This window comes from Epinephelus lanceolatus, chromosome 11 (assembly GCF_041903045.1).
Source record: "Epinephelus lanceolatus isolate andai-2023 chromosome 11, ASM4190304v1, whole genome shotgun sequence".
Classification (NCBI taxonomy): domain Eukaryota; kingdom Metazoa; phylum Chordata; class Actinopteri; order Perciformes; family Serranidae; genus Epinephelus; species Epinephelus lanceolatus.
In genome coordinates, this window is record NC_135744.1 from 23,910,781 (window position 1) to 24,153,310 (window position 242,530).

Genomic DNA, 242,530 nt, shown 5'->3' on the forward strand with positions numbered 1-242,530 from the left:
ACACTTGAGTTAACACCATCACTGCTCTGCTGAAGTCTGACACTTCAGCGTCTGATTTGTGTGTTGCTGACAACATCACTTGGAAGAGAAACAGGGACTTGATCCACAGTATTTTTTATCCTCTTTTAATTCTCACTGCTGAAAGCAAACTCCACAGGCTACTTATGTGTTACAGTATTTTTGCTGGTGGACATATTAGAAAACAGTGTTGTGTGCAGGAGTGAGCAGAATCTCCATAGGAGTGGGTGTGAGTGGGATGGTGCATCTTGTGGGAGATGTCTTCAACATTAAATAAGATTTATTGTCTCAAAATATGTGCCCGTGACAGAAATGGAAGACTGAGGGTTTTTTAATTTAACACCTATGATGAGCTTCATTTTAGATACTAATTGCTACAATCAGAGCGCTAAACTAGGAAACGGGGTTATAGCCCCAGAAAATGTGAAAATTTGCTACTTCATCCTTCTCCTCATTTTGCAGTTTTGTGTCCAGGGGGCATAGGAAACATCAAACCTCAATTTCTTTATTTCTGCAGTATGTACACACACTCTTAAATCTCAATCCACTTATGCATGCAGCCAATGTCATCTCAGGACATTTTAGGATGTCCTGAAATGAATCTTGACTCAGCGGTGAGTCACAAAGGCACTACGAGAAAGGCCCACCTTAGCCACCTACGCACACTATAATCAGGTTCATTTCACAACGTATTACTTACATTTGCAGCAAGATGTGCAGAGCTGAATGACACCACTTTATTATCTCGTAGCACCATTCAGTTGCTATGATGTCTACTTTTCCTTTTGCTTAATCACTGTCAGCGAGTGCAGGGACATAAATGCAGGAGACATCATAATGACACATCTACTCTGAGCTGCAGTTGTAATACAGGTCAAAGCAAAAGAAAGGACAGCTAAAAAATGTTTTGAAGAATGTTTTCAGTGTGAAACATTGACAGACTGATGTCTGCTTTTAGGATATTAGGGTATCAGGTGTCTCTGACAGAAGATGAGATCATAGATTGTATATAATAATAGATGTGACATCACCTATTGGTGTGTGGACTCCTGTTTTGAACAAGAAACGGTGCTGGACTTTGAAGCCAATTTGACATAGAGGCTAGCGTGGAGTTACAACTTCATTTTTACCCCAATTCAATGTAGCGGAGGGCTAAACTGGAAGTTAGCTGCTCGGCTGGTGTAACTCTCTAGTAGTGTTGCACAGTATACCGCTACTAAAATAGTACCGTGGTACTAGAGTATTTCAAACGGTACTATACTACATTTGGAAAATACCGGTACTTTGAAATTGATTCAGTTCATTAATTTATTTAATTTATTTTACTCATTTATGCACACAAACGCCTTTCTTGTTCCTATTGGAGCACAGATTGTACAAGTGGTGTGTATGACAACACCTGTATCAACATTCGCAGCTGGCGCACGTGAAAAAAGGCAAGAGAAAGTCTGCCCCGCAAAGGGAGACAACACGAGACAACACAAACTAGGTGGAACATCTGAGTTACCAAACGGTGACGTCCGTACCGAGGTACTTACCGAACCATGATGTTTTTTGGTACTGTTACACCCCTACTATTTATTGTTCTAAAGGTTTGTATCCAAAAGGACTTTTCCTTAGGAAAAGTACCGAAGAGTATCGAAAAGTATCGAAATTCATATTGGTATTGGTACCGAAACAAAGATTTTGGTATCATGACAACACTACTCTCTAGTGCCCTTGCTCTGTGGGTCCCACAATGCAGAAGATGTGGTTAATTTCATACCGTGCAAACAGAGCTTTTTTGGCTCCATACACCACTGAGCAACTTTAATTGGAACAAATGTGACCCTCCTCTGCTACACTGTATCCAGTTCTCTTTATCCATGGCTCTGAAGCCTTGAGTTTTGCATTTAGGCCGCTGACGTCTTAGATTTTTGGAGCCAGATGTGACCATATTTGGACGAGAAGGTGGAGCTAACCCCAATGCAAGCTGCTAGCTTGGTTAGCATGGTGCATTTACAGTCTTTGTTTAACTGTGATAATGCTAATGCTAACTGTCACTAGCATAAAAACATTAAGACAAAAACTTAACGGGAAAACTAAACATGCGACTCCCCAGAGGGTCTTTCAGTAAGCAATGCTGAACAAGACGTTTTTAGGCAACCAAAATGTTACTAATAACTTTCAGGACCTGAAATCACACTGAGATAATTACAGCTGTGGCTATGGCTATACTCTGAATCGGGGGTTACACCATGGTTATGTTACCTAACCAATGTTTAGGCCGTGGTAGCAACTTGTCAATGGCATCCACCTGTCACTCAAAGCAGCCCTGCCCTTAATTATAACCTTAGGCCTTGATCAAATTTAAACATTTGAGTCCCTCATTCAATCATCATGAATGGGTTAATTAGCTATAAAGTTCAAAACCGGTTTTTGTACTAGGCTGTAAACATGTTAATTCCTACTGTAAAGTTGGGCATTTTAACATGGAGGTCTATGGAGACTGAGTCGCTCTTGGAGCCAGCCTCAAGTGGCCATTAAAGGAGCTGCAGTTTTTGCCACCTGTGCATTGGCTTCATTTTTCGACCTGCAGGTTGCTGCTTGAATGAGTTGTGGCAGCAGTTCCTGCCATTCTTCATTACCCACGGATGTTAAATGACTGTAAAATTAAATGGGGACCTTGGTGTCTCATAGCTTCATTAACACTGTGGTAGTGAGTAAGTATGACAGTGATGCAATGCTTTCTAGGTAAATTTGGCAAGGTCAGGAAGACACTGGGGCCAACAAGGACTCCGTTCTATCATCTTATCTTAAATATATGTTTTTATTTTTTTCCCTATTTTAATTTTGGCAAGGTTCTTTTGTTTATTGTGTTTCATCTTCATAGTTCATGGAGTGAAATGTCACTTGGCTCCACATTTCATCTTTGTTGAAGAACGGTTGTTGCTTTATTGCTTTGGCACTATGATGAGGATTATTTGTTTGGGATTTCATTACCCCGAATGAGTTTACAGGATTATTACAGACCAAGAAAGTATGAAAAGAGTGATTTTGACAAGAGGGGGATAGCTAGGAGGTGTCCCTGACACAGTCTGTGACCAAGTATTAGTAATGCAATTACACAATAATCTCAGTCCTGTCATTGTTAGTAACACTGCTGGTCAATACACGATGAGTCTGCAGTGCCTCCACACTTTGACCAAGAAATTAAGAATTAAGATAAAGAGGTTTTTATTTACCTAATGTTAATTAGTGGTAACTGTGTAGCAGGTAACCATTAATCATTTCTGTGCTCCCATGGAAGTGAATTGGGAGGTGCTGTTAGACCCTCATTTGACCTCTAAGGCAGAACACACTGCCTCAGACAACAACAGCTAAGCAGGAAAAAATGTGGGCTGAGCGCGACAGTCCTGTTCTGTACACCCATTATATTTCTTAATAAATTCTTACATACTGACAGAGACAAGTTCTTCTTTCTTAACTACAGCAGAGAACTAGTACTTATCACTTCCTCCAGGATTTCACATGCTTTTTGTGATCGTTGCGGCCTAAAACACCTGATTTCATGGAGGTTTTTCTTCTTGTGATTTTTTTAGATGTTGTTTGTCTGTAGAATAGTGCTTGTTAATTGATGTTGTTTGTGTTCCACCACAGCTTTGCACGTGGTGCTTAACAGTTTATTCCCGCTTTCTTTCTGAACATCAGGGAATTGCCTTGCGTGGTCTTTCGCAGTAATTTTTGTTGGACAATGAAAGTTTGAGATGCACATTTTTGTATCTTAACAATCAGAAACATGAAAGTGAGTTTGGCGACTTGTGGAAAACTATAATGATTAGTTAACTTTGCAGACAAGTTGCGGTGATTGGACAGAATTTTAGTGTCATGTAGAATTCGTGAGGATTGGTTGAATTTGTTGCAGCAGGGCAGCATCCTGGAGGGGCTGACTAACAGAAGGTCGGTTTCCATCCACCTCTTTTGTACACATTTTCGATATGTATATGCATTAAAAAGCCTGAATGGAAACGCCAAAAATTCAACAATCATTCAAAAGTTTTTACACTTAGAGCAGGTGGAAAAGTTGATGTAATTATAAAAGGAAGGCAGTCAAAATAATGGATTAATTTTAATTAATTAACCATGGAAAATTAATGTCTTTAAAAATGAATGCTGATTAATCACGTTCTGTGTGTGCATCACTGAAGGCCACAGTGGCTTTGTCACATGATGGAGGCAGACTAGAAGACACTGTGTGGCCTCGTGGATGGAACATTTACATTCAAAAAATTCATAGATGGAACCGTTGATAGGAGCACCGTTCTCTGCAGTTTCCGCAGTAAGAAATTTTTGTAACATCGGAGTACTTCAAGCCTGAAATATTACTTCAATGTAAAGCATTTAGCAGCGAACCCAGAGGTCTGAGCTAGCACATCCTCTGATGCTAGCGCTAGCAGTCAGCCTTGTCAAGCCACACTCGACCAGGCATTCAGACGCAAACTGAGCAAGTCTACCTGTGACCGACTGACTAACTCCCCTGGAAAATGGACTGCACAGGGGACAATTGTGTCCAAAATCCAGCAGCTTTACTACGACACATCTGACAAGATTCATTTGAACTGAATTTTTAAATATACTTTAACAGCAACAGTTGATGTGTGGTGTTAATTTAGATTAATTAATCACAGAGCATGTAATTAATTAGATTAATACTTTTAATCGCTTGACAGCCCTAGATAAAAAGATAAATGTGACTGTGTGTGAAGTGCAGGAAACAGATTCAGTGAATAAATGATGACGTACAGTCATTGCATAGGCCACTGAAAGCTCTCACAGTTGTCTCAGAGAGCACACAGCTGTAATATTAGTAGTTCAAAACTCTATTTCCGTTGTCCAGTGTGTTCTCAGTTACTCTACATCCACTGTTTCCTTTGTTTGAGGTTTGACTGGCGCTCTTTTAAATACGTCATCTCCTTGCGCCCTTTTCTTCTGCAGACTACTGATAGGTGAATTAGCACCACACACTGCCAATCTGGATGAACTAGCTCCCAATTATCATGAATGGCAGTGGATGGAAAAGCACATCAATTAACATTTTCTTTTGTAGATTTTCTGAAAAATTGGTTAATATTTGCGCTACATTTGGATGGAAATCAAGACTAGAGAGGCTTGCATAGTACTTGAGCTCTCTCCATTCCAGTATAATGATCTAATTATATCTGCACTTCTTCCTCATTCTTTTAAGTGATCATTTCTTACTATTGGATGCGCGCATCAGTTGTAATCACGGCTAAAAACCACTGTCATAAGTGGTAGCGTAGCAACAAAGAGCCACTTGAAGCTCCTTCTCCACCACCATTACTAAGAAAGGCACATACACCGCCTCGCAGACCCCTTTTCTGCACCAAGGCTCCAGCCCTATTCACACCACCAGTGACGTCAGGTAGTCCACGGCGCCTTTGTGCTCTGCTGCCTGAAAGAGGGTCGGCAAGGGGGTTGTCACATCAGGTTAGGAGAGCAAATGAGCAAGGAAAAGACAGAAGGAAAAGTGTGGATCAAGAAGAAAAATAGGTGGCTGTGGGACTGTGGCAAGCCTTCATTATATGAATTGTAATCCATTAAATGAAAATGTAAGGCGGCGAGTATTGTGGTCCAACCCAGCCTCTACTTAAGCTCAACATATCCTGCTCCCCGAGCCCTGCAGCTCTTACACTGTCTCTCCTGTGGATATTAATGGTCATGCAGAGAGCTGTCAAAGAGAAAGTTATTGATTGTACTGCGTGGCCTTTGTTTATATTAACACTCAGTTGTTTGGAAGTTTGACTGCCTTGTGCAAGGATGAGTCACGAGAGAGCAGGCGCGATTGATGAGCTTTATGGGTAGACAGAGCTCTATTGTCATCCCCGCACCACAGCTTCCGTCAGGGCTTTCTGCTCACCCTGCAGCCTTCTGAAACAAAGGCATCCATGTTTTTACAGACGTGTTGTTTAGGACTTGTTTTTCTGACCTCTCTGTTGCTCTAGCGCTGACCTACTCTGCTGGTTGCATTTGCTGTAGGTCAGATACTTGTTTACACTAATTGTAATTTAATGGGCTAAGGCATAGAGTGGTATAGAGCTGAGGCTGTGCTACAGCAGTGACTAATGGGGGGCAGGGTGACTTTCTCTTGTGCTTGTAAGTGGGATCATTACGCAACGGATGTCATTTAATTGTTTGCCTGTCTTCATACTCTGCCAGTACAGAGATCGTTTTATTTATCAGTTGTAAATTTTACAACGTCTTGTGTAGGAAGTGAACAAGCACAAAAGTCAACAACACTGCTAGTGGCCCTGTAGAAGCTGCACTCTTCAGAGTAAGGAACGAAAAGCACGGTGCTTTGGTTGTTGGGATGACGCTCCAGAACAACCCTCGGGATATCCAAATTCAAAGGTAGTGCTTCCTGTGGGGAAGGTGAACTTAAAATTCCCTGGAAATGTGGCCACTAGTTAAGTGTAGGACCAAACTGATGATTTGGTCTTAAGGTGCTACCAAAGGTAACAGTTCATGTCATGCCTGAAACAGGCAAAGATATTGTGGGATGTTGCTGTTATAGTAAATGTCATGATAATCTGCCTATAGTATTGACTTGAGAACAATCCCAAAATCACTAGGTTTGGTAGTAATTTCATCATGGCAAGAGAGTCTATACCCATGCTCTGTGACGTTGTACTTCAGCACAATGATGCTTTTACCTAAATACTAACATCAGCATACCAACATGCTCACAGTGACATTGCTAATATTTTGATGTCTGGCAACTGACATAACCCAGAAACAAGTAACATTTGAGGTCAAACGATACCTGTATTAGATTCTTTTTGTACCCAGATCTAGACAAAAAGACTATTTGTATGGTTTTGCTGGCAGCCAATCGCCGCACGTGTTCTTCAGTTTAATGCAATGTGTGATTGGCTGACTACTGCAGCAGCTACAACCTGTACAGTCTGTGGTCAAGTCGAGCGATGTTTATTTGCCGAAAGCCACCAAAACTTTTGAAAGTATGGCTATGCTACAACTAGTAACTAGATGCTTCCACTCACATGGTGGGTATCGAATGATCACTGTAAGGCTATTGGCCATTGGTACTGGTAATTCATTTTTGAAACAATACCCAGCCATATATAACAGTAACAGGTACTGGTATATATCACGATACAGTCATTTAGTGAAGAAGTGGTTTAAAATAAGCATATCGTACTTCATCACATCTTCCTCTTTTATTAGGAACGTGTACAGGTGTAGTGTAGGTGCCTGTGGACAGGGGAAGTAGCAAAACATATTTTAGCTCCTTAAACAAAAGGACGACCTCAAAGAAAAATCAAAGATCAGCTTAGGTGTACACTATATGTGAATTATTTTACCACTTTATCTTGCTGTCAGACAGCCCTTCCCAACAGAGAACTAAAAACCTTATATAGCTCTTCTCATAGCCACCAGACTCCATTGACAGAATTTGGTAATTTAACCTCTCTGCACGTTGGAGTTGCTGGGCTATCGCTGCTTCGATCATTTAGTTTGTTGGTGTTACTGTGTGACTTTCAGAACTGAACAAGTGTGGCGGCCACAGCAGCATTTAGGTTTATATATAGAAATGACATTGTGCAGAAACCTATGTCATGTGGAAAACGTTTTTAGAAGGGCTTGGAAAAATTGTATTTTCACGCTAAAACATAGACACATCTTACCAGATTTATCAGGATTCATCCTCTGGGAGCATGAATGTCTAAAGAAAATTTCATTGCAATCCATCCAAAGTGGTAGACTGATCAACAGACAGACATTGCCACCCATAGAGCCATGGTAACACCGCCGTGGTTCTGAGCGCAAGCTATATCCCATGTGGATTTGGTTGGGTCTGTTGACGAATTGGAGACTGTGCTATTGTGTGCATAGCAGTGCAGATCCCAGAGGCCATGTGCAATGGAATAACATTTACCCGATCCTAGTATCAGTAGACCTGTGCTGTTTGGGCAGCAACGGAAATACTAAGTAGAATAAATAGTGTGTAATATTTATATTGTATGATAGTTGTTCTATTTTTACACATTTCAGTTGGCTTCTTGACACAGATAGTAGAATACAGCTGTTATTTATTTATTTATTTTTTTTGCGATGGCATTAGATGGTGCCCAGTATTGGCTGATTCGTAAGTTCAAGTTATTGGAATCAGTATCAGAAAGGAAAAAAGTGGTATTGGAACATCATTGCTAGGGCTAACTGCCAGTGTGAGAGTCGGCTGAAAGGTGTGAGATTCGAAATGGCTTGTTTGCACTTACCCCCACCCACACTGCTGCAGCGTTCTCCACGCCGTCAGCCATGTAAGCATCCTTGCCATTAGCAGCTTGTGGCCAGCGTCTCCAGCAGAGATGGTATAGCTCTCTCAAACAAAAGCAGATTTTGCAGTCGCCATGGAAACAGGAGATTGCATCACCGATTGCTCTTTACCCTCCACTCCCTCCCTTGTACAGTAATCTCACCATGGTCAAGTCCGCTGCATTGAACTGTTGCGTTATGAATCCCCGAGTGTGAAAGACGGGTGTATGTGAGGGCTTTTGTGAGCTGAGAGCGAGTTCATCAGATGAACACATGATTAGTCATAGGCTTTTATCAAAAGTGACTGTAGTAACAACTGGAACAGGGATTAGCAGCTAATGTGTGTTACTGGAGTCTAACCAAAGCAGAGTGACACAGCTGTTAGCTCATTGTGACTGTGATGCATCTCAAAGGTCACAGGTTTAAGCTTTCCTGTCCTTGAGTAAGACGCTGAGGCTCCGCCATGTGTCGAGGATGCCGCACAATCACGCAGCACAGCCTCAGGGGGATATTTGTCTTACAGCGTGATTAAATAGCTCCAAAAGTGACCTTTTAGTGTCTTTGTAACACTGCGGCAGCAGAGTGCGACCCCACCTGGGTGGTTAGGAGAAGACACATAAATTGATACACAGACACAGCAGGCAGATTTACCTGAAATGTAACTACAGAGAACTACAAGAAAATTGTTTTATTTTTAACCATGGCTCTGTGGGTGGCAACATCAGTTTTGTGATCAGTCTACCACTTTGGTTCAGAGAAAATATCGATTGGATTGATTGCCATGAAATTCTGTTTAGAAATTCATTTTCCCCAGAGGATGAATCCTAATAACTCCACTGACTTTTCCTCTGTTGCCTTCAGCTGATCAAACTTTTTACTTATCCTGTGAAATATTTCAATATCCACCAAACGGATTGACAGAAAATTATGTACACACATTCGTGTCCCTGATGACTTTGCGCAATGACTAAGGATTTTCTGATTTTTGCTCCTCAGCCACGATGACGCTGTCTAGTGGTTTTCAAGTGAAATGTCTCTACAACGATTAGATGGGTTGCAGTGACATTTGTTACAGATAGATTCATGCTCCCCTCAGAATGAAGTTTACTTACCTAGCACCATCATCAGGTCAACATTTCAGTTTGTCCAACCCTTTGGTTTATGTCCAGATATCTGCAAAACTAATCACACTGCTAGCTCAATAGTCTTGTGGGCAATAGATTTGTGTTAACTGATAATCAGCAAGCATGCTAACATTAACTAAGATGGTGAACATGGTAAAGACATCCTACCGACTAAATTAGCAAGTTAGCATTACTGTTGTTAATGTTAGCATGAAGCTGTTAGCATGGCTGTAGACCTTAAGGGTACTATTTAAACAATGTATGGCGCATAGTTTAAATTGCATTTAGGTCCAACTCCACTTTCACTAGTTAAACAGAGCATAATATGGGTGCAAAGTAAGGGGCAACAGGATTGTTTTTAGTCCCTGAATTAATTATAGGTGTGTTGTGGGCATAACATGAATACAACCAATCAACATGCACCTGGCACACTGCTCTTTACAGGGCGAATTTTCCAGATTGAAGAAGTAGGCGGTTTTCTGCTGCAAGTAATGTAGTAAGAGCTGTAATGTTACTGCACCAAATATCTTGGGACATTTAAGCAGCACAACTAAAAACTGTAGTTATAAACTTGACAGAGTAAACAGATCTAAACTTTTACCTTCTGAAATAATCAAGTTATGCTGGTCTCTTAATGGGTAATTGGACAACAGCTCTGCTCTGCTAAATTATTTCACCCACCTGAGAGAGTGTACATGCGTTGTTAACCAGCCTTTGTAGGTGCATTTTTTTCTACCTAAATTATGCACCCTCTACATAACAGGAAAATATGGTGCCATTCTGACTTTAGACCAGGTTTTTGTAGGCCAATAGCACAGTCGCTTTCCGCTGCCTCAAAATAGCAATGGGCCTGACCACACCTCATTGTAAGACTTACACGCCCATGGTTGCACAGATGCATGCAAGTACATTTGCTACTTACACTACATGGGTGTTGGCCATAAAGATGACAACTGCGTTAGGCTTTAACCAGCAATGATGGTTGCACTGCACTGAACGCTCCTTTGCACTGGGTGTACAATTGTTTCCACAAAAACGGAAGTAGTTCTTTTGTTCTAATTAAAGGACAGTGCCTCAATGAAGCTGAGTTTATAAATGCTGAATGAATGTACCGGTATTGCTAAGACCAAGTAAGGCATGTATTTTTAATTTAAAAAAGAATAAAGCCACCTTATTTTCCTATTTGCTAATATGAGGAATATCAACACAATGCCCTCAGTTTTATACCCAGAACGTCCTTTTCTGTTAACCCATATAGTGTTCAGTAAGGGCATTGTGAAGGGCTGTTCCACGTGATTGGTCGGGGCCCCCTGCTTTGCTCTGCTCATGAAACTGAATTCTGTCCTGAAAAAGAAAGTAACAACAGGCTTTATACTGAGAAAAGGTCTGTAAAGATGCCTCTGCTGCACAGTCCCAGTGGGGTATAAAGGATTAAATCCTCCAGCCAGACACAGGCCTGTCAAAACAAAACAAAACCAGCTTTCAGAGCTGCGGACAGCCAATCAGGAGTTACCTCAGAGGATGATGTCACTGAGCTGGAGGTGTGGTTTACCCTGTTGGATTCACTGGAGTATTGCCTTGGGTGTTGTACAGTTTGTCTGGAGGCATCTGTGACAGTTTGCTTATGTTGTCCAACACCTTGTGATTTCTGTAGTTTGACATGTGCGTAAGGTTTAAATAGTTTTTTAGTGTCAAACTTTGTTGCATGTTACAGGTTTGAATTGTCCCACTGTCAGCTGCTGAATGTTACTGAGACATATCTTTACATAATGGAAGTAAGAAAAAGACATGCTAACACCTGAATATTTTTCTTTCTCTCTCATTTCTACAGGTCACAGAGCTGAATGAAGCACTATCCAACGAAGAGAGGAACCTGCTCTCTGTGGCCTATAAGAACGTGGTCGGGGCAAGGCGTTCATCCTGGCGTGTCATCTCCAGCATTGAGCAGAAGACGTCGGCCGACGGTAACGAGAAGAAGATCGAGATGGTGCGCGCCTACCGGGAAAAGATTGAGAAGGAGCTGGAGGCCGTCTGCCAGGACGTGCTCAATCTCCTCGACAACTTCCTGATCAAGAACTGCAATGACACGCAGCACGAGAGCAAAGTGTTCTACCTGAAGATGAAGGGCGACTACTACCGTTACCTGGCCGAGGTCGCCACGGGGGAGAAGAGAGCCTCGGTGGTGGAGTCCTCCGAGAAGTCCTACAGCGAGGCCCATGAGATCAGCAAGGAGCACATGCAGCCCACTCATCCCATCCGCCTGGGCCTGGCTCTCAACTACTCCGTCTTCTACTACGAGATCCAGAACGCCCCGGAGCAGGCGTGCCACCTGGCCAAGACCGCCTTCGATGACGCCATCGCCGAGCTGGACACCCTGAATGAGGACTCCTACAAAGACTCCACTCTCATCATGCAGCTGCTACGAGACAACTTGACGCTGTGGACGAGCGACCAGCAGGATGACGAGGGAGGCGAGGGCAACAATTAAAGAGTCCAAAACCCTATTCTGCCAAAACAACACAACACGCGCGCTCACAAATGATGACAAAATAATAATACTAGTTAAAAAGTTCTTAGAAATTAAAAAAAAGGGAGGGGAGGGCAGTGGAACATCGGTGGCCAATTTAGCCGATGGTACTAACGTGGCTGCTGTTCTTTATTTTTCAACAAATTAAAAGTGAAAAAAAAAGTTGATGGAGGGAATTTTAGTTTGAGAAATAACCTACAATTAAAAAATAAAAAATAAAAGAATGAAACCCCTCCTTGGTAGCCTCTGCAGCATTTGCCAAAATACCACTTTAGAAGCAAGAGGTATGTCATTCATCACAGTGTGACTATTGGGTAATGATACCTTCACACTGGCAGAGACTGGTCTTATCGCGCAAATGAAGCTGAGCTGTCTTATTGTATTTGGTGAGGGGAGGAGCATTCAGAAGTTGATGCTTGAGCAACCAGAAAATTAGAGTCACCTTGAATGTCATTGCTTAGTCAGAGAGAAAGACAAGGCAGGAGAGTGAGTGAGGGAGCAGACGGGTTGCAGAGATGAAGACGGGCTTCTTAGGGGTGTCATCGAGAAACGTACCGACATCTTTCGTTGCACCACACTATGATCGTTGAGTGAAAAGCAGGTTGTCTCTGTTATTGAAGATAACATAAAAAACAATGTTTTTTGTTTGCTTTGTGTCAGGTATGTGTCCAGCTCAGTCACACAGTCATAATGTAACTAAAAATACAAAATTCATAAAGTAAACTTAGTGCAGCTTGTCCCTCTCATGTGCTGATGTGCTTTATTAAATAAATTAACTGTTTTTGGACACCTAATTCTTATTGTCAGTATTGTCGTTACTTCTATTGGCTCCTTGTAGGAAACGATTTGATTCATCAGATAGCAAAATAAAATAAATGGAAATTTAAAAAAAGAAATGTGGTGATTGAACATGATCATGAGTCCACCCTTATTCTCCAGTTATGCTATCTTCATAACAATCAGTAGGATCTCTGAACCGGCACCTGGAACCACTGACTTGATTAGTGAACTCAGTATAATTTGTGGACAGAGCACATGCAATGTTAAGTGGAAGCTCTAAAAGCAGATTTGAGGTTTGTGGATTTACTTTGTCTTCAGTTTCTTCTTGGTCAAGAAATGCACTTGCCTATTATACTGTTTCTTCAGTGTAAGATGATAACTGCTCCAATATTCTCCATAATACAATATTGTGCATGCTGGTGATGTATTTATACAGTAGCTTCAATTTATTAACTTATACTGTAGATGTTATGTATTCATATGAACATGGAATTACTAGACTTTAATCGGATTATTTTCTATTTATTTCTTTTTATTGCGATTGTTAGCTAGACCTTATTTTAATCTGTGTTTTCTTTACTCCATTTGCTGAAGTACGCTATACCAAAACAGTGATTGTTAACAATAAATTGATCTGTTACGGACATCGCTATGGTCACATGCAATTCTTGGTAAGGGTAACAAAAAGTGGAGAAAACATTGGGTAGTGAAGGAACTATTTTCTTTTTACTAAACTACACTCGCAACTCTGTCATGGCGCATAAGGAAGCATGCATCTACTGCTAACCTACCTAGCAACCCCTGAGCTAGCTAACGTTACAGCTCAGCTAAGGACAGGCGTCTGCAATATTAATAGAGCCATTTGCCAACATGAAAATAAAAAAAAATCTGTCTGGAGCCACGAAACATATTTGAATGAAGACAACAGCCTACTAACTCTAAATTAGCCCTTCAACATTACGAACAGGTCTGAGCATTCATTAAGATCATTTACTAAGAGGTGGCTACTCTGCAGTAGCCTATTGATAATTATTTTAATTAATTATTTGCAGGGTTTGTGGTGAAAGCAAATTAATCATCCACACACTACTAAATCCTTTAATTTCCTCTGAGACTTTTACTTTTTGGGACTTGGAATTCAAGTTAGCCATGCTAGAAAGACGCTAGGCTAGCCACAGCCACTAAACTACTGCAAAATTACAGGACAAGGCACCAGGTCGTAGATGTATGATGCATACTGTAGTTGATGAAACTTCACCATTTTTTTTATATGATATATAGGCTACACATTTTTACAACTGACGAATGCAATAATCATTTTAGACCTACAACAATGCTAAAAAAATAACCATTATTTATTTTTCATATAATCCTATGTCAAAGCTACAGGGAGCCACTAGAGAAGGTTTCAAGAGCTGCAAGTTGCCCAACCCTGGCCAAGGAGGACACCATTAATGTTCATATCTGTCACAAACATGAGCCTTCTGTCATTAAGTAGATGCAAACTTACTCCTGCGCAGTGATAGGGTTTGCGGGTGTAGTTCCTCAGAAAGAAAATAGTTCCTACACAAAACTGCTCACAACAAGGTCTGTGGATTATCTTGAGTAACCAGGTCATGATTTCTGGAAAGAGACATTTACTGTTGAGTATTTTAAATGTATTTTTTGGCACCTTGAGCATCACAAGTCAAGTGCCGCTTAGTTCGATTAAAATGGAGAGAAGGCAGACATCTCTACAGCTGATATCTCCGACACTCGGCAACTCACACCAAAACTATCTAGGTTGATAAATAGCACTACAGGTAAGAGGAAAAATATGTATTTTTGATTTGGGGATGAACTGTCCCTTATCTATTAAAAGTAAAAGTAGACTGTTCATAGACTGAGTGACCCCTTTAAGAGGGAAAAGATGATTCTTAATTTTAATCAAGTTTTGCTCACAAATTATCATCTTGTCCAACAAGATAAAAAAAATGTCTTTGGAGCCTCTTTTAATATATAGTGTTGATGCAGTAACATGTACTATAAGCAGCAGACATGCACAAACTGGGCTTGTGTGACACTCTCCTGTTAGTCTGGTAGAGGGGCATGTGGTTTGCAGACCTCTTCTAGATCTCAACCTGACCAGGTTTGATCAATAACTGGAGAAAACCTGTGTGAGTGTGCAGGGCCTAATCTATAATAATGTATCCTATTGTATGAGTTAATCCCATTTTGCACATTTTACTATAGCTATTAAATAAATGTAGTGCAGTATAAAGCACAAAATTTCCCTCTGAAAACCTCTGAATTACATTTAAACAGTATTTAAGTAAAGGTACTTAGTTTCCATCACTGTTAGTGGTCAACTTCTTTCTAAATGAACCATTTAGCTAATGCATTTGTAATTCATTAACCCCATGGGGACAGATGCATGGAGGAGTTGCTCGGCTCTGGCTAATGCCTTTTTAAACAGTAGAAAACAACTGTCTGGAAGCTCAAGAGTTCCTTTAAAGAAAAATATGACATGCAAGTAGAGCTCTGAGACAGCCATTACTCGGGAGTATTTAGGAACAGAGAAATTATATAATAGAACGCGTCTGAAGTGTTATAAATAGAAAAATACTTGTTTTTTTAGACACAACTGTCAAAGATTCCTGAACGAGGTGTTGCCAGCCACTGCGCAAAAATATCATGATGTCTTTCATGTTGCTCGCTGCTTGTCTGGATTCAAAATAAACAGTTAGGATGAAGAAAAACTGAAGATCACTCAAAAATGGATCTGAATCTGAATGGATTTCTCCCACCTGGAGTTTGCCTTATGTTGTGATGCAAAACAATTAATGATATACACAAGAAGAGAAAATGCAGGAACCCCACAGGTCAGGCACTCTTAACTACACATAAAATAGAAATGTACTGTAAAAATGTGAAAAAATAATAAAAAAAATTATTGCTGGTCCTCATTTAAACACAACTGCTCTCATGTGGGGAACATAACAGATGTAGTGTTGTGGTCCAAATTGTTTCCCAAATGTACTTTTTATCAATACACTGCCCTTATCGCAATGAAAAACAATCAACAGCCATGCAAGCTGCCAAAGACCCTGTATTAGGCACATGATGATGATCTTTTATGACATTCAAAATAATGACTTTTTTTCAAATCACATTTCATGACATACTACTATGACTTTTTGTAGGACATTTTTGTGACATACTATACTATCACATTTTTTAATTCAGACTTTTATGACATACTATACTATGACTTTTTTTTAATCACGTTTATGACAGAATATACTGTGACCGTTTTTAACACATTTTTATGACATACAATACTATGACTTTTGTAGGATATTTTTATGACACACTATACTATGATGTCTTTATCACATTTTTGTGACAAACATTACTATTACTTTCTTTTTTACATTTTTATGACATACAGTACTATGACATTTTTAATCACATATTTATGACATTATGAGGTTTTTTTCAAAACAAATGTATGATACACAATACAATGACCTTTTTAATTACATTTTGACATACTATACTATGATCTTTTTAAATGACATTTTAGTATATACCATACGATGACTGTTAATTTTTTTTTATGACCTTTTTTAAATCACACTTTTATGACATAATATACAATGACTCTGTTATCACATTTTTTTTTGACATACTATACTATGACTTTTTTTTATCACAATTTTAAGACAGACTATACCATGACGTCTTTTACATATTTTTATGATATACTACACAACATACTATACTGTGACTTTTTTTTAATGATTTTGGACGACATACTATACTATGACTTTTTTTAATGGTTTTGGATGACATACGATACTATGACTTTTTTCATGGTTTTGGACGACATACTATACTATGACTTTTTTTAATGGTTTTGGATGACATACTATACTATGACTTTTTTTCATCATTTTGGATAACATACTATGACTTTTTCTTCACAATTTTTGATGAAATACTATATTATGACTTTTTTTCATGGTTTTGGACGACATACTATACTATGACTTTTTTTCATGGTCTTGGACGACATACTATACTATAACTTTTTTCATGGTTTTGGACGAAATATTATACTATGACTTTTTTTCATCATTTTGGATAACATACTATGACTTTTTCTTCACAATTTTTGATGAAATACTATATTCTGACTTTTTTTCATGGTTTTGGACAACATACTATAGTATGACTTTTTTTAATGGTTTTGGACGACATGCTATACAATGGCTTTTTTCATGGTTTTGGACGACATACTATACTATGACTTTTTTTTCGTGGTTTTGGACAACATACTACACTATGAATTTTTTCATAGTTTTGGGTGACAAAATCCACTATGACAATTTTTGACGACGTACTATACTATGACTTTTTTCTTGGTTTTGGATGAAATATTATACTATGACTTTTTTTCATCATTTTGGATGACATACAAGGACTTTTTCTTCACAATTTTTGATATAACACTATACTATGACTTTTTATCAAAGTTCTGGACGACATGCTATACTATGACTTTGTTTCATGATTTCTAACTACATACTATACTATGACTTTTTTTCATGGTTTTGGACGACATACTATACTATGACTTTTGTAGGATATTTTTATGACACACTATACTATGATGTCTTTATCACATTTTTGTGACAAACATTACTATTACTTTCTTTTTTACATTTTTATGACATACAGTACTATGACATTTTCAATCACATATTTATGGCATACTATACTATGAGGTTTTTTTCAAAACAAATGTATGATACACAATACAATGGCCTTTTTAATTACATTTTGACATACTATACTATGATCTTTTTAAATGAAATTTTAGTATATACCATATGATGACTGTTAATATTTTTTTTATGAAAGACTATACTATGACCTTTTTTAAATCACACTTTTATGACATAATATACCATGACGTCTTTTACATATTTTTATGATATACTACACAACATACTATACTATGAATTTTTTCATGCTTTTGGATGACATACTATACTATGACTTTTTTTTAATGGTTTTGGACAACATACCGTAGTATGACTTTTTTTAATGGTTTTGGACGACATGTTATATTATGACTTTTTTTTCATCGTTTTGGATGAAATACTATATTATGACTTGTTTTAATGGTTTTGGACGACATACCGTAGTATGACTTTTTTTAATGGTTTTGGACGACATGCTATACTATGACTTTTTTTTATCGTTTTGGATTACATACTATACTATGACTATTTTTCATTGTTTTGGAAGACATATATTATGACTTTGTTTCATGGTTTTGGATGACATATTATTCTATGACTATTTTTCATTGTTTTGGATGACATACTATACTATGACTTTTTTCACGGTTTTGGATGACATACTATAGTATGACTTTGTTTCATGATTTCTAACTACATACTATACTATGACTTTTTTTCATGATTTTGGATGACATACTATACTATGACTTTTTTCATGGTTGTGGACGACATGCTATACTATGACTTTTTTCATGGTTTTGGACGACATGCTATATTATGACTTTTTTTCACCGTTTTCGACAACATACTATAGTATGACCTTTTTTTCATCGTTTTAGATGATGAATTATACTATGAGTATTTTTCATTGTTTTGGACGACATACTATACTATGACTTTTTTTCGTGGTTTTGGACAACATACTGTAGTATGATTTTTTTCCATTTTTTTGGGCGACATGCTATACTATGACGTTTTTTTCATGGTTTTGGATGACATACTATACGATGACTTTTTTTCATAGTCTTGGACGACATACTATGCTATGACTTTTTTCATGGTTTTGGACGATATACTATACTATGACTTTTTTTTCGTGGTTTTGGACAACATATTATACTATGACTGTTTTTTAATGGTTTTGGACGACATATTGTAGTATGAATTTTTTTCATGATTTCTCATTACATACTATACTATGACTTTTTTCATTATTTTGGCCGACATACTATACTATGACTTTTTTTCATGGTTTTGGACAACATGCAATAGTTGCAATAGTTGACTAGATGATGAATTATACTATGAGTATTTTTCATTGTTTTGGACGACATACTATACTATGACCTTTTTTTCATGTTTTATGACGACATATAATACCATGACATTGTTTCATGCTTTTGGATGACACACTATTCTATAATTTTTTTTGCATTTTTTTGGACGACATACTCTACTCTGATGTTGTTTTCATTGTTTTGGATAACATACTTTGACTTTTTTTCACGATTTTTGACGACATACTCTTTTATCACTTTTATTCATGGTTTTGGACAACATACTATATCATACCATACTATGACTTTTTTTCATGGTTATTGACGACATACTATACTATGACTATTTTTCATTGTTTTGGACAACGTACTATACTATGACTTTTTTTTACGATTTTTGACGACGTTCTTCTGTATACTATGACTTTTTTTCATGGTTTTGGACGACATACTATACTATGACTGTTTTTCATGGTCTCGGACAACATGCTATATTATGACTTTTTTCATCGTTTTGGATGAAATACTATATTATGACTTTTTTTCATGGTTTTGGACGACATGCTATACTATGACTTTTTTTCATGTTGTTTTGACGACACTATACTATGACTTTTTTTCATGGTTTTGAACAACATTCTATACGATGGCTATTTTTTATTGTTTTGCATGAGATACTATACTGTGACTATTTGTCATGGTTTTGAACAACATACTATACTATGACTATTTTTCATTGTTTTGGACGACATACTATACTATGACTTTTTTTCATCGTTTTTGCTGACATACTATATTGTGACTATTTTTCATTGTTTTGGGCGACATATTATACTATGACTTTTTTTCATGGTTTTGGACGACATACTATACTATGACTATTTTCATGGTCTTGGACGACATACTATATTATGACTTTTTTTCATCGTTTTAGATGACGAGCTATACTATGTCTATTTTTCATTGTTTTGGACGACATACTATATGACCTTTTTTTCATGTTTTATGATGACATATAATACCATGACTTTTTCTTCATGCTTTTGGATGACACACTATACTATGACTTTTTTTTCATGGTTTTGGGTGAAATACTATACTATGATTTTTTTCACGGGTTTGGACAACATACTCTACTCTGATGTTTCTTTTCATTGTTTTGGATAACATACTTTGACTTTTTTTTCTGACTTTTTTTTCACAGTTTTTGAAGACATACTCTTTTATCACTTTTTTCATGGTTTTGGACAACATACTATATTATACTATACTATGACCCTTTTTTCATGGTTTTTGACAACATACTATACTATGACTTTTCTTCATGTTTTTTGACAGTATACTATACTATGACTTTTTTTCATGGTTTTGGATGACATACTGTGCTATAACTTTATTGATGTTTTTTGACGACATGCTATACCATGACTTTTTTTATCGTTTTGGATGACATACTATGACTTGTTTTCATGGTTTTGGACAACATATTATACTACTTTTTATTATTCCTTTTTTTCAGTTAAATTTTTTAAGATCTCCAATGTATGAGTGTTTTGATTAACTCTTTAAAGACGTACTGTACTTTGACCTTCACGTGTTTTTGTAATACATATTATAGTGTTTGTTGTTTCATGATATATTATACTACTTTTTTATGGCATACTATGATCTGACTTTTTAAATGATTATTTTTCCAAAATACCAAAGTATAACCTTTTTTTTTTTTTTTTGTCGTACTTCACCACATCTTTTATGGTATACCATACTGTTACTGTTTTCAAATGATTTTTTCCCTCAAATGCTATACTATTATTTTCACAATTAAACTTTTTTACAACATGTCATTGTTATGGCCTGACTCTGAAACCATAACAAATAAAGGAAGCACACCAAAAAAGAAAAGTTTTTATTCAACAAGAGTTCATGTTTAACAAATGTAACGAAGTTGGAACTAACAAAAGAAGCTTACAACAAAATTATACTGTCATTTCACTAGCAAGGACCACACCATCAAAGTAATGCGTAGAATAATTTATTGAATAACAAACGAAACTAAACTAAACTAAACAACACAAAACTGCGAAGCATCGTTCTTCGGCCAGTGAAGCGTTGTGGGGAGGCTTAGAGAATCCGCCGCAGCGCCCGGGCAACGACGGACCCCCTCAGGACCCTAGGAAGGAGAGAAAGGAGGGGGAGGAGAGGAGAACAGGGAGAAAGAATGGGGTGGGTGGGAGGGGGCGCAGAAGATGGGAGCGAAAGGGAAGAGCAGGTTAGGTTGGCATTTATAGGGAACGGAAGAGGTGTGTTTGAGGTGTGGTCCTGCTCCTGAAACTCTCTAGGAAAGTGCCAATTCACTAGCAAGGACCACACCATCAAAGTAATGCCTAGAATGATTTATTGAATAACAAACGAAACTAAACTAAACAACACAAAACTGCAAAGCATCGTTCTTCGGCCGGTGAAGCGTTGTGGGGAGGCTTAGAGAATCCGCTGCCGTGCCCGGGCAACGACGGACCCCCAAAAACCTCCAGTTACTTATTAAGAAGGGTTTGAGCAGATCTGAGATCTTTGAGGTCTGAACGGATGTAACGATGATATGTTTGAGAAGACCAACGACCCATGATTTTAATGAGGTGTTCTGGGACGCCATTGCGGGAGGCTGAAGTGGCAGCTCCGATCCTGAATGAATGACCTGAGTACTGCAAAGGGGAAACACCGGATAAGGAGAGTACGTGGCGGAGGTGATGTTGGAACCAGAATCGAGTGACGACTTGTCCGACTTCCGAGACGAAAAGTGGATCTGTGGATGAAGCGCTCTGAGACTTTCGGAATGACAAATAACTAGTCAGGGTCTTGAATGAATTCAGCGGTGATGGTACGCTGAAGTAGAAGACTGGTGTAGGATGACCGGATTGGTTGGTTTTACTTTGCTTGATGTAGAAGACCATGGCGTCGTTGGAGAATTGGGACAAATCTGAAATGCAGGCATGGCGGCATGGCGGCATGGGTCAAAGTGGATGGTCGAGGAGCTGAATTCTGAGCATCGGAGGAAACTGAAGAAAGCAAGCAGGAACATGGCTTCTAAGGTTCGTGCGATGTGGTAAGTGCAGTATCCAGAGCGGATGGTATGGATGCAAGCTAATAGGGGAGATGGCGAGGGATCTTAGCTGGTTCTTGGCGTATGAGTCCTTTGAGGAGAGCAGTAATTTGCGGTTGGTTGGAGGCTAGGCTTGGACTGCCTTTTAGGAGGTTGCAAAAGAAGCTGATGCCGCTAAGATACACCTTGATGGTATGAGCTGTAATGGCCATGACAGAATGAGCATGGGTGATGAAGCTAGTCAAGGTGATAAGGCCGAACGATGGGAAGGCAATGTGATACAGGTTGTAGAAGTGACAGAATTGTTTCCAAGCTGTCAAGTATGATGATAAGGTTGCAGGTGATAGGCTGTTGATTATGGAGTTCTGTGCTTCGATTATCAGAGGTATAGGCCAGGATTTACAGATTGAATGTCAATGCTGAATATGGAGGAACCGGTGTTGGATGGGCATCTGCATGAGGAGCCAAGCTTCTGAACTTCTGAAACGAGAAATGAGAGAGAGAGTCAGCGATAGCATTGGAGTGACCAGGAACATGGGCTGCACGGAGAATGTATTGATGGGTAACAGAGTGCCAGACTAGGCGGCGCATGAACGGCATGATGGATGGAGAGTTGGAACAACCTTTGTTTATGATGTCGACGACGGCGAGGTTGTCTGAATGTATGAGGATGGACTTGCGAGATCATTCATGGCCCCACAGAACGGCAGCAGTTATGATGGGGTAAATTTCGAATAGAGCTGAGGAAGCGATCTGGCATTCGTTGAAGACTTCCAGGGGCCATTTTGCTGCAAACCACTTTCCATTATAGAAGCCCCCAAAACTGGTTGAGGGAGCAGCATCGGTGAAGAGATGGATGTCCTGCGGATGGTTCAGGTGATCATCATAAAAGAAGGTGATCCCATTCCAATTTGCAAGCAGGTGAAGTCAAAGGCGGAGCTCGGCACGGCTTAAACCGTCCAGGGAAATGAAGGCCAGAAGAGATGGCACGAAGAAGCGATTGACAACAGGTGAGAGCTTAACGCCTGCCCCTGGGGAATGATGCACATGGCAAAGTTGAGGTGACCCAAAAGGGAGAGCAGTTGGCGTTTGGTGCAGCGAGGAGCAAGGAGGAAATTGGATATCAGGAGACTGATGTGGTTTAGCTTCTCAACGGGGAGAGAGGCCTGAAACAAATTGGTGTCGAGCGTGAGTCCGAGGAACTCTCCGAGGAAGTAGAGGGGCCTTCAGTTTTCTCCACTGACAGTGGAACCCCTAGGTCGGAAAAGACTGAGGTCAGAGTGACCAGGCCAGAAGCTGGTGGTGATGAAGTGGGGGTAATGATGAGGAAGTCGTCTAAGAGATGGACGAGGAATGGAATGCCGTGGTTGTTGGACAGGATCCAGCAGAGGGCTTCTGACAAGATGCCAAAGATTTTGGGGCTGCTTTTGCAACCAAAGGTGAGCCTGAGTGCAAAGTAGTATGCACCGCGCCAGCGGACGCCCAAGAATCGCCAGAACTCTGGGTGAATGGGAAGAACTTTGAAGGCACTTATGATGTCTGCCTTCGAAAGCCATGATCCCCTGCCAGCGAGTTTGATGAGGGCAATGGCATGGTTGATGGTGGTGTAGTGGAGGGAGAAGTCTTCACTTGGAATTAAGCTATTGATGCTGGGAATGGTGCTACCATGGGGAGCCGAAAGATTGACGATTATGCGTTTCTTTCTTGAATACTTTCTGGTTGCGATGCCGAGGGGGCTGATACGGAAATACGGAAAAGGAGGATGTGCGAATGGACCTATCATGAAACCGTCACTGACTTCCTTGGCAAGCAAGCGGTCGACTGTCTCTGGTTCATTTGTGGCAGACTGCAGGTTCTTGCATTTGAACGACGAGGATGGTAGTACGGATAGACCGGGGTGAAAACCGTTCCTGAAACCATTTTCAAGGAAGTCCACGAAAGCTGGATCTGAGTGATTGCGAAGTGCCATGGCTAAGGCAGGGATGTTTATAGGTGTCGATAGGTGCTCACCTGGTTTAAGTGAAGTTGGGTTGTGAGGGCATGCTGGACAGGCGTGTCCGCCTCCGCAGTAGGAGCAAACATGGAGGTAGCGGCACTGCGACATATTGCAACCTGTGTCGTTGAAGTTGTTACAGATGGAACGACCCTTTTGATGCATGATGGGTCTGCCCTTAGTGTCGATGCCCTTGGTGACCAGTAGGTTGACGGAAAGGGTGGATGATGCAGGCGTCGGAAGAAAGGGTGGCGGCGGGGCTGCTGACGACAAGCGGGAGAGAGCAGACACTCTTGGCTGGCTAGGATGAGGTTCTGCACGGGTTGGAACGGAGCAGGAGGAAGCTGGATGAGACAGGGCACCACACAGGGAGCAAGTCACGGCTGCACGGGCAGCGAAGATGCGGCAATACAGTTCTGTGTCAAGAGTGCCCCAATAAGTAGCTTCGTTGAATTGATTGAGACGAGCTGCGGCTTCGGAAGCGAAGTGAATGTGGTATTGGTAAAAACTGTTGTCACCAAAACGGAGGGCCAGGTTAAGGATATTTGACATATAGTCGTCCAGTTCTTGGCGACGGCCAGGGAAGAGCGAGCACAGGACATCTCTATAAAGAGAGAAGGCATATGCGAACTCAGTTGGTGTGAGTTCTCTGGAACGGTTGGACTGCTTCCCCTTCAGGTGGAGGCAACCTCCAAGGTCTTCAAGACACCTGTCGCCGGGTGGTTGGTGCAAGGATGAGGACCAAGAGGAGAAGAGCCAGATCGATATAATAACAGTCAATGATTTGTCTGCGTAAGTGTGCTGGAACCGGAGAAGGACGGGAAACTGGAGCGCCAAGATGACGAGTGGCAGGAATGGCTGTGGACAGAGTAAAATGGGTGGTTGCCCGCTGGGCTGGAATGAGTTGAGGGAGAAAGCTGTGATGAAGTGCAGCTTGTTGGTAGTGCTCCGCGGGGGTTGCTGGCATCCCGGTGCCGGAAACCCCAAAGAAAGCCGGCTGCTGGGTGTACTGTGATGCAGCAGCGGGGGGGGGGGGGGGGGGGGGTGCTGGCATCCTGGTGCCAGAAACCCCAGAGAAAACCGGCTGCTGGGTGTACTGTGATGCAGCGGCGGGGGGTGCTGGCATCCCGGTGCCAGTAACCCCAGAGAAAGCCGGCTGCTGGGTGTACTGTGATGCGGCTGCGGGGGGTGCTGGCATCCCGGTGCCAGAAACCCCAGAGAAAGCCGGCTGCTGGGTGTACTGTGATGCAGCAGTGGGGGGTGCTAGCATCCCGGTGCTAGAATTCCCAGCTAAGGCTGGCTGCTGTATAAGCTGGAGGTGGGCTGTGGAGGGCGCTGGCGGCCCATGGCCAGAAACCCTGGCCATGGCCAGCTGCTGTTGTTGCTGGTGCTGGAGGATGGGGTTAAAGGGACCATCGGCCCATGTGGGAATGGACAGCTGGTGCTGGGGAAAACCCGGACATGATGTGAGAGGTCCAGGAATTTCAGCGCCACGTGCTTCATCTGATGTAGGAGAAGTGCCAGGAGCTGTGGTGATTCTTGGTCTCAAAGGTCGACGTCCCTGCCTTTGTTGCTTAGATTTTGGCTGCATGACCTGAGGATGCAGGCAGACTGTCCCTTTACCTGGAGTGAGGCCGTCAGGTCGGGGTGTGCGTGGTGACGTCATGCGGAAGCGGGCTGGAGCCAGCGGAGCGGCGGCTGTGACAGGCGGACATGAGGAGATTAAAAAGTTTTGTTTTATTGTCGGTGCGATGGAAGGGGATGCTTTTGTCACGGAGTGTTTTCTGGAGAGTTGCCACAGTCCAGTCGGTCATTTTGGAAGGGGGCCAGCTTTCGGGAGACCTCGCCGGAGCGTGGTGACGGTGGGACTGCCGTCGGGAAGAGCAACCAGTGTTTTCACCGTGATGGCGGGGGGGCTGAAGTACTCTGTCAGGTGAGGGCGTCAGGGAATTGCGGCGACGGCGGTGGGTTGTTCTGAAGTCGTCGCGTCCTCTTCTCTCTGACTGTAGGAGTGAACTGGGAGAGGCGGTGGAAACCGCAGGTGAACTGTACTCCTTGCGTAAGTTATGGAGAGACGAACCGGGTGGGATGTGGATGGTGGAGGAGATGCAGCTGCTCGGACTCACGTGCTTCTTCGACGGCCGAAGCACCCAGGGAGGCGGCGTGTCGGGCACGGCATCGGCGGGGAAGTCCTCGGCCTCCGAAGCCGGATCCGCTTGTGGGAGTGTATGGACACTTGGAGCTTGATCCTCCAGATCATGAGCGAAAAAGTCGTCATCAGATGGAGATAAGGACACGACGTCCATGGCGGTATTGGTGAGTAGAAAATACTATTTTGTGAATGAGCAAATATTATTTGGCTTGTAGAAGGCTCTCGGGCCGTGTTGTGCTCTCGGTTCTGGCGGCGCAGAAGACGGGAGCGAAAGGGAAGAGCAGCTTAGGTTTGCATTTATAGGGAACAGAAGAGGTGTGTTTGAGGTGTGGTCCTGCTCCTGAAACTCGCTAGGAAAGCTCCAAGTAAACTAGGATAATGCAATAGGAACTATACAGCAAAGCAAAAAGAGCTAGCAAAGCAACATTACAAGGTGCCAGGGAGAAGGAGTCTGCCACCAGAAGACCAGGATGAGGCGAGCTTTAAAGGAACATGGAGGCAGTGGCCTGCTGCGTCTAATTCCCTGACTGAACCTTCTGCAGAATCCAGGACATTCAATGCACAGAACACAACACTATCCCAGGGGCCATACCAATATTCTATGACCTTATTATGACTTAATATGCTATGACTTTTTAAATAAAAATTTTCATGTCATACGGTAATGCGACATTTTTCATGGTATACCATACTGTGACTTATTTAATGAAACTTTTAAATAAATGCTATACTATGACTTGTGTTTTTTAAAGACATACTATATTGTTACATATACTACATTATATAGAGGATACTATACTATGGCTTTTTAATAGATTTTGTTTTACAACATACTATACTAGAACTTTTTTAGTTTATATGAATTACTATACTATGTCATTTTTACAGCATACTATTCTTTTATTTTTTGGCATATTATACTATGATTTTTATTGATTTTTTATGAAATGCAATAATACAACTTTTTTAATGACAAACTACACTATAATTTTTTTAATTAATTTTTTAACAACATGCTTTACTATAACATGCAATGACTTTTAAAATTAATTTTTCATGATATACTTTACCATAACTTTTTCTGTTTTTGTTTTGATATTACAACTTCTTTTAAATAAAATATTTTAGAACTATACTATATAATAACTTTTTTCTGTTTTTATTATGACATACTACACTATGACTTTTTTATGGCGTATGAAACTATGATTTTAGATATACTATACTATGACTTTCACATGTTTAACAAAAAAAAAAAAAAGCAGGTCACATTCAAAGCCATGCTGCTGCTAAGCAGTCAGACTATTTGGAGCATTTTTATCACATTTTCCATAGCATGCTAGGCATACTATACTATGAGGTTACTATGAGATTTGAGGACACACTGTACTATGACCATTTTATGTTTTTTTTTTTTTTAAATGACATCCCAAATGAAGTCTTATGGCATTTTTTATGGCATATATACTGTGCCTTTTTATGCCTTTTTTTCAGGCTATGTTTTGACTCAGTATAACGTTTTTATGAGGACAAGGACAGCCTTGCCACCGTTAAAGTGGACCTAGAACAGATGAACACAATTATACTGTTCATAAGATTGTCAGCCTCAGTCTTGAATTAAATACAGAAATTTCTCTTCAGGTAAGTCAACTGAAATAACAGAGAGAGCTCTGTCTTTGAGCACAATGAATACATTTCATTAAAACAGGAATGACTGTACTGAAAAACTGCAAATTAATGTCAATCAAGAGCTCCGATTGGACTAATGAACATCTTCAATCACTGAGGGAGAACTAATTATTGAACATCTGGTGAGTGCTAATTGGTTGAAAGGCAATCAACACTCTCACATGCAATTGGACCAACCCCCTGTCTAAGGTGTTGACACCAGCCAATCCCAAGCCGTTGCTAAGGAGCAAAAAAAGCACACCACCTGCTCTGCTCGGTGAGCTGCTCAGAGGTCTTCAGTCCACACATGTGCAACACACGATATTAGACCTTAAGTGGATCATCTTTTATTATAAAAAATGATGTCAGTGTTTCAAGAATCTGTGGTGGCCTAGTTAGACACAGCATTGGAGTTGAAAGACGTTCACATGCACAATCAAATGCTTTTATGGCTGTAATTTAAAGTTTAATATATCTGTTATGAGGTGAAAAGCCTTGCTAATACACATCAATAATTGGTTGGGTTGATTTGTATTGTGCATTTGCCATAGTGAAATTAATCTTGGTGGGAATGATTTATTGCTGCCAAACCCTACAATGTGACCCACTTATATCCCCAGCTGTTACTGTTGTTTCACTTTTATCAGTGTTGGACTTTGCTCCATATCCCTACTGTAATAACACCATAGCAGCAGATCTTATAAACACAATGTATAATTACTAACATAAATTCAAACAGGATGAGGTGAAAACATAACAGCATCTCTACTTTATCACTGTTGACCATTGAAGTACTGTACGTTGGCCGAAAAGAGCAAATGCGCTATAATGGTGCACAGCTTTTCCATTAGGATAAATCTGTTGCAGATTCATTAATGATTCCAATTCAAAAATACTTACAAAAATCAAAAACAAATACAACAGCGAAAACGTGCTATGAATGGGAAAGTTCTCCAGGTCTCTAGGGGGAGCTACGTGAATCTATTGCTGTTTTATAATCTTGTATAGGAATAAAGCTGGATTTATACTTGTGCGTCAGCTCTATGCAGAGCCATCGCCTATGCACGTGGCCTATGCAGTTGTGAGCATTTATACTTGTATACGTGTGGTGGTGTGTCTGTGTCTTTGTGCAGTTACACCCCCAAAATACAGTCAGCGGCAGAGGTTTCTGTGAAGTGCTGTAAAGTTTAGTTGATTCAAAACACACATTAAACACACATTAAACATGACTTCATAGAGACAATTTCAAACACAAGTGCACAAATCAGCATCACTATAACTCGCAGCATTCACAGACAAACACTTGTCTTTATCTGGACACATTTTCCCCACAAATACAACATGCTAATGTTTTTAGCACAAGCTGACTGCATTTTACATTGTATACATTGGCCTAGCGGCTAGCAGACTTTTCCTCTACTTATATGAAGCCAGGGACAACAGCAACATTCAACAAAGGTAACATTACAAAATTCGGCTCAATTACAACTCACAAGGTTCATTGACAAAACTGTCTTATACTAAAGATGTTTTCCAAACAAATACAACATGCTAACGTTATTAGCACAAGCCTATGGCATTTTACAGTGTATAAATTAGCCTGGTGACAAGCAGAGATTTCCTCTGCTCATATGAAGCCAGGATAAATCAGACACAAGACTTAATATGCTATTTTTGTGGAGGCTTTATTGTCTTCACAATTTATTGTTTCTTATCTGTGAAATTAAAGTAAATAGAAGCTTTGTTTCCACTGAGGGAAATGGTTTCAGCTTACAAAAGTAGACAGGAGGTCTGCATGCAATATCATCTTTCAAAATAAACTTCTGTTTTCACAGGAAATTTACTATTTGCATACAGTCTCTTTCAAAACAAATGCACTACGTCAGTACAACAACGGAAGTTGACGGTTTTTTTTTCTCCAACAATTAACACACGCAGTTGGGACGGGGTTTGGCATTAGAATCTAATAGATGCAAACATCGCTCTCCCGAGTGAAAGACGGTATTTGTTGGACCCATCCAGCACCCCTCCCACCTGCCCTACTTGGACTTTCATCACCTTAACTTTGATTCTTGTCCTGCTGTGTTTCCCTCTGATGCCGCCGGGTGCCATTACACGAAAACTGCGACCTGCTGCATATCATGCCGACGTTAAAGGTATGGCTTTTTTCGTCAGTGTCTGACGCCACAAGTCACTGCCCAAGCACCGGATTTCGACGTCTTTGGAGTGAGATTGGGTTGGTTTTTGAACGGGCATCATTTCTGAAGCTGCAACACATTTCTCACAAAGTTAATTTTTTTTGACGGTTGTAATGCATTTGCCCATGTTGGCCACCGTATAGAAGAGACCATATGTAAACAGTAAATCTATGGAAAGTGTAATGTCATTATGGCATCATCTCATCTCTTTAGACTGTAAGTGTACCAAAATGAGACATCAACAATAGACCTTTTTCACAGGAGACATTTTTAGGAAAAATACATGTAAATAATATAACTAACGGTGGCTGCCTCGGTTTCAGGGTCCTGGCATTGTGCATGCTGACTCACTGTCACAACTTCCTGTGACACATCATTAATGTAATTAGTACACCGGTGATTTTTCTGCTATGACATGTCAAAACATCAGCTGTGAAAAAGGCCTATTAAAAAATAATCTGCATAGTATGTAGTCATGATTGACGTTTAAAGCTACGCTAATATTTATGATGTGGGCTCCATAAACTGGACTGTAGAGAAACAGAAGCATCTTTAGATGACCATTTTTTCCTGAAGTGAAAACATAGCTATGCTCATTTCTTTCCTGCAGAGAATGTCCACCATATTAAAGCTGATTTTCCTCTTAAATTATCCGTCCCCGCTCCACTTCAAGATCACTTGAGAACCTCTTTGGAAAAGCCGGTCCTCTTCGGCCTGTCAGCCTGAGTGCAGGGAGGATGTAGAGATCTGAGTGGAGTCCAATCAGCAGCCTGGTGGCTAACAGCGCACCACGCGAGGCACTTCCCCGGTTCAAGGACTGGCTGGCTCCTGGATTGATGGGGATTGGCATGAATAATTTAGGCCTGCATTAAACTGGAAGGAAATGGTGACTCATGGAAGAGGAAAAGTTGAAATGCTAAGTGGTTTAGAAAGTGCCGCCTTGTTGTAAGGCAGTGTCTGCCTGGCTTCCATGAATGGCAGAGCTTCCACTGAGCTCACTGTGTAGCAGATACAAATACTAAACACACACAGCACTGCATACAGTTCAGTATAAATGCATGAATATGATGATCAGCTAATGGACATCTGTTATGGCAGATGTTTAAATACACACTATATATGTTTGTGTGTATAATACAATCAAATAAAAATAGAAAAGCATGAGATCAAGCTAACAATAGCTGATAAGCAGCCTATTACAGGTCTGCGTCCATAGGGGAAAAAAAGTACCAGTTCATGCGCGCTATCTACCCTGTGTAACTATACAACATGCTGGAGGCACAGTGCATAGCAGAGCACTCTATAAATAGATCTCCCCTGCAGCTTCGGAGTCAGGAGTAGAGTTAGTATGTGCATTAGTGGGCTGGCATGCAACACGAATGACTGAAGTTGACAGGGAAGAAGAAAAAGAAGTGATGAAAACCACCAGCCCCTCAGAGCGTCACCAGTGGTGCTGCTACATCTTTCATTTCATCCTGCATTGACTGGTGATTAACTGGAGGGAAGTGAACATTAAGAAATACTCATTTAGCATTAGCTTCATTCATGCAGCTGTACAGTGTATTGATTGCAACAGGGCCTTCAGCTCATATGGGTTGGTGATGTAATTTCCAGTGGCTGCCCCCTGGCCTAGTTCTTCTACTTATATCCTGACCATGTGTGTTTTTCTACACATATGCGTCTTAATACACATCCTATCAATGTGAAAATGTGCAGGATGTTCCACCACGAAGAACACAGTCTTTGATAACACGACTTACCTTATGGCATGTTTAATTCTGGTGAAAAAACAATGTTCAGAGACGTTGCTTTAGAATTTCCAAAGTTCTGATTAGCACACAAATCCAAATCTGCTTCTTGACTGTCTGATAAAATCACATGAGTATCTGAAGAAAATGGGACGTAAGAACTGAATGTGTGCTCGTACCATTTTGAGTTATGTAACTCCTGTTAAGGCATCGGGGCAGTGATAAAAACCAGAGTTCCTGTAGAGCGTCAGTCATGTTTCAGTGTGAAACTAGAAATTCTGTTCAAGCAAGTATAGTCCAGTCCAGTATATTTCCTAAAAAAATCTGCATTTTTTCTTTAGATATGCTACAAAAGAGAATGTGTTGAAAACATCTCAATAATGGGCTCTCAAAATACAAGTATCGTCTCTTGTTAATAGCATAATCAACCATTGATAGATGACAACTCCGATGACTAAATTAATTATTAATTTTATCAAGTATAATAAGCACTTCTTAGCTCCAGCTTTATAAATGTTGACACTCTTGCTCTTCACACAGTAACATCATAAAACAAATACCTTCTTCCAACTTTTTGCCTGTTGTTTTAACAAAAGTTTAAAGGTATACTCTGCAGGATTTTCCTAAAAACAAACAAACCAAAAACAAACAAACAATATATTTACTCAAAAAGAGGTAATCCCACTCAATAATCACTTAAGGTTCACTTTCAGTGTGTGATGGTGAATTTATATGCAGAGATTATTTTGCTGTGGCCAGGACGTTCCGGGGTACAGTGCTCAGGTTAGGACCTTATAAAAAGTTAGTGACCAAAGACCAGACCATAAGAAGCACACATTAAAGTGGAAGCTATAAAATTGAGGACACAATGACAAAAAAACCCCATAAATATACCAAGGGGAACTGCCAAGCAGGCAAAGCTGGCATTGGTTTTACGAACAGTAACTGACAATCCCTACGTGGTTAGCCTACCTATCAAATACAGGATTGATTTTAAGTTTCTTTTATTTGTTTTTAAAGCCATATATGGGCTTATGTACCTCAGTATATTGCTGAACTGGTGGGTAAGGGGAGATTGTGCCTTTGTGGTAGCTGCTCCAAAGCTTTGGAATAGCCTTCCACTCTCAATCAAATATTCCTCCTCCACTGACAATTCTAAGACACATCTTAAAACGTACAGGTTTTCAATGGCCTTTGGTTGTTTGTAGTGGTTTTAATATTTTAGTATTTTATCATCTTTTTTTAACGTGTAATTGTTCTTACCGGTGTTGCTTTGATATTCGATATTTGTGTACATTTTATATTGCTATATATTAGTGTGTCATTCTTTTATTTTGTACAGCACTTTGGTCCACTGTAGTTCTTTTTAAATGTGCTGTATTAATAAACTTGATTGATTTGATTTGATTTGAAGACATCATCCTGGGCTTTGGCAATTTGCGATACGCACCGTTTTTTATATTTCAAGACATGGTACTGTTTGAGGTAAATGCTAACATATGCATGCTAACATGCTAATGTTTAGCAGGTATAAGGTTTGCCATGTTTACTTTCTTAATTTAGCTTGTTAGCATGTTAATGCTAGCAAAGTAGTGTTAATAACACAAAGTACATCCAAGGCTGATTGGAAAGTCATCAGATTAGGACACAGTTGGTCATATTTAAAAGTATTGGACAAACTTAAGTTTTGACCTGATGATAGCGCGGCATGAAAAATCAGAGGATCACAAATGTTATTTTAATTCATCCTCGAGGGATCTTGAATATCTGTTGCTAATTTCAAGGCAATGTCTCCTCTAGCAGTTGAGACATAAAACCACAAATGCCAGCCTATGTGATATTGGCTTATATCAAATTCACTCAAATGGACTGCCCTTAACCTCATAGTGGAACTAGCAAAAAGTTAGGGGATCATCACAGCTAGTAGGCTTCATCCTCTAGGAATGTCTGCGCAAAATGTCTGGTCACCTTGTATATTCGTTGAGATATTTAAGTCTCAGCCAAAGTGATGATACTGATACAGTGACATGTAATAGACCTAACAGCAAAAAGCGAAATCGTTTCACTGCTAGGTTTTCTGTTGTGCACTGCCTGTAGACCAAAACAAAGTGTGTCATGAGCCACACCTCCCTCTACCTCTGCTCTACACCGCCCACCCCCCCACCCCCCACTCGGCTAGAGTCATCGCCGGATCCCGGCTAGTGCTAACGCCGGGAGCTAACGCTAATGTTCCTACTCTTCTCCGTGAGTGAGCCCGCGAGCCTGTGGGGCTGCCCGCCGGGCTACATTTTACAATGCTAATTGCAAATGTTAGCTGGGCTGCCGGGCTACTTACCTAACACAACTGTAACGCCTGACCCATTGTTCGGACAGAGCCCCTAATAACTCAAGCTCCGGGCTTTAACCCATGCTACGATTGTAAATTTAATTGAATCGACATAGCGACATGTGCTTAACGTTACTGTAACACTAATTAAAACAGACATTTGACTTTATGTTGTACCTGTCCAGGAGAAGAAGAGCTAGCTCCGAGTCAGATTGTAGCCCCTTTAGCTCTTGCAGTGCTCTCCACCTTGGAAATGCAAGGCCAATGTTAATCCAGGTTCTGTCCCTTTCTTTATCCGACAACTTCTTCGCCAACGACCGTTGTTTCCTAAGAGGTAATGTCAGATCCTGGTCGTGTTCAGGTGAACGTTTCATTCCGATTTCTGCCATTTTGCTTCGAAAAAATATGCGCTGCCATTGCTCACTGGCTGTAGCCTTTTATAGGGAGGGAGGGCCAAGGGCTCCGAGAGGAGGGAGGAGGCGGCGATTCACACGAACGTACATGAACGCGCAGCTGGACCGGCTTGTAAACAAGGGGCTGGAGATCAACACAGAGAGAGGGTGTGTGAGGTCATGCTATACTCCAATGAAATTACACCTCTAGTTCTCCACATAGCAATTTTTTAATTCCTTCAATCTAGAAATGATGAATTTCCACTTATTGCCCCTTTAAAACTATCAATAGATTAATAAGTAATACAGTAATTAGTGGTTGCACTCAGAGTATCATACATGCACCTCTTGGCTTTGCCAGACTCTACAGTATTTTCATTCTTCCACTGGCATCAGTGCCTGGTGCAATTGTTTTCAATGACCTTGCTCAGTCAAGAGTAAAGAGCAAATCTCCATCAATTATGTATCTATCTGGGCATGAATAATTCATCAGAGACATTCTGTATGATGGAATTATGCAATTTTGGGCGTTAGGACACATTTCAGTGCAGCAATGGCCCTATATCTCTGTGCATATGACACCCATCTTGTATATCAGCTAGCTTATCACTTTTTCTCCACTTCATAAAATACAGACCTGGCACAGTAATCCACAGATCATGAGCCATGTCAGTGTCAGCATGAACTCACATTCCTTCTACACTGAGTGAGGCCTTTGTGCTGATTTTTATATGGTATGTATGTAATTAATATCAGGATATTAAAAGATAAGTTAAGTATTTTTCAGTCTGGACCCTATTTCTCATGGTCTTGTGTACAACTGGTCCAGCAGGCCATGTTTGCACTGTAAATGTACGCCCACTAAAAGTGCTTGTTTTTGCCACTGACAGGCTCAGATTGTTATTTTAAGTGTCTGACAACATTATGGAACTTTTTGTTGAAGAGAAAAATCATTCTTGTGTAACCAGAAACAGCCCTAAAATTGCCAACACAAACCCACCAGACTCCATTTAAATAAACCATAATTTCATTATTATAAAATACACTTCAATCAAAGATGGCAGAAACAAAATAACACTCACAATAACCATCTTAGTTTGTCTTTCCACTGTTCCAACAATCACCAACTCTGGTTTAGTTGAAATAAGCCCTTAATTCACCCAGTTAAATGTGGAAATATGCTGGCTCTATACACGCTTAAATTACTGTTTTTTTTTAATGGAGTCTGGTGGGTTTGGTGATTGTGATTTCGGGGCTGTTTCTGGTTAAACAAAAATGAGCTTTCTCTGTTACAAAAAGGTTTATCTCTGTAGGGATCCTTCCCATAAGTTGTCATACAATTACAGTAACATTCTGAGCCTGTCAGTGGCAAATTTTTTTTTTTTTTTTTAGTAGACCTACGTTGACGGTGCAAACATGCCCCAGGTGTTTGCATTGAAGCCTGTTTCGCAGCTGCAACAGTCTTACTCAATACTTGTCCAGTTTAAAAGCTTGCTGTTCCTATTAGTCACTTAGACAGAGAAACATGGGAACATAGATTCCAGATTGAATTTAACTCCTTTATAATACAAATTTCATACTGATTGGCCTGACTGGAGTGCTCTAATTAAACTTGGTGCATTGTGACAGTAGGGATCAGACAGCCTGATGGGGGCACTACTCTTAATTGTCAAATTACAACAGTGATGTGGGATCTTGTTTGTCGTGGGCTGCCTGCATCACTCATGAGGGCTGACATGTTTTACTTGCTCTCTTTCGCATGGACGACCATCAGATGAATAATTTAGCACAAGATACCGCCACATTAAGAAGCTTAGCATATCCATGTAGTTATCATCTTCCTGTTTCCAGACTGTTATGATACACACAGCTCACAGTAGCTGCTTAAGGACTCCATTTCTATGAAGAGGAAGACCTCTGATGTCATGTGACCAGCATGCAAATACACAGTTCGGAACTTAAATAAAGATGAGACTCAATACGTTGTTTGTTCTTTATTCTGTTTGCAGATACAACCAGTCTATTTCCAGTCTAGGCATTCTTCAAGACTCATACTGGTGGTGTGTATGCTCACTTGGGACCTTTGTTCTTTAATTTACAAGATCACTGGTATTACAGTCCGCTTTACAGTTGTATTTAGTGTGTCTGTAGAGGCAGCATGAAGTGGATTTATTCAACAGAAATGAGAAAGGTGTATGTGTGTGTGTGTGCAAGGGAGGGAAAGAGGGAAGAAAGCTGTGAGCTAAGGGCTAAACTCCTACATTCAGATAAAGAGTGTAATTACGGCATAAAGAACAGGCATATGGCACTACTGCAGATGTGTTTACACAGTGCACTCAGCTGGGGTTGGCTCATTACCAGAGACGGAGGGGAAAGAGAGGAGCAAGGGCAATCCCTTCCTTCCCTCCCTCTGGCGTGTGAACAAGCCTGCTTTGGGAAGAGCGATAAGCTGCTTCTTCACCTTTCTAGAAGAGTGTATTTGAATATGTGTGTGTGTGTGTGTGTGTGTGTGTGTGTGTGTGTTTGTGTGGGAGACACTGCACAGCTTTTCTTTACTTCTTCACCACGCCACCTTTGTTATCCACGTTGACAGGTATAGTGGTCTCTGAGCACTCGATGGCCGGTCTGATCAAAGGAGCCTCCACGGTCAGCACCCCCTCAGGAGACAGAGACGAGGCCACCTTCTCAATGTTAGCTGTAGAGGGGAGGCTGGAGAACACAATTGGGTTATAAGTCTAAGAAATCACTCCAGTAAATTTACAAAGAGCTCCAGTCTTGATGAAAAAAGCATCACGGCCTCTACTCAAACACAGACTGACTGAAACATTAATGCCTGAGTCACCCTCGGGTAAAATCAGATCCAAGGCCAGCCCAGTTTGTCTTCTCAGTGTGTGCTGTGGCCCCTGGATGGCAGCAGAGTCCTATGTAGCTAAAAACTCAGCTCAGATGGATGAACACTGGGAGGTGGAGGCTGCTGCTGCTTTTCAGAGCAGGAAATTCTGCTATCAGCAGCAGCCAGCCCTCTACAGGCTGGACCAAACCAAAACCAAAGAGACTCACAGCTGCAAAACCACAATAAGAGAATCACAGGAACCTGAAGCCAGCCTGAGAAATGCCTTTCCTCCATGAAAATTCACCGTAAATCCACCAACAAACAGCCACAACAAGCCCATTTTAATAAAAAATCTGTTAGTTTTGAAGTGAGTTGTTGACATATTGCATGGCCAGTAGCTTCCTTTCATCAGGTGGACTACAAACATGTACACAGTGATCAAGAACAAAAGTAATTTTAGTAAAATGTTGTTCTACAAGCTTTATCTTTGATAATGAATTTTGGAAACAATGAGCTACTTACGTGTATTTCCTAGTGAAGCTTCTGGATACAAAACCGTGCTCGTCTTTCCTCTCCTCATGTTTGCCTAAGGACACAGACAAAATACTTAACTTAAATGTGGCACTAATTTGAATATCTATCTATCTATCTATCTATCTATCTATCTATCTATCTATCTATCTATCTATCTATCTATCTATCTATCTATCCATCCATCCATCCATCCATCCATCCATCCATCCATCCATCCATCCACTATGTCATAAAAAATATAATAAAAAATGTCATGGTATAATGTGTCCCAACAAAAAAAAGTTCAGAAAAAGTCACAGCATAGTATGCCATAAAAATGTATGAAAAATGCCATAGTATAGTATGCCTGGAAAATGTTTATTAAAAATGCCATATTACAGTATGCCATATAAACATATGAAAAATGTCATAGCATAATATGTCTTAAAAATATCATCAAAAAAATGTCATGGCATCCTGTGTCCAAAAAAAGTTCATAAATAGTCAGTATAGTATACCATTAAAATGTATTACAATATCATATTATAGTATGCCATAAAAATGTATGAAAAAAATCCTAGTAAAGTATGCCATAAAAATGTCAAAGTAAAGTATTGTATGTCATAAAAATATATAAAAGTATAAGTATATAAGTACAGTATAGTGTGCTATAAAAGTGTATGAAAAATGTCATATTATAGTATGCCAGAAAAAAGTAAGAAAAATGTTATAGTATAGTATGCCGTAAAAATGTATGAATAATGTTATGTTATGGTATGCCACAAAAATGTATGAAAAATGTTATAGTATGCTGTAAAAATGTATGAATAATGCCATATTATGCCATTAAAATGTCATAACAAATGCCATAATAAAGTGTGTCATAAAAATGTATGAAAATGTTATTGCATATTATGCCATAAACATTTATGAAAATGTCATATTATTGTATACCATAAAATAAATGAACATAGTATAGTTTGCCCATAAAAATGTCATATAAAGTACAGCATACCATTAAAAATATCAGGAAAAAAAATCCTACATATAGTACATGTGTGGCCCCTGAATGTGTTAAGGAATGTATATATTCTATTTTAACCAGCTCCTGGCTATAGCTTTACATCTATTATTATTTTGTGGCTTAGGAGAGGATATAATTTCTTTGCACAAGAAATGTCAGGCAACCTCATAGTGACTCCAGGAAGTCACAGTGCTTGGCCAGGAAATAGTCGGGCCCTTCCAGTCTTTGTGCTAACTTTGTCTGATATCAATCCTGTCACCAAGAAATTAAATAAGCATCCTTTTCCAAAATGTCATGACATTCACCTAATACTATACTGTATGTGTGTTAGGGCCGCATGTAAACAGTACAATGACTGTGCTATTTTGTGCCTGTGGAGGCTTTGTGGTGGTATTTTTATCTCTTGCAGCTCCTCACCAGTCTTCATCAGGTTCTGTCAGTCTGTCATGCCACTGAGACGCCTGGCTGTGATGTTGAAACATCGCCCTTCATTCTGGCTCTAAATACAGTAATGTGTTTGTTATGACAACCGGCTGATAAAGGTTGCTCTCCACCGGGACCTGACCCCTTTTCAACAGACAACACTGCCACTGCGAGTGTGTCTGGGCCAAGTCCTCACTCTTTCAGCCACCATATGAAGGGTCATTAGTCGCATGAAAAGGATTGTTGTATAAAGAGGTTGCACTTTGGCGTGTGCACTAAACTCTTCATTAAGCCAATCATATGATCTTTAAACATACAGTATAATCCTCATTCTCTGGTGACATACAAGAAACATTAGGTGGCAAATTCCACTTGGACTTTAGCCCGTACTTTGTTTATCTGTTCCGGACTAGACCCAGTCTCTCAGCAGTGAGGTATTGGCCATAGTCCGGCCCAGGACCCTGTATCTGGACTAGATCCAGCAGTCCTTTTAAAGTAGCAGACACACTGGGTGAGTCACGGCTAAATCCCTTACTCTAAGGGAGTGATTCTTTATGAAATGGCAGACAGAGAGGCTGAGACTGACTCCGAGAAAAGGGAGCTCATGGCCTCAGAGAACTAAGCTATTATATGATCCATTCCACACATTTTTTTCTTCAGGTTTGCACATTTTGCTCTGGTCCTTCACATGCTGGGATGGACAATGAAATCATTTCACAGCAAGAGGCAAACTGGCTATTCACTAAAACCCTTTCTGCACTGTGTTCGTCTGTGAGCTGCTGCAAAAGTCAACTCCCACATGTTGAATTGTGTTTTGTTTGCATCTCGCAGGCGTGCATCCAGAAGCTCACGCCCTCCAGTGTGCTGGATCTCAGGATATTGTCTCAGGACATTATGTAACTCTGCAGCGATGCATCTGCCTTGTGCTTGACCTAGTAAAAAATGTTTCCTGCCTTTTTATCTTGTGTCTTTTTTGCAGTACTGGAGCAGTTTCTCTAGCACATTAAAGAGACAAACATACGTACAGCAAGTGAAATATTTTGTTCTTTTCCTGCCAATGCACCTGTCCTATATGTATCTAAAGCACCTTTTGGATGTTATTATGTTGGTCCAATCAAAGCCTGGCCCTTCCTGACTTTCAACACATCAGGTTTTTAGTCTACACTATGCTCCTTGAATCTGCATGCAGTAGGTAACAGTGGCGTACCAGTAGGGGATCAGTAAAGGAGAAATGAGTGCCCACCTGTGATTTCCACCACACCATCCTTGGTCTTCACCACCAGCTCCTCAGGTGAGAAGTGGTTGACATCCAGGGACACCTTCCAGCTGTCTTGGGTCTGCTTGATCTCTGACACGCCGCTGCTCATCTGGCGGGACAATGCACGGGCCTGCTGGGCCATCATGGGTGCTGGGTACATCATGGGGGCATGGGGCACCATGGCACCCATATCCGGGGTCAGGACGGAGGGCCGCAGGTACCCCGGCCAGTGGGTGCTGGGGAATGTGGCGAAGTCCTCAGGCAGGGCCGGCATGCCGAAGGTCTGGTCAAAGATGCGGCTGCTCTGGTGCCAATCACGGAATGGGTCCCAGCTCGGGGTGCGGAGCAGGGTGAAAGGAATACGTCTCTCTGTCATGGCGGCTGTGTTCAGGCAGCAGAGGAGGGTGGCTGTGATGGAGAGCTGCTGGCTGCAGATGAAGAGCCCTTTGGCCTCTCTGAAAATGTTTTCCAGCGTGCTCTCTGCCTCACAGCTGAGAGCTTTTATACACACTGACACCACCCCTGTAAACAGAGCCCTCCCCTCTGACTCAAGCCCCCTCAACTCACACCCCCAACGCCTTTATGGAAAGTACTAGAATATCTATTTGTGGGCAGACGTAGCACTGGAATGGAATCCAGCAGGGAGGCCCTCCCCAGTAACAGCTGCCCAATGCACTGTTGAACCTGCCTCCCTTTCTCTGGGAGTTAACCGGGCCTGCTGAACACACAACACAAGAGTTTGATGAGGCTAGCATGCTATTTCTAACATGGCTCTTTATAGGCCATGATGTGATATACAGCACAGACAGTACCATGCTATTATCAGCCACATATTAAATGTGCAGGAAACGTCAGGTTGTGATATGGATGGAAGGTAATGTTGCTCAAACACCCATCAACACACACAAACACACAGTTAAAAGTCACAAAGACAAAAAAGTTGGGTGTGATATGACTTCCTGACTCATCCTGAGGTCACTTGTGAAATAATGACACTAAGGATGATGCAATGAAGGAAGCGAGGAGCCAAAGTATTTGGTCTATGCTAAATATTTAGCTCACATTCACAATAAGCTGTTATCAGATTAGTGTTAGTGACGTTTTCCGCAGCCCCTTGTGTTATTAATGTCATAAACGGGGAGTGAATAAGCTGTGGTTTCTCTCAGCTGCTGACAGCCTGACAGACTGTTTTTGTCACTGTGTTGCTTTATTGTATGTCACAGATATGCTCCCACCAGCATTGCACTGACACTCTCATGAGATGTTCTGCCTTTAGAGGAAAAGACTTCAGCGTTGAACCCTGTCACCCTGCGCTTATGAGATCCAGCTATAATGTGAGTCGGAGGGTTCACAGTCTACCACAGACTTTTTTCTTTACGTCAGTGTAATAGTTTACTTCTGAATAAAACCGAGCAAAATTTAAGAAGGATCCGACAAGAGAAAAAAAATTGAGAATAAAGGAAATAATCTGAAACAAACAAACAAAAACACCATAAAAGCAAAAAAATCTCAGTACAACATTTTTACTTTTTTTTCAGTTTCACGGCTCTAGTTTTCAGTTACATGTCTGACAAAATGTCTGGTGTATGTGGTGACATCCCACTGACCAACACCTTTTCACAAGATGGTCCAACTGCGGACTTAGCCCCATTTAAACCAAGCAGTATGGTACGATACAGTTTAGTTCGGTATGCTTTCGCCCTGTTTCCACCAAACACTTTCAAGATGGTACCTTTGGAACCAAAAGTAACCCTTCAGACATGGTACCTAGACCCTTGTTCCGCTTAGCATTTCCACCGCAAACAGTACTCTTTCATTTGGGCAGGGTTGTTGTCACTCACTGCTCCATCTAGCACTCACTGCACTTCCTCCTTTATCAGTTTGCACCTTGTTTATCGTCCACAGAACGAGATTGCACGACAACACGAAATTTAAATTAATATTAAATTCAAACGCTTGAAGATCCACTCATTACTAAAAGTGTGTGTCATATAAAAACAAAAGTAATGGTCAAAGTTGTCTACACTCAGTCAGCCTTTAAAATATATGCAGAAAATATAGCCATCAAACACATTAGTGTTTTGTGCTTTAACTAGCAGCTCTATAGCTCACTCTGTTGGTCAGCTTTTGCCCCAGGAGGCATATTTGGCATGGAGGTCAAGGGTGTGTGTGTGTGTGTGTGTGTGTGTGTGTGTGTGTGTGTGTGTGTTAGTACCAATTAGCTAAAAGGGGCCATGGTAATGAGAGTGGCCTATCACAAAAAAAGGGACATAACTTCCAATGGACTCACATCATGTTTCTCAAAGCCAAGAAAGGATCCTTAAATGGCTGAAGTTCAAGGAAGCTACATCATCACATCCCGCCGAAGAAGGACTGTTTCAATGTCAAGGATCCTTTGAATTCTACTAAAACCGAATCATTCCTTCAGAAAATTGGACCCGTCCTACCAAGGAAGCGTCCTTGACTTTGAGAAACAAGATTATCATAGACAATATTTTGTGGACTCCTGCTCTTTATCGGCACCTTGCTAATGCTAAAATGCTAATGAGAGCTGTGATTAAGTTGCATCTGCCTCGTAATGCTTGAACATTTCACTCTTTGTGTGGCTTTCTCAGATTTTATTTCACTTATAGCAGCTGTTTGGTGTTCACACAGAAGTTACAGTTCTGTCATTGTGAGCGAGAAGGACTTAAATTAACTGAACAAGTAGAAAAAGGCCTTTAGCTTTAGTACTTTTGTGGCAGAAAGGAAATTCCTACCTCTGGGGACCCTGAAGGAAGCCTCACATCTCATGCATGGGGACTCTATTGTCTTCCTTGGAAGGGGGTTGATAGACAGCACAGAGGCACTCTTGTATAGTTTAAATGTAGGTTTTGCTATTGAGGGAAGGTTTTTTAATTATTTTCATTCACTCTTAATTTTGTTTTAGCTATTGATTGTTTGAGGATTTTGCCCAGCTCTTGTTTAGTGACAACAAGAAGTATGTATATCTGCACACTCCCTAAAATAGACCACATCCTCCCCTCAGTCTGGGCTGAACTAGAGGTTGAGATAGTTCAGCAGAGCTGGAGAACATTCTGGCCATTTCTATATCAAGTACCAGAAGGTTCTCATCAGTGCCATCTGTAGGGAAATATACACACTGCATGACATCATACCACTGCACCTGAATGTTAAGAAGAGAAAGAACAACATGAGAGCTGAATTATTTCCCCATTTGTTTCTGTTTATTGTCAGGTATAATAACTTGCACACTACAAAGAATGACTCATAGAACCAAAGGGGCAATGCTATACTTGGAATAAATTAACAGGTTTGCAGAGTATCATAGTTGGGTTAGGTCTGGTTACACTGGAAATGCAACACTGTGTGAATGACAAGAGGCCGGACGGATGGTAAGGAAGACTTAGGGTGATGATCCCTGATTGTATCGCCAGTTTGTTTACCGTTCTACTGAGGTTAAAGACAGAGGAGGCGTTACAGAGCCTGCTGCTGTCTCTGCTCAGCCCAGACGCCAGGAGAAATTGTTGGCATTGTACAATTCTGCAAACCATGAAAACCTTACAATGGTATGGGTCATATGTTTCATATCAACCTTTCTAAGGTGACGTACGCTGTTTTTTTTATTAGTAATTCATTGCTGTGTTTCCAGATGGTTTTAGGCACCAGACATGGGTGTTTTTTAATGACCCGTCACTGTTTTTCCAGCAGATAGGGGCATGAAAAGTGGTTGTTTTTTACTGAGCCATCACTGCTTTTTTGCAGGGATAGTGCCACAATAAATGGTTGTTTTTTTCACAGAGATGTTGCTGCGTTTCCTCCTGGGATAGTGCCACGAAAAGCATGTTTTTTACCGAGACATCGCTGATCTTCTTGCAGGGATAGTGCCACGAAAAGCGGTTGTTTTTAACTGAAGTATTGCTGCATTTCCTGCCGGGGTTGTGCCATCAAAGTGATTTTTTTTTACTGAGACATAGCTGCATATCCAGCTTGAAGCATGTCCCAAAAACTGTGTTGTTGAAAAATAAAGTTTCAAAGTAACGTCGTCATAATAACTTGCAATTAAAATGTAACCATGATTTGCAGAGATGTACAATGCCAACATTTTGTCTGGTGATGAGTTGCTCTGCTGTACCAGGTTACACCACATACATCCTCCTCCTGAAGCTGGTAAGCAGGGGACCTCTGACAGAAACATTTTGCAGCCCATTATACAAGGGATTAGAATATGTGGTGGAAACATACAGTCGAGTAGAATAATGGACTCTGGAGATGTTTGGTTTTGTTCTGATCCTTCGCTCCTCAGCACAGGCAGAGCCACAATGGCTTGTGTGAAAATGAACCACTACAAAAGCCCGGGGGTGCCATAATGGCAGTCGTGAGAGTAGCTGGGGGCGAAGGCTCCGTTTCCACTGGCTACAATCAGAGCATTTTAAAAACACACAGCGGTGAATCTTCACCCTGCTTGTTAATCTGATAGCGACAGCAAGCCTTTGCCAAAATGAGAGACCGATTTTGTGTAAAACATGGACATATACAGTGCATATTAAAATGGGAATACATTTGCAGCATCTTCGAAGCATGATCCGACTGCTTTACAGCTCATTGCAAAAAATGATAAATAAATAAATAAATAAATAAATAAATAATAAAGAAATAAATACAGTAGAATCATAAATAGCTGTGGTCAACACATGTGTGCATGGAGACTTTTTGCAGACAGTTTACCTGTACAGTACCATACAGCAGCCTCAGGTGCAGGCTACAGCGGCGCACACATCAGTGATTACCTCACCGGTCATTGCAGAGGAGGTACACACACACACACAAACACACACTCTCACGTAAAGTCAGGAGTAGCAGAACCAACATAATTTAAACAGGGAAGAGTAAAAGTACATAATAAATAGTCCCATTCACCTCTGTACGCAGGAGGCTGACATACTGTATCGGCCAGCGGAGAGCACAGATGCACCCAGGCACCTCTCGTGTCGGCCAGGTACTCTCCTTCCAGCAGCAAGTCCCTCCTGATGCATCATGCGAAACAAACCTCGTCAAACTAGATGGAATATACAGTGCATAGTTTACAAAGCCAGAACTGAAGAGAGTTTACATCTATACAGACAAACCTATACAATACAAGTTTTATCATAAAAAAAGTTCCTTCTCTTTTACGCTCCCGTTTTCATCCGCCAACGTCTCCTTTTGTTCTAACTCTTGTTGATCTCTGTGCTTCGATGAAATGGAAGTCTTTGGGGAGATGATGAGGGGGAAAAAATCTGAGATGTACAGTAAGCCGTTGATGTGTCCTCTTTCTGTCTTCTACTCAGCTCCTACTGTCAGGATATAGTATATATATATATTTATATAGTATATAGTTCTCAATGGATTCATTTTTGGTTGCGTTGTGAAAGAAGAGATAGAAAGTGCTAACATACAGCAAGATTTGTTCTTTGGGCTCTACCAAACTAATTTCTGACATGTGGTAACCCTTATCCTTTAATACCTTGTTTACGTGAAGACAGTGACAGCCAATTTCATAGTAATGTGCTATATGAAAAGACATTTCTCCTCTTTGATCCAGGCTCTGCGTTGGAGAGAGATAATGGTCTGGGGTCGAGGAGTTTGGGCCCTGGACTGTACAGCAGTCTGTGGAGGGCTTGTTAAAGATCATGGCTGAAACAGAGCACAGTAAATTTAACAGGACTTCTCCTCTGTTTTGTTTGCTCCTCTGCGCTGCGTGTTGCGCCTCAGAAGCCGGGACTGTCGTAGCTGCTGCGGCTGTAGTAACTGTGGTGGCTGCGGGAGCGACTCCTGCTGCGGCTCCAGCTCCGGCTCTGGCTGCGGCTCCGACTCCAGCTCCGGCTTCGGCTCCGGCTTCTGCTGTGGCTCCGGTTGTGGCTCCGGCTGTGGCTTCTGCTGCGGCTATAGCTGCTGTAACTGCGACTACGGCTGCGGCTGGATCGCGACGGGCTGCTGTCGTAGCTGGATGATGAAGGGCTGGGCCGGTAGTACGGGATTGGACGTTTCCGAGCACTGAGGAGAGGAGAGAGGGGGAGGATGGAGTGTTAACAGCTACATCAGATGAGTTTTATGAGTTAGTGTCATGGTCAGTCCTTCGTCTGACACTGATGGAAAACACAGACGAGATTTAGTTGGTTGAGAGCAAATCAGTTAGGTTGAGTTGCAAATCATGTTAGGGTTAGGGCTGCTCGATTATGGCAAAAATCAGAGTACTGATTTGAGTACTAAATGACTGGAGTTTTTTTAACTTGTCTTTTTAACAGTTTTGTTTTACTTATTTAATTCAAATTAAAAAAATAACAGTTTAAAAGGCAAGTTTTTATATCATTTGTTTTACTTATCTCTTTTTTGTTTGTCTCCTTTCATTTTTTCAATTTTAAATAAAACTCATTTTATAAATGAATTAAAAACTATGTGGAAAAAAAGACATAAATAAAATATGTAAATAATAAAAAACTTGTCTTTTTAAGTGTGGGTTTTCTTTAACTTTAAATATAATTAAATTGAAAAAAAAAAAAAAAAGAAAAACAAGCTAAATAAATAAAATAATTGCAAAATATTGTGTTTTTAACCTTGGATTTTTCTAGAACTTTTCAGCTGAAAAGCAAATTTTAAAAAAAAAATGTATAGAAAATATAAATAAATAATATAAAAAAATTGTCTCTTCAACCTTAGGTTTTTATGGACTTTATATATAATTCAACTGCAAAACAAACAAAAATAATGTAAAAAAGGAACATATAAATAAAATGAAAAATATTAGATAAAATATTTTTGGGGTTTTCTTGAACTTAGAATATTATTCATTTAAAAAACAAATAAAAAAAATTAACAATAATAATTTTATCTGGATTATCTTGTTTTCATAATCGCTGGAAACCAAAATTGTAAAATAAAATTTGATCAAATCGCCCAGCCCTTGTTAGGTAACAGACATGGCAGACTTATGATCAGTACAGGATCTGAAAGAGAGCAGCTCTATGGGTTAAAAAAACGTCCAAGCTGTTCAGCCACACACACACAGTCACGCTCAGATCACACACACACCCTTAGCAGAGAAATGCATGTCGTTAGTTTAAGCCTAGATTGCCTTGTTAATAGCCACCCTGGAAGTGCTTCCTGTAAGGTAATTAGCTGTTAGTTCCCATAAGAACCTCATCTTCTCAGTGGAGGCCAACACCCAGAGAAATCAACAGCCAACAGTGCGCGGAGAGATAAACGCTATCAAGGTATCCCCGCTGCTACGAGGTGTGTTTCACCTTGTCATTTCAGCGGCACGTAGATAACTCAGCCTGAGCTTTTGTCTTCTGTATCTGCCGTGGGAATCCACAGCCTGTGCAGTGGAGAGATATCCGCTTAAATAAACCTTGATAGCATTTTAATCTCCCCGTGTTACAGCATTAGTGCATCGCCGCAGAGGGGTGTAGCTTTAGAGCAGGTGTGAGTTTCTTTGTGTAAATTTCAGGAAGGAGATGAAGGAGCAGAGAGAGGACAGAAAAAAACACAGGAGGAGACCAGGTTTACTCAGGGGAGCTCTGATGGTTTGCTGTTCAGCTCCAGGAGACAGACTAGTCGGATCCCGCTGCGCGGCAACTGTTACCGGGGCAACTAGCCTGCAGCAGCTAAGTTCAGCAGCATCCCGTCGTCGTGGCGTCAGGACCTTTAGGACTGGAGTGAAAGATGACACACATTTCACCTATGTCTATTAACACTTGTATGAGAGGGCAGAGAGGTGACATGGAGAGCCTCTTTTTTTCTTTTCACAGGGACGTGTGAGCTTTCTCTGTACATCTAATAACTCACTATGAACCACTTTTTAATTAGGGCTGCACAGTATATCATTTTATTGTCATTGTGATGTCAACATGTGTGATAAATACATTGTGAAAGAGTGCTATATTGTGCTGAGGGACTTTTTAAGTTAGATGAAAGCGAGTATCAGTAGAAACCTGTCACTCTTTTTATTACTGGTGCCTTTTGTGCTCACTTCAGTGTTTGATTTGGTGAATAAAGAATGTTGGAAATAATTTCTGTTCATTTGTTTTAATTCACAAAGCAATTAGTTGTATTTTTGCAGTATACTGAAAACAGCAGAAAATTGAGCACACCTTATTATCTGTTTGTTTATCACAAGTAATATCCATACAGAAGACAAAAAATGACTTATGTATCAATAAAAAGCTAAAGGTATAAAGACATGCTGAAATAATAGAGAAATGAGTAACTGCATAATTTAATTAAGAATAGATAAATACATATGGAAATAAATATATGCATGTATAAATGCAGAAATCCATGAAATGTATATAAATATCTTTATTTTTTTCCATATTTTAAACTTCATTTATTATTATTTATATATTTCTTAATGTGTAAATGTATTTATCCATTTATTTACCTATTTCCATATTTATTTATTTATTTATTTATTATTTATTTATTTATGTAGTCATGTATTCATATGAACATATATATATATTTTTATTTATTTATTATTTTTATAACACTTAATTTCTTATTTAAATATTTACTTATACATTTATTTATTTCTATATTTAATTACTTGTATGTTTATTTACTTATTTTAGTATTAACTTATACATTTATTTATTTATTTAAACATTAATTTACTTTTTCTAGCATTTACTTATTTTTGTATTTAATTACTTATACGTTTATTTACTTAGTTCTGTATTTATTTATATATTTATCTCTGCATTAATTTATATATTTCTGTATTCAATTATTCATTGCTGTGTTTTCATATACATTTTTTTTCATATATTTATTTTTTGATTGATCAACAGATCAAATGATGAATAAGAAACTTTGAAAACAGTAAAAAGTAGTGAAATAGTAAAACGTATTGATAATGACTTTCATGTAAGTGTTAAGTGTATTCAAACAGAGCAGGATACAGGGTATAAATGTGCTCTCACAGTGGAGGAGCTTTGTAAATGGTCATCAATGGAACAATAAACAAAACCACACAAACAAATCAGTACATCAATAAATAAAGAGACAAGACAAACTAAATAAATCAATACAGAGTCCTCTCAGCCTTTATAATCATACGTCACCTCTGTATGGATTTTATGTTCTTATTGTGAGGTACTCTCGGTTATCAGTTTCAGGTACAGCAGCCGGCTGAGACTGATGTCAGCAGTTACATTTATGAAGGTTATAAGGTTCAGTTTTTGTTGTTACAGAGAAGCAGCGATTCAACTTTATAGTCATTTTGGAGGCGGTAGTTTGTTGTGCTGTTAAACTGTAGTGCATCACACAGAGAGGGGTCTGTTGTTCAGGGTGCCCTCAGTAAATGGACAGAAACACCTGACAGTAAAACACAAGACAAGTTCAACAGCACTACAAACACTCGCAGCCACTACTCAGGGCTGAAAGGAAAGCTTCCTCCACATGTTTTCAGGGTGAAAACAATAACAACAAAAATGATTTTCATTTCTACTCTACACGCAGGATTTAACGGCTCTGGATGGGATTCTTAAAATTTCCACTTGTGAGTTAAAGCAGAAAGAAATTCCCTCATTTTATGCCTTTTGTTTGTCATTGCTGTAATTTGCAGCTGTGGAGGAATGATGTTCACCCAGCATGAGTGCGGTGCAGTAAAATTATGGGAAACATTTTAACTGCGGAGTGTTAACGTGCCCTCGGGCAAAACGTGTGTTGTGTTAAAGCGCTGTTAATTCCAAAGAAATAAAAGCTGAAAATGAAATTCAACACAAACAAACCGTCTCACAGGAGCCGTATTTCTGATGTTCTGCTGGAAGAAAGTCCACACGGTTGGTGAGTTGTGAATAACAATGTGATCTAATCTCAATAAAATATGAGGATGATGCTGGACAGCTGAGTTACCTGGTGATCCTGCGAGCCTCCATGAAGCTGGGCGAATCTCTTCTCCTTTTGCGAATGGGCGAGTAGCTACGTGAGCGGCGGCGAGCTCGGCTGTCGGTGTCAGAGCGGTTGGGGCTGTCCCGCTCTCTGTACGACACACAGAACAGCACATGAAATCAAAATAAAACTGAAGCTCTATAAAAACTGAAACACAATGTAACAGAGGTGTGACAAAGTTTCACCTGGAGTTGTTCTGTCTGTTGTGTGGGGACTTGGCCTTGCTGGGGCCTCTGTCTCTGGAGGCTGAGCGTGAGGACGACCGCCCGCTGCTCCAGGAGCTGCTGCGCTGCCGGAGGTTGGGTTTGCTCCGAGACTCCTCTTTCTTCCTGCCAGATGTGTGTGGATGGCGTCCCGGAGATGCCGACTGGCTCCGGTGGTGTGCCTGACCCCGACTGGAGCGGTGGTGACGCTTGGAAGAGTGGCCACCTTTTGTCCTTGGGTAATGGACAGTATGATACAGCAAATGTCAAGTATTTCTCTCTCAGTATGTATCGCAGTTTGACTAAAGTGGGAAGCATAAAATAACTTCATCATGAGCTTCGAGTATAAAATGTCATGTCACTTTCTTGAAGCAACGGGCATGAGACCTGCTGTGGCATTTTGGGACTTTTGCTTCGTGCTATGGCACAAGAAGACACAAAAAGTAAAAAACTCACTAACATGACACCTCACACACGGTACTCTTTAATCTTAATATAACAGTACTTCATTTAACTTTTTATAACAATACTTTATTTAATTGTATCATAACAGTACTTTATTTAACTTTTTATAACAGTACTTTGTTTAACTTTTTACAACAGTACTTTGTCTAACTTTTTATAACAGTACTTTAACTTTTTACAACAGTACTTTGTCTAACTTTTTATAACAGTACTTTATTTAACTTTTTACAACTGTACTTTATTTAACTTTTTACAACAGTACTTTATTTAACTTTTTATAACAGTACTTTAATTAACTGTATTGTAACAGTACTTAATTTAACTTTGTGACATTGCTTTATTTAAATCTATTAAAACAGTGTTTTAACTTTATGTGACAGTACTTTATCTAACTTTTTATAACAGTACTTTGTTTAACTTTTTATAACAGTACTTTATTTAACTTTTTATAACAGTACTTTGTTTAACTTTTTACAACAGTACTTTAACTTTTTACAACAGTACTTTATTTAACTTTTTACAACAGTACTTTGTTTAACTTTTTACAACAGTACTTTATTTAACTTTTTATAACAGTACTTTGTTTAACTTTTTACAACAGTACTTTGTTTAACTTTTTACAACAGTACTTAATTTAACTTTGTGACAGTGCTTTATTTAAATCTATTAAAACGGTACTTTATTTAACTTTATGTGACAGTGCTTTATTTAAATTGAGCATAACAGTACTTTATTTAACTTTATTGTGACAGTAATTAAGTTAAATAAAGAACTGTCACGATAAAGTTAAATAAAGTACTGTTATGATACAATTAAATTAAGTACTGTTATGATACAATTAAATTAAGTACTGTTGTTATAAAGTTAAATAAAGTACTGTTTTAATACATTTAAATAAATTGTGGCAGTACTTTAACTTTATTACAACAGTACTTCATTTAACTTTATTATAACAGTACTTTATTTAATTGTATCATAACAGTACTTAATTTAACTCTATTGTGACAGTACTTTATTTAAATTTATTAAAATAGTACTTTATCTGACTTTATTATAACAGTACTTTGTTTAACTTTATTGTGACAGTACTTTAACTTTATTACAATAGTACTTTATTTAACTTTATACAACAGTACTTTATTTACATTTAAACAACAGTATTTTATTTAATTGTATAATAACAGTAGTTTATTTGACTTTATTACAACAGTACTTTATTTACATTTATTATAACAGTACTTAATTTAACTTTATTATAACAGTACTTTGATTATCTTCATTGTGACAGTTCTTTATTAAACTAACAGAACAGTCCTTACACGTATTATAACAGTACTTTATTTAAATGTATTAGAATAGTACTTTTTAAACTTTATTTTAAACAGTACTTTATTTAAATGTATTATAATAGTACTTTATTTAACTTGAATGTAATAGTAGCTTATTTATTAGTTTAGTAGTTTACAGTAGTTTAGAGACTTCAGAACATTGAGATATATATTGTGTTTAATGTATTATTTTATATGTCATATCTCTCAGCCCTAGATGTAGGCTTTGTACTCACTTTCTCTGGTGGCGAGAGTTCCTCCCTCTGTGAGCGTGGTTGTGCTGGGAGTGGGCCGAGTCGCTGCTGTGAGCAGGGGAGTGAGAGGCCTTATTCTGGCCTCTCTGGCTCCCTCTCCTCCCTGACGTCTGGGTTACGGAGCTCCCTACAGCTGTGTTCCTGCCGTCCACACTCCCAGCCTCTCCTGCTGCGCACATCTGTCCCGCTTGGCTCCTGCTGGGGGTGCTGTGGAGCTTGTGCTCTCTCAGCAGAGCGGTCTGGATGCTTGCAGAGCTTGCGGTCAGCAGACGGAGCTTCTGTAGAGAAACGATGACCAACAAAGGAAGAAAAAAAAAAAAAGAAAAAAAAAAGAAAAAGGACATAAAGAGCATTAGAGTGTTTCCAGGTTGGTGACTGAGTGCTACGGTGTACTTGCCAAAAGAAGGTAAACATCTAAAAGAAAAAGATCTAGGTTTTCTCCATATGGCTTATAGATAGTCCTCTATGGTGCAGCGCATGCAATACTTGGCATGCAAAACCATAATGAGTTGAAGAAATCATAATCGCAAAAACAAACAAAAAAAAACTAGGAGGAGGAGGAAGAGAGGGAAAAAATAAACAAAACTGTAAACCAAATAAGTTTAAGAGCAAAGGCAGAAAGTACAGAGCTACAGATTTTGTAGAGTAGAAAAAGAGGACTTCTTCAGGTTTTTTTTTTTTTTTTTTTTTTTTTAGTAATGGTTAAAAAAAATGAAACAAAACAGAAAGAGAAGACAACTTGACGGAACATCACAGAAATGGAAGGAACAAAATAAAGATCACAATTATTGAATCAATCGAATCAGAAAACAAATCGTCTGCTACTCAATTTTCTCTGTCTGGATTTTTTTTTTTCCTGTAGACAATTGCTGAGATGTGAACAGCGACCCATTTTCTTTGTTTTTTTTTTTTAATGGTTACTCTTGTTTAACTCCCTTCTGGTTAACATCCACTTACCAATAAAGTGGTATTCCCTCCTTTAGTAGGTAAGGTATGAAGAAAAGGGAAAAGTGGGGCAACATAAGTGCATCATTAGATTCACAAAATGCAAGAGAAAAAGACACAAAACCCTTCCCTGCCAGTGACTCATGAGACAATGCATGGAAATCAATGGAAAAGAACTCAAAAGCAAGAGGAAAACCACAATGTGCAGGGAATCCCTCACACAGAGAGTAAATCCTCTGGGCCCAGGCACCTTACTGAACATCACAGAGCAACTGCTGGCGAGAGTTAAAAGGTATTTTCTTTACCATTTCCTCTCTGTGTTGTATCTACCACAGGGGCAGGCGTTTTTTCACTGCCTGACACGTTTACAGGGTAACTACCTGAGCTTCTACTGGTTACAATCACTGGTTGTGCTGATACAGGACACTTCTACTTGTCACAACTTCTCTGTTATTGTCGTTCCAGGGAGTTGCTGCTACATAACAGTGAGTGTTAGGTTATTACGGACACTTGGGTTCAACCACATTTATGTCAATCAGAGGTTATAACCCCCAAAAACCATTTGGTCGGTGAAATTGTATCTAACTGATAAAACAATAAGACCGTGAATAGATCCTTTGGTATTTTAAAGTGAAAAGCTACTTTTAGATTCATGAATAGACTCAATTACCTTGAAGCTAGCAGGTCTTAAAATGAGTTTTAAAGGATAAGGCCGGCAATATTTTGTATGTTTCTGAAGGCCTTTACACACCAGGGATGTTACTGATAAACAACACATCACAGCTATTTGTACCCGCAGCGATGCAAATTTACAACAACTACCGGGATCCTACTGACCCAGAGCAGCAGCTAGCCGTCTTTTAAAGCAAGTGTAAGCTATTCGAATTGCCCTTTAGCGAAATGCACTGAGTGAATTTAAGTCTCCTGTCAATTCTCTAGGGAGCCTCTGTGTTGTTTTATGATCCTCATAAGTGCACAAGCTCAGAAAAATCAACCTTATTCCAAAAAAAGTCATTTTTCTGGCACTGCTATCCAGGTTTTTTTTTTTTTAAGTACTCATGACAAAAACAATAGTTTATAAAATATACTGATGTGTACATTAATTGTGATATGTAAAGGCCTTTATTGTCAATAAATCCCATGAAAAGACACCTCAACAATGAACTGATCCTACAATGATAGCTTAAACTAGCTTATTCCTCTGTGACACAGAGCTCAATTCTGTCCGACAAATATTAAAGACACATCGGTGAGCCACTCTGCTGCATTGGGTGACATCTTTGTTCCTTCATTAACATGAACATGAGCACCTGCAAACTTTACACCTCAGCTCTACTTTGTGATAAGTGCTATTTAGCTAATGTTTGCAGGCTAACATGCTAACTTAAGATGCCAAACGTGGTAAACATTACACCTGCTAAACATCAGCATGTTAGCATTGTTGTTTTGAACATGTTAGCATGCTGACGTTAGCATTTAGTTCACAGGACCACTGTGTCTGGCCTCAGTGAGCCACAGATGTGGCTGTAGACTCTTCAAGGGTCGTCCACACCAAGAATAATAACTACAGCAAGAACTGTAACGCTAACGATGTGATAAGACATCAAAAATGTTGCTCCGGTTCGGCCCACTTTACATGCTGCTGTGTTGTGCTATGGCCTACTCAAGTGCTGGAATTTGTTATTTATGTAACAACGCCTGAATGCAACACAGGCTCTGCTCCAATTAAGTGTGTGTACAGTGCCATGCTGCGCTGCTGTACGAGGGGCGTGTTTGACTGTGAGTAACAGCAGTCTTTTCATGGTCATTTACACACTGTCCATAACAATAACTACGTCAGGTAACAAACTGCGTCGGGCTCGGGTCAGGTTCGGACTTAAAAATCAGATGAGAGGAGTTAGGAGAATCCAAAGATCGAGTGACACCTGGGAGCTAGTTCAGGCAGTCAACTCCAGTTGTTCTGATTCAAACACACATGTCATACTCTCCTTAAACCACCCATAAAACAAACCCTCCCACTCTGGTGATCTATTTAAGCTGCAGAAATTTCCCAGCCCTCCCTCTGCCTTGTCTGTCTTGTGGTGTTGCCCTGTATTAGTATTGCTGCCTGCTCTTTCAGCCCCAGCATCCACCTGCAGGCTCTCGCTTATAGGGGGGCAAAGATTGGAGTGATGAGGCATTTCAAACATGAGCTGTGTGACTGAGTGAGCTGTAACTCTAAGGTGATAGTTGCCTCTTCTGAAGACAAATTGTATGTATACTTCTGTGTGAGACAACATCAATTTCAAGGTATCCTGATGTGGATGAAACGAACTCAAGAGACCATATCAGCGCTTAAGACCCCTTGGCAGCATGTCTTAGGTAAAATTATGATTTTTTATGATGTGTTATTTTTCAGCCTAAATTAGCAAATGTGATGTAACTTTGGATGGATTTTGATTGGCTGTCAGCATTTCTATCGTTCACTAAATTGCTCTGAAGGTGATACCATTGATATTTTTCACAACTGTCATCGTCATTGTTGTGGTGCCACTTGAGTTAGAGTGATCATTAAAACTACAGTAAATTTATAGTTTTTGTTCTTGGTGTGGGCAGTCCCTTAGTCTCGATCTATAATGAAAGTACATATTTGAGACCCCTTTTGAAAATCTTAAATCTTCAATAGGAACTCACAGATTTGGGACGGATACAAGAAGGAAGTCAGAAAGTACTGACAGACTTACACATTGTGGTTTAGGTCTTTTCATGGGATTTGTTCATAGGAAGAAAGACATGTAATGCCAGCCTTATCCGTTGGTAGAGGGAGAGTTGAAATATATTCTAAACCTCTATTTTAAGCATTCAACCAAAATAGAGCTTGGATAAGTGATTCAGTGGGAGTCGGGGACTGAAACTTATGATGCACAGTTACACACTGCTCAGTGTAAGCAGGTCATAAAAAGAGGGTAGAACTCCAAAAAAGGCGTTTTGTGTGAAACCAAATACAGCTGGCTCTTGCGCATGCATTATCATGTGCTGTCTAAAACTCCTTCGTAATCTGAGATACAACAAAGGCACCGACTGGTCCTTTGCAGAAAGAAGAGCCGTTCTCCACTATGGAGAGGACAACTAAGCGGTATAATAAGAAAACACACAACCACTGGTGCTCATGACAGTTGTTAGAAACAGTCAGTGGAAATAAATATGGTGGAAAATCATAAGACGGATGTACTAATTCACCAACAAACAGAGAGATGCTGGACAAACAGGAATGCATTCTACCAAAACAAAAAGAAAAGTGGAGAAAGAAATGGACCTGGAAGATAAAGCGGGATATTGGACTTCAGAATGAAGTTAAGGAGGAAAGAGAAAAACCAGAGCTCTACGTAATCCAATCTTTTAAGAGTCAAATCATAATTGATGAGGTAAAATCAATTTTGGTTAAAGACCATTGGTAAATAACAGAAAGAGAAAGAGAAAGAGAGAGAGAGAGAGAAACATTGACGTCACTCAGGCTAGGGTGCTTGTCACATTCTCATCTGCATAAAGATCACGTGCGTAGGCAAAGCATTACCTACCTTCCATTTCAATCAGTGACACGTATGCAATATCAACAAAAAAAGGAAAGAAAGAAAAAAGAAAAAAGGAGAAAGGAATGTTCTCCGCAGCGAAATGGGAAAAAGACAATGACCTCTTTTAGTATCAAAGCTACATACTGTGTCCAGAGACTAAGGAGAAATAAACAAACCAAAAAGTACAAAGAAAATAATAAGAGGGGAGAAAAATAAAAAAAAAATCCAGATGGAATTCAAACTAAAATTAGAAACAAAGGATGAATCTATAAACTACATGATTTGCTTTGTCTTTTTCGCTTGTACAAATGCAGCCATATTTGTATCAAAACGGGGGGAAAGGATAGAGGTAAGCGGATAGAGTTAATTGTCATATTAGTGGACATCCATGTAGAGAAGAGTAGCTAGGAGGGAGGAGGGGGAGGAGGAGGGGGAGGGCATGCAGAGCTGGCAGATGTGAAAGATACGTGGGAAGAAAAATGCAAGAGTGAGACGTGAGTCACACATGACACAGATGAACAGGTAGGAGAGGAGGAGGAGGAGGAGGAAGAGGAGGGGTAGAAGAGTGTTGGAGGGGCAGTCACTGCTAAGATGGACAACTAGAGAGTCAACACATTTGAAAGGGACCCCAGTCACATTTCGGCCTGGGTCGTCTTCAGTGGCAGCACTTCACTACTCTGTACTTTCATACAGACAATCTTTATTTATTTATCACTATAAACACAGGTACGTACGGTGAGACAGAGCTTTGTCAAATCGGCTGTTTAAGCTGTTAGCCGCCAGCAGGGAGCTTACGTTCAAAAATGGCTTGGGTCCCTTTAAAATAATCATGTTAATAAATGTGTGAGTTGTCCTAGTTTTATTCAAGAGTCCATGTACTTTGTGTTTGAAGTGTTTGAAGACATCCATTAATAATGAGCAAGAGGACGACCAGCCCAGTTTGGGACTGAATCGCTCGCTGTGTAGGAGACAACCCTGAAAGCTTCTCATTTAAAAAGCTTAAGGAAGCAGCTGTGGGGAAGTTAAGCTAGTGTGTTTACCAAACGAGCCAGACACACCTCAGAACATCGTATCACAAAAGACTTCCAAAAATGATCCATTTCATCTTTGTGCAGCATATCCAAGTAAATTTTTTAATCAGGAACGAATCTTTGTTCCCCAGCTCGATATCTTCTGAATATCACTCATTTAGGAAAGATTTGAAAGGGTTTTATGTTCTCAGCAATGTTTTTGCTGAGGTGAAATGTCTACTCTGCCTACTGATGTTGTACTCATTGACACCTAAACCCTTACATTTGTGTGTTTTGCGGTACTCTTGACTGTAGACATTGATATCATCACAGTGACTGAACAGATTTTTATCATTCAAAATGCATTTGAAACATTTATATTTCTTCGTCCTTTTGCAATTTTAACTGCGAAGACAGACCTTACAAGGGTGCTTTCACACCTGCCCTGTTTGGTTCGGTTCAATCAAACTCAAGTTAGTTTGCCCCGTAAGTGCGGTTCATTTGGGCAGGTTTGAACACAAGCAATCGCACTCAGGTGCGCACCAAAACAACCGGACCAAGACCTTCTTGAAGAGGTGGTCTCGGTCCGGTTACAAATGAACTCTGGTGCAGTTTGTTTGTAGTGAGAACCTCAATCTGAACCAACTGCAGTCACATGACACATTGTTTGGGTTAAACATGAGCATGTTACAGTCCTGGAGGATTATTAATGTGCACCTCCTCCTGTACTGCCTTAATATGCACATTCAGCACATCCAATGCATCAAAACATTGTTTTCTAGTTGGAGCCGCGCCTCGTTTTCAAACTGTATGGTTTGACTAAAATGAACAATGACAGCAATATAGTCCACGATGAGCAGCGCTAAAATCAACCTGCGTAGTTGTCCCTCCACTGTGACATTAGAAAGTGTCACATTTATCTTACAAGTGTACTCTTCTTCAACGTTTTGTTTACTTCCTGGATTTTTCCTGCATGGAAATTCTGACAAATCAAGCAAGGTATTTGATCTGGTCCACTTATAAATGCTGCCGTGAGAACACGGACCAACTCTGAGCAATTATACAGCTTTATAATAAAATTAGTCCCTGATTCAGACCAAAGCAAGACAACTCTAGGTCTGAAAGCACCCTAAGGGATGCCAGTTTAAATCAAGAGACATACCTCCCTGTCAACATTGGGGAGACCCTGCTGCGTCTTCCTTGACTCATTCTGGTGCACCAAGCTGTAATGAGCCCATTATTACCCACAGTGGTCAGACAGCAGTAAACATCAGGGAGACTCTCAACAGACGGCTATGACATGCCATTATCTATCCAACTGCTTTTCTTGACATGTAATGCCCTACTGTGCTATACTTGGCCTGTACTTGTGCATTAATTGGCTAATACTTGTCATGTTGACGTGCCTAGGTTGGAGATGGTTGGGGTTAGGGAAAGAGGTTATGATTAGGGGTAGCACTGGCCAATTAAAGCACAGTAAGGTCAGACTTGATAAGAAAAGCAGCGGGATCCATTATAATGCATCCATGACCTGCAAGGTAAGGGTCACGTAACCAACAGGGGTGGTCGAGCTAGCACCAACCTGCTGCTATGTTAACTGCTGTGCAAACTAATACTGGCTGTAGGTTTGAAAATGTTGTTTTGTCAGTTTTTATTGAAATATTCAAATATATTTAAATTTATTAAAGAAAATGGTACGATGTATATGTTTTAGTAGGAATTGAGTATTTAGGCTTTGTTGAACTATTACAGCGCCCGTTCCAAAAAGGCCTGTTCAGAATGGGCTGCTTGCTTGGTCTCAGGTGTTGCGGCTTGCAGCTTTCTCCAGAACTTCACACTCAACACTGTGCTCCCTTTGGTGCTGAGCAATAAACATGCCATCTCGTAGTTGCGTCTCCTAGCATTGCTAGAGTATACCTGTCATATGCTGACAGCTAGTTTTTGGGACCAGGCTTTGTCCAGGAGCGAAAGCATTGATTCAGAAAATTACATCTCTGATAATGATGACCCAAAATGATCACTTTAAATGTGCTGCCTAATCACATTATTTGAACAGTGCATGATTATAGGATTTGCGGTTTTAGGTCGGGCTGCGGGGCCAGTGTGGTATCGCACGTTGCGGCGCTGGTTCAGGAGCAGGTTTGGAAAATCTGACCCCTGCAAGACTATGCAAAATGCAGTCACGAAACTTAACAGGTGTGCAGTTGAGATAAAAAAAGGCCAAATTTGAAGATGAGGGTGGTCATAAACAAGAGGGTTTGGAAGTAGCGGGACAGGAATTAGGGAAGGGTCCATTAGGTAATGTTTCCTTGAATATTCATAGAATATATAACGTCATACTTTGTAGGACGCTTGGCTCGAGTTTTATTAATTTTCCATGGACGATTGTGTTATGCGCTTCTTTGCGCACTTGCAGGTCTAATTGACAAATAAGGCTACTAAAAATTAGCCCAGTGACACCTTTAGCTGTCTCCTTCGTTCTCATGATCCCCACAGATCATAGTGAGAGTCTCCCGTAAACACCCGCTAACACTATGGTTGGTGGGAACTGTTGTTGTTGACAGCGGTTTCCCTCGATTGGCCACAAAGAGCGGCGAGGATTCCAGGCTTAAAAACAAACTTGAACGAGCTGCACAAAGATAAGATTTACGCTTTAGAGAAATTATTTTCAGCTTTTCAAGTGCTTCAAGGAAAAGGACGAACTTGTTGGTTTGGCAAATTGCACACCTGCTTAACTTTCCCACCTCTTGTGCACAGCTGTTTCCTTGAGCTTCTCTACAGGAAGCATGCAGAGTTTCTCCCACACAGTGGATGAGACGGTCCAAACGGGGCTACTGGACGACTACAGGAACACAAACTGAGATGATAGAGAGACAACCAGAGCTGCTATACAGAACATTTGCTAAACCACACAACTGCTGCAGTAAAATCAAACTTCAGTTGGATCCAGGATCTGTCACACATAACCACCCTCCTGTGCAAATGTGTCAATTTGGGGATTATCATGACACAAATATTTTAGCTTTTGGTGGAGATTACCAAGAATGGCAACATCACCTTTCACTACAAAGATGCAGCTTAAAAAAAAATGAGCCAATTAAATGCTCCTCTTTCACTACACCCCGACTGAATGGCTCAAACACACCTCCCTCGCCATTCTGCACTGGCCTGAGCAGATAGAGTAGAAACAAAACGCCAGGGACAGAAGAGACACTGCCACCTAGGGGCAACATGCACATCGACATGGTGAAGTAAAGCAGTAGAGAGGAGCATGTGTTAAACTCCTGGTGGTTTGGCAGGAGCTGTTGGACGCCTGGAGGAGAAGAGGATCTATCACTGAGCAGAGCATGTGCTTGAGAAGAAAGACAACTGTATTGACAAGAAGAAACTATTACACATACCCAGTTAACCTACTTGGTCCAGTTCCAAAGCATTTGAGTGCTTTTTATATAAATGAGACAGAAAGATTTGGGCATTTATTCATGGGTAAATACCACTTAAACTGATAAGGAAAAAAAAGAAACAGTAATGAATGAAATAAGCAGAGAGAAAGAGAAAGAGAGAGACCAGATAAGACCTCATAGACACATGCGAATATAAAAATAGAAGACATCAGCTCTCTGACATGAGTGTTTACATGGGGGGTTCGCAGCCCATTTAGATGCTTATTCAACAGTGAAAGATTATTTTACAAGCGTTCCCATCAGTCTAAGTGTCTTTTGTTTCACTCCAACATAATGGCTGTCATCCTACTGTAGCTCTGATGATCCATTTACAGTATGGGCTACCAAGGTTGTTTCTATTATAGCATAAAGTGATTTAAAACTCAGTGTCTTTTAGGTTTTAAGAGACAAACAAAGATGTTAATTTTTAAAGGAACTCCCAAAAAAGAACAAAAACAAGGAGCTGTTCCAAACTGAACATAGCTATATATATATATATATATATATATATATATGTGACACTTCAGGAGCCTATTGTGGACAGTATGCTGGGCTGTTTTTTATTTTAAGAACAGAGTTGCAACGCCTTTATTAAACAAAGAGCCCCCCTGGATTGGATTCATTTGCACAACATAGATTTTAGGATGCGGCTCGACTCTATGGAAGATTTAAAATGCCAACATAAAAACACATCCAACACAGAAATAAAGTTTGCATGTTCTCCCCGTGTCAGCGTGGGTTTTCTCCGGGTACTCCAGCTTCCCCCAACAATCCAAAGACATGCAGGTTAATTGGTGACTCTAAATTGTCCGTAGGTGTGAATGTGAGTTTTAATGGTTGTCTGTCTCTGTGTCAGCCCTGTGATAGTCTGGTGACCTGTCCAGGGTGTACCTGACAGGGTGCCCAATGTCAGCTGGGATAGGCTCCAGCCCCCCCCACAATGACCCTCAAGAGGATAAGACCATTTTTTAGCTTTAACTACTGACTTTAAATTTGGTTACATTTCTGATGTCACTAATTCTGATTACGCATTTCCATTTCAAAAAAGAGAACGCTCCCTTCACCTCCTCATGAACTAATGATAGTGCTTTACATGTAGTCCTGGCAGATCTATGCTGCTCTCTGCTGGACAACACTGGAATTAAATACATTTTCTCACTGTTTTCTGAGTTGTTACTTGATTTTAGAAACACAGCAAACTTGAAAACACAAAATTTTTACCAGCGGCAACAACACTGCAACAGCCAGCATTGTTTTCATCTTGTGAGTCTGTGTGTGTGCCATCATGGCAAAATATGGTGCTGGAAATGCAGATTGTAGCGGGATCTACCACAGAAGCTGTTTGGAGTACTTTAGCAGGTGTTTATACGTCTCTCTGTCTGTGGAAAGGTTTTGTCATTGTGAAAGCTTCACAGCTGTGAAGCAGAGTCCCGTTGGTACTTGGCCTGGTGATATTTTGTCTTAATTTTATTTATGGGTTCGGTGCTGGGCGAAAAAAAAAAAAGACCTTACGGGTAGGGTCACAGTCATTGGATGATACGTATATAAAAGAAAAATGATAATAATCAGAATTTAATTTAATGTTTTTATATTCTAATCCTCACGATTACAGTAATCTCCACGATTACTGTGGAGATGTGCTGCTCAGTATTATGAGAATAAGGCAAAAAAAAATTAAAGTGTATTTTCTGAATTACTTTGGTTTTAAAATATATTATCTCAGTTAGACATGTATGAAATGTACCAAAATGATCACTTTGAACGTGCTGCCTAACCAAATTATTTGTATAGTGCATGGTTATTGCATTTGTGGATTCAGGTTGGGCTGTGGATCCTGAAATTTAACAGCTGTGTAGCAGAGATCAAACTGAAGGCCAAGTTTGAGAAAGGGCGCTGAAAGTATTTAGTGCCCCTGGCCCACATTAGTGTTATGTCGCGGACCGCTGTATCGCATCTCGATTGATCTCATTGCAAGATTGTTTTTGATATTAAGTATTTTTTGTATTAAAATATCTTTCTTTTCTATTCCTGTAAAATATTTTTGATGACTCACCTTGAACTCAGGGTCGGTCACATAAATGTATCTAATTAAATGTGATCGGGGAAACGAGCTAACCTGTCCGTCATATACAACCACACTTGACTGTTAGTTTGTGGGTAGTTAGAAGAGCAACACCTTAGTAGGAGATGTCTGGATTTAAAGGTCCAGTGTGCCGGATTTAGAGGCATCTATTGGCAGAAATGGTATATAATATGAATAACTATGTTTTAATTACTTTTTAATCACCTTGAAAGAGACATTGTGTTAATGTTATCTTAGAATGAGCCGTTCATATCTACATACGGGGCAGGTCCTCTTCTATGGAGTCTGCCATGTGTTTTTTTTTTTTTTACAGTAACCCAGAGGAGACAAATCAAACATTAGCCCTAGACAGGGCCATTTGCCTTTTCATGTTGGACACCATAGTTCTCAGATATGCTTGGCACACTGGAGAAGTTTGCTGCTAAATGCCACTAAATCCTACACACTGGACCTTTAAGATGGCAAAAACTTCATTTCCAAACAATGTGGATGAGGTATTAACAAGATGTATCTATATGTGACAATGTGCATTTTATTTCAGTTTATTTCAGTTGGATTCTTTTGCATTTTAAATCTTCCATACAGCTTAGCGCTAACAGCTGATACCTGGCATGGAGAGCTGCACCTTGTTACAATTCATTTTAGCATGCTTGGATCAATACTTTCCAGAAGTAATTACATTTGTCAATTCAAGGACAAATCACAGATTGCTATCACTTTAAAGCATCAGATGCTTGATCATGACTCTTGCAACACTGGCTAATTACGAGTTTATCTGCAGTAAAACTGAGAAGTTCTTGCTCCTGACAGACATGTTTTTCTTTGATGTTTCTTCACGGGCAAGGACCTTTAGGGGAGAGCAAATGTTTAAAGTTTTATGTGTCTTATGCCTAAGCAGGCACCCGCTCGGAAGAAACAACACATCTTTTTGCTCATTCATTTGGAAACACTGTGTGCCAGTGTGGCTCCTATTTCCATCCAAGGTGTGGTATGCCAACCTCGACTCAGAGGATGCGTGCTGCACAGAAACACTAAAACCTTTCTTCTCTTTGCTCCCTCCCTCCGCTACCGGCAAACAACAAGAACAAACAAACGAAACAAAAAAACAAGATGGCAGAGGAGTCAAAGAGAGCCAGAAACAAAGCAGCAGGAGCGGCAAGTTTTACACAGGACAGGAGTGTCTTTTACACGTCACAAATAATAATATCAATAATAAAAACTGGCCTATAACCTAGGAATAACTGATAACAGAATGAAAAAAATCTTTCAATATCAAACAAGATGAGAATTCATGTCAACCAACACAAAAGGAGCAAGATAAAACTCAGTTGTAGAGACTGTGGTAGATACCGTTGGAGTGGGTGGGGGAGGGTGGGGGTGTGGGAGCAAAATAGAGGAGATTACATACATCGTGCCCTTTCTCGCCATCGCCGTGGTTGAGTCTGCCGGCCTTGCCGTTGCGGCTCCGCTGCTGGGTGTGGTCCCCGTTGTGCCACGCGGCTGGAGTGTTGGTGCCTGGGGACAGCGAGGTGCCGGACGCCTTCTGTCCGTCCGTCTTGTGCTTGGAGTTCGGTCTGGAAGAGCAGAGCCACACAGCAACACACAAGGTGAAGTTCAGCCAAAAATAATGACTTCTGTTGACCTAAATTACAGCCCAAAGTTCTCAGAGTGAATTTTTGACTTAAATGAAAATTGAAAGTAAGAATTCTTCTCTTCAAAGGAATACTTCACCCACAAAATGATTATTTGTACATCAGTTACTGACCCTGCGTTTCACTGAATTTGTGAAGAAAACTTCAGCCCTGTTTCCACCGAGCAGTACAGCACAATTCAGTTCGGTTTGCTTGTTTTCTGTTTCCACTGCGAAAATTTGTGGGTTGTCTATTAAAATCACACAGGATTGCTGAACACCATATTGGTTTTTAGTTTTTTTAAAGAATGAACAATGGGGAGGATGTAATATAAATCTTCATCTCCAACGAGCTATTCCAGGTATTGACAAGGAAGTGTGGAATAAAAAAGATGATATCTGTGCATCTTTTCTGATCTCTCTTTGCTTTAAGTGGCTGTATGTCACTTGATAAATGTGTCTTATTTTTAACACTAGGCAAAGAACTTTTTCTGTCATTAGTTGGCTCTTCAAGCTTTGACGAATCCAAACTCAGAAACTTTGGATAAATGTGATGCTGTATTTCATAAAATAAACATTCTGCCCTGTCAGTGACTTCTTTAGAGAAAGAAAAAAAAAACTAAAAATAATTTGAAAAAAATGTTTAAATGCTGTTTAAGATATCAGAACAAAGTTAAACAAAAACAGAATAAGACAGGATGTAAACTGGCATCAGAAAAATAAAACTGCATCCAAGAAAACTTACCAGAAATCCAGAAATATCAACCAACTTATAGAATAACTTCAGTATTTTTCAACCATGTTTTTGAGTCCAAGTGATTAATGGGAACAGCAACTTTAAAATATGGTTCAGTTTCGGGCAACCGTGAATCATGCTGCAATGCAACCACTCCGTCAGTTTACATCCATTAAAAAAGTGTCTGTTTTTGTCACTGACCTTTTAGTAAGATCCTTTTTGTTTAACCAGAAACAGCCCCAAAATCACCATCACCAATCCCACCAGACTCCATTTGATCAAACAGTAATTTTTGCGTGTATAGAGCCAGCATGTTTTCACGTCTACAGTAACTGGGTGAATTTAGGGTTTATTTCAACCAAACCAGAGTTGGTGATTGTTGGAACAGTGGAAAGATAAACCAAGATCAAGACTTTCTGAGTTTTATTTTGTTTCTGTCAACGTGTGTTTTATGATAATGCAATTATGGTTTATTTAGATGGAGTCTAGTGGGTTTGGCGATGGCAATTTCGGGGCTGTTTTTGGTTACACAAAAAGGATCTTACTTTCTAACAGAAGGGTGTATAGGCCAAAACACAGTGTTGGCAAACGCTGTGCATCAAAAATACGCCCCTATAATTTTCAATGTACAACCCCACACTGGTGGCAGCTAGATGCACATTGGCGCTCCTGGACGCGTTTCCCGACGACACTTCACACCACTGTCCTATTTCCAGCCTTACTGCCCCCAGAATTAAATGCATTTCCTCCACATTCCCTCTCTGCTTGTGCAAATCAGCTACCGTAGCAGCTCTTTTTCTCTGCTCCTATGGCAGCTCGATTCCCCTCCTCACCATTGATGTATAAAGAGAGACTCGTTGTTGAGGTTGAGAAATATCCAGAGCTAAATTACCCTTAATCACATCATTATAAAGACAAAGGCCAAAAAGATATATGGCGAGTCATAGCTCTGGGGATCAGCTCCTCAGGTGAGAAATCAAGTTTAATTAGAGGCTGTCGACAAATGATTTTAAGCTAACGCAGAGGTGGAAGAGGTGCAGATCTTTAAGTAAAAGTAGTAATAAGTTTGCGTGGTCGTCTGTTGACGATTTGCAACGCAATGCATCCAGTGTGTGCTAGGAAAGGTAAATGGACTGCACTTGTAAAGTGCTTTTTTTTAGTGTTCTTACCAAAGTGCGTTCACAATACAAGTCACATTCACCCATTCACACACACATTACACACTAGTGGCCTAGGCACCACACACTGCTACTCAGTAACCATTCACATACACTCACACACCGATGGAACAGCCATCAGGAGCAAATCGGGGTTCAGTATCTTAGCTAAGGATACTTTGGGATCAAACCCCTGATCTTCTGATTGGTATACGACGTGCTCTACCTCCTGAGCCACAGCCGCCCCTTTCATCTTATCTCTGTACGGATCCTTTCCATAGTGTTGTCAGACCCATATAACGACTGAGCCTGTCAGTTTAAATTAACAGTAATTGTATCATAATAAAACACAGTTCATTCAAAGGCAATAGAAACAAAATAAAATCCACAAAAACAGCCTTGAGTCCTCTTTCCACCGTTCCAATAATCACCAACTCTTGGTTGGTTGAAATAAATCCTAATTCACCCAGTTAGATGTGAAAACATCTAAATTACTATTTACTTAAATGGAGTCTGGTGGATTTGGAGATGGTGATTTCAGGGCTGTCTCTAGCGAAACAAACAGAATCTTACTCTATCTCTGTAGTGATTCTGTAGGGAAAAATACTGAAGTCACACTTTAAACATACAGTAAATTTAGCTTTGTGAAAAAAAAAAAGATGTTCCATGCTACATAAAATGACTAACAGTTCTAGCAACAGTGAAGATCAAACTCAATATAAGTACAGAGTGACATTACAGCCATTTAATAGGCGTTATTATAGGAGCACCATTTGTATCCTAATATATTCCCAGAAGACAGAGTGTAAATAACACTGGCAGTCACCAGTGCAACTGCTCGGCAGTTAGTTGAGCAACACCAGTGTGTGAAAAAGCCAAGTGTAGGTGTTGATATGTGTTTGTGTGTGTGTTGAGGAGTCTACCTGGCAGGAGATTTGGAGGTGCTCCGAGTGGAGGACAGGGAGGCGCTACGGGAGCTGCAGCAGCTGCCTTGACGCTGTGAACTCCTGCTGGGGGTCTCACCGGGGGACCTGATGAATGACAACCAATGGACGAACACACACCACACACACACATGCATACATATGCATACATAAAGCCATGTTGTATGTACACATACATCACGGGGACACACATGCCACAGCGAGCTCAGTCGACAATCTCATGATATGTAAAACAGTTCATGCACTGCCAAACACCTTCAATATATATTCTAATCAGGACAGGGTGCGATGTATGGCACGGGGGGTTTGTTGAACTCACACATTAGTGCTTAGAAGATGCGATCTGCTACATTCATTAACATTCTCTGAGAGTGTCAGTGTAAGATAATGGGTGTAAAATACCAATATAAATTTATGAGAGACTGAACGTGATTGCAGTTGTACCTTTTGTTAAAGACTGAGAGTACTGTTTGTTTTACTGTGTGCAGAGAACAAATTGTGCTTATTCTTACACACTACACACTGTATATGTACATCACATTTGACTGATGTGATAATGACGTGAAACTTTGTTGTAGAGCAAAAAGCAGATGTGTAGTTATTTCAGTCAGCTCAGCAACAACATGCAAAGCCAACCTTACACCAAATGACTTTTCAAGCCATTTCACTATCGCTGACACATTTCCAAAGTCAGTACAAGGTCATGATAGTTTTGTGCGAGTTGTGACTCCCATGATATTGTTGTAAGGTGGGCATAATGCTCAGTCCGAGCTGTCTTGTGTCAGACTTTTCCTCGATATGATGTTAAGCAATATTCAAACTTGTCTATTTGCACCTGGGTGAGAATAGTCACACTGCAGCTTTTTGGACAATGCAGCATTACTATGGATCCCACTGCATGCTGTTATTGGCTGGTTCTAGACACACTGACAGGTCAAGGTTGGCAGTGGTTGGGATAAAGCCAAAAAAGCCATGGTTTGGGCTAGTACTAGCCAATCTTGGATATTCTCTGTGATTAAAGTGGCACAGGAGACTGGGGCTGAATTCCTGTGTGAGTCAATGTTGGCTTATCATTTTAAGACTTGGCTGAAGTATTATGCTGGATTTATACTTCTGCACTGAATCGATGCAGTACCCTGCGCCTTACCCTGACATGCACCTCCCCAGAAATGTTACTGCACGTCGCAGCGGCGCAGACCTCCTGACTATTTTTGTAAGCTGAAACCATTTCCCTCAGTGGAAATGAAGCTTTTATTTATTTTAATTTCGGAGGGTGGAAACAATACATTTTGAAGACAATAAAGCCTTCACAAAATAGCATTTTAAGTTTTGTGTGTAATACAGATTTATACTTCCAGATTTATCCTGGCCTCACATGAGCAGAGGAAATCTCTGCTTGTTGCTAGGCTAATGTATACAATGTAAGATGCCATAGGCTTGTGCTAATAACATTAGCATATATTTGTTTGGAAAGCGTGTTTAGTATAAGACAGTTGTTTTGTCAGTGAACCTTGTGAGTTAAAACAGAGCTGAATTTTGTAATGTTACCTTTGTTAAATGTTGCTGTTGTCACCAGGCTTTATATAGGTAGTGGAAAAGTCTGCAAGCCGCTAGGCTAATTTATACAATGTAAAATGCCATAGGCTTGTGCTAAAAATATTAGCATGTTGTATTTGTGGGGAAAATGTGTCCAGATAAAGGTAATTTGTCATGCCAAGCCATGTTTAATGTGTGTTTTGAATCAACTAAACTTTACAGCACTTCACAGAAACCTCCACCGCCAACTAGTGTTTTGGAGGTGTAACTGCAGAGTGACACAGACACACCACCGTAGAAGTATAAATGCTGACAACAGTGTAGGCTACGTGTGTAGGAGACGGTGTAAACTTTAGCAGAAAAGCTGAAGAGACCTGTTTATGTTAACGTCATATTTCAACGTTGCTAGGACATTTATATTTACAACCAGGTCAAAATTTAATTTTTGAAATGGTTCACCTCCCATTCCCACTATAATAGTGCAGATAACCAATGGAGGCTGGTAGCAAGTTGATGCAACTAAATCCAAAATGTAAAGTTTGTAATCAAATAACTTATTTTAATGGGTAATACTGATGCCGAATTGTCAAGAATACTGTTATGATACTGACAATTACTGATATATAACACCTTTTATCTTGTGCTTCTAGAGTTATGTGTTTTTGTGGACACATAACGAATTGTTAATATGTCATATGTCTTAAAGGCAGTTTGGTGTTATGTTTACCACCAAGAGCAGGATGGGAAAAAAAATCTCCCAGGGAATCTAGATGTAGTTTTGTACATGTCTTAAAAGTCTATTCACAGTCCTCTAGTGTTTGGTTGACATATATGGTATTACAGTGACTCCATATGCATCTCACCTCTTCTTCTGTTTGTTCTTGTCTTTGTGTTTGTTCTTTGGGCTGCCCGATCTGAAACAAATGTCACACGAGACATAATGAAGCTGTGTGCTTTAAAGCACAGCAAACACACATTCACACCCTTTGTACAAAAAAAGGAAACTCAATGCACCACTCACCCATATGGATTGCATTGTCTTTTGAACAATCAGTAGGCAGAAACGACAATAACACACACCTTACACATGTTATGCATGTTATAATGTATTGGTTTTTTTCTTGCTGCATACACACCTGTATCTCCTCTTTTTCCTGGAGCCAGACGCAGATCTATAAAAGGTAAAAACACAACAATCATCATCATCATGATCTGAAAAATTCATATACAGTAATGCTACGGCTGTGAAGCAGGTGTCTGTTCCAAGAAGCAGGTTCACTAACTTTATACAGAGAAGGTATTTTTACATCCATGCTCCAGATTTGAGGCAGTTCTGGGAATTACTAAACTGCTTCTTGAAATAAATTCTGGGACATCTGAGGTAGTATTTTGGACAATTGCTGGAGGCTGAACCCAAAGTCTAATCTGTGCTGTGTGCCACTTTTCTATTTACTCTGGAGGTGAGTAAGCTTGTGTTTAGCAGCAGTGTATTTACACCGATAACTACTCATATAACTCATATACTGAGTGGTGGAGTAGGTTTTCTCAAGTGCTGTACTTTAGTACTTGTACTTTATTTTCCTTTTATGCAACTTCATACTTCTCCTCTAGCAAAGTATTTACATAATTGACAGCTTCTCAGATGACATATTTCATCCTCTTCCTGTCCAGTAAAAACATGCATCTCTAGATATGTTGGTATTAAATGTTTGTGATTAATTGAAAGATGACGTGTCTCTATTTGTGCTGAGAAAATTCTCCTTCTTGGGGTGCCCGGTGTCGTAGTGGGTAGAGCAGGCGTCCCATATATGAAGGCAATGTCCTTGGCGCAGTGGCTGCAGCCTGTGGCCCTTTGCTACACTTTATCCCCTCTCTCCTCCTTTCACACTTAAACTATTTAATAAATTCTAAATTCCCCTACTTCTTAAGCTAAAAAAATTCTTCAAAAACCCTCTTGGATCAGATGGAAAATGCAACGTCACAAAAAGTGTTTTGCCGACACCATGAAAGGTTGACTTTTTAGAGATCCGTGGCTCTTACAGGACAGTCATGCCAGAAACATACAATGATCTTATAGAATATGAAGGACCTACTATGTTCATTCTCAGATTCATACTCTAATTCAATGTCAATTAAATTTTATTTATAAAGCCCAATATCACAAATCACAATTTGTCTCTGAGTGCTTTATAGCATATGACATCCCTATGTCCTTGGACCCTCACAGCGGACAGGAAAAACATATATATATAACATATATCTCTGTAACATCATTGCACCCGGGGAATGACTGTAATGGAGAATAGCGATACTTTCTACCATGAAATATCACCAATAAAAAAGCTTCTAAACATAACTGGACATTTTCCAGTAGGAATATGACCCGAAATCAGGGGGAAATTGACAGCATCAAGATTACATTTCCCTGATGTCAGCAGGTAGCTACATGTAGCAGTGTATGTGATGTTGCAGTAGCGTGTATCGTGATAATATTGTATTGTGGAGCCTTTGGTGATTCCCACCCCCCCAGCATATACTCAATAAAATATCTGTGTACGTATGATGACAAAAAAGCCTTGACATATTAATGAACACAGGATTCTAAATATTACAGACACAGACATACAAAGCAGTGTCAGGCTACAGCTCCCAGTCTCAGGCTTAGTTTTGTCACAGAATATGAACATGTTCAAGATTCTGTGAACAGCAGGAGGATCATGTATTTTCATGTGCCAACTCCTACATGGAATATTTCAGCATGTATTTCTGCACTCCTAATGATGTGCATGCATTCTGAGTCACATGCATACATCCATATCTACAAAGGTGTCCACAGGGAGCTCTCACTTCAGGCGTTTCCACTTGCTTTTCGCCAGGTTGTGGATGTCACGCTTATTTTTCCTATTGCTGCCTGTACAGTAGACGATGCTGCTCCCTGCGATACAGCAGCAATAATAGCCCCAGATTCAGTTTCCCTTTGACCACGTATCTAGCACATAGTAATGATGGGGAAGCCGGCCATTCCTCAGTCCTCAGCGTTCAACTGACACATCACCTCCATATCACTTTCACCCTCATTGCAGTTTCCATGGTGATTAGTCAGGCCAGTCTGCGAGTTGCTGCTATTTTCCTGAACAGCACTTCATCCCCCCTGCTGTTTTACACACCTACAGCGTGCAGTGGAGTGGGAGGCAGTGGCAACACAAAGTGTGTTGATCCACTGAGAGGGGAGTAATAAAGCTGTCACAGTAACGTATATGTGGCTGATGTGTGACTCAGAGCGGTAGCAGCACATGTTTCCCCACTGGAAGGAATCAACTGGGGACTTTACTGTATATGAGGCGTTATTTTGGAGAGCCCATTTTTCTTCTTCTCCCACACACTCTGGTCACGATAAAATCCCTCACATCACCTTTTACTGGGTCGCTTTAGCTCCACTAAAGGCCAATTCATTGTTTCCGCATGTCTGCAAAGGTCTATATGGACGCCTGTGTGGATGTCAGCATGCAGCCCATTTTTTGTGACCACGTGAACTGTGACTGCTCCAATTACAAAATATAATCTGTTGTTCCACACTCCAGTCCAGTTCAACACACTGCGGTCAAGCCAGCCACAGTTGGCGCACTGCAGTGAAGTTAGTTTTAAGTTGGATATTCAGCGGACATTCAATCCGGCACCAACAATGTCTTCTTGGATTCATTTTCACCTGATGTCGGCAGTAGGATGGTAAACTGCCGAATGGGCTACACACGGAACAAAACTATGTAAAACTATGAATTGGCCTTAAGTTGGCCATTTTGAATTTTGTGCATTTTTCATGTATTTCATGCAAACCTTTACAAATTCCTCCTGGGGGGGTAATCGAATTTGTTTAAAATTTGCGTGGTATAACCCTCCAACTATGATTCCAAATGTGAAAGAATAGTCAAAAGCTGGGGGCAATGATGTCATAGATCATGTAAGAACACGCCACTTTGGGCACTTTACAGGAATTAAACTTTACGAAACTCTTTCGAGAGGATTCAACAGATCCATCTCAGTTTGGGCAGCAGAATCTCAAGACATTCACAATGCTGAACTGCAAAGCTTTTGTGTTTTCATGGAATGGTGTGCATGTGGCAAGGTGTGCAGTTAGCATGTTTCAACGTGACACAAGAAGCTGTTGACTTTACAGTCCAATCTGCACCAGACTTCACATGATGGATAACAGTCTGCACCTGAAGACATCTACAGGCCCATATCAGCTGTGCTTCAATTCAGGGGTTGCAGCCTTTGAAGGCTGTATTTGAAGACCGATTGCTTCACATTGGCGCAACCAAGACTGTCCCATTTGGAAGGCTCCTTCAAATGTGCCCAATGCAGCCTTCTTTACCAGAATTTGTAGGATGCAACGGATGAATCCTTTGTGGCCCAGCCTATCCCACGATACATTGCGCACCGGTGACCATTATATATTTAGTTAACTAACAGCTGTTAACTAGCTAACAGTTAACTGTTAGCTAAAAGCACACAGCTTAAACAATCTGAATTTAATAAGGTTACCTGAAAACTGTCCATCAGCCTGAAATATATGAAATGGCGGCATCTCTGGCGGTGAATCATCTCCTCAAATACTAAATAAAAAACATAATAACAATCTCTGGGTCCATGATTTACCGCTAACTAACTTCCTAGCTTACTCCTTCTTTCGTCAAGCGCAGCTAGTTGCTAGCTAACAGGAACGCCAATGGGTCAGGGCAAGAACAATTGATGATGCAACCAGGAAATCCTCTGCAGACCAGACTGTCCCATTTTGGAGACCGTTTGGTTTGGCTAATGCGGTCTTCGAAGGACGTGGCCAACATCGACCCCAAAGGCCGCGTCCTTCAAAGGCTGCAGCCCCTGAGCTGAGACACGCCTAGTGACTCATTTAGTCTCTGCCACTGAAACACAGGGTTGATTAGAGGAGACTGGGGCCAGTTGGAACAATTTTTGGTTTTGATGTCATGACTGAAAAACCTCTTGAACTATCTGATACAGATTGTTATGTAGGAAATTTGTATCTACTACTACTTGTTAACAGTCAATTTGTTGTTTTTACAAGCAATTTTAGAGTCACAATATCTTTTTAAAGATCTTTTTTTTGCCTTTATTAGATAGGAAAGCTCTAGTGTGAAATGGGGAGAGAGAGGGGAGATGACAGGCAGCAAGGGACCGGAGTTGGAATTGAACCCACAGCCGCTGCAGCAAGGACATGGTCTTTGTACATGAGGCGCCTGCTCTACTAGATCAGCTTTTCCTGCGGTATCAAAAATGGTTTTGATTATCGATATGTTTCAAGTTACTGTATTCAAGTTATAAAGTCCAGTATTCCGACAACACTCTCTGGCACTCCATAGTCTACAAAGGAAGTGGTACAAAAGTTGCAATAGATCATTTCTACAATGCACTCCAAGCAGGAAACACTGTGTCGACCAGCAACCCTGACGCACATGAAGGTGCGAGTGCCCGTTTATTGCTGCTTGCAGCTTTAATTATTGTCCTCCTCCCTCAAACACTCTGGTCACAGCTAGATCCCTCACCTCCCCTTCACTACAAGGACATGGATACTTTATGTGAGACACATGCGAGCTCAGCGAGCCCAATGAAGCTGTTATATTAAAGTGAGTTACAAACAAGCAGGAGGATGAATTCTTTAGCTCCGAGCATCAAGGGAGGACGGATACTCTCTGGGGAGGAACCCTGCATTCTGCTCCATCCATACATTATTCATACATCAACAACACCTGCAATGCAGAGCGCCTTTGGTGTGAGGCTTGGGGGGGGGTGAGGAGAGGAGGCTTGGGGATGAGGAGAGGAGGCGTGGGGGTGAGGAGAGGAGGCGTGGGGGTGAGGAGAGAAGGTGCAGGGATGAGGAGAGAGGAGGTGTGAGGCTGGGAGGGAGGCATGGGAATGAGGAGAGAGGAGACGTGGGGATGAAGAGAGGAGGTGTGGGGGTGAGGAGAGGAGGCGTGGGTATGAGGAGAGAGGAGGCATGGGGATGAAGAGAGAGGAAGCCTGGGGATGAGGAGAGGAGGCATAGGGATGAGAAGAGGAGGCATGAGGATGAGGAGAGAGGAAACCTGGGGATGAAGAGAGGAGGTGTGGGGGTAAGGAGAGGAGGCGTGAGGATGAGGAGAGAGGAAACCTGGGGATGAGGAGAGGAGGCGTGAGGATGAGGAGAGAGGAGGTGTGGTGGATGAGGAGAGAGGAAGCATGGAGATGAGGAGAGAGGAGGCGTGGAGATGAGGAGAGGAGGTGTGGGGATGAGGAGAGTAAGCATGGGGATGAGGAGAGAGGAGGCATGGGGATGAGGAGAGGAGGCGTGGGGATGAAGAGAGACGAGGTGTGGGGATGAGGAGAGAGGAGGCGTGGAGATGAGGAGAGGAGGCGTGAGGATGAGGAGAGAGGAGGCGTGGAGATGAGGAGAGGAGGCGTGAGGATGAGGAGAAAGGAGGCATGGGGATGAGGAGAGGAGGCATGGGGATGAAGAGAGAGGAGGTGTGGGGATGAAGAGAGAGGAGGCATGGGGATGAGGAGACGAGGTGTGGGGATGAGGAGAGAGGAGGCGTGGAGATGAGGAGAAAGGAGGCGTGGAGATGAGGAGAGGAGGCGTGAGGATGAGGAGAGAGGAGGCGTGGAGATGAGGAGAGGAGGCATGAGGATGAGGAGAGAGGAGGCATGGGGATGAGGAGAGGAGGCATGGGGATGAAGAGAGAGGAGGTGTGGGGATGAAGAGAGAGGAGGCATGGGGATGAGGAGAGGAGGCGTGGGGATGAAGAGAGACGAGGTGTGGGGATGAGGAGAGAGGAGGCGTGGGGATGAAGAGAGAGGAGGTGTGGGGATGAGGAGAGAGGAGGGGGATGGATGAGAGGTGTGAAACGAGAGCGAGGAGGTGCAGTGATGCTCAGCAGTTTGGTGAGAGGCTCATTTTTCTTGTGTGGCGCTCCTCTGTACAGGCTGGGTTATTAGAGCAACACATTTAGCCCTGCTCCCCCAGGAGTCAGGAGCTCACAGAGACGGGAGAAATTGGAGGAGGAGGGCACTCGACAATTGCTTATTGCGGTTATGATATCCCAAGGCACAGCATGACTATCTGTTGATGAGCTCTTGCTCTTTCTTCTCTTTTTTCACTTTTCTTTAGCATTTTCCCCCTTTTTATTCTCACTACTCTCTGCTTCCTATCTTTTTGTCTTTTCTTATTCCATCTCTTTTTCTTCTTGTCCTTTTTCCTTTCCTTCTTCCTTTTCTTTTTCATCCCATCTTTCCTCTTTTCATTTTTCACTTCCCTTTTCTTCCTGTCTTTTAAACTTTACTTTGTCCCTGCCTTTTCTTCTTGTTCTTCCTTCATTCCATCTTCCTTTCCTCCCACTCCCCCTTTTTTGTCTTTCCTCCTTTTTCTCCCTATGTTTTAGTACTTCCACTGTCCATTTCTATACTTGCTGTATTTTTTCCCTTTCCTACTTTCCTACTTCTTATCTTTCCTCTTTTCATTTCCAATTCTATTTTTCTTTTAATGTTTCTTCTTTTCCTCTTTTTGTTCCTTTTCTGGTGCCCATTCGTTTTGTTCCCCTTCTCCCCTTTTCTTCTTCCTTTCCTTTTTCTCATCTTTCCTCTTTGTTCACTTCCTTTTCCTACCTTTTAGTCTTTTCCCCTTCCCTTTCTTTAAGTTCTAATCTTTCCTTCTTTTACTCTTCACTTCCTATTACACCGTCTTTAAATACTTCAACCTTCCTTTCCTTTTCACTTCTTCCTTTCTTTTTCTTCCTATCTTCCCTCTTTAAATGTTTGACTTCCTTCTTCCCCTTCCTTTTGCTTCCTGCCTTTCCCCCTTGTCGCCTCACCTTTTCTTCTCACTCATCTGTCACACCCATCAGTGTGAGGGCAACTGTTCATAAACCCTCAAAGAGTCACACTTCTCTTTCTTGTGCTGACATGTCACTGATGATGACACTCACACACAGCAAGAACACACTCACCTGTCTCGCTTGTGTTTCTTCCCACTCTTTTTCTTCTTCTCTCTGTGAGTGGGTGAGGAGCTGCCGAACCTTTTGGTGGAGAGAAGGGAAGAATTTGCATGCCATGACAAAGATGCAAAATGAGCCTCAGATTGCTGCCAGCTTCTGGCTTTTCACTCATCACTGTGTTCCATTACATCACACCGTCAGAGGGGATCATTGTTAGCAAAGGTGACAGCTGATGTTTCTCTCTTTGTCCCCAGCTCCATTCATCTCTCTGCCTTTATCTTCTTATCCTTTCTTCTCCTTAGCATTGTCTCCTTCTCTCTCAGTCTCTCACTCTGTCTGTCTTCTGCTGACCTCGTCAAAAGACAATGGGAAATGAGACTTTGCTAATGACTCCTTACAATCGACCCCCCCTTTCTCTATGATTGCAGTATCTGATAGCTCGTTAGAAATATTCCAACAAAAATAATTGGAATTCCATTTCACAAAACCACAGTGTAATTATTCTGTCAACGAGGCGGCAGGAAAAAAGAGAAAGGACAAAAATTGAACCACTTCATCAGCGGAAGCCGTTTCCACTCACCGACTCCTTCGGCGGCCAGATTTCTTCTTCTTCCTTTTCTTTGGACGAGGGGATGGAGAGCTGCTTGATTTCCTCTTCACTCTGAATTGGCCACAGAAAGAGAGAACAAGTGGGGGAGCGAGATTGAAAGTGAGATCCAGAGTGAGAGAGGCAGAAATAATTCACAAGTGATTGTTATAATAATTTCCAGAAAGAATAAATTTCTGATTATAGTTATTTGCTACTGTGCGAGGTGATAAGGGTCTATTTTCTCATTTCCTCATTTCATTCTGCCATAACATGCAATACATCAGACAATGGAAACAGGAAATCACTTTGAGAAAATGACACTTAATCTTTTCTGCCAAGTGTCACGTCCAGAAAATCTAAATAACCATCTGCATTATGGTTTGCAAACGTAAATAACAACAGATGTTCATCTCCAGGTGCGTGCTGTTACTGTGTGGTGGAGGAGAGCATTTCATCTTGGGATTCATTTATGGATAGTACCATAGGAAACACCCAGCGGCCATGTGAAGGAGATAATGGGTGGCTGATTTAATTCACCACTTGAGGGGTTACAGCTGGTCAACACATCAACATTAAACAGCATGTGTGTGTTTAAACATGTGCTTTACCGGTTGTCGCTGTGGTAATCATGGTCATAGCCTCCGACCTGATAGCCAACCAATTCAGGGTCTTCTTCGTACCCATCAGGCCGATAATGCAGGTGGTTGATCCTGGAAACACAAGAGTCAAGGGTCATAAATGTGGAGTGTGTGTGTGTTGAGAGTGAAAGGAGTAAAGCCTTCACACTACAATTCTGTATTTTTTGTATGCACAGAAGCCGATGCAAAGCAAAATGCAGTCTTCTTGAAAAAGGAAAAATATTGGGCCCATCCAATCCTGAGAAGGAGTGCAGAGAAAGTAGAGTTTACCTGCTGATAAAGGAACAGCTGAATCATCCTGATCATTTCAAGGTCTGTTTCAGCATGTCAGTGATCCAGTTTGATATGGTACTAGCAATACTGGAATCACTTTGCTGCTGCTCTCCCTGCCTTAGACTTTCCATGTAGGCGCGTGGAAGGGCAGGGAGGTTTGCTCTCTCTGCCTTAAGGCTTTCCTCGTAGGCGCGTGGAAGAGACTTTCTGCATAGGCCTAGGAAAGGCAGAGAGGCCCCAGAACAGAGTCATACCACCAAATGTAATAAAGTTTTCTTTGACGAAAGTGGCTGACTGAACTAGTGGCAACAAAGGCCAACTGTTGCGTTGCCTCACATCGCCTGCGTCTTGGACAAAAAGTTGGCCCGACATTGACCAACGGCTGACCATGGGCTTGGTGTGTCAAGGCTCTAAGGTGTTGTGTAATGTAACTTACTGTGAGAGAGTGGAGACAAAAGTTGGACAATCCAACTTTAGAAGATTAAAGATCTGATGATCGGGTGGAAGTAACATCAACTGTCCTACCTACCTACCTACTTACCTACCTACCTACCTACCTACCTACCTATGATTTGAATTTTTTTTAGGAATTGTGATGGAGCTACATAAAAAGTGGGACATTTTACAGTTGAAAAAAATCAACTTGTCAGTCCTCTCAGGTTTTATTACAGTTTAACCTGAGGGGAACACAAATGTCTGCACCAAATTCCATGGCAATCCATACATTAGTTGTTCAGACATTTCATTCAAAACCACAAATGTGAACCTGCTGGTGGCGCTAGAGAAGTCGGAGGATGACCAATGTCAGTAGGATTCATTCTCTGGGGATCATGAATTTAGAAAATTAATGGATATCCATCCGATAGTTGTTGAGATTTTTCAGTCTGGATCAAAGTGGTGGGTGGACCTGATGAAGCTATGCTGCTGGATAATGAATGTACCCAGCGTGCACCTACCCATCTGGTGCCTAACTTTGTTCCAAAAAACATTAAGTTAAATATATAAAAATGAGATGCTCACACTGAACTTTTTTGTGACTATGGTTTTACACTGACATTTGTAATCTTCTCTCATCCCGGCAGTGAGAATATCATCATCTCTCTCACTCTTACAGCTTAGCTTGTGGGATTCATATCTTCCCACTTGTTCCTCACACACACAGTGTATTGTATATACAGACAGATGGCAGCAGCCTCTTCCCTAATCCTCCCTTCCCGCTACCCCCTCCTCTCTTATGTGGCCTCCTCTGATCCACCAGATCTGACCTTGCAGGCTCCATACGGGCTAAAGAAACAGATAAAGAACATGCCACACTGATTATTTTTTCCCCCATGCAGTCCTATCTCTCTGACCTTGTACTGTTATAAACAGAGCAGGCCACGCTCTGGGCTTTCTGGTACCTTTCATGCAGAGATGCTACATACGGAAGTGGAGGTTACTTTTATTAGAGTGATAATGACAGAGACACAACCTCGATGACGAACCATGCAGCCTCGATTAGTAGGAGAGAGATGAAAACAGGCAGGACTAATGAGATGAAGAGCAACACACAGAAAGAAGATGACAAAGCAAAGGATGGTGCATCTCTACCGAGGAGATCAAACACACCATCAGAGTGAAGAGCAGGGCTGGTGCAGAGAAAAAAAGACAAAGTGAAGTGGTGTATAGAATGTGGAAGGAGAGAGTGTGGAGGATTTGAACAGGACACAAGCCTGATGGTTAGTTAGGAAGAGATGAGGCAGCAAAGCTCTTAATTGGCTAAGCACCACTGGGCACAGCAGGGATGCCAAGAACCAGCGAAATAACCTCACTTCACAATGACAGCGTTTTCTCTGCACAGAGAAGTGTTGCAGCCCCCCACACACACACTGCAACATGCGCTCTGATGAATAAACTTACAAAAATCATGCTAATTTGAACTTGAGCAACAAACACAACAGTCTGCAAAAACAGAATCAATTGGGGAGAGAAGTAAACAACTGCAGGCAGTGTGGGCGTGACACAGTTCACATGGGAGAAGGAATTTTAATGTGAACAAAGTTAGGAACTCTATTAAGTTAGAAACTGAGAGTCAATATAGATGCACTACTGTTGATGGCACTCATTTTATTACTGAGAAAAACATGTAAATATTGAGCAGAGGACACATGTAAACCTCTTGTAACAGTATCTTCTTAGTCTAGCTATTGAATCGTGAAGTGAAAGAAGACGGGAGCCGCTGAGGGAGTGGTGAATGATTTATGGACTTTACATGCTCTGCATTTTGCCTTACAGGCTAACACCCTACCCTCTGAGAGGTGGAGGTTGTATACAAATGCTTTGTGGCAGAAACATATTCACTTTAACCCAAACCACATTTTTTTCTAACCTTAACAACACGTGTCTTTCTGGCAGAAAACCTACCAGGCAGACTTCCTCCAGCAGCAGGTTGCAGCCTGAGAGGAAGACTGGAAACATGACTCAGGGCTTTCAAACCACCTTCAGTGATTATCAAGTTTTTGACCTTGTATATGTCCACAGAATGTTTTTATATGCTACAAGATAAGCAGTCATGGCTGAGCATTTCCACCTTAGAGCTACAGTGTACCAATGATGGTGACAAAACTTCAAATTCAGACAGCCAGATTTTCATTCGTCACAAGCATAAGGAACCAATCCTGTCAACTTGTGGGGTGGAGATTTCCATATCATTAGCATAACCCTAAGACGAAACAAGTAGAAGCCACATGTTTTGTTACTTCTGAAGTTCAGTTTCAATTTCACCCTCTTATCAGAGATGGCATTCGTGAAGAAGGTTTGTCCAAACACATTATTAATGTGCTTCACATGAAAATAGACATAATGGACATAAAACAGAACTGATTCATAAAATCAGAGTTGGAAAACTATAAATCATAAAATCATGTAAGATTTTAAAAGAGTTGCAGCAGCATGAAGCATAAATAGAAAGTAAAAGTATGAAAAGAAAGAGTTTCAGACCTGTATCTGGACGACAGAACCTGACCCAGAACCTTTAGTTGGTAAATTGTATATTCTTTTATAGTCAATATTCTTCTCAAAAGATGCTAGAATTTAACATCAAACAAATATTCACATCAACGACAGTTCTCTTCAACCCAGTTGCCAGAAGAAAATGTTGGCATTATAAGTTTCTGCAAACCAGAAAACTGTTAACATCTGTTAATATCTTGAACTTTACATTTCATTGTTCAGTTGTGACAACGCTGCTGTTGATGAGTGCTTAGATTTAGGCTCAAAATTTACTTGGTTAGGGTTAAGAAAAGATCATGCTCTGATCTAGAATACCCAGTTTGGTTGCAACAAACATAACTGTTGTCAAAATGGTTTATAATCCAATCATTTGACCCTTTGCTAAGTCCCGCCCCCAGACACAGACTGGCCAATCATAACAAAGCATCTGGCCGGGTCAGACCAGGGTCCGACAACAACACAGCTGCGCTCCATTTACTCTAATGCAGTCGTTTCAGATTTTCTTCATTTTCAGGCTGGTTTTGTGGATTTGGAGCTAAATGTTGTGCCTGGGGCACGTTGTTTATTAATGATACTCGTTACCTGGAGAGGTTGGAACAAGATATACGTTTCTTCCCTGTTCCAAAACCAAAATCAGACCCTGAAAAGTGCAGGGTTAGCTAGCTAGCTACTGAAGATATAGCCTACTGAATGTATACACATGCTGCTTTTGCTTTTTAATGATTATAACAGTGAAACAAAGACTGACCCTGCTGTACAGGAACCAGTGAAGGGAAGCAGGGAAACTTTGCTGATATTCAACCAGCTGTGTGTCATCGCAGTGTGCGCAGATGAGCGTTGTTTGACTTCCCCTGAAGATCCCTGCCTGTCCGGCGACGGAGGTCTGGGTGCTGGCAGCAGCACGGGGGTGAAGCCAAACACCGTTCATCTGCACACACTGTGATGCCACACAGCTGGTTCAGTATCAGCAAAGTTTCCCTTTATATTCATTGTCTTGTGTGGCGATCAGCAGTGATGTGGTGGTTCACTTTTACACTGTGATCTGCAGCCTATAGTTCGGCTTTAGCTTCTAACTATCTTTGTCTTCTTAAGCTGTTGTTGCTGCTGAGTCAGTTTGACATCCTGGATATATCCTTCAAACACAGACTGTAGACCCCTCTGTCTGCTTCTCTCTGGAATCACTGTTTCATTTCTCCAAAAATATGATTATATTTCTTCAGGGAGTGCCATTAGTTACAGTGTGGGTTCTACACTCAATCAACGGACCATCTCAAAGGGGCAGCCTATCATCAATGTCAGCAAATATCCTCATTGTCATTTTCTTGGCTGTTTGTCATTGTCTGCCTGGTGCTTGGCCGCTAGCACTGTTTGTGGGCTTGGGCGAATGGTGACACAGAGTTCTTTTTTTTTTTAAAGATTATTTTCTGTCTTTTTTCCTTTATTGGTGAGGATAGTTTAAGCATGAAAGGGGGACACAGAGAGGGGATGACATGCAGCAAAGAGCCGCAGGCTCGAATCAAAAGTGAGGCCACTGCGTCAAGGACATTGCCTTTGTATATGGGACACCTGCTCTACCCACAGAGCCACCGGGTGCACCACTGATTTGTATCTTAAGATGACAAAATGCATCGTGTTTTTACTTTGCATATTTGATCATATGATATTGGACTGCTGATTATTGAATCAATATATCGACCCAGATCAATGTATCATTACACCCCTACTAGGTTTCTCACCATCCACCATGATGACAAACTCAGCCCATCTACATAAAATCAGAATTACGTCACTTTATCTTGGTATGACACGTCTGAAAGATATAAATGTAATGTATGGTTTGCAGAAATGTGCAAAGCCAGTGTTTTCCTCTGGTGGCTTGGCTTTGCTCCTAATAGTGAAGATGCACATAGAATATTTATCTATCACACAGAATGAGGTCCCTCATGATTTTATGGGGTTAGTGTGTTAATAATGAAACAATTTACACTGCATTTCAATTAGACTAAAAGTCATTAGCAAAGCCTGATTGGACACCATTCATGATAATATGTTATTTTCTAGATGGATAAAAAAAAAATGCAAAATGCCATTTGTTTTTGGCTAAGGCTAGTGTCCCTGTAGGGCTGGGAGCGAATGCCAAGAAGAGCAATTAACAACAACTGAAACTATCTAGTGGTCCCATGCTTAGTCATTATAGATAAATCAACTAATTCCCCATCCTGTCTCTAATCTCTTAAGCGATGCCATGCTCCAATATGCCAGAGACATCTGTCCAGCCTGGTGGTGATCAACGCAGCGTCCCTGTTAGGCAGATGAGTGAGTGTCCCTGTGCTTAATGGTGCCCTGGTGAGGAGGGAAGCTCCCTAACTCAGCCGCTGTCCCCGGGACCTGGCAGTGATGGACCACAGCCAAGGACCTCCACAGGGCTGCAGCACAAAGCAGTGCAGCCCATCCATATCCACGCTCAGACAGCCACTCTGCCATTGAAGGCCCGGATATATTTCTATTGCTGCACAGAGTTATAGTTTGTTATTCTGGGAGGAGGTGGGTGGAGGTCGGATTGATTGCTCCGCAGCAGGAGGGTGGGGGCAAATCTAGTAGCTGGTAGCTTTATGGTGGTCATATTAGGATGAAGGATCGACTGGGCTGGAGGTTTACGCTGATCAATTCAGTGATCATGGGGAAAACCTTGATGTTGTGGGTGCACCCAGATTATCTGTGCAACAGTCAAACAGTGGATCCATTTTTATTGCAACTGTTTGCTAATGAGAAACGTCCGTCTCAGGCATTTCATCAGATATCGATTGCCAATGTGAAGCCCAGAATCAGCTTCCTCATTGATCTGGCCCTGTTTGGACAGTCTCTGTGTGTAAGAGGCTTTACGCACTGCATTCCTTCTTCTGCCCCGTGTTCCCATCCATTCTGCAGGAAATCAATGTGGGACATCGGTAAACAGAGTTATGAGCCAGCTCATCCATGCTTACTGCTGGCTGTTTACTGCTAGTGTGTAAGTGAGTATTAAGCTACAGCTGAGCGGTGCAGCATGTCAATAGTAATAGTCCCCGTGGAAAAGATGGCATCTGAATAAAACCTCACAGCTGAGCAAACTCACGCTCACTGAAGGCAGCAGAGCTACCGAGGCTGTGATGGAGCCTCCTCTCATTTAGCAGATTATCTACCAGTATGTCCATTATCTACATCTATAAATCTCTGTGTTTTACATCAGTTTGTACCTTAATTTTGAGTTATATGATTTATATGATTATACGATGTATAATTAACTGCGGCTGGTCACAAAATTTGTGATTGGTGACACCATTAAAATCAGTGGCGATTGCTCTAAGACTGCAAGGGCAGCTCAGCTTCCCCTAAAATGTCAAAAAATAAATATGTACTGTTGTGTTTACATTTCATTGACTAAATATACGCTAGAACGCGTTCAACTTTTGTTCAGAATCAGCTACTTAGTATTATCACAGGTCACTGACGCGACTTTCTTCTCATTCATTCCCGTAGCGTCGCAGTGCATTAAACAGTGTCGAAGCTCAGGGTCCCAAGACTTCAATGGGGAAGCATAGAGTGGGTTGTTCCACTGCAGCGAAACTAGACAGCCATTGGATTAATGCTCAGTTTTGTCCCACCCATCGGACGCTCAGTGTCTCTGGGGGTCTATGGGGCAGTGGGCTGGCCTCGGCTGGCCTGGCCACTGGGCTTCCGCATGATGATTGGATGATCTGTCTGAGGCTGAATCCCTTTTTGACTGACAGCGAAATGAGCGAATCAGCGATCTTGAAATATAAAACACCACTGGAGCATTTTTCAAGTTTCATTCCGTTGTTCCGAGTTGATCTGGAGACTTTTCCAATCCTCTTAGTGACTTTTTCTTTGTTAAAAACGACTAGCGACAAATCTAGCATCTTTTTCAGGTGTTATTGGAGACTGTACTCGTGTTTGGAGACTCTGACTTCTGTTGCTCTGCAGTTACTGTCCCCAACGAGCAGCGGGTGCCGCTGTGAGCCCCTCAACCGTCCCAGTGCACTCACAGGCGGTCACACGAGCCTCGCGCAGCAGCCCCAGCTAGCGAGCGAGCTAGCAAGCTGCACATAATGGCAGACAGTTTGAATATTGTCGACCGGATTTTGGCGAAGCTATTTTATAGTCTTCCTTACGAGGAGAAACTTAGAGTTAAACAGCAGGGCAGATCAACACCTCAGACTGATTTGGTGCAAAGGGTGGGGAAAAGTAACAGGTCTTTTCACCCATCTGGAAATCTTTGAGGTGTGTTTTGCTGTGGTTCTATGGCATGAGTGTGGTTGAAGTTACTGCCTTGCTACAATATGACACCTTTTATGATGTAAACTTAAAGTGAGCTTCCCCTGTTTGAAAGACCAGCAGCCGCCACTAATTAAAATACTTTATAATAACCTTTACTCTTACCATTATTTGTTATATTTGTTCTTTAATTTAATTTTTTTCATTTACTGAAACTAACTTTGTTCATGTATGTCACATAAACTTGCAAGATGTTTCAAATTTTAATCCAACTATTAGATTTCAGTGCAGGTAAAACTTAAGCCAAACAAGACAAAGAGTCTACAGCAGTAACACGTATTATCACTCTTATCATGACATAAGACAATTACATGAGAAAAAATAAGACAGGTAGCTTTTGTGATACTGTCTACCGACAGACAAGTTTTTTTTTTCTCTTTTCTTTCAGCAGTAGGTCATCTAAGCTGCTGCTTTGTTGTAATTTGCTCCGTACAATAAAGCGATCCATTGTCCCACTCACGGCTTTCTCCTTTTAAATGTTATCATCCACAACACTGGCTGCTAATCAGGGCTTTTGATGTGTCACACATTTATAATTCCCACACGTAAATGGCGACAAATAGGTTCCCCGTGAAGGTTTTTTTTTTAATTAAATTAAATTAAATTACATTTTTTGGCTAGAGTTTGCCTTGCCTTTGTGTTATTGGGAAATGGGTGTGCACAACATACTGACACAGTCAAATAAAAATTCATTCATAACTTTTTGTATAGGCGCAGTTGAATATTTCAGTAATAGTGTGTGGTTATCAGAAAAGCCCACAGCACACCTGGATTGAGAAACAGTGGTCGACAGCACTATACACAGAATACAGCTAATGGTGATGGGAATGTCATCAGTTGTGCTGGTATTTGATCATAAACCAAAGGGAAGGGAAGGCTATCGCTGGAGACGTAAGGCATCTGCTATTCAATCAATATGACCTTATGAGATCGGGACGACGGTTTACTGTACCTAGGCTACAAGCCCGAGAGCAGAGGTTGTTTGTCCCCACTAGTATTGTGCTCCTGAACATGCACCTCAGCTCTGCGTGTAAATGTAATTTCTGTTTATTCATCAAATCAGTATTTTAATAGGACTCACCTAAACAACCCTACTGTGTTCATGATGCTTGATGATATGTGTTGCTTTTTGTTTGTATTGTATTGTGTTGTGTTGGTGCTCCTGATGACTATGGGACGCAAGTCAAATTTCCCCATTGGGGACAAATAAACTATCTATCTATCTATCTATCTATCTATCTATCTATCCATCCATCCATCCATCCATCCATCCATGTCCATTCATGTCTCTATCTGGCCGATGACTGGCTGACTGAACTTGCTGCTGCTCCGTCGCATCCACTGAGCACAGAGTCCAGAGAGCCACATTAGTGCACGTTCACTGAGGAGTTGAGATCTGTCCAAAAAGCTGCGAGCTGTTTTTCAGCTCATGTTGGTACAGTGGATTTGACTCTCTAAGGACCATGAATGTGCAGACTTTCATGGCAGTCTATCAAATAGTTGTTGAGATATTTCAGTCTGGACCAAAGTGGTGGACCAACACACTGGTACTGCCATCCCTAGAGCTGTGCCACTAGCATTGATAAAATGAAATAGAATCAAACAAGGACCCTCGTTTTCGAGACATGCCAGGTCTCTGCAGTATGGATGTGGGTGAAACTCCAATGTTAGTCTTTGTTGTTAACTACTTATAAATAAAACAATCTGTATGGGGGCAAGTACAAACTGACTTCAGTGAGTAGATTTCTGACCCACTTGCCTGACAAGACGTTAATGCTGAACCCTGCATACTATAAACAAGAGTGACACAACCTTTACACTAATATGAGATCACTTGCACATCTGAGTATACTGTAAGCTGTAGGCTCTTGGGGCCCCTGTGCGCCCACGTTAACTGATGTGAGCGTCCCGTAACATATTCTCTATTAATGTAGGGGATTGTTGATCTGCTTATTGCTGGTGGCAGTAAGCGTCAGGGGGCCTATAGCACAGCTTTGCCCTGAGGCCAACCCACGGGTTCATGCCAGCATACTTCATATAATATTTCAGAAGGAGGCACTTCACATTTAAAGTCAGGGTGGTGGTCAGAGGGATGTAGATTACTACACAAAGCGGTCTGCAGTTGTGTGTGTGTGTGAGTGCGTATATGTGTGTGTAAAGGGCCTGGGGGAGTGTTGAGTGCAAGGGGAGTGGGGGGATAACAACCCTGCAAATTACAACCTTCTTCAATTTTCCACATCAAGGCCTTTCTGGAGAGAGAAAGTTGCAGAATTGGAGAGAAGCTCTGAAATCCCAAATTGACCCGAGTCAGAAGTGCCCTTGAGAGTGAACTAACCCGAAAAGCAAAACAAACAAAGCTTTCTGTATCTTCAGAGTGTACTTTCTCTGGGCCACAAATTATTAAATCAAGTTTATTACATTCGTCCTGCTGAGTTTAACTGTCCTCTATGACTCCCTCCTTGTTTCAGCGTGGACTGGTTTAATGTCAGACGCCGACTGAGGTGCAGGGGAGGATAAGTCATTAGTCGAGTCTGTGAGACAGGAAGCATCAGCGTCATTAGCAGTCATTAGTTTGCAGACAGCGGGTCACGTCGCCACCACACGCTGCCGCTCTCCATCGTTCACACATACAGTATGATGGACTGACTCAGGAGGGACACCACGCCTACATCCTGCTGCTGCCATGTCTCATGTGTGTGACGACTGAAGCAGTGTCCTGTGCGAGTGTGTGTCTGCGTGTGATCTGGACAGAGAACATACATGCAATCATTTATTTTGCTTCTTTTAATGCCATCTCTGCTCGCCTCAGATGAGACACTCTCCCTGTCGCCTCGTGCTCGGAGCTGGAGCGAGGCTTATAGCGCTAAACAAATTGACAATTATCATGCCAATCTTCGCCTCATTGGCTTCCAGCAGAGTTTAGAATAGACTTTAAAATGCTGCTGATTATTTTCAAAGCATCAGGGTTTAACCATTCCCTGTGTATCCAGAGAGAGGCATTATCAGTCAAAACCCAAGGATTCAAATTAAAATTTACTGCACTGTTGCAATTACGGTCCATATTGTTTGGAGCCGACCGCCTGAAGACATTATTAGACTTGCAGGCCATTTCTCATAACCTCTTTTAAAAATCAATTTCAGCCTGTATTTGATATTTATGGCTGTCTAGTGTTATTAGATTAATTTACTCTAATTCATTTATCATCAGGGATACAAAACTCTTATGGTTCCTAATGAATTAGCTGGAGAATGAACGACAGAATGGAGGTTAGGTGAATGCACACAAGAGGTTTAAATATATTGTTTGGATTTGCATAGATAATGTGATCTGAATCCAGATTTCAGCAGTAATATTCTCCCCCTACCCTGACCTGTAAACTGAAAACATGAGGTTACATTTAGGCACAAACAAAACCCCTCGGTTATGGCTAAAAAAAAAATCTTGCCGTAGCTTAAATATCTGATTTTGGAAGTCCGATCCCCCCTGGAAAACCAGAAATGTGAAAAACAACCGCTTTTTGTGGCACTATACAGACAGGAAACAGAGTGATAACGCAGCTGGAAATGCAGCAATGTATGAGTTAAAAACAACTGCTTCTCATGGTGCTATCCCTGCTGCTACAAAACATCCACATCTGGAGGCTATAAAGCCACAATGACAACTACAACCAGTGTTGTTGTGTGTTGGTCTTGAACAGTGCTCTGCAGCTTAGCATGTGTCCTGCCCAGGTGATACACTCTACACCATGCCCTCCACTTCAACAGAGTCACTTAAGAAACGATTACACTCACCAGCCACTTTATTAGGTACACCTTGCTAGTACTGGGTCTAATTCTTGGTGGCATAGATTCAAGGAGCTGGAAACATTCCTCAGAGATTTTGGTCCATATTAACATGATAGCATCACACAGTTGCTGCAGATTTGTCGGCTGCACATCCATGATGTGAATCTCCCGTTCCACCACATCCCAAAGGTGCTCTATTGGATTGAGATGTGGTGACTGTGGAGGCCATTGGAGTACAGTGAACTGTCATGTTCAAGAAACCAGTTTGAGATAATGTGAGCTTTGTGACATGGTGCGTTATCCTGATGGAAGTAGCCATCAGAAGATGGGTACAGTGTGGTCATAAAGGGATGGACACAGTCAGCAACAATACTCAGGTAGGCTGTGGTGTTTAAACCATGCTCAGTTGGTACTAAGAGGCCAAAAGTGTGTGTGTAAACTGTCTGTGTGTGAAAATCCTAGAAAATACTCAGACCAGCCACAACCACACCACGTTCAAAGTCACTTAAATCACCTTTCTCTCTCATTCTGATGCTCAGTTTGAACTTCAGCAGGTCGTCTTGACCATATCTGCATGCCTAAATGGATTGAGTTGCTACCACGTGATTGGCTGATTAGCTATATGTGTTAACAAGCAATTGCACAGGTGTACCTAATAAAGTGGCTGGTGAGTGTGTCTGTTATGTGTGAAACATGCAAACGTAAGGTGTTTGTCGTTTGCAGAAACAGACAATGCCAACATTTTCTTCTGGCGACTGGGCTGCACCTGAGTGACACAATTTCGGGGACCTAACAGCACTTCCTCTCAGAGTCATTACTCAGTCAAATCTGAACACACAGATATCACTGACATCCTGCTACAATCATTCACTCTGTACTACTGTCCATCAAGGATATCTCATATGTCCATAGTTATTAAGAAATCAAGCATTCCTTGTAACTTCACATCATGTCTCATAATCCTCAAATTCTGTCTTATTCTTCCATTTTTCAGTACTCCAGGTCATTTTTGTCAGCGCAGTGTGAACAGGAACTGTTGTGGCCAAAGCAGCGGGACTTTTCATGACGCATATGTGACAGAATGTAAACCAATAAGCTAAAAACACAGATGTGAAGATAGTTTTAATATTCAGTCATTTGACGTAGTTCATCCTTAATAATGTTTCATCAGACTGGCTGTGCAGCGCAGCACGAGGCTCAATTGATGTTGCAGGTTATTTTTACTACATGATCCTCACGAGGCTCCGCACTTTCATTGACACTTCAAACAAACTTTATTTTCTTCTGGGACACCTCCTCTTCAATTGTGAAAGAATATCATGGAATATGGCCCAGTGTCTTTCTTGTATCGTAACGCCCTGTTCTGTTTCTATTACTGATTTTCACTTGGAAAATGTAACTGGCAGCTTCTGTTTAGACTCAGTTTGGACTTCTTTGGTTCGAATACACAAAGATCTGAGCTCTACTGCCAAATACAGATGTTTTTGTGACATAAAAAGACACAGACAGTAGCTCTGTGTTACACACCTGGTGCACACATCCCAGACAGTTACTTACACTGGTTGCGTGTGTGAGCCCTCTCTGGTGATAACGCCCTCCTTGTCCATCAGCATTTGTCTGAACGTGCTCACTTTCTGTCGAATTTCTTCTTCTGTGTACCTGAGGTTGGACACAAAGACACAACGGTTAGTAGATGTGCACACACACACACACACACACACACACACACACACACACACACACAGACAGGAGCAGTGCATACCTTTTCTGCATCAATGTATGGTGTAAATGAGAATAAAAGTCAGAATAAAAGTCCTCTGCTACCTTAATGTTGTTACTGGGAAGGACAAATGCACATGTTCTAAATATTGAAAGGGACGTATCCCCTGCACCCCCGCTGAAATCTACACCTGCGCACACACACTCATCAATGCGATGCACGTTTGTATCAGTACTGCAGCTTTGACTATTTGGCTGAGCAGTGAGCAGACAGGAATGAAAGTGAATGATGAACATATTTCAACCTGAAGCAGCAGCGTTGAATGCAGCATGGTTACTGGCAAAGCTAACTGTCATCTGTCATAACTGCCAGATGTCCGTGTAGGAGCCATGTCATCCACAGCTATCACACAGAGTCCAACAAATGGCAAAGAGCAGTGCTCTGACCGTTTCCTAACCAAAAATGACACGCGGCCCGAATGATGTATATTCTGATGACTCACTGTCAACCTCTGCTGACCCTGGCGGGCTCCCTGTTCAGGCCCGGGCTGCGTGTCATGTTTTATTCTGTAAGCAAAGCGCTGAGTTGAGAGTAACTGTGGGGCAGTGAGAGGAGCTTTCAGCAGGCTGACAGAGAGAATACTGAAGACTTCTGCAGCGAGACATTACAGCCTGTGCCTCACTGTAGATGTCGGTTTATGTTTTCTAATTGAGAATGTCTGGCTTTTTAAAATTCTGATACATTGCGTCTATCATTGGATGCAACAGAAGAGCATTAAAGTAATCAGTTATACTTTAAAGGGTAATTCTGGTAATTTTCTGTGTCTAAATTACTACTGGGAACAACAAATTAGCGGCCGCGAAACCAGTGGCAATGTGATCCCTGCAGGCCATTGAACTAGGTCATTGTAGATTGATGGTGTGAACATGCCGTGAGTGGCAGCCTGTGACGCTCAATACTGGAGGAATTTCAAAAATTGCTGTTCCCATTAATCACAAAAAACAAAGTTACCCTTTGTGATTTTATTTGGTGAAGTAGATAATGAACGCATTAAACTCTCCTTAAATATTCCATGCGACAGCTTTGGGCTCTATCCTCCCAGTTTGTAATAGCACAAGTAAGAGTCTGACCACGGGGCTGCAACTGTAAGACTGTATCCGCTGACAGCTCTGCAAGGGGGGCAGCAGTAATTCAACCAGGCTGAACAACCTCGACAGCGACAATGAAGCAACTTCTGTCCTGTGCCATTCTGCAGACTCTCATAGGGGACTTATGTCTGAGAACTTGACAGCGCATGGCCTCTTTAATGCACTGTACACCGAGCTGATCTCCTGGTGCATTCACACCATCTCCACATTCTGCTCGGGCTGTGGTAATGGGATGTAATGAGCTACAGAGGTAGAGAAACATGAAGGGAGAGGAGAGGACGGAGGAAGGAGGGGGGGGCGAGAATTAATAAAGCCGTCAAAGTGTAGCCAGGAGCCAGACACAGACTGACTGGAAGCCTCAGCCATTAATAATATACTGTAGTGTTCATATTAAGTATAACAAGAGCATATGTGAGGGGTGGCTGGGATATAGCAGTGTGCTCAGATAAAGATTCAATAATTATACACAATTAAAAATGAGTATGAGTAAGTGATAACATCTGAAATGTGAGCGCCACTTGTAATGATGAAAGTATTGAGGAACTGTCTATCACTTCGTGCTGAAACAAACACTCATACTTGACAACAATTTCTCTTTGTCACTCTTACAGCAACATTTTGAGGAACATGCTTATTCGCTCTTTTGCAGAGAAAAATACTGTCGGATGAAACCTGATCAACATGCTCAGCAGTTGGAGCAGCAGAAGTGATTGTGACACAGCTCATGGAGACAACTGTGCGTTGCCAGTATGCCAGAAAAAAGATTTAATATTTCTCAAAATATAGTATGTCAAATGCAGTATGTCAAAAATACCAGGATGTTCTACTACATCTCTCTTCCTCTTAATATGTTTGTGGAATTTTTTTTAATCCATTCATTCATTTTCCGTAACCGCTATCCTGCTGGGGGGGGGGGGGGGGGGGGACAGAGACAGAGACAGAGACAGACAACCATTCACACTCACATTCACAGAGTCACCAATTAACCTGCATGTCTTTGGACTGTGGGAGGAAGCCGGAGTACCTGGAGAAAACCCACGTTGACACGGGGAGAACATGCAAGCTCTGCACAGAAGGGCTCCCCCACCCTGGGTTCGAACCAGGAACCCTCTTGCTGTGAGGTGACTGTGCTAGCCACTGCATGAGACCCTAAAAAAAAGGGTGGATCACAGGGAGTACCACCAGTTGGTCCAGGAGCTTCACCTCGATGATGGCCATTTCCAGGCATGTTTTAGGATGACTCTAGGGCAGTTTGACAAACTGCTGTCTATCGTCTGGCTGTATAGCTCTGGGTATCCAGCAACCGCTACCACCAGTTTCTCCTCCATTGTTTACCAACTGTAAACTTGGGCGCTTGTGCTTTTCTGCTCTGAGTTCAGAGCGCCCCAGCAAAAATGCCAGATGCCTAGAGTGCAGAAAATCGGGGCGTGTCGCAACACAAAAAATGCACAAAGACAAAGCTTCATTCTCAATAAAAAATTTTACACAAAGCCAACTCCAACTGCTAAAACATTTCCTGTGTGATCAGGGCCTAAACATAGCTTAAAAGACCTGACCAGCAGTATGAATATTAGCCTCAGACCCAGAGTACACAAAGCTCCTCAGGCCATCTGACAAGTGAGCTCCACTTGCAATCAGCAGGAGTGCAGAAGGGAACTGTCCATCACTCAGTGCTGAAACATGTACTCCTACTTGGCAACAGATTCCTTTCCCTTCTCTGAGCTGGGGCTCAAGGCAGGACCAGTTCTATACACCGGATTGTATATTAACCAGTGGCTCATCACAGTGTGGAAATGGCATTAACTGAGAAGTGTTAGCTTTTCCAAGATTAAATATAGCAGCCGATACCTTGTATTCAGAGTTTGGTGCTCTCAGCACATTGGCAGTGTGGAGAATGAGATTAGGAGAAGTGCGATGGAGAGCTGAAATAGCTGGAAGATGGCCCAGCAGACAAGAAGCCAGCCGGTGTGACAGCACCATCGGGTCCCGCTGTACGGCAATCTCTCAGCCCAGCAGGTGTCAACTCAGCACAAAGGAGGCCACAAACACACACTTTATATTCATGGCTTTCCATGCACATGGCCGTACGTTAGCTGCGTCCCAATGACTCTACAGCAGTCCCCTCCTGCTCTCAGCTGTCGTTTATCGAGGAAGGGTGTACAATAGGTAGAGGGGTGAGAAGGCTCTGAAAGGATACTGGCTGAATGGGCAAACAGACGCCATGGCTGTGGGGCTTTCTCCTTCCCATTGTGCTGATGATGGTGAGGATGTTAGCGCCTGCAGCTATCTTTGTTGACTCCAGCTCAAGCAAGAAAAGAGGAGTCAGAGCTTGTGAAGCTGAAGCATCTGCTGACATATGACCTATAATGTCTATATTCTCTTACTGTCCTCCATTGAATTGCTCCATTCTGAAGTTTTGCACAGCTCCGCAGCATGAAGCAGCAAAGTTGGGTTCCTTTTGATCGGTCTCGCTCATTAACCAAAGCCAGAGATTGTATGCCCGGCAGTGGTGCTGCTTCGACAAAGAGAGGTATGAGCCAGAAGAATCCCCCACAGCACCTGAGTGCCTGCAGGAGCCTGGCGAATGGTGGGCAGATTTACCTACAGCGATGAAAATCTGAAAAGAAGCCTGAGAGAAGAAATCTAAAAGCTTTCTCTTACCTGATTGCCAAACTTTTAAGTTGCATTCAAGAGGAGCTCTGCAAAAGTGGACTCTGAATCAATCTGTGTAAATGGCCACATACTGGATGTTTGTCAGTGGATATTAGGATGAGCACACTGAAACAACACCTCTCTCCTCTGCACATTTAATTAGCACTTCTTGCAGCTGTAAAGGTAGCTGCTTTCTGCATAACATACCATCTGTTCTGCCCTGACACAGTGCAGAGGAGGGGGAGATGGAGCGGTCACTCTCAGCCAGACTGGGTAACACTGAATTCAAATTAAAATTAATGTTGAACTGAGCACAGCACCTGCAGTCCAGTCGCCAGTTTCTGCAAAGCACGAATATGCTTGTCTATATCTATAGGTTTCATACATATTTTATCAACGTTTTAAATGAGCCGGGATGTGGAGGGGATGGTGGACAACGTGTCACTTAGGCGAGAATCCTGTCAAGCTGTAGACCACTGTTCAAGACCAACAAACCACAAAACCGGTTGTTTTACAGAGTCATCACTGTGTTTCCAGCGGCTGTTCTTGTTGCTCTTTTTCGCGCAGCTTTTTAGCCTCTAAACATGGATGTTTTTTTAGCAACCCGTTGTGTTTTTCCAGCTGCGGTTGCTTTTTTTTTACCCAGACATCACTGCATTTCCTGCAGGGATAGAGCCACAAAAAATGGTTGCTTTGTGGAAGACATCGCTGTGTTTTCTTCAGGACAGTGTCATAAAGATCAGTTGTTTTGTCACTGCATTTCCTGCAAGGATAGTGCCCTCAAACCTGGGCACTCTAAGCCAACACATGATCCTTTTTGTGAGTGTGGTGTGGTTTTTTGTGCCTTGACATAACCACGTACCACAGCATTCTTCAAACATTAAGTTTCAAAGTATCTACTACATAATAATGTGCAAATGTCACATATCCTTTGTTTGCAGAAATGTACAACGCCAACATTTACTCTGGCGACTGGGTTGGCACCTGTGTGTTTTCATTTGTGTATGAGTGTATGAGATGTTAGTTAGATGTTAGTCAAGTGGATCCAAATGAAAGCCATTTAGCCCAGACCCACTGCCTACAGCATGCGGAGTTGCAGTGATTTGGGCGGAGAGAGAGACAGGGGACATCGATCAGAGCGAGGGGCTCCCCGCCACCCTGCCCATGAAAAATCACCACGATTAAAGAACTTGATTGGAGTAATTAGACAGCTCCGAGCACCCACAGATTCCCCCCATTAACTCACAATCCTGCAAAATGAATAGTTGTGGCCCAGAGACCATCCTTACGCTGATAGTCATCGATTTGATGAGGACGTGTCTACGTGCGGGGTGTGTGTGTGTGCGCTCCTTCTGACTGCCAGTGATGTTTCTGTGCTTGATGTCTGAGGAGCCTTTTTCCACAAGTCATCCCCAGGCGCTGCGTACACCTATGAAACTCTGCAGCCATCAATCCTGCTGCAAAGAGTACAGAGGCAAAGCGATGCCAATGTAGTTAGTAAGATTGAATGGCGCTGGGAACATGGGAAAGCAAACCTGAACACCCCCACATTTCTATTTCAGGGGCAGAATTAAAACGATCTGCGGAGCCACAGTGATATAGTTTAACTCTCAAGTGGAGAGGACTTTCAATTGATGCTCTCCACAGTCATAGATTTTCTGGTTAGATAACAGAGACCAGACAGCTAGAGGAGCAAAGAAAGAGAACACCTTTCTCTCACTATATATAGCTGCCCTTTTCACCTCCCCCGCAGTGTAAGCAGATCAATGGCTGGAGCAGCACAATCTGCTGTTACCACTCTTTCTGATTGCTCATCTTCTCCAAGACCCTCTGTGACAACAGCATTTGAAGCTCTTTTGTCTAGCATGAACCTGCTATATTGGCTCAGGAACCCCCGGTGACAAAAATAAAATGGGTTATTCTCCTCGAGATGCCTCCCCTCTAATTTTCAGTCGTGTAGGACACAGGCTTATCATCTCATGACGCAGGCTTTGGCTCACAGGAAAACCTCCATCAGAGCGGAGATAGTTATTTCCTCCGGCCTCTGAGTGCAGCTCTCTTAATAAGATCCAAGCTACTCACATCTCTTGCAATTCAAAAAGTGTCACTGCAGATGTTACTAAAGCAATACCACAGCAGCTGCGGCCAAAAGGCAGCAATTTAGCTCCTGACTATAAACCTCTCCCCTTTCTGTCTCAGTTTACTCTTCTGTCTTGGTGTGTCCTTTTGTTCATGTAAAAACACAAATTCAGTATCTCTGTGTTATGTTGAACCTATTTTGCCTGTATTGGACTACACCTCTCTACTTGAAAACAACAAGTTAACTTTCTAAAATGCAAAAGGTGGGGTATTATCTGCTGCCTCGTGTTGAGAAAGCTCTTACCATCATGGCCGTACGCAGGATTTTAGCAATACCAAGGTCAAAAAACGACCTTGTGTAAAGTCTTTAAGGAACACTTTACTCTCCAGATGTATTTATTTTAAATGTTTGGAAAGAAAAAATTGTATCCTCTGTCTCTCAGCTTCATTTTTTGTGTCTCTCTGCTTTCCATAACCTGCTCCTCCTCTCCCATATCCTCTTGTCTCTCTGCCATCAACATTACATACTTTCCATTAGTGTGTCTCTCTGTTTTTGACTCTTTAGCCCTTTTTAAACAGGAATTGTGCAAATTTGCAAGAAAGCGTCAACAAGTAACAAAACGTGTAGCTTAGCGTGTGACGTAAACAGTGACATGGGAGGGAAGCTGCAGCTAGTTAGTCCTTCAGTGATTCCCTCATAAGTTGGCCCGTTCTTCACCGTCCCTGTCATCTGACGGTTACTGGCCTCTTCATTTGCGAGGACAAGGAGGGCGCACAATTCCTTGCCTCCCCAGTTGCTCATCTTTACAGTGTCTGTCAGGTTTGCGTTTCCCTCTTGCTACTAGCTGCTCGCTAATTCTTGCTATCAGCTGTTTCCTGTTTATCCACCGCCAGTGGCTCGCACGTGCGGCGTCATCAACAGCTCCTCCCACAAGTCATCAACAGTCCCTCCCGTGGCAGAAGGGTGCCTTGTTCTGTTTGAAACAAAAAGGTTCCGCCAATATGTCTACCCTACGAGGCGGAAAATTGGGCACCTTGGATCAACTCGCCAATCCGGCTCTGTGTCTAAACACTCGCAGCTTGCCAGCAAAACAGCCCAACATTCGCCGAAAAATCTGGTAGTGTAAAAGGGGTTTTTGTCTTATCTCACTCTCTGTATTTACTGTATCATTTTGGATTTAACTTACACAAATATGTGTTATACAAATATATTAATGCAATGATACTATCTTAATACACTATAATAAATCAATTATCAAAGGACACATGCAGTATATCTTTGTAATAATGACATTGGATCAGGTCAGCTTTTGTTCCTGCGGAACAGAATAAAGGACATAATGTTAATCCTATACTGGGCACAGCTGGAAGTAGCTACCTGCTCCTCCTCTTTTCTCTTCATCACCTCCTCTTTTTCTTTTTTCTCTTAGACTTGTCACCTTGTCCTCCACCTCCACTCCTTCTCATAGCTTAGCCTTGACTGATTTATCCTTATTGATATTTCCATGTAAAAGTTACAATTCCACTATCACCCACTTCGTCACCCACACACCAGTTGGGTATACGCTTCTGCAAACACATTTCAGACGTATCATATGATGATGATTCTGAAGTGACATAGTATATAAGCTGACATTGTCATCTGGTGTTAAGGGGGATGGTGGATGGTGTGACACACAGGAGAGACGGCTGCAGACCACCACAAACCACAGTTCAAGACCAACAAAGAAGAAAATTGGTCATCGCTATTTTTCCTGTGGGGATCCCACCCCTGAAAGCAGGTATTTTCAGCCATCTTTTCCTAACCATAACCAACTGCTTTACCATTAATGTCAATACTCTGTTACCAACCTGTGTGTGTGCTTGCATGCATTGTGTGGATGCATATATGGGGTCCCTGTGTTTAAAAGGAGCCCCTTTTAGCCTGCAGTTTAGAGTGAGTGAGGCCCCATGAAGAGAGCTCATTAGAGAGCTGGAAAAAGGCTCAAACACTACAGGAGCTCAAATCATGCCCAATCATTATGTCTCAATTAGTGTGGAAAGACGCCCCAGAAATAAAAACTGGACCCTTGCATGCATAGCAGCCCTCAAGCCTGAAATGTGTCAGTGAGCTCAGGGCTCCTACAGCTCAGATTTAAGGCTTATTTAAAGCCACTCAGAATGAAATTTAAGACCAATTTTAGAATAACTAAAGCTGAAGACAGAGAGAAAACATGAACCAACATAAACTACAGTTTTACCTGAATGTTTAGTGCAACAGGAAACAAGATTTTTTTTTAGAAATACCCGGTGTTTGTCAGCAGGCTTTCTGGGCGATTTTATGTTACTCACTATGCATGTGAAATTCTATCCTATTGTGCATCTCCTTGCACCAGGGTCAGCCTTGCTGCAAATGTTGGCCATCTCAGTTAAATAGCCAGTTTTTGTTAAAGAGTACAATGACAGCTAACTAGGAGACAGATTATCCTCTGCTCTGAGCATCACAGCAGGAAATTAAATATGAGTATTGTTGGTTCCACTATCCTGATCTGTGTCAGGAGAATGTGAGAGGCACTCATTCATTCAAAAAGAATGTTACTAAAGAAAGATGTTACTAATTATCTTATCTTAAGATTTTACAATGCAATGTCAGAGAAAAAGATTGATAAAATCCTACTTCCTGTGTTTTAGCAATTTTAAAGTTGGGATTAAATGAATATTGCCTTTTTAACTCACCTATTTAAAAACATATGCTAACATATGTTCTTTGGTCCTGTAAAACAAAATGTGACGTGTGCTTGCATTAACTTTTACCAACCAATTTTAATCAATAATACCATGACACCCACCCACTAATCCAACACTTTGAGCCACACAGAGCTAGTTAACTAGCTTGCAACAGCATGCTATGTCAGTGTATCTTAGTTTCCCCAAATTACTGTGGTTACCGTGACTGGTATCTGTGACAGCTCCAGATTATGCTCAAGACATTTTACAGTGGATGATGACAGCCAATGTTACGTGGAGCATACGAATGATTTCCTCTTTCTCTCCCTTACAGATACTACTATCCTGTTGGTGTTGACATCATCAGGGTCTCACTGTTAGGAGGCGCCTACTTTTTAACTTTCAAACCTTTGTTTTCATTTCCAAAACAATGTGGCTGAGGTCTAATTCGTTCATTCACTCACCTCTCCCTTATCCTCCTGCTCTAACGCTGGAGCCACCAGCTGACCCTGAGCCTGTGGTCCCCTGTAGCTCTGACAAACTCTAAACCCGCCCACTTTTTAGACGTCCAATTTGATTAAAATCCCTCTTATAACTGTACTCTGATCAAATATCCTGTATCCCTGGGAGACACGTCATAGTACAGAATCTAAAGACGCCATGACTTCTGTTTCACAGGGACTTTAAGACTTTTGACAGATTAATTAGGACCTTGTTTCTAGATGAATGAATGTAATGTCTTTTAAGACTGGAACCCTGGAGGTCTGTTATTTAGAGGTAGGTGAACACGCTCAGTACATAAGTGTGTTTTGATGGAAAGATGACAGGATGAGGTTCACTGAGCTTTAGTAAGGAACCATCCCCTCCAAGATCTTCTCTCACAGATCAAATGTATGTAACCTTCAACACTTCTAATATAAGTAAAAGGGCAATGCTCCCTGCAGCCGCAAAGCACCAGTGATAGGGGGATGCTGCCAGGCCTTGAATAGCTAAATGAACAGACTCCTTTAATTGCTGAGCCCGTCTAATTGGCTCCCGGGGTGAGGCCATCACTCATGACAGACTATTTATCCTGGTCTTATCTCTGGAGAAGAGCACGGCTAGATGTGTGTAAAGGGAAGAGGGGAGTGTCTGCTATGCTGGCAGGGTTAGAGAGGGAGGCAGGCGTCCAACCTGCCCCCCAGCCTAATCCTTCACCGAGGCCTCAGTTAGAACGGGGACTCGGGGGTGACGTAGAGTCTGAGCCTGCTGGCTTATATCCACAAAAAATGAAAACAGACCCCAGCCACCATTTTAATTGTGTCTAATGCCTGGCATTGCTGCGCCTCTCTATCCCAGCGTTTCATCCCCCACTCGATCCCTTAATCCTGCACACATGCACTCACACTCATTTAAAGAGGAACATTAGAAATTGGAGAGGCAGGGGGAGCTGTGCTGAGCCAAGCTGGCAAATGAGATTCTCCTTTTATTATAGCTTAACGAGTTGACTCGAGTCCGTCCAGAGCTTTAACACTCAGCTGCCGTCCTTCAAGTGTGACTGTCTGCCAGCCGAGCTCGTGCAGGCTGACGAGCTGGTCAGCGCCGGTGTCTGGTCCCCTCGTATTCTGTCATCATTAGCCAAGCTGCTGCCTGCCACTACACTGTTCCACTCGACATCATGACTCTTTTACATCGCTCTCAAACCAGGAGCAACTAGGAGATGAGTGGACCTTGACAGATGGCCGCAGCGCTCCCCCTCCTTATTTTTTTTTTTCTTAGTAAAGTCCAGCAGTCCCCTTTCTGCTACATCAATCTGCTCCACCATTACCCTGCAGTCTTAACGAGGCCCCACTGGCTGACAAGCCCAGTCACACTCAGGGAAGGAGGGACGGGTGGAAAAATGAGAGGAAAGAAAGTGTAATCCATCTCCACCTTCTCACTCACCCCCACAGGAGCATCGATTTAATTCATCTCCATACTCCAACAAACAATCAGAAGACAGCAGTCCCACATACTGCCTGTCACCTCTCATATCTAGCCTTTACCCCCCCCTCCCAAAAAACCCCGCTCACTAATTAGCTTGCCCTTTATTCAATTAAACCACCCTCCCCTAATGCATCAAGGATTAGCTGGCTTTCTATAAATGACAAATGTGATGTGAGTAAAATGTCACGAGGTATCAGTGGGAAAGTGAATTTCCTCCGTACCGACACAGGATCACACAGCTCGTCATTAATTACAGTCTCAGCTAGCCTGGAGTTCGCCTGCAAGCTGTGGTTATTCAAGCAGCAGTGTGTGTATGTGTGTGTGTGTGTGTGTGTGTGTGTGTGTGTGTGTGTGTGTGTGTGTCAGCCTGGGAGAAGCCTTGAGATTGTGGATTAGGGACAACAGCAGTCACTACAATTCTTCATGGCCCTTGGTGTTGGCGCACACAGAGCTCCTCCTAACTTTGTGCTGGAGGACACACATCATGCTAATGAAACACACTACACTGGGTTGGCCTGCGTTCTTCGCTGGCTGTCTCCATGGCAACCTCACTGATAACCCTTACTTGAGGATGAGGCCATTAATACAAAGTTCAAGTGCTGGGGGCTGCAAATATGTGACAACATCAGGGATGAGTAATGTTGCATCTGTGACATGAACAAGATGGTAAAGCAAACATGGCCGCCACTGATGCATGTATCTCCATATCTTAACCCTGGGAACTGTGTTTAAGCAATTAACTGGCAACCACTTGTACTATAAGCAACAGCAGTGTGGTGACGGTAATGCAGTGAAAGGGGGGGTGAGGGAGCAACCCTCCAGTCTCCACCTAGGTTGCCCCAGTGAGTAAGCACCTCAATTTTGCGCTGCAAAACCCCTTTGGCATTTTTAACTATGTATCACTGTTAGCACCGTTAGCATTGTCAGCACACCTAGTGGTCCTAAATACACTAGTTGACAATACTAAAAGGGTTTTGTGGCTCAAAATCAAGCTGCTTAATCACCAGGGTGACCTGAATGGAGACCGGACACTGGCCGCCATGTTTTCGCAGCAACGCCATTCTGCAATACCAGCTCTAATCGCAAATAAGTTCTGTTGCTAGCTAGCTCCCAACCAACCCAGGTGGTGTACAGTAAAGAGCAGCCAAGCCTAACGTTCGCTAACCAGTGGAGACCAGAAGATGGGCTGTGGGCTCTAAGTTTCTGCATGTAAACATGGCTACCCGGCTGTCTGTCAGCAAAGCCAACAGGAAGTAATAGATAAAGCAAAATATTTATATCACAAAACATTTAAGTTCACCACCTCTGTAGTGCTGTGGTGCTAAAGCTCACTGAGTCATTAGAGCACAAGCTATTTCAGTATCGGCATGAGTTTTCTGAGACGGTTTAACGGCTTGGTGTTGGATGTTGCTGTAGCTTGTGCTAACTGAGCAGACACTGAACTGAGTGTTTGCCCCCCCCCCCCTGCCCCAACTGGCAGCTACGAACACTCTTGATCGATGACGACACCGTAATAACTCAAGTTTTTCCTTATCTGATGTGAGGGTTCAGGAGAGTGCGATGTCATATGTTTTAAAGCCCTCTTAGGGAAATTGTAATTTGTGTTATTGGGTGTTGGGTGTAAGAGCCACTTAAGCACATATTAATATACGCAAAAATTTCTGTATTGATTAGACATATCAATAGGTTCTGAGGATATTTAAGTTTACACAACAGTTTCTGTATATTTTGAATAGTGTATGGTAGTAGACTATACTTAGGTTACGTTTATTTACTTAATTTATGTGAGAATACAGGCATAAGAGTGTGGACAACATTGTGAGTAAAAGACGACATGAAGTTTGTGTTGATTTGGATAGTAGTACATTTTTGATCGTGTTATGCAGTGTTGAAATATGATTATCGGTAATACTTGAGAATATAAAGAAATAGGACATCAAGTCAGTAGTGGACCGTCCGAGATGTAATTTTGGGAGGACTTGGCCTGCCGCTTTGTTTGTTTTTTTTGGATTCTCAATAAACCGCATTCAACTCAGAAGTCCTTCACAGAGGTAAACCTGACAAAAATTTTAAAATGGTTTCTTCACAATCATAATAAAGCTAAACTTAATTCTGCACCTTTCTAAAAGCTTATTTTAATAATTAAAATTATTAGTCTACATAAAATTGTTGTCAATAAAAAGGTCAAAATACTATGATATTTGATTTTCTCTATATCACTCAGGCCTATGGTTAGCATCAGCAGCACACCTTCAAACATAACTGTTTTTCCTTTTTCTTTCTAATATGTTAACTCTATGTGTTCACCTTTTTGCTCCTGTATTAATGTTTTTTTATTATATGTGGTTATGCATGTGTGCTTTTTATTATGTGTGTCTAGCTCTAGTTTTTTTATTGCTACTACGGCAAAACCAAATGCCCCTCTGGGACAAATAAAGGCCTTGAATATTGAATTGTGGGGTCAAATTTGTGTCATTGCTGTAATTTATGACGAAGTTACATGGTGCAATCTTGGTTGTGGGGATATCCAGGATTTGTTGCTCCCACCTGCTCAAACCAAGCCACACACACATGAAAAACATTCAATTCTCCCTTGTCTCTCACAGTTTTAAAGGCTCAACTCCCAGCACGCTACCATTCTTGTCACAACTAACTCCCACTGCTTGCCCGGGGTCAGCAAAGAAATCCCAACACACGTACAGTCACCGGTCTCTTCTTTTTACCCGGCAGCGAGGCTCCTCAACGCCTCCCTGTCTCTCCAAAGGCACGCAACCAGCAAGCCTGGTCCTTCAGCGGCTTGCTGATTGTGAACATTGCCAATTATGTTAAAAGGGGCAGCTGGCCAAGCGGGAAGCACCCAGGTCTCTGCCAAAATGGTCCCTGTAGAGTCCTTCACCTAATATGGAACTGTTTCTTATTCCAGGAAACATTTACCTCCAGGATCAGAGCGTCCCTCCACATCAAGACATCAGTTTGATTCATGGCAAATTTGTTTCATATTTTTCTCCACTAAAAAGTTACCATCATACAAACATCACACAAACACGCATTGCTTTTAAATGGAATTAAAACTATGACATTATTATAGGGGTATACTGAATGTCTTCCTTTAAATACTCAAAGCTTTCATTGAAGTTTTCGAGTGAAGCTTTGAATGTCTCATCATCTTTTATGACTTCATCACCCTAAAAAAAAACCTCAAACAAATTATTAAATTATTACAATTTATGGTGCTGTTGGACTGCTCTTCGACCACCCCGTTAATATAGATGTGTGACTTCCATAGTAATCTCACAGAAATATATGAAATGACAATGACTTCTTGACATTGCATTACGTGGTGGCACAGTTGGGTTTACGCACCAAAACTGCTTGGTTAGGTTTAGAAAAAGCGGTTTCCATTAGAATAACTACATTTGTTACGATGTCAGTACAGCACGTAGCATGATGTCACTAGGGGTGGGAATCATGATATGATATTATCACAACACATAAGTCATGATACAAATTAAGTCCCCAAAGGAAAACTTTGTCAGTTTTATCTAATCAGATAAAGTTTTCTGTCTGTTCATCTCACCTCAAGCATTTTTTTGCTGCACCAAAATGTATCTAGGGGACTGGAAATGTAATTGATTATATTATTCTAGTAAGCTACCTAAAGTTCAGTCAGAATTTGTAATATTAATTATTCCTTTAATAAAAAAATCAATACTTGGCACTATGTGATGATACGATATTACCACACAAAAATATTGCGATACTATGCTGTACAGATTTTTTCCTCACCCCTAGATGTCACTATGTAAAGAACAGAAATGCGTAAAACTAAAAGAAGTCATCGCTGACTTTTTGTTTCACACTGGACACAAACAGCAGTGTCCTGGATGAAAGTCCTGTGTTTGTTTGACCCATCCATCCTTACCTCCTCCCTACACAGACTTTCTTGTTCTTTTTGCTACTAGTGGGCTCGTACCATTAACTATCACCCAACACGTGACGTCATATAACTAGGGAACTTGTCTGATAATGACATACCCACATGATATGCATACTCTCAGCGCATTTAAGAGGCAAAAAAATAAAAAATTTAAAAAAATCCAGAGGACACGCCCAAACTTTTAACCACATTTATAGAGGTAATAACAGATTTTGCTAGCTCTATCGCTACTGGTAGGCCATACTGAGCTTGTAGCACTATTTGACACAACAGCAGCATGTAATTTTAGCATCAGTACCACATAATACGGTGTTAAGAGGTCAGGGTTATTTCATGTATTTCTATGAGACGGGGATGGGTACCGGAACCCGGTAATCCTGTTCTGAATTTCTTTTTCAATTAATATATTTTCTAAAAAGCAATTATTTAGAAATGAAAAAGTACAGATAACAGTATCAATAAAGCACCGAACCAATAAGAAGTATCGATAACAGCAGTAGTATTGATAAAATCTTGATGATACCCATCCCCACTGTGAGACCAGGTTGGTGCCTCCCTGCAGTGAAAATGTTGTTTTCAAAAACGGATTGACGCTAAATGTTTAATTAGATAAAAACATGCTGTGAATTTGGGAAATTATTACATAGATTGTTTTTGATACATTTTGACTTTTTGACAATTTAAAATGTTTGGATCACGGGGCATCGGTGGCTTAGTGGTAGAGCAGGTGTCCCATGTACAAGGCTGTAGCCACAGCGGCCCGGGTTCGACTCCAGCCTGTAGCCCTTTGCTACATGTCACTCCCTCTCTCTCTCTCCCTGCTTCACACTTGTCTGTCCTATCAAATAAAGGCTAAAAATGCCCCAAAAAATATCTTAAAAAAAAAAATAAAATGTTTGGATCACAAGAAACGGAAACAATCTTCTGCAGCCACTGCTGGAATCTAATTCCAGTACAAAACAAATATTTCTGTAGCCTTATCTTTATGTGTTGCTGTGCAGAAATACCTGGTTATAACAGAATGAATAAACATTTTTCTAAAAAAGCTACAAAGCTTTGGACTATTCAGTACAGCCCTCCATTACCAATCATAATAGATACCAGCAATCACGACTACTGATACTGCATTCATCCTGTTTTTACCATGCTGCTAAACACACAGCTGCTATGCACCATTTCCTAACAAAACACAGCTCCTTATGTTTACCACACTCCTCTGCAGGGGTTTATTTCTTTGTGTGTTTCTTCTTCCCACAATTGTGATGAAAATGACTTTTGGCAGCTAACAGATTTTGAATGTAATGTTTTGGTGCAGCTTGTGAACTCAGCACCCCTACAGGAACATACCTGTCAATGTCGAACGCTCCACCACACAGAGAATGCTTTCATGGCTCGTACTCCAACCTGCTCCCGAATAACCAAATTGTAAAGTAAAAATAAACAACTGCTGTTTCACTGGAAACAGTAATGTCACTTGACATCAGTGCAACTGGAGTACTTACTCGCTTGGTGAATTTTTCTGTTTAAAACATATTGGGCTTCATGCGAAAACATTTTTTGTATTCTTCTCCTGAAACCTGTTTATTCTGTGAGGCTTGTTTGTGCAAGTGTTCCAATTCAGATTCATTAAAATCTCTCAACTGCATTAACTTGTCATAAATTACTTGTTTTGACCTGATGAGTGCCAACTTTGCACGAGTTACTGCGCATGAATGAGATTTGATCATAAGCATGATCGATGGCACCAGATTGCTAAACCATACTAACAGTTCCCATCCATTTGTGGGTGAGATTTAACCGTTAACTGCGACCGTAAATTTTTTATTTATCCAAAACAGATTATAAGAAAAATGGCAGCCAGGAAAACTTCACCGTACAATTGACAAAGTGCAGACGTTATTGGTTATTGGTGGTTATTTGGTTGCCAGTGAATGAATTTCAGAAAGTGTCGAGCTGAAGATAATGTCATGGCAGTTTCATGTGGCGTTGCTATGGCGATTAGCTTAGAATCCCACCTACACTGAGGGGGTACTATCAGAGGTGAAAAACAAAATAAAGAAAATGACCTGGTACTGACATGGACTGCACTTGTTTTCCCCCTTTTAGTCTTCCGATCACTCAAAGTGCTTTTACACTACTGAGTCACATTCACCCATTCACACACACAGTCACACATTGGTGGCTGAGGCTACCATACATGGTGCCACCTGCTACTCAGTTAGCATTCACATGCTTTCACACACTGATGGAACAGCCATCGGGAGCAATTTGGGGTTCAGTATCTTGCCCAAGGATACATCGACATGTGGAGAAGCTGGGGATCCAACCGCCAATCTTCCAATTAGTAGACAACCTGCTCTACCTCTGAGCCACAGCCGCCCATATAAACAGTCGAGATAAGACAAGTTGGGCCGAACCATGCAGTGGAAATGAAGCGTTAGACAGGAGGCGGAGATGTAGGAGTCATTTTCAAAATGAATAGAACAATAAAACACAGTGCAGAATCAGTGCACAAGGTTTCTGTACCTAACAATTTTTTTCGAATGATGGAAAGACTAGCTACAGACATCCATCTATACTTACTCCACAAATTTGCCTCAAGTGCACTTAAAGTCCACCGAATTAGATTTTTCCACCACTTTGAATTCTTGATCAACACCTCCTAAACCATAGGTCTAATTTGTACCAACTCTTTCTATGAGTCATAATTGGACAAAGCTTAGCAAGAGTTGCATAAAGTTTGAACATATTGACCAATGAAGGGGCATGGCTCTGCACCTAAATAGACCGTACTCCACAACAGTTGGGCCAATCATCATAAAACTTGCAGGATATGTCCACATAAGTAACTTAAACATACTCTGAAAGTTTCATTCATATTGACCACAAAGGGGTGCTGCAAATGCAAAACAACGACATAGCATAACACAAATCAGAAACTGTTTGACCAATCATAACAAAACTCACAGGATATGTTTCTTAACAACGTTGAATCATGTGTGTAAAATCACTGGAAATTACTTTAGAGGGGGACACCAGTTGCAAACATGTGCATTGACCTGGTGCAAATTTGGCCATAAATCAGCGACAGTTTGTCCAAACATCACTGAACTCTGGGGATATTTTCGATTAAGTTGTTAAAACATGTTGCCAAAATATTTTTGAAGTTGACCAAATGGCACAAGGTATTATTGTCAATAGCTACTCACCCCTGCTCCTCCATCATCTCCTGGAGCTCCATACATTTGAGCTCTACCCTCCTCTTCCTCTCGTGGTCCAGAATCTCTCGGTGTGGCTTTTTCACGAGGATGGGCTCTGCTTTGGACTCCACCTCCTCCTCTTCCTCTGTACAAGGCTGTCCCTCCTCAGTTTTAGCCTGCAGGATTGAGGTCGGCGTCGGCCCTCCCGATCCCGCAGCTGCTCCTGCTCCTGCTCCAGGCAACACGGGCTGGGCCATCCCGTTTGCACCATCTTTGGGAGATGGCACCCTTGCCGCATCGTACATGATTACTGAACTCTGTGGAGACACAGATGATGGAGAGAAATTGTCAGATGAACACAAGGTCTCATTTGGGAGGATTTTGGCTTTCGGCTGTTGTATTACTAAAGTCTGTGCACTGTTAATAGTGCTGGGAGTGAATACACACTTATACGCATGGCATACATTTCCTGAAATATATAAACTACAAAGCTGACAGATATTTTCCACACACACAGCCACATTCTGTCTCTACAACAACGTATTTGGACATACAGTACACCACAGACACTAAGAGGTGAGCTGAGATGTTAATACCTCTAGACAGGCTGCAGCATTTCTGCCAGAACTGAGCAGTACCCTCACACACACACCAGCATACTGTACACACACACACCTTCCCAACATGTAGACATGCATTGCCAGCGACAGCGCTGGCAGCAACTTCAACTTCTGCATGAGTCAACAGCCCAGTAGTGCCGCAAGGCAGGTTAGGGGCGAGAGAGTGTGAGTTAAATTCCTATTTAAAACTCTCTCGTCTTCTGGGCCAAATTGAAGCTGTAAACCAAGGTCATATACCACACACACAGCATGAGAGCCAGAGGAGGAAAAGAGCGGTAGAGGCTGTTTACATCTGGTGTTAATTGGCGTCTTGGGCGATCCAATCCCAAATGGACAGCTCTACGCCTGTCTGTTCACACCTGGCATCTCGAGTGACCACTTGTGTTTGGATCTCACTTCCCCGCTCCATATTCAAATACGCACATGCATCATTTCAGTTTGCAAAGACCAGACGTGTTGTTTTTACCTGGAGGGTGCTTCATCATGCTATATGTATACTTTGGTAAAGCTGGAAAGATATTCACAGATTCAAATTTTACATATCAACAACTCATAAGTGAAACATTTTCGTCACAGTGGACGCCTCAGACAAATATGCCACATCTTCTGGCCAAACAAAATCTCCAACCTTCAACTGTACATGCAAACAGGCTCCATCACCTAGGAAATCACACACAGATGTTTTAGATGGCCAAGCCATGTGCTAAGAATGGAATAGGGCCGGATCACGAGAGTTGCCTTAAGATGGACACCACAGTGCAAAAGATAACCTGGAAGGCACGAAAACCACCTGGCGCAGAAATGTGACACTGGGCCGGAATAGATGAGCCTGTCATGGGGAGAGGTACAACATGCTGCCACTGATCGAATGCAACGGAGAGAGCTCAATGAAACCTTATGTCCCATAGGGGGTGAAGAGTAAGTGAGTAAGTAAGAGCCATCCTCAGAGCTGGACAAGTAACACTGGTCTCTATATGCAGCTGGCCAAGTGGACAGGGATTGTCTACAATCAAAAAATACTTTTTTCAAAACTCCTTTGGGCTTCTTCCGCGCTAAGCTAGTTTTCTAAATTGAAGTTAGTACAATTAAACAAAATCCTCAGTAACACTAAGCAAAACCTTGTAAGCTACTGGTTAGCAATTAGCTTGCTACCTAGGTTCGCTATACTAACAAGTAAGCTTGCCAATAGGCTTAAATATTGCTCATTAACATTAGGAGTAAGGATAATATCATTTTCCAGTTGCAAAGACCTGCGAAGGACATATTTTCTCTCCTTTTTAATAACCTACTCAAAACTATTTTTTGCAAGATTGCAGTGCTAGTGTTGATCCAGGACCATGACTGCCATGTTGACCCTGGATAATCTGTTTATGTTGATCTTGACCATCATAATGATCCTGAGTACAATCACTGGTGTTGATCCAGAACAATCACTGCTATGCTGATGTTAATATAAACAAATTATCCAGAATCAGCATGATGATGGTCCTGGATAAACCTAACCAAATCTATCCAGGATCAACATGGAAAAAAGGATGGAAAATTTTGCAACTGGAAAATGCTATTATCCTTACTTTTTGTTAGTGAACAGCTTACCTGTTAGCATAGCCTTCCTACTTAGCAAGCTGGTTTGCTAATATTCGTGTATATTGGCAAGTTTACTCATTAGCAAAGCCAATCTAGTTAGCAAGCTAACTTGCTAACCCCGCAGTAGCAGTAGGATTTTGTTCAATTGTCTCGGCTTCAATGGGGAAAATTGAACTCTCTATGAAGAAGCAAGAAGGAGTTTTGAGAGAAGCACAGGAGCAGCACACTGATGATGTCAGAGGGCTGTGATTGCAATGTTGGTCCGGTAATGCGATGTGGGATGTTGATCCAGGAGCATGTCCTACTTGGTAAAATCATGCTGTGTGTTAAATGGTACTGTGTGTACAGCTAATCTAATGAGACTCAAATAAGACAGAAATGCTAACAGTATGCTAACAGTATATTATATTATTTTGATCTGATCGACACTCCATACAACATACATTACCAGGTGTAAACAGGGCTGAAGGCACTAAGCAGTTTAATGACAGAGAGAAGTCTGTATCAACAACATGTAGAAAGTATCAGTTTGTCTTCAATATAACTTGATATTATTGTATCAACACTGCACTCCCTGTTTTTGACTCTCGACCTTTCTGTCTCTGGCTCGTTTACCAAGGAAAGGATAAGGTTGTCATTTTGGTGAATGAAAAAAAGTTGTCTGGTACAAGTGCTGCATGGACCGGGCTCTGATTAAGATGAATTGCCCTGTTGAGGCCACTGAAGAACATGCAGGAAGAGAGGACGGCCTTCACGTGCCCACGAGCCTCGGCTGCCCAGCTCCGCTCGTCTCACCCTGCCACTAATGGCTTCATTTTTCACTGAGAAGCCAAAACAGCCCAGCTGAGGCACTTCATCACTGTCTCATACAGAGGAGCAGAGACACGATGACACTGAGGCTGGACGGACAAGCGTCCAGAGCTACATGTCTCGCCTTACCCCGACTTATTTCATCTTATTGCTGGTAAGTGTGCAAGCAGCTCTTTCCATGCAGTCAGGCGTTTCTCTGCGTCTGAGCTGCTACTGGAAGTCTTTGACTGGTTAATAGGGATGTGCTTGTTTTTGAAGTGCTGCGAGCTGGTAAACGAGCCGTGGATGCGTGTGAGGCGACACAGCTCTCGGCTGACAGAACAGGTGGCAGGACAGCAGGAGGCATCATCGCTGAATCTATTATACAGTAAATCAGCACTTGATATTCCATGACAGCAATCTCTCATCTGCACACGCTCATCACAAAAAACAACTCTGTCTAATATTCCAGGGAGAAAAGCGCTCCGTCGCTCTGAGCGGACTTTAAAACGACATTCAGGTAGACAGGAACAACATAAAGGCCCTCTGTGTGCTGCAAATACTGAAATCTAAGTACGATGAAATATCTTAAATCAAGGCGATATGTGCTTGTTTTTGTCTGACATGATACGGGGCAGGTTTTATGTGAGAGCATTTCACTTGTTTCAAGCTTTTCTGTGCTTAATAATCCATTCTGAGTAGCTTGATGCTTAAAACTAGAATTACCGGGATTATAAAGCTGTCTGACAAAGCAGATTTTTGTAAATGTCAGTGTTGATCAAAGTCAGAATTTCTTATTTCAAACATCTTATCCTTTGCAGCTCTTCACATATTAAGAACAGATAATCAACAAACAGAATTCACTGTAGTGCAGAACAGCAATCATGTATTCTCATAGATAAAATACAGCACAGAATAAAGACACGTTTGACATCTGGGGAGTGCACTATAAGTCATTTGAAATGTTGTACACTTATGACATCATACAATACATTGACGGACTGCCAACCGTGACCACGACCCGCCATCGGAAAGCCTGTGAGCTGTGGCTTCACCTTTATGCACCCGGGCGTGACCGTGACGCCCTGTCTGCCTCAGCTGACAGCGTAACCCATCGCAGGGTCATGGTTAGGGCTGGGAATTGGTAAGATTTCATTGATACAGCTGCGATTATTGATTCTGCTCATCGGCCCAGTTCTTTATCGATCCCCTTATTGATTCATAATCAATTTTCTGTGTGGAAAAAAGTAGGCCTTCACAGCGTTTCAGTGTCAACACAACTGTTTTATTCATCTAGTAACCATAACCACCAGCTATAACCCCCTCATATTACAAGTTTCCAGCAGCGTATACACGCGTTTGATGCCATTGTTTTGCAATGTGCAGCTGTCAGACAAACATGCCAGCATCTATGAAGGGAACTGATATGGTCGGTGGCATACGATTCTGATGGATTGGAAAGTTTGGAAACAGTTCTCACTAGAAGCACTTCTCGATTACCATCCTTCGTAGTGTTTCCCAGCCACCAACGTGAACCTCCCCGCTTAAGTGGCAGGCCAGACACGATGTTTCTCAAACCCAATGCATTGTCCTCTCACCCACAGGTTCCCGCATGGATGCTTCGCTTTGCCTCACTGCTTCCAACAGCAGGGCTCCCTCACCCCAACACACAGTTGAGCAGGTGTCTGTGCCGACCCATGTACGAGGGCTACCTGGACATTTCTGCCAGTAGTATATACTCGTCTCAAAGATGAAGCCATGCAAGTTTAACTAGCTTATCAGAACACTGCTGCAGGTAAAAGTCATTATCAGAAACACTTGAGTCTCAATGACTGGGGCTGCCGCGGGCACTTGTTACTTTCTTCCCCTAAACTTCAGACTCTGCAGGGCCTGGTTCAGTGATGGCAATCATATTTGTTCATTTTAAGCCCATTTTTCAACATAGAGAAAAAACTGATATTTTATTTGTATCCAGATAAATGTCCTGTTTTTAGTCTGGCTGCATGAGTATTAAGATATCTGATTGTTCTTTTCGATGAGATCGTTTTATTTGTTAAAAAAATCTTGGCAGGTGAAATTCTCCTGTTCTGTTGGCAGATCATTTTCCTTCTATTAAGAAGTATTTTCTCTTGCTTTTGAGAGCTGACTTTTTGCAGTGTATGAGATTGGACGGCAGTCAATTAATATGACCTTGTTTTCCACTAATTGAAATGTCAGAGGAGAAACAATGGGTTGCTCTTCCTGCTTCCTGTCTTGCAGGTTTTTTTAATTAGACCACTGGCTGTGAAAGCTTCAGCTGGACAGCTCAAGTCTGGATCTTTCAGCTGGAGGGGAGGACCATTGCTAATCCTATTTGTGCTGGACATCATGTCTTGGCCGCTGGCTCGCTCCTGGTAACAAACCGCACGATGTCTCACCACATGCATTCAACAAAACACAAGACGCTGTTTGAAATTCAGCTGTAACGAGCTTAAATAAAGTGAAGATATCATCTGAAAATCGGCGGGAAAGGACCCTCCCATCCCAAATGAAATTCTCCACAATGCCAGATGTGAGAGTCAAAAGCTGCGGGCCAAGCGCCAGTCTGTGTTAAACCCTGCTGTAAATATCGAGCCATCTCATTATACTAATGCATCATTCCACAGTCATTCCTTTTGTTCCCAAGAGGGGGGACGCGAAAAATCTGTTCTCTTTCAAGTCAAGACAACTAAATCATTTAATTGTGTAATGAAAAAAAAAATGGGAGCAGAAAGGGAGACTTGTCAGTGAGCTGATAAGGCAGCAGAGCACACAATTAATTGTGCGCGAGTCCTCTGCGGGGACTGAAGGTTATCTGGAGCTACTGTATTAATGGTGGTGCCAACCTCTTCTGCTATTATTGTGAGGGCGTATAAGACTGTCACATCCCAACAAACACTGCTTGTAATTAGTCATTATGCTAAGTGAAGTTGTTAAGCCACATGCAGTAAGTGTCACCATCACTCTCACTTGAAATCACAAAGAGATAATGTGCACTTGAACATTCAATATTGTATTCTGGAGCAATGACGCTGATTACTTAGAAATAAAGGAGCCATTAGCTCATCATGCCTTCTCTCCATCGACTGAAAGAAGATGCTTCCTGTTGTCTGTCTTAACCTTTGCCCGTGCTCTCCTGCGCTGTCTGCTTGATTGGATGTTGCTGCTGTCGAGGTCTCTGCTGAGTCGGCACTGCAGCCCATCTTCTGCTGACAGCAAACCTCATACAACAACAATCCAGGGCCATAAAATCAACAGAGTGGGTGTGAGATTTTCAGTTCTCACTAAATGTTGAAGGGTTGCTGTAATTCCCATTCAAGCATCATGATCTCTTAATGACACAGTTGCTGGTAGCCCACGCAGGGCAGACTCGTCTGATATACATGAGATGGATCACACACTTAAAGCTCAATTAATAAGGATAACATCCACCGTGGCCACACTGTGAAAAAATCTCAGTCTCATTAGGAATCTAATGTTACATTAGGCTAATGAGACATTAGAGACGGGATTGCCTGGACTTGGGCCACAGTCAGTGATTATGGCATTTTTTTTTTTTTTACATGAGGGATTTTATGGGGATATATCACTAAGAAAAGACGTAATTTGTATTTTACTCTGTAGCCCCCGAGAGCTGCAATCTGTCGGGATGTTTGATGGATAGATTACGAGCTAACTTCAGACATCATTAGATGGAAACTTACACAAGGCATTGACCTCAGGAGCTCCCAAATTAGGAGAACATTAAGTAGATGGATGATTTTCTGTTTGTAATGGCATGATTTATTTAGCATTACAATCAGTCGCTGCGATACATTTTACTGATGAGAAAAACCCACTTAATATTTATTTTGACAACAAGAGGAATTTACAATCCATCATAATTTCTTTAACCAGTCGGTCAAAGGACTACCAAGGACTACAGACCCGTGGCATTGACCTCCCACATCGTGAAGACCCTGGAGAGACTCGTCTTGGAGCAGCTCCGGCCCATGGTCAAGCCACTTTTGGACCCCCTCCAGTTCGCCTATCAGCCCCGACTTGGAGTTGAGGATGCCATCATCTACCTGCTCAACCGTGTCTACGCCCATTTGGATAAGCCGGCGAGCACTGTGAGGGTCATGTTTTTTGACTTCCCTAGTGCGTTCAACACCATACGTCCAGCTCTACTGGGTGACAAGCTGACAGCAGTGCAGGTGGATGCCCCCCTGGTGTCCTGGATTGTAGACTACTTGACTGGCAGACCACAGTATGTGCGCTTGCAACGCAGTGTGTCAGACAGAGTGGTCAGCAATACCGGGGTCCCGCAGGGGACTGTCCTCTCTCCCTTCCTCTTCACCCTCTACACCACGGACTTCAGCTATTGCACTGCATATACACATATATATACACACACACACACACATATATATATATATATATATATATATATATACATATATATACATATATTTATTTACATTTATGTTTGTTAATAATTCCTGTTTATTTAACTATATATTTGTAAATACTATTGTTAAAATTTCTTATATTTTCACGTATCTTTCCTCTCTTGCAAGGAGCACCTGTAACATAAATAATTTCCCCTCGGGGATCAATAAAGTATTTCTGATTCTGATTCTGATTCTGTCAAGCCACAACTTTGTTTGGACTGACTGAAACTATTGGATAGATTGTCATGAGATTTGGCAGAAACAGCAAGTCATGCATGAGATTTTGAAATGTCTCAAAAAAGAAATGTGAATTAGATGTGCTTCCATCGACTGGTTTGAAGAGAATAAACTAAGCTACGCAAAGTGTAGTTTGGTCAGAAGTTGGCAGTCTAGGCTACACTCTCCACATGGCTTTTATCCACCAGTAAACAGTAGAAGAAGTAGAAGTTGTGAACAGGAAACAAGTCGCCTTGGCCATCTAACCCAGTGGTTCCCAACTGGTCCAGCCACGGGTTTCAGATTTCTTGCATTTGGCCATGTCGTCGACCTAGTTTGCTGTCTCTGACAAGTAGCTGTCTATTAGTCACTCACTTTATAGCAGGGAACAGCCCTTCAAAATAGAAGCTCTGTGCAGAAAATTCACTGTACTTAAAAGTAAAGTATGTTTTTTTCAAACTTTACATGTTTGCGAGTCACGTGTAGTTTGTTCAGAGTAGACCTGTGACCCACTTTTGGACCACAACCCACCAGTTGGGAACCACTTGATCTAATCCATCTACGAGAGAAAAACTGAGAGAGGTCTTCAGGAATTTGTTCCAATTGTTTTTTTTTCATACCAGCTGGTATTAATCATGTTTCATGCTGTCTGACAATGAAGACTAATTATGTCGTAATGGGAATATTTGGTAAAACCAAGCGTGGAATCAGCTGATCGGTCTTCTGAGTTAAATGTTCGCCATGTCAGAACTGATTCAGAAAAAGCATTTCCATGTTGCATCAACTCTTTTTCAACAAAGGCAAAAACCACCTCAGGCAAGCGTTACGTTTTTGCCATTTGGTGAGCCACCGATTTTTGTTTGTTTTCCTCCAGCCCCATCATGAGGTTGAAATCTGTTTTTCATTCACCTGTTATGTGAATTTTCTAAAAATTCTGAAAAAAGGAAAAAAAACAAACAAAAAAAAAGACAAGTTGAAATATTGCAAAAAAAAATTACGCTTGGCAGTAGCTCAGTAGGTAGAAGAAAATGTTTGCATTGTACGTTTCCGCAAACTACTTGTCATACGAATCACATCAACGTTTCTAAATTGACGGGTCCTGAATCAGCGAGTCATTGCTGGAAACATTCCAGCGGCTTTTTAGCCAGCAAATGATGGTTGGTTTTTATGGACCCGGTGCTGTTTATCCAGTGAGGATAGCGCCACAAAAAGTGGATGTGTGTACCAAAACATTGCCTCTTTTCCAGCTGGGATTGTGTCCCTAAAACCAGGCACTTTGAGCCAAAACATGATCTTTGCCTAACCATAATCAAGTGGCTTTTGTGCCTGAAATTAACCACACATTAACCTTAGCACTGTTGGAAGTTCAAACATATTTTCTACATGATAACATGCAAATGTAAGTTATCTGTAGTTTGCAGAAACGTACAATTCCAACATTTATTCTAGCGATTGATTTGTTGGTTGAAATAGAGACGTAAAACCTGGTAGCTAGTAGAAAATGTGCAGCTTGTTCTTTATACAGTGTGTTTTCTGTATCTGAATATATGTACATAGTGCAGCTTTTTCACACGGTGAATCTACACAGCAGAACACTTTGAGTACAGAACATATGTAGGGTCATCTGTACATTTAGTCTTGATGGACCTGTTAATGTAAATACTGCCGATTCAGCCCTGTCTGTACGCGAGGAGAGACAGGAGAGAGTCAACAGGTTGTTTATGTGATTTTCTAAATTTCTGCTATAAATCTTTGCAGTTATAAGTGTAGATAGTGGTTGACTTGAGTCTGCACTTGACTGCAGGCAGGGGTATTAGATTATTTCAGCCAATATGGATTTTCCTACACTGACATGACATCAATACTGATGGTTGAATGTCTCTTAAGTGCTGCTGTATCACTGCTGGCCATTGCAAAAATTCAGTTTCATAGCAGGAATAATTGTTGTTCCATCTCACCATATCGTCTGCCTCTTATTTTGATGCCTAATTAAAATCTACTGATAGGTTAATGGAGCTGACTTTGCAATTAGAGTGGAAAACACAGGAAGACAACAGCGTGCCATCATCTCTTGTGTGCCTGAGAAAATCTTAGGCTTGTTTAAGCAGATCCCATTTCACCTGCTACACTCAAGAGGAGAAAGCAGAGAGGTGGGACTGGTCTCCTTGTAGTCACTCTCCTCTCCCTCTCTAACGCTTTGCCCCTCTCTCTTAGCAAGCTAGGTCACTCTGTGTTGTGCACAAAGGCTCCGCTGATTGGATCTCACTCAGCGGTGGCTGCACCTCAACCATGATTGCAGGGTGGCAGTAACAAGGGGCCTGACCTTGACTGAGACTGTCAGAAAGAGGCTGAAAAACATCCTGGGTCGCTATCTCTCAAAAAGGAAAAAAGAAATCAGAGTCGAGGTAGGTGTTCTGGGTACACTTTGTGTGCACATGTCGTAGTCAGACCTGACTGTATCTCCTGTCACCAGCAGCTTTCACTGAAGTTCCCCCTCTCCCTTTGTCTCCTATCTCCCGCTTTCCATCACACCTTTCCTCCAAAATAATCTGCCCCTTGGCTGGAAGCTCGTGTTTTGTTTTTAGCACTTTGGCACCCAGAGGATGTATTCAGCTCTCCCAAGGTCAGCTGTCTTCATTCTAGGCACGTTGGATTGCTGTTGGGCGCCCAGAAACAAGCTGCTTCAACTTTTCTCTCTCTCTCTTTTTTCTTTTTTAATCGTAGTTGGATGGAAGGTGCATGCAAAATGAGCAGAGGAGCTCTAAGGAATGGTAAAAGAGGGAGAAGGAAGGGATAGTCGTGCACAGTGGCCTTGTTTGAAGTTTAAACGGAGGATCAAAAGTTTTAATGTGTGCAATTTCTTATTCACCGCTGTTTACCAAAGCTCTGCCACTTGTGTAATTTAGCATGTCACAACGAGACTAAATATTTCAAGGGAGATAGACTTTAGTTGGCACATTTTCACACAGCAGCTGCTCTCATTTGGTAAATTCATACACCGCCACAGCCCAGCATTCAGCTGAGTTTATTAAAGAGACTGTTTGTTGTCAAAGAGCTTCACATATCCCTCTGTTGGTGCTTTGGGAACTGCAGTATGGTGCACTCATTTTGAATGTTATAGATGTAGGTTAGAAGGCTCCTGCTACATCAACTAGTATGTTCAGAATGCTGTTATCGGCTATTTAACAGCCATGAGCAAAACTAAATCTTTCTTTCATATACTATAACCACATGTTGTGGCACATCAACCACTTGGTTATGGTTAGGAAGATATCGTGTTTGTTTAAAACACCCGCTTTTGGTGGGACAATTCCAGCTGGAAACACAGCAAAGGCTCAGTAAAAAAACACCCACATCTAGGGGCACAATCCCTGCTGTAAATGCAGCTATAGCTCAGTGAAAAACACCCGCTTTTGGTGGCACAGTCCCCAGCTGGACACATAGCTATGGCTCAGCAAAAAACACCCTTTTTGGTGGCACAATTCCCGCTGGAAACAAAGTGATGGCTCAGTAAAAAACACCTACATTTAGTGAAATTATCCTCGCTGGAAATGCAGCTATAGCTCAGTAAAAAAAACACTTGATTTTGGTGGCACAATCTCCACTGGAGACACAGCAACAGCTTGGTACTAAACACCCTTATTTGAGGCCACAATTTCCGCTGAAAACACAACAATGGCTCAGTAAAAAAGACACCCACATTTAGGGGGACAAGCTCTGCTGGAAATGCAGCTATAGCCCAGCGAAAAACACCCAGTTTTGGTGGCACAGTCCCCACAATCTCCGCTGGACACATAGTTATGGCTCAGCAAAAAACACCCTTATTTGGAGGCACAATTCCCACTGGAAACACAACAATGACTCATTAAAAAACACCCACATTTAGGGAAATTATCCTCACTGGAAATGCAGCTATACATCAGGTAAAGGAAATGCAGTGATGGCTCAGTTTAAGAAAAAAAAGTTTTTGGTGGCACAATACCGACTGGAGATACCTCGATGTCTCGCTATTAAACATCTGGAGTTGTTGGTTGTTGGTCTGAAACAGCTGTCTGCAGTTTGGCAGCTCATATACATGCTGCCAAATAACAACAAACCTGAACTGTAAACATGCTAGACGGTTCAGCAGAGGCATTTAACCTATATCTATATGCTGATAACAACTACTAACCCTAACACCTATTTAATAAGAGTGGTAACATTCAAGCCGGGTGCAAAGAGTAGTTGAGAGAGATTTCTACTCGAGAGGGCGAAAGCAGAGGAGAGATGACTGCTGGAGCCTGGTTCCAGCTACAGCATTCAGAGCTGCTCTGTCAAAACTACACCTTAATGTGCACAGCTACTAGTAAGAGGCACTTTGTGTATCATTTGGAGCTAAGTAGATAACACAAACAGGATGATATCAACATACTAATGAGTGCTATGAGAGAGAAACAGAGTGAGGCGAGAAGGCGGCTGAAAAAATTGTGGCCTTTGGCTGAGAAACATCCTTGGCAAGCTCAGAGACAGAGTGTGACAGAAATAACCCACCCCTGTCCCACTTTTCCACACAGACGGAACACTGCGAGTCACCTCAAAGGAAGACAGAGATGCTGTCTATAAGGTGACATCTGGGCTCATCCTGGCGCACAGTTCAGTGCTGGGTTGAATACACACTCAACCTCAGGACAGGGCTTTGAATAGTTTTCCCTGTTTAGCTCCTCACGGATCAAACTGTGCCTTTTTTTTTTAATCTGTACTCAACTCTTCAGCAGGTTTACATCTGCTCCGGGTGGCTCGTGGCACATTTACACTGCTCAAACTCATAAACTCCAGTGCGTCGCCATGTGTAGTGTCTCAGGGGAGGAATGATTAGCATAGCACTGCTTCTGATGCGATTAGTGGGGTCACTGGAGGGGGAGAGACGGGCCCAGGTCTGTATGCCTGAGTCAGTCACTGTCTGTCAGTATGCTTCACAACAAAACACATCTCCCTCTGTGCAAACACTGAGTGTTCTTTATCTGGCCTTGTCCTGAATCTCAAACTGATCATGTAGGACTATTGATTTCATCTTTATTTATCCAAATCTCTTTCCCTGATCAATATATTTGCACAGCCTGTGCTAAACTGTTAAATTGTACATATCTGTTGTGCTATTCTTATAGCATCTTTTTCATACTTCGGTTGTAATTTTTCTCTTTTATATATCCAGTATGTTTTTGAGTTTTTGTAATACTTTCTGTGCCTTTATTTTCTCTTCGTATGTTTACTATCTGCACCAAACTGAGCCAAGCTTTATTTGAATCTCTGCCTGATGGATGAAAAATCTTAGACGTGCAATTAAATTATTGAATTTACAACAGGTTTGCTAATTTTGCATACTTTGATCACCACATAAAGTGAAAACTGACAGATTTAGTTCAGTAAATTAGTTTTTTTTTATGCTACAGTTTGGAGGCATTAACGGACCATCAGCTAGCTTCATGCTAGCCTCACTGACTGCCTACAACAGCACCGCCCTGTCCTGTCCTATGAGAGCGAAACCTACCAATTACATAACCATAAAGCAGTGAATCCATTGATAAGATGCATGAGGGAGGACACACCTGCATATCTAAAAGCCATATGATTTCTCTACTACAGCCTTCTTTAAAGCTGCCACAGAGTCACCTCAATTACAGAACAATACGCCCTCTGTCCCTGCAGGACAATTTACATCAAAGTGAGACGATCTCATTAAATAAAACTTAAATAAGCTACCAAAGAAAACGCTCATGCTTTCCTTTGAGATATCATTTCAGTATGTTGTGTATTAATGGATTCAGCCTCCATCACGTGCCTTTACCTACTCAGCAGATCCATCTTAAGTTGCATTTCAGGTTTCATCAGCTGCTCTGGCCTTTGTTCCACGGCTATAAGCTTCAATGTTGTTTCAGTCAACAAAGCAGTTTTTCCTGATACTGCTGCGGTGTGCTGACGAGAGGGAGCTGGAAATTTAGCTGCAACACAATACTGTACGGTGCTGAAAACCTCTCTCAGTTTGGAGTCTTACTGCATTTTCAGACTGAGGCAATAAATTGCCCTCTTTCTTCCTCAAGTGCACATTAAACTCAGAGAACTTCAAACTTCTGCGTGTGACTCATCTAACTTAGAGGGCAGCAGAAATTGAACAGTGGAATTTCAACAAAAAAAAAAAAAAAATCTTTCATTCAAAGATAGCGATAAGAGCAATTTCCTCAACTGTGGCCTCTTTCCCTCCCTGTCTCTGTCTCATGCCGGGAATGTCAAAGAGCTATCTGCAGATTAGCCTGCCCTATGCACTCTCCATCCAAACCAACCATCCATTATAGAATTTATCAAACGTCAAGCAGATTAGCTCATCACCATACCAGCAAGTGCTTCTGTGCATGTTGAGTTCAACTGACCTCCCAACAGCGTCATCTTAAGCTCCAGTGTGAAGGATTCAGGGGGATTATTGGCAGAAATTGAATTGTTTTCTTTAGTGCACAATCACCTAATAAGAATCATCTTGTTTTTATTACCTTAGAATGAGCTGTTAAGATCTACATAAGGAACAGGTCCTCATCTACGGAGAACACCTCAATGTTTCTACAGTAGCCTAGAGTGAAAAAGGCCATTAGCGTTTTTGCGTTGGCCACCATGGTAAGCAGGCCCTCCATGACGAGCCAGTCAGCGTCAAAAATCATAATTTTGCAATATGAAACTGCTTTATTCAGTGTTTTTTTACCAGTTTTAATCACCTGGTCGGATTGTTTTGGAAAGGAAGAATCCTGTATGGATGATTTTATCCCTGAGGAAAAAAACTCTTGACCTTCTGCATCAGAAAAGGGTGAGCACACATTAAGCCATCAAAGAAAAAGGGTGAGCACACAATGGCATGTGGTAGGGCAAACTATGACAAACACTGATTTGCAATGTGAAACCACTTTATTCAATTCATTGTTTGTTTTTGAGTGGAAGGCACCTCTGTGGATAATTTGGCTCCCAGTAAAAGCCTCCTAAAAAAATGAAAAGGAATTCTGACCAGGAGAAGTTTCAGCTGCTTGCAATCTGCAATCCTCACCACTAGATGCCACTAAATCTCCCTAAATCCTACACACTGGACCTTTAAAGGGAAACCTCTGTATTTTTTAACTTTGACCCTGTGTTCCCACATTTTTGTGTCCAAGTGACTAATAGAGACAGAAGTTTTTTAAATTTGCCCAGTACCGCAGCGGCAAAACAGGCTGTTATGTAATCCCTACGGGCAATTGTGCACAGTCAATTTACTTCAACTAGAAGTGCTTGTTTTTGCCACTGACAGGTAAAGACCCTTCAGAAAAATGAATATTTTTTCCTTACCTTTCACTGATCTGGTATTTTTGTTATTTTTACAAGGTCTCTCTAAAGGAGAAGTCTTGTTCTGAACTCTGGCAGACTTCTCCTCATTGTCGAAACCAGCTAAATAGTCAGCCATGACACTAAAAATCTTTTAGATAACACTAAGGTATCACACTTACTCTCTGTACTTCAACCCAACAAACTCTTCCTGGCACTTTTTCTCTCCAACTCTCACTGACATTTCCACCGCTGTTTTCGTGCAAGAAGTCCCCTCTTGTGAGACGAAATGAGACGAGACTTGGTCACAATGACAAACAGATTAGCGAAAGGTTAAGAAGAGGAACAATATTTCAGTTCTCTATAGGTATCCTTTCCGTTACGTTGTCAGACACTTAAAATAACAACCTGAGCCTGTCAGTGGCAAAACAAGCACTTTTAGAGGACATTAATTGACGGTTCCCACCTTGATCCAAACCAGCTGCTGTCACATGACACATTGTTTGGGTTAAACATGTCCATGTTACAGTCCTGGAGGATTATTAATGTGCACCTCCTCCTGTACTGCCTTAATATGCACATTCAGCACATCCAATGCATCAAAACATTGTTTTCTAGTTGGAGCCGCGCCTCGTTTTCAAACTGTATGGTTTGACTAAAATGAACAATGACAGAAATATAGTCCACGATGACCAGCACTAAAATCAACCTGCGTAGTTGTCCCTCCATTGTGACATTAGAAAGTGTACTCTTCTTTAATGTCTTGTTTACTTCCAGGATTTTTCCCACATGGAAATTCTGACCAATCAAGAGCAGCTTTCTCGGTCTGCTTGTAAATGCTGCCGTGAGAACACGAACCAACTCTAGACGATTATGCATCTTTGTAGTTATTAACTCATAAATATTTCTTATATGTTCATAATCAAAACTAACCACAACCTCAAACTCAAACAGAAAGGGAAAGTTTCACTACAGGTTTCTCAAAGGGGTGAGGACGGTGGAGCACATGCAACCTACAACATGTATTGCACAGTCAGCTTCAAAGAAAACCTAATTTAAAAAGCCAGTCGAGGCAGAGTGCTACGGGCACAGAGCAGCTCAGAGGTTCCTCCTCAAAGGGTCACTGAGGAGTTATCAGGGTTACAGTGAGCAGTGAACTTCACAGAGGAACAGACACTGCAGGAAACACAAACACAAATCATCACAGGTGGCCTCCGTGAGTCTGATTCCTGTCGGTTCTTTAAAACTGCAGTGAGGAATTCTCACAAACTCCACAGCGCTCCACCTATTTAATCATGTTTCCACACTGTATGCTTTGAAGACACGGTATTGATATGGATGAAATCTTTCTCTGATCCACCTGCCTGCTGTGTGTGGGTGATGGAGCCGGTCAAAGAGAGAGTTGGCTGAATAGAGTCAACGCCTGCAGCAATCTGAAGCCAATCTCCAGACTGCTGCAGCACAGAAACGAGGCTGTCCGCTTCCCCGCCTGCCTGCTCTCACTGCTGCTGCTCTTTAATTGACACAGCACTCTGGAGCACAGAGCGATCAGCTTCCTGATACAAAGTGATGCCTGTCAGTTAGCAGCAGACGTTCACTCCCTGACTGCAATCACCCCTGGACTGCAGGGACACCTCTCTGACTCCTGCATTAAAGCACCTCCACCGCTGCCAAGTGCAGCACCAGCTTTCATCCCACATAACAACCACCTCCTACCAATCGGAGCAAAACAACAACAACAACAAAATCTCCCAAACTTTCACACAAAGCCCCTATTCATTTCCCACAGGAGTAAAACTTGTCAGGGGTTTGCAGAGGTATTGTTTGGCTCTGTGCAGCCAAAGGGCTGATTCTAAATACAGGTCTGCTACCTACACCTTCTCAAGTCGTAATCAGCAGCAGCCAGCGGCCTTCTACCGCCGTCTCACAGCTTTATGCATCCAGAAATGATGCAGGCTGATGAGTCATGAGCTCAAACCTCTGGTTAATTACATGGGGGACTCAGGCTCTCTGTCACTTAGCTCCAGGCGAATGAACCAAAGGATTCTGTTATTAGTTCCCTACCAGCTAACACACAATGTGTTTTGTTTTAGTTCAAATATTCTGACCCAGCTGATTAATGAGAATTGAAGGAATTCAGAGATGCAGTGATCAGCATGATAAGCTGATTGTCACCAGGTCAGTTTTTGCTTGAATAAAAATACTTTTATTTAGTAATACATAGATATGATCAGCTAAATTTCATTCTCTGGTCACAGTTTTAACGATCCTAAAGGTCCAGTGTGTAGGACTCAGGGGGACATATTGGCAGAAATGGAATATATATTAAAAGAAGTATGTTTTCTTTAGTAGAGTGGCACGGTGGTGTAGTGGTTAGCACTGTCACAGCAAGAGGGTTCTTGGTTCAATCCCAGGAGGAAGGCCTTCTGTGCGGAGTTTGCATGTTCTCCCCCTGTCAGCGTGGGTTTTCTCCGGGTGCTCCAGCTTCCTCCCACAGTCCAAAGACATGCAGGTTAATTGGTGACTCTAAATTGCCCGTAGGTGTGAATGTGAGTGTGAATGGTTGTCTGTCTCTATGTATCAGCCCTGTGATAGTCTGGGGACCTGTCCAGGATGTACCCCGCCTCTTGCCCAATGTCAGCTGGGATAGGCTCCCGCCCCTCTGAGACCCTCAAGAGGATAAGTGGTTACAAAAATGGATGGATGGATTGTTTTCTTTAGTGTATAATTACCTAAAAATAAGAGTCATCGTGTTTTTGTTTCCTTCAAATGAGTCATTTATATCTACCTCATCTATGGAGATCGCCATATTGCACCACCATGTTTCTACAGTAACCCAGAAGAGATGAACAAAACATTGACTCTAGATAGAGCTATACGCGTTTTTGCATCAAACACCATGGTTAGCAGACCCTCCACAGCAAGCAGTGTCAGAGAACCTCTTTTTTTTTTTTTTTTTTTACGTGAAACTGCTTTATGCTATATTTTCTTCTGGTTTAAATCACCAGGCACGTTTGTTTCGGAAAGGAAGAGACCTCTGTGGATAATTTGACTCTTGGTAATAGCCTCCTGAACATCTGGATCTCAAGTTATCAGGGAAATAATGTGGGCACACATTAGCAGGCCCTGGGCTAGCAGCTCATCTGCGACATGCCAAACAGCATCAGAAAAACACTGATTTGTAACATGAAACTGCTTCACTCAGTGTTTTTATCCGTTTTAATCACCTTTAATAACCTCTTTGCGATCTGCATCCTCATCACTAGATGTCACTAAATCCTCCTTAATCTGAAACACTGTTCCTTTAAGAGTTTTACATTTATAGTGGTAATCTAACAAACAAAGTGGCACGAATAGTTCAAGATACTGTACCACCTTCTAGCTAATAAAATGACGAATGATATACAGTATAACCATCTCACACACACTCACACCGACACAAGAGAGGAAAGTCAGATCCCAAAGAGACCGAGCCATGTTTATTGGTTTTGCCTCAAAGAGTACTTCTTCATCTAAAATGATGAGAGCTGGGATGTAAAAGGACACTCCAGGCTGGTTTATTGACTCTCAAAGACATTTTATGTTGCATCGTGTTTATCTGGATTAACTACTTTGCACCAAAAATCATGGCAGTTTCTAACTCTGTGTCAAAACTTGCAGTATATCACTGCGAAAGGAGCAGACAGTGTAAACAGAGGCTTTATAAACAGTGGTGAAAATGAGCTGCAATTACAGCTACTTTACTGACATTGTAAAATGTTCCTGCAGCAGCCAGACCATTTGAACTTCCTGTAATGCAGCGTGAGGGCTTTTGTTTCCTTCATTTTAAATGCTACTAACACATCATTCAGTTTCAAGTGGACTGCCAAATACACAAGTGACTACTTGCTGCTCGGTTGTGGTTTTAACATTTGATTATCAAAACATTTATGATATGATTAATGATAAACACAGCCATTAAAATATCAACTTCACTTTAATATGTTGTGTTTTCTCCTGAGTATCAGAATTGCTGCCTTAAAAAATCCAGTTGTCAGTCTCAGAAAACCCCAAGACTGACTGGCACATTCACAAAAGAATTGCGGGACTTTTGCGACAAATAAGACAACAAGAAACATTTTAACCCTTTCAAACCTGGAGCGACATCACTTTTCTTGTGCTACTTTCAGACACCTTTCGTAAGTATTTAAAGTTTTGAACCCTGAGCAAAATGGTGCAATTTTTCTTTTAACAAAAAACATGGGGAAAAAGGCAGTGAGCAACTTGATAAGAAATGTCCCACAAACTGAAAAAACCCCAACAAAAAAACAGATTTAAAAAATTATTTATTAATTATACTTTCTCTCTTTTTTTGTTTTAATTTTCTTGTTTTTAAATTTCTTGTTTTACTAATTTCTTGCTCGCTTTTTAGGTAATTTTTTGTTCGTTGTTTATTGCCTTATTAACACTCCAAAGACCACTCACAAAGATCAGCACAAACAGCCACATGCTGTTACAGTGAAATTATTAGCATCTTCAGAGAGTTGGTAGGAACTGAAGTGGGTGCCACAACCAGCATTTACCCAAAAATAGTTCCTCTCTGTCACATTTAAATTCCTAGCCTCAAGTTTTGAGGATTACTTCTGCACCTCATTGAACACGTTCTGCCGGCCGTGTTCTTGGCACAACTGCAACATCTATAATTTGTCATCAGGTCAATTGTAATCAGACACAAAAAAAAGGGCAAAGTGCACTAAGCTGCAAAACTTTATGGGCGTGTTTGCGCTGAAATATCAATGGCACAAAATCTTTCGTGAATCCAACCTTGAGACGGGGCAGATAGCGTCTGTAACTGATGTGCACCTCATGGTGCTATCAGCGGCGGCAAACCATTCTTTGTGAAGGCAAATGCTGCCCCTAGCTTGTGATCGGACGTGCCGTGCTGCAGCTCGTTAACAGACGACCACACAAAGTTGTTACTACTTTTACTTAAAGATCTGTCTACCATCTCTGCATTAACTTAAAATCATGATTAACTGAAGTTGATTTCTCACCTGAGGAGCTGATCTCCAGAGCAGTGAGTTACCAGGCAATATCTTTTTGGCCATGGTCTTTATAAAGTCAAGACTGTGGGTCGTTTAGCTCGGGATATTTCTCGACCTTAACAATGCATCTCTCCTCATCCATTCTTTGACACACACAAGACACAGCAACAATTACAAAGTTCTCTTTATGCATCAATGGTGAGGAGAGGAATTGAGCTACCAGAGGAGCAGAGGAAAAGAGCTGCTACAGGAGCCGATTTGTACAAGCAGAGAGTGAGTGGGAAAAAATTAATTTAATTACGGGTGTAGCAAGGCTGGAAATAGGACAGTGGTGAGAAGTGCAGTGGCGGCGCATCCAGGAGCAGTCAGTATGGGGTTGTATATTTAAAAGAAAATATTTTTGGACATGTACTACAGTTCGCCGCCAGTGTGTTTTGGTCTACAGAGTACTTAGAGCTACTTCAATGCTAACATGCTGATAGTGCACCAGATTCCAAAGCAATCTCTCCACCTGTCACGGCTGGTTAAGCAGGGACACAGGGATGGGACCCGAACGCAAATGAGCAGGCAGCAGGATGACCTAAGTGACTCATTGATGAAATAGCTCACAGGCAGGCGGGTAGAGGTCCAGGTAAACATTCAAATGACAGACACAAATACAAAAGCACAAACCAAAAGGAACAAAGGATCTGGGCCAGCATACAGAGGGTGCGTTTTATTATGCTAACGTGTCTCCTTGTTTCCCTAACTCGTAGCTCATACAGGTAGGATACACCTGTGTTTATCATTGCTCTAAGCTCCCCTCAGATAGCTCCTCTCCTTTTGCTCCTTGTGGCACACTTTAAGGATTGTAAGATCCTGCATGATGGCAGAGATGGAATGATTTCTGGGTCACAGGTGAGAGGATTTGAGGAGGCGTAAGATGGCGTAATGAAAAGCACCCAGAGCGAGAGGCGGATGAGGGAATGAGATGCAGGTGAGGAAGCGGGCCGGAAGGCCAAGGAACTGCAGAGCAGATGAGGACAGAGGGAACAGGTGTGAAGATGGATGAGGTAGCCAGGTGATAGGGACAGGAGGGAAAGTCTAAGGGCATCTGGTGGATGGATGGAATTGCAATGAAGGGGACTGAGGAGGGACATTATAACACACCAACCGTATATCCACAGATGTTTCAGCCCGGACAAAAGTGGTGGAGCAACAAACTGACCGACCACCACAGAACCACGAGGTTAACATAGCTAAACATTCAGATCTCAGCCTCTTCCAGCTGACAGCAGACACATCCTCAGCTCCATCTCCTTTCAGCCTAATAAGACTGTACTTGCATCTGCTGCTGGAGTATAACATATGACTCCAAATGGAGCGTAGCCAACAATGCATCTCAGCCCTTATTAAATCTGGCATGTTGACTGAGACGCCACGTTCTTATTTATAGTCACAGCCTTGTCCATATGTACCGCTCTCTCCTGCACCCACTAATTAGATGGTTTGTTGGCCCTCTAACGTGTTTACAAGCTTTAATAATATCCAGCATGCATTTCTGTCTTTCCTTGTGGATTGTTAGATCTAACAATGGCACGCATTACCATAAAGGAAAATTCATCAAAATAGGTCTAAAAATATCCAGCAGTTCTGTTGACATTTCAAGGCTGATGTATTCAGACTGGTCAAAACCAGCCGTGGCCATGTAAAAAAAAAAAAAAAAAAAGCTTTATTTGGTTGGTAGTGAATGGAAAACTGTATTTCATGTAGAGCTGCCCCCTGAAAGCCAGTTATTTTGTGCTGTGCAGTGTACTTCTGGGGATTTTTTGGTGTAGTTAGCGCTCTTGACTTTCACGCTACTCTTTAGTACAGAGAGCTGTGGACACAATGCAGCAGCCCAGAGAAAGAGAGGCTTGACATTATAAGGCTTTGAGATAACTTTTTTCTTCTGCTTAGAAGAGGTGAATTCACAACTAAAACATACATAATGTGATACAGTCTCTGGCTTTTGGTTAATATACAGTGTCAGCAAAATATGTTGTTGCACATTTCCCATCTTTTGTTAGTGCAGTTAGCTTGTTTACTATATCACATGAATGCCGCTGTCCCGTTCAAACTTTAAAAACTTTCTATGGAAAAAAAAAACCCCAAATCATTGAATATACTGAACCACCAAATCTAACTCGACTGACATAATTCTGAGTTGGGTAAAGCCCTAATTATACGTATATGCATGTTTCAGACCTAACTGAAAGATCTGGAATGACCTCAGAGGGGCTGCAACTCACAATTATTTTCATTGATTAATCTGTCGATTGTTTACTCGAGGAATGTCAACAGTTAATTGTTAATTGATTAACAGCAGAGTATTTTTGACCGGATACACATGTAGGTCATAGGTTCAGCTTGCTGCTCTTCAGTTTACTGCACTGTGCACCACCTGGGTCATGTGGGAGCTAGCCAGCGGTGCTGCTCATTTGGCGATTACCACTAGTAATGCCTTCCCAACCCACCAGCATTGCATTGGACCCACCCTCCAGTCTCCCCCCAGCTCACCCTGGTGAGTAAGCAGCTCCATTTTGAGCCACAAGCCTCCTCAAGCATTGTTACTTTTGTTATCACTGTTAACTCTGTTAGCACTGTTAGCAGTGTCGGCACGGCTAGTGGTGCTAACATAGTTAACAATGCTAAAAGGGTTTTGAGGCTCAAAATGAAGTCATTTATTCACCAGGGTAACACACCAAAAGACCGGAGGTTGGCCACCATGTTTCTGCAGCAACTCTATCTTGCCACTGGGAAGGCGTTATCAGCAGTAGAGGCAGCACCTCCAGCTAGCTCCCACCTGATGTGGGTGTTGCACAGTGCAAAGCTCCCAAGGCTAACATCAGCTAACCAGTGGAGACCAGAGGCTGGGCAGTGAGCATTGGCAAAGGAAGATATTTACATCATAAAACATTAAAATTTCACCACCTCTAAATGGATAGCGCTTTGTAATGCGGCGCCACAGCTAACTGAGTCAATCTGCCGAGCTAAAACAAAAGACCTCTTGTACCTCACGCCATTTTGTGTTTACTCTAAAAAATTAACTGGTTAGTTAACCCTTAATTGGTGTCAGGATATCGAATGCAAAAGGAACTGAAACGGACAATCCAAGTCAAAAATACATAATATGGTAAAAAAAATAATTCTCAAAAAATCACTTAAAACTGATTAATTATCAAATTAGTTTGTGATTAATTTAATAGTTGACACCTAATTGATTAATCAAGTAATCGTTGTAGCTCTAAACCTCAGCGCATAAGGTCCGAAGTTTGACACTGAACGAAACTAAACCTTTAATCACAGTGGTAGGTCATCTTATTCTTTTTTTCTGCAGTCGGGCTGAACCAAACTATTTATGAGCACCTCTCCAAAAGCAATCATATCACCCTTCCTGCAGACCCTGTATATAAACTTACAGATGGTACTTTCCTTTCAGTCATAGGGCTTCTAACGGACAACAATGAGCCCTTCAATATGAAGCATGCTCCACAGACAGGGCTTAAAATAGTGGGAGGCAGAAGAAAAATCGGTGGTGGATTTTAGGTTAGACAAGGGCAACTACACACCATTTATCAACAGACAGTCTGAGGAAGTGCTCTACTGGCTGCTTCTACTGCAAACAGTTTAAAACGAGGAAGAGATCTCTATTCTTGTCAAAGAAAAAACAGGACAAAGTGTATACAGCACTGAGATGATTTAACAGAACAGTGATTAAAGGCGTAGATGATATCCAATGACTGCCTCTTCATCATCTATCACTGTACTATTATTAAAAGATATGACAATAGCCATAATTATGCTCCGTGTGTTCTGCTCGCTGTTTATTTCTACTGTGGACTTTTTTTTCATAATGCATAAAAATGAAAATCTGTGCACTGGTTGCTATGGTAATAAAATAATGGATGTTATGCTGCAGAGCACTACAACCTCACATTTTCTTTTCAAACATTTTCGTGGTACTAAAGTTGGCCCTTGGAAGGAGCTTTAAAAATGTTTCCTCAAGGCTAACAAGATTTATTTTCTGGAGAGTAGCTAAAAAAAACATTTTATCTGCTGCAGTAAGTGGGAGACAGGGAGTGATTTTTGTTTTTCAGTTTCAGGCTACATTAAAGGAACAGTTTACCCCCAAATCAAAAATACATATATTTCCTCTTACTTGAAGTACTCTTTATTGTTCTAGTTGCCAAGTGTTGGAGATATCGGCCGTAAAGATGTCTGCCTTCTCTCCAGTATGATGGAACCAGATGGCACTCAGCTTGTGGTGCTCAAAGCACCAAAAAATATGTTTGACAAACTCAACAGCAATGTCTCCTTCCAGAAAACTAGACCTTATTTCTCAAGACAATCCACAGACCTTGTTTCATGTAGGAACCATTTTCTTTCTACTGAACTACACTCATTAAGTGTATCACCATGCAGAAGGAAGAGTGCATCTACTGCTAAGTCATCTGACACCACTGAGCTAGCTAATGTTACAGCTCAGCCAAGGAGGACGCCATTAATGTTTATGTTCCGCACTGACAGACGCACAAGCCTCTCGTCCATAAGTAGATCTATGGGCGCAGTCGTTTGGTAGAAAGAAAATAGTTCCTACATGAAACTGTAAACAACAAGGTTTCTTGGCGCTTTGAGCACCACAAGCCAAGTGCCATCTAGTTCCATTTAGGGATGCTAACAATTAACCGTTAATCCGTTAACCATCGAGAAGATATTTGACCATTCACCTATGTCCTGTCTATAGATTAATTTTGCTACTCTCCAGTTTACTGCACTGTGCACCACCCAGGGCAGGTGGGCGCTAGCTAGCAGTGCCACTCATTCAGCGATTACTGCTAGTAACAACAACATGACCAAACAGTGTTGCTGTTAGCATTGTTAACTATGTTATCAATGTTAGCTGTATGAGCTTGCTAGCAGTGTCAGCACAGCTAGTGGTGCTGATGTAGTTAACAATGCCAAAGGGGTTTTGCAGCTCAAAATTAAGCAGCTTACGTACCAGGGCGACCTGGGGGGATACCGGAGGGCAGCCACAATGTTTCTGCAGTAGCACTGCACTGTGATACAGCTGGTATAATTCCGTAGAAAGAAAATAGTTCCTACATGATACTGCTCACAACAAGGTCTGTGGTGTTGAGTTTTTCAAATGCATTTTTTTTTTTTTTTTTTTTGGCGCTTTGAGCACCACAAGCTGAGTGCCATCTGGTTCCATTATAGTGGATAGAAGGCAGACATCTCTACAGCTGATATCTCCAACACTCTGCAACTCACACCAAAGCAATCTAGATTGATAAATACCACTACAGGTAAGAAAAAAAATATGTACTTTTGATTTTGGGGTGAACTGTCCCTTTAATGTAACATTTTTTGATTTTTTTTTTTCTATTCAGTACAATGCATCCATAAAGCTTAAATCAAATTTCACATCGGCCTCTATGAAGATGGGTTTAATCCTCCAATCCAATAAGTATTGCATTGTGGTTCATTTCATGAGAGGCACACACAGATCCCCCAGTGGCCGCTGCCACCCTGCTCAGTGGGTGAATCAGACAGAATAAGAGGCATGAGCTGCTGCCTTTTCCTCTGAGTCATGGCATTCACAGCTGTCAGCCAAGGGCTCTCGAGCCATGAGCCTGCACGCAAATCAGACGCAGTTTTCTCTTCACCCCACTTTCATGTAAGGACAGCGGAACACAAAAAAAGGGAGATAAAAATGTGTTTTAAGAAGGTTAGGGTCACACTGGCTGGGGATCAGTGGGCCTACTGGCTATAGATACAGAGTTGAATAAGCACAACATACTGTATTAGGAAGGTCCACCAGGCTCCTCCAGATAAAGAGGAGAGGATAATGGGGAAGAGTACTGTGTGTGCTAAACGAGACAAAGACCGCACATAAGAGAGGGGAATGAAAAGAAAAAGATGGGTTTCTGAGGCTACAGAAGATGGAACGACTGAATAGGAAAAAAAGAAAAAGAAAATGCGGGGAAAAAGTGAATCAAAGGGAGAGTGAAAACATTCCTTTCCAATGAAACACCTTCAAAGAACAAGATTTACTGCTGTATTGTCGGAATTGTATCGACAGGAGAAGCCTTTTAAAATCAACCAATGACTGTCAGAGCAGAAGGCAACGTGCTGCGCCGCCTTGTTGGCTAGTTAACTGGAGAACAGTGAGACCAGCCACTGAGACGCTACACACAGGAAGATGCTCAGCGAGCCAAGGTAAGGCTCCAAAAACACTGTGACATCTGGGACATCAATAACTGCAGAAAGACAGGACGGATGCTTGGACCAGCTGAACTGGCATTTCTTCTTAATTAGTGTTTTTAGCAGAAAAGCCAGAGAGAGAGTCGTGAGCTAAAGTACACAGCAACAATAAGCTCATTACAATGAGAGCTGTATGATTCATTAGGCAGACCTCCTTGATCAGCACATTGGACAAGTGTTTACCTTCCTAAAGGACCGTAAGTGTTTGCAACTTTTAGCTCTTTAACTACTAATTATGTACGCTTAACAGTTCTGCTTACTATTTTCTAATGCAGTCTGCAAGTGGCCATTGGTTTCCATTAACTTCAATAAGAGGTGGAAATCAAATGACAAATGCATTAAACAATATAAAGTACATATACAAATATAAATGTAGACATTCAATCACCAGAGTACAATGTTGGCATTGTACATTCCTGCAAACCAACGATACCGTTACAATTATACGTTTCAAAAAATAAAATCTACCACAAATTACACATTTAAAGAGCTCCAAAATACAAAAAATGTACCCTGAGATCTCTCCTCTAATCATCACACTGTAACCTGTGACAGGCTGTTATGATACCACAACTACTGCACATTCACATACTGTATATGTAGTCTTTTGTTGAGCTGCTAGGGTCACATGGGTTTACATTACCAAAGGTTTAATCACTTGACGACATGACTGAATGAAGAGAGGGAGAGACGCTGTGCTGCTGCCAGAGGAGCTGCTGAATGAATTCACTCTGCAGGGAGGTTAACTCACAGTAACTTACTAAAGGAGCTTGAAAAGTCCGGGGCTGTTCATAAAACATTCAGAACGCCACAGTTTATTCCATGCTCCTGAAGCTGCTCCTCTTTTTAGAACCACCGAGGAGTCAGAAATAATTTCCCTTTCAGCCAGGCTTGTTGTTGCCGTGGGTAACAGTATGGCGTCAATATGTCAACAAGTCAAAATATCGCAAGTATCACAATATAAATAATTCATATGATATTAAAAAAGTTACAGTATTATCATAAACGAGATGATATGGCACACTCCTACTCGACATGTCCACAACTTGTCCCAAATCCTTTGACTGGACTGCTTAGATGGGGACAGGCTAAGGGCCCGTGTCCACACAGTGTTTTTCTGTTTAGTGCCGGTATCTTTTTTCAGTTGTTCCCAATATGGAGGGAGCTTATGCAGCCACATGTGACCGTCTAGAGAAAAGCTGCCATGCCAAGCTGTATTAAACAATTACAACAAAGACAGAAAAGCCCATCTGTGGGAGAAGAACGACCAGACACTGAATGTTAATGGTGAGTGTTGTGTTTTAATCACCGTACACTTTGTAAGCTTGTTGCTAAATGTGTAGTCAACCTTCTGTTTACGTAGCATTACGTTAGCTACCTAGCGAAAGTTAATGTCAAGAAACTGTTATCATAGATACAAAACCCATGCGCCACGGGTCATAAAATAAACACTGGGAGTGCTTTTTTATGAAGTGCTTGGATGGGATGAAGTGCTCCACAGCGTTCTGCTACCACTTTCTACCAACGAAAAATTCTCTGTGGACACAGGCCTTTAGAAGTTTGGCACAAACAGCCTGTTGGCTCTCCACACCTCCCTCATCTGGGGCATGGTTTCTATAGTTTCCAGGTTGAACAACATGCTTCCTAAAATTGAGCTTTGAGGTACAATTTCTCTCATTTGATGGGTGTGTCAGGTGTTACCAAATCAGCAGTGACTTACATATAAACCCCGCCGTGTTGAAATGCGGTGCACTTGGTTACACAACAGGGCATTAAATGCACCACCGTTTCTGTTTTAACAAACGTTCTGCTCCATCTCGTGGGTGCTGAACACACCCCCGTTGTTAGATCAGGAGGAGGACAAGGGAGAGATGAATGAAACCTCAGTCACACTGTTTTGGAAATGAAAACGAAGTTTTAGTGAAACTATAATGAAGTTTTTTTCCAATGATATCCAAACACACACATCTTCCTATCTCTCTCTATATTCCTCTGCTACCTTTTACAACCCACACAAACAGTGAAGTGCAGTTTTATAGCTAGTTAGTTGCACAAAGTCTGGTTTGATTAAATGAACTTTGTAAACGCTCCTGAGTGCAGGATGAGTCATCAAACATTTCAAACTGTTCTACAGAAGAAGAAAAGACAGGGATTTTGATGGAAAAATACTCTGATACTAATTTTTTTTTACATAATTTTCTGGCATATAACAAGAGATAAATGACCAGTTAATGCAGAGACAGGATTAAAACTAGGACATTTATTTTTAATTTCACTGGGTCTTTAATGACGACTTGCTGGGAATGAATAGCGTTATCATTAGCTGACACAGGAAATGAATTGATTCATGGCACACTTCTTAAATAATGTACTTTTTAATCTTCAGGCTTGGCGGAAGGTATCAAGTACTTTCAAGGCACAAGGCTCAAGTCCAAGTGAAGTCATGGGTGCTAAAGTCAAAGTCAAGTTGCAAGTCTTATTGGATTTCATCAAGTTGAATTGAAAGTGTGTGACTAGAGTCCAAGTCATGTGGTAACTAAAGCTAAATGTAGTGCAGTAAAAAGTACATTTTGCTCTGGGATGTAGGAGAGAGGAAGGAGACTAGCAGAGACTTGAAAAACTGCAGTGCAGTTACTTCAAATTTGTACTTAAGTACCACACTTGAGTAAATGTACTCCACTTGTTAAATCCTGAATGTGACACATCACTCTTTTCAAACAGTGCACACTTCAAACTGGGAAGAAGAGCACGGAGAAGAAAGAGAAAAGAAAGAAATAGAAATCTCTGATGTTCTGTTGTAAAATACAGCGGGGGCTGTAGATACACAGGCCATGACAAATCAATGGCACTGACAAATCCTAACTATTTCCCTTTATGATTCACCCTCTTCACCACAACCCACAATGAAATGACTATTTCATTTCTTAAAAACGCAGAGGCGGCCGTCCCTATGACAGCTCAGGTGAGTTACAATGACTGGCTTCCGTCTCAGCATGTCTCCAAGGCAACCCCGACATTCCATTTCAAATTAATTTGGACAGTAGCGCTTTTATAAATCGAGCACACAGCGGAGGCTTCGCTCCATCTTCAGGGGAGGAAAAAAAAGACACGGGGCAAAATGTCAGTCTATTAAAGACGGTTCTGCTCTGTGTGCCTCTTGAAATCAGGAGGCGACCGTCTGCATTGAGCTGCAACTGTCATTCATTTGACTGTGGTTGTTTGATGATGATGGTAAAAATGCTTATCTACTACCTGTAGTTGTTTTATTTTCCTAGCAGAAGTCCCTCAGTGTGGATGATCAGGGCTTGCCTGTGCATCAAATGCTGGTAATAAACAGGGATGTAACCTGTCCGTTGAAATTCTTCGGCGATGGCCAGCTTGGCCTTGAAGCGTACAGGTTTCTATTTCACGGCCGGCTGCTTGTGGATGTAATCATCTATAAGAATAAACAAGGGTATTATTTGCATGCGTGCTCCAATTAGAGATGTCGGCTGGCGATATCTAGATTCAGGCCCTGTCGCTGGCCGTCGCTGGCTTCAACGACAATAATAGACCAGACACAGATATGAGAGGGAACAGGTGTCACCAGGGACGCTTTTCAGAGGTAGTACACTGTGTTGCCTGTCATACACTGCCCTTCTCACCAAGATAAGACACACACACACACACACACACACACACATATCTTCCTCCTTCTACCTTCTCATACAATACGTGAAGTTCATCCACAGCAGAGAGACAGGATTGTGACTGCACCTTCTTCCCTCTCTGAATTCGCAGTGTGTACATATATTTCTGCTCTGTATGTGTGAAGATGGGGGGTTGGGGGGAGTCCACTGGGACCGCACGAGAGATTGCTGACAGATCGGGAACGCTGTCTGATGCTGCGCCACAGGAGAGTGATTAGACAAGGTTTTGTCATTTTTCCCAATATTTTTGGGCCTCAGTTTGAGTCTTTTTCCTCCCAGAATCACTGACAGGTCCACTGCTTGTCACGATAAGGAAGCATTCTCTTCATTACGAGGAGACATGCAGTGATCAACTAGCACTAGAGGACAGATAGCTTCCACTGAATCAAGGTCAACCTGCAAAAAAGCCCCGTTTCGACAGGATTTCTCAGTAATGGCTTCCACTGAAAAATGCAAAGCTTAAAATTGGACCAGCCTGTGCAGACAACATCTGCAGAGCAGTATCTGCACATGAATGGATTTTGTCACTCCTATTGTTGCTCTCTTATTTTCTGAGTTTAGGAACTACAGTTCCTCAAAATGCTTTGGGTGATGCAAAGGATGCATCACATGAGAAACGTAAAAAAAAACAAAACACTTGTGCCTCCACATGTGACCCTGAATGCATCACGTCAACTGTCTGAAACCCACACTGCCACCAAAGTGTCAAGTCAAATGTCCCAAATGTATCACATGGGAAATGTCCGGTAACGAAAGCGTCTGGAATCACATGTGCCTCTGAGTGCATATGTTTCACACATGAAACGTCTCAAAACCACACATGCCCCTGAATGCATCACATGTAAAACATCCAAAATCCACATGTACCTCGAAATGTTTCACATGTAGGACATCCGCAATCCATATATTTTCCCCAAATGCATCAAATGCAAAACATCCAACAACCATACGTGACCCTGAATGTATCACGAGAAATATCCGAAAACCACGTCTCTGAGTGACTCACAAATGAAATGGCTGAAAACCACGTTTGCAGATGTTTCACATGTGAAATGTCTCAAAACCACATTTGCCACTTAATGCCTCAAATGTGAAACTTCCGAAAACCAAAATGCATGCCCCTGAATGCATCACACGTAAAATGTCTGAAATCCACATGTGGCTCCAAATGTTTCACAAGTAGGACGTCCACACACCAAATATGCCCCCAAACACATCAAATGCGAAACATCTGACAATCATACGTGACCCTGAATGCATCACAAGTGAAACAGCCAAAAACCACATGTAACTGAGTGCATCGCATATAAAATGTCTGAAAACCACATGTGCCTCCAAATGTTTCACAAGTAAGATGTCTACAAACCAAATATGTCCCCAAACGCATCAAATGTGAAATGTCTGACAATCACAAACTTCTGAAAACCACATATGACATCGAATGTTTCACATGTGAAATTCCTCGAATCACATGTGATTGCAAACGGACCACATGTAAAACATCTGAAACCCACATGTGACTTATTGTTTTTGAAATGATGTTTCACGTGTGATAAGTCATGTGATGTTTTCATAAGGGAAACAGCCATGAGGGCAGGCACAGCCAAGGACAAGATCAATCTAGCACAGATATTGACTGACTGAAAAGCAGAACCTAGAAGACTGAGTGACAGAAACACTGAATGTCAAACCGGAGGGGCCATGGAAAAGAGAGACTGATTGGCTGACAGATTGAAGGAGGACTGAGATGACGCACAGGTCCTCCCAATCACCTGTGATCCTCTGTGACCTCCAGTCCGTCCCCATATTGTGAGAAAAAGAAAAGATCAGATTAAAGAGGAAAAAACAGGCCTCCATCATGAGATGAGAGAGGTGGAGACGAGGATACACTGACAGATTTGTCGCTCACAGTGATGATGACCATCTGTCATCAGCTCCTCACACCTCACTGCCCTGCGGAGCACACACGCACGCACACACCCTGCAGCTGTAGGGAGACACATTTCAGCAGCTTCCCTGAAACTGTCAAGGTGATACCGGTTTCTCCTCCCTCCCCTGCTGCGCTGCTCCTACCCCTCTCCCCTGCTTTTACATCTCAATCTGCCGGGCTCCCATATCGGCGGCCATGCATGAAGCGCCCAGGTCGTGCCAAAAGGGAGATAACATGAGACAAACCATAATGCCACAATGGACATCCCACCTCTCCGGGCCTGCTCAGATTTCACATCTCCTCAGGCCATCTGTCAGAAAGGACTACATGCTCATGGGCTATGAAGCGGCAGATATTCCACTATTAATGCAGACTCCCCCGCACTGCCCAGAGAGACGATACACGCATGCATATGTGAACGGAGTAATGCCTTTGATATCTCATGAGGGCTGAATGTTTTGGGGGGTCTAAAGCAGTGTTTCTGGGCTAATCACTGTTGAAATGTGTTTACATGCCGGGGGAAGGAGCTGATATTGAGTAAAATCTTCAAAAAGCAGGGGCTTCTAATCTGCAGGCTAGGATCAGGATTAAGGCACCTTTCAGAGGAGGCATCCTGCTATAATCCCCAGCCTCTGCACAAACAACAGTGTGTATATTCATACACAGACTGGGAAGTGAAGCGGATGTGGATCACTTCTGTGCATGAAGGAGAAAAGTGTATTTTAGAGAGAGCTAACCTTTCTCCACTAAAGTTATTTAAGTTACATTAAGACCATGTTTTTATGGATGTGAAGCGGACTGGGGTTAGAAAATGGGCTTTTTCAGCAAAATCAAAAATCTATTTAATCACTCAACTGGAGCCTAATGAAGCTCATTTCATCCCTCTTCCATCTCGGAGGTGTTAACTGTTAACACCATCAAGAAGTGCATTCACGTAACAGGCAGCATGTCTGTTGTTATTATTACTATATTTATGTCATCATCAGGAACCTGTGGTGATGGCTGTGACTGCAGGTCACCTTCATCTGAGCCTACTGTGATGTTTCAACTGAATAACAAGACAATTCATGGCAATGCAGTAAATGTGCTTGTGACATGAAGGATGTGTTAATCAGTCACAAAATTACCTTCTCACAGAGCAACACTGACTATGTTTGCATGTACACTGATATTCCACAAAACCAGATTATAGCCCGATGCAGCGTCGTACAGTGTCGGCTCGGATCGTGAATAATGAGTGTTGTACGCTATAATCCATCGTTTCATCTCGTGTAGTGTGTCATAGTAGACGACAACCGACGCCATGTCTGGGACGCCTCATGATGTTCCAACAGAAGGTCTAGTATGTTTGATTTTCTTTCTTTTTAAAAATATTTTTTGGGCATTTTTTGCCTTTAATGGACAGGACAGTTAAGTGTGAAAGGGGGTGAGAGAGAGGGGATGACATGCAGCAAAGGGCCACAGGCTGGACTCGAACCCGGGCCGCTGCGGCAACAGCCTTGTACATGGGGCGCCTGCTCTACCCCTAAGCCCCCGACGCCCCGTGTTTGATTTTCTTTTTGTCGTTCACGACTGCTCCCGTCACAGCAGTCACTTTGACCAATAGAAACAGAGACCGATCTGCTGCCGTGGAAACTGTGCGACAGCAACACCCCAACCTTTTAGATATTTCCTCTAGGGATGTTACCACACAGAGTAAAAAGGGAAAATAATGATTTGAAACAGCAGAGGCACTTTAGCAACCCGCTGAGTACTGCCATTAACCTCAAGCTAGCAAACAATGCTAGCTTATATTATTATATCTTATCATTATATTATGCTAGCAATATTTCTTCATAATGGACGATGTAATGAAAGTAGTAAGTAGAAGTAGAAGTAATGAAATTAAAAAATAGTGGCAGGGCTTTTACTCACCACGACTGCAAAGGCTACTAGCTTCCTCTGTATTTTTATGTTTGTACTTTTAATCCTTTCCTGTTTGCCTTGATAAAGTTAATGCATCGCGGCGTCATTTCAAACTCAACACTTTCTGTATCTGTATAAAATTAAAAGCCCATTTCAACTTTGGTTGAGAGAATCCCTTCATTTTCTAAACAGGCTTTTATTGTGAAATTTTTGCAGGATCTTGTGGAGGATTTAGTGACTTGCATGTTTGCATGCCGTACTGCTAGCTAGCTAGCTTATTTTTCTGCTTCTTATCAGTGAGATTGATAGGTCAGAGTTTACAGTGAACCAGGGTACAAATTCTAGTCGTCTCAGATTAGTCTCAAAGTTTGAGAACTTGAGCTTTTTAAATGATGATCAGTATGTGTGTTCTGTAAACCCGACAAAAACTCTGCTGACACAACCTGTCACCTTGATTCCAATTTCTTATACCTGTCTATGTGTCAGCCCTGTGATAGTCTGGTGACCTGTCCAGTGTGTACCCTGCCTCTTTCCCAGTGTCAGCTGGGATAGGCTCCAGCCCCCCCACAACCCCCAACATGGTAAGTGGTTTCAGAAAATGAAAGAAAAAAAAACCCATTTTGACTGAAAGCAATGTTAAAAACTAAAATGTACTGACTTTTTGTCCACTTAAACTGGACTTTTACTATGAATGATAAGAATGCCTAAAATGTAACTAAAGCTAAGAAGCATTTTGATCTAAATATTAAGACAAAATCTAAAATAGCTGCCAAAATGAACACTGGAACAAACCAACAGTTTGAAAGCCAGGGTAGAGATGCATGCCCAAAACAAAAGCCCACACTTGTGGTTGGAAGAAGAAACACACCTACTTTTAAACACTATGAAACAAGTTGAATATCAACATGGCAAAGTGGCTCCAGCCGTTCCACTTTTCCATACTCTGACATGATTAACAACATGTTAGGGCGCGTTAATCAGAGCATGCACGGCTGCTTGTAAACCCATTTTAATTAGCTATGTAACCAGCTTAGAGTTATCATTGTCTTCTTTGGAATAGGAGCAAAACCCGGAATATTTTGTGCATGTAAACATAGTCAGTGATCGGGAGCGTAGCCCAACAGAGAGAAGTCCCTGGCTCGTCTGCTGTAAAAGTATCTATCTTCACTGTCTGCTCTCCTTTGCCATCTTCGTCTGCAAGTCTATGCCTGGAGACAGGCTGCAGAGGCCAGCCAACTCTCTGGGGAGCAGCAGATCCAGCTTGTCAGCACTAGACACCGGGGTCTACAGGAGCCAGCACACTGAGAGTTGGCTGGAGAGAAGGCTGGGTTGGGGAGGGGGTGGTGGCTCACTTTGAAAGCACTCATAAAGGTCAGGTAAGCTGGCTGCTGCTCTTCCAGTGGGCTACCACTTGGCGCCTCAAAGGTTAGACAGAGCCCTTGGCCGCACCAGAGGTGATGTGAGAATACAAGAAATGTCACCAACACCAATAGAGCTCCAGACAAAGTCGATACTGACACAGCAGCAGCCACACTGAATGCTCCAGCCTTTGTTAGAAAGCCATTTCAGTCACAGGTTAAATGTCCTTCAGTGGAAGGCCAGGTCAGAGGAAAGCGATGTGCCCAAACCTGAGTAAGGTATTTGGGAAAGCACAAATAACTTGATAGAAACAGATATTTATTCCCCAAAGTTGCTTGTGATATTCGGGTAAAAAATTAACATTGTTCTTCAGATCTGCAACATAAGAATTAGATTTCACTAAGTGGTAGTTTAATTTACTTCACATTATTGAAACGTGATCTGTATATTCTGATCGCCCCCACCGGGTCAGTGCTCAGCAGGCAGCTGGCCGAGAGTGCATTAGGAGGAGGAGGCATCATGTGCTGGAGCAGCGAGACAAAAGCCTGGTTTGGCAGCTGGATCTCTTTCAAATCCTGACAAATTATATATGAAAATAAAGAACCTGTAATTTGTGGCTGTATGTGTTCATTTCTCCATTTTAAAAACTCAGTTGGATTATTGGGGGGAAGAAAAAGGTTTTACCTTGTATTTCAGTCAATAATATATATCTATAATTCATTTCAAATGTAACATGCTGCTTGTTTAAGTCATTATCTTTTGTGTTTTCTGTTCAATGATAATTTGGGCTTATATATGCTGATATATAACAACTGATATGGCTGATAACAGATACCAATATCGATACATCCACTTTTACCCCCACCTAATTTAAGTGATTGCCAAATCTTGTCTCTAGTGGAATTAACATATTATGCATGCATACTCTTATCATGATGGCCCACCAGCAGATGGAGACATGAAATAGAATACCTTTAAATGTCTGTAATATTCATTCATTCATTGCGCAAAATAAGAAAACGCATGGTTCCGATTCTAATAGTTCATTTTAAAGCCGATATCGATGATGTGCCGATATTATCGTGCATCCCTACTGTTCAACTAACAAAATTATCTGTCTCTGTCTCTGTATTTGGATACAAGATCAGAAGTGGGCGTGGCTTACACTGGCAGTCATGTTATATCAGCAAATGTTGAATTTTCTAACCCTTTTCTGTCCCTTGAATGCATCAAATCGAATTATTGGCATATAATTAATTATGAAATGAATACTGAATACTGAATACTTATGACTGAATAAACGAGGAAATAAATACATACCTAAAGAGAGAATGTCGATATAAATATATAAATTAGTCAATACAGTTAAATAAATAAATAGGTTTATATTTTTTAAAAAGGATCTTTTTTGAATGGACTGCTTCATGGGACTTTGATTCCCTACTTCCACGTTAATTTCCCAGCTTTTTTTAATTTTATCTGTTTAAATAACCACTAAGTGGCTATGGCTGTTACATTCAGCTTGCATCTTAAATGGGTGAATATTGACTAGAATACATGTTAGAACATCTGTTTTTATTTCAATATATCAAATTGTTGTTGTTTTTTTAAAAAGGGGGAATTAATCCACAGTTAAAAACTACAGGTTCTACGTTTCATTTTGATATATAATTTTTTGTGGGTTTGAAAGAAATCCAGATGTCACACCAGGCTTTTGTCTCGCTACTCCAGCACCTGACACGTCCTCTGTGTGCCGACTCTGTGGGGACGATCAAAATACAGCCAACACTTTTCAATAACGTGTAATAAATGGAACAACTAGTTAGTGAAATCAAAGTCCTATGTTGCTTTTATCTTGTGGTCATCCACAATGACATTTATCGATTCTGAGAAACGTAATGCACCGACATGTCAAAGTTTTGCCCCAAAAATGACTTGAGCAACTTTGGGTAGAATAAATATCTGTTTACACTACATTATTTGTGCTTTTCTGAGTAACAGATTCAGGTACATCCCTACTATGTGCACCTCTATTACAGGAATACACCGGATAGAAGGTGCTCCTCACTGGTTTTATATCATAAGCTCAGTCACCTGTTGAAAAAAATGAACGCATGCAGTTTTCTAAGCACTCTGTCTGACTCTGTTCCTCTGCCCTCCATCACCAGACAAAGTGAAGCTGACTGGATCGTAACAATAACACAGCTTCAAACATTACAGAGTCAAAGTGAGCCATTACAAGACAAAATGGCTAACCAGTAACACACTCACCCCCTCAGTGTCACATCCCGTCTGTGGCTCCCCATATGGGCAGCGGCCATGATGGGCTTATTAATCCCCTGGGAGGCAGGGGGACAGAGGATGAGTGTGTACAGGCTAGCTGTAATATCCTCTGGCCAGGCACTGTGTCTATCTGTGCACCGCCCGCCCCCCCTACCTCACTCCCTCCACCAATGCCATCTGTTTCCTGCACAGCACTCTGGCGTAAGTCCCTGCTGAGCATTGGTCTCTCCCGCTCCTCTGGCTCGCTTTGAGAATTTACCCCAGTAGGCTCTGAATGTACATATATAATCTCCGGGTTAGAATATACAGTAGACACTAACGGTGGATCACCAGGATTTTCTTCAAGTAAAGTGCAGACACATATACACACGCAAAATAAGAAATATTAATTCAGCTTTCTATTTCTTTGGATTACCAAAATGTAAAAAAAAAAAAAGTATTTAAAAGCAGTTCTCCTTTTTTGTTCATGCCGTGGGATCCAAACTCAAATTGTCCAACTCCTGACAGTAAGGTATCTGTTAACTTACAGCACATATAGAAAATGTAACTGTAAACCTTGGCTGCTGTTTAAATCTCTCTGTCCATATGTCTCCTGAGGCCTCATTTCCAATCCAGCACCACAGGGAGTCTGCTCTGGTCATTTCGGGCTCCCTGCCTGTGAAGCTAACACACTGCAGATCCTCTCACTTTCCCTCAGCGCTCGATCCTCTCCCAGCGCTCCTCTGCAAGTATATGTTTCAATAAAATGACTGTTTCTCCTCCGAGCCTGTGTCACCTGTGTTTCAGACAGAACTGATAAACAACTGACATCAGTTTAATGTACTTACTGCAATGGTGGCACACCTTTTGTTTTTGTTAGTGTTTTGTTGTGTTTGCCAAAAATCCAAAAATGATCCTATTAATTCGCTTAAATCTCCCGAGTGTGGCCTTCGCTTTATCCTTGTAGACTGAAGTGAAAAATAAAAGTAACTTACACAGGACTGTACCGAACGCAATTCTTTGACTTGTGAAACTTCTATCGAGGATTTCAAATGAAGCTTTGAATGTCTGTCCTCATATTTTATTAAGAATTCTTGATTAAAATCCTCCATTTGAATCAAGATGATCCCCATACTAAACTGAGTTTGTCTTTTGCCTAAAAATCATCTTTCTATCATGAATAAATGTAATTTATGGCGCTGTTAGACTGCTGTTACATACAGGTGTGTGCCTCCCTTTGTGTGCAACAATCTCAAGACCCAATGCTAATTTTCCCGCAGTGAAAATGTTGTTTTTTAAAGGGTTATTGCTAACAAATATGGATTGAAGCAGATTATTTTGTTAGATAAAAACATGTTGTGAATTTTGGAAAATGATTACATCTATCTTTTTGTTTTGATCAACTTTGACTTTTAGAATTCATAACATCTGGATTATTGGAAATATTTAATAGTATAACACTCATTAGTGCAGCCTAATCTTTATCTGCAACTGTGCAGAAATACACATAATTTTAGACATAATTAGTACACATGCTGTGCAGCTTAAAAATGTTTATTTAGAATCTGAATGTCAGTGATATAAATAAGGCTTGGAGTCTTCAAACTATTCGGTGCTGCTCTAAACTTAAAGTAAAAGGTTGACATTTTGTGAAATAAGCTTAGTCGCTTTCTGGCGGAGAATCAGGCCTAAATGAGAAGACGGGTACCACTCTGTCTGCACACTAAATACAAGGCTGCAGCCTGCAGTTTGGCTCTGTTGTTGAACGGTGACAAACCTACCACCTACCAGGACCTCTAAAGCTCACTATTTATATCTTGTTTGTTTAATCCGTACTAAAACCAAAATAAGCTACAATCCACTATTTTACAGAGGACTATATGCCAGACTGTTTGCTGGCTGGGGGCAGTTACTTCCTGGAATCTCTACTGGTTGCATGGCAACGTCTCTCAGCCAAGAAATAGTCTGGCACATAAAACCCCTGTGAAACGGCAAATGGTCGTATCTACACTTCTGTTTGCAAAAGCAGCATGAGCTTTAGAGGTGATGGTGGTGGATTTTGTTACCTTTAGACCAATCTCAGAACCCAAGGGTTATGGATCTGATGACAATTAAACCTCTGGGGGCCAATGCCAATATTTCAGGCTGATCCTGAGTAGCCACGCTTCTGAGTGCTGGTAATTTTAGCTAATCTCTATTAACATACATGTAAATTAGGGCTGTCAAAGTTAACACGTTAATAACGAGTTAATGCAAATTACTTTTAAAGCCACACATTTTTTTGACGAGCGATGAAAGCACACACATTCTGTTATTATGACCCTCAGCCCACCCCGTAGTTTGGGAAATCAGGAAGCCATGCAGCAGTAATACTGTAGATGACAAGCAGAAACAAACTTCCATGGCCAGAAATGGAAAAAGAAAGGCATCTTTTGAACGGCAGTTCAGCTTCACAGCCAGATGATTCTCTCGACAAGACCAAAGTTCTTTGCATTTATTGTCGATGTGAATTTAGTCACCAGCAGGTACACGGGGTATACCCACCTCTTTTTCTGGCTGTTTACAGTATACCCACCTATCAGTCAAAAAGCTATTGGAATATATAGGAGAGTATACCCACTTGCTCCTCTGTAACCTGCCCATCTATCAAGTTGTGCATCTGCCTCATCAACTACCACTACACCCGCGACGGAGGAGATTCATTCTCAAAAATGTCCGTATAAGTCTAAACATGACCTGAGCTGAGCAGCTGCTGGCTCCATCTTCACATTCACAGTATATTCATCAAACTCTCCGCAAGAAAGCAAATAGGTCTATTCCACAAAAATGTCAGACTATTTGTTACGGAGAGCAGCACAACTGCCAGGAGGCTGGTAGTGTTGCAAGAAGACACGCCAGCCAATCAGAGCTGTGGCTCAGCTAACCGGCAGCATGAATCGAAATTCAGTGTCAGATTCTAACACACTTACCCTGAAGGTAACCAGATCACAGATCCATTTCTGTCTTCGCTCACTCACTCTAATCCTGTCTTTCTCCCACATTTCCCACTTTCTGCTGGTAATCATATTTGTTGCCGCTGAATAAATGGCTAACATCCTCACAAACCCTTTAAACAACTGCACAGCTGCCAAAGCTAAAAGCCCTGCGTCCAACGCCTCGCGTGCTTTGGCACTTTGAACTGTATATTCATCACTCAGTTGCAGATGGGTTGGGTATAGAACTTGGCATTGCTTTCTATTGGTCTCTAGTGAGCTGTATGACCTCGCACACTTTGTGATTCCTAATGAGAGCTTTAAAAAAAACCTATAGGATCCTATAGGTCCTCCACTTCTAGCTGTTGGCCCCCAAGGAGGTAGATTCTCCTGTTTCTCCCAAATGGAAAAGGCATTGGGCATGAAATTTCCCCTGACAGCTGACTCCTTTAAACCCAGCGAAAGATCTGCTCTACACTGCGGGGTTAATCGATGAGGTTGGAGGACCGAGGAGAGAATACAGATGAGAGATTCAGATGTGCATAAGAGGAAAGACCCATCTTCAGACAATACCAAACTCTGTACCTCTACATCTTTCTCTGACAGAACTCTGAAGATTCAAATTTGTGTGCTTCACGCCTGCTTTTTTAAACATATCGGTCTTGGAGCTCCAGGCCTGCATATGGACATTTCCTATTGTTACAGGACTAAAAAAATCTGCCGGGGTGCTGAGAGGTGGCATTCACTCGGCCCCAGCCTGGCACCCACAGACCACTTGCCTTCACTGAGCGAGTAAAGGTCAGACACTTTCCCTGTAGCACGGCTCTGGAGGAGGCCGGGGTCACTCGAAAAACACTCTCTTCTGAAAGAGTACTCTCACAGTAGAATATTATGTGAAGCACACTGTGGTTGCATTTGTTATTTTAAGGTCCAGTGTGTAGGATATATTGGCAGAAATAAACTATAATAAGTATGTTTTCTATAGTATATAATCACCTGAAAATAAGAATTCTGTTTTTGTTATAATGAGCTGTTTATATCTACATTGGGAGCAGATACTTGTCTACAGAGATTGCCATGTTGCTGCACCATGTTTCTACAGTAGCCCAGAATGGACCAACCAAACAGGGGCTCTAGAAAGGGCCATTTATGTTTTTGCATCGGCCACTATAGTTAAAAGCCCCTCTGTGACAAGAGCATCAAAAAACACCTATGTTTTCAACATGCTTTACTTAGTGTTTTTAGTGGTTTAAATCTCTGGGTCCGTTTGCTTTGGAGAGGCAGAGACCTCTGCGAATAATTCGTCTACTGCTTAAACCTCCTAAATGTCTTGATTAGAGGACTGCGTTGAAATTCACATCCCGTGGGACCCAACGTAAATCTCACAGGAGCAGGTGGTTTTATCTTTGCCGTGCCAAAAGTGCGGGTCCCGCAGATTAATTAACATAAAGGATGGCAACATCTACAAGTAAAGTGGAAAAGAAGATAACAGCAGGGCAACAAATGTGTGTGGATATATCTTTTCATCCAATTTATACCAGCAATACACCGTACATTGAAGACCATCTGAGAATAACTTCTACACAGTTCCGGTCTAGACCTTACGTCTCACCATGAAAACTTTAAGGTCATTCCTTCAAAAAACATCGTTTAAAAGAAGAAAAGTTAAACTGCTCTCCAAAGTTTCATGTCGATTTCGTGTTTAAAAAGATCCTCAATACTGACGCTCATTTACACCAAACCCCTTCCGCTGGTTCGATGGGTTGCTGTTGACATAAAACCAATAGATCTAAGTAGCAGAGACATTATTAATAGCCTTAAAGATGTGCTTCTGTAAGAGACACATTTATATTTCTCTCTCATCTTCCTCGTAAATCCTTGTGCTCTGTCTTCTGAGGAGATGAGACCGGCCAAACATCCTCCCTGCAACAAAACAATTATCCAGCAATAACAGCACTGCAGAGTATCAAAGGACGATAGGTCTGCACTGCTGATGTAAGACGGCTATAAAGCCTGTAACTTCCCATTGCTATGAAAGCAGTCTTCATAATAACACACGTTCAAAATGTAAGTCAATACGGAGCCCCAGAATGGCTGTCTCTTTTATCAGATGGGTTAATGTAAGTGGGCGCCTGTGGTAAATAGCAGCATTGTGTAGCCAGCGACAAATGCTCCGACTCAAACACAACAGCAATAGTAAAATGTCCCTCTTCATCTTCTCGCTGCAGCCCTCGCCTGCGATCACAGCCCACATTACTTAACAAGGGCGAGGAGCCTGGGAGGGGCGCCTCAACATCCTCACACCTCGGCGTCCGCCTCCCATTTCTAATTCTTCCAGCAAAGGTCCACAGAGAGCAATGAAGCCAAACATTCTCCCAAACAGAAATTGGCAGCCAGGGTCCATAAACGTTCACGGGCTCTGTGCTGTGTGAATTGCGGCTGGTGTTTGGCCTCGCTGAGCTCCCACAGCAGCTCTGTTTCACAGCGCCTGTTTCTGTCTTCTTTATTTGAACTGAGAGCTCTTTGTGTTATTGTCTCTAGCTGGGTCGCTCATTATGAGTTACTCTTTTCTTTTTGCATTGTACTCTCTTGAGTCTAACGTTCATGTGCATGTGGATAAAGATGAACTTTGTTTTCAGTGTTGTACTTAAACAATACAGAAAGGGGTTCTGCTGCGGCTGCAACCACAACTGATTTCTACTCATCATCTTCTTCTAGTTTAATCAGCCTGATTAGCATACGAGGCTGGAAATGGCATAATTTCACTTATGACTGAAGTGCAAATTCTGCTGATTGCAGAAGTTGAAATTGCTTACTAAATCAAGGTTGGGAAACTTTGATAGTGGCATGGAACAAAAAAGATTGCTGCTACAGTGAGAGCATTTAGAGGAGGGAAAGAAACAGTGGCTCACAAAGTGCTGTTATAAGCCTGTTAAAAACACAGTAATGCAGGTGGGATGGATGAATTAAAACTAGCTCTGTAACAACTACAGTCATCACATTTCTTTGTTTCATACATACATGAATGTTTCTACAATGATGCAGTATATGAGCTGACTTTGTCATCGAGAGGTGGATGGCATTTCACCTGGGCAAGACACCTGCCAAGCTGCAGACCACTCTTTGAGACCAACAAACAACAAAACAGATTATGATTTCGATCTGTTTCCAGCGGCTTTTTAAGGCAAAAAAATGCAGTTGTTTTTCACTGCGATATCGCTGTTTCCTGCCAGGACAGTCATATCAAAAGTGATCGTTTTTTTTTATCAAGACATTGTGCCAGGATAGTGGCACAAGAAGCAGCAGTTATTAACCTAGACACTGCTGAATTTCCTAAGGGGATAGTGGCACAAAAAGTTGTTGTTTTTTACCGAGAAATCGCTGTGTTTCCTGCCAGCAGAGTGTTATGAAAAGGAATTTTTAAATTGAGACATTGCTGCTTTTCAAGTGAGGACTGTGCCACCAAAACCTTTTTTTTTTGTGCCTAAACGTAACCACACTCTAAAAAATGATTCATGGAGTTAGTGGATAATACTTAAAATAAAAAAGTTATTCATCATAAAAAATGATGTTGGTTGGAAGTGTTTTGGTCGGTTGACAACCTATTTTCAAGAAGCTAGCATTTTTGAGTAAGATGGAATAAGATAAATAAAAAAAATATTAAGTTGGTTCAACTTAATTAAGCTTTTTGAAATCAAAGCAAATCATGTTGGTTGTACTGAACTGATTGAGTTTGTCAGATTATAAAAGACTCTTAGGATGTACTAAATAATGCCGGAGTTGGAACTACTGAAAAAGATTCATGCAAATTGTTGAACCAATGGATTCTTTTAAAGAGTGCACATGCTAAGCTCAGCCTTCTTGAAATGTAAAATCTAAGTGTATCCGCTACAAAACAATGTGCAAATGTGACATACCTGTGGTTTGCAGAAACAAGCAATGCCAACATCTATTCTGGCAACTGGGTTGGGTGACCACTAGGTAGAATTTTAAACATGCAACTCCCCTAATATACCCAAAATTGTAATGTATTTAAAAATCTGATTCGACTTCTGAATCACGACTGGGAATCATAGCAACTCCATCCATCTAACTGCTGGTGAATTCTGAAATATTCCAATTACTGAGCTGTACTGTAGCTCCCATTTCTAAAAAATGAAAAAGGGCATGACTCAAAAGTCTATGGCACATTTTAGAAGTTCCGATGAGTCTGCTGGTAAAGATTAAATAATAAAATTGTAAAATGAACAATAATTCCCAGAGGGAAACGCTCCACCACGGTTCCATAAAAGATGACTATAAATACTGTGGGGAGGTTGGAAAGAAAAATTGATTAAGTTTCAAAATTGTTTTATTTTATGATTTCATATTGGCATGGTGTCTCTAGAATAGTCTTAAGTCTGCAACTATGTGGCATGCAATTGCTTTTTTCTTTTTTCTTTTTTCACCGACATCAAAGCCGATAACTTAGACAGAAACCAGTGTGCATGGGCTGAGCTGAAAGAACACCATTACTTTCTTTATTTCTGAGTGTGCACACACAGGACAGTGAAAAGAAACTAACAGAATACTGGAGCAGCACCTGTCCAGATAAATACAAGTTCTTGTGGTGTTCTAGAAAGTTTGGGTCTCACAAAGACAAGTTGAGCTGCTTGTAAATGCTGTAATGGCACAGTCATGTTCTGTGGCTTTACGACCATATTTTAATGCTGAGGAAGAAAAAAGGAGATAACCGACTTCCCTGAAGAATCCAACAACTGGTTTAATATTTAACCAGACATTTGGTAAAGTAAATACGATGTTTTTATGTATCTTAACCTTGTAAAGTCACCTGTAACTACATGTGACAATAAATGTTATGAAGTAAAAATGTTTCTGACTAAACTGAAGAAGGAAAATGTAGCATAAAATGGAAATACTCAAGTAAAGTACAAGCGCTTCAAGTAAGTGCTTGAGTGAAAGTACCACCTCTGATATTTACTGGCGCAGATTTCTTTGTAAACCAAAGCAAATGTTTGCACCATCATAAAGGTAATCAGGACGAAATCTTTCCGATGTGGCAATCATTTTCCTTTCAGAGGTCTTGATGAATTCCCATGCTGCCAACACTTTCATTCTATAAATTGGATTCAATTAGTCAGAGTAATTGCTTGTGGTTGCTTGATCAAAGTGGTGACAGAGATGCAGAGACATAAAAGGGGGTGATCATACGAGATGTTAAGAGGATGTCCTCTATTGACTGCAGTAATGTGTTCACAATGCAGATGTACGCCAGCAGAATACTCACAACACGTCTGACATCATTACACTCAGCCAGCCAGATGCATGTTCTTTGTTAAACTGGCTACAAATTACGGTGAATCCTTTTAATATTCACTAAAAAAAGCACACAGGCACTACAACTACTTGGGTATGGCTATGAAAAGATCATGCTTCGGCTTAAAACACACATTCAGTGGCACAAACGCCACTTGAAACGCCATGACGTGTCACTGAAAAAGCTACAGGTAAAAAATAAAAATAAAAAAAATCAAAACAAGCCAGTGTTGCCTTACTATACTGTTCACACAGATAGTTTTAACACATGCTTAGTTTGGTTGCTTTTTTGTAAAGCAGCAGTCAGTTCCTTTAAATAACGAGGCGTCCTGCTGTGTGCGGATATTCATATCGTACGCCCACTGATTTTACTAGCAGTATTCTGACAAACACAAATTGGCAGCAGGCGCGAGCTAAATCGGGCAAAATAAATCACGCACAATGGATACACACAAAGAGAAAGCAGGACAGAAATATCTCGAGAACATCCCTTGTTTGTGAAATCGCATCCACAACATGTACTCTGAGTGTGAGAGCCTAACATGGCTGTACCCCTCAAACAGCCTGTGTGTATCTATGGTAACTACCCTCTTCTGAGAGACAGTTTACAGGTATATGGACATGGATAGTGGATGGTGAATTATTTAGAAGCACTATCAGACCGAGTCTGGCAGACACAGCTCCAGACTGTGAATTCAAACCTGATACTGGAACTGTGAACAGATATAAAGTGGCAGACCCCTCTGACACACCGTCTGAGAGGAAAACCCACAACCTACAGTGTTTTTTTGTTTGTTTGCTTTGTTAGGACATAAATACATATTTACCTAGCATCTGAAAACACAAGCATGTCCGGTTTTATATCTATTCAAACAATAACACAGATATACATACAGATGACAAAAGGAAGACAAACATAATCAGGCCAGTCCCCAGAAGAAAATGTTAGTATTGTACATTTCTGCAAACCATGTTACATTTGTGTGTTTCATACATATCATACATTTCTAAAGTAACGTTCATATGAGCTGACTGTCATCTGGAGGTGGAGGGGGTGGTGGATGGTGTGACAGTTAGGCGAGATGCCTGCCAAGCTGCCTGCCAAGCTGCAGACCACTGTTCAAGACCAACAAACAACACAACAGGTTGTGATTTAGCGAGTCATCACTTTGTTTCCAGCGACTTTGTAGCCACCAAGTGTGGGTGTTTTTTAGTGACCCTTTGCTGCGTTTCAAGCAGGGATTGTGCCACTATAGTACAGTACATAGTATTTACGTCTCACACCATCATTTCTAAAGTGACGTAATATATGAGCTAATTTTCATAAATGAATGGTGTGTCATCTCGGTGTGATGCCTACCAAGCTGCCGAACATTGTTCAAGGCCACCAAACATGGGTGGATTTTAGGGACCCGACGCTGTTAATCCAGCGAGGATAGCGCCATGAAAAGCGGATGTTTCTTACTGAGACATTGCTGCTTTTCCAGGCGGGATTGTGTCCCTAAAACCAGGTATTTTAAGCCAGAACATGATCTTTTCCTTACTATAACCGAGTGGTTTTGTGCCTTAACATAACCACGTCAACCATTGAGACATAAAGAAATGTAAACTCTGGAGTTGTTTAATATTGAAGTATTCTTATAACCCAGTTGACAGAATAAATATAGGCAGTGCATGTTTCTGCAAACAATGGATATGTCACATTTGCACATTATTATGTAGCAGACACAATGAAACTATGAACACATTTCTAACACCTGCTTTTGTTGGTCTTGAACGGTGTTGTGCAGCTTGGCAGCTATCTCACTGACGCCATTCACCATCCCCTCCACCTCCAGATGACAAAGTTTGCTCATATACGTGTAATCAGAACGACATCACATTGAAAAGTTGATGTGATACGTATGAAAAATGTAACACATTCGTGGTTTGCAGACATGAACAATGCCAACGTTTTATTTTGGCTACTGGGCTGAAATCTGTCATCCTGTCCTCTGAACTCTGATTTCACCCTTCACAGGCAAAACTAATACAAAATCTTGACTGCATAATCATAAACACACTGCATCATTAATCATTAAAATATACTCTTACTCACTGGATTTTTGTGTTGATGTAATATTGGCTTTATTTTCATATTGGGTTGCAATGTAATGACCGCCACTGTTCATGTCACATTAACTATTATTCACATTAATGTATATATGTGCATATTAAGGCTGGAAACCACCAGAAAAAATGTTGGCAAACCTCAGATGCTTTACATTTGTATGCTATTATGTTGCAGATATGTTCAGTCTTTACGTTTCAACAGTGCTGTGGTTAGAATGTGGTTAGGTTCAGACACAAAAAAACACTTGGTTATGTGTAGTAAAAGATCATGTTTGGGCTTTCAAAAAAAAGAAAACATCTGGGGACATAATCCCACCTGATGCAGCGATTTCTCAGTAAAAGACAATTGCATTACAGGCCTAAAAAGCTGAAGGAAACAGTGACAGGTTGCTACAAAACAACTACATTTGATGGCTAAAAAGCTGCTGAAAAAAACAGTTTTTTTTCTGTTGGTCTAAGAAAGGATCATATTTTGGCCTGAAATATCTGATATTGAGGGCACAATTCCGGCAGGTAATGCAGCGTTGTCACGGTAAAAACACAACTGCATCTTGTGGAGGTAAAATGACGACAGGTCACTACAAAACATCCATGTTTGGCGCCTTAAAAGCTGCAGGAAACACAGTGATGTCCTGCTAAAAAAGAACCAGTTTTGTTGTTTGTTGATCTCAAACAGTGGTCTGCACTTTGGCAGGTGTGTGGCCGAGGTGTCATGCCATCCATCATCGCCTCCACCTCAGGATGACAGTCAGCTCATGTATGTCATCACTTTACAAACAATATGATACGTATAAGAAGTGCAAGTGTAAGCACATCTCCACTGTTCTTCTCTGGACTGGGGCTGCATGATAAAAAACGATGTCGCTTTTTTGTAAACACACATTGCGATTAGAATATGAGTACCGATTTTAGCGGGAATGGTACTTTTTTCCCTTTCATTTTTAAATGTCAATGATGTGACTTTTAATTCGGTTCTGTACCAACCCAGCATGTTCACTTATATCTGAAATATGATTTGTAGTGCGGGGCATCTCTGTAGTACCACACTGCTGTATTTATAATGGCATGTTGTGACACATCTGCAATATGAATATTGCACTTGGCCCTGCCGCGCTTTGGGTAACATTCTGATTAATTGTGCATATGTGTTTTGATGTGTCTGAACAGCACTTGTTAATCCTGAAGCCCTCTTTGTGCAAAAAAAAATAAAAACAAAATAGCGTCCAGGTGGTGTTAAGTGGCCATTAATCCCAGTTATGAGAGCAATCAAAGGGTGAAGTAAAACTCAAGCTGCTGGAGAGGTAGCTGTGAATAATACACACGCTCGTCTTTCTGTTAAACAGGTTATTTATTATTTACCAAGAGTCATTTGGCCATAATGCTCATAAACATCTAACTATGGAGGCTTCAGATGGATGATCTCACACAAACACAGCCACACTGAGGGAGACGCATTTGTCAACATGCACACACACACAATTTTACATAATCATACAAAGACAGCATGATTGATTCACCCCTCCCCCACGGTGGCTGTATGACTCTCTGACAGGGAGGACTGAGTCCAACACAAAGACGGATAAAACAAGGTAAATTAAAAACCGAGCTCAGGTATAGATTTTGCACCGAGGTCAATCTGCCAGACGCATCCTCCAGCACGCCGACTCTGAGCTGAGGATAAAGGGAACAAACTGTTATTTTAGGACTAGCCTGCTCTAAATAGGAGGATTCAGTGCGACCGCTGCAGCAGCCAAGGCTGATATGAATTCCCAGAATGCTTGGCAAAGAAAAGATGGAAAAGGTCAGAGTCTGCATTCATCTTTTCAGCACACTTTTCTGCTCGCAGCATCACCTTTTCCTGCTTTTATTCCTCTGCGTCCTTGGCCTTTTTTCCACATCTCCCTGGGGTGAATAAATGGAATTGTGCCACGCGGTGCAGCTCAGCACTGATGACATTTTGTCATCTGCTGGTTTCACTCACGCTGAACCATTGTCACTCATTACACGCGCCCGCACTGACAATACTGTTTATCCAGAACAATTAAAATGCTGTTTATTCAAAAGACTGCACGTGAGCCAAACAAATGTTATTAAGGTTCAACATGATTTAAATAGAGCGTATAAACAGCGAGCTGAAGCTAGTGGGGGATTATATTAGTGTACCCTTGTAAATGCTGTTTTTAATGGGTGAGAGAGCGAGGTTAGTAATTCACCAAACAAGCCATTATTGAGGCTCTGTCTCATTTCCTCATGTGAGAGCTGCTCCCTGAGTCATCATCTTATCTTTGCCCGATCCTCTCCAGCACCTCACCCACTCAGGATTATGACAGCTCTGGATGGGCTGCTGAGAGGATCATTTCTCCCACACACTCTTTTGCTTTATCTACACTATCTACTGGCGCAGAACGACTCATAGAGGCACGACAAACACCTGCCATCACTGTATGTGTATGCAATTAAGCATCATCAACAACACAGCGTGTATGTGTGTGTGTTGGGCTGCGGGTGCTAATTTAAATGTCAAGTCTTTTGTGGATTTTGAATAAAGCAAACTTCCAAATTAAAATATAGTTCAGTCATTAATTTCTATGGTTTTCACACATTAAAGGTTAATTAGTTTGGTTTTTCTTTTTTCTTCGACATTATTGCAAAATTGGGAGCACTGTTCACCTGACCCCAAACAAATAAATACTGTGCTGCTGTTGCAAAGTAGCTCCCATTAAAAAATTGCACAGGCGTAAGAGAAGATATATTGTACTTGAGTTTAGGGCTGCAACTAAGTTCCTTACTGATTAATCCGTACATAATGTTCTTGATTGTTTTGGTCTACAAAACTTTAGAAAACAGTGAGAACAGCCTGTTACAATATTGTAGAGCCTACAGTGCCTTCATTAAATATCTTCTTTAGAGCTGCGTCAGTCGACTAACAGAAAATTAATCTGCAACGACTGTGAGCATTGAATAATTTTAAAATATTTTTTCAAGCAAAAAAAAGCCACACATTTTCTGGTTTCATGCTTGTCAAATGTGAGAGTTTGATGCCTCTCTTTGTTTTTCATGATAAAACAAATGTCACATTTGAAGACGTCACCTTGACTCCGGGAGATTACACAGAGCATGACTCACTTTTTTATAATGTTTTTTGACAAAACAATATGTCGATTAATCCAGAAAATAACTGGCAGTTTAATCGATAATAAAAGTAATCGCGAGTTTCAACCCTAGTCTTGCTTTGTCCACCCAACATTTACAAACCCCAAAACATTAAATTGACTATAATGCAAGACCAAGGAAAGCAACAACATCGTAATATTACAATGACAAAACTGACTGTCAATATAGTTGCAGCAGCGAAACAGGCTGCAACATAACCACTCGGGGCATGTTCACAACGTTAAAGTACATCCACTAAAAGTGTTTGTTTTTGCTAGTCAGGCTCAGATTGTTATTTTTTGTGTGTGAAAATATTATGGAAAGGATCTCTACAGAGCTTTTTTTTTTTTTTAAATAAAACCCAACACACTCTATTTAAATAAACAGTAATTTCAGCATGTATAGAAGCAGCTTATTTTCACATCTAACTGGGTGAATTCAGGGTTAATTTTAACTAGAGCAGAGCTGGTAATTGTTGGACCTATGGCGACTTTAGGTCCTGACAATCCAGGCAGACAGTTGGCCTTTGCTCAATGTCTGCCCGTTGGCAAGCGTCCATGACCCTAATTTTTGTGTGTCACATACTGTTGGCACTAGTCGGCCTTTGGCGGCTGTTTTGCCAGCCCATTCAGGATGTTGAATCGGCACCGAGGCAGGCAGAACACTTGAGAGGAAGCACTCTGATGGGTGGTTCAGCTCCATGCACAGTGAGGAAAGCAAACAAACGGCGTAAGTCAAGAGGGAGTGAATGCAAAGAAGATCGTGTTTTTAGCCATTGAGCTCTTTAGAAGAAACAGTTTGTAATTGTTTGTGTTATTGTTTCCTCGCACATGGTATTTATTATTTGTTCTTTTTTTAAACATCCTGTTGTGTTTTTAATGTGCTAACTGGCTAACTAGCATCTTGAATCTGAACACATGAATGAACGAATGAATGAATGGACACAGAATGACTGCATCAGGGAACACTACTATTTTTGTAAGATGTGCTCTCTTTTACTATTTATTTAACTTATTGTTCCTACCTGCCTATTTGCACTGTTATACATATTGTAATACATTTTTACATGTGTAATGGCGTATTGTGTTGTGTGTCTGTCTGTACCTTTGATTTCTGGGAGAAGCAAAAGACTAATTTCAGTTGAGGTGGACAATAAAGTTATCTGTCTGTCTGTCTTCTGGTTTCCCTTTTTGAATGACAAATACAGACTGCCACCACCTACTGGTATGGAAAGCTATTTCCTCTCATGCAGGCACAGAACATATGTGCTAGTTGGCTGTCGGCTTTAGTCTTTGCAGTGTATTCAAGTAAAACTTTTTGGCTGAGACACAGGTGACGTGAGGCGATGCAACAGTCAGGGTTCATCGTCACTACTTCTTTGATTTCGGTTTGGTGTGTGGGGCCTTTTGAACAAGGTGTGTTCTATGATGATAAAATTTCTGTTCATTTAAATGGAGTTTGGGGAAAGCAATATTGGGGCTGTTTCTGTTTAAACTAAAAGGATCTTACTCTTGATCAAAAAGTCTGTCTCTGTAGGGATCCTTTCCATAATGTTATCAAACACTTAGAATAACAATCGGAGCCTGTCAGTGGCAAAAACAAGCACTTTCAGTGGATGTGAAATGCCGGTGTGGACAAACCCTGAGTGGTTACATTGCAGCCTGTTTTGCCGCTCACTTAATAATAGAAAAGTTATGAGGGAAAAGTCATGAAGATACAGATACAGAGATAAGATTGTTAACATTAACACATCAAGCGGCACGTTGCTGTTACAGCTGCTCAAGGCGGAGCTACTTGTAACTACTTTATATAGCCTACAGTTAGCTAGTTAAGTGTTGCGGTTTCAAATTTCAATTTGAATAAACAAACCTGGAGAAAGGTACAGAGATGGTGTGTGTTTACTGAAGAAAGAATTGGGTAGGATGTGTGTGTTTATTGGTTCTCCGGAGTCAGCACGGCAGATGGTTTTGCGTTGAGGGTGTGTTGGCCGCAGCAGCTGCTCTCACTGCGCCTCTCTCCATTCTTCTCACCCTCACCCTCACGCCCACACACACACACACACACACACACACACACACACACACATATAAACACACAAGGCGCTCCTGAAAAGTACACCGGGATCACCTGATGGAACTAGACACTGATCCCCTCCATTATTCATGAGCTGACCGAGAGCAGCTACATGACCACCCTAATATGCTGTAAATTCCTAACACAGCGCTCTCCTGGCGTCTGCCACTTTCTCTCCCTCTCAACGGGTTCTCCTGTGATTTCACACACGCCCCAACACTTTGTCAAACAGAAAACACCATGCAGCCTATGACATCATTCTGAAATTATGAGGGGAAAAAGCTCAGCGATGAGCAGAGTGAGTGCAGGAATAAAAATGAAGCGTTTTCTCCCTCCCCCCGCCCTTCTTTGTCTCCCTCTTCCCCTCCCCTTCACCTCTCCTCTGAGGAAGAACTTCAAAGCAGCTCTGAAGTCAGTGGGATAGAGGAAGGGGATCCCAAGGGGACAGTGCCACACACACACACATACACATGCACACAGAGTATACACACACACACACACACACACACACACACACACAGAGCCCAAAGATGGCTAACAAGCAGTCAAACAGTGCCCTTTGAGGAGTAACTGGGTGACAGCTTCAAACGGGCCCGGCTCGAAAAGAGCGCGGCCGTTTCTCATGACTGTATTGACTTCAATAATGCTGTTTCATGTGCCTGTTTTATCACAAATCTCTTGCACAAACACACACACCAGCGTGCACACGCAGATGAACTCCAGATCTGACAGAAAACACGTCTGGTAGAGAAAGATGCACAGCTTTTAATGGATAATAAGGCTAATATTTAATTGAGTAAGAATAGATCTGAGGAAACGACTGAATAAAACATTCTCTGATTTAACAATTACCACTATGCAAAGGACAAAGTTCATTAGAAGCAGGGCCCAAACGCCTGCACAAAAAAAAAATGTTAGGTTGAATTATTCAGTTTTTCGTCCTTGATGTAAATTTTATGTTATGTTTTTCTGCTTCTTGATGAGGATGAATCTGGGGCTAAGCTCGCTTTGATCAGGAGATGAAGAAGGGTTTCTCTTGATCTTCCAAGTTGCTTAAATGCTTCCCACAGTGGGAGGCTGACCCCAAACCTGAAGTTATTTTACTGACATGCATGATCTAAATCCGAACCATCGAAAGAAAAACGTAACCACCTCTGCATGTCGAGTCAAGTATGATTCAAGAGGACGTGAGGGGAAGAAGGGCTCTGAGCAGATGAGCTGGGGCTAATCTTGGCATCTCTATCCCCCATACAGGAGATTCACAGTCTGATTTGGTTATCAAGATGAGTCATACTCTATAGCAGGAGTCTTCCAACAGTGAGACGCACCTCCCGAGGGAGAGATGTGAGGCAGAGATACTGTGTGAGGTGAAAGGAAACAGGTGCATGCCCATGCTCTAAACACAACTTAAGTTAGTTATTGTTTGGTCCGCTGGTATCGCCCACTCACCAACACTCTCAGCAGTTGCAGCTGTGACACGCAGCTCAGAGGCAATTACCTGAAAACCTTTAGCATCTTTCTGCTGTATGTTGTGTCACAAGCAGCACTCTTCACAGAGTCACACTTCAGTCCAGATACATTGCTTATAACTCCTCAACTAAACCAATCCCCAGAATAAATGCTGGCATTGTACATTTCTGCAAACCACCGATATGTCACATTTGTACGTTTAATAATGTAAAAGATAAAGATATGCTGACAATTTAAATGTCTTTACATTTCAATTTTTAATTTCATGTTTTAACAATGCTGGGATGAGGTTGAGGCACAGAAAACACTTGGTTAGGGTCAGGAAAAGATTATGTTTTGGTTTAAAATACCCATTGTGGTGGACATGTCCTGAACTAGGGATGCATGATAATATCGCCATGTCATCGGTATTAGCCGATATTGGCTTAAAAATGAAATACTGGAGTCGGTCAACACACTGATAACACCGGTGCATCATCAGAATTGGCCAACATGCTTTTTCTTAATTTGCACAATGAATACATATCATATATATTGAAAAGTATTGTATTTCATGTCTCCATCTGCTGCTGGGCCATCACGATACGACTATGCATGCAAAATGTGATGTTAATTCCACTACAGAGAAGTCTTGATGATAACTAAAACTAGGTAGAGAAACAAGTGGATATATCAATATGGAAATCTATTATTGCTCAAATGAGTTGTTAGATATCGGCATATTGGCAAAAAATCCCAAATTGTGCATCCGTATCCTGAACTGTTGCCAAAAACACCTGCTTTTGTTGAAACAAAAATGGCTTGATGTGTCTCAAACTGCTATGAATAAGCACCTGCATTTGTTGCCACAAACACTGCTGGAAATGTCCTGAACTGTAGTTAAAAAATACCCACTTTGGTTGCTATAAACATGGCTAGGAATTTCTTGAATTCTCGTTAAAAAAATATCCTCTTTTCCTGCTACAAATGCATCTGGAAATGTCCTGAACTGTCATTTAAAAACACCCGCTTTTGTTGCTGCGAAGATGGCTGGAAATGTCCTGAAGTCTTGTTAAACAATACCTGCCTTTGTTGATACAAACACAGCTGGAAATGTCCCAAGTTCTCATTAAAAAATACCCGCTTCTGTTACTACAAACATGGCTTGACACGTCCCAAATGGTTGTTAAGAAATACATGCTTTTGTCACTACAAACACGGCCAGGAAATTCTCAAACTCTTGTCAAAAAATACCTGCTTTTGTAGCTACAAACATGGCTTAACATGTACCAGCTGTCGTTAAAAAACATTCACTTTTGTCACTACAAACACAGCTGGAAATGCCCCAAACATTTGTTACAAAATATGTGCTTTTGTTGCCACAATCACTGCTGGAAATGTCCTGAACTGTAGTTAAAAAATACCCACTTCTGTTGCTACAAACATGCCTAGGAATTTCTTGAATTCTTGTAAAAAAATAAAAAATAAAAAAAAATAAAAATCTGCTTTTCTCGCTACAAAAGCATCTGGAAATGTCCTGAGATGTCATTTAAAAACACCCGCCTTTGTTGCTGCGATGATGGCTGGAAATGTCCCAAAGTCTTGCTTAATTATACCTGCATTTGTTGCTACAAACACAGCTGGAAATGTTCTAAAAATTTGTTACAAAATACTGGCTTTTGTTGCCGCAAACACTGCTGGAAATGTTAATATATATATAGAAATATCCACTTTTGCTGCTACAAAAGTGTCTGGAAATGCCCTGAACTGTCATTCAAAACACCTGCTTTTGTTGCTGCAACGATGGCTTGAAATGTCCCAAATGGTTGTTAAAAAACACCTTCTTTTGTCACTAATGACACGGCTGAGAGAACACCTGCTTTTGTTGCTACAAACATGGCTTGACATGTACCGACTGTCCTTAAATAACATTCACTTTTGTTGCTGAAAATATGGCTGGACACATCCCAAAATGTCTGTACACTACAGGAGCTGCTAAAAGCTGATTGGCATATTAATGGTGCCAATTTGACAAAACATCAACAAATAGTGTGGCTCAAGTTGTAGCCCACAGCTAAGTCACTGAATCAATGGACACATTCCTGTAGATGCGGTGTGAGCTACCTTCGAGGCACATTTATACAGAATGAGACAAAACAACACAGTCTCCCACAGTGAGTTGGTATTGCTTCACCGAGCATTGGAAAAACCCACACATGATGATACATGTGCTGTGTGAGAAATGGGATAAAACATCAAAAGGAAACTCCATCAAGAGCCAGAGGGAGTGTGTACCTGTTTGTGTGTGTGTGTTTGTGTGTCCTCAGAGGAGAAGGATTAAAAATGGACGCACTTTCACATGGGAAGAGTGGCGTGCTTTTGTCAGCCTGAGCACTGTGACACAGGCTGCGCTGGGTTTGGGGATTTTCTTGCCGGGATAATTCATCTCAGGTAACCTCAGTGCTGCATTGTGCCTGTGAGTGAGTAGGCTGCTGCAGGTTCTGATGATGGCAACAACACGCCACAACAACAGCACATAGCTCGTCTCAAGGACCGCAACCAGTGTAGAGGATATCGATCTATATCAGATCAGGGTCTTACAGCAGCTGCTAATAATTCTTCAAGTACAAGATGGTTGGAGGTTACAGCATCAGGTATCTCCAGTAGTGGCTGTTAGGATCCGAAGCTTCTGTAATATGAGGCAATCTTTTAATGGCAAGTATGAACAAGAAGGATGATTACAGCACCTGTTTTAATGTTCTTACGAGCACCAGATTATTGTTCTGAAACAAACCCAAAGTTTTGAATTTGTGTTTTAAGCTATAGTAAGTAAAATCATGACAGATTTATAAAAATATAATTAAATTGCAGCAACATAATCAGCGAAATAAAACATTGGCATTGTAGGTTTCTGAAAACCATATGTCACATTTGTTCGTGTCATATGTGGCAGATATGTTAAAATTTACATTTCGGTATTATGTTGTGACAATGCTGTGTTTAATATGTGGTTAGACAAATAAAAAAATCACCAAGTGAGGGTTAGGAAAACATCACATTTTAGCTTAAAATACCGGCTTTTATTGCTACAAAACCAACTGGAAATGTCCCAAACTGTTGTTAAAAAACACCCACTTTTGTGCATGCATAAACGGCTGGAAATGTCATGAATTGTTGTTGAAAAATAACAGCTTTTTCTGCTACAAAAACCGCTACACATGTTTGAAACTGTCATACAAAACACACGACTTGTCACTAAAAATAAAGCTGGAAATGTCTAAAACTGTCTTTAAAAATCACCTGCTTTTTTGCTACAAACACAGCTGGACACATCCCCAACTCTTGTTAAACACACCCACTTTTGTCGCTACATAAATGGCTGGAAATGTCACAAATTGTTGTTAGAAAATACCTGCTTTTGTCATTACAAACACTACTGCAAATGTCTGCAACTGTCATTCAAAAACACCCACCTTCTAACTAAAAACTCAGCTGGAAATATCCTCAACCTTAATAAACACCTGCTTTTGTAGCTACAAACACAGTTGCACATGACCCCAACTCTCATTTAAAAACACCCACTTTTGTCACTACAAACACAGCTGCAAATGTCCCAAACTGTCATTCAAAAACACTCGACCTGTCCCTAAAAATACAGCTGGAAATATCCTAAACTGTCTTAAAAAAACAAAAAAACAACTGCTTTTGTTGCTACAAACACAGCTAGAAATGTCCCAAACTGTTGACAAAAATTACAGCGTTTGTTGTTCTCTAGCAGTGGTCTGCTGATGTCTGCTGCATGATAGCGGTCTTGCCTCTGCCATCCATCATCCCCTCCTCCTCCCACTAAGAAAATCAGCTCATATACATGTATTCTGAACTATGTCAAACATGAAAAGCACAAATGTAACATATCTGTGGTTTGAAGAAAGGAACAATGCCAACATTTATTCTAGAAACTGGACTGAGTTGGGATCAAGTTTAACAAGCTGTTTGGAATAAATAAAGTGACTTGTAAAAACTTAATTCCTCCAATTTTTATCTTACATTATGAAATGTTTACTGTAACCTTGTTGTAAATGCCAGGCCTGTCTTTAGTCAAGTTTTATTGTATTTTCTGCACAATGGAATTTGTTGACTTTATTTTTTAACAGCAGGAGTTCAGTTGGTTAAAACTTATTTGCTTTGTTCAACCATCTGTAAGAGATCACTTACAGCTCACTGTTATTGTAACCATCAATCATTAACATGCTGTGACTAAGTAACGAGGAACATACAGCGCTACAAATTGTTTGAGGAGGATAACAAACAATGGAACTTAAAGGAATACTTCACCCACAAAATGATCATTTGTATATCAGTTACTCACCCCGTGTTAAGTTGAATTCTTTATGAAAACTTCCCTTTTTTTGTATCCCTCCATGGTGAATGAAGAATCCTAACATCTTTAGTGTTTGTTGGACCCATCCACTGCCACTCCCACCCACCCTATGCGGACTTTCGACACTTAACTTTCATTCTTGTTCCGCTGCGTTTCCCCCTGACGCTGCCGAGCACCATTATACTCTAACATAGTAACATGCCAACGGTAAAGGACAGCTTTTTTCATCAGTTTCTGATGCCGCAAGTCACTGCCCAAGCGCTGGATTCAGAGTGAGACCTGGTTGTACTCGCGGGTGGAAGTGTTTTATATTGTAACGTGTAATGATCGCTGCCTACCTGTGGGTTAAATAGTGATGTCACGTCTGCTTTGGGTGAGTCGTTGTTTTACTTTTGATGGGAGAAGACGCTAGTCCGCACATGTGCCAGCTTTTTTGTGTTAGAAGTCTCTTTTTAGTTGCTGAAGCCGTGACCTGTACCATCACAACGTCTGCCCTTAATAAAACTACAGCTGAGGTGAGAAGTATTTCGTCTGGTGTTCATTTTTACCTGTAAAACGACTCCCCGGAGATCTCCCACATCTCTACAAACGCTTAGAAAATGCACGTGTTTGGGAAGTGCTGAGCATAAGTTGTTTGAGAGTTTGTAATCAAATGTTTAGCTCTTGGTAATCGTGGACCCCTATGACTTCAATTCATCAAGAATTTTCTCTGTTTTTGGATTCTTCGTTCACCCTGAAGGTGTGCAAGATAAACAAAGTTTTCTTCACGAATTCAGGAAAACACTGGCAGGTAACTGATATACAAATGATCATTTTTTTGGAAAAAGTATAGCTTAAAAGGTTTTACTGGCAGTGCGGAGACGCCTGAGAAATATGGTTTCAATTAATTCTACAGCTTCTTTTTAATATGAAACACTTCAAATATCAAATATCATGCAAATATCTTTGCATGGGGTCTAATTTCACACGGTGGTGCAAGGCCTTTTCAATCTCCTACTCCACTGTAAGAAGTTTGCTTCAAAAAACGGCACAAACACAACTTCCCTGAAAGCACGCTTCATGTCCACTCCACCCAAATGACACAGCAGCAAAACTTAACTCTTTAGCTAGAAATACTCCCTCTGCGGCCTTGGATTTGAGACAGAAACACAGACTGACAAGCCTGTTACATAAAACATAAAGGAATTACCACCTGCAGTGATGCCATACAGCCAAGCTGACTGAAGTGCAGATTCAAGGAGAATCAGAAAGTGATGTTTCAGGCTGATTTTCTGTCTCTTTGGTGTGGATTTCTTTGAGTGAGCAGAGACTCCCCTGCTGCGCTCTCACATTGCAGCAATTTGTATGTTTGTTTTTTTAAAACACACTATTAGATCACGTTGTGAGACAATGTCTGGATATTAGTACTTGCCTGAAACACTTTAAACGACCTCTCCATCCTTCCTCTGCCACCCCTTCAACTGTCCTTCCCCCCACCTCCCCTTGAGGCTTCATCAACAGCGGCTTCGCCCTTCAGGAGAGCTGAAGAGGAAGGAAGTAGGACAGGAGGAGGAGCAGTGAGAGGCTGCCAGCGGGATGAGAGGAGAGCGAAGGAAGGCGTGCACTGACAGAGGCTGCATGTGGTGATCAGGGAAAGCAAAGAGATGCTGCAGAGTGGTGGAGGTGGAGGTGGTGGTGGTGGTGTATCACTGCTCATCTAGGAACAATGTGAGTGTGGAGCAGGCAGGAGATGCTTTGTGGAGAAAGAAACCGAGAGACAGACGGCACGGGAAGATAGAGCGAGAGTGACTGACACTCCTCTCACACCTCTATGAGCAGCCACATCCTAATACAAGCTAATCCCTCTATCAGCTTCTCACCTCACCTGGGCCTATCGCGCCAACAGCAGCGCTCTGACAAAATGGAAGACCACTTTCCGAGATACACTCAGTTATTTTAGCTCAGCCGGGCCGGCACCGTGGAGCTCAAATCGCATGCAGCTAAGTATTTGGTCAGCACTGTCACTGTCCTGTCACTCACACAGCTCCTGCTGACTTCCCTTTCTTACCCAAGCAGCATGTCACAAACTGAGCACTGATTACTGATTCACAGGGTGTTCATAAGGACTGAGACAAACAGCTGGACTGTGACTGTTGTCACACAGCTGTATATCGTAATGGAATTTGCAGCAGCGTGATGTGACTGTGAGTTTTTGTTATCAGACTGCGTTTAATGATTATTTGGGGATGAAATAGACTTTAATCGAACTTATTGTTTGTTTTAATTATTGATTCAGTCTCAACAATTTCTCAAGGTGACCCACCTACCAACACAGGGTGTCTCCGGGTATTAGACACTTAAATTTAATGCTTTTTACGACCTTTTCTAGATCATTTTTTAAGCAAATTTAAGACTGATTTTTGGACAAATTATTTTCTTATATTCGAACATTGCAGGTTAGCATAAAGGTAAGTGTGTGGTTCCGTGCAGAGGCAGGCTTTAATATAGGAACATGGTTATTAGAGTGAGTTAGGTTGATCCACATGTAAGGTAAGTGGAAGTAGTAAAAAGACAGTATGAGGTTCAGTGGTGGGTTTAGAGACTCAGTTTCACACAGAGGAGTCTGACTCATTCTGACAAAAATAAATTAAAAGATGGATAAAATAAATTACATAAAATGTTTAAATTTTGCAAATTAAAATCTGATCATTTTTAAGGCCTGATATTTCAAAAAAATGAATATAAGATATTTTAAGACATTTTAAGGACCTACAGAAACCATGTAATGGTCCCAAATCCAAAAATATTTAGTTTACAATGATATAAAGGGAGAAAAAAAATCTGAAAAGCTGGAAACATCACACATTTTGCATTTTTGCTTTGAAAAATGATTCAAAAGATTAACAGATTATCAAAATATTTGCAAATAAATTTTCAGATTGACTAATGGATAAATGAACAAATCATTTCAGCTATAGCATCAACATTTGAGTAGGGCTGGGTATTGTTTTAAACATTACGACACCAGTATCTTTAAAGTGATGCAGATTCCAAGAGAGTACTTCATCTGATACCTTTTTTTACCATTAAGTATGCCATGCTCAATGTCACCACACCAGACTGTAAGGGTTGTGCAGCTGCAGTAGTGGACCAATCACACGTCGCATTACATCAGAGAATGCTTGCAGTGAGTGACTGCGAATAAAACCATACAAATAGTCAATTTTTTCAATATCTGGCTACAAAAAGGATCCAATACAGGTATTCCTTTACTGTAGAATTTTACTACTTGGGTTATTATGTTTGATACCTTAAAAGGCGTCAAATACCGATCCATAGTCCAAATTATGATGCAGAGCATCACAAGCAAAGTAAATCCTTGCATCATGAACTCTAATGTATTTATATCTTCTTCTATATCACTATACCGATAATATTCACATAGAATATTATACTCTGCGCGTATATCTGTGTTGATATTTCTTATATTAAATGTTGTTATGTCCAGGGGGATATTTCACAGCCTAGACAGGACACTGCAGTCCATCAGGAGCAAAACCTCAAGCCACGAAAAACCCGTTACATTAATGCACATCTATGATCCTAGTACATTGCACTTATTTGCGATACTGAGAACTTTGGACATTCCCTGATTGATATTCTTGCACATCCTGCACAAAACTGTTCAGCTTTCTCATTCTGAAACAGCTATATTTGACATGTTTGTTCTGTTACAGGATTGTGTTTGAAGTGAGTTCTTGACTGTTGCAGTACTACTTTCATGTCCTCTTAATATGTAACTGGATGTTTAATGTATGCAGCAAATTCAGTTCAATTTTATTTAAAAGCCCCAATATCAGATATCAGGGCTTTGCAGCATACGACATCTCTCTGCCATTGGACCCTCGCAGCAGATAAGGTAAAATTCCCCCCAAAAAACCCTTTAACAGGAAACAAACAGAGCAAAGCAAATTCCTTGTGAGTGAAAACCTACTTATTCTGATTTCAGGAAGACTGCAGAAGCTGCCACAGCAAAGGAGTGAAATTATCTTAAAAATGTGATATAGCCAACTGAACATGTTTGCGGGTTTTGTCTTTAAACTCCATGAATGCCTACAAAATCTGCTCTATCTATTTCTACGCAGATCAAAGTTTCAATGGCAGAAGCTGTGAGACATAATCCTCGGTGCACCGAGCTGACAACGCTGGAGGAAAGGATTCACACATTGTTAATAAAATCTGCCAACTGCTTCCCTTACAAACACATCAGCATCACAACAATGTGTGTGTGAGTCCTTAAAACTGGTCTACTGTGCTTAAAGTATTTTAAAAAGGACCAGCAGGTTGAAGTTATATCCACAGTCACTCATAAAGTAATGAGTGCAAATCAGAAAACCTCCCAGGTCAGGATATATTAGCATCTTTGTGAGCATAATTCAAATTTCTGCTCCTTTTAGAGAATCCTATTCACTATAACTAACATTAATATATTTTAGGCAACACTATGAGTATAAATATATTCACTGCTGTGTGTGTAAACTGAGTGGAGGCGGTTAACCACACAACACAAGCCATTTAATTCACAAAACAACATGAGAGGAGTGTGTGTGGTGTTCAATGTCCCGCAGCCCGGACACACGGAGGAAATAAAGAAGCAGCAGCTGGTCACAGTGAAGCAGCGGAAATCGACGAGTTATAAAACAGCACCATCTGCAAAGCGAGGAGACGCTGCCCAGCGAGAACACCGTCTCCGGTACCGTGCAGCTCTCTGCTAATGAAGCGGCCCCGTTTCGCTCCAATAAACTGACCTCGGGATGAATATATGAGACAGACACAACAAGAAGCTAACGTAAACACCGCCTTAATGCGCTCATACAGGATTAATGAAGCCAGAGAGGAAGAAGAAGAAGACCGTTATTATCGCTGCCTCCAACAACGTGCGTCTTTTGGGAAACTCTTACCTTTCCTGTTGTCTTTCGCCTCGCCGGGTATTTAGTGTGTCTTCTGGGTGCTGATGTGGAGTCTTCTGTCCCTCCTCTTCAGCGTTAGCTAGCCCCGCTGCCTCTGCTCGGCTTGTGGTGCTGAAGTGGACAGCGCACTGAGGAGAGCTGGGGACAAAAACCCACACACACACACTGCGCCTGTGCCGGAGCCGCCCGCAGCACAGCGCCCTCTGTCGGAGCGGAGGAGCGCCCGCAGCCTGCAGCCTGCAGCCACATGGAGCCAAGCGCACTGAGAGAGCGTCACCTAGCGTCGGGATTCACAACCTTTCTCTGTGTGACACACCACAGCAAGGAAGTTCACTTTCTGTTATCATTTTAAAGGCAAATCCTGAGACACAATAAAATTTCCACCACAAATTCACCTGCGTCCACGGTGCATGATGGGAAAAGAACTCCACACCAGCAACACTTGCAGCATACATAACACGTTTGGCGTGTGGCCTTCCATCCTTACAGAGAACTTTTTAACAGGGTGGAGCAGGAAAACAACCAGTTATATACATCAGCTCCACCCACACCAAGATGGGCTGGATGTTTGGTCATGTGGCTTCAGGCCAATCACATTCTTAAAATGGCGGAGGGGTACTACTGTAAAACTTCAAATTAAAGTCTAGTCCCAGTTAAATTCCCAGTTAGTTTGACTACCCTGGTGTGGCTACACATTTTGACACATAAACACCTGTTACAATTAGACGAGCAGGTCATTTTTAAGGAAGTTCTTTGGATGTATACAGCTGGGTTGGGTGGCACGGTGGTCTAGTGGTTAGCACTGTCGCCTCACAGCAAGAGGGTTCCTGGTAAAATCCCAAAAGGGAGCCCTTCTGTGTGGCGTTTGCATGTTCTCACCATGTCAGCGTGTGTTTTCTCCAGGTACTCCAGCTTCCTCCCACAGTCCAAAGACATGCAGGTTAATTGGTGACTCTAAATTGTCCTGTAGGTGTGAATGTGAGTGTGAATGGTTGTCTGTCTCTGTGTGTCAGCCCTGTGATAGTCTGCTTGGTAAATAAGAGACAAAAATAAAGAGGTGACTCCTTAGCCCTGAAGCTATCATAAAGTCAGAATATGTATCCATTCCTTGATAACCTGGTAAGTTGTTCATATTCCATTAGTCCCTAAGGGTCCACCAATCAAAATAGTCTTAACAGTTCTTCATAAAAACAAAACCAAGTTGTGAAAATTGTTTTAACAAGATAAAGTGGTGCTGTGTCGGTATGCCAGGTGCTGTAATCCTCGGGGCCTTAAAGCAAGTGTCCTAACTCTGATGTGCTGTCTCTCAGAGCTAGATCAAATGAATGATTCATACTTGATACGTTATTCAAAGTCTAGTTTTTAAACAAGTAATATTCATACTGGTTTAAATAAACATTTTGATTGTGTTTCCAGAGTTGTTTACAGTGATTCCCAAACTTTTTCCTTAAGAGACCTCTTCTCTATTATTGAATGAAGTGATGACCCCTGAATGAATGACATATTTTTTTTTGGATATTTCATATGATATTAAATACAGGACAACTGCACCATAGCCCAAACTGTGAATTCAATATCTGCAGGAAGTTTGTGTAAACTAAATGGCTTAATTTCAGCAGATTATTTCCTGTGATTGTCGCATCAGAGATTAATTTTCCTCATATTTCTAGGACCTTATTTATATGATTATCTGTCTGTATTATATTTATGTTTTATTTCTAACAATCGTACATATTTTTGACAAGTTCTTTGCTTTTTTCCTCACTGATGCTTTGACATTGTTCTATGAGCTCTTTGTTTGTTTCAAAGGTCCAGTGTGTAAGATTTGGGGGGATTAAGTGTCAACGAGCAGTGAGGATTGAAGATTGCAACCAGCAGAAACTTCTCTACATTCATGCAGTGTTCATTGTTCAGGAGGTTTTTACCAGGAGCCCAATTATGCACAGAGGTCTTTTCCTCTCTAAAACAATCAGACCGGCTGATTTAAATCGGTACTTGGTGGGTGACATGGAAACGCTAAAACTAGAACCAGTGTTTGGATTGTTCTGTTCTGGGCTACTGTTTCTGCCAATATATCCTACACACTGGACCTTTAAGAAATTTGGGGGAAAAAAATTGGGCAGTGTTTCCCAGCCTTTTTCCTCAAGGGACCTCTTTTCTATCATTGTGTAAACTGATGACCCCTGATATTCAATGGATAACAGTAACAGTAGAGAACAACTGATAAACTGCACAATTACTCCAAAACTGAGATGAACTTTTCTGATCTATTTAGGAACTTTTTATATGATTCCCATGAGCGGATTATGAGATAGTGGGCCCCTGGACACAGATATGCACAAGGCCCCACCACCTCTCCTACAGAGGGGAAGACAAACAGACCTTGTCATGATATTGCTTCTTTTTTGTTGCTGTTGTTTGTTGTTTGCACCTCTTCCAAGTCACTCTGCGTCCCTTTTAGATCATTTAGTTTCACTCTGATTTAATTTTGTTTTTTTTTTAATCGCTTTGGTCTCTTTGTAGTCATTTTGTGTCATTGTTTGGTTGTTTTGCATCTTTTGTGGTTATTTTGTGTCTCTTTGCAGTTCCATCGCATCCGACTGTGGTCTTTTAAAGCCTCTTCCTGGTCGTTACCTGTTGATGATGATGATTTTCTTGATGATCTTGTGACCGCAACTACCGAGTTCATCCCGTGATGCCATATTGCCCAAAAACACATTTTCCCATAAATTTACATAGGAAAAAAAGATGTCTGTAAATCAGTAGATTCATTTTTTTGAGCGTCACAATCCATGACTTGTTTCACAATCAGGATTTGATCCATTTGGTCCGATAAGATGTTGAAAGTCTAGAAAAGCTGCATGATTAAATAATTTCATCCCCATTCAAGTCATCAGAGGGCTAAACTGGAGGTTAGCCGCTGGGCTGGTGAAGTCTCTAGCGTGCTTGCCCCGGATGTCAATCTTTTTTGACTATATGTGCCACTGAGCAACTTTCATTGTATTGAACGCTGTATTGTAGGTTCTCTTCATACATCCATGCACACTTGACACATGGGAGAAGTTCTAACTGGTTGCTATGTGCAACCTCAGCGCTCTAGATGTTACTAAATCCTACACACCAGACCTTTAAGATCCACTTAATATTCTGAAATAACCCCTGTCACTTAAAGCTATTCAGGTTCTCTTCCTTGTTTCTAATACTGGCACAGTGTAAGGTAGGTGTGAGGTGAACTGAAGGCAGTAATATGAACAGTAAAGTTAACCTGAGATGTGAAAGGAATGAGAATAAATGCAGTCGTCAGTTGATGTAACCAAATTACTTAAATTAAACAGAATGATTTTGCGTCTGAGAAATAACTACATGTGTACAGAACATTATGCTTTCATTAGAATTTAAGCACAGATCACATGTAGCTCCTGTGATTTTTGGGTGAACTGGGATACATTCTTTCTGCAGCTGGTGAGTTTTATTGGAATGTGATTATGCATTATTAAAAGTCTCTGAGTCTTTTTCAATCTTTCCATCTGCCCTCCTCTGACTCGTGGTCTCCTGTGCGTTTCCACTGAGTGTTCGTCAGGGTCACATGGGGTGTACGTTGTCCCGGGTGGCAGGCTGTAAGGAGTGGTGCAGGGCAGCGGCAGCAGCGGGGTCGCCCTGGGTGACAGCGACGGTGGCCTGCTCCGGCAGGAGGCTGGGGTCTGTCAGGATGGCCGTGGTGGTACTCAGGAGGCGGAGTGAACTCAGAACCACTGAGGGGGCACACAGAGAAACACAGATTACAGATAATGTGACATAGCAGCTGGAAACTTATGGAATGATCGCAGTACTATCAAACTATACGTTTAGAGTAGTGGTTCTCAACTGGTGGGTCGGGACCCAAAAGTGGGCGGCGGGGTCATTTTGAATGTAGAGTTTGGGATTCACAGATCTTTTGTGAAATATTGTCACTTTTTTTCTCAAAATTTTACAACTTTTTTCTAAAAATTTGATGACCTTTTCTTAGTTTTGCGATTTTTGTCTCAAAATTGAATGATTATTTCTCAATACTTTGACTTTTTTCAAAATTGTATGATTTTTCCTTGAAATCGTACTTTTTTCTCAAAATTTTATGATTTCTTTTTCAAAATATTACGACTTTTTTCTAAAAAATTTTTGCAAAATATTGCAGTTTTGTTCATGTAATTTTACAACTTCTTTTCTAAAAATATTTTCTAGAAATTCTCAAAATGTTAGTCTGTATATTACATACAATAGTCAATGCAAAGATGATGAACAGACACGAATACGCGCCAAAAGACTACTGTATTTCATGAAAAAAGCCATAAAATTTCATGGAGGTGTCTGTGAAATAGATTTGAGCGGAGAGTCAAAAATTTGGGTCACGACTTAATGACTGAGCAAAAATGTGGGTCCTGAGGATAGACCAGTTGAGGAGAACCACTGGTTTAGAGGAAGCAGCTGGACTCACTGGGTCTTAGGGCAGGCAGGGAACAGTGTTGGTCCAGCCAGGACAGAGTGGACCGACACAGGTCCTCCACACTGGCAGTGGACACCATTCCATTATAGGATTCAAACAGCGGCTCGATGATGATACTGAACTGACAGTGAGTTGAGGAAAAATGTCAATGTGACTCATCAGAGTTCTTGTTTTTCTAACGTTACTGAATTGATAATGAAGCATTGCACAGTGACTTAAATTACAGTCCTCCTTCCTCTGTTTATCACTAGAATAAATGCTGCCATTCTATGTTTCTACAAACCATGGATATGTTAGGTTTGCACATTATTATGTAGCGAATACATTGAAACTTTACATCTAAACAACACTGTGGTTAATGTGTAGTTAGGTTTAGGCACATAAACACTTGGTTAAGGTTAGGAAAAGATCATGTTTTGGCTGATATACTTGTTTTTCAGGGCACAACCCCAGCAGGAAATGCAGTGATGTCTCGGTAAAAAACAGCCACATTTTGTAGCACTATCCCCGCTTGAAAAACAATGACAGGTCACTACAAAACACGCATGTTTGGTGACTAAAAAGCTACAGGAAACACAGTGATGTCTTGCTAAAAAAAGAGCCAGTTTTGTTGTTTGTTGGTCTCAAACTGTGGCCTGCAGTTTGGCAGGCGTCTGGCCGAGGTGTCACGCCATCCACCATCCCCTTCACATTCTGATGACAATGTCTGCTCATATACTACGTCACTTTAAAAATGATTCGTAAGAGAAATGTAATGTATTCGTGGTTTGCAGAAACGTACTACACCAACATTTTCCTCTGGCAACTGGGCTGTTTTTGCCTAAAAAACATATTTATTTCTGTCTTTATTTTCAGTATAGTGATACCCCTATTGTTTATTTGTTGTGTTTGATCATGCTGTAGCATCATTTTTACCATCTTTGTTTTGAATTCTATCCTTTGCTCGTCTTCCCAGAGGCCACACAAAAACAACAGCAATAAAACAATTTAAAACCTAACAATATCAATAAAAAGAAAAGGCCAAACAAGCCAAATGTCTTTATCTTTGTATGTCTAGTCCCTGTCGTTTTCTATATTTTCTTTGTGCAAATAAAGACAAAAAAGTGTCTTAGGTGATGTCCACAGCAAAGTGCTTCACTATGTTTAAAAGCTGGTGTTATTCTACAGCTTCCTTGTTGTCAACAAGTCCCCAAGAAAAGAACAGAACCAAGTGTTAGTACGTCTTTCTATACACTTCCCTATCCTCAGTCACAAGCCCATTGGTTCCTACAGCAGATATACACCTTTAAAACAGTTTTTTTTAAGTAAATGTTACTCGAAAAGGTTCTGGTCTTTCCCCAGGCTAAAGAGTTTTTGGGATAACATTTCTAATTTTTACAGCAACATATACAGCACACAGATAATCCCCGACAGTCTCTCTGTGACTTTGGGTTGATCCAGCTACTCTTTGACTCTTCCCCCCTCAGCATTAGAACAAGCCCTGATGTTTGGTATGGTCATAGAGAAAAGGGTTATCCTGAGAGAGTGGATATCAGTTTCCTCCTAAAAATGGCTAAATGACACCCCAAGTTTCTTAAGACCTGCGGACCCTTTCCTAAACATATTAGGAGGAAGGGGTGTCGACCTGGGAGCTAATTGTTTTGTCTTCTCTAATAGTTATTTCAGTCTTAACACTGCACCTCAGTGGCTCATTGTTCTGGAGGCAGCACTAAACTAGTGTTCAATAAAGATAAAATAAGTCAACTCTTTTTGTTGTATAGCGCTGTCCATGGAGAGGCAAAAAAAGTGAGCAGTGAGACATACAGTACAGTAAACACTGCTGTTTTGACCCTCTGTAAAGAGAAAAGATTCTCTTAGAGAACTTTGTTTTTAACTCCTTTTATCAGCAGTGAGATAAATGCTCAACCTCCTGAGGGAGCAGAGAAAAAAACCTTAATATTCATGGAAAGAAAACACCCTCAAGGTGTTTTTGTGCACCACACAAAGATGATAAAATGGTAATCTGATCGTCTTATCTTCCTGCAAGATAAGGGCAGCAGTAACGGATTGGTGATCATTAGGGAAAGAGTTATGGATTAATATTACTTTTTTCATGCAACTGGAATTTGCCATGCACAGGCATTTATTTGATCTGCCTGATTACACCAAGACGTCCCAGATGAATAATGTGCTTTGTATGAATTAGAACATTAGCATACTTATCTGTACAAAGACTAAGTTTTGGTCACTTACTGTCACATACTGCACCAAAGTAAAAGCTCCAATTCCCTGCTACACTTTAAAAACAGCATCCTTCTCTGTATGCTTGATGTAATTAGTTCATTTGGATTCAAAGAAAACGTTTAGGGAGAAAAACAAAATTTGGTATTACCCCAAAGTCTGAAGAAGCCAGTTGATGCTGCAAAGTACTGACACATAAGAGCCCCACACACAGAAACAGACGGGCACATTTAGCACTCAGCACTGGAGTATTATTGTAGTCACATTATCTATGCAGAGGTTTTTAAGTTGTGTTAAGTTGTGGCAGTATGTTTATAATGACCCGATGACAGATTTACATTAATAAGGATACGATCCAGAACTTCCAGTTCTGCAGCGTCTGCACCTGGACATACTCTCTGAACTTCTGCCTCATGTGGTCAAAGCGCTGCCGTGTGATGGGCACGCCGGTGGCTGGTAGCTGCTGCTGGCACACACTGCATGAAGAGACACAAAGTAGTGTGGTGCATCTTCATATCAGCGGGGAGAGACCAGTACTGATATTAAAGGATAAGTTCACAATTTTTCAAGTCTGTCTTAAATCAACTGTCTGGTGCCCATACGTACATTGAGACTAGGGATGTCAGCGATTAATTGTTAATCGATTAACCGCCAAGAATACTCTTAAGTCTGCACTGTGCACCACCCTGATCTGGTGGGAGCTAGCTTGCGGCAGCTTTTATTTGCTGATTACCTCTAGTAATGCTGTCCTGACCCAACAGCATTGCTGTGGAAACTTTGTTCCCACCCTCCAGTCTCCCCCCACATCACCCCAGTGAGTAAGCAGCTTCATTTAGCATTGCTGGCTATGTTGTCACTCTGCACCATTAGCAGAGTTAGCACAGCTTGTGGTGCTAACATAATAAACAATGCTAAAAAGGGTTTAGTGGCTTAAAATACAGCCATTCAGTCGCGGGTAGATCTGTGGGGAAGACCAGAGATTGGCTACCGTCATTTCACAGTTACCAGCAGTAATTTGCTAATGAGCGGTGCCACTAGCTAGCTCCTGACGCAGGTGGTGCACAGTGCAGAACAGCTAGCTGACAGATGGAGACCGGATGGTCAGTGGGCGCTATGTATCTGCATGCTAGCATGGCTAGTCGGCTGTCTGTCAGCAAAGCTAACAGAAAATAAAATAAAAAGCAAGACATTTACATCACAAAGCATTAAAATGTCACCACCTCTAAATGGACAACACTTTCAATGGAAGTTAAAAGATCCTTTTAATGAAACCTCAAGATCACCTCTGTATAACATTAAATCAAAATATCCATCCAATCCTATCCTGCATACTTCACATGCCTACACGCGCACACACACACCATAGACTGTATAAAATAATGAACGTAGCCACTGTGGACTTTTGTTTTGAACAAGCCCCAGGACTTTGAAGCCAATTTTACATTGTATTCAGAAGCGGAACTACACCGTCAGGGTTTGTCATGTGATGCCATGGGGCTCAAAAAGACTTTTCCCCATTGATTTACATTGTGAAAAAGACATCACAACCCCTGCAAATGACTTGTTTTACTATCAGCATTTGAGCCATTTGATCCAATAACATTTAGAAAGTCTAGAAGAGCTGTATGATGAAATTATTTTATCCCCATTCAAATTAGCAGAGTGCTTAACCAGAAGTTAGCTGTTTAGCCGGCGAAAGTTAGCCCCTCGGCTGCACTCCTCTGCCATAAGTCTTTAATGTGCCTGCTCTTTGGGCCCTATGATGTGGAAGAGTCAGGTAATTTCATACAGCGGAAATAGAGCGTTTTTGGCTTCATGCGAAACTTTCATTGGAATGAGCAGGGGCCCGCCTCCAATGCTGTACCTAGGTCTCTTAATGTATCCATGGTTTTGAAGCCTCGAGTTTTGCATTGTTGCCATCCTGGATACTCTGTGAATCTGGGGTTGCGTCATGGTTATGTTAGCTACCCAACATTTTTGCTATGGTAGCAGCTTCTTAACGGATGGCATCCACACGTCACTAAGGCAGCCACACTCTTAATAATGCATAACTTAAAGCCTTAATTAAATTTAGGAAACAAGCTATAGAGATGAAAAACATTTTTTTACCAGGCTGTAAACATGTTTATTTCTGCTGTATAGCTGGGCATTTTAACATGGGGGTCTAAGAGTACTGTCCCATTTCTAGAGCCAGTCTCAAGTGGCCATTTGTGGAACTGCAGTTTTTGGCACCTCTGCGTTGGCTTCAATTTTCAGTCCTGGGGTTTGCTGCTTGAAACACACACACTCAAACACAGAAATCAAGGCTGGCTAAAAATCTCACTTGATAGCAGAGTTGAGGAGCTGGATCTCTTCTCTGAGTCTCTGAGCCTCGTCGTGCAGCTGAGCTCTCTCCTGCTGCATCTTACTGATGTATTCGGCGGTCTTCTGCAGCGTGGTGGCTTTACTGATCTGTGCCAGCAGACAGAGGGATCAACACATGTCAGAAATACAACTCAGTTACTAACAAATACTCAGTATTACTGTGGTTGGTTCCTTATCTGCTCTTACATCTTATTCCAGTTAAACTGTGCATCAACTCAGCTGTTTTAGTGATACCCCTCCTCTTTCTAACGCAGCTGCATGTCGCCCAACAGTACCTTTATGCTTGGCTGAGAGCTGAGCGTTGTCACAAGGTTATGTAACGTGTCAAAACCCAGTTTGATGTTGAAGCGTCTCTTCTGCTCAGCTGAGATGTGAGTTATCCTCCTGGTCTCTGTTTGCTGTAGATAACATATGCAATGTAGAAATATGCACATCACACTTCACATTCTGAGTCAACGATCAGTTTCCTCTTCACTTGTATAGCAAAAACTTGATTATATTAATATAAAAAAACAACAGTGTGTCCTACCTTACTTGATTCTATCTTCCCATGTGCTGAGAAGCATGAGTGTGGGGAGTCAGGGTTTGGTGGTGACGTTTGGCCTGGATGTCCTGGAAAATTAACTAAAAGAAAGACAGATAATAAAATGTATTTGTTGTATCTGCAGGGAAACGTAATGACCGCTACATGCACACAAGTTCTCATGCACAAATCACTTATCAACAGTATACTTATATGCACCCAAACTCTCTTCATGTACAAACTGTGATTTAAATTACAAAGTTATACAATATGCAATGGCTAGTGATGCTGGCATACTTGGATTTTAGTTTATATTTCTACAACAAGGTTTATTTGACTGACATTTTAGCCAGATTCACCCACAGTTAATGACAACATAAAGAAGAAACTAAAATTGTCCAAGTGTTGTTGGAAGATTTTAACACACACATTATGCTGTGTGATAATTACAGTCCCCAAACAAACACAAATTTAGCAAAGTGTTTTCAGACAAGTCAAAAATGTAACTGAAGACAAAAGGGAAAGTTTGTCAATTAAAACTTTATTTTTCTATTTCTCTTTCACTTGCTCATTTTACTTTCAACTCATTTCAATTCATTATCCTAATTGTTTGGCCTTGGCATGCATTTAATCATTTATATACATGTATTCCCCATTTTACTCACCACATTTCAAACATTTCTTATGCATATATGCTGATGAGATGTGCATCGTCATGGATGTCCAGAGCAGTGATTAGTCCATTAGGTTTGTGAGTCAAAAAAATTAAGTTTTAATTTATCTTATCAGCTGATTGGTGAAAAGGGGAACAATTAAAAAAGCTTTTTAGTTTTTTCATTCATTGATTGGAGGTTAAAAAATGTATAAAGATTTATGATTTTACACTCCATTTTAATATTCTGATTAACAATATAATCTATTCACAAACTAAAAAATGGATCCTTATCTCTGCAGAGCTCATGTAGCCAGGCTTATTGTTTGGACTGGTCCAAAAATGTGCCCCTCTCACACATGCACATTAGTTGTTTGTAACTGCATATTCTCTTACTGCACAAGACCTTCACCTATGTTGTTGATATATGCACACACAGCGTGGAGTACAATGACAAACTCAGCTGCATGTCCTTTAAAGGTACTGTATGTAATTCTGGGGAAAGACAGTTGATTGTTGCGTCTCATTCCCAGGTTGTCAAATGCTTACGCTTTGGGTTGGTGGTTCGGGCTGACTGCCAACTCAAAATGTTGGTATTTGACAATCTAGGAATGAAGCTGGAAGATCAGCAACGGGTTGCTACAAAACACCCTTATTTGGTGGCTAAAAAGCTGCTGGATAAACAGTGATGAGTTGCTATAAAACATTGATGTTTGGTGCCTAAAAAGCCGCTGGAAAAACAGTGACAGGTTGTTACAAAACACCCTTGTTTGGTGGCTAAAAAGCTGCTGGATAAACAGTGATGAGTCGCTACAAAACACTGATGTTTAGTGCCTAAAAAACAGCTGGAAAAACAGTGAGGGATTGCTACAAAACACCCTTGTTTGGTGCCGGAAAAGCTGCTGAAAAAACAATAGCAGGTTGCTACAAAACAGCCTCATTTGGTGGCTAAAAGCTGCTGGATAAACAGTGATGAGTTGCTATAAAACATTGATGTTTGGTGCCAAAAAAGCCCCTGAAAAAAACAGCAACAGGTCGCTACAAAACAGCCTCGTTTGGTGGCTAAAATGCTGCTGGATACACAGTGACAAGTCGCTACAAAACACCCATGTTTGGTGCCTGAAAGCACAGGAAAAAAAAGCTGTGATTTGCCAAATCACAAAGTCAGCTCATATACTATGTCGCTTTAGAAACCTTTGATACGATACATATGAAACGTGCAAATGTATTGTATTTGTGGTTTTCAGAAATGTACAATGCCCACATTTTTATCTTGCATCTGGGCAGAGAATGGAGCACTGGAGCCACTACTCTGTACCAGGGTTACATGATCGTACATCATGGTCTGAGCCGCGATCATGTTATCATTCACCAGTTAAAAGAAGATTTCTTGATTTCTCTGATTCCTAATTGCATTTGTAAAAAGCAGGATGTTGTTTCACACAGGTCACACCTGTTAAGCTGCTCCTGTCGGTGCCATAGAGCTGCACAGGAGATAGTTTCTCAGTCTTGGGAATAAGGAGGGTGGTGCTGGGTTGTGTGGAGCTGTGGGAGAGCAGGGCGGAAACCGCTGAGCCTCTGGAGGTGCTGGCATGGGGTCCGCTGTGACCCAGGGTGGCACTCTGGCTGTGAAGAGGTGTGAGCACTGGGATCCCTGCAGGCCAACCAGCTTCATGCTGCAGCTGTGATGAGGCCTCTCCAACATGTGTGCTGCTGCTTGACTGCTGAACAACACACAGTCTCTACTCAGAGGTGCCTTTTGAAAAATGTTTTTCTTCTAAAGAGAATGCTAGACAAGATTTCCTTAACTTTTCTTCTGACCTTATTAAAACCCAATATGTAGGCAAGTATTTACTCTATAACTCTTTCCTTTGCCACAAACTGAGCTTGCACATTTGATGATGGTGATGTTACATGTGTGTTTGGAGTCATACAGATGATAAAATATGATATATGATGATAAAACATGATAAAATACTTACTACTGGCAATAACAAATGGTAGAAAATGAAGGTACAAGTGAAAAGAACAAGAGTTTAGTCATCCTAATAAATAATTCCAAGGTAAAATAATGTAAATTGTTGAACCTGAACCATAACAGGCACTAGGTACCTGACTTTTTTGGAAACACACTCTTTTGCTATCTTGCAGACAGTTAAGCTCAGTGCAGACTAAAGATTTGTGATGAGACAAGTTTAAACTTGCAACTATTTGCAATGAGAAATGGTAAAAAAAAAAGAAAAAGTAAATGGACTGCACTTACATAGCACGTTTCTAGTCTTCTGACCACTCAAAGCACTGTTACACTACATCACATTCACACGCTGATGGTACAGCGATAAGAAGCAATTTGGGGTTCAGAATCTTGCCCAAGGATACTTCGACATGTGAACTAGAGGAATCAGGGATCGAACCATCGATCTTCCGATGAGTAGACGACCTGCTCTACCTCTGAGTTACTGCTGCCCTTGTAACTGGTCTGGAACGTTCTAAAAACCTGCCAGTTCACACCAATGGGATGAAACAAGATGATTCATTGTCTACATAACAACAACTCTCGATGCTTCCTAACACATTACACGCACTCATGTGACATGCACCCATACAGCGAGCAGCATCAGCAGCCAATCATGAAACACCGACTCGCTTTGAGGATGGAGACCAACATATGCATCAACAGCAGGAATGTAAAGTGACAGACTTGGGCTTGGCGGGGATGAGGGGCTGTTGTCAGAACAACAAACCAACAACCGACTGGATGTTCAAACAAATGACGTGCCTTACAGTCTACATCCAGGCACTCACGACTTCACAAGCTTACTCACCGATGACTTTATCAGCCGGCCTGACTGAGCTGAGATGAGCCAAATCATACCACTACGGCTTTTCTCTGCAATATTATAAAATGGTTGCGTCTCGTCGCAAATCTTGGGTCAGAACTGAGCTTTAAATAAAACGCTTAATATCACTTTCATATCTGTACAAGACAAACTTCCTGGACTCCTAGGAGGTCTTTATGGTCTGCCAAGAAATTGTTCAGTCCACAACCCCCCCGTTAAACCTCAATGTCTTGTTTTTACAGCTTTTTAAGGCGGTTATCAACTGAAATGAACCCTACACTTGTGATACTAAGAGACAGGCTCACCGAGGAGCTGGGAGATGATGACCTCTGACCTTTGACCGCCACAAGAGGAGCATCAAATCCTAGTGCTGGCTTCCCTGAAAGCACAAAAACCAGCAGTGAGTTCATTTTTCCAGACAAAATCTGATGTTAAAGACAGAGCATGGGACGGATGTGACTCACGTTCACGGGTGCCGGAGGAGAGCAGCTTAGCCAGGCAGCTGGTGGGTGTGGGTGTGGTGGACGGGGGGACCATCGAGGAACTGACTGTCCTCACTCCCCCTGTCTTCTGCTTGTGCTTCCCTCTGACTCCTGTGACAGCCACCTGCTCCGGGACTGAGAAGCAGTGGGCCGCGGTGACGGAGGGCTGCGCTGCGTGGACCGGGTCAGACACGGTGGCTGAGTAACTGAGTGATTGGCAGGGAGTCAGGGGGTAAGTGTCCCCTGTGTGAGGGTAGCCATGAGCCTGGTGCACAGAGCCCTGGGCCCCCGTGGTGGAGGCGGTGTGAGTGATGACGGTGGGGGTCACGCTGGTTGTTGTGTAGTAACCAAACTTGTGGCAGGGTAGTGGGTAGAAAAAAGCAATACTCGAAGAGGGCGGCTGCTCGATGCTGGAGCTGAATGCTACAGAAACGGAAGGATCAGGGTATGACTGATGTCCATACGGCATGGCGCCTGATGGGATGCTAGACGTGTTGTATTCACCACAATCCTGGCCCTGCCCGGTCTGGTCTAGCCTGGTGTTAGAGGAGGAGGGCTGAAGCAAATTGTCAGATGACAGATTTGGCTGGAGAAAAAAGCATAAGATGAGATAACAAAGCTTCTCCTGTTTCATTATGTCGATTCTTGAGAAAACAAAACGCTGATTTTGCAAGACAACAAAATAATTCAAGAGAATAATCAAGAGAAAATAACTTGGAGCAGCCAAAAAGGATGAAGAAAGACCACAGATCACATTTTGTAGGAGCCAGAGTGTGTAATTAACCTCTGTTGTTTATTATTTGTTTAGGCTGCACACATTCTTTTGGTCACTTTCACTTGAGGTAATTGTACTTGTCACAGGGGTGGGTGTGGTTTCACATTATTTTACCTGTTCATTCACTGGTGTGGTGGCTTTTGGCTCAGATCATATCATTTAATCTCAGTTTGCTTTGGTTATCTCAGTTGTTTGTTTATTATATCACCATAAAACACATCTTTGGACTTCAGCATGGATTTTATTGAACGCGTCACAGTTACAAGCCTACTCAGCCTCTTAGCCGCTTTTTTCATTGATACTAGTCACTACACATTTGATATGCCAAGCTAAAGCAACCTGTTGGAAACACATAACAAGGTCAGCATGGAAATGTTAAAAGATATATTTATAGTATTATATTTAAATAAAGGTAGCTCCAGATTTAAAATATCATCAATTAATTACCTTTGGCCTGCCATAAAAACCGTTCCGACGTAGATTAGCTGAAATTTCCAATGGATCCCTGTACAGGACGACCCTGACTAGGAACAGACAAAGGTTCATATGGCTTTACTGTACAGATTTTAAGAAATTTAAAGGAAAAGTCACCTCAACTTACACAATGTGTATAAAGCCTATGACTCTAAAAGTGTGCTTCCCCTATCTCCCCCCTTCTCTGACCCTTGAGAGAGCCCGTCGTACCCGCATGAGTTGGGTACAGCTGCCGACAGACACCTCATCTCTGCACTGACCACGTATGACTTATGTATGTGTAAGTCTGACGGGATGCTCTAGCAGGGATCTGAGGGGTGCCCTGGGGGGGCTGGCTTGCCCTCTTCTGCTGCGGCGTGGTGTCCAGCTATCTTCTAGAGACCGTTAAGCCCTGCTTAGGCATTCAAATTAAATACTTTAAACATCAAAATGCTGATCTTATACATTATATTTGGTTATTTCCATTCTTTAAAAGTCACCAGAGTGCAGGTAACAAAGTCTAAGAAACAATTTTTTCCTGGGAGAGACCCTCTGACCCTTCTTTTGTGTCAGAATCCTATTTTTGAGATCTCAAGGTCGGGAAGTACGGCTTTGTTAATCTCAAGATAACACCGTCGCTCTCTGCGTCTGTACAACAGCACAATTGGTTGCTAATGAAGTATTCCTGCAGCGTTACACGTCACAAATAGGAGGAGGAGCTGTTCACAGCGTCAGTACCTGAGCCAGCTGGGTGTCGATAAGTAGCTGAGGAGTTGTCACCACAGGGGAGGGAACTGGAGCGAATGCTGTGTTGGGTGAGCTCTCAAAATAGCCACAGTCAGCAAAACCAGTCTGCTCAGAGGGCTGGCCCCTGTAGTTCATAAAGATATCTGAGGAAAGAACGCACACTGTTAATCAGACTGTCAGGTGTGACAATAAAGACGATACACACACGAAAACAGGCCAAGAAAACTATCACATGGTTCTCAGCGAGAAGATTAGCTCTTAGTGCCTGTCCCCGGGTCTGATTCCCCGCCAAATCAGACTAAACAATCCATAGCACGCAGACTGAAGAGCCTACGCTTACATTTCTAGTTAAAAGGAAGCAGTGGGAAATTTTTCTTTAGAGAATTTTATTTTTGACTTTATATTTTGTAGTTATGGCTGAAACGGCAGCAGGATCAGCAAAGAGAAGACAAAAAGAATTCACCAAACTAGCACTACATCTTAACAGATGTAGAGAATTGCGAGACCTGGAAGAATTCAAAATCGCTAACCCCTTCCTCCTAGACAGGCAGGAGATATGTCTTTTTTAATCTTTAAATACATTGTGAGGCGTAGTTTCATGTCAATATTTGAATTTACGTTGTGCGTTTGCACCTGCTAGCTAGCTAGATCTTCATGACACGAGGCAAGGGGGCTCATGGAGACACTACCACTTTTGTCCACAGGGACCGCCAAAATCAACACAAAATGAAAGTTCCTTTTTAGGGACCTATCACTATGTTTCCTGCAGCTCTACAGCCTCTAAATGTGGGTGGTTTTTAGCAACCCATTGCTGTTTTTCCAGTGAGGATAGTAGCACAAAAAGTGGTTGTCTTTTTACCAAGACATCGCTGTTTTTCCAGCAGGGACTGCGCCCCCCAATACCCGGTATTTTAAGCTAAAACGTGATCTTTTTCTAACTAGAATTAAGTGTTTTTTGTGCCTAAATCCAACCACATCTTCACCACAGTGTTATTGAATTGTAAAGTTTCAACATATCTGCCACATAATAACACTTGTGATATGCAGAAACATGCAATGCCAACATTTTTCCAGAGATTGGGTTGACTTATTTTTGCCACCTCAAATGACGTGTCACCACAGGCGCAAAATGCTTCCGTTTATGTAACAGATATGGCTGAAAGTCTCCTGGAATTACTACTGTCAGTCTGCTGTCTGATATCACAGTCATGGCTTCAGTTCAGTAATTCAAACAACAAAAACAAAAATATAAAAGCACAGAGCCAAAACATCAGACAAAATGCAGTGAGGCGCTCTGTATGATGTGGTCATTCAGCTTCATATCTGCCAGGTCACATATTTGTGGAGCCACACTGGCGACTGACTGTGCCAAGCTGCCATCCGTGATTGAAACTGTGTCCTTACATCTGACGGCACCGAAGTCAAACCAAGTTCTCACCAGCTGGAGAGACAAATACGAACTCACTGGCTTCTGTCGATGAAACTTTGATTTCATGTCATGAACACATACGGTATTCAAAATCCAGTACAACACGAGCTCTGTGAACACACCGCAAAAAATTGTGACACAGTCTGAAAGTACATACCAGCGTGTGTTTTCATCTCAGTGAGGAGAAACTAGTGGCATGCCTCAGAGAAGTGATCTGACTGTATTTCCATTTAAGAGAAGCAGTCTGCATAAATTAAACTCAAGGCCGTGTCGCTCTGACAGACACTCACTAGCTCCCTGGATCTTGTGACCAAAAGAGAGGCAGACAGCTGATCCCTGAGGCCCCTGCCAATGCTGTGAGAACAAACACCCCCCAACACACACATACACACATACACACATATTACAGCAGTGGGCAGCAGGTTGTCTGTGGGTTACAAAGGCTGACTTGTAGCCACGGGGCTGCAGGACTGCTTCACTGAGAGCAACACAAAGACCACAACAACCACAGCCATTGTGCCCCTGAGCAAAAAAATAAACTCTTCAGCTTTCTGTCTTTTTGCGGTCGAGCTGACTGGAAAGCAGCCATGGGTGAATTTCCCCACTGGGGATCAATTAAGGTGTATCGTAAACTTTCCCTGTCTCTCAATAGCATTGAAACAGACAGCGCTGATAAAATCAGGATATGCTTTCTGCTAAGTCGTCCCTGAGCCACGGGGCCCTGATTTCAAAACCTGCGTCTCCTTTAGTCTTCAGTCTGGACTTTGCAACAAACAGCAGACCTCTGCCCGAGGATCTCAAACTATGCAGAGGTTCACAAGGAATTAAAAGGTCTGAAATGTTTGTATCAATATAGGGTCAAGTTGCATAACACTGTTCTTCTGAAAAGCTATGCCAGTGTGCATCTCTCCTCTCTCACTCACTCACTCACTCACATGTTCTCCATCTACACTCAGAGAGACACAGAGCTGCTCTTCTGTTAAATTTGTCTGTTGTCAGTCAACAGTGTGACATCGATTTATATGTTGCACATACTATGCTAAATCAGTCTGTGAGATGAATGTAATGACCGCAGTAGCACATGTGCAATCCAGTTCTGCGCTGCATGTGTGGGAGACAGAGCTACTTGATTGTGTCAGGTGAGCGTTTGTTTGCTAGTTTGTGTGTGAGGTGGATCATAGCGCTGCGCCGTTCTTTTTGGTAGTTGTAGTCTATTGTGTGACGTGGAGGCAGCGCCTGGATGCAGGCGACAGATGGGTTTAAAAAAAGCAGCAGCAACACAGACTTTTCTTTTGCAAGACGAATATAAGGAGGACAAAGTGTCTCTTGCTCCTTCCCTCCCTCAGCCTTTCTGATGATGCTATGTGCAGAAATAAGATTAATAGCCTAAATAAATAAAAATATTTAAATCATTTTCCAGCACTAGAGTCATGAAAGGCCATGGAAAACGACTTTGCTCAAAATGAAGCTACAAATCTGCTTAGGTAACCATCAGAATGATCTTCTTCAGAGGTCATCAAAAGCTGGTTTTAGAAGGAAATCCCACCATCTCTCAGCCCATCCCTTTATTTCCCCTGGCCTCATAGCTAAATACATCCTCTTCCACTTCCCCATTCTCCAGGCTTCACCCTGCCTTTGCCCCCCATCTAACCTCTGAGGACCAAATAATATAGTGCAGACACAGCACATAAACGAAGGAGTGTCACTCGAGAACCGATTGTTCGATGCAAAAGCCATCTACAGTAGAAAAACAATTTACGCATCAAAAATTCAAACCTCTGCATTAAGCAATTAAACCTCAAATTCAGATTGTAAGATTTAATTCTAGAATACATTACTTTGTTTTAATTTTTTTTTGTCCATGGGAAAATACATGAGTAAGGATAAGAGCCTCGTTCTGTGGCTTGTCAGAATATAGACACTAAACTCTCAGGCTGAAAGGTTAATGATTAATGACCCATGTCTTATCGAGATCAGTTCACACGTCTTCTATCAACTATCAAATATATTTTTCTGCACTAAATCCAGCACACATGTGCCACAGTGATAGCTGAAACTGGATGGATACTCAGACACAAAATCAGTCAGGGGTACTGACCTACAGACAGACAGACAGACAGATGGACAGGTAGAGAGTACCTGGTATATCCATGAAATCATCTAGGTTGGGCTGCAGTGGAGTCAGGCCTGGCTGGATTATATCAGCATTGCTGGTGTACGCTGAGGAGGAAGAGAACATCTTATATGAGTGAGTGAGTCTGTTAATGTGTCTGCCTTATTGTGAGTGCTTTCTTTCATCATAGGGAATTTCCTTATTGGTAGGGTGGCTTCCTTTGGCTGATTTGCTGACCCATGTGACCCATCAGCCACACCAAGTGAATATTAAAGCCCCTGAAAAAGTATTTTTTATATGACATTAAAACAATATAGTCGCAGATGTTAGCGTTGCCCTTGTTCCCTCAACAAAAAGCCAAGGTGTTATATTTTGTTGTAACTGTTTTAATCCTGTCATGCAGCTCACAGGCCACGAGGTGTCCATCCTTTCTTTAAAAAACACTTTCAATGATTTGATTTAGTTTTGAGACCAGTACAAAGTCACAGCTGAAGTTCACTCAGAGTACTGACTACTCACTGTCGTGTCGGTCACTGGCCCAGGGACATGGCTGCTTTTGTGTCATGGTGAACAGGGTGTCGGAGATATCGGACAGGAGGCAGTCCAGGTCAAACATGTGGACCTCTGCCGGTGCAGCCTCAGGCTCCTGGTACATCTGATTGGACCATTTCTCCAGCTTGGCCTGGCAGATCTGACCCTGGAGCACATCAGATCCAAACACAAGGTCAACTTTTAGTGAACAGTCAATCCCTGATTTATCCACTAGAGTGCTCCCTACAAACATGACTGAAAAGGCATATGTCCAGCATTTGGTGTTGTATGGAAAGCGTGAAAGGTAATGACTCCCAAAAGCCTGTCCTGTTTTTTTGCACTGAGAAAGTTCAAGCTACAGCATATAGTATGGTTAGATATATTAGATACTAAGAAATGTTGGCATTGTACAGTACATCTATTCAAACTACAGATATGTTGTATTTGCACCTTATATGTAGTGAATACATTGAAACTTCAACGCTGTGGTTAACGTGGTTTTGTTTAGGCACAAAAACTACTTGGTTATGGTTCAGAAAATATCACATTTTGGCTTAAAATACCAAGTTTGGGTGCACAATCCCTGCTGGACAAGCAGCTATGTCTCAGTAAACAACAACCGCTTTTAATGGCACTATCCCTTTTGGAAAAACAGCGACTGGACGTTTCAAGACACCCACGCTTGGTGCCTAAAAAGCTGGCTGGAAACATAGTGACAACCATGTTTGGTGGCTAAAATTCACTGGAGACACTTTGACAGGTTGCGACAAAACACCCATGTTTGGCGCCTAAAAGCCACTGGAAACACAGCAACAGGTTGCTATAAAACACCCATGTTTGGTTTCTAAAAAGCTGCGGCAAACACGGTGACAGGTTGCTACAAAACACCCATGTTTGGTGACTGAAACCTGCTGGAAACACAGTGACGGGTTGCTACAAACACCGACGTTTGGGTCTTAAAAAGCCACTAAAAACACAATGATGGGTTGCTACAAAACATCCATGTTTGGTGCCTAAAAAGCTACAGGAAACACAATGAAAGGTTGCTACAAAACACCCGTGTTTGGTGCCTAAAAGCTGCTGGAACAACAGCAACGAGTTGCTAAAAAACCCACATTTGAGTTCTAAAACGCTGCTGGAAACATAGTGACAGGTTGCTACAAAACACCCATGTTTGGTGCCTAAAAGCTGTTGTAAAAAACAGAGACAGGTTGCTACAAAACACCCACGTTTAGTGCCTAAAAAGCTGTTGTAAAAAACAGAGACAGGTTGCTACAAAACACCCACGTTTAGTGCCTAAAAAGCTGTTGTAAAAGACAGAGACAGGTTGCTCCAAAAACTCCATGTTTAATTCCTAAAAAGCTGCAGAAAACACAGCAATGACTCAGTAAATCACAACTGGTTTTGTCGTTTGTTGCTCTCAAACAGTGGTCTGCAGCTTGGCAGGCACATCACCCAGGTGTCAGGCCATCCACCATCCGCTCCACCTCCGAGTGACAAAGTCAGCTCATATACCATGTCACTTTAGAAATGCTGATATGATCCGTAAGAAATGTGCAAATATAACATTCATGGTTTGCAGAAATGTACAATGCATACATTTTCTTCTGGTGATTGGGCTGGCAAAATAAGTGGATCCAGTTACCCGTAAAAATATGAAAATGCCAACTCACTGAAACACAATTTACATCCACAAACTAAAAAAAAAATTGCAGTTGCGTGTCCTCCACTATCACATCAAGCACGACATGTTAGGCCAACATTTTCCAAGTACCCATTCTCTTCCTAAAACCCAGTAAAACACTCACAGAAAATGAAGCTCCAGACTGGTCCTTGTCTCTCTGTTTGAGCCGCTTTGCTTCACCCTCTTCCTTCTTGTCTTTACCCTCCACTTCTAAGTCTGACGCCACATTTATAGGGAAGCCCAGATAGAGCCGGAAACTGTTTTGATTACGTCTAAGCAGACGACATCCCTTCTTACAATTTATTCGTTTACCTCTCAATTTGTTTTCTTTGAGGGAGAACATAAGTGTGTGCAAGTAGAAATAAGGTAAGATTGTTGTGTGCATATGCATGCATGCATGCATGAGTGTGTGTGTGTGTGTGTGTGTGTGTGTGTGTGTGTTTGTGTGTGTGTGGGCTGTGCATGATGAAAAAGCAGTTTTGACATATTGTTCAAAAACACTAGCCTCTTACAGGTTATCATTATGTCGGCTTTGTTCATTTCTTTATTTTGATGTCTCACCATTTCAATAAGAGCAGCAGCCTTTTGTCCCTGACCTAATTCTGGCAGCCACACTCACGTGCAGGCAAACAAGAAGACCTGAGGCCCCGACTAACACGCACTGCTGCTGCTGCTGCCTCAGCCTCTATCACTTCCGATGGGCATTATTTACATTTTTTTAGGTGTTTCCTGCAACAAGGTGTTACAGTGCATTAAATATATTTTCATGTGAAATGATAGGAGATATGCGGAGATGAAGGGAGATGACAAGACAATAAATAAAGTATGTAGAAATTAGATGTTGGATGAAACTAAATTACACAGGCAGAGATTTTTTAATGCCAAACACCTCTTTTGGGGGACACATACATCAGGGGTCGTATTCACAAAGCTGCTGCTAGTGACCAAATTCTAAGACAATTCTTAGAATTGTGAATTCTTCTTAAAATTTCCCCTTAAAATTTAGACTAGGTCCTTGTAAAGACAAAAGTTATTCACAGAGCATCTTAGACCTTAAAAGAGCTCCTAAGGTGAAAAACTGTTAGGAGCAGAGAGGATGACTCTTAAGAGGTTTAAGTGTTTCTTAAGCAGAGGAGAAAATAGTGGAAACACAAAGAGGTCAGAGAAATGTTCTCCAAATGTTTGATGCCAGTGATTTCATGAGATGCTACAGATTAGATTGTGCAGGGATAATGTGTGGCTGATCTCATTAGGGATACCACCTAATGCGATAATGCCAGAAAAAAAAAAATGATCACAACACTAAGATATTTGGAAAACCGGAAAAATGCAACAATGCAGCAGTGTTGCATTTTTCCGGTTTAAAAAAAAAAAAGATCACAACACTAAGATATTTGGAAAACCGGAAAAATGCAACAATGCAGCAGTGTCCCTTCCATCAGCAATGATCACAGTAACAATGACAACACCTTCAAAGTCAGCAGGTCATTTCATTTCCACTGGGTGTCCACACCTTGCAGGCTCACAAAAGGGCGTGTCTGTGACAACCAATCACATCTGTTAAAAGCAAGCATCACCCCTAGCAATGGGGTCAACCACACCTCCTCACTGAGATAAAGTTTTCTGTCCCTTCCTTACTCAGAGTTGCTCTGAGAACTTTCCTGAATCACTCCTAGGCTATGACTCCTTACTAAAAATGTTTAGGCTAAGTTAGGAGCTCTCAGAATGTTCGTGAATATGGCCCCTGAATTCTTCAGCTGACAACTTCAGCTGCGGAGATAACTGTGAACTGTGATACTATGATCAGAACAGTCACTCTTATGACTCTTACTCACACTGGGCTCATTCTATTGTGAATTAAATCCCCATTTTTCTGGGGACTCCCAGCGAATCCCTCAAGTCCCCAGGGGCCGTATTTACAAACATTCTGAGAACACTCTCAGAGAGCTCCTAGCTTAGCCTAAAAACTTTTAGTAAGGAGTCCTAGCTTAGGAGTGATTCAGGAAAGTTCTCGGAGCAACTCTGAGCAAGGAAGGGACAGAAACTTTTATCTTCATGAGGACGTGTGGTTGACCCCGTTGCTAGGGGTGATGCTTGCTTTTAACAGATGTGATTGGTTGTCACAGACAAACCCCTTTGTGAGCCTGCAAGGTGTGGACACCCAGTGGAAATGAAATAAACTGCTGACAACATGAGACTTTGAAAGTGTTGTCACTGCTGATGGAAGGTTGAGACAGACCCAAGTCATCACTGCTGCACTGCTGCATTTTTCCAGTTTTCCAAATATCTTACTGTTGATCTCTGTTGATTTTATTTCAGGTGTTATAGCATTAGGTGGGAATGTGTGCAAACCCCTAATGAGATTAACCACATATTATCCCTACACAATCTAATCTGTAATATTTCATTAACTCACTATCATACAGCATTTGGAGAATATTTCTCCTTCCTCTTTGTCTTTCTGCCTTTTTCTCCTCTGATTAAGAAACTCTTGACTCTTAAAAGTCCTCCTCCCTGCTCCTAACAGTTTTTCACCTTAGGAGCTCTGTTAAGGGCTAAGATGCTCTGTGAATAACTTTTATCTTAACAAGAATTTCACTCGGGGCAGGTCTTAGCACTAGGAAGCTTTGTGAATATGGCCCCTGGTTGAGAACGACTGCTCTGGATAACATGAATGTCTGCACAAGTTTTCATGGCAATTCATCCAATAGATGTTGAAATATTTCAGTCTGGACCAATGAGGTGGACTGACCAACATTTCCAGGGTCACACTGCTTGCATGGCTATAAAACAATGGTAATATTCTATCTAAATCAATATACAGACCTCTCATAGGTTGTGCAGTTCACTCCAGCTAAAGCACGGCTTTCCTGTTATTGCCTTTATTTATGACTTGATTTGGTAACTTATCAGAACTGTGTTTCACTTTAACTGAGTTTCAATATGAGGACTGACAGTATAGAATGCAATTTGTCTTGAAAGATGATGCCAAATGTTAAAGAGTCTGTGAAGAGAATGGAGCTGAAGCTAAAATTATATAGCCAATTGAATTTTCCACTGGGTCACTGAGAGCTGAAACCTGATTTAAAGTATATGAAATAACACTAAAAACAACCCCTGGGTTTTACTGAGATGTTTTTCCTGCCAGTGGATGTAATCTGTTGAGAGAAAGGCGAGATAACGCTTCGAGAACACTGAGCATAAAAACCTGGTTTAGTGATCTTTGACCTGTAAACTTAGTGCTGATATGTGCCCTGTCAAGTGCCGCACAACAGTTTGGGCTGCAGACAGACAGTCGGATATTGTGTTTGACCTGAGTTAATACCTGGGCTTCCATCGACACAGTGCATCTGAGAGTGAATGAAATAATGATGCCAAAGGTGAATGAAGGAATAGTGGGCTGTGACTTGCGAGGGCACATGTCACATTCTCATGTGAATACTATCATGTATGAGGTGCTTCCCCAAGGTCCCTCCCTTTCTTTGCCTTCCTTCCACCTCCATGTTTATCTGCTGATGCTTTGTTTGTTGGTGCCACAGTGACGTCACTGTCATACTCACTGCTCAGCGTTTACAAAGCGCTGCTGGAAGTAGGTCAGATTTGATTAAATGGCATTAAATTCTACAGCTATTTCACCTGAATAAAGATAAAGCCTGGAGGGGTGTAGGGTATTGTCGCTGCTGGAAATCAATATGTGTTTGCCTACAAGTGCCGGGCCATGACGCAAGTTGTTTTGCACGTTTCTGTTTTTCTTTTTTTTTCCATCCTCTCTGGTCAACAGAGGGAGGCTAAATCCACGTGCTAAAAATAGTTGCGTGGAGTCAAAAGTAAACAATGCTGGCAGGTCAGCAACACACACTGGAGCCTGGGTCAATCAGCCAAGGGGTCAAAATCAATATCTGTCTGCATTAGAGTTATTCCAAGGCTTAAAGTAAGAAATTAACAATTGAATAATACTAAAGTAGGACTTCTGTCATACCTCTTGTAGCATTGATAAAATATCATCCTTCTTTTTCTGAAGCTGCAAAAGAGAAGAAGAGAAACAGTGTAGTTATATCTGGTAATAAATGAGACTAATGCTGTGTATTAAATCACCTTAAATCAGATACTTGTGTACTTTTGAGGTGGGACCACAAACACATTTTAAATTTGTGAAATGTTGTCTGAGTATTACATTGAACATTGCGCAAATATATGTACATGTGTATTTTTCACCAACACCTCAACAATTTGCTACTGTATATGATAACGCGAATACTTACGTTAGCTTGCGAGCTAGCTAACAGCAGCACATTATATCATCAGGCACTGACATTGCATGTGTTGTGGCGTTAGCTATACGATCTATGGGCGTAAGCTACATTTGGTGTTTACGCTTGTTGAATTGTCATCTTCACTGTAGCAGATTTTAGTTCTGGATTTGAGGTCAGATATTTGATAAGCTTCATAGTTGTTGAAACATGCCATGCCAACACATTCATTTTTAATACAAAATAAATGAATACGAAAGACGCCAAGTAGTCAACATAAAGATAGAGCAAGCATATATTTTGGAAAGTGACATCGTTGTTAAATGTTGGCAATAATGCTCCGCGAAGTTACAATTCGCTAAAAAGAAGAAAATCTGATCGACCTTGCAGTCGTCCTTTCCATTAAGTACTCAACGGCCATGTTTGACTTGAAACAACATCTCCCTGTCAAAGTCTGCATAAGTGTACTCAATAGGGTTACAATGGTATACCGGTTTCTGGGTATACCGTGATATTAAAATTGGAGGTTATGTGAACATTTGCTTATCTATAATATTGGAAAAAAAATGCAACTGGACAGAAAATTTCAACTTTATCTTAGTTATTTTCAAAAGTTAGGCTTTTTACGCATACTTCCATTAAAAATGGTTTCAAGTTTCAAATATAGTAATAAAACATTTGTTTAATCAAAAATAACCCTTACAACTATGCTCTGCTGGTATAATATTAACTATGGTCACCATCTTAGCTTAGCAATTTATATGCTAACATTGGCTAATTATGTGGACCTTAACACAAAGTAAAGCTAAGGCTAACAGGAATGTCAGTAGTTCTGCAGGTATTTGGTCATAAACTTGAATACTGGACAGTATTTGAATTTTGGCCTGATGATGGTGCTGAAAATATTTTTAAAATTCATCATGAGGGGAACATGCCGATGGTTATTTAATTTTTTAGGAACATTTGCCTGCACCATCTGGCGAGGGGACTAGCAATGGAAATCAGCCCCTAGCTGCAGTTGGGAGCATTTACGTTTTTTTAATTTCTGTGAAAATGTTCATTAATGTACATTGTCCCCCTTGAGAAATAAATAAAATTGCAATTGCAATTCTAGAGGAAAACTTGCATGATCAAGAAAGGTCTTCTGATATATCATGTGGTAACCATGAACATCTGTAAAAGGCTTAGTGCTGATCTGTCTTGTAGATGTGGAGGTCTTTGTTGGGATAAGTGAAAACTTTGACCTGCTGAAGGTGCTAATGGAAACATCAGAGGATCTCCAGAGTAGCAAATTTTGCAGCAATCCTATCCATCCAATAATGTCAAGATATCATTCTCAAAACCACAAATGTGAACCCTACTTGTAAAAAAAGTCAGGGAATCTCCAAAGGAATTATCCTCTGGGAACCATGAATGCCTGTACCAAATTTCAGATCAACCAATAGTTGAGATTTTTCAGTCTGGAGCAACCAACAGCCATGCTGCTAGCATTGCTAAAAATATTGTAGAGATAAAAAATGTGTTCTGTAAAAAAACAAATTAAAAAAAGAATGCTCACCCTCTTCTTATAGTAAATCCTCCACTTGTGATACTCCTTGATCACCACTTCAATCCTTCGCTTCCAGTAGCTGCCCTCTAATACAATGGCCTGTTGACATGATGCAAAAACCTTACATGTCTCGCCTCATCAGTGTACAATACAAAAATGTGAACTCAGTAATATAAACATTAATGTTTTAACTGAATTTGAAACAATGTGTTGTTGAAAAGAAAGTTAGTTTGTGCTTAAACAGCTCGATCGGATTAAAACAACCACAAGGTACTTCATTTTTGTGTTGATTTTGGCGCCGCCTGTGGACAAAAGCGGTAGTTTCCATAAGCACCACCCCATTGTGTTATCAAGATCTTGATCTGGTAGTGCCTGCATTTGTTTTCGAAGTCGCCACTTTATCCTGTTAAAACAATACTCACAACTTGGATTCATTTTTATTTTTATTACGGACTAAAGGAATAGAATTAACTTACAGGTTAATCAAGGAATAGACATATAATTTGCGGAAGCCGACAACCTGGTTTTATACAACCAAAGAACTTCTATTAAAAAATGAACTGCTTGGCAACCAGACCAGGCCTCTAGTTGAGACAGGCGTGTATTTGTCAAAATGTGTAGCCACACTGGGCTAGTAAAAGGGGCAAGGCGTTTATTTGGGACTAAGGTTTTAATTGAAGTTTTACCGTATTTGTGGCTATGTCAGATTAATAACTGCAATGTTATGGTGGTGAAACAAAGTAAAGTTTGTTTTAGCCACAAATGTAATGTATTTCCTCAAAAAAAGCTGATATATTACATCACAGTTTCAGCCATAACCACAAAATATAATCTCAAAAATAATTTTCTCTACAGAAAAATCTCCCCCTGCTTCCTTTCAACTGGCTAACGTACTACTCACTGCCAAACTCTGCCCGCGCGGGGACAGGCATTAAGAATATAGAAATAGATGGTCTTCTCGCTGTTTATTTTGTTTGCTTATGTAGGTCAGAAAGAGGCATCAGTATCAAATTGAGACGTTTCATAAACAGTTAAAAACCTCCTTGTAGCTGCTTTAAAAATACATTCCCCTGTGACACAAATCACTCACTTCAGGCTTTCGATGCGCATCTGCCTCCAAGCCCTCCAGCGGCGTGACAAACCCACACGCTAGGTTCTTCCTCTTCTCAACATCTAAATACAGAAGACACAAATAAACATCAACAATAGTGGAGAGGTGTTAAAGATAATGATGGCAGAAGAGAGGTGGTGAAGAGCGGTGGACTCACACTGAATGAACCAAGCTCTCCAGATCGCGTTGTTCAGACGGATCTTATCTCTCCACAGCAACCGCAGACCCTTAAAGGACTTCCACTTTGGAGAGACTATCTTACCACTGTACAAAAAACAAAACAAAAAAACCCCACACACAATTAATCTTAAAGTATACAATTAGTACGGGAGCTGAGAAGGGCCATATTTGCCCATTTTTATGCCGTTATCCCAAGATTACGAGTTAATTACTTCATTATCTCGGCATAACAGTGCTTGTTTTCTCCTGACAACAGGTAAATTTATGTTGATTCTCAAGAAAACAAAAGACTTGGGCATCATTCAGCCCAGTCACCAAAAAATGTGTTTGCGCTGTATATTTCTGCAAACCATGGATGTTACATGTGCACGTTATAATGTTCAGATACGCTGAAACCTTGCGTTTTAACAATGCTGTGGCTAACGTGTGGTCAGGTTTAACCACAAAAAACACTTTGCTATGGTTAGGAAAATATCATGTTTTGGCTTAAAGAAATCCTGCTTTTGGGGCCACAATTCCGACTGGAAACGTAACAATGTCACAGCGTTTCATGCTACTATCCCTCCTGGAAAAACAGCGATACCTAAAAAGCCACTGGAAACACAGCATTGTCTCACTAAATCACAACTGGTTTTGTTGTTTGGTGGTCTCAGACAGTGATCTTGGCAGGTGTCTTGCCTTGCTATCAACCATCCCCTCCACCTCACAGTGACAAAGTCAGCTCATATATTACATCACTTTAGAAAGGTTGATATGATTCATATGAAACATGAAAATGTAACGTATTCTTGATTTGCAGCAACGCACAATGCCAGCATTTTCTTCTGGAGACTGGGCTGGTATTCCAAGACCTCAAAAAATCACAAGTTAGTGATAAACCAGCTTTGTTCCCTCAAGATACTGGCAAAACAACGCAAGCAGGGCTGTCCTTGGCATCTGTATATTTGATTATGAAATGGGCAATGTTCATAAAGATTAAGGGCCCTGACACACCAGACTGACTGTCAGCCATCGGTCAATGTCAGTGAGTGAGTGAGCATCTGTCGTCTAGGTTTTTGTGGTGTGTCCCACACTGTTGGCCTTTGCCAGCTGTTTTTCAGCCGATACAGTGTGTTGAATGGGCATCGGAGACAGCAGAGCCCGTCGGTGAGTGAAATCCCTCTGACTGGCGGTCCAGCTCAGTACATGAGAGGAGAGACAGAAGCAAGGAAAGCAAACACATGACTAAAGTCAAGAGGGCACGAGGTTATAAAACTTGTTTTATTAGGTGAGGTTATTTTTAGCCACTGAGTTCTAAACCAGGCAGTATCTTGCCAAGGATACTTCTACATGCGGACTGAAGGAGCCGGGGATTGAACTGCCAATCTTCTGATTAGTGGACAACCCACTCTACCTCTGAGACCCCTCTCACGCAGGTGCAGAATGTATGTGCTGGTTGGACGCTGGCTGTAGTCATTGCGGTAGTTCAAGTGCAACTTTCTGGCCGAGACACAGGCGACACAACGGTTCGCCATTGTAGACACTAGTTTTTTGATGTCGGTTTGGGCCTTCAATCTTGACCTCAAGATAATGGCATTGAAAAATTGCAAGTACAGCCGTTCTCTGCTTCCGTAGATTTCTTTATGGAAAATGGGAAAAGTTGCCTTCTGTTAAGAACAATGAAATGGGGACACATGCAGAAATGCCTGGATACCCTTTAGAGTATAATTGGACACAGTGGAAAAAGCTCAGTCGCCTCACCGCTACACTCCTGCTGGAAATCTGTCCTTATTTTGACTAATGGTGACCAATCAGCTTATTCACCAGCACACTGTCGGGCTGTTTGCCCTTTTTTCAGTGTCCTGCAGACTGCTGAGTGCTGAGGAGACGGCTCCTAATGTGAGGTGCTCAGGGAGTTGCTAGGAGGCCTGGAGAATAATTTTCAACGTGCTTTTAATGAAGAGACACCGCTGCATGTCACACACCCTGAAACAGCACCCACAGCATATTACTTAAAAAAAAAAAAGCTATTAAGAGAAGAACCAATTAACAGCAAAGACAAATACTGTGCAGCAGAGCAGCACTTTGCACTAATAGTCTCTGTGACACCTAATACTGTACATGTTTAACATAGGCTATAGCACTTATAAATTTAATGGAAATGCCTTTCATAAAAATTAAAAATATAAACAATTGGCTCAGGGTTTATTGTGCAATAATCATCCAACTATAAAAAACACCCAACTGGCACACAGTCACTTGCAGGGCAAATGACTTCTTTAGGCCAAAGGCTGAACTCTGATAAACAAGCTGTTAAAGCATTATATTTTCTTACGCACACACATGTCAAAGAGACAGACAGAACAGCTGCTGTTTTTGTCACCGAATGTACCGGACACCTGTCACTAAGATTCTATTCAATCAAGATTTTTTTAAAAAGCAGCAAACACAGCAGGGAAAAATATGAAAATGCATGTTTTATATCAGTTCACAGTGTCTGTGTGTATTAAAATTTAGATAATAAGATTATTTTCTAAGTGGTAGACAGTGGCATCACTGCAGGATCCTCTCTCCTTTCCCTCAGTTACACTGTAATCTCTCCAGTGTTGCCAACTAGAATCAAAGTCCAGTTTTTAGTGAAGATTTTCCAAGCGGTTGCACAAGAGACTGCAAAAATCCTTCTCCTGACACATCCACACACATTACAAGCCAACGCTATGAGTCTTAAAAGGGGAAACCTGTTGAAACACAGATAAAGGCCTACTTTGATGTGGAGCTCTCTCTGTATAGTGGGCATAAAATAAATTATACAGAGGGAGATCACTGCAGGGGGAGGAAATACCTGCAGGTTCATTATATATACATATCATCAGAAAGCTGCACTGTAAAAAAAAAAAAAGACTTTCATAATAAGGTGCCCACTTATTTACAGATCTGTCCCTGCAGATGAAAAGGCTGAAGTGGACAGAATAAAAGCAGAAATTAAAAGGTGCTTTACAGGGTGATTTACAGGTGGAATCTGCAAGTTACAAAGCAGCTAAACTGGTCTGAGGTGGGTTCATGCTCCTGTTCCTGACCTCATGAAAGGGACCCACCTGTAGGCCAGAGACATGCAGTCAAACAGGCGGGTCAGAGTGGGGTCGATGCTCAGGCTCCCGGAGCTGAGCGGCCCGTACCGGTACGTCTGGCACCAGGTCCTGTTCACCGTGTCAAAGTCATATCTCATAGACCCGCCGCTCTTCCTCCGGCGCGGCGCGGAGTCGCTGTGCGGCGACGACACCATGAAGTGGCCGCTGTGGATGACCTGTGTGCGGGGGAAGGAGCCGGCGGACGGCCCGGTGCCGGCACCCCGAGCGTGTTCCCCCTCCGCCTCCGAGTCCGAGTCTGAGGAGTCCTGGAGCTGGCTCTGTCCGGCCGAGCAGACTCCCTCTTTGGCCGCCATGCTGCGTTTACATTCAGTGGTGACTGTCCGGCTCAGACTGTGAACTTTCTCCTCAGCTGACCCTATTCCTGTTTACACCAGATACTCCAGTGTCTCCTGAGAGAAGACAGCACAGAGGCCTGTCTGCCGAGAGACAACTGTGTCTCATCTGTCTGCTCAGAGACACCCGTGTCCCTCACAGCTGTGTGTGTGTCTGTGGACTGTTGTGTAAGAGCATACTATCACTGTGTCAACTTCCTATGGTGGTAAAGTCCTTCTCTCCACCAATCACTGAAGACGGTAATTATTAATAGACTAATTATTATTAATATTGTCTGAAATCCTCAACACTGCCTCTGTACTCAGTAACAGGCCTCTTTCAGATTGGCCTTTTTGCACTCTGTTTTATTTCACTTTATTTTACATACTCTAACTTTTAACTTTATTTTCATCATTACTAAACGATTATTCAGTGGGTTTTATTTTCCATCTTATTTTATGCATTCTATCTCGACCTTGTTTTTGTCTATCTTCATCTTACTTATCTTGTTTTACATTAATTAGCCTTTAGCAGTCTATCGCTGTTGTAATGTCAAATTTACGTCTATTTTTATTTCATTTTCTATTTCCGTATGGTAAAGCACTTTCAGCTGCATTTCTTATTTGAATATTGTTGCCCTTTACAAACCATCATGGTTACATGAACATGTATTAAATCAAATGTTGTCACTGACTTTTTTAACTAATTATTAGCTTGTTCAGTGAAATCAATTATTTATCTCCACTCAAATTAAATGATAAACAAAATGCAGACTGCATTTATTTATTAATCTAAATCCACATAACCTGTATTCAAACAGGGAATATCATTGAGACACAGGGTCTTATTCTCAAGAGAAAAATTATAATTAAAAAATGAAATTGCTCTAATGTAGTGCACTTACTTTCATTACTCATGTTTAATTCAGTTATTTTATATAAATATTTTAATAGAAAATAATGGCATTTTTTCCAGTAACGTCCATGGCCCAGCTTCTCAAATTTCATACCAAAATCTTTCACTGTATTGGACACACGGGACACACCTCCACATATGTGATTTTAGTGCGAAAGACTTGGATTATACTGAACGAGCTGTGAGATGGTTTGTAAATTGATGTTTTGATATTTGCTGTTGTAAATGCCGTCCCTCCCCTTCACGTCAATTCATCAAGAATGTTCTCTGCTTCTGGACACTTATTCACCGTGAAAGCATGTGAGAAAAACGCAGGAGTTTTCTTCACAAATCCAAGGTAACTTGGGGTGAGTATTTGAAAATGAAATGCTCATTTTGTGAATTCCTTTAAAATCTTTGCATATGAAGTTATTGGTATGAATTTCCCTCTTTGTGTTTCCTCTGACAGTGATTCTTTGTGGAGCCAGAGAAAGCATTTTCTTTTATTATTAATAAAAAGACTAACTCAGGAAGATACAGAGTTGATTCAGCAAAGCCATGCCGCTGAAGACCCATAGTAAGTTTAGATATACTTGGGAATATTAACACAGCGAGAAATGTTTGTCTTTGAGTTTTGTCTCCTCTTATTGGAAGTACATTAGGAAAGGATCTCTCAACAGGAAAAAAAAATTACGACAAGCAAAACCTGTTTCAGTGTCTATATGGGCACCCTGAAGGAGAGATTAACACATTTTCAAATACTTGAGTAAATGCACTCACTCCACATCTGGCTAATTGAAAATAAAAATGGTACTCTATCTGAGAATAGCCTGCTAACACCCTACTTTATTAGTATAGCGCCTAAGCCTAAACTTACTGACGAGCTCGCTCAACCAATGAAGTCCACTTCTTTTTCTCCGTATTTGATGCATAATTTACCTATCACCACTTTAGTCTTCAATGAAAAACTTAAAACATTCATGAATCTGTGTCCATACACCAGTCAAATGTACACCTCACTTGACGTGGCCCAGCGTTGTGGTCAAAAAATTGGGCTCCCCTGTCTAGCAACACCTGTCCCTCATACTGACGGACACCCATGACAATACAGTGACCCCCTCAGGTCGAATTAGCAACCTACACACATTTTCCACCATGGGTGGCTCCTATAATCAGTATACTTAAAGAATATATGAGGAAAATCAAAGGTCTAGTGTGTAGGATTTAGTGGCATCTAGTGGTGAGATTGCAGATCACAACTAACTGAAACGTGTAAGAGAACTAGGATGGCTGACGCAAAAATGCAAATTGCCCTATCTAGAGTCAGTGTTGAGTTTGTCTGTCCTGGGCTACAGTAGAAATATCATGGTGAGCTCTGTGGAAGACGACCAGGCCCCCATGATGTTTGCCAATTTTCGTAGTGGCAAAGCGGGGTGTAAGTTTTACCGTAACCTACTTTATTATTATTATGCTAAAAAAAAAAAATCACATTAAAGTCAAAATAATTACAAGTTTTTTTTGTACCTTTATAAGCTATATGTTATGACAGTCATGTATGTTACTGTCGCTTTAAGAGAAGTGCTCTGGAGCACATGGAGGTAGTACCTTTGCCTTTACCTTCAACTTGCCACAGGTTAAATAAATAAAATGCAGCTGTTCATTACTCATAGAGGGATTGTATGTTTTACTTTGGTGTTCTAATAAATGTAGTTCAGCCACTTCTGCATTTCAAACGTCTGATTTACACTGCATAAAAACACCATAAAATCATCCATTAATATCAAACTGTTTTATTCAACAAGGATCATTCATACTCTGCAGACTCGCCAAAAACCAGAGGCTGTCACATACATTGAAGTGAGGACTGATTCTGTAAATTGTTTCATGTCATGGAGTTTCTTGAGAAATCGTCCCTTTATTGGCTTTAGGTTAGTTGGACATTCACAAGTATTGAGTGGACCGTTATCAAATCAGTGCAGTTACAAAAGGAACTCTAAAACTGAGAGACATTTGTGACCTGCGTCATTCATGACCTTCATATATTTAATTTAAATTTAACTTACAGAAAAATAAAGTCACATTTTAACATAGAGAACACATTTGCAGCATGACTTAACGTGACGGCTGGTGGCAACATGGCTCAATGTCACGGACACTAAAGCAAGTAATCATCAGTCTCTTTACAGTGCCAATGGTATCAATCGATAAATCAGTGCTGCATCATTAGAACTGGATCATCATACCTCCAACTCTGCCAGGATGTGTACTGAAGAAGGGTGAAATTTAAGTTTTATATCTAACATTAGTTACATTTGACAAAGCCTTGGAGCTCTTCCAGGAACTTAATGTACTCTTGATGCTCGGCGGCGGTGCTCAGCTCCACCAGTTCATCTGCAAAAGTATTGTCAATCCCCCGGTCAGCCAGGAAGTCCATCAGGTGGTCATACAGAGCCTGAAAAACAACAGCATGGGCTTTGACTTTTACTTTATCTGGCATGTTTACAAACAGTAACCAAGAATTCCTGCCTTCAACTGTAGGGTTGCAAAATTATGGGAATATTCAAAGTGGAAATTTTCCATGGAAATTAACAGAAAAAAAACAGGAATATAATGGGTCATTTGCTTCGGCTGTACTAACACTAGGCTGTCCAGATTTTTGAGTGCTGAGGAGACGGCTCCTAATGTGAGGTGCTCGGGGAGTTGCTAAGAAGCCTGCAGAATCATTTTCAACATGCTTTTCAATTTTTATACTGAAATTGTACAAAATTTCCCAAATTCTCGAGCTTAATTTCTCTCTGAAAATGTCCAGGAACTTACAGACCCTTTAAAACCTTAATGTGTACTAAGCTGTTTATGCTTGTCAAATCTTACCCAGTCCAGAGAGTCTGTGTTGAGTGTATAGCTGGTGTCCTTCCACTCAGAGTCTCCCTCAGGCTGGAAACTGACCTCACGGATGGCGAAGATGTCGCTCTCCTCTTCTCCTTCACCATGACTCATCTGCAAAATGCAAATCCCCCTCTTCTGTTTAACTTTAAAAAAAAAACTTAACTGACAGACAAAAAAGCCAAAGACCTGTTGCTGCCTTCAGTTTAATACATGTATAAATGAATGTTGTGTGTTCTCACCTCATCTTCAGGGAAATGGCAGTCAAACACCAGGGCATGTTTTGCAGCCTGTTTTGTTACTTCAACAACAAAGTTGGGTGTTGACACAATTTCTGGCTGTAAAGAAACTACAATCATTATAATGTTCATATTTCATTATTAATCACTTTAATCAGTTTGTGTTTTACACAATAATTTCAGACAAGGAATGTCAATGATTAATTGTTAACTGGTTAACCCCAGAGAACATTTCCGACTGGTTACACTTGGGAAACGCTAGTTGGCAGTGGTTTTTCCATGCCACTGTGTGGAACTGTGGATTGATTAAATGCACACATAAAACATGGCACAATAACAACAATTTAAAACATATGTTGAAAATTCATTAAAATTTTTCCTACATTTTCCCCACATATACAACATACTAACATTACTAGCATAACTATTCTTTAGTTTGGTGTGAAACTGTTCCGTGAACTACATCACTAGTCTCGCAAGAGATATGTCACCAACACCAGCTAGTAAGCGAGCTAACTTAGCTGTGTTCCATCCACAGATGTAATGTTATCCAACTTGATGTGTTTTATTCAGCAATTCCTGGACTTTATATCAGCTGTGAAGCAAAAGAACGAGCAAGACCTGTTACTCATGTGAGTATATCCTGGTATGTAACACAGGCATCGTAGCTTTAGTGAGAGAGAAGCTATGATGTCATTTGTGTGACATGTGAAGTTGTTCTAATTACATATTTTCACAGTCTTATATTTTAACAGTTTTACAACAAACTGCAACTTTCTTTTTTTGAGATTATTTTTAATACTATTATTTTTAAAATTATTTAACATTGCATATATTAGCCCAGTCGCTAGCAGCGTTTCCCTCTACTCTTATGAAGCCGGGATAAATCACACACAAGACTTAAAATGCTCTTTTGTGGAGGCTGTATTGTCTACACAACTTATTATTTGTTTTTGGTGAAATAAAAGTAAAGAAAACTTTATTTTCACTTTCAGTTTACAAAAATAAAGGTGAGGTCTGCGTCGCTGTGACGTGGAGTTACATTTCTGGGAAAGAGTATGACAGACTGCGACATAGAGTAAGTGCTCTGCTTTACTCATCAGGGCAAACTGGGTGAGACTGGAGGGTGGGCACAATGTTTCTGTAGCAACGTGGTCCTGATCTACGGTGGTGGGACAGCAATAATCGCCAAATGAGCAGCACCACTAGCTGGTTCCTGCCTTGCCCAGGTGATGCACATTTCTCCTAAACCATCGGGGGACTGACAGGTTTGTTGTGACCCACCTCTTCTTCTGCTGGCTTCTGCTGTCCCTGTTCTGCCTCTTCGTCAAAGTTAGGAGGAATGCTGTTATTGACGTTGAATGTGACAGTGATTCTGGAAAAGAAGGAGACACATCAGGAGCTCATTAGTGTGCTCACATGTCAACAAGGGTTGGATAATAATCGCCAGCTGCGGCAGCCTTACTTTTCTCCGCCAACATTTCTCGTAAGTTTAGCCTCTGTGCCGTTCATCTCCAGCTCCCATCCTCCAGACATCTTAGGTAGGGCTTTAGTTTTCTGGATCTTCCTCTCCTCTTTGATTTCATCAGACAGGAAATCACAAAACGCTTTGTCACCTGTAAAAAAGGTAGAACAGTTTACACAATTATGACAATGTGTGTAAGTGGTAAAATTCAATCTTTATCATCCTGCAGCAAAAGCAATGCAAGTTTTTCTATTCTATATTCATGTTCGTGACTTTTGCAGTATCCTCCGTTTTTATTTTCACTTAAGATATCTATTGATTATGCACCACATTTCATTCATGTGTAACCTACTAGCCAATAAACCTTATTCTGATTACCTGATTGACCTTGACACTCATCATGGCATTTCACATCAACACGTACCTCACAAAATTAAGGTTTCCATAGTTGAAATTATTCTTTTTATGCCTCCGAGTGGGAGATAGTCCGTACATCCTACTCTCGTGAACGCAATATTTCAACAACGCCATGAGAGAACTTCCTTAAATTTGAAACATGAACTTTATGGTAAGTGGACCTGCATTTGTATAGCCCTTTTCTAGTCATCCGACCACTCAGAGCGCTTTTTACACTACGAGTCATAATCACCCATTCACACACACACATTCAAACACTGGTGGCTGAGGCTACCATACAAGGTGCCACCTGTTACTCTCTCTTTTACACACTCACACACTGATGGAACAGCCATCGAGAGCAATTTGGGGTTCAGTATCTTGCTCAAGGATACTTCAACATGCAGACTGGAGGAGCCGAGGATCGAACCACTGATCGTCAGGTGATTGGTGGACGACCCTTTCTACCTCTGAGCCACAGCTGCCCCGACTGTGGTGAACTGATTACATTTTGGAGGTCAAAGGTCAAGGTCATTGTAACCTCATACATCTCACTGTTGTGAATGCAGTATCTTAAAGAAGACCTTGGTGGACTTTCTTCATATTTGGCACAAACGTCCACTTGAACTCAACAATGAATTTATTGGATCTTGGTGGTCAAAGATCAAAGGTCAGTGCGACCTCACAAAACATGTTTTTGGCAGTAGCTCAAGAATTGATGCACTGATTATGACAAAAGTTCACACAAATGTCTAGCAGAATACAATGATGAGGTGCTCGCATTATATATCCAGAGGGTCAAAGGTCAGCTTCAATGTGACATCAAAATGTTTTTTATTTCCATCATTTAACGTCATAACTCAGGAACAGATGGGGAAACGTGGTTAAATGCTGGATTGGTGACACTCATAATGACACTGTGGTGACTGTACTGACTGACTGTGCTGTCGGGTTGAACATGTGTGAAGCATCCATGCTTTAGAATATGGAGCTTCTTTGCAGCAACATCCATACCTGAAGCATTGTCTACTGTCATGGCGACATGTGAGTCTGAACAGGCACGGATGTAACCTGTAACTGTATCTGTGCGGATTCACGGAGACATACATACGTTTCATTTTATTTCGCCGGTTATCTTGTTACATATATTTGGGACGACAGGTGAAACTATCTGTCAAGGTGAATGTTAGCTGTTACCTGTGAGAGGATGCATTTAGTGAGTGAATGCTAACTTCATTTCTGAGAGGCTAAAGTGCTGTTTTTTAATGGGTTAAGTGTCTTTAGAAATGAGTAACGCCACAGTTAACTGAGCGACATTTTGTTCTGAGGTCTTCTGTATACACAGACATGTTAAACTATAATACTGCCAAATAAGAAACAAGCTAACGTTAGCTAACGTTAGCTTCTCTAAGGACTTTCACATTAAACGTTACCTTCTGTATGCAGTCCTCCACATCCACACGACACCGAGGGACCCAACACTTTTGAACTGAACAGTTTCGGCCTGTATCCCGACGAGGCTCCGTTGTTATTCAGCATCCACAGAGACCGGGTGAAGGGCCGAGTTGTGGCCGAACTTGGGGCACACAGTGTCGTGCAGCTCAGTGGCAGAGCTCGGGCTGTGGACGTGGTGGCTGAGGAAATGCGAACAGCGGCTCCCACCGCGCGGACAACTGACTTCAGCATGACTGAAGGTAAAAATTAAGGCGCTGGAAGAAAGAATAAATTAGTCTGACAGCACACGACTGCCGAGTTGCTCCACGTTGACTGCTGCCTCTGAAGGATTACCGAAAACACGTGTGGAAGGACACATTGACCTATCGTAACTATGACCTTTACACCGGAAGTGATACTTTAAAAGCGAAATAAACCAAACAAAATTATTTTCTGCGTCTTGAATAATCTCAAATACGACCATGGTTCTATGAATACGAGGTTTAATGTAATATAATAATTTCTTTATATTTTAGTTAGTTATCGGTTATGTATGTGGGGGCCCCAACGTACCCTACAGCGCCCCCTGTGGCGTGATAAAGAAGGTCACCTGTTTTGTCTCTCGACTGGAAACGAGATTCATCATTGAAATATTTCATCACAATATGGAGGCCCATTGCCGCCAATGTGATGAAAAAAATCACGTAAATCATCATGATAAGAAACTTATATATATTATATTAAATAATAAAGAGTTAGTAGGCTATCTCATTATAATGAGAAACAATACTAAGTCATTGTTTTGATAAAGCTTCCCATTAATTTTGAGATACTTTGTCATTATTTTGAGATTTGTCACCAAGTTAATAAAGTTTTTCGGTATTTTGAGATGAGGCTACTAATTCATCATTTTGAGAAATTAACTCATTCATTTAGAGTTACTAATTGTTTTGAGATACTAAGTCATGATTTCAGAGAAGTTTTTCATTATTTTGAGGCACTACTTAATTATTTTGATAATTAATTAATTGAGGTATTATGTCATTATTATAAGATATGAAAATATTTCTTAGTAAGTTTCTCAGAATTTTTAAATAGACTAACTCATTAATTTTGAGATACTAAGTCGTTATTTTAAGAAAGTTTGCCATCATTTTGAGTCACTAATTATTTAAAGATACTAAATCATTATATCAGGAAATGTTCTCATTATTTTGAGGCACAAATTAATTATTTTGATAAAGCTTCCCACTATTTTTGAGATACTATGTCACTATTTTGAGAAAGTTTCTCAGGATTTTGAAATGGGCTACTGACTCAGTATTTTTTGGGATACCAAGTCATTATTTTGAGAAAGTTTGTCATCATTTTGAGTTACTAAATGTTTAAAGATACTAAGTAATTATTTCAAGAAATGTTCTCATTATTTTAAGGCACGAATTAATTATTTTGATAAAGCTTCCCATTATTTAGATACTATATCATTATTTTGAGATATGTCACGATATTGAAAACGTTTCTCATTACTTTCTGAGATACCCAGTCATTATTTTGGGAAAGCTTCCCATTATTTTTGAGATAGCGGATCATTATTTTTTTAAGAAATCGCTACTTTGAGAAAGTTTCTCATTATGACTTACAGGATCTTTTTTAGCATCACACTGACAGAAATGGGCTGTCATATTATTATTGTAAGATTTAAAGTTGATGTAGGGAACAGTCACTTATGCTACTACAACAACACAAATGTGGAAACAACAGAGCATCTGATTCATGCTGGCCTAAGCTCCAAATCCATTAATAGAAAGAACAAAAACATCATATTTCTGGTAATATTAATAATAAAAGTCATATTATGATAATATCATTATCATAACAAAATGGTACAATAAATGTCTCTTTGCCAAAACTCTTTGTTGTAGAGTGCATTAAACAAGAGAGACATTACGTATATGCATAAAAAAGGTAAAAGGACCCATGCCAGGAAACTCTATATACCTGTGTCTGCATATAATTTCTCTCTCCATGACTCCTGTTAAAAGAGAGTAAATGCGGCATCTGTCCACCAGAGAAGAGAGGGCACATACATGTAAATAAGGCCGGCATCATCACAACAAGGACGGGCTGTCTCTATATAATCAGAATGGTTTCTGACCCAATAACATCTGCTGCGCCATCAAATCCAAAATCCATGAAATCAGTTCTGGCTACAGTGGACATCCTGCAGGATGAAGTATTTTTCAGTGTAATAAGGTGAATCAGTTGCATCACTTAGACATGAAGCCCTGCTGCCAGGAGATGGAGCTGTTTTCTAACACCTCACAGCAACACTTCAGTTCTCCTCTGTCCTGATAAAACATCAGTGGAATGAATGTATCACTTTGTCATCATTGTATACACACATTAAACTCATTTAAGCTGTTGTTTCTGAGGCAGATTTGTAACTTATCATTTATCGTTGTATAAGATATTCAATTTACTTTTTATTAGGGGCTGAGCACTGACCGCAAGCAGTCGCAAAGGCCCTATTGAAACTGTAAGAATCACATTTTGAGGGGCTTAAGGTGCTTGAAAACTCATGAAACTTTGCACACACATCAGAACTGGCGAAAAATTTACATCTGATATGGGTCTGGATAACAAGTGTCACAAAATGGCTCAGTCGCGCCCCCTACAAAAGTTCTACGAAGTTGCCCCTGGAGCTGGTGTCACTGACATGTACGAAACTTGGTAGACACGTGTGACACCCCAGGACGTACAAAAAAGTCTCTTGGAGCCATACCCTAAACTCAACAGTGAGTCAGCCATTTAATTAAATGTGTAATTTAGTTGCACTGTTTGCCATTTCCAGGGGTCGTACTTTAACAAACTCCTCCTACAGATTAGATCCGACTGACTTCAAATTTTGTCTGTACCATCTAAAGACCTTTCACATCAAAAGCTGCTTGAAGCTTGAGTTTTCATCGAAACGTGTGACCGTGGCGAGGCATCAAATTTCTATGTGTCACCACCAAATAGGAAGTGCTTTGTAACGCCAACATACATGGTCCAATCTGCCTCAAACTTTTTCAAAAAATTTTTTGGGGGGCATTTTTGCCTTTGGTGGACATGGGGAATGGCATGCCGCGTGGGGCCATGGGCTGGGATCCAGCCTGGCCACTGCAGCATGGACGAGGCCTTTGTGCATGGCGTGCCTGCCGCCTGCTCTATCCAATAAGCCACTGATGGCCCCTGAACGTCACGTTTTATAAGGCTCCAGGCCTGAAGCCAACTACATGCACATTAGGTGTCATGGTGATTGCACCACCTTCAGGCAACAGGAACCATGACTTTTCAGACACTCACCTTTTGATTTACCTCATGTGTAGTGTGGTCTACAATTGATTTACAGGACTTTTAATAAATGTGTTCTGCAGCACCACATAGTGGACACAGAAAATGGTAGGCTACAAAATGGTTCATAGAAATTAAGTGTGTCATCAGCCAATGTCCTGCCAATACCCTCGACATGCGTGGGGGGCGAGGGTTCATCACTGCTTGCAGCTTTAATGTAAGCTGATTTTTGACTAATAGTGGTTTTAAATGAAAATACTATGGCAGCATAAAGTCAGTGGTAAAATCTTGGCTTTCCTTACGGGTTTGTGTTACAGGAACTCTGATTAAGCATTAACTCAGGCTTAGCCCAACAGTTTTCCTGCCCCAGACCAGCATAGTTTCCCAGCATAACTTGCCACAGAAACTGAGCTTTAACTATGTCAAATTTGCTTTATGAAACTGAATCAATTATCTGAAATAAGCCTGGTTTATTTGGTCAACTCACTTTATAGAGCAGGCCCCGGGTCTGATGTTGTACAACAGCCCCTTAACAGACACTCACAGATCTATGGGAGTGTGTAAAATCCCACTGGGCCTCTGCGTCTTTACTCTCCACATGCAGACTCGTTCGGAGGGACAGTGACTGGATTTTATTAGAAATTATATCAATAGTGGTTATGTAAGACTTTAACAAATCATATTAAATATACTCATAATAAAATCATCAAAGGTGTGCATTTAATCCTACAAACTTCATAACATGCAGATCTCAAATGGTCTACTGTTCCGTTGTGACTGAAAAAGTAAGCACTGAACACAACCTCTTTGTGACATAGTCTGATGACTCTCTACCCCAGATGCATTTGGTATTTTTAATAGTCAGAAATAGTTATGTATTGTATTCAGGTTACAGTATATATTGTACAGTCCTGAGTCCAGTGTAAAAAAGAAAAGACAAAAGGGGCATCCATCCTATTTCTAAACATGGTGTGATTTACATTCTACAAAGTATGAAAGACCTGAGGGGTCAGATCATTAACTAGAATCTCCATGCATTGCATACATATGTTGTCAGCATACATCTGTGGTTAGTCTGTGTACGGGCTGAGTAACATACAACAGCAAAGAGTAGAACCTGGAGAATAAGGCATGCTACTTCTCCTGAAGTGTATGTATTTCGGGGGGAACTGGTGATAGAATCATAGATGTGGAGAAAAACAGGCATGCACAAGCTGACAAGACAAGTGCTGCACGTAGAGTAAATATAAAAGTGAAGTCGTGTAATAAAAACCTCATATTCTAACTCCAACTTTGGTGATTTTCTTGTACTTCCATAACCTCATAGATTAAGACAAATCTACTGTCCTTGCATATATAAAACCCTTTAAGACCACTTTGTATAAATCCAAAACAACATGGTGGGAAAGCTTAAGACCTGACTGCTTTAACTCCTCATTACTATTCGAAATGACACTGACAGAACCATGAGCCAGTCGACTAGTGCTGTCTGAATATTGTTGGTTAGATGGCTTAAGAATTAAGTGCTATACTTTGTGACAATAACATATGGAGAGTGGCATTCTATCGAGTCTGATTTGATTTTTTAAGAAAGAATGAGCAGATAAATCATATCAGACAACGCTTCTTAAAGACCTGCTCCTGTGAGGTTATCTGTGCGATTAAAATGCATGCAAATGTTGCAAGAAATGATGCATGACACCTCAGAAAGAGTTTTTTGAGTGTTAAAGGAATACTTCACCCTCAAAATGATCATTTGTGTATCAGTTACTCACTGTGTGTTACATTGAATTTATGAGATAAACTTTGTTTTTCTGGCATGCCTCCACGGTGAAGAGAGAATCGAAAAATGCGAACTGACATAATCGGGGTCCATGTTTAACTACAGCAAAACTACTTTGAAACATCCGTTAAGAAACTCTCACCTCACACAACCTGTGCAGTATAATCCAAGTCTCATTTATCAAGTCGTATGCTCAGTACTTCCCAAAGAGACGTCCCTTTCTGACAGAAACTGGAAGTAAAACTTACCTATGCTCTCTTTAAAGCCAGACTCCATTGACAAAAATAGTAATTTTACCTTGCTGGAAACGAGAGCTGCTGGTCTACCACTGCCTCGTTCGGTGAGTTTGTTTTTGTTGTTGTGTGACTTCGCTGTTTTAAAGGGTATGTTCAAATTCACCAAAGTCACACATTAATGCAATAAACTAACTGATTGAGGCAGTGGTAGACCAGCAGCTCCCGTGTAACTTCAGTGAGGTAAAATTACTGTCTTTGTCAATGAAGTCTAGCTTTGAAGAGAGCATAGATAAGAGGCTGTACACATGCTGGGTTTTTTACGACTTCAAATCCATTGTTTTCAATGTAGACGCGTAGCAGGCGCACTCAAACGCCAGAACGACGCCACTGCGGCGTGCACACGTTCCCAACAGCCCATTTTAAAGGCGCAACGGCTGCGCTTTGAGATAAACCAAGTTCAACTTTTGGAAAGCAGTGGCGCACACCGCCAACAGATATCTTTAAATATCGATAAATATGGAGAAGTTGATCATTTTAGTGCAGGGCTGCCAGAGCTTTACATCTGTCCCACGGATGATAGGCCTACACACTTATAAACAGCTCCTGAAAGAAGATCAGCTCTGCACTCAGGATGTCAGGTAAATGGGCTATGGTACAGTGTTTGTTGAGGTGGCTTAGCAACCTAAGACCCAACTTGCCGCTGCACTCTTGAAAGCTGGCACAAAAAAAAGCACAAAAGTAGCGCCCAGCGCACAACCTCGTGTTTTCCAGGCGGTTTAAGACGCGGCATGTGTACGGCCCCTAAGTTTCACTTTTAGTTCAGTTATAAGAACTAAAGTTTTAGCAAAAATGCATCTGTTTGGAAAGTACTGAGTTTGTAAACTGGTTTTTGAAATGCAGCCCGATTACTTAAATTCATGACGAATGTTCATCTATTTTGGATTCTTTGTTCACTGTGGAAGCATGCAAGAAAAATCAAGGTAACACGGAGAGTTATTTGTATACAAATCGTCATTTTTTGGGTGAAGTACTCCTTTTAACAGGTGGCAACATGGCAAGATGAAATACTAACAGGCAGAAGAAACAAAGTTTATAAAATCTGAATTACAGTCTTACAGGAAGTCAAAGTTGTGAGGCCTCAATATGCAGATTTCTGCTGCAGTGACATGTGCCAAATGCTTGTCAACTGGGAGGTAGTGAAATCCAGAGCAGTTTACTGCACAGAAAATGTTCTGTTCTGATTTGAAATCAGCTGTGAAGAGAGTACGTTTTCCAGTTTTATTGTCACTGGGTGATTTGAGGAAGGTGTCCTTGCAGAGATTTACTTCAGTCCTGTTTCTCTATTGGCTAGCTTTTGATGGGGTGCAGTTTGCGGCCAAAGTACTCTGGCGCTGCGTCCAGCAGCCAGTCGGCGTCCACCAAACACAGGTCTCTCATGTAGCAGCGGGAGGTGTGCAGCAGCTCGTTGAAGACTACGTATGCTGGCTTGCCCTGGAAAAGGACGGAGGAGGGGTGGATGGCCACGGGCTGGTGGGTGTCCAGAGCCAAGTAGCTGCCGTCAGGTTGGAGCTCCGCGGCGTTGACGAACATCCCGTGGGCGAGGCAGCGACGAACATTCCCTGTGTCTGCCCCACATGACTCCAGCTTCAAATTGAGCTGGTGAAGCAGAACAGTGTTTGTTCAAAATGGTGATTTAGTGGTGGTTAATCTGTTAGTTATCAATAAGGTTGAATGGGCCGCTACCTACACAGCAGGCTACAGAAGCCCTGAGAAACAGTATTGGGGATGCAGAGAATGGAGAATCTTGTTTCATGCACTGAGGTCAATGTGACACTTAATTGTGATACTGATTTTAGGTGTTATTCCTGTGTCCTGCCCTACACAGAACATTCACATACACTCATGGGGATTTTCAGATGTGTACCTTAAGGCAGATATCTCTGAGTTGCGCCTGGACTTCTTTCACCAGACCCATGTTCCTGCTGTTGACAAAGTTCTCTCGACACCACTCCTTTAACAGAACACATACACACATGATTACATGACAGCTCGGCAACATCATTTGATATCTAGATTCTGCTTAGTCACACACGTTTTGTTTCCCTCCTTGTCCAGCTCTACTCACCTTATTACCACTGACTTTCTTGAACGCTCTGTAAATGTTGAGCAGTGTCATGTGGTCTCCTTCACTGGAGGAGAACTTCTTGCGTGCAGCGAGCACCTCTTCCCGCCGGGCAGGAGGGTTATACAGCACCGTGTCCACTGATAGCAGAGACACGATGCTCAGAATCTCTTCAGAACAGGAGTAGTCAGGGGACAACAGGATGGTCTGTGAGACGGAGCAAACAAGGCAGGGGGAATGTTACACCGAATTCAGTCTGGGTTATGCGTGTGCCCCATGTGGTGCTGTGGGTCGCGGGCTGTCACTTTCAGTCAGAACCCTGCAGCACACGCGGTGCATAATGCGATGCATCCCCTTGCACTTTTTACCTTAGCGTATCGAGGCTCCAGAGGGAAGCTTGCCATCTTCTTTCCCAGAGCAGTGAGGAGAACCTGCCCCTCCTTCCTCTCCACAGCCCCCAGCAGCTCTAAATGCTCCACAGCAGAGCGAACGGCCTCTGGGATAAACAACAACAGGTTACTACGACCTACCAACACGACTGGATGATGCACAGTGACTCGTGATCAATAGCATGTTACCTGGGGAAGGCTTGGACATGAAATCAAAATTCATCACATCTGGAATCCCCAGAGCCATGAGCTGCAGCATCACACCTGCTAAGTTACACCTGCAGCGCACACACACACAAACACACAGAAGAACAGGCCGTTCAATCACACTGACCTAAATAAATCAAAATGTGGGACAGATTCCTGCGGATCAGCACATACGGAGCTTTATTATCTACCTCTGGATCTCAGGCACAGTCATCGGGATGAGATTGTCAAACTCCTGCTCTGTGTAGAGACGATAGCAGGAGCCGGAGTCCTCCCTGCCAGCCCGGCCCGCTCGCTGCCATGCCTGGGCTTTAGAAACCCGCTGCACCGCCAGCACCTCCAGCCCGCTGTCTGAGAGTCACACAGCACAAGTGCAATAAGATCAGAGCAGAATACCTCAACAACAAAAACACTACTGTGGATACTGTAGTATGTAAAGCACACAAGTGAAATATGCGTAAAGTATCAGATGTAAGATGTGACGACAAAAATGACTTAACCATTTATAAATAAATGAATAAATATAGAAATAAATAAATAAATGATAAAATAATTAATAATAATAAAAAAATATTTGAATAAATATAGACATAAACAGATTAAGGTACAAATGCATAAAAGTTGAAATTTAAACAGGACATAAATACATAAATATCTTAAATCTTTTTCTACATGTATTTATTTCTGTATTTATTCATCTTGTATTTATTTAAACATTTATTTATTTATTATCATTTAATCATTTAAATAAATAAATCATTTAACATTTACTTGTTTGCTTGTGCATACATTTATTTTTTCTATATTTATTTTTGTATTTATTTATACTTCAGTATTTATTAATTTATACATTAATTAATTTATTTATACTTCAGTCAATTTTTGTCCTCAATAAAAACTGGCCTCTGTGACTGATCTATTATTATATACAGTATGACTTTGTTTGATTGTTTAGTGCAGTGGTTCCCACATTAGGGGGTCAGGCCCCTCCAAAGGGAAATTAGAAATTCAGGAATTTGTTGAAATTTTGGGACTTTTCTCCAATCATTGCTTTCTGCAAAGTACTGGACTCTTGTAACTTTGTAGGCCTTAAAAAGTAGCTTCCCTATTTTTCAACTTGGCCTTCTTTTTTCCCCATGTTTTTGTGTCTAAGTGACTGATACTAACCAGTATTGAGCGAGAGACGGTGGTGCCGAAACAGGCTGCAATGTCATCACTCCAGACACATTCACGCTGTCACTGTAGGTCCACTGAACGTGCATGTTTTTGTCACCGACAGGCTCAGATTGTTAATATAAGTGTCTGAGACCATTATAGAAAGGATCCATACAGAAATAGACCTTTTTGTTAAATAGTAGGTTCCTTTTTTAAACGAGAAATGGCCCCAAAATCTCCATCGTCAAACCCACCAGACTCCATTTAATTAAACAGCAATTTTATCATCATAAAACACACTTCATTTAAAGTCAATGGAAACAAAATAAAACTCACAAAAACCATCTTGATTTGTATTTCCACTGTTACAACAACCACCAGCTCTGGTTTGGTTGAAATAAACCCTTAATGTACCCAGTCAGATGTGAAAATATGCTGACTCTATACATGCTTAAATTACTGTTTATTTAAATGAAGTCTGGTGGGTTTGGTGATGGCGGTTTCGGGGATGTTTCTGTCTAAACAAAATAAAACTCACTCTTTAAAAAAATGTATTTCTCTGGAGGGATCCTCTCCATAATGCTGTCAGACACTTGTAATAGCAATTGGAGCCTGTCAGTGGCAAAAACAGCACTTTAAGGAGATGTACAATGACGCTGCAAACATGCTGCTAGTGGTTACACTGCAGCCTGTTTCCTCTCGCTCAACACTGGACCAATTTAAAATTGTCGTTCCTCTTAGTCACTTACACACTAAAATATGGAAAAAGGGTCCAGGCTGACAAATACCAACGTTACCCTTTAACACGGATATGAGAATGTGAATGTGAGAAAAGACTGAATCATCTAACCAGGGTTGAAACGTTTGGCCTTCACCATCCCCGTGTCTATGACGAATTTGATCCCAGAGATTGTGACTGACGTCTCGGCAATGTTGGTTGAGAGGATGACCTTCCTGCATCCCTGAAAGTGGCACAAAGGACAACACTCTGTATGAAGTACACAGTGATATAGATAATCTGGCTACAACACATATGGCTTTACAGCGTTAAGAAAACGAGGTACTGTTTATGTGGCACTTCTGCCTTTAACGTAACAGTAAACAGTTGACAACAGTAGTGCACAGATTGCAGATCTGAAAACAATGTGGCTATTTTTTTTTTATCACAAACATGTCCCTTTGTCAACACTGCTCTGTTTCTCCTGCATGTTCCCTGTTGCCTTTACCTTGGGAGCTGGCTGGAAGACCCTGAGCTGCTGTGCTGGGGGCAGTGATGCGTACAAAGGGATAACTACCATGGGACCACAGCCGTCGGGCAGATGCTTGGCGATGTCCCGGCATGTCCTCGCCAGAGCCTCGATCTCCTCCTGACCCGTCATGAAGACTAAGATGTCATGGGACGGAGGTGCCTCCTGTGCGCAAACAACATGACCATGTTCTGTTACAGCGTCAAGGAGAATCATCACAGTACGTGAACATGCACCCAGGAAAGCTGTTTCCTCACAGGTTTGTGTTTTATAATGCTAAAGGCGACAGAGTCTATTGTTTTGGCTTTGATTTTAAATGGAAACACAACTGATTACATATGAGTGATTAAAGGTTACATGTGGGTGTCTCATCAGAGTTGATGGTGCATGTAGACGTGGCGATACATTGATTGTAAGCAATGCATCGCAGCTTGTTACACGTGAGATGCTGAGACCAGCCGTGTGCTGCAGAATAAAAGTACCAGTGGTTCTGCTTTGATTTAGTTTATTGCCAGAGTGCTTCATTTAACTTAATTATAACAGCACTCTGATATAACTACTTTAACTTTAGAACAGTACTTTGTTTAACATAATTATAACAGTACAGTAATTATAACAGTAATACTTAATTTAATTTTATAACAGTACTTTATTAGTACAGTACTTTAATTACCTTTTTTAAAAACAGTACTTAATTATAGTACCTTATTTAACTTTATTACAACAGTACTTTATTTAACTTTATTATAACAGTACTTTATTTAACTTTATTACAACAGTACTTTATTATTATTATTATTACTTAAATATGGGAGTATTTTATTTAAATTTATTATGACAGTATGTTATTATTACAGTACTTTATATACCTTTTTAAAGTACTTTATTTAACTTCATTATAACATTATTTTATTATAGCAGTGCGCGTTATTAAAGCACGGGGCGTCGGTGGCTTAGTGGTAGAGCAGGCGCCCCATGTACAAGGTTGTTGCCGCAGCGGCCCAGGTTCGACTCCAGCCTGTGGCCCTTTGCTGCATGTCCTTCCCTCTCTCTCTCTCTCTCTCTCCCCCCTTCACGCTTAAGCTGTCCTATCAATTAAAGGCTAAAACGCCCAAAAAATATCTTAAAAAGAAAAAAAAAAGTTATTAAAGCATTACTTTTTTGAAGTTTATCACAGCAGTACCTAATTCAACTTAATAGTAACAGTACTGTATTTCGCTTTACTATAATAGTACTTAAATTTGATTATCACAGTACGTTATTTAACTTTATTTCAACAGTTAGGGGTGGGAATCACCAGAGGACCCAGGATACAATATTATCACAATACTACATTATACAAGACCATTATGAGCATTCACTGAGTATTGCTTTACCATATATCGCAATTTGTTACCTTTTTTCAAATGCAGATTATTTCCCCCAAAAAACATTGTCAACATCCGTTTTATCTGATGAGAGATTTTTTTCAGTCTGTTGGTCTCAATCCAATCATTTTTACGGCATCAAAATCTAGTGGACTGAAAAAGCAACTGATTTTATTTTTTTAATTCTTTTGTGGGCTACCAATACTTTAATCTGTATTTGCATTATTAATAATTTACATGACAAAAAATCAATACTTGGGATCCCTGTATCGACACAATATTGCCATGCAAATTATTGTGATACTATACTGTATTGTTTCCCCCCAGCCCTCATAACAGCAATTCATTTAACTTTTTAATTACAATACTTTAACTTTTTTATATCAGCACTTCATTACACTGTACTGTAATAGTAGTTATTTAAGTGGTGTAGTCTTTTGGTGGTCTACAGTAGATTAGAGGAGATTTCTTAATGTCACTTATTGTGATATAACCTAAAAATTAATGCAATATTATTTATAGGCAATGCTGCCCTGCACCTGGTCAATGTAGTTCACTGAATAAATTCCTCAGCGCCCACTATACTGACTGGTCACAGAGCCGTGCCCACAGCACCCAGCCAAAAAACAGGTGACACAAATACTCATTCAGTATTTAAAAGGAAGCAGGCAGTTCGCCTCAGGGCACTTTTGCCTCTGTGTGAACCCGGCGTGATGCAGCTGCAGCCTGTCTCAGCTGCATTTTTCCGGCTGCATGATCAAATAACTACAGCTGAAAATCAGAGTCAGCAAAACCAGTTCAAAATGTGTCCTCATTCATAACCTCATTTGCTCTCATATTTTGGGATGCCACTTTTGCTGTTGAAAACGTAGCTGCTTTGCTGCAAAGCAAAGAGAACAAGGAAGTTTTGTTTTTGAACCCCTGGTCTGAGATGTGTTAGCCTGTAGTTCTTCCTCCTTCCAGCTGCATCACTATCACGTCAAATGACAGGATGCAGGAGGAACAAAATTTATTGCTTCAATCAACTACATTTTCCATCAACACTGACAGGACAGGCACATAAAAGGTGACACATTTTCATTTTAAATAAGTGAAATTGTACAGTGTCCTATGCACTCAACTACAATACAAAAATGGCCTCAGCAACCCAGTAAAACATTTTATCTTGATGCAGACTACCTGATGGATCTGGAAGACGGAGACGAGTGCCGCCTGCAAGTAGTCCGACTGGGGCTGCTTGGTGTAGTAGATCTGAATGGGATGCTGCCTGCCCTCCAGGTACAGCACAGGTGACTTGTTGAAGTACTCTGAGAACAAATCCACATCCATCGTGGCTGACATCACTATGACCTGCGCAGGTTACAAAAAAACATACAAGCGACAGTTTGAGGTTTTGGTAAATGAGCTGCTGAAACAGATCAACACAGCTTTTGTCACATGACGTGAAGGGACTGGACTACTGGAACTCCTACCTTCAGGGGAATCTTATTAAGTTCTTTGCGCCTGCGTTGAGCAGTCTTGACCACGCCAAACAGCACATCAGTGTGCACAGTGCGCTCGTGAGCTTCGTCCAGGACCACCACTGTGTAGCGCAGCAGCAAGGGGTCTCCGATGGCCTCACGCAGCAGCATGCCATCTGTCATGAACTTCAGCTTTGTCTCAGAGGAGGTGACATCCTCAAAGCGCACTGTGTAACCAACCTGAAAAGAAATTTGTTCATCAAGAGCCCAGTAGAACTTTAAGTAATGATGCTACTATTTAAGATCAGGCTTTTGTCCAAAGGGCACCTCTAAGCCTACATTTTAAAGAACAGACTAAGAAGGTAAGTGCTAAACGAGTCTATCGTGCATACCAGCTTGCCAAGCTGAGTCCTCTTCTCCTCTGCCACCCTTCCTGCCAGTGAGATTGCAGCAACTCGACGAGGCTGAGTGATGGCAATGATGCCCTGTCGTCCGATGCCGGCCTCATACAGATACTGGGGGATCTGAGTGGTCTTCCCAGAGCCGGTTTCCCCTGATGGATGAGAGAGAAATGGGTCAAGTTGGACAGAGTTCAGGTGATACACTATGAATCTGTAGGGAAGATGGGCCTTTTTCTAAACACAATGTTCACCAAGATGTCCTGTAACCAGTGGTGGAAGAAGATTTTTCACCAGTTTTAATGACGCGGTCTGTTTGTTTTGGAGAGGAAGAAACCTCTGCAGCTAATTCAGCTCCTGGTAAAAACCTCCTGAAACATAAACACTGAAGAACTTCTTGACAGGAGTGTATCAGCTGGTTGCAGCCTGCAGACACATGTAGTGCAACAAAAAGTACAACTGTTACAGTGGTGTAGAGGAGTGTATACACGGGTATACACCCCATATACCTGTGTATACACTCTTCATTTTCTGGCTGTTTGCAGTCAGTGTTGGGAAGGTTACATTTGAAATGTAATAGATTACAGATAACAAGTCACCCTGTTAAAAATGTAATAAGTAATGTAACCATTTAATTACTTCATCAAAGTAGCGTACATTACTACATTTAATTAGCTTTTGATTACATCTCCAACGCATTTTTTTTAAACTTGGCAATAAAGTAAAATGTAATGGAAGGAATATTTTGTATGTGAATCAAAATGGGAAGCAGAACTGAATATTAATATGTCGGGGTAATGAGTGGCGTTCCATCTGTAGCACGCAGCAAACCTCCACGAGAGAGAATTTGGCTGGAAGAATATAATTTGATTTTTTTTTTCACACCATATACAAAATACAAACAGCCAGGTAAACAGCAGCACTCCTTCATGGACACAACCCACATACTCAGTTCTACTGCTCATCCGACAAATGCATGTTCTTTACAAATGTGGCACCATTTAAAAGGGAAATAAACAGGCTTTCCAACGGAGTAAGATTTATTGTCAAGAAGCATTGTTACAACAAAGAAATAATCTACCAAATACAAATTTCCCTTTTTCGTGTGCTTAGTTTATATTCCATGGAAAAACTGACCTTTCACCTGAAGACGAAAGGAAGGACACGTGTGCAACGCTGGGATAAATGGACAGACTATAAGAGGAATGTGGTGTTATTTAGTCAGCGAGTCATAAGACATGTATCAAAGTTGTAAACTGAAGGCAGTGTTTCCCCCTGATGTTTTGTTGATTGAATAATTGAAAATATAATAAATACAAAGTTGAAAAAAGAACAAAAACTTGGCGTTAAAGCTGAAAAATGGTGGATCTAGGCGGTGCCAAAAGAAGGCACTGCGAAAATGATGCAAAGCAAGAGAATAAATGTCATATTCTACATATGAACAAATGGTTTACAGAAAAATAATATATTCAGATGCAACCCCTCTGTGATCACCAACATTTTGTTTAGTAGGCCTAATTGTAGCTCAATTACATGATTTTTCTCAGTAACTGTAGCAGATTACTAATGCATTTATTTTGTAGTGTAATTACTGTAACCATTTACTCCCCAGCACTGTTGACAGTGTACACACCAATCAGCCAAAAAGCCATTGGACTATATAGGAGGCTATACCCACTTCCTGCCCATCTACCTAGCATCACACTACAGAATATCTCCCTCTGAGATGTAGTGGAGAAGTATAAAGTTGCATAAGAGGGTAATACTCCATCACAAGTACCTCAAAATGGTACAGTGCTATAGCAAATATACTTGGTTACATCCCTCCACTGGATACAACTCACTTATTTAGCTGGAAAAGGCTAAAATAGTGTTAATCTTGTTGCACAGCAGCGGCTAACGTTAGCAGCATTAGCATTAGCAGTGTAGCAGCTCACCTATGAGGATAGCATTGTGCAGCTGTCTCAGTTGGTTCAGCAGCTGAGGTTTCGCCTGGTAGATGGGAAGCTGTTTCCTCTGGACGTCTATCGGAGTGGTTGCATTTCCCTTTCTAGGCAGCAGCATTCCAGGTTTCTTCTTATCGAGACGGAAGAAAACAGACCCCGGCTTGAATTTCTTCGCCGGAGGAGGGTCGGGGTCGTGGGGCATGGTCTGGAGAAAGTGACCCTGGTGGCGGAACCTTTGCGGAGATTCTTCGGACGTCAGAAAGAAACAAGAAAAGTTCTTTTCATGCTCACTGACAGACGAGCGAGCGTCACTGCGGATGTTTTGCTACCTCTGCAAAAACGTCCCCACGTGGTAAAAGTCGGCGCAGATGTTTGACGTCATCACTCGGTGTGAATTTTAACCCGAATAAGGACTGTCAGGCAAAAGCAGGACGGCAAGATTATATATGTATGAGCAAGACAGTTAAGTGTTGACAATTTTTTTTTTTTGTTTTCAGTGTTTGATAAATTTGGTATGCCTGTTTTTTTTAACTAATTTTTATAATTCTTATTTTTATGTATTTAATCTCCCCCTGGCCTATTATATTATATTTTGTTATTAATTTTTACGCACATCCTTTACGAGATTTTGTATGTTCTTCTAATATATATATATAATATATAATATAACAATATAATATATAATGTTAAAAAAAGGTTGCAGGTAAAATTCACGGGACACATATTTATTGGTTTTTCAGTCAAAATCAAAACCAGAATCCAGTTTATAGCCAAACAGTTGACATGTATGATGAATTTGCTTTGGTGTATTTTTGCATAACATAATAAAAAAAAAAATAAGTTGGGGCATTGGTGGCTTAGTGGTAGAGCAGGCACCCCATGTACAAGGCTGTTGCTGCAGCGGGCCAGGTTTGACTCCAGCCTGTGGCCCTTTGCTGCATGTCACTCCCTCCCTCTCTCTCCCCCTTTCACACTTGTCTGTTCTATCAAATAAAGGCTATAAAATATCTTAAAAAGAAAAAAAAAGTTAACAACAAAAGCAATTGCAAAAAATAATAAACATTAATATGAAATAGCAGAAGAATACAATAAAATTATGGAGAAATACAGTAAAAGTGTGTACAGTACATAATAATAGTAATAATAATAATAATAATAATAATACACTTTATTTTTATAGCACCTTTCAACACACAGTTACAAAGTACTGTATGACGAAACTAAACACATTTAAAACACAAGGAGAATGAAACAACATGTCATAAAATGTCACCATAGTAAACGATAAAATAAAACAGTCAAAACCAAAATCAAGATAATAGCTCAGATAAACTCAGATAATTTTTTCCATTAGAAGTATGTCTTTAAGCAAGACTTAAACGACGCCAGTGACTCAGACAGCCTTACATTAGCCTTGTAACTTAATGAAAAATAAAACAACTGTGCAGTTTGTAAAAATGGAAGTTTTGTGAGGAAATATGCAGAATGATCCAAAGAATAAGCAAAGGTACGGAAGCTGAAAATGGCCATGTTTGCAATTGTTTTTTATAATATTGCCATCTCAAGATTACCATAATTGTTTCAGTATTGCGAGATAACAAAGTTAATTTCCTGGTGATAATAGGTTCAGTCATGTCGATTCAAAAGAGGAAGCTCTTCTGTGCAGAGTTTGCATGTTCTCCTGTGTCAGCATGGGTTTTCTGCAGGTACTCTGGCTTCCTCCCACAGTCCAAAGACATGCAGGTTAATTGGTGACTCTAAATTGGCTGTAGGTGTGATTGTGAGCGTGAATGGTTGTCTGTCTCTATGTGTCAGCCCAATGGCAGTCTGGTGACCTGTCCGAGGTGTACCTCGCCTCTTGCCCAGTGTCAGCTGGGATAGGCTCTAGCTCCCCACAACCCTTCACAAGAAAAACAGTTATGGAAAATGAATGACTGACAAAGTGCTTTACATTAAAGGCAGATACACAATAAACATAAAAATAAAATATCAGTGACAAGCAGCAAGTTAAATCACAACAACAACAAACCAAATGAGGGCAAAGATGATGTATTCTCACAAAAAGCCTGTCTGAACAATTTCGGGTAATATAGCAGGTAGAAGGGATGGCCAATACCTTTTGATCAGATGACCTAAGTTGCTGATTAAGCAAATACGGGAGGAGGAGGTCAGTAATGTACCGGAGTGTTTGACCATGCAAGGCTCTAAAAGTCAGCACCAGTGTCTAAAATGGGTGTGAAATTTAATGGGAAGCTGGTGACGAGGGGATAAAACTGGCGTGATATGTGATCTCTTGCTGTTTCTTGTTAAAAGCCAAACAGCTGCATTTTGGACAGTTTGTAAACTGCTCAAAGAAGTTTGATTTAAACAGGTAAAAATAGCATTACAATAATCTAAATGAGAAGATATACAAGCATAAACAATCATCTCTATCTCCACCTTGGTCAACACAGATCTTAATTTAGTAATGACCCTTCATCAGAAAAAAACATGACAGCAGAAGCTGGCCGACTGGTTATCAAGTGACACGAACAGTTCAAGTACGACATCTAAATTTCAAAGGTTTTGTTGGACGCAAACAGTGAGATACCTCATGTGCTGCTTGATGTCAGGAAGTAATAATGAGAGCCTCTGTCTTATTTGTATTTAACTGAAGGGAGTTATCAGTCATCCAAATCTTAATGGCCTCCAAACATTCATTTAAAGTAGACAACTGGCTGATCTCAACCGGTTAAAAGATCAATATAACCGAATGTCATCAGCACAAAGAAATTCCTCTAAAATGGCTAATAAGCTGACCTAGAGAGAACTATATAAAAAAAATAATAAAGGACCCAGAACAGAACCCTGTGGGACACCATTTCAAATAGATTCTGTGTGTGATTATCACATTATCTTAAAGGGAAATTTCGGTTTATTTCAACCTGTCTCCTATCGTCTTAAATTTGTTTCAAGTGACTAGTGACATAAAAATAATAGTTAGCATGTTAGCCGTTAGCCTAGATACAGCCGGGGTGCATAGTAGCATCAGACCTGTTAAAGCATAAGTGAACGGGCGTACTTCAAGTGCAAAGTTAGTCCACTAAACAAGCTTTTATTCCGCAAAGACCGCCTCATATCGTTAGGATAAATGTCAGAGAACATATAGAAAACGACATGTAAACGTGTTGTCTTACCTTACCGGTGTGCTGCCATGGTGGTTTACCATCTAGCTCTGCTTTCCAAAGCGCGGCCGAAATATATCTCGCGAGCTCTAGATAAAGCCCAGCTGGATACTACTCCAGGTGGAGGTGTCTCATCCTCGGTCACATCCAGACCTTGAAAATAAGGCTGCAACCGCTCCCATTCCTTGCAACAGAGGTATTCCTCTTCTGTGGGCACTGGGGCACAGCATTCACAGGTAACATTATACCACCAATCTCCAGAGCTATGCAGCCTTGCAGTAGCCATTCCTCCTCTCTCGTCCTCTACCTGTTGCGCCTCTCTCTCTCTCCTCCTCCGTTCTTCAATTTCACGAAGCTCTTCATCAGTGTATTCTGGCTCAAATAAATAAGGGCGGCCATCAAACTCTGCAAAATCAAATTCCTCCTCCACAAAGTCGAAGTCTGGCAAAAAGTCAGACATTATTCTATAAATCTTTTATAAAATAAATGAATGAACTTTTCAGGCTACTGTCCGGTTCTGCCTTCCAGCTGTTGCTGCTTGTTATCGCGAGATTTCAGGCACGGTATGAGGTTGCTGCTTGTTCTCGCGATATTTCGGCCGCGCTTTGGAAAGCAGAACATGTCGTTTTCTATATGTTCTCTGACATTTATCCTAACGATATGAGGCGGTCATTGTGGAAAAAAATCTTGTTTAGTGGACTAACTTTGCACTTGAAGTATGCCCGTTCACTTACGTTTTAACAGGTCTGACGGTACTATGCGCCCCGGCTGTATCTAGGCTAATGGCTAACATGCTAACTATTATTTTTATGTCACTAGTCACTTGAAAAAAATTTAGCACGATAGGAGACAGGTTGAAATAAACCGAAATTTCCCTTTAACAGTCAAAAACAAAAACGGAAAGAAAATCTATTACAACAACAAATATATTTAACAGATGCACCCATGTCATGAACCCTTAATAAACAGAAAGAAGTTATCCCAGACTTCAGCAAATTTCTCTGTTGTATTATTCATTCGAGCCAGTAAATATTCAAAGAAGGCAATTTCTGTCATAAGTCTAATCCATTCCATAGGCGTTTCTAGCCCATTTTTTGGGGTGCTGAAGCACCCCTAAATTGAATCCCAGCACCCCTAATATTTGAGAGATTTGTATTTATTTATTTATTTTACTGTATGTCCTTTTTTAACAAGCTAGAAAAGTGTCAAAACCATACAGTACTTGGTTGAAACATAATATTTTAATATTAATAATAATAATATTTATTATATAATATTTTAACAACAAAAATACAGCCGCCCCCATTATTTTCTATTTACAAACCCACAGCGGCGCCGCGGCACTTTACGCTATTGTCCTATTTTTCCAGCGTCGCCGCCCTTGAAAAAGCGCTATTTTGTACTTCCCAGCTCCCGTGCAATAGAATTCCGGTTGACGCCCCGCAGCGCGACGCGTTTTGTGTGTCTTATCAGACCCTGTGTTCCAATACCCATACTACCATACTATTTAGTATGCCAGAAAAAGAATTAGTGTGTCCCAATACATAGTATGTCAGATGCAGTATGCCAAAAGTACCAGGATGTTCTACTACATCGGGTCATATTTCGCAGTATGCATGTCAGCATGCTTCTTTGGCCATTCTGACCCACAATCCTTTGTGCAGCGGAAGTTACGTCACACTCACTGAGCTGCGTGTACAACCAACGCCCACACTTCCTTTCATACATGGTTTATTTAATTTGAGATACTAAGACACTACATATTAGGACTGCAATGATCTGATTATATACTGTCACATATCATACAGTTTTGCAAGAACACAGTTACAACATTCAACTTTATTGTGATTATAGTATAATCAGTGTTAGGGTTCAACTATGACTACAATATAGAAGATTCTACCAGTATAGGCAGTGGTGTAAGTGTGGTATAAATAATGAATGAATATGACTAAATATGAATACACTATGGGCCAGGTATGAGCAGTATAGACTAGTAAATATATGAATAGTAAAAGTCAAATACATATTAAGTAATGTAGTAAGAATGTGCAAGTATGTTACACTACAAATAAAAGTAATGTGAATGTAAGGCTGCTTCACGTGCAGACAGAATATAGTGCCAGCAGCTGCACAGCTGTAAATATATTCAACATCAAACATCTGCCAGCAACAGAGAGCTGTGTGTGAAGGGGGTTAATATGCCTACTGGTGACTAGTTCAGTAGACAGGTCACTAATAATAGGCTTGGGACTGTTTACGTGAACACATCAGTTTATTAGAAACAACAACATATATTACGACATAACAGCAACAGAGCTCTCCGGCACCTCCGACGGTATGCACGACTCTGGCGGGCTCGACGAGAGAAGATTGGCTGCATCTCCGAAGTACAACAAAACAAAATATTCAAATGTGGCGCTATGGACGGCAGCGGAGGTGAGCAAGAGGGTCGGAGTTCAGGGTGGATGTGATGGCGGATGTAGTGTGTCCCAATAGTATGCATACTGCATGCATACTGCATACTACGCTACATACTTTTTAAGGGCAGCTGCAGTACATACTAAAAGTATATAGTAGTATGCGATTTGGAACGCAGGGAGAGTGTTCTTGACTCGCGTCAGTGATGCCATCGTCATATGACGCCGCAGGTGTGTTTTGGCCTTGGGCTCACATGTGCATGTGTTAATATTAAAGCTAAGGTGCCACTGACTAGCTAACTGACTGGATGCCCTTTAACATTGTAACTCCTATTGTGTGTGTGTGTGTGTGTGTGTACAGACAGACAGACAGACAGACAGCCTCATCATGGATATAAGATAAAAAAAAAAAAAAAAAAGAGCCAGGTTCAGGTAGGAGTGTGTGGTCTGTCTGTCTAGAATGATGTTGTAAGTTGGATCAATGTATTAGTTTATATCTCTTATTAGATATAAAACGCATTGTTTGGTTATTTGCCTTTTGGTTGACAGTACAAAGAGAGAGAGAGGAGCAGAGAGAGGACTTTATTTATTAATATTCTTATTAGTATTTTTGGTACTCACTATAGGGGGCTGGTTTACTCCAGAAACATACATACTGTTTATGTGTATGTTGAGGAGCTGCTGTATCAAAATGAGTTGTCTTCCCCCAGAAATTAGGAATACGATATGTTTCTTTTATGATTACAATCCATTCCTCTTTTGCTGTGACTGAGCATTTAAATAACCTTTATCAGATTTGATGGTTTAGTCACAGACTTTCCCAAAAAGTGTTGTGCTTTTCTTTCACAAATGTGGGAATGAAACTGCGTTAAAATGTACAAAACAGTGAAATTTATCTTGCCTGGCCGGGCAGCTCTCTGGGTGCTCAGCACCCCTAAACCTCTGATCCTAGAATCGCCCCTGATCCATTCAGTGAATTCCTGGGTTTTTGTATTTCTCCAGTACCTTCAAACAACTCTTGCTGCAGAAAGTAAACCATTTACTAATAAACCAAACTGAGCCCTAGTGGCACCTGGTGGCAAAAATATTTTGTCCCCAAGAAGATTATCACGCTATCTTGAGAAATCAGCCTTTTATTTTTTTGTCCAGGCCTGTGGTGGCAGGGGTCGGCCACAATCTTTCCTGCTGCCTGCTTCAGGGTCCCGCAGGTTTACAGAACCTGGATGGACAGCAGATTGCAGCAAATCACCTTCTTCACAGAGAAGTCACTGCAGTCGGTATCCAAATCAAACCATTTGATGACAGTGATGTTACTATATTAGTATTGGTCATCTGCCTCAGCCAGATGGAAGATTTGAAATGCCTGAAGAAAAACAACTAAAGAAAGAAATAAAGTGAAATGTCCTTCTTATGTCAGCCCGTTTTTAGGTTGAAAAGGGTCCAAATTTGACACAAACACAATGTTAAATAACAGAATTCATTCATTCATTGTGATATAGATTTTCCATTGCACATTCAAATCAAATAATATTCAAAACAGAGGCATTGGTGGCTGAGTGGATAGAGCAGGTGCCCCATATACAAAGGCTCAGTCCTTGCTGCAGCAGCCGCTCCGGCCCTCAGCTGCGTGTTGTTCCCTAAGCTAAAAGAGAAAAAAAAAAAAAAAAAAAAAAAACTTAAAAAAAAGGAGGAGGTGCAAGCAAGCTCCCAGGAAGGACACATCTGTATATAGATTAATACATTTTTTCCCTGCAGCACCACAAAGCAGAAATGACAATCACTGTACAAACATATACAAACATTAGACCGCTTAGTGTTGACAAGTGATAAGTGGTAGTTAGCTGAGTGGTTTAATGAAGGACAACAAGTTAATGACATCTGTTAACATGTCCACAAGGTAAATAGGCAGAATTACCTGAAGGGTTAAATGTCAGACAACAGGGTGGATGAACTTTGCATAGCATTGATTTATTGCTACTGATGAAAGTAGGAAAAACATTTGACCAGTTTAAGAAATAACTTAAAGATACAAAAGGACACTCATATTAGGTCTCTTCTTATGGTATTTTTTTTATGAAATTTAGCACTTTGTTGTGTTGTCTGAAAAACAGCGGCAGTCACAGTTGACTGTTAGTAAGACTTCCAGACATACATTAGCATTAGCATTAGCTTATCCTCTTCCATTAAACCAGTTTATGTCAAAGCTTATCAATACTACAGTCTTTGATAATTTGACCCTGGGTCTAATTTAGTACGGGGTTTCGGTACCCATCCCTAGTCTGAACTGGGCTTAAGTGTCTGAGTTCATTGCCTCTGATAGCACAATGCATTCTTGTGCCATGGAAAATTCACGTCTCAATGAATTTATAGTTATTAGAAACAACAATTTTTTGTCCTTTTAACATATGTTATTCTGGAACACAATTAAAATTGCGTCACAGAAAATGCACACATAAAATAAGATGATATCACATCTCATACACTATTATGTCACTTTATTTATTTATTTATTTGTTTGTTTTATGTTGTTTGTTTAGGCATTTTTAATCTTCCATAACCTTTGGGTTAGACAAAGTAAAGGTCACGGCTGTGTTGTATATCTTGCAGCCACCAGAGGACACCGTGGTGACTTTACCTCACAATTAGGCAGACTGTAAATCAGCTTTAACCCTTTCATGCGTGGAGGTCACTACAGTGTACGGCTGTTTAAAAGTGTTTTTTCTCTATATATACCAGCAATTTTGGGCACTGCTCCATATAGTCCACTCTAGTGGAAGCTATTGCATCATCCCATGCAAAACATCCCATTGGCAGGTCATTGCAAGGGGAAAAAGTAGTCAGTGAAACCAAGATGGCCGACAGACAGGGAGAAAGACCAGCCACCTCAGCTATTTCGGTTTCTACCTTCTATAAAAAGATGCCATTGCAGGTAAAAAAAATATAATTACATCAAGTAACATCTAAAGTGACAAATTATGTAAAGATTTTCCAAGTTTTGATTTTATATTTGGAGGAAATACCGATTAATCATCTGTCCACTCAATTGTACATCATGCATCGCAAGCTATGTTTCAACTTCAATGCAATGTCAATTACTACTAATGTTGTTCTTGAAAATAATTCATATCCTGTAATGTTTTGGCTGTAAATCAACTGCTTTATGTTTTTAGAATGTAATTTGAGTTTTTTTTTATATATCCATATTTTTTGTAGGGCTCAAAAAGACAGGAATACAGGGTAATAGAGGAGTTTCCAGACTCAAGTGAGGAAGAGTGTGCTTCTGGTAGCTGGGCTCTAGTTTCCTGGCGCAGTGCAGGTGGCGCAGAGTGGCGAACCCCACGCAGAGCTAGTTTCGAGCAGCGCAACCCGAGGCGCGCTCAGTTTGGTAGTTTGGCAGACCGAGGTGCGCCGAGATGGGTGTGGCGGCGCAGCAGGGGGAGGTGTCGACAGATCCAGCTTGGCGCAGTGACAGTTTCGTGCCAAAAGGCTTTGCCGAAGGTGCGCTAAAAGCTCGCCAGCTGAAACCAGGTCTACTGTCAGCGCAGGGGGAGTGCAGCCAGTGTAGCCGAAGTTTGGCTGATCGGTGGACAGTGCGCACACGTCACCAAAACCTCACAGGCAGGTTTCCAGAATATCAGGCACAATAACAATGCAATAAATAGCCACAAAACCACTATTCAATGCAACTATCTGCAATCAGCACATAAATGTATCTCTATATCAACTGTCCCGTCACATCTGATGTCAGATCAAAGGGGATTGGCACGTTTGGCATGCGTAATGGAAACCAAACCTGATTTGATTAACACAGCTGCAAACCAATGAGTTGACATCCCTCTCAGCCAACCACAAACAGCCACAGCATCAGATAGGGAGTATATATTCAGCATCTGTCATCTTAGAAAAGTCAAAAGAAAAGAAACAGAGTGAGACTGCGAGAGAGAGAGTGCGCGCGCGCACAAGAGAAACGCAACATTGATTTACAGTTGTGGTGACCTCCTCCCAGGCTACCTTTGCATCATCAGCCCGTGGAGGTCTGCTCGCAGTTTCGTATATTCAGACACTGCAAGCAGACCTCCCTGACCAAAACATCAGGTTCCTCCTGGGAGGAGTTTGGCCGTCTGACACTGCTGCTCTCATCTGCCATGGCGAATTGAGTAAACTCTCATTACGCCTTCGCGCGGCGCATTTAAGGGCGAGGAGAGGGGCTCATTTGATTGGTGTGATGTGTGTAAAACCCACTCCACGCCTTCTCTCCTCCCTCTTTCCGACTTGCGCCGGTAGGAGGGACGAAGGTGGGATAGAGGAGTAGCTGCGCCAGGGCGCACGATGTGCCAAACTTACAAAATCCGCCTGGCCATACCCAGTTGGCGAAGCGCAGGTGCGCTGCACCTCCGCCGCGCCCGGTCTGCGAAACTAGAGCCCTATGTCTTTATTTTGTAACCTTGTTTTACATCCCTAAAAATAAATAAAAACGCTTAGTGAAAAAAAAGACTGAGTCAACTGTATAACTAAATTACAACTATACCTACATAACTACCATGTTATTACATTGATGTTTTTTACAGTACAAAATGCATGAAGTACACTTGAGTGGACAGATAAATATATCTTTATAGAATAAAGATAGAAATTTTTTTTTTTTCAAACCTTGTTTTACATCCCTAGGGATGTATAAAAACACTTAGTAAAAAAATCCTGACTGAGCTTATCATAATTCATGCATGAGAGGGTTAAGAACCGTAGACTGTCTGAGTGTGACTGTTTTATTTAGTCTGTTTACAGTTTATTTCTGATTCTGATAAGCTTTTTGATGCTGGATTTAGCCTAATAAATAGGCATGGTAGTGGACTTTAATCTGCCTGAAGGAAGACCAGAGACATTTGTAAAACGTTATCTGAACGTGACCATATTGTCACTACAAGATTCCCCTTAAAATGTTGAATTATTCATTATAATCATATTATACATAAGACATATATATGTATATATATGTATATATATATATATGTACATACATATATATATATATATATACAGTACAGGCCAAAAGTTTGGACACACCTTCTCATTCAATGTGTTTTCTTTATTTTCATGACTGTTTACATTGTAGATTCTCACTGAAGGCATCAAAACTATGAATGAACACATGTGGAGTTATGTACTTAACAAAAAAAGGTGAAATAACTGTAAACATGTTTTATATTCTAGTTTCTTCAAAATAGCCACCCTTTGCTCTGATTACTGCTTTGCACACTCTTGGCATTCTCTCGATGAGCTTCAAGAGGTAGTCACCTGAAATGGTTTTCCAACAGTCTTGAAGGAGTTCCCAGAGGTGTTTAGCACTTGTTGGCCCCTTTGCCTTCACTCTGCGGTCCAGCTCACCCCAAACCATCTCGATTAGGTTCAGGTCCGGTGACTGTGGAGGCCAGGTCATCTGCCGCAGCACTCCATCACTCTCCTTCTTGGTCAAATAGCCCTTACACAGCCTGGAGGTGTGTTTGGGGTCATTGTCCTGTTGAAAAATAAATGATCGTCCAACTAAACGCAAACCGGATGGGATGGCATGTCGCTGCAGGATGCTGTGGTAGCCATGCTGGTTCAGTGTGCCTTCAATTTTGAATAAATCCCCAATAGTGTCACCAGCAAAACACCCCCACACCATCACACCTCCTCCTCCATGCTTCACAGTGGGAACCAGGCATGTGGAATCCATCCGTTCACCTTTTCTGCGTCTCACAAAGACACGGCGGTTGGAACCAAAGATCTCAAATTTGGACTCATCAGACCAAAGCACAGATTTCCACTGGTCTAATGTCCATTCCTTGTGTTTCTTGGCCCAAACAAATCTCTTCTGCTTGTTGCCTCTCCTTAGCAGTGGTTTCCTAGCAGCTATTTGACCATGAAGGCCTGATTCGCGCAGTCTCCTCTTAACAGTTGTTCTAGAGATGGGTCTGCTGCTAGAACTCTGTGTGGCATTCATCTGGTCTCTGATCTGAGCTGCTGTTAACTTGCCATTTCTGAGGCTGGTGACTCGGATGAACTTATCCTCAGAAGCAGAGGTGACTCTTGGTCTTCCTTTCCTGGGTCGGTCCTCATGTGTGCCAGTTTCATTGTAGCGCTTGATGGTTTTTGCGACTCCACTTGGGGACACATTTAAAGTTTTTGCAATTTTCCGGACTGACTGACCTTCATTTCTTAAAGTAATGATGGCCACTCGTTTTTCTTTAGTTAGCTGATTGGTTCTTGCCATAATATGAATTTTAACAGTTGTCCAATAGGGCTGTCGGCTGTGTATTAACCTGACTTCTGCACAGCACAACTGATGGTCCCAACCCCATTGATAAAGCAAGAAATTCCACTAATTAACCCTGATAAGGCACACCTGTGAAGTGGAAACCATTTCAGGTGACTACCTCTTGAAGCTCATGGAGAGAATGCCAAGAGTGTGCAAAGCAGTAATCAGAGCAAAGGGTGGCTATTTTGAAGAAACTAGAATATAAAACATGTTTTCAGTTATTTCACCTTTTTTTGTTAAGTACATAACTCCACATGTGTTCATTCATAGTTTTGATGCCTTCAGTGAGAATCTACAATGTAAATAGTCATGAAAATAAAGAAAACACATTGAATGAGAAGGTGTGTCCAAACTTTTGGCCTGTACTGTATATATATATATATATATACATGTATATATACACAGATAGTTTTTGACGCTAGTCTGTTGGTACAAAAGTCTGTGACACACTAGACAGACGACTAAAACCTGTCTGATTTTTTCAGTAAACACTATTTCAAACGATTATTCAAAGTTGTTATATTAGGGAATACAAAGGTAAACTCATTCTGAGAGGAGTGGGAATATTTCAATATCCCAAATGAGAATATGTCGCACTTCAAAATATGATACATTCGCTACATACATTTATCCTCTTGAATGTATATATTAATTCGACATACAATGTAAATAACTCAGCATATTTCTTATGTTTATTCTAATTATATTGTTTTATTCTACTGATGTATATGTTGTAGTCAAATTTTCACACTTACAGCCTCAGCACAGTAACGATATATAGTTTATTTCATTATTTTATTTTTCATATCTTAAGCTCTAGTGTTAAACATGATAGCATAATGCACATTTTATTTTGATTTTCATTTTCATTTCTACTTTATTTTATCTCATTGCTTTACACTTACACACTTTTATTTCATACTCTTGTTATAACTTATTATAATTCTCTTTTCTTTACATCGGAGCCACTGTAACGAATCATAATTTCCCCTCTGGCATCAATAAAGTATTTCTGATTATGATTTCTGATTCTGAAGATGAAGAATGTACCATGGTTGGAAATGATTGGCCCATAAAGTGAGATTTATGGCTGTTATGTCTTTATTCCTTAAGGCTCTGGATCTCTACAGAAAAAAAGGTGACAGTGACATAATTTTCTCATGTTCTTCTTTAATTAACAGCAATTAGGTGTATTATCATCACCCTCTCGTGTCCTGCTCAGTGTGCCAACACTTCCGATTTTAAGCACCATTTACATCCGTAGCCAGAGGGGAAGAAAGTGTCCTTAAATAGCTCAGTATAAACTTTCCATCCATATTAGCCCCAAGAGTGCAGCTCTGCAGAGCATCACACGACAATGGCATGACTGTTAAAGCATTGTTTTGAAAGGTTTTCTTGATTCTATCAAATTTAAGGAAACAGTGAAAGAAACAGCATGTTTTTTATAAAGACAGGTTATTTAGCAACACACGGGAAATGATGCAACTAACGCTTTGTAACCTGACACTCACATACAGTAGAAATGGTTTCAGGGGAATTTGGATTTGTGAGTTACCTGATAGACATATTGTCAGGGCAGTTTCAACATGCAAAGCTGGACCTATAGCACATCCCCCCCTCTAGGCAAGCTTGATTAATAATTAATAATAATTTAAATCCTGAAGAAAAAAACAATAATTTGTGTAATGGACATTTTGCCACAGTACATCCTTCAAACCAGCAGAGCGCTCCTGTGCACTTGGCCTCATTACTTAAAGAAGGACTATGTATTGTGCTATTTGGTTCATGATCAGGCTACTTTTGCATTTTAGTGAAATAAAAGTTTTTAAAATGTGGCTAGTTAAAGGCTAAAGTGAACAGACATGTTTTGAGCTTTCTTTTAAAACTATTTAGCGAGCTAGCTTCCCTGATATCTATAGGTGGTGTGTTCCATAACGTTGGAGCACCCCTGACAAGGGCTGCATCTCTGAACTTCTTCCAGTAAACCAGCAGCAGATGATCGCAGTGTTCTTGGAGGCAAATAGTAAACAAGGGAGTTAGCAATGTATCTCAGTCCCAGCCCATTTAGAGCTTTGTATACAAGGAGGAGGAGCTTAAAATCAATTGTAAACAGGAAGTCAATGCAGAGCAGCTCAGACTGGCCTGATGTGCTATCTCCTCTTGGTTCTGGTAAATTGCCGAGCTGCAGAGTTTTGAATGAGCTGAAGTCTCTCAGTGTTGTTTTTCAGGGGGCCAGTAAAAAGTGCGTTACGAGTCAGTTTGAAATTGCAGTCGAATAAACCTCCTACAAACCTCCATATTCCAAATTTTTCCAAGGTAGGGTCTCTTTTCCAAATGTGTT

General features: G+C 41.2%; 6 protein-coding genes across 11 annotated transcripts in view; 1 reads left to right on the top strand and 5 right to left on the bottom strand.

Annotated features, from left to right (window-relative positions):
• ywhag1 (3-monooxygenase/tryptophan 5-monooxygenase activation protein, gamma polypeptide 1) overlaps positions 1 to 13,426 on the top strand; it is a 20,472-nt gene extending 7,046 nt beyond the window's left edge. The window contains exon 2 of the mRNA XM_033650483.2: positions 11,305 to 13,426. Coding sequence (XP_033506374.1) covers positions 11,305 to 11,961 — 657 coding nt within the window. The 3' untranslated portion in view covers positions 11,962 to 13,426. The remainder of the gene's footprint in view (positions 1 to 11,304) is intronic.
• A 22,974-nt stretch (positions 13,427 to 36,400) lies between these two features.
• On the bottom strand, positions 36,401 to 40,965 carry hspb1 (heat shock protein, alpha-crystallin-related, 1). Its single transcript, XM_033634419.2, has 3 exons — positions 40,458 to 40,965; positions 37,777 to 37,840; positions 36,401 to 37,130 (listed from the first exon to the last, which is right to left on the bottom strand). The coding sequence occupies exons 1-3, from the start codon at positions 40,846 to 40,848 to the stop codon at positions 36,974 to 36,976; spliced, it is 612 nt and encodes a 203-aa protein (XP_033490310.1). The 5' UTR covers positions 40,849 to 40,965; the 3' UTR covers positions 36,401 to 36,973.
• A 2,715-nt stretch (positions 40,966 to 43,680) lies between these two features.
• Positions 43,681 to 173,676, bottom strand: srrm3 (serine/arginine repetitive matrix 3). Of its 2 annotated transcripts, none has more exons than XM_033640750.2 (14): positions 173,522 to 173,676; positions 109,701 to 110,008; positions 91,842 to 91,943; positions 78,873 to 78,974; positions 78,256 to 78,336; positions 77,688 to 77,756; positions 70,827 to 70,862; positions 70,554 to 70,604; positions 68,134 to 68,241; positions 65,096 to 65,261; positions 52,638 to 52,930; positions 50,591 to 50,842; positions 50,370 to 50,495; positions 43,681 to 46,508 (listed from the first exon to the last, which is right to left on the bottom strand). In XM_033640750.2, the coding sequence occupies exons 2-14, from the start codon at positions 109,994 to 109,996 to the stop codon at positions 46,223 to 46,225; spliced, it is 1,968 nt and encodes a 655-aa protein (XP_033496641.1). In that variant the 5' UTR covers positions 109,997 to 110,008; positions 173,522 to 173,676; the 3' UTR covers positions 43,681 to 46,222. The 2 variants fall into 2 exon arrangements, with proteins under 2 accessions (XP_033496641.1, XP_033496633.1); XM_033640742.2 differs by having other exon boundaries at positions 52,638 to 52,933.
• Positions 173,677 to 176,834: 3,158 nt separating this feature from the next.
• Positions 176,835 to 205,521, bottom strand: mlxipl (MLX interacting protein like). Of its 5 annotated transcripts, none has more exons than XM_033634344.2 (17): positions 204,988 to 205,521; positions 201,891 to 201,997; positions 201,713 to 201,795; positions 200,632 to 200,721; positions 198,803 to 198,844; positions 193,128 to 193,305; positions 192,635 to 192,715; positions 189,058 to 189,209; positions 187,074 to 187,647; positions 186,915 to 186,988; positions 185,223 to 185,493; positions 183,124 to 183,218; positions 182,870 to 182,992; positions 182,554 to 182,681; positions 180,583 to 180,706; positions 178,002 to 178,131; positions 176,835 to 177,282 (listed from the first exon to the last, which is right to left on the bottom strand). In XM_033634344.2, the coding sequence occupies exons 1-17, from the start codon at positions 205,332 to 205,334 to the stop codon at positions 177,113 to 177,115; spliced, it is 2,769 nt and encodes a 922-aa protein (XP_033490235.1). In that variant the 5' UTR covers positions 205,335 to 205,521; the 3' UTR covers positions 176,835 to 177,112. The 5 variants fall into 5 exon arrangements, 4 of the variants coding, with proteins under 4 accessions (XP_033490235.1, XP_033490229.1, XP_033490222.1 ...); XM_033634338.2 differs by having other exon boundaries at positions 185,223 to 185,490; positions 187,074 to 187,677; XM_033634331.2 differs by having other exon boundaries at positions 187,074 to 187,677.
• A 2,500-nt stretch (positions 205,522 to 208,021) lies between these two features.
• On the bottom strand, positions 208,022 to 213,057 carry c1qbp (complement component 1, q subcomponent binding protein). The gene is made up of 6 exons (XM_033636106.2): positions 212,664 to 213,057; positions 210,835 to 210,985; positions 210,654 to 210,744; positions 209,373 to 209,468; positions 209,119 to 209,244; positions 208,022 to 208,699 (listed from the first exon to the last, which is right to left on the bottom strand). Exons 1-6 carry the CDS (start codon positions 212,914 to 212,916, stop codon positions 208,550 to 208,552), a joined length of 867 nt encoding a protein of 288 aa, XP_033491997.1. The 5' UTR covers positions 212,917 to 213,057; the 3' UTR covers positions 208,022 to 208,549.
• A 3,775-nt stretch (positions 213,058 to 216,832) lies between these two features.
• Positions 216,833 to 228,687, bottom strand: dhx33 (DEAH (Asp-Glu-Ala-His) box polypeptide 33). Its single transcript, XM_033651944.2, has 12 exons — positions 228,299 to 228,687; positions 226,356 to 226,516; positions 225,976 to 226,203; positions 225,683 to 225,853; positions 223,116 to 223,301; positions 222,740 to 222,851; positions 220,926 to 221,085; positions 220,717 to 220,805; positions 220,507 to 220,634; positions 220,142 to 220,345; positions 219,941 to 220,027; positions 216,833 to 219,672 (listed from the first exon to the last, which is right to left on the bottom strand). The coding sequence occupies exons 1-12, from the start codon at positions 228,507 to 228,509 to the stop codon at positions 219,364 to 219,366; spliced, it is 2,046 nt and encodes a 681-aa protein (XP_033507835.1). The 5' UTR covers positions 228,510 to 228,687; the 3' UTR covers positions 216,833 to 219,363.
• Positions 228,688 to 242,530: the final 13,843 nt, after the last annotated feature.

Excerpts from the sequence above, each read along its gene's own strand:
- mlxipl (XM_033634331.2), bottom strand. The coding sequence starts at position 205,334 with ATGGCGGCCAAAGAGGGAGTCTGCTCGGCCGGACAGAGCCAGCTCCAG. Across the intron at positions 193,306-198,802 it reads TTTTATCAATGCTACAAGAG|GGTCAGATCTGCCAGGCCAA; the intron begins GTATGACAGAAG and ends GATGTGCTCCAG. Across the intron at positions 183,219-185,222 it reads CGACAGGAGCAGCTTAACAG|TTAATTTTCCAGGACATCCA; the intron begins GTGTGACCTGTG and ends TCTTTCTTTTAG.
- c1qbp (XM_033636106.2), bottom strand. The coding sequence starts at position 212,916 with ATGCTGAAGTCAGTTGTCCGCGCGGTGGGAGCCGCTGTTCGCATTTCC. Across the intron at positions 209,469-210,653 it reads AGAAGCCAGCAGAAGAAGAG|CCAGAAATTGTGTCAACACC; the intron begins GTGGGTCACAAC and ends GTTTCTTTACAG. Across the intron at positions 208,700-209,118 it reads ACACAGACTCTCTGGACTGG|GCTCTGTATGACCACCTGAT; the intron begins GTAAGATTTGAC and ends GTTGTTTTTCAG.
- srrm3 (XM_033640742.2), bottom strand. The coding sequence starts at position 109,996 with ATGTACGATGCGGCAAGGGTGCCATCTCCCAAAGATGGTGCAAACGGG. Across the intron at positions 68,242-70,553 it reads AAGAACAAACAGAAGAAGAG|GTCCCCCGGTGAGACCCCCA; the intron begins GTGAGATGCATA and ends GTCATTCATCAG. Across the intron at positions 50,843-52,637 it reads AACTCTCGCCACCAGAGAAA|GACAAAAGGTGGCCACTCTT; the intron begins GTGAGTACAAAG and ends CCATTACCCAAG.
- dhx33 (XM_033651944.2), bottom strand. The coding sequence starts at position 228,509 with ATGCCCCACGACCCCGACCCTCCTCCGGCGAAGAAATTCAAGCCGGGG. Across the intron at positions 220,028-220,141 it reads AGAAAGTCAGTGGTAATAAG|GAGTGGTGTCGAGAGAACTT; the intron begins GTGAGTAGAGCT and ends GTTCTGTTAAAG. Across the intron at positions 219,673-219,940 it reads TCAGAGATATCTGCCTTAAG|CTCAATTTGAAGCTGGAGTC; the intron begins GTACACATCTGA and ends CTGCTTCACCAG.
- hspb1 (XM_033634419.2), bottom strand. The coding sequence starts at position 40,848 with ATGACAGAGAGACGTATTCCTTTCACCCTGCTCCGCACCCCGAGCTGG. Across the intron at positions 37,841-40,457 it reads TGGTGTGGTGGAAATCACAG|GCAAACATGAGGAGAGGAAA; the intron begins GTGGGCACTCAT and ends CTGTGTCCTTAG. Across the intron at positions 37,131-37,776 it reads AGCTTCACTAGGAAATACAC|CCTCCCCTCTACAGCTAACA; the intron begins GTAAGTAGCTCA and ends TGTGTTCTCCAG.